At 44.3% G+C, this 253,279-nt stretch overlaps 2 protein-coding genes across 6 annotated transcripts; one reads left to right on the plus strand and one right to left on the minus strand.

The window, feature by feature from the left end:
* The first annotated feature begins 19,054 nt into the window (after positions 1-19,054).
* On the plus strand, positions 19,055-20,929 carry LOC116661476 (nanos homolog 2-like). The gene has a single exon (XM_032473669.1). The coding sequence runs from the start codon at positions 19,257-19,259 to the stop codon at positions 19,902-19,904; it is 648 nt and encodes a 215-aa protein (XP_032329560.1). The 5' UTR covers positions 19,055-19,256; the 3' UTR covers positions 19,905-20,929.
* Positions 20,930-38,532: 17,603 nt separating this feature from the next.
* FAM107B (family with sequence similarity 107 member B) lies at positions 38,533-229,845 on the minus strand. Of its 5 annotated transcripts, XM_006191593.3 has the most exons (5): positions 229,453-229,845; positions 150,156-150,216; positions 49,820-50,003; positions 42,191-42,341; positions 38,533-41,228 (listed from the first exon to the last, which is right to left on the minus strand). In XM_006191593.3, the coding sequence occupies exons 1-5, from the start codon at positions 229,843-229,845 to the stop codon at positions 41,112-41,114; spliced, it is 906 nt and encodes a 301-aa protein (XP_006191655.1). In that variant the 3' UTR covers positions 38,533-41,111. The 5 variants fall into 5 exon arrangements, with proteins under 5 accessions (XP_006191655.1, XP_032329956.1, XP_032329955.1 ...); XM_032474065.1 differs by lacking the exons at positions 150,156-150,216; positions 229,453-229,845 and adding an exon at positions 105,599-105,735; XM_032474064.1 differs by lacking the exons at positions 150,156-150,216; positions 229,453-229,845 and adding an exon at positions 59,555-60,394.
* Between the last annotated feature and the right edge of the window lie 23,434 nt (positions 229,846-253,279).

Genomic DNA, 253,279 nt, shown 5'->3' on the forward strand with positions numbered 1-253,279 from the left:
GTCTCTGGAGGCTGGGCCTCTTGAAAAGTGTTACCTTGGGGTATCTGTGTGACAGCCCCCTCCCTATTCACATTTTTTGGGGACCCCCTACCCCACCGGCCAGGGCTATATGAAAAGTAGTTAACTAGCTCAGTGAGCTATTTCATTCACTATGTTGGTGAGTGGAGAGCCACACCCCTTTTCCCATTTTACCCTAGGAAACTCACTCTCCCATCTTCCCCATCCCTTAAAAGTCCCTTCTGCAATCTGACCTCAATCTTCTGTGCTGCAGTTTGTCCAGAAGGGACACAGATGTGGGGTCAGGGATGGGGATCATTGAAAAACCCATCACCTCTTTTTTTTTCTCCTCTTCTTCTCTGTTAGCCAGTCAGATCTCAGAGACTCTGAGTGGCCTCCCTGCACCCTGCTCTTCAGCACCCAGTAGGTGCTTAATAAGTGTTTGCTGCATTGAATTGTCTCTTTGTTCTTTCCCATTTGCCCTCCAGCCCCCAACACCCCCCACCCCTAGCGCCCAGCATTTTCCCCTTTCTGGCTCCCAATGGCTTTCTCCTTTCTCTCCCTGTGTCTTCCATTGTTACCTGTCCTGTCTCTATCTTTGTCTGTGTCTGTCTTCTCCCTCTTCTGCTCTCAACCCCCTCCGTTACTCTGTTTCCCTCTTTGAGGAGGCCCCTAAGAGGCACTGAAGAAGTCTCTGGACACTTAGCTCAGTTGGGTCCCCCTTCCTCAGCCCTCCTACCCCTGAGTTTTTCTTAGAATCTTTGTAAGAAAAAAAAAAAAAGAGAAAAAAAAAGTCCCCTTCAACTAACCCTAATCCTTTGGATCCCCCCAATTTCCACCAGCCAGGGAGAACCCCACTTGCCTCCTTTGGGCAAATCTGTAGAACCTGGGGAGGGGGAGACAAGCTCAACCCCTCCTCCTCTGGCCTGAGGGATGGTGCCAGCTGGATTTGAGAGAGGGACCTCAAAGCACTTATGAGAAGAAGGGGTTCAATGTGCCAAATTCACCTCCTTCATCCCCCATCTCAGGGGGTCTCTGAGCCAACCTGCCCCAGCCACCTTCTTCCACCCTGTCCCAGCCATCTCTACACGAGTAAGGAGGCGGCACTGCAATAATTATTAAAGGATCAGAAGGCCAAGATCGGGCCATTTTTACCCGCCCTAACGCCTGCCCTGGACTTGTAGGAGGGAAGTATAAATATCCCAGATGGAGTTCTTAAGAGTCCGCTTAATAGACGATGGGGGAGCTATACTTGGAAGAATATGGTGCCACTCTTCTCTAAGTGGTATTTCTTTTCCCCTTCTTCAGCCCCGAATCACTCACCATCCCCTTGTTCTGCTTCTCCTGCCTATCCCTCCACCCCACGCCCTCTTTATTTTGTTTCTGATTGGTGGCCTACTACTGCTTGGAAGGCGAGTGGATTCCCCTGCCTTGATTATTGCTCTTTCAAGACCGGGATCAGAGGTTGTGACAGACTGAGCGGTGGAAAAAAGTATTAACTAAGAGTGGCGATGAGGATGGCATCTGAGGCGTCCAGGCTGCTGACTGGGTGCACACCTGTCGCCACAGCCTTCCTGTTAGATGCGCACCTGCCCCCGCCGTCCAGAACCCCCAGGCAGGTTGTCGCGAAAGCCTAAACTGGATGTCACGATGGGGAGAACGGGATCGCGATGCCCAAATTCGGGTACTGCGGGCCAGGGACGCTGGTTTCACGGCTCTCGTGGAGTCGCGACACCCAGCCCTGCTGTCGCGATCCCTCTCCATTGCAGCCAGCCGCCTGGACGCCTTGGTGGAGCGGGCTTCCCTCCGTGGCGCCGCCGCCGTCGTGTGTCTGGTCCGTCTCAGCGCCCTCCGCCCCGCTGGGTGGGGGACTGATGGGTGGCCGGGAGGGACGTGGGGAGAGTCTCGGCGAGGGTGGTGGTGGTGAAGGCGGCTGGTTTTTAACCCTTTCTCAGCCAGTCCAGGATACTCTTGCCTCCCAGAGATAATTGGGGGGGGGGGACTGCCTAATCCCCCTCCCCTACTCGCTTCTTCCCCCATGCCCCACCCTCAAAACCACCAACCTCTCATCTTCTAAGTGACTCCATCACCACCGGCCACCGGGACCTGCGGCTTCATTGCTCCAGTACGCCCCACTCGACCGTCAGACTCGCTGATCGAACTCTTTTTGATTAACTCTGTGTTCATCCCACGGAAAACTGTGTCCGGCGGGGGGCAGGGAGGAGGTGAGGGGCAATAGCTACCTTTCCTCCATCTCCTCCCACCGCCCATGCCTCCCCACCCGCACCCCATCCCCCAACCCCATCCCTCACCCCTCGGGTATTCCCGGCCTGGGGATAGAGACCCTTTATAAATATCTATGCTGTTTGGCTTTGTCCCTTTCAAAGGCAGGGTCAGGGGCGTGGCCTCCCCCAAGTGGAGAACTCACTCTGGCCCACTCCTTTGTGTGCCCCTCCCACTCCCCACCCCTTCACTGTAAATAGTTACTTTTGTACTGAGTTTGAGCCAGGGGACATGGGGAGTCTTTTTTTTTTTTCCTTTGTGTTGGCATCTCAGGCCACTGGAGGCATGGCCCACATCCTGGTTTGATTTGGGAGAATCCCAAAATGTGTCCCCTCACCTACCACCAGTGTTAAGGATTTCAAGATATCAGTATTACTCCTAAAGGGATGGGGGACACGGATTCCCTGGCAGGGAGGTGGGAGAGGTATGAAAAGGTGTAGCCTGAAAGGATGGCTCAGTTTTCCCCATCTGAGAAATGGGTTCATCCTCCAAGTTCTCTAAGGAGCCCCAGTGAGAGAATGGTGGAGTCAGAGGAGTTAGACTCTCTCTTCCTTCTTTCTGTGTTTGGGACAGACAGGGGAGGAGAGTGGGGGTGGAGGTAGGACTGTCTCTGGAGAACTGATTGCTAAATCCTCCTTAGGCCCTTAAGCTAGTGCCTCTCAGGTGTGTTCTCTCTCTTGAAAAATGATGAGGTAGGAGCTGGAGGACCCCTAAGGCCCCTTGGGTACCCCCAATCCTTAGATTCAAAGCTCCAAGCCCAGGACTGGCCCCCTGCCTGCTGCCCAACTCCCACATTTCACTTCTTGGGCCCAGACCACCTGCCATGTGGCCATGCCTCCAGTGCTTCCATTCAACCCCCTCTAACTGATTCCTTCCATCCTCTGCGACCAGACCTGCTGCCCACCTCCTCCCCACCACCAGAAGCTCCTGGCTGGGGCCCACTGCCCTCTCCTCTCCCCCTCCCCCTATTGCCATGCCTGGGCCATGCCCACCCCCCACCCACCCCACCTACCCCCCCAGTGTCTGTCATGTGACCTAGTGCTACCCTGTATTAGCTTCCATGGCCCCCACCACACCCCTCCCCCCCACTTCTCCCTCGGCGACTTCACCATTTTTTGCCGCGATAAACGCCATCTCAGCATCTGTGTCTAATGTTGTCTTTTTTGCTTGACATCACACACTCCTTCTTAACCCATCCCCCTCCCTCTTCCTCTTCCCCGCACCCCCACCCTCATCCTGAATTCTTTCCCGCTTTCCCCCAGGGCTCTGGGCATCTAAGGGAGGGGGGACCCTGAGGATGGGTCCTGGGGAGGGGGTAGGGAAGGGGCGGATTGTTCCCTCTGGACTGGGTGACCGCCCAGGGTGTGCCTAAGCAGAGCAAGTGGCCCGGGTTAGTTTCCAGGGCCTCAGCGTCCAATCAGGAGGACTGATACCGCCACCACACATACTCGGCACCACAATCCCACAAACACGCTTGGGGATGCACATCCCCACACAGCATCACAAATGCACGGCCCCAGGTAGAGTCAGGACAGCCCAGGGTTATGGTTTGGGAGTCGGGTAAGTTTAGATCCCAGTGCTGCTCTGTAACCCTGGGACTTTGAGCCTCTGAGCCTCCATCTCTCTGTCTGTAAAATGGAGATTTTTTTAAAATGTTATTTCTGTAGTTTATGCTAGGATTCCATATATCATTCACTTGAAAACATTTGTTGAGCACCTACTGCAGGTAAGGCACTGTTGTAGGTGCTGGAGATAAAACAATGAACAGAAGAGACTCAAATGTCTCTGCCTTCATGTAGCAGACATTCTATTGGAATCTGGAAATTCTTCCTTAGCACAGAGCCTGGCACATGGGACTAAAGACAATTCAGAGACTGCAAGCCATCAGCCAGCAGGCAGGTCTGGTGCACAAATCACCCCACTTGGCCTGAACAGTGTTGTGCGACTTTGGTGCCAGCATTTCCACCTTGGAAGACTTGGCCTGAAAATGTGCCCCTCTCAGGAAATGAGATGTAGCATCCCTGAGTGGCAACTGCCACCTGGTTATAACTGGCCGGAGTGGGGCAGTCACTCACTGCCCACCAACCAGGGCAGCCAACCTCAGCCCTTCCTGCTCATTTCTGTCACATGCCTGGCCCCTGGCCACGTGTGTGTTTGCAACCCCGTGGTACATGTTTAATACCAACTTCCTAACATTTTGGAGGTGTCAGAGATGCAGCTGGGCAAGGGATGATGAGCCAGGCAGGAGGAGGGATGAAGTTGGAGGTGGAGAGACAAAAGACGTAGGTTAGGGGGGAGGGTGTAGCTCAGCGGTAGAACACGTGCTTAGCATGCATGAGGTCCTGGGCTCGATCCCCAGTACCTCCATTATAAATAAATAAATACATACCTAATTACCTCCCCCCACCAAAAAAAAGAGAAGTTTAGGGGGAGGCCAGATGTGGTGGTTTTCGTGTGACCAGGGCACCTTGCTTCCTCTGGCTGGTCTTAGTCTCCACATCTGGAAATCACCCGACCAAGCTGTATTTACCTTCTGGAATATTCCAGAAGGATTTTGCAAGAAAAATCACCCCCTTGGTACCTGACACAGGGGAGATGCTCAGCACATGGTGGCCACCGGCGTGAACCTTCCAGCTGAAAAATAACAATAAAAATTATTCTAGAGGGGGTTGGGTATAGCTCAGCGATAGAGGACATGCTTAGCATGCATGAGGTCCTGAGTTCAATCCCCAGTACCTCTGTTAAAAAAAAAGCAAACAAAAAACAATGATTCTAGTGAAAGACAGAAACCAAGAGAGGCGATGGGAGGTAAAAGAAGACTGAGGTGAGGACAAAGTATGAAACAGACTGCAGTGGGGGTGAGAAGGGCAGACATGGAGAGGAGTCCTCAATTCCTTGGGGTGTAGTTTTTCATTCATTCACTCATTCATTCATTCATTCAGCAGACATTTATTGAGCAACTACTATGTTCTCAGACATGGGGACATGGCAACAACCTTGACAAGTCACAGCTCTCGTGCGTACAGCCTAAGAGCCGTATCCCCACCTCTTAGGACGTAGCAGATGCTCAAAAGTCTACCATCCCTTGCACCACAGACATCTCTGGTCCTGGCCTGTGACCCGATATTCAAAAATATCACCAAGCCAGGCCCATTTTCAGAAAAAGTAAATAAATTTTCCACCAGGAATCTGGGACCTTGGAAGAGTCTGGGGGGTGGGGGTAGGGGAGGTGGCGTTTGGTCTCAGTTCTGCTGTGTGACTTTGGGAAACTTGGATGACCTCTCTGGCCCAGGAGATGGAAAGGAAAAGAGGTGAAATCAGGATGCAGGTGAGTAATGGGGCATTCCTAACTCCCTCAAAACCTCCAGATCTTCTCCCCTGGTGGGGGGGGGGATTGCAGAAGTAGGGGGGCTGCAAAGAGGAAAGAGGTGAAGAAAGAAGATGGAAGCAGTCGCCTGGAGGAGAGAGCTGCCCCTAGAGAGGGGGCTGGGGTGGGAGGAGGAGGGAAGGAGGGAGCTGGGGTGGGTGTGGGGTGGTCTCAGCAGGGATCTGAGAGGCCATCGCACATTACAGCAAGATCATCAAGAATGAACAGAAAAAGGTGGAAATAGACCGGCAGAGAGAGAAAACAAGCACAAACAGGAAAAGGAAAAAAGGCAGAAACAGGACGGAGATCGAGATAGGGCTGCAGATTTAGCACATAAAAATACAGTATGTCCGGTGAAATTTCAATGTCAAATTTAAAAAAGCCCATTAATTTTCTTAAGTAGATCCCATGCAATATTGGGGCCATCCTTCCACTAAAACGTTAGTCGTTGCTTATGTTTAAGTGTTACTGGGAACCCTGTATTTTATCGGGCAACCTTAGAGGGAGGAGGACAAAGAGATCTGAGGGGCCGCAGCAAAGCCAGAACCAGTCCGAGGAGCCAAGGCATCCAAGTCCACTACTTGGGATCCTAAATCTGGCACACATAGCTCACAGCCGCGCTCTCTCTGCCCCTGGGTCTCCCCCTCTCTCTGCCTCACCCTCCCCAGCTGTCTGGAGAGGCCTCCTCTCTCTGATCCCTCCACTCCTCTTAGCTCCTCAGCCTTCCTCTACCCTCAGGAATCTGCGTCAGACATCAAAAGCCTTTGAGTCCCCCTTCCCAAGTCCTCAAAGGGGCTGGTCTTTGAGGGTAAGACCTTAAGGGGAAGTGACAGAGAGGTGGGGATTACCTTCGGGGTCACTACTCCTTCCTCAGTCAGGGCTGTCGAAGTTGGGGCTGGGACTAGGCATTGGGAAAAAGAGACATTCTGCCAGAAAAATGCTCCTTGGGGATCCTGGCAAGTCAGGGACCTCCCCAACATCCCCTCCATCCTCCTGCCTCCAACTGCTGTGCCTTAGTTTAGTTGCTGAAGGGTCCTCTCTACCGACACTCCCACTCCAGCATTCTGGGGAGGGCTCTATATTGCTCCTCTCTGCCTCAGTTTACTTTCAGTATTTCTGAGTGTCTGTCTCAGCACATCTTCCACCTTTCCATCTCTCTCTCTCTCTTTTTTTTAAATTTTATCCACTGTATTCCTACAGAGCTCGCTCTCTCTCCTTGTCTCTGCTGGAAGGTGGAGTCTCTGTACACCACTCTGGATCACTTTTCCTGTTTCTGCCTGCCTTTGTATCTCTTTCTCCCCGTGTGGGTACTCATTATTATCGGCCAGTCACAGCAGACAGGATCCACTCGGGCCAGTGTAAGCAAAAAGGGATTTATTAAGGGACACAGACAGAGCCTGTCAAAAGAAACAACCTCCAGGGCACTCCCAAATCCACCACCCAGAAAGGGCTGCCCAAAAACTGCTGCTCCACTCTGCGATCAGGAAGTTAATCACTGGCCCCTGAACACCACCATCTCACTGAGATCTACATTGGCAGAGCCTCGTGGCTGTCTCTCAGCCAGCTTACCTTGGTGGGAAATGCAAGCTTCCCGCGGAGGCATCTGATTGGTGGAACTTAAACCTCCATCCAGAATCCCTCCAACCACATGGCATTCTGGGAAATGCAATTTTATCTTGCCGGTCTCTGCAGTTCCAGGAAAGTGCCATAGGAGAGTAGAATAGACACTAAGTGGAAAAGATGTTGAGGTTACCCATTGGCTCCCCATTATTGCACGCACTCTCTCTGTCCATCTGTGTTTCTCTGGGCACGTGTTTCTCACATTCAGTCTTTCTGTTCGTCTCTGGTTTTTGCCTTTTTTCACTGTCCAGTTTTGTTTCAGTCCTTTCTCTGTCCTCTTTTTCATCGCTGGGTGCATGATCAGTGCCAAGCTTCATAGCTTCCCTGCCTCACCCTCACCTCTTTCCCTAGTTTCAGCTCTAGTATTTAGGGAGTCTTTCTCTTGACCCACACCCTATTCTAAGCTGAAGCAGAGACACAGTGCTATAGGGAGGGAAGATACGGGTGACCCCTGGCTCAGTGGACAAGCCAGGAAGAGGACCCATGCTATGGCATTTCTCAGCTGCTCTCCCTGCAGGTGGGAAAATCCAGCCCCCACAGGTGAACAAGATGAACTGAAACAGTTTGGTGAGTTCCTGGCCAGAGCTGGAGTGGCCACGAGGGTTTGGAGACAGAGCCCGGCCCTTCAGCTGGCCAGATGAAACTGACAGCTCAGCCTGCTTTCCTGGAAGCTGTGGCAACCTCAACCCTCTCCTCTACTCACTGTTCTTCCTCTTACCCAATGACCTCAGACCTGCAGAGAAATAGAACTGCATTCTTCTCAGAAAGTACATGGTTATTCCAAAAATATTTATTATGCACCTACTATGTGTCAGGCACTGTTCTAGACACTGGGTAACAAAAGAGGCAACAAATTTCCCTATCCTAGGGTGCTTACACTCAACTGGGGGAAAGAGGCAATAAGCAGGGTAAATAACTGAAAATTATATAGTATACTAGATGATAATACATGTCATGAAGAAAAATGAGGCAGAGAAGGGAAATAGAAAGTGCTGGAAGGGGGGGGCATTGCAACTTTCAATAAGGGGAATGGAAAGGCTTTGCCGAGAACATGACATATGAGTAAGGACCTGAAGGAGAAGTGGGAGTGGACATGTCGGTATCTGGGGAAAGAGCATTTCAGGCAGCGGGAAGAGCAAGTGCAAAGGCCCTGGGGTGGGATGTGCCTGGAGTATGTGTGGAATAACAAGGAGGCAAGAGTGAGCAAGGGGAGGGTGGGAGGAAATGAGGTCAGAGGGGAGACAAAGGGGGCCATATTATTTGGGATCTTGGGGGCCAATATGGGACTTTGACTTTTACTCTTAAAGAGACAGAAGCCATGGGAGGGTTCTGGCTAGGGATGTGAGCTGACTCCGGTTTTAACAGGATCCCTCTGGTCATCGTGTAGAGAACAGTCTGTAGGGGACGGGGGCTAGGAGAGTGAAATAAATGGGAGGTGCCCAGTAAGAAGGTTACTATCAAAGTCCAAGTACAATATGATGGTGGTTGGACCAAAAGGTGGCTCTAGAGGTGGAGAAAAACAGCTGGACACTGATAGAATTTGAAAGTAAACCTGACAGCATTTCCTGGTAGACTGGATGTGGGAAGTGAAAGAAAAAGAAGTCAGAGATGACTCCAAGCCACATAAAGCTCTCAGGACTGGAGTTTGGTTCCAATTAGGAGTAGAAATTAAATCGGGTTAAGGCTAAGATTAAGGATCAGTAGCAATCAATATCAGTGGAGTTTGGTTTGGGGTTGAAAATGGTTCAGATTCAGGTAAAGATGACAACTAGCCGTGGTTTATGGGTTATAGACATGGTTAGAGTTAGGATAAGGTGAAGGCGAGGTATAGAGTTAAGATTCTGGTTATAGCTAGAATCACAGTCAAGGCTAGGACTGTGGCTAAGATTAGGGCTGGATTTGGATCTAGAACTGGATTGGGGTTAAAGAGACAGATAGAAGTGATCAGAGACCAGAGAGAATAAGGAGAGAACTCAGAGAGACTAGGGGACAGAGACCTAGAGAGAGAAGGGGACAAAGATCCAGAGAGAAAGGACAGAGACAAAGAGAGGGGGAAATGGAAACCTAGGTAGATGGGGAACAGAGACCAAGAAGGAGTGAGTAAAAAAACAGAGAGAGAAGGAGACAGAGATCCAAAGATGGAGGGAGGATCCAAGGGAAGAGGAGATGGGGGGGCAGCAGATGCCCAGAAGGGTAGAAGACAAAGGCCCAGAGAGAAAGACCAAAACCAGAGAAATCTAGGGAGGAGTGACTAGTACCAAGGTAGCTACTCCAACCGCTCAGGAGTACACAGGATGGCAAACGTAACACCCAATGGACACATAGTGGAAACTGGTGGAATTTCACCCAGCACACACTGCAAAATGACACACTGAATCGAGGTGGCTACCCTTCATGAACCCCCCAGCACAGTCTGGGCCCTATGCCCAGCACCTAACAAGCACCATCTTGAATAATCACAATGCCCTATGAAGGAGAAACTGTGATTATCTCCATTTCATGGGAAAAGGAGGCTCGGGGACGCTAAGTAACTTGCCCAAAGTCACCAAGCTAGTGAGGCATGAGGTTGGAGTTGAAACCATGCAAACTTCCCGAGCCACTGCCTTGATGTACTAAGACTCAAGTACTCCCACAGACCCCCAGGAGCAGACACGAGGTAACAAGCAACAAACGCACACTATGCACACCTGACTGGATGATCCTCCCTCCACACCCACCTTGCCAGCTGTGGGACCCCCAATCCAGCCACCCCTGCCCCAAGCCTGGGGTCCTCACCCAACCTACCAGTGACAGCCCCTGATTTGCCCAGCTTTCCTGGCAGATGCGGAGTCAAATAACCTACCAGAGTTTCTGGCTGGGCTTGAGACATCTGGTAAGACCCAGGATGGACTTTAGGGCATCCTTGACCTCTGAGATTGAGTTAACTTGGAGGCGGTCCTAGCCTAATGGCTAAAGCCAGAGAGACTCCAGGTTTGTCACCCTACCTTTGTCACCGACCACCTGTGTGACTATGGGAAAGGCAGTTATCCCCTGTTTCCCATTTTCCCATCTGGATAATGAGGATCACCAAGGACCTTCCCAAGATCTTCCTCTTTGGGTTGTTGTGAACACTGAGTTACCTGCTTACAAAGCATTCAGAACAAAGCATAGCATAGCCTAAATGCTCTGTAGATGCTAGTTATTACGACTAGCTGTGAGTCTCCCTTCACCTGTGTGAGGAGTGTGGTGTCGCCCAAACCAGACAGTCTGTACCCGAGAATTCCGTGAACCCTCTGAAGTCACACACAAAATTGCACACGTTTACATAGAGCTTGTACCAGATTCTGCAATGGTGAGAGACGCACAGAGAAAGACATAGACAAAGAGGTGTCCCTCTCCAGGCAAGGGTGAAAGGGACCTTGGACCACATTCCCTGCAACTCCCTGACCCAGTGGCTTCCCATGTAAATTCCTCACGACCCACGTGGTCTGCAAAATCCCACTCCATCCACCAGCCCACCAACCTGATCTTGAGGGAACCTAGGCTCAGCCTCACTTCTTTTCTCAACTTCCCCCCCATCCTGACCCGGAGCCCTCCCTCCGCTCATCAAACACAGCAAATTTTGTCTTGCCTCAGCGACATTTTACATTTGTTTTCCCCTTCTTTCCATTCAAAAGACCTCTAAGCATAGGGGTGTTGACATCCCTAATAACATCCTACCTAAAATAGCCACACACCCCACCTCACCCCACCCCAGAGTCTCTTTAGCAAATAACCCTGTTTTCAGACTCCGCATAGCACTTAATGCTATTCATTCATGCATTTCAACATGTCTTTAATGAGTGTATGTGCCAGGTGCTGCTAATTTAGGCACAGACACAGGAGTAAACAAGATAAGCTCCCTATTCAGGGGTTCACATTCTGAACTTTGTAACTATTCCTTTATTTGCTGGTCTGTTGTCTTCCTGCCGCCACACCCCCAGCTAAAATGTTTTCTTGGTTTCTGTCTCCTCTCTAATAGCAGGCACTTTTAAAAATGTTAAAATGTATACTAAACAGGATATTCACAGAGTCTGAAAGTGTTATTCCATCAATTACTTGGTAATTACAAAGAGGAGAGGGCACATACACCCTGGTGAGTTCTAGTGTGTACTGCCTTAACCAAGAGTTGGAACTCAGTGTCACCAATGACAGGAAAACTGACATCGTGTGCCCCCAGGGGACATCCCTCCTAGCACAATAGCATTTATGCACTAAAACTGCTTGAAATGCTTACATCTAATTTTGCAGAAATATCAGACAAATCCAAACTGAGGGACATTTTCCTAAATACCTGGCCTTCTTAAAAATATGTATCAATATCACAAAAAAAAAAAAAAAAAAAAGGAAGGGGACTATTGTAGATTCAAAGAGACTGAAGAGATATTATACTAACTGCAGCAAGGATCCTGAATTGGATCCTGGATTTAAAGGAACACACACACACACACACACACATACACAAACACAACTGTAAAAGACTCTATTAGAATGTTGGAATGATTAGGAAATTTTGAACATGTATATTTGGTGATATTGGTCATCTATGTTAAGTTCCCTGAATTGCCCCCCCACACAAAAAAGAAATAATAATAATAAAATTTAAAATAAAAATAAATAAAAAACAAAGTGGAGGCATGCAAGATAGCCCAGCAGGAGGCCAGGAGAAAATATTAGAACCTGTTTCTATTGTTGATTTTTATCTGGTTCCTTTTTTCTTTCTTGATTTTTCAGGTGGTGTAAATTTATAAGGAACATAAAATATTAGTAGAGGAAACAACACAAATATATACATAATTTGTAAATAAGCGTATCTGGTGGACTAAGTGTGAAAAAATTTTATTGATGCCATGAGGATTATGAGATAGTCGGAGAAATTTGACCATTTGAGTTTTGAACACTGGATAACATTAAGGAATTATGATTGATATTTAGATATAATGTTGTATCATTATGCTTTAAAAATAATCTGTTTTCTAGTTACATACTGAAGTATTTATGTTTGAAGTGACACCATGGCTAGGGGAGGGTATAGCTCAGTGGTAGAGTGCATACAAAGTCCTGGGTTCAATCCCCAGTACCTCCTTTAATAAATAAACAAACAAACAAACAAACCTAATCCCACTTCCCCAAAGAAAAAAAACTTTTAAAAAAAGTTCTGAAGGAGAATTCTCAAATTTCAGTGTGCGTCAGAATCACTCAGGGTGCTGGTTAAAAATGAATTTTTTTTTTTTTTAATGGAGGTACTGGGGATTGAACCCAGGGCCTTGAACATGGTAAGCATGCACTCTACCTCTGAGCTATACCTTCCCCCCCAAAAGCAGATACTTTAAGACATCCTTAGAAGCATCTGCTTCTCTGGTGTGGGACACAGAAGGCTGCATTTTTAACAAGATCCCAAGTTCTTTCCGTTGGCCCTTGGACCACCATCACCCCACTGTACTCCCAAACTTGGAGAAACAGTGCCAAGGATTGAGATTCAGGAATTAGGAAACAACCCAGTCCTGATTACCTCTGACTGATGACCATTTATATTTAATTGTGGGATTTCTCCTAGCCCTGCCCATGTGCCAACGTGCTTAAAGAATATAACCCCTAGTGTAGTCTTATAGTCTGCAGAAGTGACTTTTAACAATGTAGGTTGTATTCATTTGCTAGGGCTGCCACAACAAATTACCACCCACTGGATGACTTAACAAATTAATTTTCTCACAGTTTTGGAGGCTAGAAGCCCAAGATTATGGTGTCACCAGGTTGGGCTCCTTCTCAGGGCTCTGGACTTGCAGATGGCCACCTCTGAGAACTCTGTGTCCTCACATGGGCCCTTCTCTATGCACCCATGTGCCTGGCGTCCCTTTATGTGTCTTAATCTCTTCTTCTTATAAGGACACCAGTCAGACTGGATTAGAGCCCACCCTAATGGGGGCCTCATTTTAATTTAATTACCTCTTTTAGCCCTACCTCCAAATCAGAATCACCCAGAGTGCCAGTTATAAAAGCAGTTACGCTCTGACCGAAGGGCCTTTGCACTGGCTGTTCTTTGAGTTGGGGCACTTTCCCCCCACATATCTACAAAGCTCCCTCTCTCACAACTTTTAAGACTCTTCTCAAATATCACCTCCTCCAAGAGGGCTTCCCTGACCACTCTCTATCTCCCTACCCACTTTATTTTTTCTCCACAGCACACAGCCTTACCTGACATACTATATTTCACTTGCATATCTTATTTGTTATCTATATAAAATTCCAGCTCCATAAAGGCAGGGATTTTTATATTTTTTGATCATTGCTTTATCTTTGGCACCTAGAACAGGGCCAGATGCATGTTAGGTATTCAGTAAAGGTTTGTTGAATGAATGAGCAGTCTCCACTTTCTGTGCCTGCACAGTCTCCTATCCTGCCTAGCACTCTTTGGTAAATCTTTAGCAAGGGAATAAAACTAAAAATAACTGGCTAAAGTTCACTGTGTACCTATGCTAATGGCTACCTGTGTTGTTAGTTGTCAGCAGCCCCATAGTAGAGAGTCATCAGTGACCTCCCTTTTTGTGAAATGGGAGGACACAGAAGCCCAGGGAAGTGACATCACTTGCTAAAAACCACGCATCTGGAAGTGGCAATGCCAAGATTTCACCCAAGCCTTCTGGCTGCAGCAGCCACATGCCCAACACCCGTGCCACGTATCACTTTATTGTGCTTCTCCGCCTCTTGTTTCCATCTCTCTCTCCTGGAACCTCTGTCCCTTTCGATTCCTGTGAATGTGTCCCTCTTCTCTCCAGACCTGGATATGAGTCCAGGCTAACTGGATGACATGGACGGGAGATGTCACCTCCCTGGGCCTCAGTTTGCTGCTCTGTAAAATGGGGATATTATAACACTACTTGACAAGGTTGTTGTGAGGGTTTTATGATATCACATGGGCCAGCATCTAATAAATAGAGTCCAAAGGACAATGACCATGACCTTCTTGGTCTCTGACAGTCTTTCTTTCCCCTGGTCTTCATCTCCCCTGTCTTGGTCTCTGCACAAGTGCATCCCTCAGTCCCTCTGGGAGTCTTTGCTGCCTCTCTGTGTGTCTTTCCTCCTCTTTCTCAGGGTTTCTTTCCTCCAGATTCCCTCTTGCTTCTCCTCCCCCTCTCTGGACCCCCCATGAGCTGTTTTCTGGCAGGTGTGAAACTGAGAGGGAAACTCACAAGTAAACAGGGCAGCCATGGCGTCTGGTCAGCAGAGAGTGGTAAGGCTTTGGCATGGGGGTGGAGGTTATGATCAAGTAAACACCAGGCTGATGAATTTCTTTGACTGTCCCTCAGTACATGGCAACAACCGCACCATGGAAGAAAGCTTATCTGAGAAGGGTTGTCTTGCAGCTACTGATCCAATAAAGCACCACTCAGATGTGGGGGGGGGGAGGAGGGTAGTCATGGCCCCAATAACAGAGTTCTAGAAGAAAACAATCAGGGAAAAAACAAAAAGAAAAGAAAAAGATAAACAAGGTCCTACTCTATAGAACAGGGAACTATATTCAATATCTTGTAATAGCCTACAATGAAAAAGTATATGAAAAGGAGTACACACACACACACACACACACATATATATCTGATTCACTATGCTGTACACCAGAAATTAACACATTGTAAACTTACGTCAATATAAAAAATTTTTTTGTAAGAAAGAAAATAAAACTCACAAGCAACAGAATCTGAGAGTCTCCAAACAATAGGCGCAATTGTTAAAGGAAGTCATGGAGCCTCGAAAGCCGCTCCACTCCTTAGTCATTCTCAGATTCCCAGCAGATGCCTCAGCTGCAGCGACCAACACTGACTGGGGCCCTGGGGCCCGGCCCTGCTGCTCACGGGAAGCTCGCACCTCTCATGCTGGAGGTTTCAGCTGTGACTTTGTGGAAAGCACTTGGTGCAGAGGCCCCCTCACCCATCCTGGGTCCTCCCTCCAGGAGCCTTCTCCTGCCACATGGCGGACCTCGGTCTCTCCTGCCCTGGAATAGGTCCACTGATGGCCAACAGCTTCTCCCTGTGAAAATCTAGTGTCACTCAGATCCCCTCATCCTTCCTGGCTTTCACCTCATTCTGTCCCTATGCCTGGCAAGTCCCTCTTGCTCCCTTGCTTTCTGTTGAACACCTTGGCAGGCTCTTCAGCCAGTCCTGGGTTCCAGTTCCAGCCTACCACTCATTGTCCATATAACCTTGGACAAGCCCCTCGGCCTCTCTGAAACGCCCGTGGCTCAAGTGTAAAATGGGGCTATTGCTAGACCCTGCTTCACAGGGTCTGGGGATGGTACAGGGAAACAGACGTGGGTATAGCCCTGAGCATAGTGCTGGCCCTGAGGAGATGCTCAGTAAATAAGTCCCCTTGAGATTATTGCCTTAATCTTGTCAATTATCATGGCTAACGTGTCATCAGCATATCCCACGAGCCAAGCTCTGTGCTGTTTGCAAACACAATTACAGTCCATGGCCCCTGGACGAGCACTGATGTCATTTCCTCTTGACAGATGAAAAAACTGAGGCTAAGAAAGATTAAATAATAAGCCCACAGCCACTCAGCGAGCAGGTGGTAAAGCCTGGCTTGAACCCAGGGCTGATTACTGAGACATTACCCAGGATGCTACCCACCCAGTGAACTGTGGTAGGGGGGGTGGATTTTGTGCTCAAGTCACCCCACTGCCCAACCCCATGACCCCAGTATTATAACACAGAGGTCTGATTTACCTCTTCAGGGAGATGAACAAGCAGAAAACCTCACAGCCCACCCTATGACTACATGTGTACTTTTATTAATGGGTTTCCAGAAGTTACCTGATGTGCAGGTGAATCCAGGGACCTTGGCCGGGAACCATGGCTTTAAGAGACTGAAACTCAGATCCCTCCCATCTTGAGGCCTCATTTACATCTGAAAAATAAGAAAGTAGGGTAAACTTGACCAGGTGATCTGGAAGCCACTGGGTAGCTCCCAGATGCATTCATTTATTCATTCATTCTACTGAGTATTTATTGAGGCAATGTAGGGCAGTGGTTAAGGGCAAAGACTAGACTGGGGCAGACCCAAGTTGGAATCCCAGCTCTGCTGCCTGCCTGCTGTGTGACCACAGACAAATCACCTAACTTCTCTGAACATCAGTTGCTGCCTTTGCAAATCAGGAATAATAATGGTACTTAGGAAAGCAATGAGAGTTAAATGACATGAAGCACATAAACGTACTTGTGGAACAGCCTTAGCCCTGCCCTCACAGGCTCATGGTCCAGAAGGAGAGACAGACCCAACCCCAGTCAGTGATGACTCAGTGTAGGCAGGGCTGGGAAGGGGGCACTCAGAGAAGGCTGACCCAGCCTGAGGGTCTGGCGGACTTCCTGGAGGAGGAGACATTAGAGCTGAACAATAAAGAACACCATAAGCACTTAAGACACAGGAATCACCCATTTGAATGACTTATTATTGATCTGTGGGCACTCATCCTGCTAACATCCCCTGACCTGCTCTGTGGCCGCCTGGCCTTGTGCTGGGTGATGCTGGGAACATCATCACCTGGGGCTGACCTCCTGGGGCTCACAGGTTACCAGTGAGGACAGACATCAAACAAGCCACTATCCAAATCATTACTTCAAAAGGAAATTACAGAGGGCTAAAATAGGAGTTTGGGATTTGCAATACTAACTACTATATATAAAACAGATTAACAACAAGGTCCTACTGTTTGGCACAGGGAACTATATTCAGTATCTTGTAATAACCTATAATGAGTAAGAATATGAAAAAGAATATATATATGTATAGCTGAATCACTAGGGTGAACACCAGAACTAACACAATGTTATAAATCAACGATGTTTCAATAAAAAAACAACAACACATTTTTCGCCCAGGGAAAAAAAAAAGAAATTACAGAAAGCTGGGAAATCACACCACAAAAAGACCTTTCCTCTGACATTCATAAATTCCTCCCTTTGTCCCCTCCCAACCTTGAGCCCATCCACAGAGATGATACATTCACTCAATGAGCATGTATTAAGCTCCTTCCGAAGGCAAGACCTAGTATCTGCCATCAAGGAGTCCTCAACAGACTTTGTTCAGACTTCACTCCCTGATCAGCTCAAGACAATGTGAACTGATGGGGATAGCCTCTATTCAATCGACAGCAACCAGAGGAGCATCCTAAAACATTTCTCATTTGCCCTTCCCCTGCTTTTACCCTTCAGTGGCTCCCTATTGCTCCAAAGACAAAGACCAATGGGCTGATACTGACCTACATCACGGGTGCTTAACCCAGTGAGACCTGACACCCACTTTATCTAACATATTGAGATGCCCCTTGAGGATTCTGAAATTAAGTTCCTAGGTAATAGAGCCCACCAACACACACATTTTATTTTTAAAATTGGGAAGGTGGGGGTATAGCTTAGTGGTAGGGCACATGCTTGGTGTGTACAAGGTCCTGGGTTCAATCCCCAGTGCCTCCAAAAAGGGGAAAAATAAAATAAATAAATAATAAAATAAAAATATAGTAAAAAAAAAGAAAAGAAAAGAAAATTAAGATCATGTCCTAACTGAACTGCAAAGGAGAAATTAAAAGACTGCAATTTATAATAAAAAAAATTTATTTTCAGCCCATGCTTCCCGGGCTGGCCTCATCTGGGGACTCTCACCCCATTCTGGCCGCTCCAGCCCCCTTGCTGTCCCCAGACTTCAGGGCTCCATATCTCGTGTTCCTTTTCCTGGAAGACTGTTCTATGTGATCTCAGCTTCCGGTCACCTCTCCCAGCTCAGCCTCTCTCAGAGCACCCTGTCTGTGTAATCGGGTCTTTATGGGCTGCTGTTTTCTCATTAGCTGGCTAGACTGGTTGTTTGTGAAACAGGTACAGGGTAGATGTGCTCACTGCTGAGTTTCCAGCGCCCAACACTAGGGACTTCAGTGATTGGATGCTGAGCGGTCAGGGAGACCAACTGGGGACCACAGGGGGAGGAAGAATTCCTGGAGTTGGCATGGGCAGGAGGCCAGGCTTTTACTTGGTCCTGAAGCTCAGAAAGGATCTGGGAAAATGTGCCAGGCCAAGGGGGAAGTGTGGGCATTCTAAATGAGTCTGCGTCACGCCAGGGTCCTCTTCTGCTTCTTAGATCAATTCCCAGTGTCTCTGGAGTCAGAGCTGGGTGTCAGTCCCAACTCTGCCATTTCCCTGCTGCGTGACTTTGAGTATCTTCCTTAACCTCTCTGAGCCTCATAGCCTTTCTAGAAAATGGAAACTCTGGTGCCTGCCTCCTTGAATGGTTATGAGGTTCAAAGAGACCCTTTTTCAAAAACATTGAACACTCCGGTGCATGCTCAAGAAATCTGTGTTGAATCAGTGACTCCTAATTCCAGATGTGACAAAAAATCAGGTTTTAATTCAAAAGAGATAGAAGCAGCATTTGCTTCGGAGTTGCGAGCCCTGGCTCTGCCACTTGCGTGTTGTGTGCCTCTGGGCCAGTAGGAGTTTTCCTCTCTGAGCTTCAGCAGCTTGTCTAGAAAATGGGGTAGTAGTAAAATGATTATAAATCAATTAAAAAAAAAAAAAAAAGAAAAAGGAATAGTAACTGTGTTACCCATGCGGAGTTGTTGTGGGAGTGAAGTCAGATCATGAAGGTAACTGTGGGAGCCCAGCGACCAGCTCATAGTCGGGGGCTGTTGTTGTTATTAGGAATGGCTCTAGAGAGGGCAGCCCCCAGCCTTGAAGGGAGGGGGGGGTGGGGGAATTTGCAGACATGGGACTTTATTGACCAGATAAAGAAACTGAGGCCCAGGGGGAAGGGCCTTTCCAGATCACAGCACCTGGCAGTTAGAGCAAGGACGAGAGACGAGGGGAATGACCCCCTTCCAGTTATCCATGGGGGATTAAAGTCAGATGGGGACCAAGGGTGAGGAGTGGGCCCTTTAAATCCTAAGCTCCACCTTTGTTCAGAAGGGTCTTTGAGGAATATAAAAATGGGTGTAGTTCCTCTCTGCTTCAGAAAACCATCTGCTGCTCCAGTCCACGGGGGCCCCAGCCCATCTCTCTCCAGCCACCTACCACCCCTGCAGGCGGCCATGGAGTTGCCACCCTTCGACATGTGGAAGGACTACTTCAACCTGAGCCAGGTAGTGTCGGCCCTGATCCAGAGTCCGGGACAAGTGCAGGAGGCCCCAGGGACTGGGGAGCTAAGCCCTGGGGAGCTGAGCCCTGGGGAGCCGAGCACTGAGGAGCCGAGACCTGGGGAGCTGAGCTCTGAGGAGCCGAGACTTGGGCAGCTGAGATCTGGGAAGCCGAGACATGGGAAGCTGAAACCTGGGGAGCCGAGACCTGAGGCCCAGCAAGAGCAGGGACCGGGAGGGCGGGGCCCTAGTGAGGCCCTGGCCACCCTCTGCAACTTCTGCAAGCACAATGGGGAGTCTCGCCGCGTGTACACCTCGCACCGGCTGAAGACCCCGGGGGGTGTGGTGGTGTGTCCCATCCTGCGGCACTACGTGTGTCCCCTGTGCGGGGCCACGGGTGACCAGGCCCACACGCTCAAGTACTGCTCGCTCAACGGGGGCTATCAGTCTCTCTACCGCCGCAGTGGGCGCAATTCGGCCGGCCGCAAGGTCAACTGCTGAGGACCATGAGGTGCTCAGCCCCCGCACCCCCAGCCCTCCTGGTTCAGTCCTACCAAGTCCCTGGGCTCACCCACCTCCCATGGACTCACCCAGCCCTTTGGAATGTCTGACCTCCAGAGCTCCATCCCTGCTGGATCCTGAAACAATGGAGGCTATGGAGAGCCTGGCCAGCCCTGCCCCTTGGACCTCTCAGCCCTAAGGGTTCTGTCCTGGAGATATCCGTGGATTCTGGGTGCAGCAGGACCCCGGCCCCTGTGGCTCCTTCTGGGCCACGGTTCATGGATCTTTAGTCCTTCTGGGCCACCAGCCCTGCCCCTTTGACTTCTTAGCCCCTGGGGTTCCATTCCTTTTGGAATTCTTGGACCCTTGGCCCTACAGGACCCCACTGTGCTCTCCCAGTCTGCCCCTCAGAATGTGGAGAGAGGGAACAGGCTGGCTTGGACCTTCCAGCCCACGAACTTCAAGATGGGATCCTGACTTCAACCCGCCTTCTCCACCTTCTTCAGCCACTGGTAGATCCACTGTTTCATCGTGGACGGCACCGGATGGGTCCTGCCCTGCCCTCAACAGCCCATCCATCAGGAGCTGGAGGGAGGAGGGGCCACAGCAGCGGGGCACCATATCTTTGCAGGCTTATCGGGGGTGGAGGGCTTTGGGGTGAGCCGACAGCCGATACCCTTGACCTCCGCCTAGTTGTTCTTCCCATGTTCATTTCATTCAGTTTCACTGCGCTCCTGCCCCCAATGGCAAATCACCGATGGGTCCTTTCCCCAGTGGAAGGCATCTCTCTGCCACCTCCCACCCACCCACAAGTTGCGATAGTTTTGTAAAGTTCCTTTGTTTCCTCCTGCAACAGTAAAGTTCACGAAGCTCCCACAGGAAAAGTGGGTTTTGTGCCTGGATGGGCATGGCGACTCCCTAGATTTTATTTTAGGGGCAAAAAAGAGCCCTGAGTCAGATTTTAAGTTGTTTGGTTTTTGGCCCAGGGCTGGACCCGGGTGTTGAGCTCTAGTGAATAAAGAGCATTTCTGGTTGACTTTGAAATCCCTATGTCTGTTTCCTCAGAGGCTGGGGGAGGGGGGACCCGTATTTGCCCCAAAACATGGGAAGCGGGAGGTGGAGCAGGAAGGAGTCCTTGGTCCCTCCCACGAACGTGGCCCCCCCACATCCTCAGACACAGGCCACCTGTAGACTGGACCCCAACACCAACCTTCACCTTGACCGCAGATTCCCTTTCTGCATCCTTCTTCGGGCTCTGTCCAGGGTCCCCTCCCACCCTGCTAGAGCCCAGGTCTTCCGGGACCAACTTTACAGTTGTTATTAAACTCTGGGCTCCTGGACCCCACTGGAGAGGTGATAGAACCTGTGGTCCCCAGCCCTGGGGAACTGTGCAGGTGCACAACATGTTGCACGTGCTAAATACCAGGGCTTCTGTAATTCCATCGCTCCACGTGTGTTTGCTGAGCTCCTGCTTGATTCCAGGCACCGTTCTGGACATCGGCAGGCATCGCAGTGAGCAAAGCAGACAAGACCCTTGTCCTCATGAAGGTGACATTCTAGGTGGGAAGAGGGTGCAGTGACAACCACTGAATAAACAGAGACTATCATGTCAGGTGGGTGATAAGTGCTGTGAAGGAAAAGGGGGCAGAGTGAAAGGATGAGGAGGGAAGGAGAGGCTGTTTTATACGGGGTGCTCAGAGGAGACCTTTCTGTGGAGGTGACTCTTGAGCAGAGTCCAAATACATTGAGGAAACCAGGAGAAGGGTGTTCCAGGCAGAGGAGATGGTGCGTTCAAAGGCCCCAAGGTGGGATTGGCTCTGGTGTGTTTGCAGAATAAGCAGGAGGCCGGCTGAGTAAGAGATAAGATCATGCTCCCTACCCCATCCACATAGTCGTCATGGAAATGTGTGTGTGTGTGTGTGTGTGTGTGTGTGTGTGTGTGTGTGTGTGTGTGTGTGTGTGTTGGGGATGCTGCAGGCATCTAGTGGATTAAGGCCAGGGATACTGTTAAACACTACAGTACACAGGACAGCTCCCCACAGCAAAGAGTTCTCCGATCCCAAATGTTAGTAAAACTGAGGTCGAGAAGCCCTGCTTTACATCACGATGTCATGGGAGAGGTTGGTGATTCTCAGAAACACCATGCTTGAAACTCTCAGCTCAGGGGCCTGGGATCCGCACACCCTGAAACACACTGCAGCATCCTCAGCGGTCAGGCGACACAACCCCTCGGAAAGTCACAATGGTTGTTCTGTCCGCTGCCCCTTCCACTCTCATTTGGGGGCCTTGCTTGACTCTCCGTGATTGGCTATCACGCCTAATTTCTCTCAGCTTTCTTCTGCTCTTCCTCCCGGTTTACCTGCAGTCTGCTGGCTGCACCTGCTCCTGCCTGTGTGCCCTCAGTCTCCATGGCCAAGACACCACCTTGAACTGTCACCCATCCTCTCCGGATCCCACCGAGATCTTGCCCCACTGGTCCCTGCTCTCTTATGTCCAACATCTTCAGAATCTTTGGCTCCTTCCCTCAGTCTATAAATATACATAAGATTTGGCATTCTCTTCAAAAAAAAAATGAAAGAACATTTTCTTAATCCAACATCTCTCAGGTTTTTACCTTACATTCCTCCATCCTTTTACCACCCAATTTATTTCCTGTATCTGAACATACATTCTCACAGCAAAAAGATTTCCCAAAAATTTGAATAAAACTCATCTGCCTATGATTTTACCCATCCCAACCAGCCACAAAGTAACCTCCAGTAGTCAGCTCGGTGTTTCCTTCTAGACGTCTGTCTGTGTGCTGATCCAGCTATAGGATGCAGATTTATCGTGTAAAAGTTCTCCCCTAAGTGCTGTTATTTTGTGCATATTGCTCCATGACTGCTTTTTTTTTTTTCCTTTCCCATAGATTGACTGTTATCTCAGCACCATCCCTGCCCCTGTCCACACTCTTCCCGGCACTGTATGGGCTGGAAATCTGGAGAGGTCCCTCGCTCCATGCTTCTAGCATGGCTTCCATTCACGCCTGGCCCTTGCTTGAGACCTGGAAGGTGAAAGAGAAACAGAGGCCATTACTGCTTTAGAAATGGGGCCAGATTAGCAGGCTTCTGTGGATGTGAGAACGGTTTCCATACATGATGCAGGTCCTGGGAATCACGTGTTAGGGTGCCACAGGTGGCCGAGACCATCACTGCCACTTTCCCAGGGTTCCTGAACGTCCTGACTTCCCAGGTGCCAGCATTGCCTCTCCTGGCTTTTGCTTCTGTAGTCCTTTCAGCGGTTGTGGGAGCCCTGAACACACTGAGTGGAGTATTTTCCAGTTTTAAATAGCCTGAATGACGTGTTTGCCTGACTGAACCCTGACTGCTAGAGTATTTTGTCCAGAAATGGTTTTGGGGAAGACGCACAGAAATGGGGCTCCTGGATTAGGTGTCTGATCTGGTAGATTCGGACGCTGTGGAGAACGGAACACTGATAGTCCACGGCTTGGAGTAGCAGCTGACTGATGGGGAAACTTGGGACCTGGATTACAGATGGCTCTCCATAGTCCGCCAGCACCAGCTGGAAGAGAACTGATGGAATGTTACAGCCTCACTACAGGATTTTGGTATAGATTCAGAACTAACAATCAGTATACGATGTTGGCTTCTAAAGGCCAAATGTTAGTGTCCCCCAGATTCATACTCCGCAGTGTGATGCTATTTGAAGGTGGAGCCTTTGCAAGGTGATGAGGTCATGAGGGTGGAATCCTCATGAGTGGGATTAGTGCCCTTATTAAAAGATACCCAAGAGAGCTCCTTTGTCCCTTCCACCATATGAAGACAGAGGGAAAAAGCAGCCATCTACAAGCCAGGAAGAGGGCCCTCGCCAAACACCAAATCTGCCTCTACCTTGATTGTGGACTTCCCAGCCTCTAGAACTATGAGAAATACGTATCTGTTGTTTCAGCCACTCAATAGATGGTGTTCTGTTAGAGCAGCCCTAAAGGATTAAAAACTGGTCCTCCCAAAGCCAAAGTGCATCATTCCCAGAGTTAATCCTCATCACTTGCAGATTCTGTTTTTCAAATTTGCCAACTTGCCAAGATGTCTTTGTAGCCACAAAATTGATACTGGTGGCACTTTTGCCATCTTCTGAGGACATGTAGTGTCGTCCTGTGCAAACATTTTCAGCAGAGGCTGAACAAGGCAGCACCGCCTTCTTGTGTCAGCTCACACTGAACAGCTGTCCTTTCTGCAGCCTACTTAGTGCTGCGTATTTCACGTTTCTGTGGCTTTTTACGGTGGTCACACTGTTTGAAATGGCCCCCAAGCAGAGTGCTGCCTAGTACTCCCAAGCACAAGAATGTCACGATATGCCTTTTGAAGAGAATGCGTGTGTTACAATAAGCTGTGTTCAGGCAGGAGTCACAGTGCTGTGTTTTTAGTTTAATGCTAAGGAATCAATCATATGGGACACCCAGAAAAAGGAAGAAGACATTCACTGACCTGCACATCAAGTCATGCTGCCAAGTGCTAATGTCACGTCTCTGGTGTGTGATGAACCTATGGAAGAGATAGAAAAGGGGCTAAATTTGTGGATTCAGAGATGAGGACTGATTGGAGAAAAAAAAAAAAAAAGCTTAATGGACACCATTCCTCTGAGGCTAAAAGCCAAAGAAATTCACGATCACATTCCTCAGGGCCAGGAAAACATTAAACTCCCCTGGGCCAGTGCTGGCTCACCCATTTCAAAAGCCAACACAGCATGAAAAAGGTGAAACTTGCAGGTGAGGCAGGTTCTGCAGGTCAGGAGGAATTTTTAAAACGCCTGCACAGGGTTATGTGAATAAGCAGGTTTCCAGCACTGATAAGATGGCCTGTTTTACAAGGATTTGGGCAAATATTGATGAAAACACTGAGACCAGAAGCTCACAGGAACCTAACCCTGTATTTCCTTTTGGAGCAAATAGTTCAGTACTAGCCAATTCAGAATGAGTGGTGACTTGATAGAACATTATCATCCTGAATAATGGAGTGTGCATGGGTGGGAGAACCAGGATGGGGAGGGAGAGGGGTGCCTCCACTTCTATACCTCGGAATCCCCTCAGTATTTGTGATACAATCTTCATGAGTCTAGGTCCTGAAGGTTTAGGAGTCAAATACACAAGAAATGACTTTTCCTGTCAGGGGATACAATGATAGTCTCTCAAATATTTTAAAACACTTTATCAGTCACTGCAGTGTGTTTGTGCTGTGGTGAGTTTGTGTGTGTGTGTGTGTGAAGGGGTGAGGGTGAGGAGTTTCTTGTGAACTCACAACATCAACTACACTGCTGGTCCCCACCATTCCCTTTCCACCCAATCTGAACTAGTTTGCATGAGAATTTGCATCTCGGGGAGATGATGCGGGCTTGGGGAGATGACATGGGATTTGGGAGATGACGCGACTTCAGGAGATGATGCGGGATTGGGAGATGATGCTGTCTTTGGGAGATGTCTCCTTGGGTAGAAAATGTGGGCTTTGAGAGACGATGTGGGCTTGGGGAGATGATGTCGGCTTGGGGAGATGTGGGTCTGGAAACATGATGTGGGCTTGGGGAGATGATGTGAGCTTGGGGAGAGGATGTGTGCTTGGGGAGATGTTGGCTCGGAGGATGACATGGCCTTGAGATAAAGTGGGCTCCAGTAGATGACACGGGTCTACATAGATGACTTGGGCTCGTGGATATTATGCCATCTAGGGCACATGACGTGGGCTTGGCAAGATCATGTGGGATTCGGGAAATGATATGCGCTTGGGGAGATGTGGCCTTTGAAATACGATGTGGGCTTGGGGAGATGATTGGGCTTGAGGAGATGATGTTGGCTTGGGGAGATGACCCAGGCTTGGGGACATGATGCGAGCTCAGAGATATAACTCAGGCTCGGGGGGATGTCATGGGCTTGTGGAGGTCACATGGGCTTTGGGAGAGGATGTGGCCTTGGGGAGATGATTGGGCTTAGGGAGATGACTGGGTTTGGGGAGATGACTTGGGCTCGAGGAGATTACGTGGGCTTTGGGAGATGACATGGGCTTCCGGAGATGATTGGGCTTGGGTAGATGGTGTTGGATGAGGGAGATGACCCAGGCCCTATAGATGAAATGCGCGCACGTAGATGATGTGGGCTCCCGGATATGACGTTGGGTCTGGAACATGACGCTGGCTCGGGGATATGACACAGGCTCGGGGAGGTGAAGTACGCCTGGGGAGATGATTTGGGCTTGGGTAGAAGTGGGCTTGGATAGATGATGCCGGCTTGGGGACATGATTCAGCTTGGGGAGATGCTGTGGGCTCAGGGAAATATGTAGGCTTGGGGAGATGAGGGCTTGTGGAGATGATGGGGGCATGGGGAGAAGACACGGGCTCAGGGAGATCTTGTGGGTTCACAGACATGATGCTGGCTTGCAGTGATCATGCAAGATCAGAGAATGACGCAGGCTCGGAAGGTGATGCGAGATCAGGGAGATGATTCGGGCCTGGGGACATGATGTGGGCTTGCAGAGATGTTGTGGGCTTGGGGAGATGTTGGCTTGGGGACATTATGTGGACACGGGGAGATGATGTGAGCTCAGGGACTTGACGCGGGCTTGGGGAGATGATGCTGGCTCTGGGCGATGATGTGGGCATGAGGACATGATGTGGGCACGGGGTCATGATGTGGGCCTGGTAGGTGTTATGGGCTTGGGGAAGATATGCCTGTTTAGGGAGATGAGGGCTTCGGAGGATGATGCAGACTTGGGTAGATGATGCAGGCTTGGGTATTTAATGTGGGCTTGGGGAGATGATGTAAGCTTTCAGAGATGATGGAGATCGGGGAGATCATATGGGCTCGGTGAGATGACATGGGCTCGGGGACATGATGTGGGCTGGGGTAGATGTGAGCTTTGGAATATGATGTGGGCTTGGGAAGATGATGTGGCTTGGGGAGATGATTTTGGTTCGAGGAGATGACCCAGGTTTGGGGACATGATGCGAGCTCAGAGACATAACTCAAGCTCGGAGAGATGACGTGGGCTTGTGGAGGTCATGTGGGCTTTGGGAGATGACGTGGCCTTGGGGAGGTGATTGGACCTGGGGAGATGACTAGGCTTGGGGAGATGACTTGGGCTTGAGGAGATCATGTGGGCTTTGGGAGATGACTGGGCTTGGGTAGATGGTGTTGGCTGAGGGAGATGAAATGGGCTCATGTAGATTATGTGGGCTCCCGGGTATGACGCTGGCTCTGGGACGTGACGCTGGCTCGGGGATATGACACAGGCTCGGGGGGATGATGTGCGCTTGGGGAGATGATTTGGGCTTGGGTAGAAGTGGGCTTTGATACATGATGCCGGCTTTGGGACATGATTTGGCTTGGGGAGATGCTGTGGGCTCGGGGAAACATGTAGGCTTGGGGAGATGTGGGCTTGTGGAGGTGATGGGGGCTTGGGGAGATGATGCAGGCTCAGGGAGATCCTGTGGGTTCACGGACATGCTGCTGGCTTGCAGTGTTCACGCGTGCTCAGAGACATGACGCAGGCTTGGAAGGTGATGCGAGATCAGGGAGATGATTCAGGCTTGGGGACATGATGTGGGCTTGCGGAGATGTTGTGGGCTTGGGGAGATGTTGGCTTGGAGACATTATGTGGACACGGGGAGATGATGTGAGCTTGGGGACTTGATGCGTGCTTGCTGAGATGATGCTGGCTCTGGGCGATGATGTGGGTATGGGAACATGATGTGGGCACGGGGTCATGACCTGGGCTTGGGGAGGTGTTACGGGTTTGGGAAGGTGATTTGGTTTAGGGAGATGTGGGCTTCGGAGGATGTTGCAGGCTTGGGTAGATGATGCAGGCTTGGGGATTTGATGTGGGCTTGGAGAAATATGGGCTTGGGGAGATGATGTGAGCTTTCGGAGATGATGGAAGTTGGGGACATCATGCGGGGTCGAGGAGATCATGCGGGCTCTGGGAGATGACATGGGTTCAGGGACATGTTGTGGGCTAGGGGAGATCGGGCTTGTGGAGATGTTGCGGATTTTGGGAGATGATATATGCTTGGGCAAATGTAGGCTTGGGGAGATGATTTGCTTTCGCGTACATGTCGCTGGCTCGCTGACACGACGCAGGCTCAGGGACAGGATGCTGGCTCGGCGATATCATGTGGGTTTGAGGATATGATGTGGGCTTGGGGAGATGATGTGTGCTCTCCTGTATTTATCATTTGTGGAGTTTTGAATGATGGCCCTTCTTTTGGTATGAAGTGATACCTCATTGTAGTTTTGATTTGCATTTCTGATAATTAGTGATATTGAGCATTTTTTCATGTGCCTGTTGGTCATTTGTATGTCTTCATTGGAAATGTGCTTGTTTAGGTCTTCTGCCCATTTTTGGACTGAGTTGTTTTTTTTTTCTTATTAAGTCATATGAACTGTTTATATATTCTTGAGGTTAAGCCTTTGTCAGTTTCATTCTTTGCAAATATTTTCTCCCATTCTGTAGGTTGTCGCTTTGTTTTGCTTATGGTTGCCTTTGCTGTGCAAAAGGTTGTACGTTTAATTAGGTTCCACTTGTTTATCAGGACCCGTCTTGTAATGGCAGGTATTTCCTGTACACCTACTCTTTGCTGGGCAGCAGGCCCCAGACACCAACCCCCAACCCCCATACCCCTCTCCCGCCACCCCCGTGCAGCCCCCACCATCCTCCTCTCAGCTTCCTTGGGGCACCTGCTTGGCTGCCACACGCCCCTCTGCGCCTGTGCTCGGCCTGCCTGTCTCCTCCCTCCCCCAGCCCAGAGGGATCATCCTGCCTGTCCCCAGCGTCTGAGGACGCTTCAAGGTGTCTGCCTGGTGGTAGAGGGTAATTGTCCTCTCTCCCCATGTGTCGGCATGGCAGAACTGTCACAGATCTAAACTGTAGTCAGGATTTTCAAGGTTGACGCCCTCAGCTTTTAGCAGGGGAATTCGGGAGCAGGTGGGTGTTATGGCTGTAAATCACACCACGTGGCAGAGGGTCTGGTACTGGGGTCGCCCTGGCCGCAGGCGTTGATTCGCTGATCAGTGAGGTCCTGAAGCTGCCCCAGACCGCACGGGTCTCTGCTGATTGGGGCTGCACTTGCTGGAACCTCATGAATACCACACAGAGACCAGACACAAATAGCGGAACAGGAACGCTAACAGCCGCTAAGGTCTGCAACCTGCTTCACATGGGCTGACTCCCGTCACTCATGCAGTGACTTAGAGAGGCGGATATGTTCATTATCCCCATTTTTCAGATGAGGAAACTGAGGCCAGAGACTTTATTTTCTCGGGATTGCAAAGCTAGGAATCAGTGCGGCTGAGATTCCAACCAGAGCCTGAGGTTCTAACCTCACCCTCTTGCCCACTTGAGTTTCCCCAAAACTCCAAACCCACACCCAATGTGAATATGTGAATTCTCTCTCTCAGTCTCTCTCTTCCTCTCGCTCTCACACACACACACACACACACATAGCCCTCCCACTAAAAGCAGACAGCCCCAGATACCTCCTGGTTCATTCTGTCAGCCGGTGGGAATTAGTCCAACAATTAGTTCCACTGGGAAGGGGAGCACAGAGGCTGGGAGCTGGCTGTGGCCTTGGAATCACCACGTCCTGCTCTTATACAAACGTGTGTGTGAGCCTATAGGCATGTCCCTGTTGGCGACACCAGTAAGGCCGCAGTTCTCTCTCGTGACACCTGGATTGGCCCTTCCCTCATACTCTCTGGGAGAATATAAATTGCTCTTTTGTGGCCCCCGCACTCTCTGTATCTGCCTCTGTCAGGGAGGCTCAACATGTGGGAGGCTTCTTCCATGTTGGGGACACTTGTTTACTTGAAAGCCTGCAAGGAGCATAAACTCTAGGATGGGGACTCGAGCCTCCTCATGTTTGACCATCATGCTGGCTCGCGCACAGCAGCACTCGATAAATGTGAGCTGAGACAAAGTGTCAGCTCACCCTCTGGAGAGGAGAGGGTGGGCTCAGGAAATAGGGGGTCTCCTCTTGACTCCTGGGACGGCCACCCCTCTAGCTGGCTGCTCCCTCACTTGGCTTCTTTGGGGCCCCAACGCCCATCCGCTCTCTCTGCTCCATCATGGAGCAGGAGGCAGGGTGAGACTGGATACCCAGAGCCAAAAGCCACCAGGGGTAAAATAAATGGAGGAAAATGACGCAGCACTGCAGAAAAAGCCAGCGCAGCGGGCCAGACTCCCCAAGATGTTGTGTGAGAAGCAGGCCATTAGGGAAAATGAGGTAAAGAAAGTCGTCACCTCTGATACAGCAAGGTGATTCATTAGAGCCTCAAGGTTGCAAGTTCGCAAAATATAACTCGCCTGGCTGGATGATGTATGATCAGCCTTTAAGATGTCTTTTCTGTTTCATTATGTAAGAAGGGAGGGCTGGTTAATGAGTTGCTTTGAGAATGAGGGGAAAGGGGACTTATTCTTAAAACTAATAGCTTATCAGTAAGAGTAAATACATAGCCTACATTTGGGATCCTCCAAGTCTTGGATCGTACGTTAAACTTCCTTGCCTGAAAAATAAAATGCAGAAGAGAAAAGGTAATTTCATGTGTTCAGTTTTGTTCTACTTGGACTTGCCCATGATCTTTCTGTCTGTCTAGTAGTTTCTAATTGGCTAGATTTGTTGTGCTGTGGATTCACCCTCACTGCCTGGGCTCCAGCTTCTTTGGGGGACTTTGTGGCACACACCACGTGGCACAAACCACGTGGCACACACTGGCTGTCATGTTCTGATCGTTGTGTGATTATCTGAAAGATACTTTCTCCTCCTTAGATTTCAAGCTCTAAAAAGACCAGGACCTAATATGATTTTGTATCCCCATCACTGAGGATTGTGATAAAAATGGACAAACAGCCTGGACAGGACAAGCGTCCTTCCCCGGAGCCCTGTTCATTCCTGCGTACTCATTAAAGGTACCCAGGGACAGCTGGCCACTGGCTTGTTATTAATCATGCCCCAGCAAACCATGCGGCTCTTCAGGGTTCACAAGAGGAAGCAGATCTAAACTCACCCACAGCCTAACCTTAAACACCTCAGGAAATTCTTTGGAAATAAACAATGTCAGATGTTACCTAGCAACGCGACATGCTGTTGTGCGTGGCGGGGCTGTGAGTTTCCTGGCTACCCCCTCCTCTTTGCAATCCGCTCTCCTATAACTGATCCTCATAAAAACCTGGGTTTTCAAACTCTCCAGGCTTATTTTCTGAAGAGTCTGTGCAGCAAAGAGGAAGGTCAAGGAGAAATAAGATGCACATTTCATTTAAAATATCATTTGAACTGTTCATTTCCACTGCTTCCCCTCAGAACATTTATGAGAGCATCTCTGTAATCATAAAACCACATGATTTACTGTATTTATTTTCTTTTCTTAATTTGCTCCTATAGGGCTTATCTTCTAGGTGTTCATGCAGCACTTTATTTAATTTAATGCTTGTTACTATATGTTTCAACTTCTGCAATGTTTTGCCTCTGGACAAGATTATAAACAGCCCGAGGGGTGAAACCAGCTTCTAGCAAGATATCTTGTAAACATATTCAGTAAGTACTTTTAGTTGATTGATCTGACTGCTTATCTTTGAGAAACATTGAAAGCGGTTGGGAACGAAAGAGACACGCACAGCTCATCCAGTTAAAGTCAATTTACAAGTTTTAACCAGAAAATCGTGTTCGCTTGTTTGAATTTTCACAGTGAATGTTCCCTTGGTTGAATTAACTCTGGAGGGGCTACCTGTGGACGCTGATTCTGGTTCACAGATCATCGAGTAGGAGTCTGCCCTCCTGGTCCCCAGTGGGTGCTTTAGTCATGCTGTCCCCCTCTTCGCTGGTACGTGGCTGATACAGGCGTGATGGTTTCCTGAATCCTCTTGAACAAGTTGATAACTGGACAAATGACCAAGGAGGTACCCACGTGGGCGCATGTCCTGATTCAGCAGTGAAGTCAGGACGGTTGATGCTGCCGCCTGTGTTCTCTGATGCAAATTCTACTCTAAGCCAGTCCACATTCCAGCTCCTAACAGAGCCAGCATTTCTCCAGTCCTTGGCTATAGCATCTCTTCTAAGCTTAAGTCTTAAGCATTCATCCAGAAGTAGCAGAAAGGGAAATAACAGTATTCTTAGTCATATGATGAAGGGTCCTCCTGGAAGCAAGGGGAAGGTAAATAGAAGTTTCAGCCTTGTCCAAGAGGGAGGACGTGCCAGGAAGGCTGTGACGGGCCAGCCCAAAGTTCCGCCAAGGCCCCACGTGCCCAGGGCACCAGTGATTCGTGACTGAGCTGCATGTCCTCCCATTCCCGGTCACCTTGACCTCAAGCCAATAAAAACAACAGTAGGAAAAACCAATACTGTAATTGCACTAACTTAGATTCCAGAAGCAGAGGAAATAGTTAAAGGGCAGAATTGTTTTCAAGGCGAAGTCTACAGCTGGATCCCTTGCAGAGAGCCCCAGCTTAGGTCTCTGTCTCATCACTGGGGGACGACAAAGAGCTGAAATTTTCCTCAGTGTCTCTCTGGAGTCTCAGCTTCTCTTTCCCTCCCCTAGACCCTCATTTCCTTTGACTCTGCTTCAATCACAGGTCTGTGTGCTTAAAATACTTGGGTTCATGACAAGTTTCCTAAAATGGATTCACTTTCACTTTGCTGTTTGGAAACGCTGAGATCAGTCCATCATAATTTCTCACCACACATGCATTCTCCACACAAACCGTTATGAAACGTATACCATATAATTTTTAGGAGATAGTTTTATATGAAGCACACACTTCCCCCAAGTTTTCTTCTTTGTTTCTTATGCGCTTTTAAACACTGATGATTCAGGAACACATTTTAATTGTGCAAAATTTTTAAAAATATTAAACTATGCAGATTAAATGTGGAAGACTTCCTTTATTTCTGACTCCAATTCCTCTCCCTTGCCCAGAAGTAACCACTGTGGACATGATAAATAAACTGCCAGTCCTATTTGTAGGGAGTAATACAGTTGTATGAGTACATACAATTACAATTTTTTCACATAATAGGATTATACTATGTGTATTGACCTGCAGATTGCTTTTTTATATAGCAGTATAGCTTCGAAGGCTTTTCTGTATATGTAAATAAAATAATACCTTATTATTTTTAAAAGATAATCATTATAGTCCATCCTAGGGAATAAGGGATGTATTACACTTCATCTAGTAGGCTACCACTATAGAATGGGGTTGTTTCCGAGAGAAATTATGAGAAAAGCTGTAATATCTTTGAACAGCAACCTTTGTACACACGAATACTTCTGAAGGCCATATTTCTAGAAATCAAATTGTGTGGCAAAGGATATGCGCATTTTTGAAACCTTGGCTGAGATATCTCACATACCATAAAAGTTACACATTTGAAGTGGGTGTTCGTATATTCATGTTTATACTAGTATATTTAAAGAGTTGTGTGTTATCACTACAATTTAATTTTAAGTCATTTATATCACCCCCAAAAAGAAATCTCACACTCATCTGCAGCCACTCCCCATTTCTACCATACAGCCCTCAGCAGAAAGCCCTAATCTGCTGTCTGTCCCTATGGTTTTTTCTACTGTGGACATTACACACCAAAAACTGTGCACTGTGTGTTTTTTTGTGTCTGCCTCCCTTCACTTCAAGGTAGTATTTCTGAGGTTTGTTCATGCTGAAGCATGTATCAGTACTTCATTCCTTTTCATGGCTGAATAATACTCCATTGCATGGATATACCACATTTTGCTTATCCATTCACCAGTTGATAGACATATGGGTTTGTTGGCTCACAACCTGGCCTCTGTACCTGGAGGGCAAGGAGAGACCAAAGAAAGAGGCAGACTACTCCAGATTGGTAGGTGGCAGGTTGAATAAGCAGAAGAACTTACTTACAAAGCTTGTCTTAGGTGACCGAGTGGATCTCTGCACCTGCACGCCAAATCTTAGAAGTTTCTATAGAGGCTTTAACTGGGTTCAGTCATATATACCATCCAGATGGTCTCAGCAAAACAGTGCTCTCTCAAGACTGCATCCTTGAAAATGGTTCCCACTGTGGAAACAATGAGGAGAGCGTCCACTGGAGACACAAGGATACCGGGAGGAACCTCTGATCGCCCAGGGCCAGTTCTCAGGTTACCTGGCAGTCATATCCTCTCCACGGCCACCTCAACAGGGTTGTTCCCACTTTTCAGCTACTGTGAATAATGCTGTGATGAACAAGAGTTCGTATGGATGCACATTTGCATCCCTCGTGGGCACATACTTAGGAGTGGAATTGCTGAGTCATGACTTAAGAAACCGCAAGGCTTCTCCAAAGCGACTGCACCACTTTACATCCCATCAGCATCCTCGTCAACACTTGTATGTGCTTTGACCATATTCCTTCCAGTGGGTAAGGAGACATGTGCGCCTTACAATTGGCTTTGCTAATTTTTCATTTCCACCAAAGGTGTATATGTAATAGTACCTGTTTTCCACATCCTTACCAAAAATAGCTGTTATCAACCTATATAATTTTTGCTTTGTGAATATTTGTGTAAAATTACCTCATTGTTGTTTAACTTGCATTTTCCTGATATGTGTGACAATGAGCATCTCTTCATATATTGATGGGCCATTTGTGTATCCTTTTTTGAAAATTGCCTGTTGTTTTTGTTCATTTTTTATTGGATTGACAATTTATAGACATTCTGTATACAATATAGATATTATTCATTTGCTGTTATATACGTAGTATATCTAAGTCTGTTACTTGTCTTTCCATTTTCTTGTATCTCTTTCTTTTTATACAAAAATATTTAATGTTCACTAGATAAATCTGTCCATTTTCTTCATTAATGATTTGGATTAGATGCCTTGCTTAGTTAGGAAAGCCTCTCCCACCCATGAGTCTCTTTCTGGATTTTATATTCTGTTCCATTGACTATTTGTCTACTCAAGGCCAGCATCAGCTCAGTTAAATTACCATTGCTTGAAAGTGTATTTTGGTATCTGATCAGGCAAGTCCCCCATTATAATTCTTACTTTAAAAGAAAATATTTCAGTAAATCTTTATGAATGTAATGAAAAGACTTCTGGTTCAGTGAGTCTCATACTATTGGAAAAACAGGGAAAAGAAACACAAAGGGGTTAAAATGGAAAATCAGGGTGATATTCTGGTTTTTCGCGCGGTGGTTACTAAAATTGCAGGGGCATTTTGTCCACTAGCAACTCTTTTGGGCACCTCTCATGCCAGGTCTTGATCTCTACTTCTATTCTCCATTGGGAGGAACCAGGACTCCTTGAAAGGCACATAGTCTTACGTCATATGTCCGGAAAAAATATCAGAATGACCTGAAACATTCTATTGTAACAAACTAAGGATGATTTCGTACTTGTTAGGAGCAAAAAACAAAAATAGGGAATAAGCTTGAAAGGCTGTTGCTAACCAAGTTATAATATTCCGAGCATCCAAAAGTATGGGAGGAAAATTATAAGTTGAATCTATAAAAGTCCAGATTCATGATCTTCTAGAGAAAAAGGAATTGTAATACAAAACAAGGTTGCTTATAGTATATGTTTAAGTGAATGTTTGTAGATGAGGGTATTTTGTTTGTTCTACTAAGAACATACATTTTCTTTTTTTTAGTTTAGTTTTTTTTTGGGGGGGGCAGGTAATTTTATTTATTTATTCTTAGAGGAGGTACTGGGGATTGAACCCAGGGCCTTGCACATGCTAAGTATACACTCTACCATTTGAACTAAAGAATATGCAGTTTCATAAAGTCTGGGCATGTGCTTATTTCCAGCTCTGCACACAGGAAGGAATAAATAAGAGACTCTGAAAGATAAACTAGAAAACCGTAGCACAAGAAGAGCGATCATCAGCAGTGGTCACACGTCATAAAGTATAAATGAGCATAGGAATAAAATTAAAAGGACCCAACGGTATGTCCAAGGCAATATAAGGCCAAATGTCTCAAAGAAAAGAACTCACCACAGACTTGATGACTCTTAGCAGACAAAATCTCAATATGAGCGTGCTAGTTATACAAGATATTGATAAGGCATACGTAAGCTTTCAATAACGTAATGGACAAGGTCAGTGTATCACAAAGGCAGGACAGCGAGTTAGGTGATGCTAGCTATGCAAAAGTGAAACATACTCCGTTTCTGGGAAAGACACCAAGTTCCAAAAAATTAAGTAGTATAAATAGCAAGGTATTAAAAATCCCATGATAAAGCAAGTAAGAATTAATTGTAAGAGGACTTGCAGCTCACGGCTAAATCAGCTTGACCTCTGCAGCCAGGCCCCACTGTCAATAATCTAGACTATCCTCTCTCTTAGTTAGTGAGTTAGTTAGTCCTCAGTTAGTCTGAGGACGTATGCCTTCTCTTTTAGCCTTGGTAAGATGACTACAAGCCCAGGAAATAAAGTGTAACTGAATCCCCAGAAAGACATAAAAATAAATATGACAATAGTAGAAAGGTATTTTTAACATATAAAAATATTGGGCTTAAAGCTCAGAAGTTGATTTTTTTCAATAGGTTTATGTAAGTTATGTTTTTAATGTACTCAAGTGTAATGGTTAATTTTGTGCCAACTTGACTGGGCCACATGGTGCCCAGATTACACATTTCTTGGTGTGTCTGTGATGGTGTTTCCAGTTGAGAGTGGCATTTGAATTGATTGGTGGACTCAGTAGATCAGCCTCTCCAGTGTGGGTGGACACCAGTCAATCAGTTAAGGGCCTGAAACAAAATGTTCTACATAGAACAAAATGCAGAAGAAAGGTTTCTCTCTCCAACTGCCGAGCTGGGACATTGGTCTTCTGTCCTTGGACTGAGTCTTACACCATCAGCATCCCTGGTTCCAAGATCTTAAGACTCAAACTCAATTATACCATTATGGGCTTTCCCGAGTCTCTGCTTGTAGACTGCAGATGGTGGGACTTTTGGGCCTCCAAATTCTATGACCCAATTTCCATAATAGGTCTTGTTTTATATATGTTTCCATACACCTATTCTGTCTATACATTTGGCTCTGTTTCTCTGGAGAACCCTAACATGTCAAGCATGTTTCATGTACTGTTTAAGGTTCAAAACATACCACATCTGTCATTGCAGTTTAAGTTGTTTGAGGCAATTTAATTAAATTCACAATAAATGTTTAAATGCTCAAGAGAAATGGGTGTTTCCTCCCTTCCTTCCTGAATAATTCAGTCAAAGGTCACTGCTGAGCAAGGACAGGAGATGGGCTGCGTGCAGGGGGCTGGAGGAAACAGTATGTGTGTGGAGGAGGGCGGCAGCCATATGCTCACTGCTGGAGAAGGGCTGCCATGTGGGAAGGTGGAAAGCTAGAAGGTGCCACTGGGATAGAACTGGGGTATTGACGCCAACTCAGGATTTTCATAACTGTAGATGCAAAAAATGAATACCAGAGTAAATGTGAGAATACAGATTCACAGTTACACCCACAGCTCCTGCTTCCAAACTCTGAGGGGCCCGGGAGCAGCACCGCCCCCACAGCTATCAGCCTGCTTTCAATAAAGAACCCAGTGCCCTCTTCACCAGACTCTGGTTGGCATTACCATCTTGCTAGGAAATCTAGGGGCTGGTGGGAAGACGTTCCAAAACATCCCCAATTGAACATCAGACTGCATTTTCTCATGAGGGAAAAAAAAGTGCAAATTATAGTCGTGAGATTGTAAGGCTGGCTCATCAAGATTTTATTTAGCTGAAGACTTTGACATAAAACACTGCATTTTTCAACATACTAGCACATGCCAGCCTGGTGGTATTCTAATACTTCCTTTAGCTGCACAATAGCAACTTAAAGTCTTATGATACATTAATTGACCTCTGTCTTCTTTCAAATCTATGACAGACAGTGGTCCAATGAAATGGATTGATGGCCTCAAAACGGTCACCTTGGAAAACTGCCTCATTATTCTAAGGATGCAGCTACTCTTCAAATTATTTTGGGGACCCATCTCCTGCACTGGTCTTTACAGCTCATGGTATAACCTTAGACAAATCTTCACTGCCCTGAGCAGATTTATTTTTTTAAGAGTCCAAAGGCACTCAACAGAGTTGGGTGACCAAGCTGAATAGTAATTGGGTGAGTGGGAGATAAAAGCATAATTAATAAACTAAAGAGACTTGAATCTCCAAACTATTTTAACCAATAGTATAAAGGAGTCATGTGTATAGCTTCCTAATATCTTTGAGGATGGAATTAATTTAGCTGAATAAGCAAAATAATTTCACGGTCACACTTACATGATATGCCAGATGTACTAGCCTCAGAAGCAATAAAAAAAATATGTATCTCCCACTGTACTGCCAAGCTTAACTCAGAAAACTGTGATCTGAAGGACTGATAGCTGCTGCTAAAATACTGTGTATTCTAAGCAAAGTGTAGCATAATAACTTAGTGTGTTTGTTTGACATAATAGATTGCCAGCCTTGACCGACTCAAGGCAAGAGGACAGAACTGATTTTGGGGGAAGACCATCAGTGGGAAACCCTAGAGCCACTTTCTAATCCTCGCACTGAACACAGCACCACCCTCCCCCAACTTCAGTTCCAGATACCCGTCTTAAACAGATCAGACAAACACGGCTGCGGGATCCAAGCATGTGGTGATTTTTATTAAGAATAACTTTGGTTCTAAGAATTCCACCCTCAATTCTGTAATACTTTCCGTTAAAAACAATTATACAAGAGCAAATACAAAAAATATTAAATTATGAAAACAAATCCATTAAGGCCCCCTTTATATATAATATATACACTCAAACAAGTCAAGATTTTTCAGAGTAGAAGAATAAAGTCAACTGTGATAGTTCAGAAAGCAACGCTACTTTACTACTTGGAGACTAGAAAACACTGAACGAGTTTAAGAAAACCACAGAGTGGAAAAATGGAGCCTTTTTGGTCAAAAAGCGGCTCAAAGCACAAAACTGCTTGGATGTTCATGAGTCCTAGGGTTTGGACTGTACAGTTTAAAGCATGTGGTAGGAGTGGGGGGCGGGAATGATGACTTTTTAAACTCAGGCTTGGAACCGAGCTTCCCTACCTGCACACCCCTCTGCTCCGTGAGCAGACATCACTGGACACTATTTACAAGTTTCCTTTCGGCCACACCTTGTACTACTAACCACAAAGAGCTGTAGATTTGTGAGATCAGAAGGGAAACGCTTTTCTGACTTATTTTTTTCCCAGTGAAGGATGAATTCCAGGTAAGTTCTAGGCACAGAACTGGTCCTTCTAAGGAGCCTGTCAGGGCCCTTGAGAACTTTATCAAGTGGCAGAGCTGCTTTAAAGATACAGGATCCAAAGATCCTACACCCAGTTGGATTAAAGGCTCCCAGCTAGTTCTGAATCTTCATTTTACAATTCGCATCATTAGTCCGCATACCCAAAGAAAAGAACCCTAGTCAATGTGCAATCAGAAACGTACTTTCAAGATGATCGGTTAACACACTTTCTTCTCTCAAAAAGAATGATGGGGAAAAAGTTACCATTTCATCCTTCAAAGGCGTATTACATAGAGCAACATTTTATCTTAAGCATCTGGTATTTTATTTAAATAATACTTGCCGCTGAGAGGAACGATCCATTTCAGGCATCATCAGTACGTTCTCTAACCAGCAGTGCGTTTTCTGTGCGCTCCCTTCTGCCTTGTTCACATTAGGGTTGAATGACACGAGCCTACTCCCAACCACGAAAACTGCTGCACCCCCACAGAGGTGCATCTCTGCTCTGCTTATTAAGGATTCAAAAATTGGGGATCCAGCTTTCAGACTCTTAAAAGGAGTTATAAGAAGAGCCTGAGATGGACAGATTACTGGCTGAACCATTTCTGCCAAGAATACACTGAATCCACGGATTCTTCCAGACCAACCCAAGGAGAACGTTTCCCTGCCCACACTGGCAATAGAAGGTGAATTTGTGTAAGAATCTGGCTGTGACTGGTAATTCAGAGCTCATGCCAGCTGGAAGGTAAACGGGGAGGCCTCCGCCTCCCCCCTAGTCCTGAGAGATGCAGTACAGTAGTCGGCAACGTCACCCTCACCAACAGCATCACCGGCACTAAGACAGTGGTGAAAAGTCTTTCACAAGAAAAAAAAAAAGGGGCAAAGAAATGAGGGATCATTCAGAAAATTTCAAAGCTTGGATTCGAGTAACAACCAAAATGTAGAAATCTTGCTATAAATCTTCCAACTGGGCCTCCTTGAGACCGATCTACTTTTGTTTCACATTAAAATACCTAAAGAACTCCTCCTTCCCAGCTCCTGGTGGGAGCTCTCGCCACACTGCTCTCAGCAGAAACCAAAAGATTTGGAGTCTCTGCTTTTGACACTGAAGTTGGGTTATGTGGACTAGTTTTTATTCCTCAAAGGATTGGGAGATTGTTTCATAGAAAAGGACATGCTGAGCAAGAAACTTAAAAAACAAAATAAAACAAACCCCCTAACAGTTATGAAAGCAATACATGGATTTATACGAGGCACCTTCTCTGAAGTGGAAAGTCACCACGTAGCATCAGAGAACCAAAAGGAATTAAAATAAGATCAAGGTGGATGCTTATGTAGTTTTGTTTATGTATTTTGTATCCTTTTTTTTTTTTAACTTCTCTCCCTATTTCTGAATTTAAATGCCAACAAAGGTAACAGCTGTGTTCAACATTAATATGAGCATTCTCTGGTGTTAAGTCTGACATGGGTGAAAGTGTACATTAAACAAGAAAACAGAATTTACAAATGGTGGACGTTAACAGATCAAACGCATTTCTATGCAATCTAAATTATCGAGTAGGTGACTAAAGAAGATGTAACACACTTCCTTTAATTTTTAAAAGAAAAAAGGCTCTGTGCCCCACTAAATTTGGACTGAAAGAAAAACCAAGTAGTGCAACTCTCAAGAATTGATTCCAGTGTCCTCTTCCTTTATTTGTTGTTGTTATTTTTTTCTTTAAGTCTTTGAATACAGGTCCATCATCCCAACTTAAGTGCTGGTCGACATCCTTCGCTGAGCCAATTGGAACTGCAACCGTCACAGGTAACTTATCCACCCAGACGGTCGGGAAACCGAAACCGAATCCTTTTTAAAGTCACAGTTCTCTGCTGGCAAAGACTCTCTCCAGGGGCTGCGGCCCCGAGATTAAGCGCGTGCCGGGCCGGGTGCGGTCTCTGCGGCCTACGACTCCTGCGCTTGGGCCACCTCTTGGCCTGTTCTTCTGAGATTGCCTTTCACCTTCACAAACTCTGGGGCATTTTCTTGCTCTTCTTGCAACTTTTGCTTCTCAAGCTCAAGCTAAATGAGAAACAGGAAAATTATTTACAAATTACTTACAAACTGAGAGGCTTTCTAAAAACACTTCCTCTTTCCAAAGTCCCTAAGGACGTCATTTCCCACTGGAAGAAAGTCTCTCCTGGTTGCCACTGTATATGTCTGCCTGGATCTAGGTCCTCGGCTACGAATTCTGCATGGGAGCAGCAGCTGACTGGTTCTTACTGAAATACCAAGGGATGACCAGAGCCTACAAAATCAAGCCTAAGGCTTAAAACAAGGGCCAAGCTCAGCGCCCAGGTGCTCTGCAGTCTTACTGAAGCTGAACTTCACTCACTGCTTGAGCTCCCAGCACTGGGCTGTGAATTCAGTTCCCCAGTTTGGGCTTTGCCCCCCGAATCTCTACTAGGTCCTCAACAGAATCCTTCTCTGCACCCTGAATGGATTTTAGTCCATCTGCGGACAACTGTCTCAGATTTCCCTTTCATGGTATATAAACATACACATCTGACATGTCTGGGAAATTCTGCTAGTTCCTCATCTCTCAGGACAAGATAGAGAAAGACAAGTACTGTATGATCTCTCTTATATGTGGAATCTAAAAACATGACATGGAAAAGCAGAGAGTAAAATGGACACTAGCAGGAGCCGGGGGGAGGGGATGGGAAAGGTGCTATTTAAGGGTACAGACTTGCAACTGGAGATAAATCATAAGCCCTGGAGACCTAATTCACAGTAGAAGGATCACAGGCACCAAAACGATTATAAACATTAACGTTGTTAAGAGGCGAGGTCTTACTGTTCCCATCACTACAAGGAATGATAATTATATGATGCCACAGAGGTGTTGGCCAATGCTACAGCGGCAACTGTGCTGCGATACAAATGCACCGAATCCACAGGCTGCACCCCTTAAACTCACGCAGTGCTGCACGTCCAGTCTGCCTCAGCACAAACAAACTGCCTTTCACCCCTGGCATCCTCACCTGCTCCAACTTCTGCTGCCGTTTTAATAGTTCTATTTCCAAGTCAGATTTCTTCTTTTGTGCTTCTTCTTCCTTCTGCTTTATTACTTGATCTCGTTTTCTCTTTTCCATCACTTTCTGCAGTTCTGGCTTATTCTGAGGGGCAAGACCCCTGCAAAAAAAAGTGTTAACAAAATTTAAAAGTTCTGACTTAATGGATGCATCCTTTGTGGACACAAATCCAAGGCATCCAACAAGGGAAAGGGGTCTAGTGACTGAGCATGACCGTGACGCCTACCACCAGCTAACAGTCAACACTGGGGGCCTCAGAAACCCACGGGCATGAAAGGGCAAAGCATCTTCCAAGAGTAAACAAAAGTCATCATTCGATGAAAATGTATTGAGCGCCTACTGTCTGCCAGACACGAGGCCATGCAAGGGAGGCTGGTGAGGGCGGTCTAGGGTGGGGAAGAGGGGAACAGGGGCTCCCTCGATGGATGTGACCATCACCCACGACAGAGGGAGATGCCTCCACGTGGGGTTTCAGGGGAAGCGTCCCAAGATCCAACCCCTGATCCCATGTACTAAATGCAGCCTTGAGAGAACCTAGTACAGAAATTCCAACAACAAAAAATGGTCCCGGAAACCCCTTTCAACCCATCATTTTTCAGACTTAGGAGAGGGTTCTTGTACTTCTTAAAGGCATGCTCAAGGCTTCATACAGCTGGGGGGCATGGCTACAGAGAACATGGTCCCTGACTCCTAGCCCAGTGCTCTTCACAGCGGAACTGGTCCAGACGTCAGGTTCAACTGCTGTCACGGCACAAAGTCAGGCTTTAGGGAAGCTCAACGCTTCTGAGAGAGAAATTAGCCTGCTGTCTCCTCAAATGGAGCAAAACAGAACCACAGCCCAGGCCACTCCCACCAACTGGCATTTCACGTGTCTGAGGCAGGTCCGGGGCAGGACGTTCATTAGCACTTTCTCGGGCGGGATTTCTGTCCATGTTAATGGGTCAGCCAGGACTCACCTGGGCTCCATCCCCCACCAAGTCCTAGGGGTGCCTCAAGGCCAAGCTGGACCGGTGTGCCCAGCCGGCCCCTCCTCCTCGCCGTCTTCCCTCTTCCCTTTGCCCTTAAGTCCTCTCAACTCAATGTTACAGGTCATGAAGGGCAGTTAAAGTAAAAATGAAACAAACCACAGAACAGGAAAAACACTACCCACTTCAGGCAGCAGAGGGTGTAAGTGACAGCGTAACCACACTCTTGCATCCACACATGCGTACACGTGCACACACATGTACACACACGGGATGGAACAGGCACGCGTGCTTCTCCGGGCTGCGGGCACCAGCGCTGCTGACCCAGCACAGGACGGGGACGGCCGGTGCACCTTCCCACACACTTGCCGGCCTTCCTGATGACGCGTTCTGGTCTGTGCAGCCGGCGTTGTCTACCTCGGTGGTGGCTGTCCAAATTGCTTCTACCAACTAATGCGACTAACCAACCAGGAGTCATCTGAGTGCCTGTTAAATCTAATAATTTCCAAAATGTGCTCTGGTTCTAAGAATCTCAACACCCTGGCCTCAATCCCTTTCAAGTTCACCCTATCACATTGGCAAACCAGTCCTCAATATGTCACACTTCCTCATCTGTCTAGCTGTAATAATAGTAAATGATGTTTCAAACTTGTTGTTTACAAAGTAAAGATCCGTATATTCCATCACTGAAGATTAAGGACACAGAGTCAAAGTAGCGTGTATGCCTCCCCTCCCCACAACTGTCATTAGCAGAAATTGTGGTTTAAAAACAAAACAGAAAACATTAAATTCAGCCAAATTTCCAGTGAAACAAAAGAGACAGGTTACTTTTGTGATTTAATTATGATTTGTTTCACAGTTATTAAGACTGTCTGAGGAGGACAGAAGTACAGATTATTCCAGAAATTAAATCTTTAATCAGTGCAATTAAAAAAAAAGTTGCTGATGGTACTTCACTCCAATAGACTTAAGTGTCATTGAGCACAGGAAAATTTGTAAATAATCTGAGTAAAGAACCACTCAATTTCATGACTATTGAAAAGCCTCATATGATACTACAGACAGAGTTAAGAGATTTAAGTTTTGGGAGAAAGAATTTAGCTACCTGTATAATTTAAATTTCAAACTGTATTTCACTGGCAAAATGAACCTCAACCGCTATCAAGTCCTTCTGGGTTATGCAAAAGCTTTTGAACAAACTTTGACGTATGCCACATTAAGCTGACATTCTATCGCAACATGTGAATGGGCTTAACTAATACACGGTATTCTTTTTCTGTTCAGAGGATTTTACACAACGGTGCAGTAAGATAAAATATTAAATAACATAAAACTCAGGAAAATGGTGCTTATATGATGAATGTTCTACACTTAACAATAGTCAAAAAGTCATACAAATTTAGTTAATATTTTATCGCAGCAACTCACTTAACTTCCTGTGCTGAAATGGAGAAAGTCAAGCACTGCCTATGTGATTCTGAGTCTAAAACTGGATCAGATCGCAGAGATAGCAGAGACAGAAAGAAATGAGCTTCTCTAAATTTCATAAAAATTACAGGCTTTGCATGACAACAGTGGATTCTCTCTATAATCAGTTCTGACATTTGCAGTTAACATGAACTTTCAATCTCTTTATGACTGGGAGCTGCTCCGGGCCTGGGGGCTGTGGACCACTCAAGACCCACAGTCATACCCGAACTGCTTCCTGTGAATATCACAGTAGGCCAACATGATTTTTCAAATTAACAAGTGCTCTTTGAAAAAAAAAAAAAAACAAAGCAGATTAGGTGGATCTATATACATACATGAAAAATAAAAAGTGGAAGGACACCTAAACGCTCCCTGTCAGAGGGCTCCGGCGCACACCGCCTGCACTGTGCTCTATGTGACTGGAGGCCCTGAGAAGTTACAAGGCAGAGGCCCTGTGCCCAGGGCCCGCTCCAGTCCCGCCCCACAGCTAAGAACAGTTCAGTCTGTGCCCTTCCACACCGTCCACACCTTAACAAACGCAGCTCCTCCTCACTTGTAACAACCGCACAAGACATCAGAGCGCACAAGTGCCACGATTTTGCCACACAAAATTTGTCTCTAAATGAGAGGCACTCAGGTTGGTTCTGATTGCTCCCCACTGGACTCCCCTGTCAACGTACGTCATATGCCTACACAAGCATTTCTGTGGGCTGCGTTCACAGAAGTAGGACTGCTCACTGAGCGTCTGCGCATTCTGTATTCTAATGTGTGCTGCCAAACGGCTTTCCAAACAATTTAAATTCCCACTGCTGCAATGAAAACGTATAGACAACTTTTAAAGGTCCAGTTCACATTTCATATAAACCACTGAACTGATCTGGGGGCCGACGGGAACAGTCCGCGTTCACTGCACCCCCACCTCTGCTCCAGCCACGTGTAAATCCGCAAAAGGGAAACTGCCTCCTTGTCCGGGGGGGGCATCGGGGCAGAGGCAGGTCTGGCGCAAACTCCAACAGAGCATCTCCTCCCCAGCCCACCCAGCCAAACATCTCCGGGCCTAGTTTTCTTTCCTTCCTAGCGGGGTGGTGGAGGGCTGCCTTTGGCTTTCAAGCCCTGGATCTTGAATCCTGGCATCTTCTGGTCTGGCCTGCCCTCCCCTGTATGCATGGCTGAGCCCTTTCTACCTGCATGGATCCAAATGCAAAATATTTCTACCTCAACTTTCCATATTTTTTTTCCATGCTGCACAGCTGTGAGTATTTATCGAGGAACTATCTGTCTAGCAAAGCATACAAAGTTAAGAGCAACGGAAAATGCAGGGACCTGGAAACTGTCGACTGAAATATACAAGTCAAGAACCTGTGGTAGTGATCCGTCTCAGGACCTGTGTGGCTTTATCTGCCCCAAAAAGTACTCTTCTTAGAGAAGACAGACTCTCTCTAAATTATATTAGAAAATATTCTTGTTTTCTTACGACCTCTTGAACACTGATCTTTTCACTACAGAAAATAAAGCTTCTTGCAGTCTGCCTTTGTACGCACTGGGAACACCTCAACAATCTGAGAAGCCGACTTAACAGTCAGACCTGGCGGCAAACTGTGGCCAGACCAAAATGTAAAGACTTTTAACCTGAAACTTAGCTGAGTCCAAAAGACGGTGAGTGGAGGAGCAGAATGCTGCACTGGAAAGAGTGCAGGACACAGCACTAGCGTCCCCACAAGAACATGCTCCCCTGAACCGTGACTGCTTCCGCCTCACGGTCTCTGGAAGGTGACCTGAGCAGCTCTCTGACCTGCTGCGGGGCTTTGAGCCAAATGTGCAGCATGAAGAGCAAAGGCATAAAGCTCCACGAAAGCTTGTCTTGTGTTGGTCTCAGTTCTGTCTCCCTCTCCTACCCCTACCCCATCTTCTAATTTGTATTATTATTTTATTCGACTCATTGCTGCCTTTAATTTAAACTGCCTGTAATTCTATGGTGATTTTTACCCTTTTTTATTCCAAAAAAAACGGTCGCATGATCTCGAGAAGACTCCTTAGCCTGTTTCTCTTTTCCTCTCCTTCACAGGTTGAATTAGAACGACTCTAAGACAACACACCCTGGGTTACCGGAGAGATCACCAGATAAGATATGGGAAGGTCCTTTACAAAGTTTAAAAAAGTAAACAGATGTTCATTACGGTACAAACCAGTAACCAAGTATGAATAACCTTTAACCAAATATATACATATTACTGGTGGGATACTTTCTATTATTTGGCACTAAAACTTACAAATAAAAAACCAAAAGTCTCTAAAAAGTATGTGTATGAAAGACAGAAGATGAATTAAAGAAAAAAAAAACTGCCTGAGAAGTTTTTACTCTTAAACCAGCTGTATCTTTAATAAGAGGACCCTATAAAACTCAGACTTTCCCTTGAAAAACTGAAGACATAAGATAAGATATATTCATTTGATTTTTGAAACTTGCCTTTTCTTTCTTTTTTAAAGAATGTTCTTGTTCAATCAGACCAGAACCTTTCAGAGAAAAAGGGGAAAAAGCAATGGGAACTTTCAGGTGATGCTACACAGGAAGTGGAGGATGGAGGGGACTGGCTGAGCACCTGCGACATGCCAGCTGTTTTAACAGGTGTTTCTACATGTTCTTATTTACTTTCACTTTTTAAAGAAAGATATGTTTGTCCCCACTTTATAAATGAAAAAACAGATCTCAAGTTGGAGGACCTTGTCCAAGACCATACAGGTAGGTCAAGTTAAATGGCAAACCAGGGTTTATACCACCTCTCCTCGACCTCAAAGCCCACGTCCTCTATAGATCATGGGACCGGAGGCAACATGAACCTTCTCCAAAATTAGTTGAGCTGGGCCTGGCTAAGGAGTCAGCTGAGCAAACAAGAAAAGATAGCATCGGCGAGAGAAAGGCAGACAGGAGGGAGGTCCGTTTTCACAGAACATGCCAACTCCAGGAAATCTGCAAACAGATTCAATGGCACAAAACTGTAGTGGTTTACAGAGATGTGACCCAGGCTGCTAACTAAGTTTCTGCAGAACAGTGTGTAGCCTCTAATTCAAAGAACAACTGTTCTGCCAGTTTGGGTTTACCTTTGCCTCTGCTCTGCATGGGGCCTTTACATAGACAGGAAACAGCAAACAAAAACCAACCAGAGTTCGAGCTAGAATGCTTCTTCGAGATCAAGTAAGTCCTTGCTCCTACTTTACAGATAAGGGAACTAAGATCCTAGAGGTGAAGACAATCAGAAAACCATTTCGCTTAGAGAACTATTTAGCTCCTCTCTTGTAGAGTATATTAAACTTTCCATCTTCCCACCAAAATGCAGACATGGTTTCCCAGGTAGGACTGCCTCCAAATTCTGTGGCCTGTTTAGGAACTTCCACAGTCCTTTTCTGCTTTGGGCACGATGATACCACATCCATGGTTGGTTTTCGGGTAGTATGTTTCTTTTTTTTCTCTTTTGTAACAAAGACAGGTAGAAGCTAAGCCCTTATTCGAAAAGGATCAAACGCAAGAGCTGTTTGATAAGCATTACTCCAACAAGCACGCTCATGTGCAGGGGACAGAAAAGAAGTCAGTCACATCGCACGCTCTGGAGGGAGAGATGCGTTACACAGAGTCCTGGGACAGGAGTCGGGAGTTCCAGCAGAGGTATATTCAGTGGGAGAACTACCATAAAAACGTCCCCTGAGCCCCTTTAAAAAATTTTTGTTTTTATTTTTATTAGACCTTCCCTCTAAAACATTACCCCAATGCTTAGCTTGGTCTGCATCTCCTTCAGTGCAGTGGGGAGTGGCCATCTTTCCACCAGGGCTTAGCGAAGAGTGGGCGGATGAGTGACCCACAGTTCCACAATTCAGACCAACAAACAGCTGGATTCTGAAGATCTGAAAACACTTCTCAGGGAAGTTTAACAGACCCTAAATGAAGAAAGTAACCCTGTGTCCTAATAAAGCAACTATTTACCACAGGCTCTCCCAGTCCCCCTGCTCAGAATCACTTAAAAAGCGGAGTACACCAAAATCAACACCCCAAATTATGCACGGCACAGATGGAACCCACAAATGGTTTACAAAGAAGATCAAAGGTGAATATTTTGCTCCTCTCCAAAAAAACAAAAATTAATAATAATGAAAATGATGACAGTAATAATTTAAAATCCTACCTAAAAACAAACAAAAATATGAGAAAGGGGGGTCTTCATCTATTGTGAAGTCTGATGTGGTTCCAGACACACTGTATTCTTCTCTGACTGAGGACTCCTTTTTACTTTTATTATCGTAGTATTTATTTTTCTGATAATAAATATATGACAATTATATCCCAACTGACTTGTTAGAATTCCGATGCATAAATCACATAAGGAAATTTTTTTTCTCCAAGTTCACACAAGAACCTGACCTGTAATTTTTTGTTTTTGCATTTTTTAAAAAAATTATTTTATTGAGTTATAGTCAGTTTACAATGTTGTGTCAATTGCCAGTGTAGAACACAATTTTTCAGTTATACACGATCATACATATATTCATTGTCACATACTTTTCCACTGTAAGCTGCCACAAAATCTTGTATATATTTCCCTGTGCTATTCAGTATAATCTTGTTGGTCTATTCTATATATATCTGTCAGTACCTATGAATTTCAAACTCCCAGTCTGTCCCTTCCCACCCCCCTCCCCCCTGGCAACCACAAATCTGTATTCTATGACTATGAGTCTATTTCTGTGTTTTTGCATCCACAATGTTGTCTTAATTTCTGGTGCACAGTACAGTGATTCAGTTATACATATATGTATATATTCCTTTTCACATTCTTTTTCATTACAGGCCATTATAAGGTACTCAGTATAATTCCCCTCTTTTATCCTTAATCCAGCCCCTTCCACACACATTTTAAAATGTGCATCCACCTGTGATGGGGAGGCAGGACTACGGTGCTCTGGGTAACGCTGGGGCAGCGGGGCCTCCAGGCCTGACTTCACATGCCCCAAGTCAAGGATGTTGGAAGGAGTGAGGAAGATTTAAATATGGTCCAGAAACAAAAACCCCTTGAAGCGTTTGTAAATGTAACTAAAGCTAAATCTAGTTACCTTAAAAGTCCCCTAAGGAAAACTGCTCAAAAAGCCATCCTACCTTTTTTGATTCATAAGAAGTTCTCTGTGAAGATCTTGATGGTTCCGGGATGTTTTGACAGGATTGACTAGTTTCTGAGGCCTAATTAGCTCGGGATTGTCATCGTGTATGTAGTCCGGCTCGGCCATGATGTTCCTTGGAACGAGGTACGTGTCCTTCAGGTCAGGATCCTCCGGTGTGCAGTCTGAAACAGAAAGGTGAGATTCACTGTGGTCTCCTCTGCCGGACATCTCCGCAGAGGCCGGGGCCCAGGGCAGGGTCACGGACAGCAGCTCACACCCGGCCTCCTCCTCCGGCCCTTCACTCCCTCCCTGCAAACTCTTCTGGTGCTTTGTCAGAGCAATGGGGGCGTCAAGGAGAGGGGGAACCATGGTACTCTGAGCTGCTCATGATGGAAGCAAGAGAGCCCCACAGCCCGGTGGCCACTGCCAGGCGCACCCTGCGACCCAGGTTACTCAGTGCTTCCCACCACATGTCTACATGCCAGTTTAGCCTCAAAATGAGTACCCCCCACCCCGGCACCAGACCCACTTCCTTCATGCCCCCTTCAGTCTCAAAATTAACACACACTAGAAACGTACAGAGCCCCAGCCCTGCGTCACTGCCAGGGCGCAGGTCTCCCTGGGCGCAGATCCTGCCAGTCACTGGTCCTGGTCTCTCTCCTGCTCATGTGAGCGCCCCAGGGGCTTATCCTGTTAATATCCTGGGCCCTCCTCCAAATGCCACCTTCTTGGAGAGGCCCGACCTCCTAACTGCGCTGCTTACCCTGCACGCCCGCCCCAGCACCTCCCTGCTTTACCTAAACCACAGACTGACTCAGTTGTTACTGGCCACCAAGAGCAGACGCTCCAGAGGGCAAGGGTTCCTCTGCCCCGCTCCCTGTCCTGCAGGATGACCATTCTCCAAACCAGAAGTCGGAGGTGCGCCCAGAGGCAGTCAGCTACAAGCAGGGGTTTTGGGCTCAAAGTCATCATTGATGTCTTCCTAACCCCCTGAACTGTCCCCAAACATGGCTGGACTCTAACGCGTCCTGCAGTAAACGCTGGTTCAAGTGGAGGCCAGCAGTTACTCAGAGCTTTAGATACGGCGCCTGCAGGTGCGGGATCTTATCTGATCCTGACAACAATCGTGCCGACAGCAGAACCAGAATCTCACTTCACAGACAATAAACGGAGGAACATAAGTTCAGTAACTCGCTCAGGCTCATTTTGCCAGTGGTGTAAATCTCAAACTGAAATGAATGAAAATGAACACCGTCTGATCTTAAAACCCATGTTCAGTCTACCAAATTATGATGCTAAACATTTTTTATAGAAAAATCTTTAGAAAATTAGTGTGAAAATAAAGTGGATAAAAATCCAAAGGATAAACAAATCAACTGAAATAGAAAAACCGTAGATGCTCCATCTGTTCACATATTTTAAGTATAACTGCATGATTAAGGCCCAAAACTACCAAACGATAATGTAATATATTTATCTAACAAATTACATCAAATGTTCCTAATTAGCTTGGGATTCTCATTGCTACTTGCACTGATCTTTTAAAAATCAGAATGGCTGCAGCCTTCACCAAACGGAGAATCACAAACTTCACACGTGCCGAGTCAGCAACCCCACCACGGCCGGCCTGACGTTATTAATACGCTGCTCCATGGAGAAATGTGCCCCTTGGTGGAACCCTGAGAGGCACCGTACACACCTGTGTGGAGCCCCACTTATCTTTAAAAGCCAACGGCAGTTTCAGCCTAGTTAATCAGTAGACAAGAAGGCCGACAGGCTTCCATAAAAGGATGTGTTTCTGTGCCCTGGACCACAGATGGTCTCCGTGATGTCAAATCGGAATAGATTCCTGCCTCTTAAGGTCAATGTGTCAGCAGGGGCAGGGAGCCCTGTGGATGTGCAGAAGAGTGTTCCAGACAGAAGAGCACCTGGTGGGTCTAAGGAGGAATGAGGGTGAGTGAAGGTGAGGACAGAGAAGGAACCCATGGCGACATGGGGGAAGGTGGGGGGTGGCGGGGATATGATGCGGGAACCTGAAGGCAGAGTGACAACAGGGAGCATTCAGGGTTCTGGGCAGGGAAGTGACAAGCTCTGAGCCCTGAGTTTAAAATATTACTCTAACTACTGAGTTTAGAGCAGGCGAAGGCAGCCGAGGAGAATCAGGGCGGTGGCTGTGAGAGGGACCAAGGTAAGAGATGCTTTAGACCAGATGGTTGCAGCACAGGCGGAGGACAGGCTGGGTAGGATGTATTTTTGTCCCAGTCCCCTGGGACGTCCTAAAGGACAACATACAGGGTGTGAGAGATGCGGAGGACTCTAAGGTTTTTGGCCTGAGCGACCAGGACAGAGGTGTCATGGTGGGGAGGCTGTGGGCAGAGCAGATGGGAGATGAGGTCAGGATGTCCGTTTGGGACTGTGAGTCCGAGCGACGGCCAGACCCCTCAGGGGTGACTGCCTGCAAGCAGCCAGGGCAGTGAGGGCTCACACCCTGGGTGGCTTGTTCCCTGGTCTTAGTGATTTGACGGCCAAGGTCTCTCACCTTGCCTGCCCTCCTCCCTGCCCCAACCCCGCGCCCGCACAGCTGCACTCCCATGACCAGAGGCAGCAGGAGATGCCCTGGCCCCGCATTCCCGGGGATCAGGGCCGGGGCGCCAGGAGGTGGGTAGAGCCCTCAGTATACGGAATGAACAGGCTTCGCTTCTGAATCTAGGAAACAAGCTCCAGCATGGATTTTTTTGGCATCCTCTCCAGACTTAGGGTCTGGGAAGTCTTTCTTCTGTGCAGGCCGAGGGTAATGGGATGGGCCTCGGCGTGTCTCCCCCTGGAGAGAGCCCGACCCTGGGGCAGGTGCGCTGCGGCCGCAGGAGCCCTGCTGTAAATGGAGGCGCCAGCATTTTCCTCCTTCGCTCACTGCTTTGCCCTTCCTCCCCCAGGAGGTGGGAAAGGGGGCACAGAAGGCCCTCGGCCTGAGTTGAGTGTGTGGACCAACCAAGCAGAAGGAGTCCATGTGGCCTCCCAGCAGCAGACCACACAGGCGTCTGGGACAAGGTCACTCACAGGAAGGAGGGCGAGTTGGCTGTGAGCAAGTCTGGGAGCCCTTGTGCTCCCGGCAGTGGTGGTGATGGTGATGGACCTGGGATCCGGTTCCATTTCAGTGACTTTCCACCCTGGAGTAACCACCTCCACGAGCCCCTGGCTCCACGTTCTTCCCTCTGCCAACCATCTCCCCCACTGCTACCACGGCTGGGAAATGCAGCTCTGACCCTAAGGGAACTTTCCCGGCTCCCAGATCGCGGCCTCCCATCAAAGGAAAGTGACCACTCACTGCTCTCCGTATTTCCACAGGTCCCTGCCTTCCTCATGGGGGTTCTCTGCCTGCACCGTGCCCTCCAGCAGGGATGCTGATCCTCTTCTTGCCCATCCCTGGACCCCCGCAAGGCCAGACCGCCCTCATCCCTTCAGATCCAGAGAATGCCAAACCTTCCATGAAGCCTGCTCTGATTCCCCAGGTGCAGTTCTCTAACCTCTAGACAACGACGGAATTCTCTAGCACTTACTGACCTGCACCTGGTGTGACGGACATAAACTGTATCATCGCTTCACTGCAAAGCCCCCGTCTGGTGTATGTGCATCTTCCTCAGACCCCCTGGACTGGGTCAACGAACAGTCCTTAAACACAGTGACAGAGTCCAGGGCTAACAGCCAGGAGAGGGAGCCCCTGAGCCGTCTGGAGTCCAAAGCAAGGAGGTGAAGTCTGAGCATCCAGGAATCCACAGCCTGGAAGAGGAGCCAGAAATACCTCTGGAAGTAAAGGCGCTTTGTAAGTGGGTATTATTATTGCTACATAAAACATTCTTCCAAAAATAAACTGTCATATACATTCCCCTGGCCCAGTTACTCATTCATAAAGTTTTGTTTTGTTTTAACTGTCAAGTCAGTGAAGGAAAATGACTGTCGGTTCAGTACAGGAGAAGAAAACCTGGCTTGAGGTCTTGGACAGAGCTTAGCATCCCTGCCCCTAAGCTCTCCCACCTGCTACAGTGAGTGCTCCTGTGAGAACAGGCTGGCATGGGGACGTAAGTCCTCGGCACGGTCTCCAGCGTGTCTGTAAGAACTCAATAAACCGAAACTATTATTAGTCAAACTTATGTGACCAACAACTTTCCGTATCTTATTCCGAGGTCTGGGAAACCCGGTACACAAAATTCCACCTCTCTAGGCCTTTGAAACATAAGAGTTCTTCAAAAACATAAGAGCTGAACGAAATGACCCAGAGAAACTGAAATGAAGGCACATTTCCCCCTTCTCTTCCTCTCTGGTTGGCCTCCTTCACCACTGGAGGCAGGAAAGGGGCACAGAAGCCCCTCCACGTTCTCGCTGGTAACATTCAACGGCTCTGAGACCCACTCATGCTACACTTCTTAAGAACCTTCTGGAAAGTGTAAAAAGGTCTATCACACCTTCAGCGTGCTATGTGGAGTTCTGACTGGCCCCAGCTAGACTGCAGGGTGTAGCAAGGTAACAGGGCTGATGGTGAGGACCCCTGATGGTGCTCTGGGGTGGAGGGGAGTCACTGAAAGATTTTAAGCCATTGAATAACAACTCAGGTTTGCATTTTAGAGAGATTCTAAAGCTCTGGACTGACAACTGCCACCTGATGAGAATTCTGCCTTTAATTCCTGTGAATCAACAAATGGAAATCCTTACTAAACTCCACTGTCCCAGGGAATAAGGAAATCCCATCCTTAAAAATGCATTCTGAGTCCTTGCTTTGCATTTTCCCTCCTGTCAGAGGTTTGCTCTGGGCCCAGGCCTCTGCCTGTCCTGGGTATTTGGTGTTGACTGCTTTCCAGAGGCGAATAACCATCCCCACAGAAAAAAATTCACAACTGGACTAGTAAAACGAATCTTTACTGCATCTGGGATTCCCATCATACTATTTTTGTCTCCAGTAGTTCATTTACATATTTCTACATCACACAGATAAAAAATTTAAAACCTAGCCCTGTGAGATGAAAAATCAGAATTTAGCAATTACGCGTTTTATGTTTACCTCAATCTTTAAAATCTAATTCTACGTAGAGGCACTAGTAAATGAACCCTTTTGAAAACAATACCTGAAACCTGTCTGTGTACGCCGTTTACAGCTGTACTAGAACCCAGCAAAGCTAGACAATTCACTGTTTGAACGGCTGCAACTTCTTCTAGGAAGTTAGAAGTACTTTCAAGGGAGTTTTTAAGAGCATTTGCCTCCCGGGCTGTCTCTAAGGGACTCTACAACTCCTTCACCAACCTCTGAAAAACCCGAGTCATTTAAGATTGCAGTGGGGCAAAGTCCCGGCCTGGGTGACCCTGGAAGGGGAAAGGCTGTCCGTGCACCCGCACAATCTCCCTCAGCACCCACGGTTCCAGAAGGGAGGCTGGGTGTGAGGGGAAAGGCCTTGGGAGAGCAGAGAGTGAGTTAAGATGGAGATTTCTTCCTAACAGCAAAGAGCTTCACTTACAAATGCCTGAGCCTGGGGCAAACCTAAAACTTCAGTCTCGGTGCCAGGTGACGGTGGCACCATCTGGTACCCAGAGGCCTCCATAAAGTGCCCACATGACCTGTGTGACCACAAACCTAAACTAAGACTTACCAATGACGCCCAACCAGCGCAACCCACACGAGCGTGGGGACGTGACTTTCCCACTCTGCCTGGCCCACGACGGCTGCAACTTCAGACTCAATAAACCGGCTGCAAAGCTGCCGCTGTCCGAATGCCAAACAGTGACACACGCTTGGGAAAATACCAAACTCACTTTCCCATCAGTGTTTTCATCCCCCAAAAATGTAATTTTACTAAAAAAAAAAAAGCACATATTTTATATTTAGAAAATGGGAAAGAAGGCAAGAAAAACATCGGGAAGACAGAACACGCGCCAATCAAGGTAAAAGATGAGCTGGTCTCAGGGAGGCGGGACCAACCATTAGGTGGCGATGGCTCCACAGATAACGAGGGGTCCACTTTCACGATGACAACAGAGCAGTGACACCTCACCCGACCCTCAGACTGTTCATAAAAGTGCACACTGAAATCATCAGACGCCAAGAAAGCAAGCCAGTGTGGAGTCACGGGGCATCTTCCCTCGATGTGATGCACAAGCTTCTCCCCCATCATGTAAGCCTCACAATGTGAGGGAGGAACTTTTATTCCCTGTAAGTCCTCAGAGGAGACTCAGACAGCTTCAGGAACATGGGCTCCAGATCTCACCGGCTGGGTCTAAATTCCAGCACCCTCACTTACTGTGTGACTTGGAGCCACGTTTCCTCACCAGTTAGAAAAAAAAAAAAAAGAATGGCAGATTATCTCATAGAGTTATAATGTTTACCCAGTGCAGGGCCTAGCAACACTAAGCCTTCCGTAAATGTCACCCGTGATGAGTGCTGTCACTGGCAACAAACGTTGATTAATAAAAATAACCCTGTTACCGCTGCCCCAGGTCACATGCTACTAAGGGGCAGGACTGGGATTTGAACTTGGGTCCGTCCGATTCCAAAGGGGATGCTCTTAAGCATTCCACTCTTCTGGGCGGGGATGATGGCGGGGTGGGAGGAGAGAACAGGTTTAACTATAACAGGATGATTTCTCTCTCCCTCTCAAAAAGATTTTAGAGGCTTTCAAACATCATAGCTTTATCAACCCAACCAGACAACATCTTGCAGAAAATTATATTAAAGTGGGGATGGGTGGTAGGAAAGACACATTTTTTTTTTAAACAAACTTACAAATGTTTTTATAAGAATGTTCAGAGTAGCACTCTTCATAACAGCGCCAAACTGGAAGCAACCCAAACATCCATTCCCAGTTAGACGGAGAAGTAAATTGGGGTGTGCTGCTACAACGGAGGACCACACGACAGTGCGAACGAACAGGTGATGGCTACCACAGAGCATCACTGACTCTTGTAAACATAACCTTCAGCACAAGGAGCCAGACACAAGAGTCCATCCTGGACGTTCAAAACAGGCAAAACCAACCTCCGGCGTTAGATGTCAGGATAATGGCAACCTTGGGAGCAGACAGAGAGCAGAAGGGGAGAGAGGGGGCTTCTGTGGTGCTGGTAAGGTTCTGTTTCCTGGTACAGGTTCTGGTTACGCAGGTGTGCTCACTCTGAAAATCCACCCGCCGGTTCACATTTTTGGCTTCAGACCCTTCTCTGCATGTGTGTTACACTTTAATAAATACAGTACATATTAAGTAGCGATTAAAATTATTTTAGTCACTACTATATTTAGTCACTACTATATCATTACAATTTTGTTACCGCATCCATTTTAAACCTTGTTCAATACAGGAGAAGTCATACCACCGGGTTGAAGACCACCCATCCTGGATTATAAAACCCTGGTTACACCGCTTACCAGTTATGTGGTTTTGTACTAATTGCTTAACCTGAGTCTCAATTTCCTCACCTGTAAGTCAGAGGTCGCATAACCACATTTGCAGAACTGTCGTAAGCATTAAAGAAAACTTACAGAAAGCATTCACCATACGTAGAACCTGCCCATGTGGCTGATGCTCAATAAACTGGACAGTTAAATAGTTTCAACAAATTCATTCATCAACCCAACTCTCCATCGATCAACGTCCTACCAGGGTGAAAACGGGTGACCATGACCACAAGTGCACTGGTTTAGACCAAGCTTCATGGGTGAACCCCATCTTGGGCTCTGCTCATTTTTCCAATTTGGACTTAGGCAGGTGAGAGAGGGGTCGGGAAGGAGAACATGGAGGGGAGAAAACAAAATCCCAGACAGGCACAGAGAGGAGCCTGCAGCCTGAGACTGCCGAGACCGTGAAAATCCTGGTCATGTCCCCTCTCCGAGCCTCAGTCTTCCCACCTGCACAACTGAATGGCCACATAGCTCTGATTCCTGTCATCTGTTGTAATAATTGTTGTGCACATAGAGCGGTCATATAAGTATGAGGAATCTATAAAAGCATAATGCATGAGTGGAGGACAGACAACAAAAACGTCCTGAAAAAACCATTTTACACTTGTGCCTTTCACTCTGTTGGCGCTGAAAGTGGAAGGAGCACACTGCTCCCGCGTGCTTATCATCAAGCTTCTAGACTGTTAACAGTGCATCTATAAGCTAACACAAAATTGCTCAAACACAACTGGGGGGTAACCAGAAAGAAAAGGACCTCAGAGAACACTCGCACCAGAGATGGGCGCCCGTGATCCCGCTGGGGCCTGAGCAGAAGAAACTGATGCTGACAGCCGGCAAATGAAAGTTTGGGTTGCTTTCCTAGGAAGCAGCAAACTAACCCTGCGATTGAATTCCTTCTGCCTTCTAGCTCCCCAAAGTTCAACGTTCAGCCAAAAAAAGAAGAGAAAGGAGTTTGCTATGTTGCCCAATGAGATCATGCTCAAAGCCTAAGTAAAAGTTAAAAAAGAAGAAAAAGGAAAAGAAAAAGAAAAGCAGTTCTTGAATAATCTGGTTTTGCTAGAAAGTTGGATGTTCAAGCTACCTTGGAAAAGTGTGAAGGCAAGATACACTGAGAAAAATGAAAACAAAACCAAAAACACTCTGGGGGAGGTGAGGAAAAAAGTCTCCAGGTAGAACAAAACTAATATAAAACAGATAAAAATGCGCTAAGCTGCTCAGTTGAGGGAGGAAGGGAAGCTGGTTAAAGAGGTGAATAAAACCCTTCCAGGGCCTTCAGCCAACGGTAACATCCCCCGGTCCTAGAGGTGGCAGATCTTGGTGACTTTTCCACTCAGACACTTGAACAAGTCCCAGAACTTCAGATGAGACGCATGTTCTGCACATTTCCTCCATTTGCCTCCAGAGAAGATTCTAGAACTCCCTGGTGGACGGCAGTACTACCTAACTCTGTGAGCAGTGAGTTGGGGGAGGGGGATGTGCCCCTCCGCATCAGCCATGGGCAGCCCACGTCCGAGAGGAAGGAGAAAGGGCCACCAGGCGCGGGCGTCACCATGGGCAGGGATAGGCGGCAGCTGCAGGGAGACCGTCCCCCAGGTGGGCCCGGCCACCCCGTGCTCCAGCCCCCCAAGTCCCACCCGCAGCCCCACAGCACAGAAGGCTTCTCAACCAGGCAAAGCCCAATACAACAGCGGGCCCGGGTACAAACCGACACGCATCCCAACCCGGAAGGGCCTCAGCAAAGGTTGGCCTTCCCACTGCAGAAGTCCTCTCAGGTGAAGGGTCCCGTGCTCTGGCCCCCAGGGTCTGGCCGCAAGGGCTGCGACCTGCGAGGCAGCCCCAAGGACAAAACGCACCCGGGGGATCCCCAAGAGGAAGAGATGACAGGAAGCACCTTATTTGCCTAGCAGCCCACGTCCAGGGGTTTTCCTCAGGCCCCAGGGCTCCTGGCTTCTTGGGGCCCAGTCTCCTCAGCCTGTCCCTGGGATTCAGAGCTGCCGTCCAGCTCCTCCGCGACCTGGAAGGCTTCTGGTTCTCCCTGCACCCGAGTCCCAGGCGTCCTCCTCTGCCCCACTCCCTCGGTGCCAGGAGCTCTCGGGAGCAGGCCCCTGGCCCCGCAGTCCTCCCTCGTGCCCGCCCTGCGCCCCATGTGCTCTGAGCCCTCCCTCAACGTGAGCAGTCTCCGTGTGAAGCCCCCCTCTCCGCCAGCCTGCCGCCGCCCTCCTCCGGGCCACCACCCCTCGTCTGCAGTGTCGGGTGGCCTTCCTCGGTGCTCCTTTCCCCCATAAGCTTGACACTTACCGCCCGCCAGTTCTGCCTGTGTCTCCGGCCTTCTCCCTCGAAGGTCAGATGTGCATCCCTTCAGAAGGCAAGAGCCCTCCGACTCGTATCACCCCCTCCAGCTCTGGCACCACGCCTCAGACACACGCTGTTAAAGGACAGGCGGACACGTGGTGACCAGATGACGAAGAAGGACTAAGAGAAAGCCGGGGCCACAGACTCTAGTGGCTGTGGCTGAGCGCCCCCGGGGCCGGCAGCGGGCCTGGCTTGACTCCGTCCTGCGTTCCCGGCACCACACTGTGCGGCGCCCCGTGGGCACCCACAAAGCTACTCTGAATGAAGGGGGCAGACACTGAGGATTACAGAATCCAAGCTAAGTAGCTCCTCCCCTGAAGCATTTCCTGAGTCCTCTTGGGGTTTCCCTCCATTCTGTCCCAACAGGACACTGCTAAAACTTCTCTAAGGATACTTAACGCCTGCTTCTGTTAAAACTAGTTTTCTTACCCCTCACATTAAACTCACAGAAGGAGGGCTTGACTTTTCCTCATTTCTTTTCCCCAGAAACATTTCGGTGTGCCCTCCATGTCCCGTTCAACCACATGTAACCAGTTGACAGGTGAAGCGTAGAGCTCAGACTACAGAAGGGGCCAAAAACGGGGCGGGGTGTGGGATGGGGGCAACTCATGCGCTGAACAAACTGTCCTCATCTGACCTTGAAGGAGCTCAGAATGAGTCAGAGACAAGTTCCTGGTTCTCATGATACAGATCAGCACAGGGAACCAAGTGCCCATTTCTCTAAACCAGCAGATTCTGCTCCCTCTGACATAAGATGATCCCCCAAAACCCTCCCTAAAAGTCCACAGCATGAACTGCTGTGTATGAACATTGAATCTTTTGTCACAGAAAGATAACCCAGCTTGTTGTCTGCTGGGAAGTAAATTCTGAGTACGCTGGCTTGCGTAAATATCCCCATGACGTAATTAGCACTTCATTACTATGCCGCCCGTTAATCCGCACAAACCTGTAAGCAACTGAAATGCTGCCCAACGAACAGATTTAATAATTGAATACCTTAAACTCACTGGCCTTAAAATCGCCTTCAGCTGATACATTCCACTTATCAAATAACATTTGACAGATGACCATTAAGTGATTCCGAGTTTCTCTCTATCCTGCGTAAAGCAGCTGGATGAGATCTGAAACTCAGGGACCCTCGATTTTACCAGTTCTGTGGTCTGACAGTGTCACCCAGTGGCAGAAGGCACAGCTGTGTTCAGAGCGCCTGCTGTTTCCTAAAAGAAATATTTGTCACATGTGTTTCTTTACTAAAAGAAAATGAAGAAAACCATTTTTGGGGAATTGCACTAAGAAAACTAGCATGTGTAAATTCTAGAAAACACGGGGCTGGCACAAGGAGAGAGCTCCCTTATGTCCAAGGTTACCTGGAAGCCTCTGGGAACCAGAAAGGCATGTGCAGATCTGAAGAGAGACACAAGGGAAGCTCCTGTGACTCAGGGGCAGTGCGGGCTGGGCATGAAGTCAGCTCAGAATTCCAGGGCTGAGCAGAGGGCCACCCTTGCGGTCGGCCTCCCTGTCCACCAATCCGCCATATCAGTTCTCAAAAAGCTCAGCTCTCCCAGAACAAGGAAAGAAAGCCCAGCCTATCCTGTTCCAAGGTGAACTATCTGATTTTAAAAACATATGAGGCGAAGCTTAATTGAAAATAATAAATTATTTAACTTCCTTTCCTTATCTGTAAAAAGAGAAGGCTGGACCAGATGACCCTTGCAATCCCTTACTGGTTCTAACATTCTGATAATACAGGAGAGTTCAGGGGCTTAGCACCTGAGGCTGCAGGACTCTGGCCCCATCATCAGGGCCAGGTGGATGCGGGGAGGGAGCCCCTCTTCCCTCCACGCATACCCCACCTGTGGCCTCCACTTCTGCTCCTCCCTGTTCCCCGTGCAGAGCATCTACGCTGAGCAAGCTTTCTGGGCCTGATGGTGGATTTCCCCAGATGCAGCCACCCTTCCTCCCTCCAAGTCCCTCTAGAAGGGTCTCAACCGCTCGGTCCAGAGATGGAGATGTCCATGTAGGATGGAGCGTGAACTAGATTCTATTAAACCCAAATCCCCAATCCAGGGGGCCCCTCGAGACTCTGGCCAGGAATCACACAGATTCCATACACAATAAATGAAAAAGAAGCACTATTTACCCTTCTTTGCATACAATAACCCACAGCAAGTATACATTACACTGTGATCAGCTGAATGCAAGTCTGAACCCTAAAATGACCCTGAAATCAAGCCACAGTTCAGCCCTGTTGCTCTACCCCTAGGTCCTCTTGATGCCTCTGTCCTCCCTATAAACCTCCATTCTTCCTGTCTAGTCCCACATCAAAGCTGAAATACACAGAATTTCCATAAAGTTAATGACAGTTCTTTCTCCTCAGTGCCTTACATTTAGAAAAATCACTGTCTACTCTCACAGACTACTCGTGAGAAGATAAATTCTTGCTACTTCCGGCCTGGGGAGCGTGTTGGTGGGATGTGACAAAAGGCTGTAACACGTACACACCTGTGAATCTGGTAATTCCACTTCCAGGAATTTACTCCGAGGAGATAACCAGACATGTCCACAAAACGTACGTATGACAATATTTTGCCTACGATTCATGATAGTGCAAAAGAAGGAAACCGCTTACATATCTAATAATGCAACACAACGCAGCTTACAAATCATATCATTAGAACAAATGATGAAAGGAATGTACAAATGGGAGAAAAAACATCAGGTTCCACAGCAGTATGTCCTTTATTTTCCAGTCAGTGTGTCTGTGGGAACCAAAGCTCCTCGGAATTGTGGAACAAGCCGGGGAGCCTGCTGGATGCAGAGGCCCTCCCTGAGAGGCCCTGGGTCAGCGTCGCTGGGGGAGGGCCCGGCCGTCTGTGTTCTCACGTTCACTGTGTGCCTCGCCACCTTTGAGGTAGACGCTAAAATTTGCCCCATTGTACACTGAGGCCCAGAGAGGCTGGGTAATTCACTGAAGGCTACAAAGCTGGCAAGCGGCAGCTCCCGCAGTGGGCACCAGGGTCCACACCCCGCCCCACTTTGCTTCAGGGCCCCTCTAGGGCAACTCTTAAACGTGAAAGTCTGCTCGGTGCTCCTTCCCCTAAATCAACAGCATGACGCGTCCCACCCACCCTGTATCGTCTTCACCATATTTCAGCAAAGTTACTGACGGGGGCAGAGGGGAGGTGGCACCGTCACTGGCACCATCATTGACATACCTGGAGGTAAAGACCTGCCTGACATCTTGGGAGGCTATAGAAAGGGGTTTCAATTTAAGTGCACGTTAAATACTAGCCCACGCTAGCGGCAACTTTAAAGCCCTTGAGTGACAGCACAGCGCGATACTGACTCAACATGGAAGGCCCTCCTACCACCCGCTAAGTGGGGCTGCCACTGGGAATTCCCTAAACACCCTTCACAAACCGCCTGGACTATCACCTCTGAAATGAGGCAACTTCTGATCAGTTTTTCTTACTTTCTGCATTCAAAATTTGCATGCATACATTTGTAAACATAAAACTCAAATTTTTATATTATGCTATTTTACATTCACAAAATTCAAATTTGCAAACAAACGCTACAAGACTTTAATTTCCCAATTGCAAATTTCTGAATAAAGGAGCCTCCCTTGGCACGATTACCATATGTGATTTTCTAAGGCGGAAACACCTCAGTCATTCATTTCAGGAAGCTCCAGAGGGGACGGACTGAGAAGACGGTGAGCTTAGGCCTAGACACTCCTGAGGGGAAGGAAACTACACAGACCAGAAAAAACTTCCTGCTGGACTAATTTTCAAAGGCCTCAAATATTCCAGCCGTCAAGAGAGGACTAGTAAGTCCATAAAATGCATGATCTGGTCCAAATGGGCAACCAAACAAAGATTTTCAGAGAAGGAGACTATGTTCAAGTGACTTAGAGAAACTTAGAGCACAGAGACCATCTGTTCGCCCTGCTCAGTGCTACAGACGAGGAGCCCGAGGCCAGAGAGATGGGACGCCTGGCTACGCTCAGAGAAGGTGGCCAAACCTGGACCAAAACCGACGTCTGCCTCTGGCCCCCACTTCGCTGCACCTCACGGCCTCTCACTCCTCACTGCTGTATGGAACTACCCTGAATTTTCTAAATTGATTTCCTACATTTTCTACTGACCTGGAGTGTGTCTCTGGCACTGGCACTGCACCACCATTGATGTTACCTCCTGATCAATAACCGGGTGGCATCTTTAAAGATGAGAATGTGCTTAAATTAGATTTCAATAACAGCACCACACTTCCATCTGCTTCTATGTCCTGCCAAATTCCAGGAGTACAATGTCACTGTGACGATCAAAACAAACAAAAAATGCCTCTCAGGGTAGGAGAAAACTACTCATCTGCCTGTAACCTGAGACAGTAACGCTGAGCAACTACACTGCTAGAAACCAGTGACTGCTCAGACACAGTAGTTCAGACATCCTCGTCACTCTGTTTACCGTCTCATCCTTCTCCTGTTAAAACCCACCCTTCTTCAAGCATCCATATTCAGGATAAAATCAAATAAAATGACTGGAAATGTGAAAATCAGTTGTACTGACAACGGAAGAAGTTGAGACAGGGCTTACTGAAAATCGCCCCCAATCCTGCCATTCGTACCTGAAAAAGGCTCAGCGCTGGACACACATGCTAAGCCCCTAAGCACCTCCTTGAAAATGAATGGACAGCCCCCTTCTCTCACTAGGTGTGGCTGCTAATTCTTTATGAAGTGACAGCTCTAACCCCACCTTAATCTCCCACCTCCGATATAAAAATTTAGTTAAGATCCCCACTCACTGAATTGTGCCTGCTTCTTGACTGCATCCCACCAGGTCTGGCCCCATTTCTCTAACCCCACTTTCAAATCCCCCAGCACAAGCACAAACAATCCAATGCTTTTCCGGGCTACACTCCCCCTGCTGCAGAAGCTAAGTGAACCGAACCTCTCTAAAATGACACAGACATTCCTGGTGGTGGCTGGCTGGGGGGATTCAACACTCTTTTGTCTTAATAAGTCACTAGGAACATGAGGTACAAAGAACCTTAAATAAAAGATCCACAAACCTAAGCCCTGTCCTGTCACTTCTCCGGGTCTGTTTCTTACTGGTAAAACGACAGGCAGTTATCCTGTATTTTACAACTTTCCACCTCAAATACACTGTATGTCAACCATCTTGTGGGTTGAACAGGTTTATTTCTATGGGAGACGATGATTCTGACTTCCAATCACTCAAATGAACTTTCACTTCTGAAACACAGCACAGTCAGGGTTGGTCTGGAAAACTTCATTTTTCACTTTCAAAAGAGATCTCCACACGAGAAACAATGGTTACAAGTACGTGTTTTTCTGAAGGGTTAACCTGTTTCACAATTAGGAAAATATGAGCTGACTCTTAAGTTGATTTCTGCTTCCACAGTGAAAAACTGGTGTGAGGACTGAGGCACGTCTCCATCTGGGTGTTTGGAGGACTGTCTGGCTCCAGCTAAACCCCAGAGAGCAGCTGTTGACACCGCCCAGGTGCTTCTGATTGAAGTCTGATTGACCACCTGCCCTCTTCAGGTTGCCCCGTGCGCCTTCTGTGAACAACAAATAGCCAGTCTTGTGAGGACACCAAAACCAAGACAGGGTTATTAAGCCAAACGCTGTCAGCAAGCCCAGAACCAGGAGCGTCCCTCCTCTGCTTGGGCCTCAGGCCGGGCCCCAAAGAGCTAGGCAGGAGTGAGATGTGGCCCCTGACGTCCCAGGCTTCCGGCTTATGGACAATTCAGGCCCACCACCAATGGTGTGATATGGACACCTTAGGCTGGGAAGCCCAGGGTGGTCTCAGGGATAAGGTCTTCCTAAGACTGTACCTCCTTCCAACTCCAGAAGGAGGAAGGCTGTGCCCGGACTCCATCAGTGAGGAAGCCCCGCGAACATGTAACAACACCCGCCTAAGAGGAGCTGCAACCACCAGGGCTCACTGTCACCTCCCACAAGACTGTGCTGTGAGGATGCCTGAGGCTGCTTCAGGGCTCAGTGGTGTCATGGGGGCCCGGGGTCTTCTCATCGCTCAGCTCTGCCTTGGTAGCCCCGGCAGCTCCAGGAGGAGAGGCAGACTGGGAAAGCCCCCCAGCCCCAGGTCTCTTTATCTGGGAGGGAGGCCACTCCCAGAAGCCCCTGGGGCCCTTCTCACACCTCACTGGCCAGAACTGTGTGATGGGATCACCAAGGCACAAAGGATGCTAGGAAGATGGGGGCTTGGCACTCCAGCAGAAGAGGGGGCAGCAGTGAGGGTCAGGTGGACAGTCAACTCCGTCACACACAGACTTCTGTGGGCAGATGGTGTTCCCCCCAAATTCCCCTGCTGAAGCCCTGTCCCCCACGGGACAGTACCTAGAGGTGGGGCCTTTGTGAGACGATGGGGATTAGATGAAGTCACAAGGGTGGGGCCCCCATGATGAGACCAGTGTCCCTATAAGAGGAAGAGACACCAGAGCTGGTGCTACACACGCCCCCCCCCCACCCCATAAGGACATAGTCAGAAGGCTGCCATCTGTGAGACCGGAAGACAGTCCTTACCAGGAACCCACGCAGCCAGCACCTTGATCTTGGACTTCCCGCCCCCAGAACTGTGAGAGATAAATGTCTGATGTTTACCCCACCCAGCTATGCTTTTCTTTCCCCCATGGCATAGCATTTTTTTTTTTTTTTTACTTTTTTTTAAATTGGAGTATAGTCAGTTTGCAATGTTACATATGGTATTTTGTTACGGCAGCTGGAGCTGACTAGGACACATACTCAGTTCAGCTAACTGTTTTCAAAGGCACCCAACCTCCTGCTGAGGGGCCCTTGGGCCCCTCTGGGTGAGGTCACAGCTACTCTGCTCCTCCGCTCCAAAGCTGAAGGGGAACTACAGCAACGATGAACTCTTAGTCCTCACAGCATCTGTGATGAACGCTACAGAAGCAACAAGGACGGGCTTTTTAATGGGAACACCTTCAGCCTTTAGCTTTTCCTTCTAAGCAAAGCCTCCCTTTTTAACCTCAGGGTATTTGGGCAAAAGTTCAAATGTAAACACACCTGTAGTGAGTGTGGGCCCCGGAACAAGGGAGGAACTACACTGACTCTTCACCTTCTCTGCTTGAACTCCGCACATAACTCAACTCCCTCCGGAGGCTCGTCATCCTAAGACGCCTGGCCCTGGCTGTCTTGCAGTCACAGGAGAACAAAAACGGGGCACCCCCAGCCAGCTCCATGAGGCTGTCTACACACCATAAACAGTCATTTCGGTCACCCCCACCTCACAGGCACAGCCCATCCAGAAGCGGGTATGACCTTCTCAGGGCCTTCGCTGAAGCCCGGACTTCCTCCACAGGAACCAGCAGAGAAAAACTGTCACAATGAGAATGGGGAAAGAATGAAAGCCACTTACTTGGCAAACAAGGGACACAGAAAAAAGAAGCCTACGAACTAGTCACCTGCATTTAAACGAGCGGACATCAGGTGCCACAACATCTGAGAAGTGTTAATGCCTTTCTTCTTATTAGAATAGGAAGGGGCTCACTGTTAATTACAGCACAGACAAAATTTCAAATTTATATATTCCTGGAGTAAACAGAGGCCTGAGAGATATAATTATTTAACTTCAGTGACAAGCAACAGATTCATCAATCATAATCCAGAGCCGGGGAGGGGTGGGGAGGGTAGAGCTCGGTGGTAGAGTGCGTGCTTAGTGTGCATGGGGTCCTGCGTTCAATCCCTGGTACCTCCATTTACAAAAAAAAAAAAAAAAATTAAATCAAAATCATGATTCAGAACCTACGTAAGTTAAGTGATATTATTCATCTTCAAACAAGATGTTTTAAGGATGTTTATTTATATATAAACTTTTACGTACAATTTATGACTATTGCAACACTCTCATATTTACTTGGTAGCTTCCATCTGCAAGGGAACTCTCCCTCTCTTAAAGCCTTAACAGTCACCCCTCCTCCCCCATCCAAGGAGGTAGGCAGAACTCAAACCACCTACCCCTGTCTACAGCCCCCAGGGCTTAGGACTCCTGCCCTGAGTACCCGTACATCCTCCATCAGGTTACTCACTCTGGCATCTCAGACAAATCTGCCACTAACCAACAATACTATTTGCTTTATATGTTTTCCCCAAGTCTTGACATGTCTGGAGTAGCAATACTGATTAAATAAAAGAACAGGGCAGGCTCAGTAAATGCTCTCTGCCCAACCCGAAATGGAGAACTCTGCCCATACATGAAATGGAGAACTCTGCTTCTCTCTCCCCCTGAAGTTACCCACGTTTGAAACGTTTTAATTTCTTTTGTTGCAATAGGATTCGTTACTCAACAACTCAGCACCCAGAAACTTCCCATCAGCTTCTGACTTCTCCCACAGCTCTTGTGAAAAGGTTCAGAACTTTAACTGTGTCTGTTTTAAAAGCCACACACAACAGGAGCGACTGGTTAATTTAATTAAATGAAAAGGGCAAGAACAAGTGACATGTCAACACATTCATAATGAGAACGTGTCCTCTACTTACAGCTGGTTATAAAGGAAATCATTAATTGCTTCCAGAAGAGCAATTATAAAATAATTCTCTAACAAGAAACCATAGATGTATCATGATAGCTAACTACTTCCCTTATGCCTTAAAACAAAATCTAAAAAGCTCAATTAAGATAGGAGAGTTTACCTGCTTAAATTAAGTATTTAAAAGTCAAATGTACCCAAAGGGACATGGGAAATAAGTCTTTTAAAAGGTTTTCAAAGCCATTCAGAGTTCAAAGGAGAAAATTGCTACTCTTTAGTTTGTAATCTCATGAAATGTCAAACAAATAGAGTATTTAGGATCAATTTAAGATTTTTTAATTCAGTCTACAGTACAAAATCTACAAACACAACGGTCCATGTGACATGAGAATCAGAAAGGACACCATCAACTTTATGTTCCTAATTTTATCTATGGATCCTCAAAACTGAAGTCATAAACTTTATCTTCCAGCTATAAAATATGTATTAGCTCTGAGAAAAAAAAAATCTGTGTGACTATTCCTAGATTTCATTCTGTCTGACAGCAATACATGAAAACTAATGTGAAGAACTCAGTTAAAGCACTTCCCTTCTATGCACAATAAGATTTGCTCTAGAGCTGATCAACTTTCTAAAATACCAATCAATCAATCAATCAGATCAATCAATGGATTTCAAACTTTCCTGTCTGTAACCCTCTTCACACGCAGGGTCCCAGGAACATGCCCACACTAAAATTAGCTAAAGTAAAAGTTTCCAGAAATGATACCAGCCTTTCCCACATCCTATATACACTGATACTCTTCACTATTTCTTTTTCTGTGTAATGCTTGTCATGACCCATTAAATTGATTCCATGACCCACTAATGGAAGCAGCTTGGAAAATCCTGTCCTAATTCATTTACTTAAATTTGCCACAGTAATTTGGCAGCACGCTGAGGCCCAGGGAAGGCACCTGAAAACCTGCAGCGGAGATATTCATGGGATGTTTGCAGGTTGAGTGCGGTGTGCCCACGTTCATCACCCCTCCCAGTGGGAACCACTTAAAACCATTACCTTTCAGAGAGGTTACCTGGGCTTCTATTACTGATACTGAAGTCATCATCTTCCCTTCTGCCTCATCTTTAAAATATCTTTACTCCAGTCATTCAAGAATAACCATCCTCCAGCTGTGTGTGAATGCACAAGTGAATACAAGGTAAGGATTAGAGAATCACATTTGTTCACGGCTCGGTCACACTTCTCCCCTGTGACGATGGGACGTGGAGAACAGGGAAGATGAGGAAGTATTTTCTCCCCTTAGTAATGTGTTTCTTTAAACGCAGATTGATTTCATAGCTTCTCTGTTCACAAAGAAAATGAGAGACATAGTCCCTCAATATTTAAAACTAACTGTAATGGCAATTGCCTACTTTTTAAAAACTAGTGTCACTCAGATTCTTAATACCGAAATAATTATTATATTTTCATATTTGCTAGAAAGCAGAACAGACGTCCACACACTTCACTAGAGTTAACAATGAGTGAAGGAAGTTTTCCGGTCCCAGGTACCTGCAACCCAGCAGTCAGAGGTCGTGTGGAGACCCACCACGTGGGAAATCAGGCAGAAACTGGCAAGGGAGAAGTCTAGGAAGTGACCCATTTTTCTTCCTTGTGAAATGAGACGTGGCAACAGTGATGGTGGTACGAAATAGTAGAAAGAGCTAAGCTTTAAAGTCTGAGAAAGTCAAGCTCTGTCACGTATCAGCGGGACGACCGTAGTTCAACAACAACAAAAAGCATTTAAAATAATTACTCAATAAATATTAGCTGTGGGCTGAGCGCAGTCCTAAACGCCCACATCCATCACCTCAGTGAAGTTCCACAACGCTTGGGGTAGACTCTGGGGGCCAGAGAGGCTAAGCCCCCTTACCCAGACCCGTACAGTTTGTCATGGGAAGACCAGAATTCAAACAGAAACTAACCCACTTCCAAATTTCTGCGTGGCAGGGTCGGGGGGATGCTTCTGAGCCCAGGGTTCCTCATCTTTTCCTCCCTCTCAGGGTTGCTCTTTGGATTAATGCCTCTTACACTAAGGACTCACGGTCACCACGACTCAGAAACACAGCTGCCACCAGGTAAGCTCAGGTAAGCAGGCTTGACCTGTTCAAAGTCAAAAACATCTTATCTTTTGTTCAGAGTCAGGAATTTTATCTTTTTTCCTTCCACCTTCCCTCACCCCCCTACCCCCGCCTCGAACACAGCTCCCCCACCGATAGCTTTTCCAGACTTCAGGGAACAGGACCCATTTCATCAGCGCTGTGGGCAGAGCATGTAACACATATCCTGAGTGTATTTACTGAAGGGAGGGAGGCCGGGCAGCGTTGTGAGGCTTAGTTCAAAGTCAAGAGAGAGAGGCAGAGAGCCATCAAGGCTGGGACACAGATGCGCAGAAGGAGGGCCCTGGAACAGCCCTGACCTGCTGGTTAAACTTTATTTACCCAACAAGGTCCTGACAAGGGACAGAAGAGGGCGGGAGAGCAGCAGGGCTGGGCCCACAGTGGCTGGGGGACCCAGCAGGAACTAGAGGGGCAGGGCCTCAAACGTGCCAGGAATCCTGCTGAAGGCGATAACCAGGCTCACAAGGGAGGGCAGGCCTGCAGTAAATCAATTTTGGAAACAGGAAGTACCAGGACCAAGGAGTTAATGTGTCAACAGAACTTTTCAAAACAGGGTTACATTTCTCCCTCTCTTTCCTGTCTACATGAGTGGACAAATGCTACCCCCTACACTTCCTTACCCCCAAAAGCAGGTCAGCAGAAGCCCTGACAGGAGGCTGCTGGATGGAAATAATCAAAGTACATCGACCAAGTTAATCTAACCAAGTTGATGAAAGATGGGTCGATCATACACCATCACCCAATTATTGAATCGGGTCACTTTTTAAAACAGATTAACCTTGTGAGGATATGCCTCTAAGGTGTAAACAAACTGGCCACATACAAGACTTAAGCTGTTAGTTGTCATAGCAACAGTGGACAACAATGCCTGCTCAGACAGGTATTTGGCAGTTTAATTCTTTGTGCTACACTATACATCTACCACTAATTATATTAACTACTTTCTAAGTATTAAGAAATCATGAGTTTGCCAAACCAAAGGGCAATACAACCCATTAAGCCTGACTTGGAGAACAGTTTATGTCTAAAGGACATAAACTGAATGTATTAATGTGCAGAAAACAGGACATTATTATCATAAAGCTATTTAACAATCTGAAGAGATAGTGTTTTTTACCCTTAGAAGAAAATTAATTATGAAACTAACTATAAGATTAAATATATTATCTAACAAAAGTGGATTCACTAATACATCCATTATTTTAATTAAATTAAGTGCTGATGACATTACAAATTTAGAATCATTAAATGTCAGTCCCACTGACATTCTAACTTAATGCCTGATTATAAAACTAAGTATCCCAGAATAACATTTTGTTTGTCTTTAATCTTTTCATTTTGCCTCATTCTCATTTTTTAAAATAAGTCCTGTTTCCACCTCACTAGCAAGAAATAAATTGTTTTCTCTTAAAATGGTTCGCTGTAGATTTAAAAAGATTCAACTCAGTGGCTTGGAATAATTGGACATTATTCAGCTCCTCACTGCATCAATTACTGACCATTTTCTTTACAAATAACTAAACATGTTTTGTCAAAGGGCACAGGTCCAAGTATCAGAAATGCCAGGTCCTATTCCCAGCTTTGCCACTGACAGGCTCTGTGCCTCCAGAAAATGACAGTGCCCTGTGGGGTCAGTTTCCTCACCTGTGAGCCCTAGACCAGAAGATAAGAGCTTTTCAGTAATCAGGACAGTCTGACCCAAACTTGCAGACTCACACACACACGTGCACGCGCGCGCACACACACACACACACACACACACAACACACACAGACACTGCACCAGGCAACAGTCAGGCTCCAAGAGAAAGGCCTTTCAAAGCCACACACACTCTCGCATCCCCTCCGCAAAGGGAAACGTGAGAAATCTGTTTTGTATCCGTCTGCAACTATAAACACACAATAATAGTGTGACTCCTAGGAAGGGCTGTGACCCAGAAAAAATTGACATTAAAGCCTGTGTCTGAAGTGCAGCCCTTCACTGCCAGCGTGCTGGGACTTTTCATGCTTGGGGGTGACCAGGAAGAGGGAGAGCCCACACCAGGAAGAGGGCAGAGCATCCTCTCAGTCCTCCGTGTGGGAAGAAGCCCCACTGGATTAATAACAACTGCTTTCAAATGGCCTTCCTGTCATCAGAACCAACTGATTTCACCATGGGTAATTTGATATCAGAAATTTACAACAAAGCAGTCCCTGGTTACTCTTCCCAAAGGCACAAAAGATCTACAAGTGCTGATCTCAGTTTCTGGATTGTTCTGGCTCAGCCGGGATGCCATGACTGCAAAAATTAATGTGCCAGCAGTCAGCACTAGGCTTGCCAGCTATCGGCTGGGTCACGGTGTTCCCCTGGGTCACAGCCCTGACGGACGAGAGCCCTGCTCCAGACCCCACAAGGCTGTGCCAGCCTCCAGGGAGATCAGCTGCCTACTGTGTGCTCTTCCTGCCAGTAACCCGGAGGGTGTGGTCTGGGCTGCCCACCTGGCCTCACAGTTCAGCTGCAACATAATTTCAGGGTGAAAATGTAGAAAGTTGCCTTGTCCTTCCTGCTTCTCAAATATACCCACATACCAACAGTTTCGGGGCAAAAAATGCAGTCCTGATATTTGCATTATTAAATAAAAAAATGTCAAAGCAGGAAGCCTGCACTAAGAATTGATCTTCCTCCCATGGGACTGTCTTATAATATAAATCAGGTCAAGTAACTCCTCAAAAGCCTGACTAAACCCCCGACAGTGGCCTTCACTCCCTGCCTGACCCGCCCCGGGCTGGGTTCTCACACCACACCTGTCTCTCCAGTACTCCAGTCCTGCTGGCCTGCCTTCCTTTCTTACCCAGACTTCATGATGCCAGTCCCCTCCCAACCCATCCCCATCCCCACGCAATGGCTTGATCCAGACGATCAAACAGTATTAGCTCAGCGCCCCTCACGTGCCCACGTCCTGGGACGGGGAAAGCTGAGCGCTCCAAAAGCAAGCGTGTCCCAACAGCATTCTGGATTTCCTATGCTTTATTTTTTTTCATTTGGAACAAATGCCCATCACAGGCTTAGGGACTACAAAAGATGGTCTTCTGAAGAGTATTTAGTCTTTTTGTAAAAACGAAACCAAGATAAGTCACATTAATATCACATTCAGAACTAAACTGTACAGAGCAGGGAAAACAGACAAGTCGGAGCGTGGAACGGCACTGAAGTGAGCCTCGGAAGTCAGGGCTGGCCAGGCAGAGCAATAAGCAATGACCAAGCAGGGTACTTTAAAAAGCACCGGGGGCCCACAGATGGGAGAAGCAACGGACAGACCAGCCTGACCGAACTGAGAAGGACTCACCAGGTAAGTGGCGGAAATAGGCCAAGGAGGTCGGAGGAACAGGGAACCCAGGGCCCTGAAACCTGCTGTTTTCCCCGTGACATGGTCAGTTAGGCACAGGTGTGGCAGGTCCCCAAGGAGGATGGCGTGACATAAACTCTTTTAGGCACACAAATAAAACAGCTGCCATTCGTTCTGACTGAGCTCATGACCCCTGTCCCACACACCAATGCTTCTCAACAAGGACTTCAATCAAGGTTGTCCACACCATCTCCATGCCTATCATCAAAAAACCACATCCAAGTGTGCCAAAGTCCCAGTGATTACAAATTAAAAATTCAAAACTGCTCCCCATCATGCCCCCATTTTCTCCACCTACTGAGCACATGACGATTCTAAGAGGCGCGGACAGACATGAGCCTAAATGACCACCTCTCTGGCTGTCCCACTGAAGTCTGCTCTCTGAACATCTGACCTTCAGGCACGGGTGCCTCATGCAGTTTGAGTCAAGCCACACATGGCCAGCCTGCACGCTCACTCCTGCTAATAGCTCCTGGAAAGCAAATGCATACTGTTTACAGCAGCCCCCAGAAGGAATCTGGTGAGTTCATTCTTCCATGAATTCACCAATATTTATCCCATGTCTGTTAAGTGCCTGGCACTGTTCTAAATAGTATGGAATTAGCAGCAAAGGAATCAAAGCTCTTGCCCTCATGAAGTCTATCTTCTCTGGATTGTGGCAAGGATTTCAGATTATATTCTAAATGCCCTGGTAGTTTCTGGTTATGATAATACAATAGTAATAAACGTTCCTCATTCCTTACTTAGAATCTGGGATACCTTCCAAGCCCCATCTATTACATAAAAGATGATGACAGATCCAAGAAATAAATTCAAAGTTGAGGGGGGAGGGAGGGTATATACAGCTCAGTGGTAGAGTGCCAGCTTAGCATGCACAGGGTCCTGGGTTCAATCCCCAGTACCTCCATTAAATAAATAAATAATTTTTAAAAAGTAAACTCAAAAACGGTTTCAATCATAAAAGGAACCAACCACTAGGTATATTTGGAGTGCATTTTCTAGCCTCTAAAATGTTTAACTCATCAAATCTGATGGAAATTAAATTAGAGTATTTCCAAATTTAATGATGTCTTTAACCATGAGGGATACCATCAAGTAAAAACCTCTCAGTTGTTTTAAGCAGAGGCTAGAATGACCTTTTAATGTAAAACAGGATCAGAATGAGCAATTAAGCAGTTTCCCATCACTGCTGATACTTCAAAGAGAGGTGTGCCTTAGTAAACAGACTTGGGAGAGACTGCCAACACTGACAGTCACTAACTTATTAACTAAAGCCACAGAGCTGTATTATGTTCAGTTGGAAACATCGAAGTAATGATGTTTATATCTTTAAGATCATAGGTGGGGTATGCAAAACTGCTCATCTCCTGCTTTGTGGATGTGGACATCTTAATACCACTTAATCATGTCATAAGGAACATAAAACAAAGAAATACCAACAGGATGAAATCCTCCATTTTCAGGACAACAGACCATCCGCAGATCTGGTCTCCTGTCCACGGGCAGAGGACAAGAGCTTTAAAGCGGCAATACTTTGGGACAGTAATACCACGTCAGCTCAGAACAGTGAGCAAGCACCCTTTCTAAACCCAGAGGTGAGCAGGGAGCTAATCCCTGGATGCGAGGGGCCCTCTGCATCTCTCTAAAGACACTTCGACTTCCAGCCATAAAACCATAAAGAGGAATACAAAGCACACCACTGACAAAACGACTCAGAGGCAATGACTGAGGGGTTAATTACATGCTCATAACCTGGATATTTCTCAGCTATAACAGTAGCTCTGTTACCACTGTGTGACAAGACCCTTTTGCCGTTTATGTAGATAAGAATCAAAGTGCTTGCCTGAGGTGTAACAGAAATGAGGAAAAGCAAATTACGTCCCTGCCATAAAAGTTCAACAGTCAATACTCTTCTGGAATACGTTTTGAATAAAGTTTCTCTAATAAATCAATTAACTGTTGTTAAAATTAAGATGGAACGTTCTGAAGTCAAAGAGCCATAGAAAGGTTACATTAGTTTATGAAATAAACAAAAACTTGAGGAGAAAAAGGGATCTTTGTCTCCACTCCAACTGTAAACACTGAAGTCTTCATGTAAAAGGTGACCTTTGGATGAGAGAAAGTTTAACAGACATAATTATTTCTCTATTAAAAAAAAAACTTACTTTTCCCTGGTTTTAGCAGCAACATGCTGATTGTAAAAAATCTGGAAAATCAAAAAAGCCAAAGAAAATAAAATATCCATGAATGCGTCACGAAACATACCCTTGTTCTGATGTATTTTCTTTTCAGTTAGTGCAAACACACACCTCTTTTCATTTTTTTAAGCAAAATTAGGATCATACCGAGTAGACTATTATCTGTAAACATTTCATCTGTGATAAAACACTTTTAAAATATGGTTGTGTAATACGTATTATACACGCGTGTTATAGCTGACTCACCTATCCCTCTTCCATCCTATCTGAAACGAAAGATAATTTAATGAATTTTAATGTAACAGAGCAAGAAAAGATCACTGTTGTGGTTTCAGAATCCATACTGTAACTAACTCCGACTCGTCAAGTTTTGGTGTAGGATCAAGACTGTCCATAATTCTCTGCAAAGGTTATTTCAGTATTCATACCTTTACCAGTTACATACCTGTGTGAGGTTGGATTTTATGCACATACTTCAACCAAAACAACCTATCGACAGACTGAATGCAGAAGCAGATATAAGAACCCAGCTATTCTCTATTAAAACTGGTTGTGCAATCGATTTGCAAAAATGTTCCCCCAAAATGTCACTCTTCTAATTTTTTTCACTCTGGAGAAGTTATTTTTCTGAGAAATCATTAAAGAAATCTGCACAAACATAATTTTCTTCTTTTTTTTTTTTTCTGTTTTGGAAAAGTTATTTTTCAATACAAATGGTCTTTTGTTGCCATGTAATGGGTTTGTTGTTAATCTTTGCTATTTTTCAGTGAATTTTAAAATTTATCAGTTTTAATTCTTAACACAGTAAATAATCAACAGATACTACAATAGGAAAAGCTCTGTGAGGGGCCTTCAAATACTTTCCAAGAGTGTAAAGGTCCTGAGATCAAAAAGTCTGAGAACGAATGGGCCGTAGAGTAAAGGGCCTCTTTAACTAATAAACCTATGTATAGCTTTGTCTGCATTTATCTGACTTCTGCTTAAAATGAGACTGATTCAGGCCCTTTGAGACTTCAGCAGTGTTTTCGCTGAGTGGAATGCTCCCTCTCCTGGCCCACATTTCGTCTCTAAATTAGGCCCCCAAATACTTCAAGATATTTCAGCGTTCTATTATGAACCACTTTTTTTACAGCAGATACTGCAAGGAAAACAGGACCCCAGAAAATCAGAGATGTGGCCCTCTAACCACAAGCATCTCTCCTTGCTGGCTGGTTAAAAAAATAAAAATAAAAAATTATCAAAATACATCTGGGGTAAGAGCAGAGTGGTTCAGATGATGGTACCTGATACACACTTATCTTCACAGTTAACCTGTTTTTACTTCCTTCTACCAAACTACACAAGCAATTCTGTGAATTCTGCAGACCAAGCAGCACATGTTCCCCTCCAACCATCAGGGCCCACAACTCAGTGGCAACAGGAAAACACCCATTTAGTTCCTGTTGCAACTCTACTTTCTCATCAACAACAATCCAGCCAAAAGGCCCAAAACTGTTACAACGTTATAGACATTCCTGGTGTCACAAGGTTTCTACACAATTGTCTCGTTTTTCCAAAACATATCATTTCTACAAAGGAATGAAAACGGTCACACTTAAAAAAAACCAGGTTGAAAAATTTAAAAACTCTTTCATTAAAATACATATATATTAAGGGTGTAGCAGGCACCCAGCTTCTCAACAGTGAGGAAAAAGCAGGGAACACAACCCAGTCCCTGCTCTCATGAGGCTTACATCCTAAGTAGGGAAGCAGGCACTTAACAAAGGAGGAGCGATGCATTACGCTGGGTTTGTCAGAGGGAGCGCAGGGGACCCTGAGAACATGACCATCGGGAGGAAGGATGAAGTTCAGGCCCAGGGAGAGCCCTCCCAGCCACGTGGAGGTACAGACCTCAAACATAAGTGAGACCGATCGGAAGAAGAGAGGAAGGGCTCAGGACAGGAGCAGACAGAGCATAACCAGAAATGCAGACTCACCCAGAGCCATTCACCAAAATGGAAGGCCCTGAGGACAAACACGCTTGGTGGATCAGAGAAAACAAGACCACCTTTAGACACACTGCATTTTCAATGTTCTTAAAACACCCAAGGGAACTTACACCACAAAGGAAGCACTGGACCGAGGCTCTTGAGCTCGGAGTCAATCCAGGCTAGACACATAGATTTCAGAGCCCCAAATCCACAAACACCTGATGCCGTGGAAACTGCGGATATCACTCAACAGGGTGACAAAGGTGCCCCCCAAGGCCCCAAATATAAAAGGGTCGGTAAAGCAGAGGAGACTGAAGGGGAGGACCCAGAAAGAGAATGAGACCAGGGGAGCGCAGGGTGTCAGTAGCTCAGAGATGTGAGAATGTTTCAGAAAGCAAGATGCTTCCAGCAGCAAACAGTCAAACAAAACTGCTGAGAGGTCAAGTGAGAAAGACCACAAGGGAGCACCTTCTGGATTCAGCAACTGGGAGGAGGGCCTCCCTGCAAGGCTGGCTTCATGGGTTGGGCCCTTGCAGTCCCCGGGCTCGGCTGGGCCAAGAACTTGGTTTAATGCTTTGCTGTCGCCATCCTGAAATTCTCAACAATGTCTGAACAAAGAGTTCTACATTTTCATTTTGCACTGAGCCCTGCATTTTGTAGCCAATTCTGCCTCTGAGATCAGTTTCAGCAAAGTAGTGAAAATTAAAAAATAATAATAAAATAAAAATGATAAATGCTGGAGAGGGTGTGGAGAAAAGGGAACCCTCCTACACTGTTGGTGGGAATGTAGTTTGATGCAGCCATTATGGAAAACAGTATGGAGATTCCTTAAAATACTAAAAATAGACTTACCATATGATCTAGCAATCCCACTCCTGGGCATATATCCAGAGGGAACTCTAATTTGAAAAGATACACGCACCCCTAATATTCATAGCAGCACTATTTACAATAACCAAAACATGGAAACAACCTAAATGTCCATCGACATAATGGAATACTACTCAGCCATAAAAAGGAATAAAATAATGTCATTTACAGCAACATGGATGGACCTGGAGATTGTCATACTAAGTGAAGTGAGCCAGAAAGAGAAAGAAAAATACCATATGATAACTCTTACATGCAGAACCTAAAAAAAATGTCACAAATGGACTTATTCACAAAACAGAAACTCACAAAGAACAAACTTACGGTTACTGGGGGAAAGAGGGTGGGAAGGGATAAATTAGGAGTTTGAGACTGCAGATACAAACTACTATATATAAAATCAATAAACAACAAGTTTCTACTCCATAGCACAGAGAACTATATTCAATACCTTGTAACCTATAATGAAAAAGAATATGAAAAGAAATATACGTACATACATGTATGACTGAAACATCATCCTGTACACCAGAAACTGACACAACAATGTAAACTGATTATACGTAAATTTAAAAAAAGGGGAAAAAAAGAGAAAAGAATGTAAAAGGAAAAAAAAAAGAATACAGTGGTTAAGGCGTGAATGGAAATGAACCAACTGAGACATGGTGGACAGACTAAGGTGGCCTCCCCGATTTTCATCTCCCACTGTTCATCCTCCAGTTTAATCCCTTCCCTCTGAGTGTGGCAGGACCTGCGGCTCATTTCTAATAAGGCAAAGGTGATGGGATAGCACTCCCGTGACCCCATCTTGCTGGAGTGTATGTCTCTCTGCCTCCCTCCCTCACCATCCGTAAGGATGCTGCCATCAAGTACATGGAATCCTTTGTGTCACGCAAGTGCAGTGACCTCCAGGAACCAAGGGTGCCAACAACCTCAGGGAGCTTAGAAGTAGAGTCTTCCCCAGCCGAGCCTCAGGTGAGACCACAGCCCTGGTGCACATGTGGACTGCAGCCTGGAGACACCCCGAAGTACAGGACCCAGACAGGCTGTGCCTGGATTCCTGACCCGCAGAAACTGTGAGATAAGAAATGCGTGTTGTTTTAAGCCACTAAATTTATGATAACTTGCTATGCAGCAGCAGGTGACTCCTATAAGCCAGAAAGTAGAACACCCTCTCAAACAGTTTAATCAAAGTTTAAACAAAGGGAAGGAGAGAGAACGTGGCAGCTGAAAGAGGAGGGCCCTGGGGAAGGCCTGGATTTCATGCTGTTCTTTCTGTTTTGTTTTTGCTTTAAGATGGGAGAGATTTGAGCATTCATAAATCCCCGAGAAAGAAACACTAGGACAGAGATTGAAATGGAGAGAGGGAGAAGATGGCTGTGGAGAAGCTGGTTCTTAGAAAGTGAGGGGGGATGGATACCTTTTGCACATACACAGAAAGATGAGAAAAGGACCCAGGAGCAAGCAGATTCATCAAGGGACAGTGTGAAGATGATCCGCTGAGAGTGATGGACAAGCAGGAGGGCTGGGGCTGACTGTGTAATCGGAGATTTAAGAAGTGCTGAGGTAGGGGTGGGTTTAGCTCAGTGGTAGAGCACGTGTTTAACATGCATGAGGTCCTGGGTTCAGTCCCCAGTACCTCCACAGAGATAGATAGATAAATGAATAAATAAATAAATACCAAATTACCTCCTCCCCCCAAAAATAAAAAATAAAGTAAAACAATTTTTTTAAATAAATAAGCAAGTTTCTTCTGTATAGCACAGGGACTATATTCAATATCTTGTAGTAACCTATAATGAAAAAGAATATGAAAGCTAATATATGTATACACATGCATGACTGGGACATTGTGCTGTACACCAGAAATTGACACATTGTAACTGACTGTACTTCAATTAAAAAAAAAAGGGTTGAGAGAATTGAAACTAGTCATTGTGGAGAGTGAGACTGTCGTTGAAGATATCACTTCATTTCCAGGCGGAGCTGAAGTTGGGGACCAGAACTTTACAGCAGCATCTGTGTGACCTTCCCTGGCATCAGCTGGCAGTCCAGGGACAGGTGAGGGGACAGTGGGTGGCCCGCACCTCCAGGGCTGGGATGTGCTAAGATTGCCGGCAGACGGGAGGGAATCTGGTGAATTGATAAGTGTTCAGCTGAAATGCTGGCCAGAGAATTAGAAAGGGGAGGCAGGGCATGATGGACACGCGGAGTAAAAGCAGGGGCTGAAGTGGACCTGGAAGGACAAAAGTCTGATGACACCTGGAAGGGTCTGTCAGATGAACTGGGAGGATGGAAGGTTCTGGCCAACGAGTGGGACCTCTGAATTTCGGGTCAGTGAGCCAGGCCTGGGCGAGCAGGGCCCTAACCAAACAGAAAAACACGGTAAGCTCACAGATCTCCAGGAGACATGCCGGTTCCTCAACATTCAGGACCCGGGAGGGAAATCACGGGCCCTCTGCCTCTGCTCTCATCCAGCCCACAGGTTCCCCACCTTCCCCGGCAACTCAGGGCTGGGCTTCCTAAAGGAGAAGGGGGACTCACCTGCCTCACAGGTGTGTTTTCCAGATTCCCAGGATCCAGGGAAGTGACAGACAGACAGAGCCTCCACCCAGCACCCTACCAGAGGCAGCACAAAACCAGAACGCAGACGCCTGAGCAGAAAATCCCATCAACTAAGCCCATTTTCTCCCAATGTGGTTACCAATAAATAGGTATTTCCAAATCATTTTCCATAGTTGCAGAAAGAAAATTCCTCGATAAGTTAAAGCTTTCAAAAGTTAAGCCAGTATTACTTAACATGACATATATCTCTCCTGTTGAAAATTTTACTTTTATGTAAATAAATACGAATGCGCACAGGACAGGTTAATAAGGGTAGCCCGTACGTTTTCCTCAAACGGAAAGACACTGCAAATGCACCTAGCAAGAAAAATGGTGTGTGAGTGTGTGTGTGTGTGTGTGTGTGTGGTCTGTTTAGCTGTATCAACATCACTTTGTCACCACTTATCTGTACACACCTAGGCCAGGCAGGAGTGTGGTGAAGGAGCAGGCAGGAACACAAGTCACTGCCACTGTGGAAATCAGGACCCATGATGAAGGAGAGCATAAAAACCCCTCTCGCCATCAGATAGGTATTAGTAGAGACTGAAAATGCCGTTTCCATCGTGGACACCAAACAAATCGCCTCTCCTAAACCCCACCAAGGAACAAGCAGCAAGAATAAAACCAAGGTATACAGGGTGTTTTGCTACCGTTTTCTCAAGCTTGTATTTTTTTTAAATCCCCACAACTGGGGTAAAGTGGAGACCATGAGCAAACGATCACAGAGCAAGTGCTATTTTGCTAAAATGAAATACTTCAAAATACCCATCAGTCCTGGGATTTTCACTGGAGAGTCACGTTGTACCGGAAGTGGAGATCTTCAGTGAAAAAGCACAGTCTAATCATCAGGACCCCAGACACTGAGCACAGCCTGGATAAAAGAGTGGAGATAAAACTTCCTGAGCCTCAAAAGGTATTTTTAAAAGATGAGCAAAGGGCAAGTCACCCAGAGTTTGACAGATGGTTGGGCATTTGAAGAAATCGTCGGGGAAGAAGGACAGTTTATGGCTGTAAGACAGCCAGCCTCCGAGAAAGCTCTCCCCTGGCAGAGACATGGCTTCCAAAACCACAGCAAGACGTGACTTGGTGTTTAGGCTTGTGTAGGTCTGCTGTTCTGTTGAACGTACAAGTTCAAGTTCACCTATCTGAAGGACTAGATTATTCAATGACCCAGGGGAAGATCTCCAGGTTTATTCTGACCTCAGATACACACTTTCCTAATTATGGTTTAGTCATCAACATTCACAGCTTTAAAATCATTCTTTAGTAAGATGAAGTGTGCCCAGAAAATCATTCCACACTAGTCACCTACATGAGGCATAAGCGAACGCTTATCTCTTTGGGTTTGTGCAGGCTCCTCGATCAAAGCAACAAATAAAAAGGTCACAGTGAGAATGCACCTCCCAAGAGCAGCGCTTTTTTCCAGTGAAAAAGAAAAGCGCCCAGAGCATGAATTTACTCCCACCCCTCCCCCCCACCAAGAAGTGCTCCTTCTGGAAATCAAAAAAAGTCCGAGTTGAAGTCCAAAGGGAGAGGCTGTAGCAACTTCAGAGAGCAGGGGAGTTTGGTATCCATCTCTGTGTGCAACTGAATGACCTCATCAGGCACAGAAGCAAGAGCAAACAGTGAAAAACAAACTGTTCCAACTCCGGTACCAGTTACCGACCCTCCAGACCAACAGAACACGCTGTCTCGAGCAGTGCGTGTTGACTGTGCAGAGACATCCGCCGTCTGCGAGCAAATGCCCCTCATACAAGTTGACTGAAATCTGTGAAGGGAAGCCAACACTTCCCCTATGAATCAGCTCCCTCATTAAGTGGTGGAACCAGACACACACACACACACACACACACACACACACACACACACACACACACACACACATTAAATGCACTAGGATCTCTAATAACCTATAACGGAAAAGAATCTGAAAAAGAATAAATATTCATATATGTGTGTGTGTGTGTGTACCTAAATCACTGTGTTGTACACCTGAAACATGTAAATCAACTATACTCCAATTGAAAAATTGAATTTAAAAAAAATGCACTGGGGTCTCCCCAGGCCTGCATGTCCACGGTCCCCAGCCCAACAGTCACACTGTGACCATGTTGATTCACCCTTCTAACTACTTATGAACACCCTCCCCAGCTAGAGGGGGTTGAGTTTTAACACTCACTGTTAACAACACCCCAATACCTACCGCATACAGGCTTTAACACAAGCAAAATCCGCACTCCTAAGGATCATAATTCAGGACATTACAGTCCACTCATGAAACATGCTGGCATTTTTTCTATTTAGGGGGAAGTGTTTAAGACAGTGGGGGAAAATAAAAACACAACCCAGGGAAGAAGGGCCTTGAGTTCCCTAGTCCCGACTCTGTCCCAATACCGGAGTGACCTCTGACTCTCTAAACCAAGGAAGTCTCCTTCCAGTTTAAGATCGTTGGCATTAAATCAGTAGGAAGTAGCAAATCTGGAGCAAGGCAAAGAGTGTGAAAGGACAGCTGTAGCGGCAGGTAGGAGCCGTACCAGCATGCCAACCGCAGCTCCGGTCCAGAGTCCGCCCGGAGCCCGCCCACGCCCGGCACCCGGAGACGCAGGCTCTCGCAGGGATGCGGCCCCGGTTCACTCAGCGCCCGGCGGGGGAAGCACCGGAGAGACAGCAGGGAGGCTCCATGGAAAACCCTGAGAACTGTTTACAAACATGCTGTGTGGCTCTGGCATTCCTTCCAAGAGTATCACTGGGGACATGTGACACTTAAAACAAACAGCCAGGCCCCAGGAGTTCACCTGCTTTTCCAGCTCCTTCTTTCCTAATCTATCCCTCCCAAAACAGGGAAACCCTGCACAGCTCTCTATGTGACAAGTGTCACAAGACCTGGGAGATGCTTAGGGGTTCAGCTCTGCTCTGCCTGTAAACAACAGACTGAACCAAGAAGGTTTAGAACACACACACACACGCACACACGTACACACAGTTCACAAAACAGAACTGATCTGTAATACGGGCAAACATTTCCTACTGTATTTTATGTTTCAAAATGCTGGCTGTGACTCACAGTATAAAAAACAGAGCTAGGGCCATCCAAAGATGAATGTGCCAACAAAATGTAGTTGATACACACAACAGAATATGACTTAGTCTTAAAGCAAGGAATGAAATCCTGGCACATGCTACAACACGGGTGAACCGTGAAGACCTTACGTTAAGTGGAACAGGCCCAGTCACAAGGAGACGAACCCTGTGTGACCCACTTACACAGAGGACCCGGAGCAGTCCTTCTCATAGGGATAGAAGGTGCCAGGGTGGTTGCCAGGGGCTGGGGGAGGGGAGGAAAGGGAGTTAGTGTTCACAGGTACAGAGTCTCCATCCGGGAAGACGAAAAAGTCCTGGAGGTGGATGGTGATGATGGTTGCCCAACAATGTGAAAGCTCTGGACGCCACTGAACTGTGCACTTCAAAATGGTTAAATTGGTAAATTTTATATTATACATATTTTATCACAGTTAAAAAAAAAAACAGAACAAAAATAAAACCCCCTGAGTTAGAAAGCAGTTAGAAGTTCCCCTGAAAGACGAAGGCTTCCTGTACTATGTGATACCGGTGAAGTCAGCGCAACTGGGAAGCAATCTGTCACCTACAGCCTCAGCGTCAGGCAGCGGAAAATGAACATACTGGTCCCGTCCCCAGTTCCAGGCCCAGAACTCCTGAAAAAGAGCAATAGGGGCATCTCTTCCTCTAGTATTTGGTCTTTGATCCCATCCCTGGCACAGAGCTCTTCAAACCTGATAAACCCCGAAGTGGTAGGCGCACCAGGAGCATCTTTTGTTCTAATGAGGTGACTCTGGGTGGCTCCTACATGGGGGTGATCACCAGAGAGACCAGGCCAAGACTAGAAGCTTGGAATTTTCAGCCCCAACCCACACTTCTCTAGAGAGGGCAGAGGGGCTGGAAATGGGCTTAGTTACTGACCAGGCCTATGAGGAAGCCCCATAAAAATCCCCGAAGCATGGGGCTCAGAGCACTTCCGGGCTGGGGAATACATCCGCACATGGGGCGGATGACACACCCCAAGTCCACGGGGACAGAAACCCCTGTGCTCAGGACCCTCCCAGGCCCCTGCCCCTTCCCTGTGTCTCTTCCTCTGGCTGTTCTGTGTCCTTAATCATAGCCTCACAAGAACTGGTACACAGTAGTGTCTCCCTGAGCCCTGTAAGCTGGCCTAGCAAACAGCTGAATCCAAGGGGGAAGAGGTCCTGGGAACCTCTGATTTGTAGCCGAGCCGGACGGAAGCTGTGGGATAACCTGGGGACCTACTACTTGAGATTGGCCTCTGCAGAGGGGAGGGGGCAGGCCCAGGGGACTGAGCCCCAGGCAGACAGCACCAGAACTGAGCTGTCAGACACCCAGCTGGTGTCACAGAGAACTGCCTGGTCGGGAGGGTCTCCAAATATCTGGTGCCAGAGTGTTCTGAGTGGGGCAGCGGTGTGAGAACGGAGCAAAGGAGAAGGGAAGACTGGGCGCTTTTTTCCCTAAAACAATTAGAATCCTAACAGCGTGCTCAGCCTACACCACTGAGCCTTAGTTTCCTCCAACTATAAAACAGACAGAAGAATGTTTACTACAAAATTAAAGAAATTTGTAATGCTCAGAAAACACCTGTGGCTGAAAATGTTGAAACACTATGAAAATTCAATTAAGAGAAATGACCAGATCACTGAATACAGAAAGGGAGTTTGTAGCAGGTTAAATCTTCCCAACGTATGTTGCGATCAGTAATGTGTCACTTCTGTTAAAAACTAGGAAACTGAAGAAATTAAAACACTGATTTCAAGCAGTAGATCAAAATAAAAATAATCATGTGAGGCTTTTTTTTTTTACCAAAAAATTGTTCCTTTCACTTCAAAGCAACAGTGACTGCTATTACAGTGCTTGCCCTTGCCTTTTAAAAGGTTAAGATCTGAGGATTTCAGCTCTCAAGACGGTAGGAAGGGGTGGGAGCCTTATTTTTTCATCTTAATCTCAGATCCAGTTTCCCTAAAACTTAGATCTGCACTTACACCATGACAACACACATCCACAGTGGGAATTCTGGTTAAGGAGGCCCAAGGTTTTTTACCACAAATGTGAATAAATGTACTTACTTATAATCCAGTTTTCTGTTCACAGACAACTCCAGCATGAAAGTCATTTTTTCTCCAAATAAACACTGTCAGGCAATTAACGTTTCTGTGGCTGCGGCAGGCCAGGAAACCCAGCGAGTTAAACCCAGCACGAGCAGAGGCGCTGTCACTACCACCACCTAAGAACGGCTCCTTTCCCCAGTTCTTCCCAACTGAACTCGGACCTGAGGTTGACACCTATTTTTATGTTTAAAGAGCGCCTCATGGGCTCTGAGTCTCTAGGCTCAGAGCAAGTCCATAGAAACACAAAGCTTTCTTCCCATAAGCAAAATGCTACCGACTTCACTCACAACAGAATGAACAGCTACTTTGTCCAACATCCTTGTTAACTCAAAGGATGGGCCTGGCCTCCCCAACAAGATGTAATCTCCCTGAGGGTAAGTGTCCTGCGTACTCACCTGTGCCCAGGACGCTGGTTCTTACACTAGGAGTTTAACAAACATCAGCTGAATTAGTACATTCCACCAACTCAAGCCATTTTTCCTCTCCCTTCACTTTGCCAAACCCCTTTGAGTAATTTTCTCAATGTCAGACACAGAGGGAAGGAAAAATCTAGAATAAACAAGTTCCTTCTCTCTGACAGATACAAGTTTCTTTGGAGATTCTGGAATAACACCCTGGTCTTATAAATATGACCAGTCTTCACTGGGAGGAAAACAAAAACCCATCTCAGATTTGACAAGGGATGGGATCTCACGGATTGTTTACCTTTGTCCTTGCTATAAATATAGCATCATCCTTCCTTTCTGATCTCTCCCCACAGGAAGCAACTAGGGGCCATTGATAAGGGAAGAAAAAACACAAAGTGCACCTCAGTCAGTAGAAAGAATTTACTTAGGAATTGCTGTTGAGTAAAAGAAAACCACAGCTATTTTAGAAGAGATTAAAATGAGGGGGAAAGAGGCAGAAAAGAAACACACACGTCTTGCCTGACAAATCACTGCTGGTAGCAAAACTGCAGGGGTAGGAGCACACGCTAAGCCCAAGGATGCGGTGGTTTAATTCACCTGCAACTGACCACTACCTTACGTGCCTTTTTCAATCAGACTCTCCATAAAGCACAGAATTTTTTCATTCAAACGCATGCTGGAAATGAGAGCCTCATTCACAAGTTTCATTTTAAGACTTTACCAAAATAATAACAAAGCAAAAAAAACAAAAACAAAAACAAAAACAAACCCACATTCACTTCCTATAAATTTTACAGGCCTCTCAGAAAAGACCCCCACCCTCACTGCCCTGTTCCGTTTCAAATACATGGAAAAGACGCACTCATACTATGCATTAAGCTCCTCTGATTTCTAGGGGAAAAGATATTCCCTAAATTGCTTATAAAAATAGTTACCAATTTTGAAAACTAACTGATTAGAACACAAGCTTCTCAAATGCAGGTTCACCTACTTAAGCATCACTTGAAAACACTCCCACAACTAGTGTGAATCTCTGAACACAGGACGGGGCTAAGTTACTGAGGGAAAACACTCAAATCCTTTGGAAACAGCAACACTTCAGAAATTGTTGTTAAGAAATTTAATAATTCAGATGCAAGTTAGCTGGTTCCCTTTAACAGTCCTATTTATTTTAAAGTTTTCTCCTGCAAAGTAACCAAAGTCTCGCAATTGGAATAAACCAGATAAAACCAGTCAAAGAAAGTCACTTTGGAATTGTACTTGGTTACTTACAAGTTCCTACCTCCCTACCCAGCTGGCAACTACCCTGAAATTGCTTCCTTGGGCTTATCTGCCAAAGAAATGGAAACTCTACCTAAGTGAAAAAAGACTTTTCCTGCCAGTTGCATCACCCGAGCGAAAACACACGAGGTAAGAATTTGAAAGCCAAGTTGGCTACTCAGTACCTCTCATTAGGAGACCAGAGGCGGGTAAAATCGTTCTGTCATTCTCTAGTTCCGCCCAAAGAAGATTCAGGGCACCTCAAAATAAAAGTGATACATGCAAAGAGACGAACAGAATTTAAAAGTTAAGGCCACGCTACAGAAGAAACAGCCAAAGTGGGATACATTAGGGCTAATACAATTTCCAGATCTGAGCGTTAAATATGGTTTTGAGCTTCCTAGTGGCCAAGACCAAAAAAATAAGTTACATACTTCTCATCATTGGGGGAAAATCGGCATCTCGTCTTCTGTCTTCAAGAAAGGATAAAAAATATCATGACAGAATGGTCTCAAAGAAGTTCCCGACTTGGACCTCAGATAAAGAACAATGGGCAACCGTGTGGCTAATATCCTATAAAATAAAAGTGAGCTGAACACATGGCTATTTTCTGTTAAAAAAGACAAATCAAAACCTGTTTAAGGCCAAAGGCATAGGATTCTGCCTGGCCTTTCACTCATTTTAATTCACTGAAAGGAAATGCTAATCTATTTGGCTTCCCAAGATCCTGACTTCATGCTAAGATGGAACTTAAAATCATGTATTCTACAGAATGTTCTTTCCAAACAGGTCCTCTGCTGGCTTATTGAGAAGACAGGATGCTTAGTTATCCTGGGTGACTAAAAGCTAGCAACCTCTTATCTTGTGTCGCTCTGGAAGTGGAAGAGGCCAGCTCACCCACCTGATGACACCTGGGGTCCCAGCAGAGGCTGCAACAAGGCAGTGAGTGTCTCTGTGCTGGAAACACCGGTTCCTGGGTGAGGGCGGGCGGGAGGCAGGCGAGAAACCCAGTAAGCAGGCGAGGTGTCTGCAACACGCCTGGGGAAGTGTCAGGGGGACAAGGACGCAGGGTAGGGGGGTGCAGGTCGGGGGCTGACTTTGCAAAGAGTGATGGAAGGGCCTCAGTATCTGGCATGTGCTTTCCAGAGAGCGGCTCTGGAAAGCCCCTCCAGCCCCGGGCAAGCGAGAGCTGGCTTGTTTAGGAAAAACAGAAAAGAGGCCATGTGGCTGGAACACACGAAAGAGGGAAGTGCCTAGAAACTAGGTCAGGGAGGCGGCAGGGCGAGGCCAGCCTCTCATGCACTCCCTCACTTGAAAGAGCAGCTGCGTCAGGCATCAGAGCCCCAGGCCACCAAACACGGTGGAGATCAGCTGGCCTGTGAGATGCCTAACACCCCGCCCAGCCACCCCCAGCCACCCGAAAGCCATCGGCAGGTCCCAGGGGACGTCTAACTGGGGCCTCAGCTGCAGGGGCCCACACCTGCAACAGTTTTGAAGTCAAAGCCCAGTTGCCATAAGGAGATACACTGTAGGAGTTGAGGCTGGTCACTTAAAATTGTGTGGGATCCTGGCTCGGGTTGACGGCTTTCCGTGTGGGCATTCCGTGGACACAGTCTTGGTGACAGCACCTGAAACTCCAGGTACATTAGAATAAAACTCTGTCTTCAGCCAGAGAGCGTATTGTCAACATCCTGTTTGCTGCAAGTTACCCAAGGGATCCAGGTTCTCCAGGCACTCCCGATTTCAAATACTCTTCCTTGTCAACCCCAGAAATGCATGCACAGTTCTCAGACAATTCCCTCAGATCACAATGAGAGAACAGATGGTGACCACACCTCTAGGAGACAGATAACAGTTCCCCTAAAAACAGCACCTGAGCATTGAGGTTTACGTTATTATCAACACCCACATTCTTCGACACTGATCTGAGAACTGACTGCACTATATGCAGGCAGGCTGCCGGGGCACCAGCTGCGTTACTGTAAAACTCTGTGAGTGTGCAGTATCATCCCCATGTTACTGATCAAGCTAGTAAACTGCAGACCCAGAAGGTGGGCCCAGGCGGTGTGATTCAGAGCCTAACAATTCACACTGCTTCTCTATTTAAAGAAACTGGACAGAGAAAACTTACATACTTGACCCAAGCTACCCAGCCAGAGAGGAGAGGGCATACCCTTTTCCTTTTAGCTAATAAAATAGTCAGGACTCTTCAGGGAGATGTATGTAACCTAGAACTAAACAGACCCCAGGGAAAGTATCTGCTGTTCGTTAATGACAAGCGACATGAAATGCAGACCCATGTACGGACCACGAAACTCGGAAAACGGGGTGCGAGCTCACCTCCCTGGGCATCCACCCACGCACCCGCTGGCTGTCCTTTTCCATTTGCGTATCTTTCATCTGGGGCAGATCACCAGTGTGTGGCACAGCACTCCCCCTTTGTTTTCTTTTCTTTTAAAAGGGGTCACAGAAGTCATGGTCTGACACACCACCCCACCCAAATCATTAAGACAGGCTGGGTGGGGTTGCAGGAAGAAGATGAGGCTCGGCCTGACCAATCTGCACGTTTACTTGCCAACATCAGCTGCCAGGAAGGATGGGGAGACGTTCACAGTGGAAGCATTTAACCAACAGAAGCAAAGGAAAGGAAAACAAACAAGATCGTCCACCCGCTGGAGGGTCTTTTGTACTTCGACGCGGCTGGGACCCTCTGCAGGGAATCACAAGGCTGATGCTTCTCGAGAACCAGGGCCTGGGGACACGGTATCAAGTACAGGAAAATGTTTCCCCCTAAAACGATCCGTTGTGTTATTTGTGTGTGTGTGTGTGCGCGCGTGTGCATTTCAAGGCAAGTCCTCAGGAGGGAGGGTTCTGAGCTCAGGAAACGTGGGAAGAAAATGATACGGTGACAGAAGTAAACAATGCTTTCAAAAGGACTCCGAGCTACTCCTGCAGCTCTCAGATGCGGACCCGCGCTGACTCTGAAACAAAGAAGAGGCCCGGCTCTCTCCAGGAGCCTTAGGAACTTTATGAAGCAACACTCAGGGTCTGAATCCAGCGTCCCTGTCCAACCCAGGACAGCAGCCTTATTCAGGAAGAAGCCCTGACCCTCAGGAGGACGAGAAGAAGGTGACAAGATTCTGCCCTCGCAGTTTCCACTTAGAGATGGAAAAACACAGTCCACGATCACGTAACCACAGAGAAACCTGCAGGTGCGGAAGTTCCTCCTGGCGAGGTGCAGCTGAGGCCTCTCTCCGCCCAGGGCACTCAGGCCCTCTGAGCCTTTCACCCCATTTCATCACAAATGAAGCCATCTCAGAGCACAAGATCCTGTGTGACGCTGGTATCCAAACCAAAGATTTGTCAACTCTTCCTTTGGGGAATGAAGCTCTTACCAGGAGGCACAGAGGGACCCATGCCAAATAGATCCAGAAACACAAGGGTGTGTTATCAACAGCGTCCTGGGCCCTGCTCACCCCATCTCCCTCCCCTCCATCACGCCCCAATCCCCAGCCAGGCAAGTAAGACTTTCCAAAACCCTTCTCATCAGGCTGACAAGTAAAGGGAGGCACAGCATCCTTGTCCTCCCCCTCCTCTCCTCTTTCCTTTTCTCACCAGTCCCTGCCACCAAGGTGTCCCTTAGGTGGGGCTCCTGCAGCCCAGGGAGCCCCAGGGACAGAGCAGCGTCTCCCAAGCGGCTCCAGGCAAAGTGGTGCAATGACAGCTGTGCCACCACAGCTGCACTGCGGCATCCGCAGTCCACAGCATCAGCGGACAGCCGCCAATACAGTCATCGGAAGCAACCCGAGAGAGAAGAGAACGCCCAAACATGTAATGCAGAATATTCTCAGGGTCCAGTAAGTAGACAAGGAGACCACAGCAAAGCTGCCTCAGTGAGGCAGGTTAAAAGCCTTGGGCTCACCCGAGAACCTCAAGTCACACACACTTTTGATCAGGGCTTTAGTCACGTGCACAACAAACCCTCATCAGCAACCGAGGACACGTGTACTCAGCCTGACGATATGACTGACCAAGCAGACCAGGTCACTCCGGGTGTGGATGATGGCTCTCCTGACAGTTACCCTGGAACAAGAAGACGCGTCCCAAGCTCCCCGTGACAAATCAGGCGGCACCAGGTGGGCTGCTCCCCTCCCCACATGCTGATCCTGGGTCCCTCCTGCCTGGGGGTCTCGTCCGGCTGCCCTCACTCAGCAATCCATTCCTGCATTTACAGGAGCTGGTGAACCAACAAATGAATGGGGTGAGAACCTTTCTTTTGCATCACCATCCTTGTGGGCTCCTGGTGATGGGTGACCCACTGGCCTGATTCCCTCCTCTGCTGACCCACAGCCTCTGTCTCGCTTCTCCTCGCAGCCTCCCTACTGCACTTCCATCCTGGGCCACCGAAAACCTGCCCTCCTGATAGATCATGTCTTTGTCTCTAAGACCCCTGCCTGTGTATAGATCCTAAACCTCTGTTCACCTGGCCCACTGCTATGGGGGCTCAGTGTTTGCATCTCCCCGAGATTCACTGTTGGAGCCTTAACTCCTCATGTGTCTGGAGGCAGGGCCTTTGGGAGGTGATGAGGTCATGAGGTCATGTGAATGGGATTAGTGCCCTGATAAGAAAAGACACAAGAGAGGATCTCTGTCCGCCGTGTGGGGCTGCAGCAGCATGGCCGTCTGCAAACCAGGAAGAGGGCCCTGGCTCTTCAGACACTAAATCTGCCAGAACTTTGATCATGGACTCCCAGCCTCCAGAACTGTGAGAAACAAACGTCTGTTGTTAAGCCCCCGAGTCTCTGGTGTTTGTTACAGCACCCGAGCCGGCTCTCAGCCATATCCACACCCTTAAGCCCCGTGGTCTCTGGTCCTCTCTCCAGTTAGGCTCCAGAGCTCCAGCTCTGGCCCTCCATCCTCAGCTCCCAGCCCGTCCCTCCAATCAACCAGGGCTCACACAAGGGGCTCAGCACATCTGGTGTAGACGCCCATGAGGGTGGGAGGGGCGAAGCAGGAATAATTCCTTAAGTGAGGAATAATATAGTTCAATAATAACAATAATAATAATAAGGAAGAGTAAGAGGAAAGGAGGAAGGAAGGAGAGCAGAAAGCGTGCAGAACAGGCACAGCTGCTGGGAGGACAAGCTCACATTCTCTGCAGTGAGTGTACAGCCGTCCCTCCCTATCCACAGGGGGCTGGGTTCCAGGACTCCTGGGACACCAAAGCCCACAGGTGTTTAAGTCCCTTACATAAAGTAGTGTAGTACTTGCATATAAATCAAATCTTCCCGTGTGCTTTAAATCACCTCTAGATTACTCATATACCTAGTACAACGTGAATGCTATGAAAATAGTTGTACGTACAATGGAAGCGTTACATAAATAACTAAGGCGCCTAACAAAGTCAAGGTTTGCGTTTCAGAACTTTCTGGAAAAAATAGTTTTTAATATTTTCAACCAGAAGTTGGTTGAATCCACAGATGCGGAACCTGCAGATACGGAGGGCTGACTGTATCTGAGTTGTGTGTGACCTTGGATAAACTACTGCCAGTCTCTAGGTCCCAGTGTCCTCCTCAGTGAAGTACAGCCAGTTAGAGTCCTGCGTCATAGGCCCAGCATCAAAACATGACGCACAGAAAGCATTTAGCCCACATATAAAAACACCCAGGTGTCAGTGATTGTTATTCTGGGATGAGTTCTAGTTCCAATTCTTCCAATAATTAGCTGTGTGGTCTTGGTCAAGCTAGTTAACACATCTGAGTGTTGGTTTATTCATAAAAAAAAAAAAAGAGTCTACATTAGAGATCTCTTGATCTCCAAGGCTTCCCCAAGCTCAATCCCTCTGTGACAATTCAGGACAGTTTACAATTCAAATTCTTTTAGGGTCCTTAAAGGTCCCACCTTTATGACTTATTGGTCACAGCCACGATTTGTTTGTCTGGTCACTGGCACAACTCCTTAATCATGAGACTGTGCCTGTGAGGATCCTAGAACCAGCTTTATGAAGGTCCTTTTCACAATGTGGTTTCCAGGAGCACATTCTGGCAAAAGGAAGGCTTGCCCATGACAGGAGGAATCAATATATTTCCATCCCAGGGGCCTTGAAATGTTGGGACTGTCCCCAAGTCAGACTGCTACTGTAACATGTCCCAGTGTCCCCTGGCAGTGATGGAGCACACACAAATTAAATTCATTTGCTATAACCCCCCTCCTTTAAAAGGAACTCCCAATTACTTCCTGCTTGGAAACAAGGCAATAATCTATCCTTTCCGATCTTAACAATGAAGTCGCAAGTTGCCAGCAGAGGTCCATTTCTCTGATATCTCGGCAGAAGAGAAACCCAGCTATTTCAGATTTATCATTCTCCTCCTGTTCATTTAAACTCATCAATGACTTACTTACTCTTTTATAAGGGAAGATGGGGCATAAATTCCCTTATGTGTCAGGAAATTTTAAACAATTGTTGACAAAGATAATCTATCATAGTCTACACCACCACATGGAATTCTGACTCATAAACAAACCCATGGTGTGATCTCTTAGTTTAGGTGGTGGCCAGGCACCCAAGTTAGTAAATACCAACAGAATTTAACACTGCTGCAAAACAAGACTTACAATAAAATGAACCCAGAGCAGTATATTCATAAAAGACTGCGTGCACGGTAATTAGCTCTAATGACTGGAAGTACCTGTTATGATTGGATAAAGCCAAGCCAGTTATTGCTTCTCTATTAATCCTCCAATGTCCCCAAGTAGAAGCACCCTGGCCCATTTAAATCTCATCTTGCACTCACTAACATGCTCATTAAGACAGAAGAATTGACAACCTCTAATGAAATAATCAATTCAGGCAACAGTCCTCAGTGGATGCTAACAGAACTGGGAGAAAGGCTGATTCATCATGAAAGGATCAAGCTGCCACCACATGAGCCCAATGAGCAACCACAGTATCACTACAGGGGAGACAATCAGACAGTCCTGAGATGATGGGACACAAAGAGTGTACCACCACCTAGTCTTGCCCCTAAAAGCTGAATATAAACCTACGAAAATGAACAGAAACCTCATTTAAAATGGAATCAAGAGGCCAAAAGGGGGTATTCTCATGTCCTATCACTCTGTGTCAACTGCTTCTCCAACAGGAAGAAGGTAGCCACTTTACCACCCAGCAGGAGGAAGGGAGGAGAGACTGTCACATCTCAGCCAATGAAAAGCCACAATACTTTGAACTCCCAGTTTCCTCCAATGGACTGTTTATAACAGCCCCTCCCAACCCCCCTTCTCCCCTATAAAAGAACGTTCCTCTGCTTCGTTCTCTGGACTTGCTTGTGGTTCACCCTAAGCTGCACATCCTGAATTGCAATTCTTTTTTGCTGTTTCCCAGTAAACCCATTCTGCTGGTAAGATAACTGGATGTTTTATTGTTTCTCATCAACAAATCTCATCAAGCTTTAGCACTAACTTTCAGAAATACAGAGACTAGTGGAACACATTTAAAGAGAAAACTCTCAGCCAAGTACAGACTGCAGGACATTCTACAAGACAACTGACCTGCTTCTTCAGCAAAGCAGTAACTCAGGGAGAACAGGGTGGGGCAGAAGAGCTGTTCTAGAGTTAAAGCTTCAAGAAGCGTATCAGATGCAACATGTGGGCTTTATTCAGACCCTGGTGTGAAGAAACCAACTATTCAAAGACACTTTCAAACTAACGAGGGGTGAAATCAGCGCAGGGAGTGTGGAGAGTCCTGCACATCCCGGGGCTGCCCCCACCCCTCGCCTTCTGATGTTTTGGAACTGCACATCCAGCCACTCCCCAACTGAAAGGGCAGGGCCCATGAGCAGAAACTGGGCCACTCCCAGCTCTGCACAGGAAGGGGAAACCCTCAGTAAGAAGATTCAGAAGACCTTGGCTAGCAGAGCAAGAACCAGTTCCTGCAGCACTCTAGAGAGGAAATTTACAGGTGCCTGCACAATTTTTGTCAACAGGATTCTAGCAGCCTTGAGCTTCACATGAAACCCATTCCTGTACAAAGCATAAAATCAATGCTCTGAGCAGGTAAGTCAGCATTTGAAGCAAGCAGGGCACCTATGAACCAGGAGAGAAGGAAACGAGATGAACATCCAAGAGGTCACTTTGATTCTTGAACATTCTTGAACAATGCTCCACCCCAGCAGCTCCTGTCCCTGTAGGATTTGTGTAGTTTTTGCCTGTTTGTTTTTTCTTAATTGAGGCACAATGTACACAAAGCTCAGGGCACACATCTTCCATAAACAGCTCCATCCACTTATACCTCTGGCAATTTAAATTTTATTTGGTTTGACTTCCCCGTATCACACCCCCTCTCCTCAAGGCTACTGCCAGTCGGAAGCAAGTCCACACCACAGACAGAAATCCATGGGGACCTGTGTCCAACTTCAGAGCCCTGTGGGCTGTTGATCTGCATCAGGGGAGCAAGCTGTCCAGCAAAGGCAAACAGTAACACTAAACAGAGTGCAATGGGAACTCAAGATAGTTTTCTTCACTACGCTATTTCAGTCTCAATCTCTGCCCCAAATCCTAAGTCTCCCAAAGCTTCTAGTTCAAGTTATAAGGGTTTTTAACCTGCCACTCTCCGGAATTGTCCAACGGGTGTGGAACAATGGTTGTCCCCGGCCGCCCAACTTTCAAGACCTGGCATTTCTCTGGGTTCGCCCTTTTCAAAAAGAGTAGACTCCCCTGCGGCTCTAACCATAAGGCAGAGATTAACAAAGATGTGAAGGAAATATTTCCAGATCAAAATTTAATACTGCTCATTTTTAACTCTTAAAACCAAGTATTCTAAAATAAAAAGCCTCCTTTTTCGGTTTGCTATTTTGAGCTAGTAAACTGAGACTATAATCCGAAATCCCTAACAATGAAAGGCGTACCAGACTTAAGGAGTCAGTTTACCGATGCCATGATCCCATTTTAGAAAGTCAGGAAGCTGTGACACCAGTACGAAGTGCCTTACAGAAACCAAGGGCAGAATCCTGCGGCAAAGTTAGTCCTTATTCCAAAGAGGTTATCACTTTTCATGGCTAAATGATGTAACTAGCTCTTACCAAGCTACCTGATAATCTTAAAAAAAAAAAAAAAGTACAGACAGTAAGATGTGAAGTGTTTGAAACTCTTCCCACAGTTTTCAGACACTTGTGATGCACAAAGAACGCTCAATCGGGAACACGAAATCCTCCAAAACGGATGATACATGAGCTGGAAAAACTTGTTTAAATACAGAATTGTTACGCAGAGGGGGAAACGCATTAATATCTAGTATAGTGACATGAACATTCTGAAAAAATGCATGATGCGTAATTAAATCCCACCCATTAATAATAAGGTAGCAGTCCTGGGAAACTTCGTACCAAAAAATGGCATTATTGGTAAACATAGTATTTAAAACACAACTCAAACACACGAGCTCTGCCTAATGACAAAATTACGGGTGTTCAGTGTGGCACCACCCTCACACCACACCCAACAAAGCTCTCACATACAGATGACCTGAAGATGCTATTTCCACGCTGTAAGGCCAAAATTAAAATGTCGTGCAAATACCCTCCTTAAAACTGTAGTTTTAGATTTGCACGGAAGTGCACTATTCCAACTGGGATTCCAAGCCCTTTCTGAGACTAAGACGTCAAAAGGTTCATCACATGGTTAAGGAAACACGGAGGAGGAGCGGCTGAGGCATAAATCTGCAAAGAGAAGGCCCCAGTCTGACCCCAGCTCTTATAATCCGGGGTAAGCTCTTACTTTCCATACACCAGCACTACTGGGGCCTCCCTCGTGGAATGTGTCGGAAGACCACAGGAGGTAGCGAACGAAAAGCCACGCCTGGTGTTAACAGTCAGTGCTTGGGAAATGCTTTTATTTGTCTCAGGATCTGAAGGCCCATCTCGGTGGAAATCATTCCCATCAGCACAGAGCACCTCTTTTGGACAAAAGCAAAGAATGTGCCTTGAAAGCAGATGTGTTATGCAACAGTGGATGAACCTTGGAAACTTCTCGGTTCAACGAACAAAACCAGACAAAAGGCCACAGACTGTATGACTCCATGTATGGACGTTCCAGAAAAGGCATGACCCTAGAGACAGACGATCGGCGTTTGCCTGAAACTGGGGATGGGAACAGGAACTGACTACAGAGCCTAAAACTGGTCTAGCGACGTTGCTCAACTGCACAAATTTACTAGAAATTATGGAACTGCATTTTATTTGGTTTGACTTCCCCGTATCACATCCCCTCTCCTCAAGGCTACTGCCAGTCAGGAGCAAGTCTGGGCGAATTGTACAGTATATACCTCAATAAAGCTGCACTGGGGAACAAAAAGTGTTTTCAAAGTGTTTGCACAGGTTTTCATACCAATCTATTATGACAGCAAACTGAGGCCTTTCAGAGTTTTGGAAAACGGTTGACAACCCAGGGCTTGGCTTTGTCCTACATGGCAAACTTGTTACTTCTCTAACCCTCACTTTCCACATCCAGGAAATGGGAATCCTAACAGTCCTGATTTCAGAGGTTGTCTGTGCACATTTCATCATCTTCCCCCAGGCTTCTCAGACCAATAACTGGTACCACCCCTCACCCAGTCACGGAGGCTAAACACGCAGGTGTCACTCGTGACTTCTTTCCCTCTCACATGTCAGCTCCAACCCACTACCAAGTCCTGAGGGTTCCATCTTCAAAATATTTCGGGTATCCATCAAACCACTTCGTCCCAGCCCCCAGGGACTCACAGGAGCCTCCCACTGGTCCCCCTGCTGCCACTCCTGCCCCCTGAAGTCCTGGCGGCCACCCACCAGGGTACTTACCCCGCACAAGGCCTGTCCCCACCACCTCCTGCTCAGAATCCGTGGGGTCTCCCAGCTCAGCAGGTGAGCGCCCTGGCCCCTGGCCTCTGCACAGACAGAGGGGCCAGGTTACCCCCTCCTTCCCTCACATCTCCAGTTCCCCTCCTCACAGGGGCCGCACCCTACTCAAAACCCCACCTCCTCCCCTGCCTGACTCCAGCCCCTTGACCGGACTGACTTTTCTTACAGCACCGACACCACCTGGAATCGTATTATCTGCACACTCGTTTACACGCCGTCTTCCCACTGGACCAGACGCTCCGGGCAGGCAGGACTCTGTCAGTCCCACGCACCGTCCTGGCCCCAGAGTCTGGCCCAGTGCCTGGCACAGAGAAAAATAAAATATGAAATATTTTTTAAAATAAAATTTAAAAATCGCTGAAGGAATAAAGACACACAGCAATTAGCACAGCACCTGCAAGCTAGGGAATGCTCAGGAACTGTTAGTAGGTAATAATAAAAATAATAATATTATTACATGTGTCATTGTTCTGTTTCACAGATCAGAAGGTGGAAGCCCTACTGGGTTAACCGACTCAGTCTCACAGTCTAGCACCACCCACGGTGCCTCGCCCCCCGAGCACGGAATGACTGCGGTCTCTCTAGCAGGAGCCTCAGGGATGATGCGGTGGTCCTCCTGTTCTGAGCCCTGCCCCCTCTCACCTTCCAAGCGCCACCTTGCCCTACAGGGGTGGCCGGCACACTATCAGAACCCCAGGGCAGTCCCAGGAGGGACAAGTCACATCCCCGGGTGTGCCACCGGGCACAGAGAGCGCAGGCTCTCACCTCGCCCTGCAGACCGCTCTAGGAGGGGGGCAAGGAGGATGACCTCCACGGTCCAGATGAGGAAGGAGACACAGAGAAATAAATGACCTGCTCGAAAACCATACACATACTAATTAACAGTGAACTTGGGCCTGGGATTCTGAACATTTCAGAAGACTAGGCCTCTCTCTTTCCAACACACACTACTCTGGGCATCCGTGAAAAAAAGGAAAGGAAGACGCCGACCACAGCTTTATTTTAAATGACACTGAGTTGTAAGGGAAAAGAACATTTGAAAGAAAGTCCTTCTACACATGCCTCCCCATAATGACATTCCTAACTCCCGGCAGCACAGGGGAACTTGACACAGCTCTATCAGACACTGGTGAACACCTTCCGATTATTTCTACTGCGGGAGTTTATAATGTGACTGTACGGCTTTGTAAGCTCATTAGCATGGATCAGGCCCAGATGCCTGAAAAACCTGGGTAAAATGTGAGTTTTCACTGTAACACTCACGGAGCATGCTAGGCTCACAAAGACACAAGACAGCTTACACCACAGGATCGCAGCCTCTCCCAGACACCTGACTGTGACACTCCACGAAGAGCGCCAAGCCTGTATCCAAGGATAGACTAAATCATGCCACTTCTAACACTGGAGCCCAGTTATCTTTAAAACACTCCTGAGGGCATGAATGTACCCTGCGGCGCCGGGCGAAGAGAGCAGGGAGAAAGTCCCTCATTCTCCCCTCACCCCGCCCGCCGTGCACCTCGGTGGCATCGTGGCACCTCCGCTGTTACTGACGCTTTGTGGGCAAAGGCTCAAGACCCTAAGCCCCGTGGCCGGCCACGTCTCTGAGACCGTGTCTGGGGCTTCAGGCCGGCGCCGCACCGTGGGAGGCAGATCTTGCTAAGCTCACCTCACAAACAGCTTTAGATCACAAAGCTGGGGCCTGGGTTCCAACTCAGACAGGTCTGGCTTCAAAGCTCCAAACCGTTCCCCTACAGCACAGTAAGAAACGTGCCCCGTTCCCCAATCCCATCCCTCTCACCCAGGGCCGGCACTGAGCTGGGCTGTGACCCACAGACACTCTGCTGTAACACAGGCTGGCACTGACAACAGAAAGGAGAAGAGGATGAGGCAAGAAAGTCCTCTAGACAACACGTGCCTACAGCCCACCAGCATGTGGACAGCTGGTCTACCTGCATTTTTTCTATCTTTTCCCTAGGCTCTGCAATCCCCCGTTCAAGACTTCTCCCCACAGAAGCTGCGAAGGATTTATGATTTGGTAGCACAGCCAGGAACAGCACTGCGGACAGCCCAGAGGTCGCAACGCTTCATGGCCTCAAAGAGGGGCAAGGGGTGCTCTTCTTCACAAGGCAGAACCCCAAGACTTTGCTGTGTGTAGGCAACACTGTCATCAAACCACGTCTCCCTCCCACCTCCCCCGCCACACACAGCACAGACTACAGCTCCTACTTTACACCTGCTTTGCACCAGCTGCTTGGCCTTAATGAAGTTTTTGATAGGACTGAACTGTTAAGAGTTCACCTCATGTTAAAGCAACACTACTTCCTCCTTCTGCATCTCCCCCCATTTTCCTTCCTACAGTTCACCCCAGTTTGAAAAACATTCTTAAGTAAGTCTTCCCACAATTTCCCCACAAGCCCCTTGTCTTATCTTTTGTAACAGAGCCTCGGGTGCACCCAGATGTAGTCACGTGCCCCCCTCAACCCACATAACACTAGCCCTCAGCTCCCGGGAGTGCCCCAGATCAGCTGAGATCACCAGGCACCCACCTCAGCTGGCTTCCCCAGGCCACTGGCCTTCAGTGAGAACACAGGAACAATACCAGGGTTTCCCAGTCCCTCCTCAATTCTGCACTAGAAAGCGTCCCAATCCCTCAGCCAAATTCTAGACAAAACCAAACAGTCCTCCAAATCTGTTCCACTGAGGCCCTACCACCATGTTCTTACATCAAGCAGCCCTGGGCAAATCACACTCACCCCACTCCATGCCTCGCCCCACCAGACCCTTCACCTTCCAGTCAGAAACCTAATCCCGCAGCCTTCACTAGGGTCTACCCCCTTCTTTCCAAGATACCTTAACTCACAAAGGACTACCTTCCCTGCACAGCTCTTCTCATCACTGTCATTAAACAATCTGTGTAATTTTATACAATTCTTTAAATATCTTTCTCATCTGCCCTGCCACGCAGACAGGGACCCCATCAGTCTTGTCAACTGCAGTATACCCCATGCTGGGACAGTGCCACCACATGGGAAGATGGAAGGAAATGTTTGTTCAATGAAGGACTGAACAGGAAACAGCTTCCCCCATCAGCCTTAGAAATAGCCCCTTGTCCATTTACCACGGTGAAGTGGCAGCCGCCAGTGATTTTCTTTCTCCTACTGATGGGATCCTGGGATCAACAAATCAGATGAAGTAAAAGCATCTTTCCAGTGGAGTTCCCTAGGTACTGAGCATAAGGAAAAGTTTAAAGTACAGACGGACAGGGTCCAGCATTTTGCACTAGAAGGAAAAGGGAGAAACTGGTCTGGTTCACAAAGGAAAAGATGAGACAAGGAAATTACACAAGGAAAAGCAGTGGAGTCTCATCAGATCATCATGGCCCCAGGCCGTGCGCACGGACTTCTCGGTCACACAGAGCTTGCCCTATACAACGTGAGGCCAAAGTGAGACACAAGATGGGTCAGTGCCCACAGCTACTTTCTCCAGACCTAAAGAAAGCCGACAAGTCACTATCTCAAGCTATCCAAGGACTTCTAAAAATGCCTAAAATCTAGATCTCACCCCACAAAGCTTTCTGGCCCATTCTCTCCAAATGTTTGCACAGAGAAGTCTGGAGGGAAAGAGTAGATGGGACATTAAGAATATTAAGCCAAATTACTAATCTACTACATTCCCTCTTTTTGGAGAAAAGTTTTCCACCCTTCAACCACTCCCTCCAAAGATCAGTAAAAAATTTTTCCACCATTACTAGTGACATTTTAAACAATAAAGAAATCAAAGGGATGAATAAATGGACAACAGCACTCATCCTACTACAAACAGTGCAGGAACAGGACTTCCCATGGCACTTCTCTCAAGCACAAACCAAGTCTATGTTAAACATCCTAGGAATGGAATCTCCAGTCCACAGGGACCAGTGGCTGCCCATCACAAATGGCCATTGCAGGTCTGCAACCTTGGACTATTCCCAAACTTTTCTCTCCTACCCACAAAGCAACAGACCTTTTAAGAGCAAAGCTACTCAACTCCGACCTCATGTCCAGCCTGGCTGTACTGCTTAGACTGTTCAAGGCCATAGGAAGGTTGAAAAATAAGATGTAAAGATTCTGATATTCCCTATTTTGGTTTCTTTTGACTTCTGTATGTAGAAAGGTACCATTTTTACAGCACATTATATACTACACACACTCACAGGTCACTGCAGTCCACACTCTGAATCCACAGGGTGCTGGTTCAAGGACCCCCTCAGACACCAAAAAATCCACAGATGCTCAATCTCTGATACAAAATAGTGTAGAACAATGAATACAGTTGGCCCTTTGTGCACAGGTTTGGCACCTGCAGATTCAATCCTCGGTTGGTTGAACATGAGGATGTGAAACTTGGGGATACAGGGCCCCCCCCCCCAAGCACGCATGCAGATTAAGGAGTCCCATGTTAGAAACAGGAACAAAGATTGCACCTGACGGTACCTAACCACAACTTCCTTCTTGTAAATTCTTCTACCTTCAAAAAGTATTGCATCATCCTAGCGATCAATCTAGTGCTTCTACACAATTGTCTCCAAGACCTCTTCTCACTTTGCACACTGGAGAAATTAAATGCTGGAAAATTTTACAAGTGGAAAATAAAAGTATGTAAGGACAAACATTCGGTGGCCCACTCTGTGGCGGAACAACGTGGTTTTTGTTTTTTTCACAGAATACACACACTCAAAACTACTCAGTACACACAGGAAAAGCCTTCTTATTTTACTTTCTCAGTGCAAGGTCTTTTAGTAGCAAGGTGTTTTAGCAGTTATAAAACCAGCTATATTTCTTGTTCTACAAAAAAAAGTTCCTTTCCATTCCGTATTTCTCATGACTCTCAGAACACAATTTTATTTTTAAAATATTTTAAAAGCTGAAAGGTTGACTTTTAATTTTTTTTAAAACAATTGTCAGTCCCAAACTACTCCTTGAAATCCAAAGAATACAGTCCATAAAATGTTTCTGTCAGTCCATTCTTCCCTATTAAGTGGAACTTCCTTTGTTCTACTTCCTCCCTCTCCCTCTCCCTCGTGTACAGGTGGTTAGTTGCAAGGCTATACGAAAATATATTTCTAACAACTTGTTGGCAAAACACTGTTGTAGACGATGGTTATTAGAGGTCATGTTTTCGACTGATGTGAGCAGTAAAGATTAATAATCAGTAACTCCCCCATTTATTCACACACACACACACACACCCATGCCTGCCAAGCCATAAATCATGCAAAGATGCCTTTACCTTCATCAAGGTTGTGTTGGGGTGGCTGGGAACCTAAGTGACTTTTTCTTTCCCTACATTTCTTTCCAATGTTTTAATAAACATATAATTTTATACTGAAAAGTTTTATACTGGAAACTACTAGCACCACGAAATCTTCTCTAGACAGACACCCCAGATAGTGTGTCAACTTAAAGCAACATGGACAGCTAAAATCTCCAACGTGAAACAGGGGGCACATTGCCTCGGGAGAAAATTAAGTACAGGTTAGCAAGAAATTCTCAAGTTACAAATGCCAAGACTAACAGGCCTCAACCCGGTTTTCTGTATTTATCTCGAACATCACACTCATTCCAATCGAATAACTGGGCTCTGCTGGCACTGCCTAAAGTCCTTCGGAGGAAGGAAGTGTGTGGTGGCCTACTGCTGAGAATACTTGCAATTTTTCCTCAACAGGACATCTTCCCATTTCAGAAGGGCTGTTACCACCCCCTACACAGCCTGTCAAAACTTAGCCATACACGTCCACGCCATCCCCGGGGGACCTGGAGATGCTTGGGGAGAAATTATGAAAACCAAAATTTTAGGACTTCTTGGGTGCAGACGCCACCCAACACACCAGGTTCACTGGAGTAGTAGAAGAGGACAGAAGTCAAAAATGGAAAAGTTACTTGCAGACTCTTTGGAAACGGTGCCCCAGTCCACCTTTAAACCAGCGGGCCAACCACCCCCACCACCGGCGCGGCCCCTTTGTTTGCCCAGGCGGAGGCTCGGTGGCGGCCGGGGCAACGGGGGGCGAGCCGGGCGCCCAGGGCTCGGCATCTGGCCGCGCGCGGCGCACCGGGTGGGCAGCGCATCCCCCGCGGCAGGCAGGGTCTCTCCATTTTCAAGGCCAAGGAAGCAACAATAAGACGAGTCAGGAGGCCGCCCCGGCTCGCCTCCCCCGCGGCGCCCCCCGACTCCCCAGCACCCCCTGGGCCGGGAGACCCCCGTGCGCGCCCCCCCGCCACGCCCCGACCCCGCGCCCCACGCCCCACGCCCGCCCGCCGGCACGGCGAGGGGTGGCCCGGGCGCCGTCCTCCCGCGCCCGCAGGGACCCCTGCCCCACCGCCGGCCGCGGGGAGGGTAAGTCCGGCCGCCCTTCCCGCCCGGGGGTCCCTCGTGCTGGGCGTCCGGGCGGGCGGGCGGCCGCGCCGGGTCCCGGCGGGCACCCCGCCTCCTCCGAGCTCCCAGTCTTTGTGTGCAAAGTAAGTGCGGGAGGCGAACCCACCTCGGCGCGCGCACAAAGGCGCGCGGCTCCCTCCCAGGCGCTCGCTCCGGGAGGCTGCGGCGGCGCCCAGCGGCACGGCGGCTCAGGGCGGCGCGGAGGCGGCGCGGGCGGCGGCTCAGACGGCGACGGCGGCCGGTCCGGCGCAGGGCGGCTGTTTCACACCCCGCGGCCCCGCGAGTCCGAATTAAGCGGCGGGGCGGGGCGGGGGCGGGGCTAGGCGGCCGAGGCCCCGCCCCAGACACGCCCCGCCGCGCTGGCTGCTGCTCCGCGCTCCGGCCCACGGGGACTGAGCAGGGAGAAAGTCTGCGAATCTGGCCCCGGGAGGTTTTCCTTCTGTGGCTTCAGTTTGGTTGGCTTCGGAAACTCTCGAAGCAGAGGGAATATTGGAAGAAAAATACTGAGTGTCAACAGATGAGAGAGAGAAATGGGAAATTAAAGGCGGCGGGAACCCGTTTGTGGGGCCCACAATTAAACAACACACACACACACACACACACACACACACACACACACTCAGGACCCCAAGTACTCGGGAGTGTTTGGCTGGTGGGTGTCTGGCCTCCACCTCCACTCCACGCCTGTGACACTCAGAGACACTATTCCTATTGAAATTCTGCCAATACGTCACCGAAGAAAACTCAAAGGGAATGGGGTGGGGGGACACACAAGGAATCAGATTTGTTGTCATTGTAAGAATTTACTCTCAAACCAGAGCTTGAAACCCAGTGACCTGGGAATTTGTTCAGATTCCTTCTCCTCAAAGGGTACTTGGAGATTTAAATTTGTTGGAAAGGAGAAAGGGGTTTGTTTCACCGCTTTTTTTTCTCTCTGATATTCACTTTTCTCAGCTCTCTTACAGCAAATTGCTTCTCTGCCCAACCCTGAGCCTCTTAGATTACAATCTACCTGAATCACAGCAGGTACAAAAATGGGACGTATCTGTTTCAGAGTAACAGACAATATAAAGATAGCAGGTAATGGATTTTAGATCAAACCTTTGTAATTTTCTTGGCAACAGATGAATAAGGGTTTATTTATTGGGAAGCTTTTTTGACTGAAACAGCTTGGTCATGATCACACAAAAAAGTCATATCACTGGTAGATTTTGATAAATAAACTACTTCCTTCAAAGATGCTCTCAGTGTATGGCACTTGAGAGCCTGGTCATCTCTAGGCCACTAAGCCCACTGAGGGGTGGGATCACCTGCCACAGGATGTAGACATGAGCTCCTTCCCAGCCCAGGAAACTGACCTGTGTGAACTTTATCCATGGCATTTCCCACAAGCCTTACTTCTCCCCCGTCCTTGGGTTGTGTTGTTTCTATTCTCAACAATGGGTCCACTGGGCACCAAACCAGAACCTGGGATTCAGCCTCAATTTTCCCCTCACTCCCCACAGAGGAGTCACTTCCCAGTACTCACATTCTATGGGATGCCTGGGTAGCCCACCCGACACCCGTCCCACTGGTTCTGCCACAGTTGGCCTCTGGGGTCAGTTATCACACGGTGGCAGTGGCCTCCCCACTGTCTCCAGCCTCCAGTCTCACCTACGCTTTTCCTCCAAACTGCTTCCCCCTTTCCAAGTGCAAATCTGCTCTTCAAACCGTTTGTCAGGTGCCCAAATCCTACTGCATGACCCAGTTCAAGCTCCTTCGTGCAGTATCCCATACAGCAGCATACTTCTTGGCATCATCTTGACAACGCCCCTGTGCCCTTGCTGCACCGCCCAGACAAGAACCTGTTGCTCCCTCCACCAGAACACTATATGTGTAAATGGCCCTGTTTTGTGAATATGAGGACTGGACGAAAGAATCTGCCACCTGTTAGGCTTTTCCACGTGCCTCCCCTCGGCCTAGCACACGTTCACCTTGGCTCCAGCCCCCCAAGAGCGCCACTCCTCTCTGAGACCCAAGTTCCTCTGAAAAGCCTTCCTGACCTGCTCAAACTGAATGGACTTTCCTGCCCCTCCCATTCTTAGCACTGCCTTATAATGAGTGCACTGTATTATAAATATGTGCCCTCCTTGAGCAAAGTTGATACTTGACATATATACATATCTTTACATCCTCCTGCTTAACGTAGTGTCTGGAGTATAAGAAATGCGAGAGACTGAGTCATGTCTTCCCAAAATTCATATATTGAAACCCTAACCCCCAATGTGACAGTATTTAGAGGTAGGACCTTTGGGGAGCTAATTAAGTTTAAATGACATCATGAGGGTGGGGACCTAATCTGGTAGGGCTGGTGATGAGAAGAAGAGACACCAGAGATCTCTCTGTGCATGCACACAGGGGCCATGTGAGGACACAGCTAGAAAGCAGTGATCTGTAAGCCAGGAAGGCACCTCACCAGAAACCAGCTCTGCTAACATCTTGATCTTGTACTTCCAACCTCCAGAACTGTGAGACAATAAGTGTCTGTTGTTTGAGCAAAGCAAAGAGACTAATACAAGAAGTGTGCATTGGATTCTAGATTCTAACCCTGGAAAAGCACTGACCCACCAGTGAGCCTGTAATGTCACCCCAAAGCAGCCTGGACAGACTTCTATGATGCCAGGACAGTGGACAGAGTCTGGATGTGATAGGTGATCACACAGACTTTTCCTTACCCTGGAAACAGAAACGGGCAACTCATTCGATAGACTGGAATCTTAATGCCCACAGGCTCTTAGCCTTGGCCTTTCCTTTGTATCAGGAACCATTATTCTTTTAAACAAAAAACAATAAAAAGAGATCAAGTGCTGACTTTGAACTTCTTGAGTCAAAGCTTTATTAAAAGACAGGACGCCAATGCCCATTCATTAAGGCTACCCTTTTGGGCTTGCATTTCACATTCCTGGCATCTCAGGAGGATTTTAATCCAGGTGGGATCAAGTGTCTAGTTTAGCATGGGACCCTTGCAGTCACTGTGGGTGCACCTGGGAGATAAGAACCTAAAGGTTATGGGCTAGAGTGATACTTACACTTGCATCCACATCAGTGCCTGGACCACATTAGGTGCATGATGGATGTTTGTCCCATGAATCAGGCTGGATCATCAGGGCACAGCTAGACTTCCTAAGGGTGCATCAGGTGGCACCCAACCCTCAGCCTGAGGCTGATGTCCTGTAGATTCCGTATTCTGGTTGTGGCCTGGTCTGCAGGAAGTTCAGGGACCAGTGACATAGGCACCTCCTTGGGTTTCTACTCCTGGGCTGGCACAGTTCACCAGGTATATCAAGCACCCTTGCTCACTTTCCCCAAATGCAAAACAAAGAAAATGCTCCCCAGAGTGGTTTTCTGAGCCCTTTAGCTAATCCTTGGTGATAGAGTGCTGATCGCACTTTACTGGAAAGTGTACATAATAATTTTCCATCTTCTAACACTCACCCACAAGGCCACCCGTAGACTCAGCTTTAACCTCATCCTTTTTACTTTGACATCTGGGGCCTTTTCAAAATTCATTCCTAAGGAAAACTGAGGAAAGCAGTGATGAACATGTGGGGACATAAAGCAGAGCAAAGCAAATCAGTTTGGAATGAGATATATTACTTTTTTATCTCCGACTTGGTCATTTTCCTTATGCACAATCTTGAAATAGTTGCTTTATGCCCTAACCATCATCCTAAAAAGCTCCAAGCAGATGAGGAAGGCTTAACAGTGCTGTAGAGGAGGGAAATTTAAGTTTTAGTTTTTAAAAATAGTTTTTTGATGGTGGTACTGAGAATTGAACCCAAGGACCTCATGCACGCTAAGCACACACTCTACCAATGAGCTATACCCCCTATTTTTATATGTGTACCTTTTCGTATCTTAAATTTTGCACTGTGTGCGTGGCCATTTGAATAGATAGTAATCAATTCAAAAAGAAATGAAATCTTAATTTAAAATCCATATTTAAAAAGTCATGTTCTTTAATATCTGAATATCTGTATCAGCTATCTATTTATGCATAACACATCACGCCAAAATGTAGAGGCTTAAAATAAGAATGAATGATTTGCTCGCAATGCTGTGGGTTGGCGATTTGGATAAGACTCAGCTGGGAGACCTTGTTTCTGCTCCGCCTGGTCTTAGCTAGGCTCCACCATGCATTTGCTGTCAGTTGGGAGGCTGGCCAGGGACTGGCTTGTCCTGGGTGGCCTCCATGTCCAGAAGTTGCCTGGAGCTGTCTGCTTGAGTACCTCAGGTGCAGGATCGTGGGGACCTCACCCCAGGGCAGCTGATGAAAGAGGAAGCTGTCAGGCCTCCTGAGGTCTGGCCTCAAGATCATCCTGCTACATTCTATGCTTTGAAAATGTCACACAGCTAGCCCAACTCCAAGATTTGGGGCTCCACCCCTTGATGGTAGAAGCAGGAGTCACATTACAAAGGGACCTGAGTACTAGGATGCCACTTACGATTGGAGGAATTGCAGACATCTTTGCAAATAATCTTCCCCTCCGTCCGAGTTAAGGACCTACACAGTGGAGGGCAGCTGTCACAGGGGATAGTAGACGTCTCCAGCTGAATCACTCTGATTATAGACAAACCAAAAGCCCTTTGCAATTGAACATAAAACCCACAATGGATTCAATAAATTACAACTGGCCTCACGTCCTGAATTGAGAGATCAAAGTAGATATTTGATTTCCGCTTTTTTGTTTCTGGTTTAAAATAAGAACTAGAGGCAGGGGAAGATGAGAAAAGCTTTAGGACCCTAAAGAAGCTAAGATTGAACAGGCTGTAAACCAGTTGTTAGTTATCTGTTGCTGCATAACTAGTTATGACAGACTCAGCCCATAGATATTAGCTCCTCGCTGCTTTAGTCAGACATGTCCTGGATGGATTCTCTGCCCAGGGCCCCCCAAAGCAGAAAATCAAGATCTTCGCAGGACTCATGGCTCATTTCATCCAGAGCTCAAGGTCCTGGATTGGCAGAATTCAGTTCCTTGTGGTTGTAGGACTGAGATTCCCATTTTCCTATTGGTTGAACTGAGAGCCACTCCCAGCTCCTAAAAGCTGCCTGCATACCTTATGTTATGGCCCTTTCCATTATCTAGTGAGCAATGGACCATCAAATCCTTCTAGTGCTTCCAATCTCTGCCCTCCTTTAGCTCCACCTCCCTCCATCTCTGCCTCTAGACCAGATGTAAAGTGCTTAGGTGATTAGGTCAGGCCCACCCAGACCATCTCCTTATCTTAAGGTCAACTGATTTGAGAACTTTCTTAGATTTGCAAAATCCCTTCCCAACAGTACCCAGATTGGTGTATAACTGAATAACTAGGAAAAGGTGTGTGTACACCAGGGGACAGAATTCTGCCCATACAACTGGCAATATAAATAGATGAACTGATCAGAAGATGGACAGTTGTTCTTGTGTGTAAAACTTACAGAACGTGAGAGTAGGCCGAAGATGGGGGCCTTGAGGAAGTATCACATACAAGCTGATCAGCTACTTAAGTAAAACAAAAGAAGCCAGGCCCTAAGAAGCAATTCCCATGAGGTTAATAACCTAGCTCCCACACAGCTCATTGGGTAGTAAGTCTTCATTAAACCCTGATGACCTGAATACTAAAAAACAGGGAAAGAAAAACAAATTACAGCACGCTAATTTTGTCACTTAAATAGCATAATAATATGAGTATAATATTCTCCTTTATTTTGCTTAACTGCTTTGTACCAGTGTTGCATCATGTGAAGGCAGTGTTCTGTATCCGCGAAGACAATGCTTTTTGATGAAGAGACTTATAGAACTCATTTGTGGAAATGTTTTGTGAAATGATGTATAGCTTGCCAAGCAAATATAGCATACGTGTACCTTTTAAAATCAGTAGTACTTAGAAAGGATCAAAATGACAGACCCACATCAAAAAGAATGTGCTGCAAGCTAGATCAGGTGCTGTTCCGTTAAAACAGCCTCTTTGCATGAGTATTTGTGAGCCAAGGAATGGAGGCACTTCATTAAATATGCTAAGGGCACCAGTAAGAAAAATGAACACCCTCTCCTTCCATAGCTGTCTGCTACAAAGCATTTTGCAAACTCCACAACAGAGCTGTGGTTCATAATGTAACAGAACACTTTGCCTTTTCTAGAGAGTTTAAAGTTTAGGAGAGATTTCATGTCAAAGCCTTTAATGCATGTGTTGCCTAAAATGCTTAATTTTGTTTTTACAGAACACTTGCTCTTTGCTATTCATAATTTTAACATCAAAAGGTTATATGATTACATATATTTATATAACTATAAAATGGCGATTCAAATCTGCCACTAAATATCGCCTAAAAATCAAGAGAAATAGCTGCTAGTTACATAAACAGCCACGGCATGATGCAAAGACCTGAGTTTTATGTCTTTTTCTTTAAATAAATCCAAAACCAGGGGAAAAAAAAAAGGATTTCCTGAGAGTCTTCCTGTATATTAAAACTAAAATCTTTTAAAGCAAAGAGAAGGGAAGAAACACTCAAACCCTCATCCTGTCAAAAACGTTAAGATAACTCAGTATTAGACACTAATAAGGAAACAAACTGTCTCTGCATGTAGGCATAGTAAAGGCACTCCCTCTACATGTCCCAGTTCTAATAACTAACCTAGAAAATGAGTGTCCAATTCACTGGGAACATTCTATATTGTGCGCCATTTTTTCTTCTTGCTACACATGCTAGGTACATTTCTATTAACAGGGAGTATTCCTTCAATAACGGTAATAACTGGTTGAATGCCTTTTTTTAACATTTTTTATTGATTTTTAATCATTTTACAATGTTGTGTCAAATCCCAGTGTTCAGCACAATTTTTCAGTCATTCATGGACATATACACACTCATTGTCACATTTTTTTCTCTGTCAGTTATCATAACATTTTGTGTATATTTCCCTGTGCTATACAGTGTAATCTTGTTTATCTATTCTACAATTTTGAAATCCCAGTCTATCCCTTCCCACCCTCCACCCCCCTGGCAACCACAAGTCTGTATTCTCTGTCTATGAGTCTATTTCTGTCCTTTATTTACGCTTTGTTTTTGTTTGTTTTTGTTTTTTAGATTCCACATATGAGCGATCTCATATGGTATTTTTCTTTCTCTTTCTGGCTTACTTCACTTAGAATGACATTCTCCAGGAGCATCCATGTTGCTGCAAATGGCATTATGTTGTCGGTTTTTATGGCTGAGTAGTATTCCATTGTATAAATATACCACATCTTCTTTATCCAGTCACCTGTTTATGGACATTTAGGCTGTTTCCATGTTTTGGCTATTGTAAATAGTGCTGCTATGAACATTGGGGGGCAGGTGTCATCCTGAAGTAGGGTTCCTGGTTGAATGCCTTTTATATATACTCATGTATCTTTTAAGCAAGGTAATAAAATAAGTTCATAGAGTTAGAGAATAAAGTGTAGGCTAGGACAGAAGAGGTCTAAATCATGGCTCTGCTACCAAATAGCTTGGTGACTTTGGACAAGATATCTAACTCACTGCAAGCTGTTTCCTCTGGATGTAGTGGTTAATGATTCTCTAGTAATCTACATCTAGATGTATGTATCTTCCATTTAAAAATTACAGGACTATTACACATACACACATACGTATATATAGACAGGAGTGTATATACATATATCTTATATCTCAAAATTATAGTAATAATATTTTTCTGTTGCCACCGAGTCTTGGCTGGAAGGGGAAACTGCTCAGTCCACTTTGGGCTTGCAACTAAAGTCCAAACTGCAGCTAACGCTAAGTCTTGCCAGAGAAAGTTTGCTGATTAACTCAGCCCAGAGATTTGTATCTCAGACACACATTTGAAGTACTAATGACTTTAAAAAATGTTCTTTGACTGATAACATTCTTTTATGTGTTCCACCAAAATTTAATCTGGAGTAAAATGCTGCCTAGTGTCACCTGTGGCTGGGAATGTTAACATTAATAAAGACTTGAACCTAATAAGGAAAAAGAGAGAAAGAACGAATGATAAAAGGGCAGAGTTCCTCTGGGGCAGCTGAAGGATAGTTTCTGGAGGTGTTTTGTAATCCTCCCCATTGGCCTCAGTCACTGTCATCACTTGGAGCAACCTGCCTTGTTCTGATTCCAGTTTGCCCCAATGGTCGCCCTTTTGCAAGTTAACAGCTGAGACACATAGCAAGAAACTGTACTTTGACATGCACCTGCTTTTTCCAGATCATTCCTCCCTACAACTGCTAAGCCATCTGCTCTCATCTCCACGAGAGCAGAAGCAACCCCTCAAAAGGCTAAATGAAAGAAATGCAAAAATATAATAGAAGCTATCTTTCTCTTTGAAAGACCAATAAAATTGATAAACCTCTGTACAAAATGGGACAGAGAGACAAAGTAAAAAAATATATATTAGGAATGGAGACAAAGACAAAACTACAGACACTCAAAGAGTATGGATGCTCGGAATATCAAAACACAAGGAAAAACTTTATCTGAAAAGTTAAATGAAATGGAAAAATTCCTAGAAAAATTCCACTTGCTACAAACAACTCAGGGTGAAATAGGAAACCGGAAGAGTCCCAGAAACTTTCAGGGGCTTGAATCGGCAATTAAAATTTTGTCACAGAATTAGGAGGAATCAGGTACTATGGAAATTTATTTTAAGGATGATTAATGATACTAATGGCTTGGTTAGGGATGGGCTTAATCTTTTTGAGAGACAATTTATGAACGTGACCAATTAAAAGCAGAACTTCTTTTTCACTCTTAACTTCCCTACTTCCCAGCTGCCCCTTATCAAAAGGACCCCTGACAGTCACCCTCCTATAACTTTAGAACAATCTTTATTTCCTCTCTCAGGCCCCACATCCACTTGGGTCCCAAAACCAATCCATTGCTTTCACTGGATTTCTCTCATAGTCACATGTTTCTCTCCATCGCTATCCAATTCTGCCTGGACCACAGATAATCCTCAGTGGATGGGCAGCCACCAATACTCCCTTCCTCACATCCACTCCACACGGTTTACACCAGGTGGACAGCATAATGTTTCAGTCATACGTGCACATACATATGTTTATTTTCATATTATTTTTCTTTATAGGTTCCTACAAGATATTGGTTACTCCCAGTTTATCCCTTCCCACCCTCTTCCCTCCTGGTAATCATAAGTTTGTTTTGTATGCCTATGAGTCTGTTTCTACAACAATTATTTTAAATCTTTCCAAAAGATGTTAGCTATTTCCCTACTTTGTTATAAAAAGGTTCTTAGAGGCATTATTTCAAAAAACAATTCTGATCTCCTTGTGAAAGGCCCAACTGAGTATCTTTATGAGGAATTTTGCTAAAGGTACATTGCCCATTTGCTGGAATAACTTTTGTTAAGTCTCAGTTTTCTACGAAGGAAAATAATCTGATCAGCAGTCTATGGAACAATTGGAAGCTTGGGCTTCGAAATATATCCAGGCAAATGGGAAGATAAGGGACATTGTTTCAACTGAGATTTTCACAATTCTCAGTGCTCTCCCGATGACACAGAGTCAGCCCAGGGGACTACTAATGAGGTAGAAATATGAATATGCATGAGCTGGAATCACACCAAGAGGCTGATAAAGGGTATTGTTGCTCACTTAGGTCTGCCTGGTATGAAAAAGTGGAGGGGTGCTGGGAGTAAACAGTGGGCAAGTTTGCGGCAGATTTTCTCCTAGTTTATAAGGACAACCCTTGATTAAGAACAGCTATCATGAAAGACACACTCAGACACACAGTCCCTTATTTAACTGTTAACTATTGTTAAAGAGACAATAGCAAATGTAGAAAAATAAAGTAAAAATAAGAAATGCAGGTGAGCGGATAAGAGCAGAAGGAGGAAGAGAAGGAAAGGGAGAAGGAACAATAAGAGAAAAGGGAGAGAGAAAAGGAATAAGTTACTGGGGACAAGAGTAGGGTGGGAGGGGAGCAGAGGAAACAAAGAGTCTGGGAAGGAAAAGGAAATTAGCAGAGAGAAAGACACGGGATATTTTAAGATTTTTTTTGTGAAGGTCATGCCCTGGTTTTCACTGTGACTTAGACTCAGGAAACAAACCTTCCTGTTGAGGCATGTGTGGGATTCTTGGTCGGCCCCTTGTAAGTGGTTGTTATATATCAAGATAAGAGTATCTACAAAGGGGGAGGGCCTTTCCCTGGGGAAGACAGACATCTCAACTAGAAACAGCTGAGAGAGACAGAGCCCTGGTCTTGCCCAAGAAGGAGTCAAACCACGTGGGAGACACAGTTTAAGAAACAAAATTGCTCTACACAGAATACAATTGAAGATGAAATGGTGCATTCTGTCTCTGCCGCTCAATACAAGTAGCCCCCGAGTCTGGAAAGTTTGCTTTTTACCACCTCACTTTTACGAAAGACATACTTGTTTTCACTAACCGAAAAAATCCAAAGAAGATTTATGCTTTTAACAGAAAAGTCGAAAAGTGAAAATAGGGTTCAGTGTTTGCTTTGTGGCAAGATGTCATAGAAGCAGTGAGCGCCCCAGCAGGGAGAGGGGCCCCGCCAAGCCCCCTTCCGTGAGAACCACGCTCAGCATCTCAGTGTCAAGCTGCCGTAGTTCTGGACTGTGTCTGTGAGCATCTCTGCTTTACTTGGTACATCCAAGATGTGTCTTAATGTAGAATTCCTTCTTTGCTTTTTGTCCTCATTTTATTGTACTTTCTTTATGTGCTTCAAAGGTACTGCTTTTTTTTTTTTTTTTAAACCAGTTGAAGGTCTGTGGCAGTCCCGCCTTGCGCAAGTCCATCGGTGTCATTTTCCAGCATCATTTGCTCACTTTGTGTCTCTGTGTCACATTTTGGTAATTCTCACAATATGTCAGCTTTTTCATTACAATTATATCTGTTACGATGATTGTGATCAGTGACCTTTGATGTGCCTACTACAACTCACTGAAGGCTCAGGTGATGGTTATCATTTTTTAGCAATAAAGTATTTTTTAAATTAAGATATGTACTTTTTTTTTTAAAGACATAATATTATTGCACACTTAATAGACCACAGTAGTGTAAACATAACTTTTTTTTCTCTTTACTATTCTTTTTTTTTTAACATTTTTTATTGATTTATAATCATTTTACAAAGTTGTGTCAAATTCCAGTGTTCAGCACAATTTTTCAGTTATTCATGGACATATGCACACTCATTATCACATTTTTTTCTCTGTGAGTTATCATAACATTTTGTGTATATTTCCCTGTGCTATACAGTGTAGTCTATTCTACAATTTTGAAATCCCAGTCTATCCCTTCCCACCCTCCACCCCCCTGGTAACCACAAGTCTGTATTCTCTGTCTGTGAGTCTATTTCTGTCCTTTATTTACGCTTTGTTTTTGTTTGTTTGTTTGTTTTTGTTTTTGTTTTTTAGATTCCACATATGAGCGATCTCATATGGTATTTTTCTTTCTCTTTCTGGCTTACTTCACTTAGAATGACATTCTCCAGGAGCATCCATGTTGCTGCAAATGGCATTATGAAGATGTGGTATATTTATACAATGGAATACTACTCAGCCATAAAAACCGACAACATAACTTTTACATGCACTGGGAAACCAAAAAGTCGTGTGACTTGCTGTATTGCTATATTCATTTTATTGCCATGCTCTGGAACTGAACCCACAATATCTCTGAGGTGTGCCTGTATCATAATTTCATAACTGATGGCTTCCTTGAATTGAGGAAACATGGAAGTAGCTGTCTGTGTTTGAGCTCTGACAAAAATGGAAGGATAAGACCGGAGTCAAGACAGTTGAATACCAGGAGTAGTTGTCCTGGTAGGGAAGGCAGAACACAGTCCATCTCAGGAAGAGCTGTCAGGAGAATAGAAATAAGGCGTGGGGAACATTCAGGTAAATGCCAAAGAAATAGCCCCAGGCACACGCGAGGTCTGGGCTGGGCCCTGGTTACTGCTTGACATTTAGATTTTCTAAATCTGGGCTATCTTGAGGGCTGCTCCCTGTATTTATTAGAGGGCCATTCCCCCAAAGCACAGACCCTGACCCTTGGAGATTTCCTTTCCTGATTTCCAGCCAGGGGAAACTATAATGACCTTCATTAATTTCAGTTAACCCTACAATGTTTAACAATCTTTGTTAGAAACTTTAATTCCTCAGATTTGAATAGTTTATAAACAGACTTCTTTGAGTGAGAGCTCAAAGAGTCTTGGGTCTTTTTTTTTTTTTTTAAGTACTTTTGATTTTCACACTGCAGTATATAAACATTTTTGTGAAAGTCAGTTTTCTTGAGGTATAATTTACACACAGTGAAATTTACTCTTTTGAATGTGCAGCTCTCTGAATTTTGACAAATGTATGTGGTTGTATAACTGCCACCACAATTATGAGAGAGAACAATTTCATCACCTGGAAAAGTGGTTTCATGCCCCTTTGTGATCAATACTCTGCTCCCACCTCTAGGCCCTGCAACTGCTCCTCTGACTTTTTGCCTCACAGTTTTTTGCCTTTTCTAGAATGCTGAATGAATGGTATTAAACAGTTTGCAGTCTTTTCTGTATGGCTTCTTTCACTAAATGTGAAGTTTTGAAATTCATCCATGGTTTTGGATGTGTTAGTAGTTTGGTCCTTTTATTTCCAAAAGATACTCCATTGCATGGATGTACCACAATTTATCCATTTATAGTTGCTGAATGTTTCTACATTTTCCAGGGTTGGGTGACTATGAATCAGCTGCTGTAAACATCTCATATAGGTCTTTGTGAGGACATATGTTTTCATTTCTCTTAAGTAAATACTTAGGGGTGGGATTTTTGGGTTGTACGGTATCATGAGTTGAATTGCTTCCCCCTGAAAAGATATGTTGAAGTCCTAATCCCGAGTACCCCAGAATGTAATTTTACTTGGAAACAAAGTCATTGCAGATGTAATTTTAAAAGATGAGGTCATACTGGAGTAGTGTGGGCCCTTTATCTAACTGGTAAACTTATAAGAGGGGAAGAGACACAGAAACGGAGACACACAAAAAGAAGATGGCTATGTGACAACACAGGCAGAGACTGGAGTGATGGACCTATAAGCCAAGGAACGTCAAGGGTTGCTGGCAAACACCAACAGTTGGAGATTCAGGGAACGATAATCCCATATAAGTTTCAGAGGGAGTGTGGGTCTGCTGACAACTTGATTTCCCGGAAGTGTGAGATGATGAATATCTGTTGTAAGCCACCTGTTTGGGATACTTTGCACAGCAGTCCTAGAAAACTAACACATATGGTAAGCATACATTTTGCTGGATAGGAGCTACCAGGCTGTTCTCCACAGCACCTGTGCTTCCACTCCCATCAACGACACAAGAGAGCTCTGGTTGTTCTACAGCCTGCCAGCACTTGATGTTGTCCTGTTCTGTTCTAGCCATTCTAGTAAGTGTATAGTGATAGCTCATTGTGGTTTTAGTTTTCATTTCCCTGGTGGCCTATGATTTTGAGCATCTTTTCACGTGCTTACTTGCTATCCATATATTTTGTTTACTGAACTGTCTGTTCAAGTCCAGTTCTTATTTGTTGTGTGTTTTCTTGGTGATAATGGATAAAAGAGTCTTAAGAGTTCTTTTATCCATTATCAGGTGTATGTTTTGTGAATGTTTTATCCCAGCCTGTGATTTCTCTTTTTATTTTCTTAACAATGTCTTCTGAAGGAGAAAAAACTAAATATAATGATGTCCTAGTTACCCATTTTTCTTTTATGGTTTGTGTTTTTGTTTTGTACCTAAATAACCTTTGCCCAAGCCAAGGTCAAAAATATTTTCTCTTATGTTTTTTTCTGGATGTTTTATAGTTTTTTGTGTTTATATTTAGGTTTATGATCTATTTCAATTAATATTTCTATTAATTTTTGCATATGGTGCTAAGTAAAGGTGAGTTTCACTTTTTTTTTCTTTCTTTTTTGTTTGCATATGGATTTGCAATTGCTCCAGCCTCTCTTATTGAAAAGACCATTTTTTTTTTATGCATACAAATTACTTTGGTAGCTTTGCTGGAAATCAGCTGACTATATAAATGTGGGTCTATTTCTGGATTTCCCATTCTGTCCCATGTATTTCTAGCTCTATCCTTTTATCAATATCACACTATATTATTTGTCTTCCTTGATAATAAATCTTGAAATCAGTTAGCATGAGTCATCCAACTTTGGTTTTCTTCAAAATTACTTTGGTTATGCTAGGTTCTTTGTTTTTCTATATACACCTTAGAATCAACATGTCAATCTTTTTTCAAAAAACTTCCTGGGATTTAAATTGAGATCATATTAAATATGCAGATCGATCTGGGGAGAGCTGACACCTTAACAATATTTAGTCTTCTAATCCATAAACATGGTATATCTTTCCATTTATTTAGGTCTTTTTAGATTTCTCTCATTAATGTTTTGCACTTTTCAGCCCACAGACCTTGCACATATTTTATTAAAGTTATCCCTACACATTTCATAGCTTTGATGCTATTCTAAAGGATACATTTTTAAAAATTTCAACTGCTAATTATTTATCACTGAATTATAGAACTACAATTGATTTCCATATGTTGACCTTGTATCCTATGAACTTAATAAACTCTCATACTACTTCTAGGAAATTTTTTTAAAGAATCCCTTGGGATTTTTAATGTAGATAATCATTCACTGGCAATAAGGAGAGTTTTATTACTTAGCTTCTCTGTTTTTCAAATTTGGCAACCCTTTCAGGGGACTCCATGGAAAGGGGCATGTTTGCAGCAAATGAGAAGAATCAGATTCAGTTCCATATTTTACATGTTTTCAAAGCACCCATTAAACTGATGCTTGATTTAAACAGATTCGTTTAAAAAGTTCTCTGTTCAACTGCTCCTGTGTCATTTGTGTTCTGCGACTGACTCCTATTGCAAACTCTTTGATTCTAAGCTCTTGAGTGTTCAAACTGTACAATTCACTTTGGATGAAATATTTCCTCATGCGGATCAGTTTTTAAAATGTATACAAAATGGAACATTTTGTGGCTAGACATAAGCCAAATGCCACAGGGCAAGGGAAAATTAAAGCAAGATGTATAATTAAAGAGTTAAGACCAAGGAATTAAAGAATGTAAAGGACAAAAAAAAAAAAAAGATAATTCTTAGCTTAGTTGGGCTGCAAGTCTATTAAAGGAAACAGGATACATGGCCTTGAGAAGTCCCCTAGACTCCTAGACTAGACACACATGTGGATTTGAGGTTAGGGAAGAGAGGAAGGAGAATAAACAAGATTTGAAACGGAAGGATTCAGATTCTTTGAGGCTTTCCCAGTCGATGTACCAGCTGGTGGTACCAGCCCTGGTCCACAGCTTGCCTGTTACTTACTGGAAAGAGAATACAGACCAGGGAGGGTTAAAAAAAAAAAAAAAAAGGAGTGGGGGGCAAAAATTCTGCAAGGTGAAAAAGACCTACAAAAATATCTCGCAGTTAGGAGAAGACATGTCCAGACAACACACAATACCTAAAAATTCATTTTAGTTGCTCTATGACTCCCAGGCACTTGCTCTTTAAGCTCATTACAGAACACATCTCAAATGTCAGAGAAACGAATCCCTTCTACCAACAAAGTTTTTTCACAGTCTTTCCATAAAGTGATACACCTGGTTTTTTTTTTTTTTAATCTTGGTTATTCCATCAACACCTTTAAAGAAGTCTGTTTCTCAACCTTCATTCAATGAGCCTTCGTGCATCCACACTGGGGCTGGGTAGTGTTTCAGGATCTAAGAATTTAGAGATTAAAAATGTGTTCGCTGATCTCAGCAAGCTCACAGCCCAGTGGAGGAGACAGACAACTATGCAAATAGTTATGATGTAATAAAATATCGTGATGGACAAACAGGTGGGAGCCGAAATGAGAGAGGCTTAGCTCGGGCTAGGGAGGAGACTCAGAGAAGGCTTCCCGGAGGAGACATCACCCAAGATGTATGCTAAAGGGTCTGTGCACTGGAGAAACTTTTTTTGGCTCTAGGTTCAGGTAGATGAGCAATTAACCAGAGCAGGCAATTATATCAAATAATCTACATCTTGAACCCTTAATTGAACGTTAACTTACACTGGGCATTTATTTACCAGGTTACTTGGTTGTAGGGTCAAGATTTTGTTTTAAGTATATACCTTCTAATTGGAGTTCTTTTGCCTTCCTTCCTGTACAAACCATACCCATAACAAATTAACTACACGACTTCCAGTTTGTTTATTTAAATGGGAGCTGGAATGGGGAGGCAATTACAAAGAAATCTGAGTAAAGAATCCTTCTTGATTTTTACTACTTCACTCGTCTTAGAGAAGTCACTCGCCCACACCTAATTTGACAGCCATTTGTCTTCAGCAGCTCATTGTCATTCTTTCCCAAGTATTTGATTTGATTTTTGTAACAACCATCCCCTTTCATCTGGCACTCACATTCTGTTGACTTATTTCATGTTTAATTATATTACAGTATTATAATAACAATAGGCATAAACAAGTTTGAAGCAAACACCTCTTTTCCTCAGTAAGAAAACAATCCAATCTGTAGAAGCAGGAGTGTGTGGAGAACAGTCCATCAGCTGCAAGAGTCTAGGATGCATGGGACTCACCCTGTCCATCTGACAGAGAGAATTCAGAGTGACAGTCAATCCAGGAGGTGGCTCAGTGGACATCTGTTTAAAGGGCATCACCTACAGAAAAGGCACAAGTATTCCATGGAGAGTGAGCAGCACAGAGATATGGAAAAAGCAAAAGGAGCACAAATATATATGGAGGATGTGATGAATTCAGACTTCAAGATAAAGATCTCACAGGTGGGCTTTACATTCTAAAGGCAGATACAGCTGTCCATTTTCCCATGATTTTTCTACTCTTAAGCAAAAATGTCAAACTCATCTTTCTCCACAGTAACACTCAATATTGCTGAGGACACCGATTTTTAGTGAAATTGCCAACATCAGTTACAAAGCATTCTTCTGGGTAATGGAGGACGGTCAAATGTCAGTTGCCAGTGTCATCAGGTACCATGGTACTTGCCTCACATGATTCTTAGCAAACATGAAACAATATAGAGGCAGGTGAGGCGGGTGCCCAACTCAGAAAACACATGGAGGACCATTCAGTAATCACTGGTCTCTGAAAGATGCCTGTGAACAAAGCAAATGATCTAGTGATACTAAGAATAAATAAAACCACGAAATCCATCAGGAGATGAGAGACGTGTGGAAGCTACTCCAACACTGGTTGAAAAGATCGGGGAAGAGATGACAGAGCCGGTTCCCCCTGGGCCCAGGAATTGTTCAGCCCATTTTATCTCAAAGTAAGAGAAGTTGGGGGTCAGCTCCCAAGGCGCTTGAACGTCCCTGGGTAGAAATCCATATTTAGGCGTGAAATCTGCATGTATAGCAAATTCAGTGAAACAGCTCAAGCAGCTGACATGTGCAGGGAGGAAAAGAACAGGGGGAGTGGAACCCTTAAATCAAGAATGCGGAGGTCTGGGGGAGGGGCAATATAGGGGAGAGGAGTAGGGGTTACCAACTACTGGGTGTAAATTAGGCTCCAGGATGTACTGTACAACCAGGGAATATAGCCAATTTTTTATAACTATAAATGGAAAGTAATCTTTAAAAATTGTATTAAATGTTTAAAAAACAAATAAAATAAAATATTAAAAAAATAATACAGAGATCTTGTAAACCAAGAGCACATACATAACTAAGTTTATCGTGCTCAGTAAATATTCAAGAGTGAGACACACTTGTGCTCCTGGTGGTCCACTGAATTAGATGCGTGACAATAAATTTGTTGATCAGAATGTCACTTGTGTGTGTGTATGTGTGTGTGTGTGTGTGTGTGTTTATCCCTTCTAGCCCTGTCAGTTTTCCAACTTGGCACCAAATCTGTGCTCCATCTCAGGGTCACCCTTCGTTCCTTCTGCTTTGATGCTATGACAAGACGTCATTCAACCACATACACCTTTCTGGGACAGTGAGCGGAGCTTGGCCCCTGCTCTGAAATACAGAATTTGTAACTGCTCCAAGCTGGGCCCTGATAATCATGACTGTGATGGCTCTGGCAGCCCTGTGGGGAGCCCATCAGAACAGGCAAACAGGAGGGACCAGCCTGCTTTGCAGCTGTGACATGATGTGCCAAAATAGGCATTCATGTCTTGTAGAAGAGGAAAGGGGGAAGGGACAGAAAGGGTTTGGCTCCTATGGGAACAGAGCTGTGGTTTACAATCCAGATCAGATTTCTTTTGCTCATTTTTATGGTGAAATTCTAGCAACTTCAGAATGTAGTGCTATTGCTTAGAAGAAGAAAAAAAAGTGGCACCGAGGAATAATTGAAATTGAATAAATATTAGGAGTGCCTAAGCCCAGCCCCGCTCAGTGTGACATGACAAACAGACCGTCCAACCCTGTGTGCAGCTGCTTGTAGATAAATGAATAGCAATTTCAACAGGGCTGCTGAATAATCAAGGCTTAAAAGGAGATGTCCTTGTGGAATCTGATCTCTTGCCCACCCCATTAAAAAAACCTACAGCTGTACATCAAAGCAAAGCACATCCTCCTCCCTCATTAGGGCCAACGAGAGGCTGGGGACACTGGGTTCCCCCAAAGTCCTCTTGGGACTCTTTTAAGATCGCAGTGGTTTTGAAGCTGGCAAAGCAGAAGAGGAGAGAAAAGCCACCTCCTGTTACGGTGATGATTTCATTTAGTTTTTTGAGGGCCGGCCACTGTTGGTCACTGCCAGTCCCTGGGTGTCGCCGGATTTACATAAGACTCTTCTTTGTAGCTTGAATTAACACAGACCCCTCCCCTCTCCTCTGTCTTCAATATACAATTCATTAGGGGGACGAGAAAAACAATGCTGTTTTATGTTTGAATGGCAATTTTGACTTTTCAATTGTGCTGGACAATTGTCCAAGAGCTGGAAGACTTGGACTGGAGATAGATGCAAAAGAGCAGATTCCCCACCAACATGTCTGCTATGTGGTTTCTCATCTGAGGCCTTAGCTGTCACAGGACCTGACTTTCATGGAAACATTGTGATATTTGAGATGGATCATCATACAGCATCAGGTGTCTTGTAAATCTCCAAGCTCTTTGGGCCATGCCTAGAAAGTACCACAGAGGACCTGATCAGTGACCTTGAATTCGCGTCTGATCCGTCCTCACATGAGCTGCCGGTGCCTCGCTCCATCCCTTGGCCGTCACACAATAAATCCTCATCTGTGATCCTGATTTTCTTCTGTACCAGTTGACCTGTGCTCCCTGTTCTCATCTCTCCCCTCTCAGGACACTCCTAATTAGATATGATCGTGGCCTGAAGGTGAGCTTTAGAGAGGATATTTACAAGGCAGGCCCCGGTGAGCCTAGTTCCTCCCAGGCACCAATGACTGCCCCCCAGTGCCAAGCAATTTAGGTAAACTGTCATTGCTTGAACACTGCAGTCCCCATTGTGGTCATTAGATTAAAAAGGAAAATTTCCTAAATGAGTAGTTATTAATTCTTGAAGTACTGCAATCTGATTCTGCCCAAAAGTACTTTTATCACAGTCTGAAATTTCCTACCTCCCTATATATTTAATATTATACTTATCATGTTATAATTAGAATGACTTTAGAAATTGACCATGCAACTAAACAGACAGGAGAGACAAGCTGAAAGATGTCATACAAGCTGTTTAAAGTCACAGCTCTGCCAGAGAGAATATGAAAAGAATTCAGAGCAGAAACAAGCATTACATAGATTGATTGAATCCAATTAGATTGTGGAGCAAACAGGGGGAATAGAATTAAGATATGGAAGGAGGGTCACATAATATAATTTGCCCTAATCAGAGGACACAATTGAGAATAATTACAAAAGAATGAGCATGAATTCAGAGGACCTACAGGATAGGACAATGACCTGGAGTCTCCCGTTGGCAGAAGCCATTAATTAGAAGTCTCAAACATCATTAGTCATTAGGGAAATGCAAATCAAAACCATAATAAGATAGCCCTTCATACCCGCTAGGATGGCTATAATTTTTTTTAATGGAAAGTAACAAGTGTTGGGTAGGATGTCAATAAATTGGAACCCTCCTACATTGCTAGTGGGGATATAAAATGGTTCAGCTGCTGTGAAAAAGTTTGGCAGTTTCTCAAAAAGCAAAATGGAGAATTACCACACACATGACCCAGCAATTCCAGTCCCAGGTATATACCCAAGAGAACTGAAAACAGGTGTTTTCACAAATGTGTGTACAGGCACATTCATGGCAGCATTGTTCCCAATATTCAAAAGGTGGAAATAGCCCAAACATCTGTTAATGGATAGATAGATACACCAATTGTGGTGTAGCCATACAACGGAATATTATTCAGCCCACAAAAAGGAATAAAGTAGTGATACATGCTACAACATGGATGAATCTCAAAAATATGCTAAGTGAGAGAAGCCAGATGCAAAAATTCCCATGTTGTATGATTCCATTTATATGAAATCTCCAGAATAGGTAAATCCATAGGAATAAAAAGTGGATTAGTGGTTACCTGGGGCTGGGGTAGTGAGTAATGGGGAGTAATTGCCTAGTGGGTTCAGGGCTTTATTTTGGAGTGATGGAAATGTTTTACAACTAAGTAAAGGGGGTGGTCTCACACATTGTGAATGTACTAAATGCCCTGAATTTCTTATTTTAAAAGTTAATTTTATCTTACATGAATTTCACCTCAGTTTTTAAAAAAGGTTCAATGTGACAGTCTACAGGTGAAAAAAATTATGCTGGATGTCAGTGGCTCTTCATTTCACACCCAGGCCAGTCTCTCTAATTTGTATGCTACTGAATCTCTGAGGTCACCCCAATGCACTTGGAATGGAAATTCCACTTCCTTGGAAAAATATTCCCCAAATGCTTGGGGAAAATACTTGGGAAGAGAAATGAAATTAATATGGGATACTATAATTGGTTCCTTGGGGGGTATACCACCAGGCCAGCTTAGAACAGTCTAAAGATAATTAAGTAAATGCAATTCGTATTTAAATTTTTATGTTAAATTGTGTGTAAAATTTTGTGTGTCTTGCATTTGAAATGTTTGTGTTGTCTAAAAGAATAAATGACATGGGTAATTGATTTAGACTCACAATTTTTAAGTTGACAAGGTAAAACCCAATTCATAAACAGTACTGAAAAATTTTGCAGAATTTAAGATTATATATAAGTAGATATGCATAATGGCTATATTATCATATTATATATATTAGATATATAATTACTTAAGTAAGTTTTGGGAACTTTTAGTGTGAAAGGGACAACTGAAGGACTTAGAAATAAAGCCAAATATATAAACTGTATAAATATAGATGCAATTAAAAATGTTTTAAAGAGCTTAGGTTTTAAAGGGGATCCAAAGGGTAATCAAAGAGTGATTTCTAGAATTTTTTTGGTATTATATTATATAAAGCAAATAAGATTTATAAACTTAAAGAAAAATCCTGACTTTTAAATTGACTTTTAAAAATCAAATATTGATATTAAATAGTACATAAGTCATAGAAGAGTAAACAGTCTTTTCACCTAAGATACATGAACATATATACTTATATGAGGTTTCACAGTAAAAAAAAGATATAGATCATGGTAATACTCTTTGATGGAGTTTATCTTCTTCCGCCGGATGCTGGATATGGAGAGGGGTTTCCTTGGCTGCAGAATTTCCTGCCCTCCATACCTCAAGCTCAGTGCAGTAATCAGGAATTTCATGAAAACAGCAAGATATACTTCCCTTGCTCACTTTAGCAGTTTGTATTAAAGGAAGCACTTAAGGCCTCGTATGCAATGTTTAGACTTGGTTGTTGAGTTCATGGCACCATCACTTCTCTCTCCATGTTAAAAGACACAATGGAAACAGACTTGCAGAAAAAAAATTGATTTGCAAGACTGACCAGAGTAATCATTCGTAAAATACACGATCACCTACAAATGCCTACAGCTGCCAAGAATCCCCTCCAAATAAGACATAAAACAGTGCATCTCGACAGAGCTAAAATTTACATTTATAGGCTTTACTTAGCTCCCATGTTCAAAATCACGTTCTAAAAACGATCTCTCTTCAAAAGCAGTCAATTATTAAAAGAAAGAACTTTGCCAAGAGTCTTCAAATGCTATAGTTTGAAAATCCTTGAATTCCAATGAGATCTAGTCTGTTTGAAACAATTTACCCAATGGACTTTTGTTACTATTTTACACTAATTGAGAGCCAACAAAAGGACCAACACAAAGCAAACAGAAAGTCATGAATTTGCTGTCTCAACTCTGCCTCTCTTTCTGCTGTACAAATCATTACAAGGACCTTTCTATTCAGATTGACGTAGACAATTTTTCCCCTCAGGACAGTTTGAAGTTATCTCATGTGTTTTCCACTTACTTACGAATCTCAATGTTTTCCCTCATGTTCTGCCTGGGCACCCCCTAGTACCTCTTCAGAAGGTCTACATCACAACCTTCTTCCTAATTTAATCTCCCAGGATTTCTTTTCTGAACCACTGTAACAACTCCTTATAGCCAACATCTGTAAAGTACCTTATTGCCACAAGATTTTGCTCCCGGCTTTCCTGGAATAAACTTGTCCATCTTTTACATGAGTTTATCTGTTAGATGAAGGAGATAAGTCAGTGTGTAAATTCCATGGCAGAGCTTTTAAAATCGATCCATGTTTTAGAGATAAATTCCTTTTCTAGAATTTGGCAGAGATTCCTCGAGACGAGAATTGACTGTGATCATTTGAACAGGTGCCTGATGGATTTACAAGAAAACTACCACCATACCCTCCAACCCTGACTCTGTGATTTAAGGAGATTCCTAGGGGGAAGAAGTATGACTGAAAGATGACCCCATTTTTCTTCCTTTTCTAACTTCCTCATCCCCCATCCCATGATGTCATAAATAGCTCTGATTGCTCCTTTTCCCTCCCTAATGAATTGCACAATTCCTGACCCACTGAGCACCTCTTCCAAATGCAGGACTGGCTACCTAGTTTTGGGGGGGGGGGATCCAGTGCAAAATAAAAAATGTTTAAAAATGCACCTTGTTAAAAAAAATGATTGAAGCATTTTGAGATGGTGACAGCAGAGCATCAAGCCAAGTGTAAGGCTCTTGTAAGTTCAAGTCCCTGTAGACCATGCAGGTTGTATATCTGTGGGAAAAAAGTGAAGATTCCTGACCATCAGAATTAGAATCCCCTCCAATAGGATTCAGAAACTGCACATAAAAATTATTACATAAAGGAAATCCCAAAGTAATTTTTTTCTTAGGGAAAGGATGGGGATGAAGAAGGGTGAGAGATAGAAGACAGGTGGATATGAGATAGAAAAGGAGAGTCTGAGGACATTCCCCAGGAATCGAGAGGCTGACCAGCTTAGGACAGAAACCAGGAGGTACAGGACAAGAAGTGCCAGAGAGGGGAGGGGTTCAGAGATGAGCCAGAGGCCCATTTGCCAGAATGAATGGGCAAAATGAATGTCATTGAATCAAGTCCCCTTCAAAAAAGCATGAGAAATTTACCTAGGTCTTTCATTGTGAAATTGACAAACAGAAAATGGCATCTTTACATAATACTTGATAAAACTGATACATGTACTATGCATGGGCTCCTGGTTTTCAAATAATAGTGCAAGAAGGTGAAATTCATGCTCAAACCATCCTGAGCAAAACTAATACTTACATTGATACTTCAAAAGGCACTTCAGGATCTTGCAGTGCCTTGGAATAACGCATAGAAGTTTACTGATGAATTAAATTAATGCATGGATTCATCCATAAATTAACTAAATTAAATTCATGAAGTAAATGAAATTTATTGACAAATGAATGTATGACCACACCAGCTAATCACTAGTCCACAAATTACTAAATTAATTTTCATTACACAAACGAATTAATATGTAATAGAATCTAACGTGTATTTGTTGAGCAAATAAATAAATGGATGAAGGCAGACAAATCTCTTCTTAACCCCCAGATCTCAGAATTGCGATTTTCCAATCTGAAAACTGACAACTTTTTTTCCCAAGGCCACCAGAGAAAATACTGACATGCTAGACATTTGTTTTGCAGGATTAACCTCGTATTTCTCTTACATCCCACATAGCTAGATATTTAAAACATTTCTGGTTAATCGTTGTGCCATTTTGTGGAGCATAAACAAAATTTAGGGGAGAGATTAAATGAGTTGTGATGATGAAGCCTCAACTCGCATAACTACAAGTAAAGAAAGTGAAGCCATTGCAGACTTTTCCCTTAGTGCTATGACGTGGACTGTGAGTTTTTTCTCCTGAGCTGTAATTTTAAGATTATTGAATTATAACTGCTCAATTAATAAGTAATTATCAGTTATCATCGATAAATAATTATTAATTATTATCAATTATTATTTTTAAAGTTATATAAAGTAGCTCTTAAGATTTCAAAATCAATACTCAGTGTTCAGTATTTGGAAAATAGGCAGACAAGACTGGGTTTATTCTCAGGACAGTACTAGCTTTTCAGAGGATGAGAGGGAGTGGATAGTGAGAAAGGGGGTAAGGTTCTGCTTCCAGTAATGATGGAGTCAACTCTCCCACAGAAAAAAACTGTCAACTTCAAATAAAATCCAAAAACAATTACCGAAGGCTTCATGAGTGACCTAAAAGCAGGCAGAACCCAGAGAGTGGTCCTCATTTGGCACTAGCTGAGTTTCCCTCTTTTATAGCCTTTAGCCTGAAGTAAGATGGGAAGGGGTGGGGTTGTGGTGGGTAGCATGGGTATAACAGAGCAGGACCCTCTGTGGCCTTCATGGGACAGACCCCTTCCCCAGTCCTCTGCTGTAGCCCCTTTCCGAAGTACCCAGATAATAGTATCTGATGCTATTTCCTGAGCTGTTTTCCAGATGCTAAAACCACCACCAAAGAAGTTAACTACTTGATGATACGAGCATGTAGCCCCTAGACCTACTGTTGCCTAAGAATTGATCATGTTAACCCCTGTGATCCTGCCCTGTTACCTCACCATCAACCAATCAGAGAATTGTGCACAACTGATCACATCCCCCGGGATGCCCCTCCCTCACTTTGCCTTTAAAAATGCTTTGCTGAAACTCTTTGGGGAGTTCAGAGGTTTTGAACATGAGCCACCCTTTCTCCTTGTACAATGCCTTACAATAAATGCTGCACTTTCCTTCACCATGACCTTGTGTCAGTAGATTGGCTTTACTGAGCGTAGGTGAATGGACCCAAGTTTGGCTCAGTAACATGGGGAAGGAAGAGTAGTGAAAACTTGAATAGAAACCTGCAGTCTTTCTGGGATGAAGAACCATAGGACAGAGGTGGGGGAACCACGATAGCTGGAAAGTGAGGAGGAGAAACCTGGGACAAGAGAGCAGAAGGCAGGGGAACCCCAAATTTTCTGCATAAAATTTGCCCAAATCTCTGGGCTGACCCTTAAACTATGTCTGAACAGTTAGACCTCAAGCAGCCCCACTAATGCTGAAAGAACTAAACAGAGAGTTTAGCTGCTGCTCAGTACCTATGAAAACAGAAAAAAAAAATCAGTATTTTCTGCCAGGGAGTTGAAGAGTGGCAGGGGTATTACCCCCTGCAATGTAAGAGACAGCCCCACAGTAAAGCATTGCTTTTCTCAAAACGGAAGTTGCCACTTTGCACCTATTAGGATGGCTATGCTCAGAAAAATGGGAAAATGTTCATGAGGATGTGGAGAAACCGGAAACCTTGCGCACTGCTAACAGAGAAGGTAAAATGGTGTAACTGCTGTGGAAAACAGTATGCTGGTTCCTAAAAATTAGACGCAGATGTAATGTGTGATCCAGCAGCTCCATTTCTGGATATGTACCCCAAAGAACTGAAAGCAGGGGCTTGCACTGGTCTTTGTACACCCATGTTCATAGCAGCATTATTCACAACAGTCAAAATGTGGAAACAACCCAAGTGTCCACTGAGAGATGAATGGGTATACAAAACGTAGTAGATACATACAATAGAATATTATTCAGGCTTTAAAAGGAACGGAACTCTGACACAGGCTACAACATGGATCAATTTTGAAGATATTATGCTGAGTGAAATAAGCCAGACACAAAAGGGCAAATATTGTATGATTCCCTTTATATATAGGATCTAGAGTAGTCAAATTTAAAGAGATAGAAAGGAGAATGATGGTTAATATAGGGGCTGGGGGGAGGTGGTAGTGGAGGGTTAGTGTTAAATGGGTACAGAGTTGCAGCTTGGGATAATGAAATCAACATGGATCTGAGAATCAAGAAATATGCAAACATTTACAAAATTCCTATTCCTACCAGACTAACTCTAGGATCTATCAGACCCCAGATCCAAGTCCAGCCCCATTCCCTGACTTCTCTTCTATTGCAATTCCAGCTTTGCTTCCAGAGTGGCGCCAAACCAGAGGGCTTGATGGTTATGGCATTTTTTTTCCACTTAAAACAGCTTCCATGGGACAGAGTATCACCCCACCCCCACCCCAAGAAGTTTTCCACAGGCTTCACCTATATTTTCAGCTTATCTTCCACTGAGCCTTCTCCTTTCACCTAAACTCCACCCCGACCCAATACAGTCAACTGAATACAAGGAGGATTTGTGCCTTCCTGCTGTAGTTGACACTGTCTCAGGTTGCATGAAATGACCTTTCTTCTTTGTCTAACGAGGGCTTATCTCAAGGTTGAGACTCAGCTGGAGCCACCTCCTCCATGAAGTTTGCCCTGACTGCCAGCCCCCTTCCTCATTTATATGTCCTTCATTATCTTGCCCATAGAGACATCTCTGAGTTCCCAGTTGTATCTAACATAGAGTTTGGCTATGGTAACAAGCTACGCTTCTTGAAAGACTTCTATGTTTTGGGCACTGTATCTGTATACTACACTATACTATGTGTAGTAACACTTTTATCTATCACAGGGAGCCTCTGAGATGAGGACTGCAGATGAGGAAAATAAGAAGTTAGGTAACTTGCTCAAGGCTACAAAGCACAGAAGTGGTGGGACCAGAATTTGAACCCAGGGCATCTGACTCCAGAGCCTGAACCATTAACCACATACCACACCGCCTCTTAAATGTTGGTCAAAAGAGCATGTACATGAATGAATGATTTCTCCAGAATGACAGGAAGTAATCGATTATTTCATCTGCCTTCACTGTTCACATTACCACATCCTTGGTCAACTCCCTTTGGATCCATGTGTCTCAAGGGAAATTCTCATATGCTTTAGTTCTTCTCAAAATAAAACAGAGGTCTGACCAACTTTGGACCACTAGAGCTCTCATATAAGCCCAATATAACCTGGCTGGGTAGCAGATACCGATAATAAAGAGATGATCTCCACTTTAAAACCTGTGGGTTTCCTTTTCACTTGCTGGATTTCCTAGGATAGCACCTTGTGTAGATCCTAGCTAGAATTATGGAATTTTAGAGCTGGAAGTTGCCCTATAGATAATGCATTCCAATCTCTTAATTTAATGACAAGCAGACTGAGGCTCAGATCAGCAAAGTAGTCAAACTGTCCTCGGCCACATGGCTAGTTAGTGATTCCTAAGCTGGAGGCCAGAGGAGACAAAATACTCCAAAATCCATTGGTATATTCTTTTCCTCCAAGGGAAATGCCGAGTTCCAACATTTTTCCTATTCCCGTTTTTATTAAATAGAAAACTTGCCTTACAGGAGTTATGATCCAATTGTTTCTTCTCAGGTAAATAACCAACGCCTCCAATTACCAAGCTGTGTAATAACTACCAATTTTGAAAGGTAAATAGACAAAACATACTTGGAGAGCTTGGGGTCCTCTGACCTGTGAGATTTCTGAATAACTGAAGGCAACAGTGGTTTGGGTAAATACAAGTCACTGCATTGAGCACTGTACTTGGGTTAGACAGAGAGTTGCAAGTTTCAGATGCCTGACCTTCAGACCTAGGACTTCAGCAGCCATTGCAGAGAAAAACTTGAATGAAATCATGGGAATTTTTTAAAAAAATCTGTTGTCATATTACTTATTTAGAAATGAACTAATGGTGCCAGTAATGAGGAAGACAGATGAAGTATGAGAAGGAAGGATATTTCCTCTCCCTCTGTCTTAGTCTCTCCCCCTCTATGTACCCCATCTTGTTGGTGTAGTAAGATGGCAGAACTGGGAAGGGGGAGGCCAATGTACGCTGGGGATCAGAAACAGCAGCCCAACAGCAGTAATGATGGTGGCTAACACTTATTGGATGCTTATGATGGTCTGGGGACTCTTCTCACTTAATTCTCTACTTAATTCTCTACCACATACCTGGCCTTGTGCACTCGTTGTATTACACTGTGTTAACCTCACACTAGCTAATGAGATCAGTGTTGCTATCTTATTTTACAACTAAGGAAATTTCCCAAAGTGAAACAACAAAACAAAGGTTGAGTTGGGATCCACATCTAACTTGTCTGACTTGGAAGCCATAATCTTTCCCACTTACGACACCTGCCACTGGTAAGGCCAGTCAGCACCACGTGCATTAGCAGACATAAATATTACAGACGTGCCTGAAGTTTTCCTCCATCCTGTAAAGTTAGAAAATGTGAACTTCAGGTCTTAGGTTTGCTTCAAAGTTGCCATGTGACCTTAAGCAAGTTGTCTGCTTTCTCTGTGACTCCATTTCTTTGCCTGCAGGGTGAAGCTGTATCTGTCCTGCTTCATCTCAAGGCATTTCAATGGCAGGTTCAATAAAAACGATTGTGAAAGTATTAGGAAGAATGTCCTACTTTTTCAGGCATTGGTATGGCTGTGTCTCTTTTCTATAAGTTTATTTTTTGAGGAAACTTTTATTCCTATTTGAAAGACAGGAGAGGTCTTTCTTATATACTTTATCTATCTCACCATCTTCACACCCAGCTTTGCAAAGTGGGTGAAAAATGACCTCTTGATTTAAAAGAAGAGATAAACATAGAGTGTCTGGTCTAGGAGGGGCTCAATAAATACTGATTTCCCTACTTTGAATGGGCTTCAGAGGCAAAGCCTGTCAGGGATTAATTATGTATCAACTTGACTGGGCTATGAGTTGCCCAGATATTTGGACAAACTCTATTTTGTGGGTTCCTGTGAGGGTGTTTTTAGATGAGATTCACATTGAAATTAGTAGACTAAGGAAAAAAAGAGACAAAAGACAAAAAAAAAAAAATCAGTAGGCTGAATGAAGCAGATTGCCCTCTTCAATGTGAGTGGGCCTCATCTAATCAGCTGAAGCCCTGAAGAGAACCAAAAGACGGTCCCTCCCCTGAGTAAGAGAGAATTTTTCCTGTATTTGGACTCAAACTGAAACATCAACTCTTTCTGGGTCTTAAGACTGCTGGCCTTTGGACTGGCACCATGTCACTGCCTCCCCTGTATCTCCAGCTACCTACTTATCTATCTACATATAGATAGATAGATAGATAGATAGATAGATAGATAGATAGATAGATAGGAAGGTAGGCAGATGGATACACATCCTGTTGGTTCTGTTTCTCTAGAATACCCTGTCTGGGACATGCTCATCAAAAGTCATGGGGCATCTGTTTGCAACATCTTAAAAATAATAGTCAGCCCAGAACTTCTGATAAGCAATTAGGTTCAAAGTTGAAAATCCTGAGTGTGTTGGGGAGAGAGAACTATGCCACAGGAAATGCTCAGTCACAGCAGAGCCCTCGCCTCAGGACTCAGGACACATCCTTGGGGAATTCCGTCCTTTTTTCACAACTGAGACCTCACTGTCCTTTCTGCCCGAGGGTACAAATCACTTATTAGGCTACAAAAGGCTCCCTTTTTGCGTTTCTTGCCCTCGTCACTTCAGAAATCTTTAATAAGTGTCAATTCCACAGAAGGCAGTGGCTATTTCTTTGAAAGTCAGAACTGATCCCCAGTGGCTTGGCACCTAAATGTATTAAGAATAACTTAGATTTCTGCTCTGCTTTATTCTCAGCCAGCCTGAGAAAACACACACAGTGGCTATCTGATTTTGGGTGGTGCTTCATTTCCCACATCTCCATTGATTTATAACTTGTTTTTATCTGGTTAACCATGACCGTGGCCGTGACCATGCACACAATCCACCCTGGATAGACTCAACTTGTAGGGGAGACAGCTATTAACAAGAGAGCCTGGCTCCCAGCGGGTTTGGCTACTGAGATGCATTTTTCCTCCTTTCTCATTTACTAGTGGAAAATACTGCCTGGGAGGAAAATAAGATAAACAGTCGCCTTTCAAATTTCCCTTAAGCTAGGGTTCATTTTTTCTTTTCCCAGATCTCAGATAAATTCTTTTCCTGGTCTCTGTTTTATGCCACTTTGGCAGACGTATGCCAAGCCCTTAACACTGATTAGAAAGAGTCCATCTGGATGGAAGCACCAGGGGATTTTGCTGTTTCATTCTGTTGTTTTAATAAACATTAAGGTTGATCAAAAGAGTTAGATGAATTGTTTTGGAGACCAAGTCCTCGGTCTACAGAATGGGTGTAACTCCTCGGCTTTCTTTTCTCACCCTCTCTCTATTAGGTCACTCAGAAAAGTGGGTTCACTCTCTCTCCATCAACTCAAAAGAGCTGATGTCTAACTGTCTGGTTTATCCCTGTTTAGGCTATGATCCTGCTTGATAGTTACTTGGGTATGTATCTTACCTCCTCTCTTAAAGTGACAAACCCCCACTCCCCAAGGTTACAGATGTGTTTTTCTCACAAGACACACCATGGTCTCTAGACACACATGGAGACCCTCAATTAGAAATATCTGTTGGTTAAATGAATGAGTGAAGATATTTTAAAAGGTACAGATGACAAGAACTGCAGGTGTTGCTAGGCTCAGTTACAATGAGCTGCATGTTGTCATGCATGGCCAGCAGTTTCAGCCAGATAGTCAATGTTACCAACTGATACCAGCCAAGTGGTCCATAAAGATATATCACCAACTCCTCTGAGATTGCAGTTCTCACATAGATTACTATTCCAAGATGAAGCAGGGCATTTCCAGGCAGCAGTTCTGAACCCATGCTCCAGCTACGTGCTGTGGTCTGAACAGACTTACACTTTCTAAAACTGGGCTCTGGGCAATGGAACACGAAGAGGATCCATGGCCCCATAAGGATGACTGGCTCAAGAACCTAGCATTTTGCTAGACTGAGGCCATGTTGTGAGAAGACACCAGATTATTTCCCCAGCCATCTTGGGTATTCAACTGTGTATCGAGGCGCTGACATATATAAGGTGAATTTGGCTTCTGTGGAAAAACAAAGTAAGATTGGGGTGAGAATTAACTCTTCAAGGCAAAAAAAAAAGTCTGCTAAACTTTTCCTTAAGAGATTGAGCTCACTTGAAAAAAAAAATAAAAGAACGTACAAAAGCTAGTATTCTTCAAAACAAAACAAAACAAAAATCTCCTCAGGCACCTCAGAATTTTCCATTTCTGGTCAAAATCATAAAGACCAAAAAAAAAAAAAAAAAAAAAAAGGAAATGTGATCTGAGGTAATTATGGTCTGATCAGGAGCAAAACAGGCCCCAGACCTTAAGAGGAAGCCTGAGCAGAAGAGGAACAGGGCCATCTGGCTGGGAAAACTGAACTGCTGGGGTCGTGCTGCCCCTTGAAGTCAGAGCAGGTGTGGTCCCTCTGGTGGGTGTCTGACCGGGGAGCTCGAGGAGAGAAGACAGAAAGCAGGGGAGTGCTCAGAGGTTCCCGTCGCTAGGGAACCACTTCCTCTGGCTCACGCGCAGCCAACTCGAGCTATTCACACATCCCTAGAATAATCTTCCTTCAGCTTCCAAGGAAAGGAACTAGCTCTCAAAGCACAGTCATCATGGTAACACCAGGCAAGGCCTGGCTTTTCCAAGGGCGCCAGGAGAGAACAAGAGGTGAGTGGGCATCTTGTCTTTATTCAAAGAGACAGAGGGCTGACCCCTCCCACCTTTATTGACCTACATGTGTCCCGCACAGAAAGAGACAATGGCATGTATGCATGTGCGCACACACAATTTCACTATCGAGAACAGAGACAATGTTTTATTCATTCTCAGATGCTCACATCATTTACACTTAGTTCTCTGAGTCCCTTGCGTTCAGTTCGTTTATTTCACAAAGATTTACCGGAGGTTTGGTTCTATGTGCATGGTGCCCAGTGCCACCCTGAAGACGAAGACGCACAGATACAATCCTCCCTTCCAGGAGCTTTCTGGTTTCCTAAGATGAACATGAGTGAGGATCAGGTGTGGCGGTAAAGGACAGTAGCAAAAACAACAGAGCAGTAAAGGAGACAGCTTTTATCTGTGGTTCTGACACAGAAAAGGAACCTGCAGGGAGGCAGTCCAGACTTGGTATTGAGCCCTATGGGCACCAGAAACGAAGGCTTCTTCTGTGCATTATCCCCACTGTCTTTAATATGTGATTACATCCTCAAAGCCGCCCTGTGGTCCAAGACGGCTGCCATGATAGCCTGTCAGCTTCCAGATAGGAAGCAGGAGGGGTGTGTGCTCTTAGGGGAATTTTCCAGAGGCCCCATGGTAGTAGATGCTACCTTTGAAATCTTTCTATGGACACCATGAAAGCCCCTTCCCCCATGTTATGGTTCTGGGGGGCTGTGAAATCAGGCTTATGTGTATATAGTGACATTTTTTTCCTCATGAAACTTAAAGCATCTCATTATGGAGATTTTGGAAAATAGATTAATTCATCCCTAATTCCAATACTTATTTAAGAACCACAAATATGTATTGCATATTCTTTGTGCTGGAAGCCAGGATTATAAAGGTAAACAAATGCTGTGAGCATTCTGTTTCCTTTCCCCACATTGTGTAAAGCTATGTATCAGTTTTTGTGTTTTGTAGTTGTAATTATATAAATAACTTTATGTACTCCTTTTTTGACTTCACAAGAAATCATTAGCTTTTCCCCATTTTATTTTATTTTTTTTAACATTTTTTAATTGATTTATAATCATTTTACAATGTTGTGTCAAATTCCAGTGTAGAGCACAATTTTTCAGTTATACATATAATATAGGCTCATAGAAAAAATTTAATTTTTTTAAAAAACCCAGCCATAAAACAATGAGATACTTCTACGTACCTACTAAAACGGCCAAAATCCAAAACACTGAAAACATTAAATGTTGGTGAGGATGTGGACCAACAGGCAATTTCATTCATTGCTGGTATGGATACAAAGTGGTACAGCCACTTTGGAAGACAGTTTGGCATATTTTTTCCAAAACAAAATACGCTGTGACCATATGATTGAGCAATTGCATTCCTTGGTATTTACCCACAGGAGGTGAAAACTTGCCCACCAGCTTTATCCATGCAAAAACCCGCATGAAAGTATCTATTGCAGTTTATTCATAATTGCTAAAACTTCAAAGCAACCAAGATGTCCTTCAGTAGGTGAATAAATAAACAAACTGTGATGCATCCAGGCAATGGAATATTATTTTGTGCTAAAAAGAAATGAGTTATCAAGCCATGAAAAGACATGAATATGCATATTACTAAGTGAAAGAAGCCAATCTGAAAATGCTACATATTGTATGACTCCAACTCTGTGACATTCTGGAAAATGCAAAACTATGGAGACAGTAAAATATCAGTGGTTGCCAGGAGCTGGGGAGTGGGGAGGGAGGAATAGGTGGAGCCAGAGGATTTTAAGGACAATGAAACTACTCTGTGTAATATTTTAATGATGGATGCATGTCATTACACATTTGTCCACATCCACTGAACATACAACACCGACAGTGAACCCTAATGCAAACTATGGACTTTGGGTGATTATGATGGATGAATGTAGGTTTGTTGATTGCAACTCTGGTGAGTGATGCTGATAATGAGGGAGGCTATGCAGATGAGGGGCAAGGAGCACATGGGAAAACTCTGTACCTTTCACTCAAGTTTGCTGTCAACCTAAAACTACTCTTAAAAAATAGTCTGTTAAAAATAACATCCAGCCATATTCCCTCACTCTTATCATCTTCAGTGCGCATGGTCCCAACTTAAAATTGCCTGCCCCTCACCTGCTTCCCATAGTTCCCTGGGAGGATTAAACTCCAGTCACCAACAGTGATTGTTTTCTTAATAACCAGCCCTTGGTTGGCTGCCTGCCCTATGCTGTTTCTCTTCCACAGTCTATTCCTAAGCTCTCCTCTAAACAACCTATGCTAGACTCCTTGCCTCAGGATCTACTTCTGGAAGAATCGAATTAAGACCTCCTGACAACCTAGCTTATGTATTCATCAGCCAGCCCTATCTGCAAGGGTGGCTGAAAAATGTAGTTTTAGCCCTGCGCTTAAAATTGCATCCAACACTATCAGACCCTGTGGCTGGAGGAGATAATATGAATATTGGATAAACAACTGGCAGGGATAAGACATGTTCACACGTGATTGTAAATTATGGGCCGTAAGAGGGATTTGGGTGACATTACTTCTCAGTATGTACTTCATTACTCTATTCATGGAGGCTATAGTAATGGACTTGGACCTTCCAGCCTAGGTGTGATTTTTAATAGATGAGTAAGTACCCAGACAGTGGTGTGCAGGGTGAGCAGGTAAAACCTGGATGCAGAAAGTCCAGTGAGGAAACTATGAAAATAGTCTGGACATGAGGGAATAATGACCCAAAATGTAGTGTAACAGCAGGAATGATGGAAAAGTTGGAATGGATACAAGAAATACTACAAAGGAACTCAATAAGATTGATATAGAGGTTAAGTAGATAGAAGGAATCAAACATGGCCTAGAAGCTTGAAGCCAAGATGAACAGTGACACCATAAATGGAAATCATACAGTTGGAAAGAAGAGCTAAGTTTGGGGGAAGTTTACTATTGATTTTGATTCTACCAGATTTAAACACCATGTCCTAGTAGAGTGAAGCAGACTGAAAACAGATATTTGACATCACCAAACTAAAAAAAAAAAAAAAAGGTAGATTCTCATTTCTTTACTTCATCTCCATCAAACATGACTTTATACACTCAAGGCCAATTCCAAGAACTCTACCCCAGCTGTCACCTCCTTATGAGAAACTAGAAGCCTAGCCTTTCTAAAGGGCACCAGAGCTAAGGTCCCTGCTGATAAACTGGCTCAAATCAGAGAGATGTAAAATCAGCCCTCTCATATGGTACTGTTCAGAAATTCTCAACTCTGTCCAGGAGACACTTGGTATTTACAGAGTTGCTAAAACAGCTCAGAGTATAGGGCTTTGGACTCAGCTAGACTTACGTTGGGATAAATAAATTTTTTTAAGCTTGCGTTTCCTTATCTGCATAGTGTGGATAACATAGTACCTTCTCCATAGCACTGTTAAGAGGATTAAATAAGAAATCCATGTAAAGCACTTAGCGCAGTCTCTAACGCATTGCAAGTGCTTAATAAACGTTGGCTAATGTTATTGTTAGAGATCAGGCCAGCATGGTTATCAGATGCTTTGTGTTCAGCTTGTTAGAAAAGAGCAATTCAGATGATGTGGTCCCGCACATGCAAACACCAAAAATGGCAGCTGGACCAGATTAACTCAGGATACGATCCACGGTTGTAGGAGGCCAGGAGCAGAGACAGTTGTAGTCACCTGAAGGAAGTAACACAATTATCCGTTTTCCTTAAGCCTTTTCCAAATTGTTGGAAGGAACTATGTACCATGAACCCACTTAGAGCAGGGCAGCCTTGAGAAGAACTCAGGCACAGAAGAAAAAGGCAAAATATTATCTTCTGGAAAAATGGCTGTTAGGGTTGAGGGCAATAACTGGTTCCAGGTGAACAAAAAAGCAAGAAGGCAAGACTGAAGGCCCCATCTCAGTGCCCAGCATAGAGGCAGGCTCCAAACACCCTTGTTGAGGACACAGACAAACAAACCATGTGACCCTATGAATGGGTGCCACAGTATTTACAGTCATGGCCAAATACTAGAATTGACTGGAAGTCAGGCAAAACATGGCCTGACTTCTTGAGTCCTTGATCTGTTCTGCTTCTATGGCTTGGAAAAAGCCAAGGGCAATTTGTCCCTTTTGTCAACTTCTCCTTGGATAGGAAAGCTGAACATTTCCATGATTACTATACACCCAGGAGCCATGCTTGATCAAACTCTATCTAAAAGGTGCCAGTCACACAGCCAGATGGGCAAATGCTCACAAAGCAGATTTTACACCAGGCTTGCTGAGCAAAGGCAGAAACAGAAGTTGCTTTACTGCAGTCCTCTCAGTGAGAACACAGTGGCCGTTCAGTTCCCAGGAAAGGGTAAGACCCAGAGGAGAAGCGGTCCCTGAGTCCTCCAGCATCATGTGTCATCAGGTGTGAAACGGAATCTACCTCTAGCCAATCAGCCACACCCAGCCACTAAGTGGTTCCGTCTCCTGGTGGTGCCCTGCAGAGCTGCAAAGTGTCTGTAACCTCTGTCACTGAAATCACAAGACGCCTATAGTATTAGCCTCTTGCAAAGAGGAAACAGTAACTGCAGGGAGTGTCAGAGAATTGTGCAGAGATCACTGGCCGAGGTAAGTGCTCACCAACTTGCTGCTGTCCGTGTCCTCCTGTTTCCATAGCAACGGCCCCCACGAATCTTACCTGCTTCTCAGACCACAGGCAGGATGGTGAGGACAATCTGGAGGATGTGACTCCAGCTGATTTTTTTTTTTTTTTGTAACCACTTAAGGATGCAGGCCTGGTTTGGCCAGTTCTTATAATTTCTTGAAAGAAATCAGACCCAAGATTTTTTATACAAAAGTTTCCAGTTTTTAAACACTGGCAACCAATTAAAAAAAATTAAAGACATCAGGCCAAACAAAATGCGCCTACAAGCTGAGCTGACTCTGTAACATCAGCCATGAGCAGCTAAAATCACCTTGCAGGTTTTCAGGATTACTCAGTTTCTGAATATCTGTGTAGCATGCAGACTGGATATCAGCTCTCAGCTATAATTTGTTAGAGGAAGGTCTTCATTAGCAGTTTGCTATCATGTTTTATTGTCTCTTTCTCCCATCATCTCTCTGTGCTGAAGGATAAGGAGCCAGAGGTGTTCTTTCCTAAGCTGCTTTTAACCAGGTTCAAAACAGTAGATCATGATTCAAGTTCACATGGGACCGATCAGTAATTAAGCTGAACATGAGTTCCCATGCTTGAGACTCAAATCCACTATTAAACTCTAATCAAGCATGATCAAAATGCATCAAACTATGGCAATACCTAAGCAAATATGCTTTGTGATAGCCAAGTTTGAGATGGGAGATTCTCATTCCTTCTTACTAGTCATTAACCATGCCCCAGGGGACAGGTAAGGATAGAGGACTGCAATCAGAAGAAGGGAATTTTAAGAAGCTTGGGCATGCCACCATTTTGACCAGTGAACAAGGTAGTAATCAAAGCAGCTACTTTACATTTAGGTTTTTAAAAACATTTTTGGAAGTTTTTCTTTTTGAGATCTCATGGATGCTTTTAAATGTTATGATGCATTCAATAGTGACTGTGCCAAGGGACTCTCTCTTAGTTTGGTTCCCCCAGTTTATTTGGCAGGTGAAGGACACACCAGGAGGGGTGTGGGGTGCAGATATGGGAGGGGAGCAGCTGGTGCAGGGCTTATCCAGCCCGTGACTTCCAGGGATGAAGGGGCGTAACTCTGTGGAAAGCCAGTGGAATGTGCTTCCCAAGGGGCCAGAGAGCAGAGGGATTGACTGACCAATTCCCCTCAGTGATTGCTGGGGGCTACTCTTGGGGGGCTTGAGAGCAGGTTCTGGAAGAGAAAGCCTCAGGCAGAGACCTGCAGGTGCTGGAAGTGGGGCCAGTGTGTGCCAAAGTGAAAGACGGCGTGGGAGGCACCGGCTGGGCACACCCCCAGCTTCATCCATCCTGCCTCCTGTACCTTTGACCCAAACAATCACATTTCCTCAGTGCTGTACAAAAGCGGCTTCAGGACAAGGCCATTACTGTCTTTCCAACCATACTGCTTGCCCCTGTGCCCCTTCTATACACAAATTCAGGAATAGGGGCTGATCTACCAGGAATCATGATGTACACAGTAAAGTCCAGCTGCAATGAAGACAGGCTGAACTGGAGTGTGGGGAGTGTGAGGAAATAAAGCAGCTGAGTTCGGGGGACCCCAGGACCAAAAATGCCACTTCACTTAAATGTTTGCGGAGAAACATGGGTAAGTAGCAACAACAATGACAACAATCTTGGAGAGAGAAAAACTTCACACTCTCTCTCCTCAGAGCCTTTGTGACCATAACCAGCTGGAGTGGCGAGGTGATGGTTTCTACTCTGCAGATCCAGGCAGGAGGGAAGGTCCACCCCCAGGAGAGAGCTGGCTGGGTACCCAAGTGCCGTCTCCACGTTCGTGCACAGGGGAGAGGATGTGAGAAGAGGGAAGTGGGGACAGAGATTCCCCCAGGGTGGAAACCTTTAAAGTCCATCACTTTCCAGTTTGATTTATTTAATGCACAAGCTACTTCAATCATTGCTGCTTCGGGATGTAAATGTCGCCTTCCCAATCCTTTCTCCTCTAAGAGGGTCTTTCAAAAGACCCATTAAAAACTTTAAACAAACAAGAAAATAATAAAAGAAAGTGAAATAGCTTAGAGACACATCTTGTCTCTCTCTCACACACACACACAAATATGAGGTAATTCTGCTCTGAGTATTACCACACTGAAAATTTCATTCCTGATAACTGATTCACTTTATGACCTGGATGAACTTCTGGAAAGCCCTCTGCCTCGATTTCCACCACTCTAAGGGGTCCCAGGACTGGATGGGGAGCCGTACAGGGTAAAGAAAGCTCGGTGTCTCCTGGAACATTGGGCACAATATCCAAACCAAACATCAGCTGTGCAGGCGGGCGTCCGCTTCTCTTCAAGGTCACAGTCCATCAATAATGCACCAAGTGTACCTTGAACACACAAGACCAAAGCAAACCTTCATTTTGTTTTATACTTGTGTTGTTCCACTTACAAATGGTAAGTGGCCTGTTGAAATTCCAGAATGAAAAATCTGGAAGCAATGAGCTCTCTGCCCATGAAAAGAGGAGAAAAAGCCGAGACCGCTCTCTGGGTGACCCTGAGGAGGATGGATGCTGTGGTTTTAGCGCTGTGGGTGGGACTGTCACTTAAGAGATTTTGCTGAGGAGAGCTCCAAGAACTTGGAAACCTGATTTCCTTCGTCTGATACCTTCCTACCCCAGGAAACGGTGGTGAGCTGGGAGCGGACGGGCACGTCTCTAACAGTCAGGCCAGGAAGTCTTCCTCTACCTCAGACTCAAAGCACTTCCTTGCTACCTTCTCCTGCCAAAGACAGACCTTACTCCCACCCCCGCATCCTCCCACCCCCAGTCACCAGAGAAGCATCTCTGATTCTCGGAAGCCCAACTGACTTAGCAGGTGAAGAAAATCTGGGGTAAAAAAAAGATATTCTCCTACATGGATAACACAAGACCTGCAAGTAAACTCTAGAAACGTCTTCCTCTTTATGAATATATGTTAGAGCACCTGTCTGGCAGTATTTTAGTTCTCTCAAGAGGGAACCTATCACCTTCAGAGGACTGTGTGCCTCTGGGAAACCTCCTGCAACAAGCACGTGGCTGCCTTTGTTTCTTTGGAAGAATTTATATGATAGTGAACATCTTGTCACTATTATTTGAAGTAGAGACAAAATAGTGGGATTTCTTAGGCTAAAACAGGACCATGATAGCAAAGTCCCCTAAAGGAGTTTAAGGACCAGGACTTTGGTGAAAGTCATCTACAACCCCTAGTAGCGTTTTCTCTAATAAAAGTCCTCCCAGGAGCCCTCAGACTGTCCGTCCTATGGTTAAGGGAATGGAAAGAAATCAACTCAGAGGAAGACAGTACACTGAACTCCTTGAAGGCAAGACCCATATCTCCCTCACTTTCAACACCTGCCCCCCGCCATCAGGATGGCTCACTTAGTGTTTGTTAAACACCCAACTGAACAATGGTTTTTATATCGAAAGTTGTGTGGTCAACCAGGCTCAATTATTCATGCACGCATTTATGTGTATTTTAGCCAAACAGCCATTTATGTGGAGTTCTTCCATATTCCAGGAGCTGGGGAAAAAGCAAATAGAAAAAGATCCTCAGAGTGTCAGGTTTCCCATGGCTCTTGTTGCTTTAGCAAGAGTCAAAAAGAAGAGAGCATTTGTCTTTTTTTTTTTTAAGAATATTCATGTATGACTGAAGCAATGTGCTGTATACCAGAAATTGATACAACATTGTAAACTGACTATACTTCATTAAAAAAAGAGAGAGAGAGAGAGAGAGAGAGAGAGAGAGAGAGAGAGAGAAAAGAGAAAGCATTCATTCTCCATCCTACCAGTATTTCTGGAGCACCTGCTACCTGCCAGGTGTTCACAACGCATAAAACACACAACGGTCCTGCCTTCATGGAGCTTACATTCTAGAGGGGAAAACTGGCCAGTAAAGGCTCTGGTGTGTTTGGTGAGAGTCAGTGGTTTTCAAACCAGCAAGGTGGGGCAAGGAGATAAGAATTAGGGCGAGGCTGCAATTTTGCTCCAGGTGGTCCAAGAAAGTCTTAATACAGCAAATACCTGACCCGGGGTGGGGACGGGAGCCAAGCAGACCAAAACATCCTACAGAGGAGTCTAGAGATTAGATCTCCACTGAAAGTCATCTACCCTGCAGGAGCAATTTCTCTAATAAAAGGCCCCTGAGAACCCTTATCTATTCCAAGTTTGAGAGACTAAAAAGAAAGTAAAATTCCAGGTAAAGGAAATACACCACCTGTCTGTTTTCTAATTCCCTACCTGAACAGATTCCTGTTCATCCTTTGGCTGGAGCCTCAGAAAAATTGGTAAGACAGAGAAATAACTTTTCTGCACAATCCAAACAGAGTGACACTGAAATAAAGTTGGCTGGGGCGGAAACCTCATTTTGACCGTTCTACTGCGACATGGAAGGAAAAGCAGACCTTGTATTTGCCTGAATGAACAGAGAACAGGTCTCATTTTGTCACCTCCTGGGACTCTCAGCCAGAAAGCCTGACCTCGGAGTGGCCGCAGGGGGCTGGCCCCACACGCACAGCACCATCAGGTCACTTAAGAGTGGGACCCTGGTCTCACTTCCTCCTAAGGTTACAAAAATACAGGTATTTTCCCCTCATTGTCTCCAGTTTTAGTTAAAGGATTTTAACCATTTGGGGTTTGTGACTTGACACTTGAAAAACCTACGAACCACAGGAAACGAAAATTTGATTAAGTGCAGAGGAGGACACAGACAGCCAGCTCGGAGAGGGCGCGGGGCCCCACCCAGCCCCACTCGGCCCCACTGGGCCCCGGGGACCTTTAGCAAAAGGAGGCTATTCTGATGGAGTCCTTTGACTGTCCCGCCTCTTATGAACAAAGAGTTGCCATCTTGGGGCCCCTGTTAACAGCACAGGGTGAGGGCAAACAGAAAGATAACAGGGATTCCACAAACTCTTCTCTGATTTTAACACATTTAAACCTGTTTCAGCATTCAGAATCCCTTGGCTTGCTTCTAAAGCAGCGCAGGGCAAGAAATATGGCAAGACGGAGCCCACATTTTAAGAACACATTTTACTTTTTTTTTTTTTTTTTGATACACAGCCACCAGAAAGGATCCAATTCATTTTTTAAAAGCGTTCTCTCAAGAAAGCAGAGCTGGACCATTCATCAGTCTCACTGCCCTCAGGGCAATGAATGAACAAATTCTGACAGACCACATGGGAAAGGTTGCTAATATCCCTCTTTCTAGAAAACTGGCACCACGTGACTTCTTTCCTTTTGGCTCCAAGTAAGATCAGCCTGGGTAAGATCTGTTGTTTCTCTCTGTCAGCTGTCATCCTAAAGCTCTGTACTGAGGAAGTAATGTTCTGTTTTAATCCTGTTCACTACTGATGACTTTTACAGGCTGTAGTATGGGTATGGGATACCTGGCTTGTTCCAGGGGCCCTTCTGTAGACCAGAAACAGGTTAAATGAAGGCTCACAATGAGAATCTTCCCTGAAATAAAAAGTCTGAGCAATCACAGAAAGCTGCGGGAAAGGAACACATTCCATGGGGAGGCAAGAAGGAAAGTGATTATCTAGGGAAAGAAAGACACAAGGGGAGGTAGGGGTGTGAGGCATGTGGACTGAGAAGTCTGACAGCTTTGATGCAGCAGCTGCTGAGAAACGAGGCCTGAGCCCCGGCGAGAGCCTGTCGTTCTTGCCCTGCCCTCTGCATCTTCCAGTAGCTGGTTTATTGGGTCGTGTCATCAGGCTTCCAATGGTGCCCCTTGCTGACGCAGAGTTCTCCCTGTTTGCAGTCATGGCCTCTGCCTTGTCACTGCTAGTGAAGTATCTTTGCTTTTTCCCTCTGCTCTATGAACAACATCATGGTCACATCAAAGGGGCTGTGAAGTTGATGGAAAACTCTTCTCCATGGGACCCCCACGCACATCACCATTGTTCACGGGTCCCTTGCTTCTTCCTTCCTTTTCCCTTTGCAGAGGGATACGCTTAACCCAGGCTTAACTTTCCACCCTTTTCTTCATTTTTGCATTGAATATTATATCAGAAGTGCATAGTAAGTCTTTAAAGTGGCGCCTTTCAATAAAGGATCTAACCTCCTTTGGAAACAGATGTAATCCCTGCTCCAGAGGAACACCCTTTGGAGTCTGATGGAATCTTTGCTGAGTGTTCCCATGACTCAGGGCCATGCTATGCTCAGGTTGAGAAAGTAACTAATCCTGCATGGTGATTGTAGCCAGAAATGCCCTGTCTTCTTTATCTGCTTACTGATACTTAAAATCCCCCTAACAGCCACTGCATTTTTTTCATTCCACAGGTAGGTATGTGGCTTAAAAATACCCATAGGCTGAACAAGAGAAAATATCATGATTTGAAATCACATGTACGTGCCTGACCGTGTGTCCGTCTGATGGTAGAGAAACTGGGGGGTAAGGAAGTGATGAGGAGCCTCACTGTACTGAGAAGGTGCAGGCTGGAGGCAAAAGTAATCCTCATCCAGCTGCCGAGTCTCCACAGGGCTGGTCTGGCTGAAATGGAGCACCAACTGACAGCAACCCACTCTGTATCACATTAAAAGGGACTTACTACAAATGGGCTACTCCGTCCACTCACCTAATGTACCCATGAAGTCAAGGGGAAATGCTACCTGATTCTGAGTAGGCATCAGGTTCTGTCCATTACAGGCAGGTCACTTATTTAAAAAGCCCTCAAATGTACATAGATGCTGAATTATTAGAGAGCAAAGGATGGGTTATGATTGTGGTAAAATTTAACCCCCCTCCCAATTAACCTGCCATTGGCCCCTGGGTGGCCCCTGCAAGTACAAATTATAGACCTCAGGATAAGGTGAAAGATGCCAAAGGATTAGGTCATCAGTCAACAAATGGGCAGAACTCCAACTAGATATCATTTTGGTTTTCACTTCATAAACACTCCAGCTAATGTGCCTCTCTTCGCAAATAGATTTCATATCTATCATTCCAGACCAAGTTCATATGCCACAATCTCCTGAGGGGACAATAAGTAAAGAAACCAATCAACAGAAAGATGATTTGGGATCATAATCAGTGTTATGAAAAAACTAAAAATGGGCAACGGGATGAAGAGTGATTTTGAGGAATGACAAGGTAGCCTCTGGGACTGGATATTTCAGCTGAGAACTGATTGGAGAGAAGCCAGTCAAACAAGGATCTGCACGGGGAGAATATCCTAGGAAGAGGCATTAAACTGAAACAGTGTTTGCTACGGGTGGGGCCGACATGTGGGAGGGGTGTAGAGGGAGAGGGTGGAGCTGGTTAATTGCTCATTCTCTCTCCCCCATCTACATCAGAGCCAGGTGGCAACTTCCCCTCTCACTTTGCATATTCTTTTCGTCACCATTTCCATTTTCTTAATTCTGCTCCCTGATCTTCCTTAAATTACAAACATGAGCTTCTGCCGGCAGCACACACATCTGGAGCCTTCATCTAACCCCTGATCATATCAAACACCAGACTAAAAGCCGCTGGAAAATAGAAGCTGAGAGTATTAAGACTTAGCCTTCATTATTATTCAGTCCATTCAACTAGTGTGTATTTTTATGACCATTACTTGTCATTATCATTGCTGATCATAAACAGAAACTAAGTTATGAACTCATTTGCCATTTGTTTCTTTCCGTATTATCTCATACAGAGACCTGCTATGAGGTAAACAGCTTTAGCAAAGCTGCATACTTAACTATACACAAACATTAAAAAAGAAAACAGCAGATGCACCTAAATAACGTTTTCCAAGGTAATCATAAATACACAAGTAAAAAGTGACACTACTTATTTTCGTATTACCGAACTTGAAATTGCTTCATCATCATCATCATCTATTGCATTGCAAGTATCGGTTCAGCAAGAACTGAAATCAATAAAAGGAAGAAAAAGAGAAGGAGCTGTTTTCTGCATCATGACCAGATGGTCCAGACGTCGTGCCTGGAATACACCACACGTGGCACTTCTAGTCGTGTTTCCCATCACTGGGGACATAGACATTTTCCTCTGCAATCTGCGAAGCTTTCGGATTCTGTGAGCCTGGCTGTCAGCAACAGCAGCCCGGGAAAGGAGGCGCCGCACTGAACATGCTGTACCTGAGGCCGTCTTCTTTTCCAACCCGGGGCATTTAGGTTCTTTTGGGCATCCTTCCTCTTCCTGAGTTCCAGTCTGACAAACCAGAAAAATAGGAAGAAAGGAAAAATAACACATTAATTCTTTTTGCAAACTTACTAATTTGAGATCCGAAAAAATTAAACCATGCCCTTATGAACTGAGGCTTTGGGTAAGCAACACACTTAACAGTAGGTGTAACTCTGGGGGTGCTGGGTTACGAACTCGCAGTGCCACTCACCTAGAGGTGTCTGAATGTTGTCCCTGAAGGCGTACAACATGGGGGCCCTCTGTGACTAATAAGGTTGGGGACATCAGGTACTTAAACATGGTGGCAGGTTTTTCCATAAGAGAAAAATTCTGCCAGTATGGTGTAACACAAAGAATTTTATTTTGTTTTGTTTTGTTTGTTGTGCTTTTCACAATTCAAAAAGCCAATTTCAGTTACTTTTGAAAATTCTATCCCAAGCCCACAGTTATTTTTCTGTCTGGGGAGGTAAGTGAACACTTTCTTCTCTGAGTTCTGGTTTGACATTCTTTAATGACAACCGTGACCCCTGTAGCATTGGCGGCAGTAGGCCCAGCTAGGAGGGAGGGCGGGGAATTAAGAGGAATGCCTAACTGAGGGTTTTCTCATTTTATCTGCAAGGTGACTTTATGCTGATCCTTTGATTTATTTTCTTCATTGGACAAATATTTGCCGAGTGCTTGTTGTGGGCTATATCTGTGGGACCTTGGTTTTCTTTAAAGGGGTCATTTAAAAAATTTTTTTATTGGAGTATAGTTGATTTACAATGTTGTGTCAGTTTCAGGTTTACAGCAAAGTGATTCAGTTGGACATGTGTATCTATCTACACATATATTTTTCAGATTCTTTTCCATTATAGGTTATTACAAGATATTGAATATAGTTCCCCATGCTCTACAGTAGGTCCTTGTTGTTTACCCATTTTATGTATAGTCGTACATATATGTTAATCCCAGGCTCCTAATTTATCCATCCCCTCTTTCCCCTTTGGTAACCATAGTTTGTTTTCTATGTGAGTCTCCTTCTGTTTTGTAAATAAGTCCATTTGTGTCATTTTTTTAGATCCCACTTATAAGTGATATCATGACACTTGCTTTTCTCTGTCTGACTTACTTCACTTAATATAATAATCTCTAGGTCCATCCATGTTGCTGCAAATGGCATTATTTCATTATTTTTTATGGCTGAGTAGTATTCCATTGTGTATATATACCACATCTTCTTTATCCAGTCACTTGTTGATGGACATTTGGGTTGTTTCATGTCCTGGTTATTGTGAATAGTACTGCTATGAACATTGGGGTACATGTACCTTTTAGAATTAGAGTTTTCTCAGAATTTATGCCCAGGAATGGGATTGCTGGATCATATGGTGAGACTATTTTTAGGTTTTTTTTTTTAATTGAAGTATAGTTGATTTATAGTGTTGTTTTAATTTCTGGTATACAACATAGTGATTCAGTTATACATATATATCTTTACACATATATATTCTTTTTCATGTTCTTTTTCATTATATGGACCTCAATTTTTAGTGAAGATTCCTTCTAACATCTCTTGAATTATAGTGTAGGTAGTCCCCTACTCAGCTTCCTTCCTTAGCTGTCACACTTTCTGCCTATACTTTGTTCTTCCTAAGAATTTAGCCCAATAGAAGATGTTCTGGACTGTAATAAACCATATAGGTGTAGGGTTCCATAAATGATAACTACTCTCTATCCAGAGTGAAACAATAGGACTCAAAAACTGATATTATCCATCACAGGAGTAATCTCCAATGTGTTCTGAGTTTGCAGCTCCTGGGTCACATCTCAGCTAGTTGAGAATCCACCAGACTCTCAAGCTTGGTTAGTAAGATAAAGAAATGTCCTTTTCAGTTCTTAAAGAGTAGTGTCATTTAGATCACCATTGGTATCAACTCATAAAGGAATTGATTTCACCTGTGCTGGAAACAAATGTTTCTTCAGAGATTGAAAAACACCTTCAGGTGTTCACCATCAGAGACCAGTTTCAAAAATATGTCCTATTTTTTAAAACCCATGAAATAGCATTGGCATGGGCAATTTGGACAAACAAGCCTTTGGTCTAATTATCTCAAATTTATGTGTTACAAGAAATGTTAAAGAAAATTGCTTTCAAAATCACATTTCTAGAAAGGATGCGAATTAAGAGTACACCAAAGGACACATAAGTGATAGAAAACCCCATTACAGAGCAACTAAATGCAGCAATTTCTTGTTTCACAAGTCCCAACAGAACAGTGTAGAACGAAAACACGAGGAGTTATTTTATAATACAGTCACGGGAAAAGACTCTTAAGATGCCAAAATAACCTAAATAAAGTTGTTTCGTGGATGAAAGGATTCGCCTTTGTGCCAATAAGACTGTTTACTTTTTTCATTGCTCTGAATTCCAGAACTGTGAAATAACTTAGCCCTTTAACTTCCTTCCAAACATATTTATGACTTCATTTTAAATTGCCCCTCCCCCAATCTTCTCATTAGCTAGTAAAAACTGCAAAGCCCTGGAAGGATCTGCAGATGGAAGGATATTTGAAATCTGCTTGGCCGGAGAGCTCTCAGCATAGAATAAACAAGCATCTGTCTTCAATAGGATAAACTACGTTCTATTTAGAGAAAAAAAGGCTGAACTCCACAAATTCTTGAGTTTCTTCTCTTCAGTGCAAGCCTGGGATTTGCTGAATTTGTTCTTACTGGCTTTCCCCCAGCAAAGCTAGAATAAAATGAGAACAGTCCAACCGTAGTAGACATCTGTTGGTTTAGCTGCCTGGCATTCCCTCATGCTTTCCAATAAGTGTGTCCTGATTTCCTCTTTAAAGTCATCCTTCCCCCCTCTCATAATGAATTGTGGTTCCTGTGAAACAAACTCAATCCCCCCCCCATCTCCCTACCCGACACTCCAGGGGTGGTCGTGTGACCCAGGACTGGGCCCATTAGTCCACGGCATTTCCCTGTGATTGGTTCAGAGTGGTCATGTGACCCCAACAGGGCTAATGAGAGATTTTCCTCTGGGACATCCAGGACTATGGCTTCTATTCTTACCCACTGTTCTTGAACTCTGAGATAACTGTGATGTGAGATTTGGGCTACTGCTGTCACATGCAACTGAGACAGAAGCCCACACAGAGGAAGGCAGAGCCAAGAGACAGACTGATACTGAGTCCTGATGATATCATTAGAACCCCAGATCTAGCCATACCTGAAGGCACCCTAACCGTTGATTTCTCAGCCAAAGTCAGAAAATACATCCTTTTAAAAACCAAACATTTAAAAAGCTAAAGCTCTAAACATTCTTAGAAACAATGAACAGTACATATATGTCAATTTAAAAAATATGGGCAGCATATTGTGTGTATGTATTTACATGCAATACATTGTACATGTGCAGTCAAGTTGTAACAATCCTACCTAATAAAACTGAAAAAAAAAGGAAAAGTAAAAAATGAACAAACAAAAATACACTGATTTTTAAAATAGAAACCATTTTTATTAGGTTTTCTGTCACTTCTAACAGAACCAGTCCCAGCTGACACATCCCAGTAGACACCTTAGCTCCCAGAAGCTGGGAGTGGGGCATGTTGGTCACTGGCTTCTGTACCTCACACACCTACAATCTAATTAAGTGGAATGTGACAAGGGTGATGCACCAAGGAGGTGCTGTTAATGTCTGGCCAAAATTGGGCTTTTGATCTATTTCCTCTGAGGACTAACCCCCAAGATGTTTTATTGAGAGGCTATGTATTTTGTATTCTTTGTGGGATGGTCAGTCAGGTACAGCCACAGAGGAGACAGAGAGGTTTAGGAAAAAAACCAAAGTTTATTACACTCTCTGGTCCAAGAGTTGGAGGCACAGCACACCTTGCAGGGTCACGTGGGCAAGACACAAGTGTGGTCCAGAGGCGGAGGCAGGGGTGAGCAGAGTGTTTAGGCCATTGGTGTTTCCAGGGGGAAGGTAAAACAGGTTGGGCTAGTATGAATAATTTCAGCAGTTTTTGAGCTGCAGACGTGGTCCCTAGTTGCCTGGCACCTGATCCCAGGATGTATAAGGCAGAGGGATATTGTCTCCCCAGATGCATGGGCCGGACAGAGGAGATCTGGCTCCAAATCGGTTGTTTGCGTATCACAGGCATGCTTCCGGCTGGACCCTTTCCTCTCTCTAGGAATTGATTAGCCAGAAAGGCTTTTTAAGATGTCAAAAACATCATAATATACAGAAAATTGTAAATATTTACAATACACCACACTAAACAACAACCCTAGTGTTTACAATGTTACAGTGAGGGAGTTCAGGCCCCAAATCCAGCCATGCGTAAAAGTCACCTCCTTGAACAATAGCAAAAAGAAAGGAAAGAAAGAAAGAAAGAAAGAAAGAAAGAAAGAAAGAAAGAAAGAAAGAAAGAAAGAAAGGAAGGAAGGAAGGAAGGAAGGAAGGAAGGAAGGAAGGAAGAAATCTGTATACACAGTAACAGTATACCTCCACCAGCACACTCTGAGTCATATTAATTTAACCGCATTTAGTTTTGCAACACTGACAGTGGGCATTTCACTCTAGAAAAGCATGTTTAGAAACCAGAATGTAGTTTGTTTGAAATAGAAAAAGGATTCTTTTTCTTTTTTTAATAGAGGTTCTGGGGATTGAACCCAGGACCTCATGCATGCTAAGCACTCTACCACTGAGCTATATCCTCCCCTGCAAGAAAAAGGATTCTTTACCAAAGATTGAGGATCCTGGTTCCATTTGTCTCTGCCCATTGTGGATTGTATAAAGTCCTAGGGAAAGACTCCAGTCCATCTTGGGTCATATGCACATGGCTGTCAGGCAATAGGGACCATGGCTTTCCAGCCCTACATCACCACCCATCCCGTGAACCACTGGAGTGGGTGTGGTGTGGGGGTGCTGTGGTTGGAAGCCCTATCAGAACCTCAGAGAATGGGGAAGGTGCAGGTCTCCAAGGGAAGGAAGCATGTGTCCAGACGTGGGGGAGGAAGGGATGCTGGCCACAGTGGTGTTCAGACTATACACTCCAAGTAGACTGAATTCTCCAAAGCCACAGGACTAAAAATACCTACTGCTTATTTAATGCCTAGCATGTGCCAGGAACTTTATATAAGTTACATGTGACACAGGTGATGTTCAAAATATTTAACAGCATGTATAGTACAGGCCACCAACTAATCAGAATAGGGAGGGTCCTGGAGGTCCCTGGAGTACAGGCGTTAACCTTTTAATTCCTGGACCACACAGAGTTCAGGGAGCGGGGGATAGGGGCGATGTGGGAAAGAGATGCCACTCACAGCTTGGGGAGCAGTTATCTACAAGTTGAAACAAAAGTTTTTAATATTTTAGCAGGCAATATGTTCTGCCTGATGCATGCCTGCTGAATATTTTCAGCCCTGAATATTGTCTGAACAACCACACTTCTGAAGTATAGGTCCATCCTGGACGTAAGCTCTTATATGCTAGAGATATGCAAAGCCTCTCTCTGAAGCATCAATTTCACTCCAAAATTTGGGAGAGAAAACATTATGTGTATATTAAAACAGATCTGATTACATGGTAAAAGGGTAGGTAGAACAGACCTAAAGTTTTAGGATGAACATGGGATGAATGCCTCGGAAGTTTGGAGGCAATGTCCCTGATATAAGAGGTACTCTGTAGACAAGAAGTTACAACACTGCCAGGGAAACTGTGGTGGTGACATTTGGGTCCCCACCAGGCAGAAGAGGCCCTAGAGGGTTGAAGTCGTTGACTGAAGGAGCATGCTTCAGGTGGGGCTAGATTCACACCGCCTGCCTAGGTCAGAGCCCCCGCTCTCTCAGCAGTACCATCCTGCCTTCTTCAATGTTTGCTCCTTGCTGTGTTATTTTTAGAATGTGTAATCTTAAGTGGAAAGAGCAGCAAGTTGCTGAACAGCTATGCTTAGTGAAAGGACTAACGGAAGAGATCACTGGGTAAAGAAGAACCCAGATAGAATAGCTCTGCAAAGGAATGAGCGATTGTTCTTAGCTAGGGACAGTCATTTCGCAGACATACCCTTGTGAGTTTCGAGGTTTAGAGAGCCCCAGGCCAAGAAAACCACAGAACAAAACATCTGTCACATGGTGGAAACTTCGGAACCAGAAGCATAGGAAAGTTTGACACAACCCTTATGGCTGTAATTCAACAGTCTGGTCCAAACTTTCAAGTTACATAATGATTGCAAAAATATTTGAATTAAAGCAAACTGTCAAACTACCAGGGGACAGAAGTGGTAAGGTGAGTTGCCTACACTGATCGCTATGGACTGAATTTGTGTGAATTGGTGGTTTCCCCTACTCCTAAATTCCTATGTTGAATCCTAATTCCCACTGTGATGGTATAAGACGTGGGGCTCTAAGGGGTGATTAGGTCATGGGGGTGAAGCCTTGACGAGTGGGACTGGTGCTCTTATAAAAGAGACTCCAGAGTGCTCCTCAGCCCCCTCCTCCACATAAGGATACAGTGAGAAGATGGCCATCTATGAACCACCGGACGCTGACTTGTTGGTCAGCACCTTGATCTTGGCCTTCCTGGTCTCTAGGTGGTGAGACACACAGGTTGCTGTTTAAGCCGCCCTGTCTACGGTAGTTTGTCATAGTAGCCTGAGCAGCCTGACACCTTGATCCACTGGGGATCATTACGTACCTGGCACATAGACTTGCATTACAGGTCTTGAATAAGTGACGAGAGAGAATCATGCCTCCCCAGCAGCTCTTGCCCCTAATTCTGCCCCCTCAGTGCCCTCTAAACACCAGTTGAATGAATGAATGAGTAACAGTTTGTTTAAAGAAGAACGTTTCCTCCCCAAATCTTTATTTGCTTAAAACTGATGTCTAGGAAGCCATGCACACATGTGACGTGACTTCCAGCCCCGCAGGGCACACTGCCAACTGTCCCTGGAAGACAATGCAGGTTTGAGAGGGGTTGGGCAGGAAGGATTTCATCTGTACATTGTGGATGAAAGAATGAGAGTTTCTGCTGGTCTCCATACTGGTTCACAAAATTCATAATACATCTATCTAGTCCCTTTCGATTTATAAAGTGCTGTCTTCAAGTGATTTCACTGGATTCCGTCTCAGAAAAACGCACTGCTTTCCTCTACTCACAACACTTTTTTTGAGGTTAATTCGTGCTTTCATTTGCCAGTGTAACTTAACTACAGAGGCTTGCAAACTTTTTTGACCTAAAAAAATCACAACCCAACAAACACACACATATATAATATGTATACATATATATAACTGAAACCAAAATTTTGCCAAAAATGTCTACCTTAACACTGAGTGTTCTTGTTTTTAAGACTTTTTTTTTTTGAGCAATTTTAGGTGTACAACAAAATTGACAGGAAGATATGGAAACTTCCCATATACCCCCTCTCCACACACATGCATAGTCTCACAACACTTCTGACACTAGATTTTTCTCCCACACTGAACAATTCACCACCAGCTGGGTGGTGTCCACAATTCAGTTCAGTTCTGATACTAACCAGCATTCACACTGACCCGGCAAGTTAAAAGCTCAGCCCCACAGGACTGCCTCCCACTTCAGACGCCAATTGTAAGTAGTAGGTTTCCCCATAACATCTGTCCGACTTGACTACAAACCAGAGGTTCCCACAACCCCTTCCCTAGGTTAGGTAATCTGCTAGAGTGTCTCCCAGAACCCAGGAAAACAGTCTCCTTACTATTGCTGATTTACTACAAAGGATATATTAAAAGATGCAACTGACCAGATGAAGATGTACACAGAGTGGGGTCTGGGAGGGTCCTGGGTTCAGGAGCTTCTGTTCCCATGGTTACAGCGTGTAGATGTGTTTGCTAATCCAGGAGCTTTCCAAAACCCACACTTCTGGTAAGTTTATGGGGTTTCCTCACATAGGCATGATCGATTATTAACTCCATTTCCAGCCCCTCTCCCCTCTCTGAAGACTGGAGGGGCTGAAAGTTTCAAGCTTCTGACCATGTCCTGGTCTTTCTGATGACCAGCCCCCACCCAGGAGCCCACGAAGAGTCACATCATTAGAACCGAAGGCACGCCCATCAAGCAGGAAATTCTCAGGGATCTCGGAGCTCTGTGTCAGATGCTCTCATCACTTAGGAAATTCACAAGGGTTTAAGAGCCCTGTGTCTAGAACCCAGGTCAAAGATCAGCTGTGAGAACTAAGATCCCCCCAGCACCCCTACTTACAAGGGTTTTAAGAGCTCTGTGTCAGGAACTGGGGCCAGAGATGGATACACATACTTATTATTTCCCACCCTTGTTTTCCACATGAAGAATTTAAATTCCACAGTCACACAGCTGGAAAGAAAGGCAAGACCGGACCCTTTGCTCACCAGCCAGTAAAGGAACACGCCCCACTTTGCTCCGTCCATCCCTCAGAGCTCAGGCAGAGGGATCAGAACATAGGTGGTCTCTTGTCAGGGGTCCAGACGCAGGGAAGGAGGAGACCAAGCCCACCAGCATGAACACTTTCTCCGAGCTTCCATAAGAACTCTGGAGATGACTTCTGAGTGCTGGGTTCCATACCCTGATTAATCTCACTTTCAGAAGCTGTGACATTAACCTCAATTATTCTAAGCCATGACATTTATGGAAGCTGGAATTTTGTCTCTGAGCAGAAGTTACACCCCTCAGTGGTGACACCCAACAACTCTTGGTTTCCGTAGAAACTTCAAGAACAAATGGAAAATTGAAGGTGAATTTTTTTGGGGTAAACCTAAGTTTTTCTAGTCCTAGCTGAAGCTTCTGTAAGGAAGTTGAAACTCAAGGCCAGAAATGCAACCTCTTTTCCTGAAGCTTGAATTGATATAGAGTATTATTTATAAATTGCCCAAATGAACTTAAAATGTTGTCTTGATTCATCCTGAGAAAAAGGGCTAACCTGAAGTTGCCGATGCCAGCTAAAGAATGGGAGGGAGAGAGGAAAGAGGAAGCCAGGGACAAAGCTGTCCAGCCCTCTCCTGGGCTCCATCAGTATACAGGGTCCTGGCTAAGCACACCTCTTAAAGCAACATCATTTTAAAAATATAACCCTGCCAGCTCTTTTCATTTCAGCAGTGCCGTGGAACTTACTGCTTTTCAGGAATTCCCCCCCCCCCCCAGATGCTTTATGCTCAAAAAAGCCTGGCAAAGCTTACTAGAGAGGATTAAGGATTTCCCTGGGTCAGTATATAGTTCTCATCCTCTCAGTATATAAAAAAAAGAATTTTTTTAATGTCCTTCCATGAATCCTTGTTAACATCTTTGTAGAAAGGACACGACATCTGATGAAAAGGGGGAGGCTGGAGCCATGAAATTCCAAGCCCACGTAATTATGTGATTCTGACCGCGTTCATACTTCTCTGGCTTTATTTTCTCCTCAACGAGATGGAAAGCCCTTTACAACCTCACCACCAGGCTTCCAGATCAAATAAGGGAGGCAGCCAGGAAAGCACCCTGAGCTCTTTTGAACAACAGCAGAGTCAACATTCTTGTTATTTGTGAAGAGATAATTACAAAGGTCAGCATTTATCTTTTTGCTTCAACAGAACCCAGGCAGTTCTGTGCAAATACAAACCCAACACAGTGAGTAGAATTCGGTCACCTCGCACACTGTGATTGCTCAACAGATCTCTATGGTTTGTGGGCTAATGTCACTACACAATTTCAATCCACCTGGAGCCCACGGGAAAACTCAGCAAGAGAAGGAACAGGTGTGGGTGTGGGAGGAGTGGGTTATAATGAAAAGTGCTGTCAAGAGTTATTTTCTTTCATTTTCATTCTCTTTCTGCCTAGAAATGCTTCTCTGCCCAATTCTGACTCCTGGATAGAGCCTGATAGGACCTCTCCTAGACCAGAGGGGCGGGAGTAACTTATACACACACAAACACTCATAAACACACATAAACATATAACTATACAATATGCAAACACATATACACACACACAAACACACATACATAAACACAGACACGAACACATACACACATAGAAAACATACACACATACTCAAATATATACACACACAAATGCACAAAACACAAAGACACACACAATTACACACACAAAGACAGACACACATACACATATAGACACGAGCATACACATATACACATGCACAAATGTGCATGAACACATATAAATACATACATGTAAATACTCACACACAGATATGCACATGTGAGTGCAAACACACGCACACACCACCAACCAAAAGTGAACTAAACAACAACAGAGAATGAGTCTGGGGACAAGAAGTCTCAGTTGCTCAGCCTCCCCAGCTTCCGTCCAGGCCTCTGCCCTTCTAATCAGGATCCCTTATCAGACGCTTGTTTCAGCATCTCTTTTGTCTGAGCTTCCAGAAAGAGAAGGGGAGTTACTGGGAATTTGAGTATTAACCTAAACGATGCCCGGAGTTCCTTTCCCAGGCGTTAATAGGCAGAGTTTCCTTTTTCCAGACCTGGCTGAATGTCTGAGCACCCCAACTGCCCACCTTCCAGCTGATCGCAGCTTCCCAGCTTCCTACCGCTGCCCATGCTCCAGACTTCACTGGCCTCCACCTCTCTCCCTGGGTCTTCACCTGTCTGCCCCTCTAAGGGACAAGAGATGTGCTCGCCAGGGGAGGGGCAGTTCTGGGCTTTAATGTAGAAAACCAGGGGAACCAAGTATAGACATCGAATGGCAAGCTTCCTTTCTTTTTGTGGGCGACTGAGTCATTTGCTCAACTGACAGGAACTGAGCGCCTGCTATGTTCCTGCTGCTGGGCTGGGGGAGGGCGTGGGGCAGGAGGACCAAACCTCCCTGGAGGAGAAATGGCGACAAGTGCAAGGGGCGTTAAGAGGAAGGCATCTGGGTGTCCGCAGGTGACCAGAGGCAAATAGAAGGGGAGGTGACACTATGTAGCAAAGAGGGAGGTGGTATTCCAGGCAGAGAACAACTTCAAGAAACCAAGACTCTAATAACAGTCACTTTTAATGTCCTCTTAGAAAATATAGCCAGGATCTCAGAGATAGTGCACAAACCCAATATCCTCCACATACCCCGTCCTGCTTCCCCATCCTGCTGATAAATGCATCCTGGGTTCCCTCAGCCTCCGGCTCCCCCTGGGCTCAGCCCCTTAGAAAACGAGCAGGACACAGAGGCAGGGAGGACTCTGAGGTCAAGGCGCTCACCCCACTGGCCTCCTACCCAGGCAGCCTTATCAGGAAACGCTCCAGGCTCCTGCCGCAATTCCCTCCCGGCCCTCACCCCTGAGGGCCCAGGACTGGTAACAGCTCTTCCACTGTTACTCGGGTCCCCCGTGGTCCCTCCCATCTCACCCACACTTCTGTGAACAGTCGCTTTATTAAGCTCCTCTTGAATTCTTCTAATCTGTGGGCCATCTGTTTCCTGTTGGGACCTTGGCTGATCGAGCAAATAGCGACTGTGTCAGGGAGACGAGGATGCAAAATTATGTACATACATACAAAACGGTATAAGTTTATATTTTTATATAAATTTAATACATAAAATTTTTTATTTGTAGGAATATATATATAAATGTACATATAAATGTGTAAACATATCCACACCAGTGTTGGTAATCGTGGTGTCTCATTCATTCACTCATTCTTTCCACAGGCATTGCCTGCTATGTGGAAAGCACCATGGATTAGGAAACCGCCCTGTCTGGGTTTTATGAGACACTGTCAGTTACAATCTTCTTTGTAACTGTCAAGACAATATATTTTATTTGGGGGGGTTCATAAAATACGATCTCAATAGCTATGGACAAGGGGAAGATGAGGACTCTGAGTTTAGACTCTAGACTCGCTTCATCCTCCAAAGCCCATGTCTCTAAAAGAAAAAAAGCAAGAGGAGGAAGTCCCAGGCATGGTCGATAACAGTTCTGCACCCTGCAGGAGATGCTGTGGACTAAGTTTCTTCCCTGGCTGAGCGGCAAGTCTGCTGCTTTGGGGTCAAAGGCTTCGACAGTGGTGACCAAGACTCGCCATGACCCCAGCAGGGACCTAAAAGCTTTACATAGAATGCTGAATTTCTTCCTCATGGAAGTCCTTATGAAACAGGCATGGTTTTCCTCATTTCACAGAAAATGGAGGCATAAAACGCTAAGCAGTAGTGTTAGTGTCTGGATTGAAACTCAAGCCTCTATCCAACACTCATGGGTCTTTACTCCACTGCATCATCTCCTCCAGGAAAAGACAGTTCATGGCCAAGACCAGAGGGTGTTTGGTGAATAAGAGCCAATTACAGGTTTGGAGGCAAAGAGCTATACAACAGTTTTGGTGTACTCCCTGTAATTATCTCCACACAGTGAGAAATCGGCTGGGGAACCAACCTCACAGGAGTCCTCTTCTGAGTCTGCATGGTGGAATCGGACATCAGCTAACAATTTGCCCAGGGATGAAGAAGAAAGGCAAGACATAGCCGGGGCACACCTGAGATTTGCTTCCATGGAGGCTCTGGTTCCCCTTGAACTAGCTAATAATGATTGCTTTGAGGAGGTAGTAGAGATTGGGGTGACACAGGAGGGGAGAGAAGGGAAACATCTGAAATTTAAGGCTGTTCCACTTGTGGTTGACCACACTGGGGCTGGGGTAGGGCAGCTTCCCTGTATGCTTCCTTTGGATACAACGGCAGCCAACCTAACCATGCAGGAGGGTTTCCATGAGTAGCAAGGAATACAACTGCTTGCAAATTTAGAGTACCCCATACATTTTGAAGAATCCAAATTTAAGATCTGTTGATGACCTCATTAAAGAAAAAACAAAACTACCTTACTTTCCCCCTACACCCAAAGTACCTATGAATCATGATTTATGCCTGTCGCTCCAGAATGATTATTAATGGTGTCCCCCTTTCACTCTCAAAAGTGTCAATTTAGATGATAAATTATCATCTCATCTTTACTGTATGTAATTGATCAACAAAAGAAGGTGAGGCAGTGGGACTGTGAGCTTCAGACACCTCAAGTCTGGTTTCAGAACGAGTGTTGCTTTGCTGCACTAGCCCAGGTTACTAACGTCTCTGATCCTTTATGTGCCAGGTGAGAATCATATATTGGCCTGTGACTTTTACGAGCTGTAACAACTAGAAGTCATTCACAGAGTTATAGGTCTTAGAGCTAGAAACCACCTGGAGAGATCATGCAACACACATGGGCTCTGAAGAGACACACAAAAGTTACAAGGAGGGAGTCACTCCTCCCTGTGGCCCTCTGTTGTTTTGGAGAAATCTAGCGACTCAACCCAGCTGTGGTAAATTACATCACTGGGTGCTGATGGCTTGTGACTTTCATTAACTGGAATTCAAACTACCCAACAGTCTGCATCTGTTTGCCTGTGTCTACCATAACAAAATATCCAGCAGTCCCAGTAGATCTGACCACCATAAAAGTGGCAGGAGCACATGCTGTGGAGGTTATGAGAAGAATGCAACCAGATCTTCTGGGGGGAACTAGGAAAATTATTTTTTAATTTTTAATGGAGTTCCCGGGGGTTGAACCCAAGACCTCACGCATGCTAAGCACAAGTTCCACCACTGAGCTATACCCACCCCTCCCCCCAGGACTAGGAAATCTTGATGAGTTGGAAAGTGGGCATACTGTAAGCAGCAAGAGATGGGAGGAAGGGGTTCATAGTTCCAGAATAAAGAGACAATACGAGGAAAGGCAGGAAGAGTATGGCATGCGATGTGAATAGTAGGACACAGGTTTTGGTCCTAGAGAGGACATTTGTAGGGGAGGGGGAAATAGTATCAACCACATGGCACAGTGTTTGAGTGCCGTGGGAAGGCTTTTCACTTAGTTTGCAAGGCAGTGGGAAGCTCACGTTGGACCAGAAAGACTGCCCATCAAGCAGAGCAGTCTGGAAATAGTGTGCAGACTGGTTTGGTGTGCAGGGAGCCTGTGAGTGGGGAGGACAATCAAGAGCCTTAGGGATTAAAAAAAAAAAAAAAAGCAATAATGACAATTATGATGCAAGGAAAGTAGTTGACTAAATGAGGTCAAGCAAAATCCAGGAGAAAATCAACAGAGTTGAGAAATAATCCCCAGTGGAAAGACTATTCTTTGAAGGTAAGCCATTTCTTTGGGCAATTTATGAAGCTGGAGGGAAGTACTGTCACCATGAATAGCCATAAAGCCTGGCATCCTCTAGGGCACCTTGGGAGATGAGGGGGAGCATATGGCTCCTCCACTTGTAACTTTCAGAACTCAAGAGGAAAAAAAAAAAAAAATGGAGTGGATGGCTTATTTCCATATGGAAGCCTTGGGGGCATTTCGGTGTTGGCAGAGAATTAAATGTGGAGAGAGTAATTCGTGCCGACATCAGACGAGATCCAATAAAAAGATGAATGTCCTGATTCTGAAATGACAATAAAAATGGGGACGGGAGTGGAAGCTGAGACACCCAGCCTGGGTTTATCTCTGTATCCTGAGCTGGATCCACAATGCATAATCGGCTGTGGTTCCTGGGGCATCCATGTTTCCACCATAAACAACAATGGTGCTCTCCTTCCCAGATGTTGAAATGGACTAAACGACTTCCACTTTCCACTGGCAGCTCTGACAGCCAATGTTATTTGAAATCGCATCAGCCCTGGGAGGAGCTAAAGGCCCAGCTGGTCACTTTGACGCCGCAGCAAGAGGGGGGAAATGGCACGGGGTGAGTGCAGCCGTTTCCCTGAGCTCACTGTTAACGTTCCTCTGATCACAGGGAAGCATCAGGACAACGGCTGACACGTGGGGTGCACGTGCTCACGCACATGTACCTACACACGCACACGTCCGCACGCGTGCGTACGCACCCCATCCCACCTCGCTCCACATGTGGCCCCGCACGTGCTCTAAACCAGCAAGAGCCTCAGGTTAGTCTTCAACGAGATCCCGAAGTGAAACGCCGTCTTGTTTGCCTTGGAAAACGCCTCTCTCCTGCTGATTTCTCATGAAGTGAACATAGAGTTCGTCTGATTTTCAGCCACGTCTCTTAAAACATTCTTTAATGTCCCAGTTTAACCTCATGTTCCCTGACACCCTGCTGATCTCATTTAACGTGCTCTAACAATCAGTGCCAGGCCAAGCCCTCCCGTTTAAATGGTCACAACAGTTCCAATCACAGTTTCCTGTCTCTCATAGAATCATCAAATGTGGGAACAGAAAAGAAGGCCTCCAGTCCGTTAGCTCGGGTTACACATCAGGAAAGGCAGACCAGATAGACAGCATGGCTGGTCCCAGGCAAGGTTTCTTTTTTGTTTTTTTATTTTTCCTTTTTTTACCCCCAAACAAAAGGGCGAGGGAAGAGGGATTTGTGTGGTATCATCATGGTGACCTTTGGGAACAGTAGCCCGCTGAAAATTTGTCCTGTTGGCGGTCTTTTGAGTAGAGCCACACAGCAGTTCCTCTCCAAGGGAGGGTTGAGAGGTAGCTAATTGCACTCATAATGTACTTCTTAGCAAACAAAATATAATTAAAACAATTGTCACAACATTAGCAATGTTTTAAAGCAAATTTTTAGAGGTCTGGATTCCTGCTGCTAGCAATAGCAGCCCACCTGAAAAAAACTATTGCAGAAATAAAAATGCTCTGCCATCTTTGCAATTGAAGAATAGTGAATACACAAATAAGGAAATGAAGGAATTATGACAATTTCTCCCACAAACAAGTGTGCTTAACAAAATATTCGTAAGGGATAAAGAGAAATACATGGTGTATTAATGTGTATACACAATATCGTACGTATATACACAATGTAGGATGTGTGTATATGTCTAAAGATCTATCTTACTCTCAGCATTTTTCCTAGGCTGGATGCGACTGAATTAACCTTCTGTTGTAATGTTGTTTCTTCTTTTCATAAAGCCTTTGACCTAATAATCAGATTTATTATCTTTTAAAAAATGCAACAGAAAGCCTTGCGTTCAGCGCTTGGTAGCTGGAAGACCAGCTCTCCCAGAGCAGAGTCGGGTTTGGATCTTTCTGAACGTGAACAAACCACAAAACAAAAATTCACCTTTTAAAATGGACAGTTTGACTCATTTCTAAGTCTTAGTAACCAGCCCTGCTTTAGCAATCAGTAACGAAGTCCTTCCGGTTTTCACACCCACAGCAGGGCTTGATGCAGAGTTTGGTCTTAAAGTCTTCTTTTTCCAGACACACAACCTTGATTTTTTTTTTTTTTTTAAGTTTGTCATTTCTGGTCAGGGGAGCATCCTAGGCTACCATTTCTGGTTTGTTTCCAGGTTCAGTAGCAGCAGAAATGGTTGAGCAGAGAACCAGTCATGATGGTTTTAAAATAAGGATTTTTAAAGGGGGAGTGGAAAGGAGAGAAAAAAATAGTAAAATGCTTGGGCAAATCTAAGTTCTGTTTCCAGCTGATGATAAGTAAACCTCATGCATTTTCTGTAAACTGCCTTTTGAGAGCAGCAACATTCATAATTCCCATTTTATAGACAGTAGGAGCCACCTTTCTCTGCTAGGAGATCACATGTCCACATGGCCTACAGGTCCATCCTCAAAGAATGTTAAATGACTGACAGCCACTTCCTTGAATCAGGTCTTAGAGATCTTAAAGCTTAGGAGGAGAAATCCAATCACGTAATTTTGTCCTAAGTGTCTAACAGTTCTGGAGGAGGCCAAGATGGCGGAGTAGAAGGATGCTCGTAGCTCACCCTCTCCCACAAATACACCAAGACTCACGTCCACGGACCCACGCAGCCACCCAGAGCACCTGTGGAACTCCAACAGAACCTTGTCTTCTTCAAAAGACAAAGATGCCAAAAATCTGGTAGGAGAAAAGGAAAAAAAAAAAAAGAAGAAAAGGCAAAATAGTGCAGGACCAGTCCTGCGGGGAGGAAGCAGCAAAGGAGGACTGGCGCTTGTTCACTGGGTCTCCCCTTCTCCAATGGAGAGGCCAGCAGGATGGGGGGGGGGGGGGCTCCGAGGCGTGAATCTGTATGGATCAGCCCTTGACTGACAGAGGTAAGTTAAACAGGCACAAAGGGTCCCCGCGACACCCAGCCCCAGTTGCGAGCAGGCAGCTGGGGGATGGGCCAGGCTGCCTGAGCTGGGCAGAGGACTGTGGTGGCTGCACTGAGCAGCCCGGGGGGAACTGCAGGGTGCTGCGTGCCATGGATGAGTGGGTACACAGGGCAGAACGACCTGGGCCCTCCATAAAACAACATAGATGATGTGCCCTGGGGGGAAGTGTGCATACCCCCATCTCTGAAAACCCGCGGAAGGTTTTTGGGCGAAGAGAAGCAGGGCAGGCACAGCAGCCATATCCTCTGGCGCTTAGCACCCAGGCAGGGGCGGGGGTGAAATCTGAATCTGTACCTAAGGGCTCAGCATCCTCAAAGGCCAGACGGAGACAGCCCGAGGCAGATAGGATCCTTCCGCCCAAGTACCTCAGAGAACTCGCACCACCGAGACAAAGGAGGAGCTGAGTTTTGGCATGCAGCAGGGGTGGGGCACTGACCCGAGGTGGAGCGGGCAGCGGCACAGAGCTGCAGGGCGACCGGCGCCGGGAGAGGGCTCGTGGCCACCCACCTTCCTGGCAGGAACGCAGCCCCTGACCACAGTGCTGGGAGGGGGCGCAATCTGCTTGCCAACAGGCACTGGGAGCAGCACAGACGAGGGCGTCAATGGAGGGCCTCTGGAAACAGCAAGCTGAGTTTGTGAAACAGGGCAAAGACAGAAGACTTCTCATTAAGAGCACACAGTCTCCAGGAGAACACCCCCCCCTTTTTTTTACTCTGTTTTTACCTTTTCTATTTTCTATTACCTTTTTAATTTTTACTTTTTAAACAATTATATATGCTTCCAGTTCAAATCCCTTTTAAATTTTTCTTTTAAAATATTTTTTATTATTATTTAAAAAAATCCACCTTGTTTCATTTTTATTTCTCTTGGTTTTGATCTCCTGTTATTGATTATACACAGGTTTCAATTTTTTTCCCCTCTTTCCTCCTTGTTTAAAGGTTTTCAAAAGATGTCTCAACCCGATTGCTATTCTGCTTCAACTTGCTCTTCTATTATTCATTATAAACTGTTTTCAAAACTTTTTTCTCCCTTCTTTTAAAATTCTCTATCTTTTCTTATCTGTTCTATTTTCTATTACCTTTTAAATTTCTACTTTCTAAACAATTGTATATGCTTCTAGTTTTAATCCCTTTAAAATTTTTCTTTTAAAGTATTTTTATTATTATTATTTTAAGAAATCCACCTGATTTCATTTTCATTTCTTTTGGTTTTGATATCCTGTTATTGATTATACACAGGTTTCAAATATTGTTTTTTGATCTTTTTTTTCTTTTTTAAGGACTTTTAAAAAGATGTCTCAACTCGATTGCTAGTCTGATTCACATTGCTCTCCTATTATTGATTATACACTGCTTTCAAATCTTCTTTTCTCTCTCTTTTTTTTAAGCTTTATTCCTGCATAGGTAAATAGATATATAAATAAATAAATTCCTTAAGGACCACAATAGATAACTGATACTCCATAAGCCACAGCACCAGAGAGATATGAGCAAGATGAAGAAGAAAAGGAACTATTCCCAATTAAAAGAGCAAGAGAAATTCCCTGAAAGAATGAGCAATGAAATAGACATGATGGCCTACTAGATCAAGATTTCAAAAAAGGAATGATCAAAGTACTGAAGGAACTAAAAGAGATAGTGTTTAGAGATATAAAATGTGTCAAAAATGAAATTGAAGCCATAAAGAAGAGCCAAGTAGAATTGGTAAACTCATGGCTGAGATGAGAACTGATCTAAAGACTGTACAAAGCAGACTAGAATTTAAGAAGGACTGGTATGAGTTCTTCTTTGTATGTTTGGTAGAATTACCCGGTGAAGCCATCTGGTCCTGGACTTTTATTTTTAGGGAGGATTTTTATTGCTAATTCAATTTCATTTCTAGTGATCAATTTGTTCAAGTGGTCAGTTTCATCTTGGTTCAGTCTTGGTGGACAGCATGTTTCCAGAAATTTGTCCATCTCCTCTAGGTTATCCAGTTTGGTTCCATATAGCTTTTCATAATATCCTCATATGATATTCAGTATTTCTATGTTATTTGTTGTAATTTCTCCATTTTCCTTTCTTATTTTGCTTATTTGTGCTCTCTCTTTTTTCTTCTTTGTGAGTTTGGCCAGAGGTTTGTCAATTTTATTTACTTTTTCAAAAAACCAGCTTTTGGTTTGATTGATTTTTTCTATGGTTTTTAAAATCTCTATTTTATTTATTTCCTCCCTGAGCTTTACTATTTCCTTCCTTCTGCTGCCTTTTGGGGTTTTTCACTCTTCTTTTTCTAACGTTTTAAGCTGGTGGGTTACATTGTTTATTTGAGATTGTTCTTTTTTTGAGGAAGGCCTGTATCACTATAAACTTCCCTCTTAGCACTGCCTTTGCTGTGTCCCGTAATTTTGTGTGGTTGTGTTTTCATTTTCATTTGTCTCAAGGTAGTTTTTTAATTTCTACTTTGATTTCATCATTGACCCATTGGTTTTTTAATAGTGTGTTGTTTAATCTCCATGCTTTCCTTTTTTTCTCCTTGGTTTCTCTGTAGTTGATTTCTAGTTTCAACATAATAAAAGCTATAATGACAAACCTACAGCCAGCATAGTACTCAATGGTGAAAAACTCAAAAGCTTCCCACTAAAATCTGGGACAAGACAAGGATGCCCACTATCACCACTCCTATTCAGCATAGTCTTGGAAGTCCTAGCCACAGCAATTAGGCAAGAGAGAGAAATAAAAGGGATCCAAATTGGAAAAGAAGAGGTAAAAGTGTCACTATATGCCGACAACATGTTACTATATATAGAAAACCCTAAAAGGTCTGCACAAAAACTACTAGAAATAATCAAAGAATTCAGCAAGGTAGCAGGTTACAAGATTAATGTTCAAAAACCAGTTGCATTTCTTTACATTAATGATGAATCAACAGAAAAAGAAATTGAAGAAACAATCCCCTTTAAAATAGCACCCAAAGTAATAAAATACCTAGGAATAAATCTAACCAAGGTGGTGAAAGAATTATACACAGAAAACTATAAACCACTGATGAAGGAAATTAAAGAAGACGTAAAAAAAAATGAAAAGATATCCCATACTCTTGCATTGGAAGAATCAATATTGTTAAAATGGACACACTGCCCAAGGCAATCTACAGATTTAATGCAATCCCTATCAAATTACCCAGGACATATTTCACAGAACTGGAACAAATCATAATAAAATTTATATGGAACCACAAAAGACCTAGAATTGCCAAAGCATTACTGAAGAAAAAAAAAAAAGAGCCTGGAGGAATAACTCTCCCGGACTTCAGACAATACTATAGAGCTACAGTCATCAAGACAGCATGGTACAAAAACAGACATATAGACCAAAGGAACAGAATAAAGAGCCCAGAAATAAACCCACAAACTTTTGGTCAACTAATCTTTGACAAAGGAGGCAGAAATATACAATGGAATAAAGACAGTCTCTTCAGCAAATGGTGTTGGGAAAACTGGTCAGCAGCATGTAAAACAATGAAGCTAGAACACTCCCTTACACCATACACAAAAATAAACTCAAAATGGATCAAAGACTTAAACATAAGACAAGATATAATAAACCTCCTAGAAGAAAATACAGGCAAAACATTATCTGACATACATCTTAAAAAAGTTCTCCTAGGACATTCTACCCAAGCAATAGAAATAAAAGCAAGAATAAACAAATGGGACCTAATTAAACTTACAAGCCTCTGCATAGCAAAGGAAACCACAAGTAAAACAAAAAGATAACCTACAGAATGGGAGAAAATTTTTGCAAATGAAACTGGCAAAGGCTTGATCTCCAGAATATATAAGCAGCTCATATGACTTAATAAGAAAAAAAAAAAAACCAACCCAATCCAAAGATGGGCAAAAGACCTAAACAAGCAATTCTCCAAGGAAGACATACAAATGATCAATAGGCACATGAAAAAATGCTCAATATCATTAATTATCAAAGAAATGCAAACCAAAATACAATGAGGTATCACCTCACACCAGTCAGAATGGCCAACATTCAAAAATCCACAAATGACAAATGCTGGAGAGGCTGTGGACAAAAGGGAACCCTCCTACACTGCTGGTGGGAATGCAGTTTGGTGCAGCCACTGTGGAAAACAGTATGGAGATTCCTCAAAAGACTAGGAATAGACTTATCATATGACCCAGGAATCCCACTCCTGGGCTTATATCCAGAAGGAACCCTACTTCAGGATGACACCTGCTCCCTAATGTTCATAACAGCACTATTTACAATAGCCAAGGCATGGAAACATCCTAAATGTCCATCAACAGATGACTGGATAAAGAAGAGGTGGTATATTTATACAATGGAATAGTATTCAGCCACAAAAACTGACAACATGCTGCCATTGCAGCAACATGGATGTTCCTGGAGAACGTCATTCTAAGTGAAGTAAGCCAGAAAGAGAAAGAAAAATACCATATGAGATCGCTCATATGTGGAATCTAAAAAACAAAACAAAACCCTAAATACAAAACAGAAACAGACTCATAGACATAGAATACAAATTTGTGGTTCCCAAGGGGATGCGGGGTGGAAAGGGACAGACTGGGATTTCAAAATACAGAATAGATAAGCAAGATTATACTGTACAGCACAGGGTAATATACACAAGATCTTATGTTAGCTCACAGCGAAAAAAAATGTGACAATGAATGTATATATGTTCATGTATAACTGAGAAATTGTGCTCTACACTGGAATTTGACACAAGATTGTAAAAAGACTATAACTCAATAAAAAATGTTAAAAAAAAACAAAAAAAAATACGTCTAACTTTCTAAGAGTCTAATAGTAAAAGTCTTGGTAAACTGCTGTACAAAATAAATACCATAAATGAATTATACAAATAAGAAGGAACAGGTTTGAACTGATAGCTAACAAAGTGCTTGAGGTCATGGGAGACTCCACTAACAAATGATTTTTCTACTGTTTATGTTGAAAGGTTATAGCCCAGCTTCAGAAAGGTGGGTCTACCCAGAGACAGATCCCTGACAAAATCAGGAGAAAAAAAATAGAGGGGATGCCTGGCCCAGTTGGATAGTTAAAAATTAAACTGGACATATCTGAGGTGGAATCAAAAAAGAGTACAACCCACAGAATGGGAGAAAATATTTACAAATCATATGTTTTATAAGAGATAAATATCCAGAATATATAAAGAACTCCTGCAACTCAACAATAACAACAAAAACAAAATCTAACAACCCACTACAAAAATGAGCAAAAAACTTGTATAGATATTTCTCCAAATAAGCATATAACGGCCAACAAGCACATGAAAAGATATTCAACATCGCTAATCATTAGGGAAATGCAAATCAGCCCACAATGAGATACCACTTCTTACCCATTGGGTTGGTATTTTCAAAAAACAAACTGAAAAAACAAGTGTTGGACCTTGTTGTTACTAAACGTCAATTAAAAAAGTGTTCATGTGCGTGTGAAGAAATCGGAACCTTTGTGCATTGCTGGTGCTGATATAAAATGGAGAAGCTGCTGTGAAAACTATTATGGTCATTTCTCAAAAAGCTAAATGTAGGATTACTCTATGATCCAGCAATTCCAATCCTAAGTAAACACCAGAAGAACTGAAAGCAGGGGCTCAAATAGGTATTTGTACCCACATGTTTATAGCATTATTCACAATAGTTAAATGTCCATTAGTGGATGAATGGATAAATGAAATATGATATATCCATGCTATGAAATATTGTTGTCTTAAAAAAGATTAAAATTCAACCTTGAAGACATAAGGCTAAGTGCAACCAGACACAAAAGGGCAAATACTGTATGATTCTATTTCTGTGTGGTGCCTAGTGTAGGCAAATTCATACAAATAGGAAGTAGAATGGTGGTTGCCAGGGGCTAAGAGAGGGGCAGATGGGGAGTTAGTGTCCAGTGAGTACAGAGGTTCCGTTTGGGATGAAGAGAAAGTCCTAGAGATGAATGATAGTAAAAGTTGCAGAACAGTGTGAATGAACTTACTGTCACCGACCAGTCACATAAGAACAGCGAAATGCTACAACTCTTGCTATATTTATTTTACCACAGTATGAAGAGTAAAGATGATTGTAAGCGGTCTAGCTGACTCTGTCACAGTCACCTCTATTCTTTTAATATATACTTTTTTTTTTTTGCCAGAGGCAGGGAGGTAGCTAGATTTATTTATTTTTAATGGAGACACTGTGAACCCAGGACCTCATGCATGCTAAACATGCACTCTGCCACTGAGCTATACCCTCTCCCCATGGCAGCCACCTTGTAAGTGAGTTCATAGGCTGTCTAACCACCTTTCATCTACTTCCCACTTTGCTCCCATGATGCATTTCTCCCCAAGACAGCCTAATCTCTCAGGCGATCATCACACATGGCAGTTCAGAGAGTGTTCAGAGATCCCAGAGATCAATCCTCAGCACTGAGTGACCAGGAGAGAAGGAATGATGGTCACCAGCAGGGTGTCACGAAGACTGAAGACAGGTGACCCATTCCTGCAGCAGACAAAGCTCTCCTCCCAGGACTGGGCTGTGCCTGGGCCGCTGTTGCAAGTCAAGGAACTCTGGCCCCACAGCGGCTCCCCTCTGCTCGGTGAGTCCTGGCAGCTGGGAGAGATTAGGGAGCCACATTACAGCTGAAAGAAGGAGGGCCCAAGTCTTTATTCTCCTTTTCTGTTTCATTCTTCTTGCTGTTAAAATCACTTTACTTTTGACACCTGTAAGCACAGCTCCTACTCCTACTCTATCATAATGGTGAAACAGTCCTACAGATTGGACTTTTTAAAAAAGTAGTTTAAAAAGAAATCATGAGTCTCTTGATGAATCCCAGCTTGTGGAAGAGACAGCAAGCTCATGAGGAAAAAAGGATACAAAGTCCACTCAGACTGTGGAAGACATGGCACATGCTACTGGCTACGAATGTCAGAGGCCTCGGCCTGCAGCACTGCTGACAAACATTCCAACCCAGGGGCTCTGTTCCCACGTTCTTCCTCCGTCTTCCATCCTGTGGTCCCTTCATATGACTGCCCAGGCTCCCCATCTTGGAAGGTGTGAACCCAGATCAACCTGACCATTTCCCTTTCTCATGACTTTGTGTGCATTTCAGGCAGACATCTGCAGTGGGGGTACGGTAGGGTGTTTCCTACTTATTTCATGATCCATAGAGCTGAATTTCCCAGAGAAACAGCCTTTGAGACCAATGGTAAAATAAATATGCATCCAGGCCACAGTTACTCTGTGGATCTCAACCCTGATGGTATGTTTCAAGGGAAAAAAAAGTGGATAAGTTGGACTTTATTAAAATTAAAAAAATCTGATCTGGACCTTTGCTGTTTTTTTGCACTGTTAAGAGAATGAAAAGATGAACAATAGCCTGGGAGAAAATGTTTGCAAGACGTGTATCTGAAAAGGACTAGTATCCGGAATATATAAAGCACTTCTAAAACCCAGCAATAAGGAAACAACCCAATTTAAAAATGGGCAAAAGATCTGAAAAGTAACCTCATCGGAGAAGATACACAGATGCCAACACAGTGTGTGAAAAGATGCTTAGCACCGTGTGTCATCAGGAAATCACAAGTTAAACCACAATGAGATACCACTACACACATGTATCGGGATGGCCACAGTCTAAAACACTGACAGCACCAAATGCTGGTGAGGATGTGGAGCAACAGGAACTGTCGTTCAGTGTCAGTGGGAATGCAAAATGGTACAGTCACTTTGGAAGACAGTTGGGCTGTTTCTTACAAAACTAAACATGCTCTTAACATGTGATCCAGCAATCACAGCCCTTGGCAATCACCCAGATGAATTGAAATTTTACATCTACACAGAAAGCGAAACATGAATGTTCATGGTCGCTTATGTTATTTGTAATTACTGAAACTCAGAAGCAACCATGATGTGCTTCAGTAGCCAGATGGATAAATTGTGGTACTTCCATACACCGGGATACTATTGAGGCATGTAAGATAGACTATTCACATATGAAAAGAAATGAGCTCTCAAGCTATGAAAAGACATGGAGGGACCTTAAATACATGTTCTAAGTGAAAGAATCCCATATCAGAAGCTACATACTATATGATTCCAGCTCGATGACCCTCTGGAAAAGGCAAAACTATAGAGAGGTTCTGGGGGATGGAAGGAGAGAGAGAGGCATAGGTGGGGCACAGGGCATTTTTAGGGCAGTGAAACTATTCTGTATGATCTATATTGATGGATACTGGTCATTTTATATTCATTTTATATTTTGTCAAAACCTATAGAATGTATAACACTAGGAATGAACCCTAATGTAAACATGGACTTTAGTTAATGTATCAATACTGGCTCATCAATTATTACAAATATACCAAACTAGCAAGATGTTAATAACAGGGGAAACTGGGGGGAGTGAGAAGGGGGTATATGGGAACTCGCTGTACTGTCCATTCAATTTTTCTGTAAACCTAAAACATCTTTTAAAATGTCTATTAATTAAGACAAAATACATATACACACACTCACACTCACACACACACACACAATACATATACATAGGAGCATTTAAAAACTATTGATACTTGAGCCCCGCTCCAGAGATTCTGATTTTATTTGTTTCCAGTGGTGCATTTGGGTTCCCCAAAGTGGTCTAAGGCTTAAAGTCAGTTTCTTGTCAAAGAGCAAGAAATCCTCCAAGTTGACCGAATCAAGGAGACAGGATTTTCTCCCCTAGCTCATCAGTATCACTTAAGAAAAGCACACAGATTCTTTGATAACTTTGGGAAGTTGCAGAAGCTGGGGTGACGGACTGGAAACCAGGCCCGCTGTAACAGTGAGCCTAAGGCTTAATGATTTCCAAAACCATTTCTGGGAAAAGGCTTAAGGAACAAAATGACCAGAGTTGCAGACAAGAGGTTGTTGGGTTTTTGGTTTTATTTTTTAACCTCAAATTTTTTCTCTTAAGTAACTCAGAAGAGCTTTGTTTCAGGATGTGAGTCCAAAATTCATATTCACTTTGGGCTGTAGTTTCTGGCAATTTCCCTAGTGGTGACTGAGACTAAAATTATGCCCACCTGTCACTTTAGCTGTCTTGACACTTCTTGTGTCCTCGGATTCTTCTTCCTAAACTCCAAGTTTCTGCCACAGCCCAGGTCTTGACTGCTGAGTTTCCCGGTGGCCGAGCTCCTCCCCTCTCTCCTCTCCCCTCCCCTAATACCGGACACCCTGCACTAGCTTCTCTCTGGACAGGTTTAGAATCTTGCTCAAATCTGTGCTCTCTTCTGCTAATCAGATGACGTTCACCCCATGGTTATAATGGAGGATATTGGCTTATTATGTTACGCCCCCTCAACAGTTGAAAATATGCACCCAGAGCCTCTACACCATTCAAGTCCCTGGGCCCAGCAATTCCATGCGAGCCAGCAAAGCTTTATCTCTAAGGATGCTCACTTTCCAGCATGGGCAGTATTATGTGGAAAACATTTTGAAAATGTTTGATGGGGGGCTGTTCTTCAGAAAAGCTCCCGGTAATCAATCACCATCATGGCCCCAATGTGAAAAGGGGGAGGGAAGGCAACCAAAGGCTGGAAGAATGTGGGAGTCAGGGAAGGTCTTTGAGCTGCCAGAAATAATGGAAATCCCTTGCCATTTCTGGAGGAGAGAGAGAGAGAGTGGGAAACTGAGCTAGGGGAAATAGGCAGATGCTTGTGGTCTGTTTTCATTATCCTGCACTGAAATGCTGGAACCAGGCATGTTAAATGGATTGAATGGAAAGAGCAGAACATCAGGGTTCATGGTTGCCTGGCTTGGGGGCTTCTGCCAGCATCTGGGAGAAGGTTCTTATTTAGCCATGCCCCATTGAGGGGCTGGAGCTCTTCTCAGCAGACAGCAGGCCTGGGATGGATCCAGACCTGCCGGTCTTCCTCAGGGGCAGTGAGGGCACAGAGGGCAGCACGTGGCTCCAAAACCTTTATCCCCTGCCCCCCCAGCCCTTCTCCTAGAAATCCAGGCTCAGTCTCAGGAAGGCGCTGAGGGAGGAGAACTGGAAAGTGGAACATTTATCCAAAGAAACTGACCTGAATGGGACATCTTAACCTGGAAAAACCAGAGAAGTTTTGTTTTCTTTCTGCAAAATAGCATTAGAGGCCAGAGACACAGGTTTGGATCAGTGACAGAAAATGAGCTGTATTTCCTGGCTCTCTGAGTAGTGCTGTGTCTAATTTTCAAGCCACTATGTTTACCATACAGCCAGGGTACCCCCAAGGCAGGAGACTGGAGGACCCGTCTTCAAAGACCTAAACCGGAGAAAAGAGCATTAAATATTGATGTCAGGGTGTTTACAATAAGAGGCCGTGGTCCACCTGCTATCCTGTAGTGAAGTCACTCATTGGCAAACCCCAGACCTCACAAAGAGAGTTCATAGAGCTTCCAGCGCCCTTCCTACTGCCTCTCTCCTGCACACGATCAGACAAGGAAGGCTCAGCAGACGTTTGAGGACAACTTCTAACATGAGAGAGAAACGGAAAAGAAAGGGACTCAGAAGAATCAGAGACAATACAAAAAATCATTAACATCTTCAGAGAGAAGAGAGATGATCCTTAAAACAACAACAGATTATGTGCAAAAAAAGAAGCCACCGGGGCTCAAGAAAGAACCTTTGGAATTACAAATATGCCAAGTGAAATTAAAAGAGGCTGGCAGATACACCTGAAACTAACATTGTAAATCAACCACACTTCAATAAAAAAATTTTTATAAAAAGAGGCTGGAAGATAAAATCAAGGAAATCTCCCAGGAAATCAAAAGAAAGGGAAAGTTCTGTAGGATAGAAAAATATAAGAAAATTATCAGATCAATTTAGGAGATTGCCCTAGTTATCTGTCACCATGTAACAGATTACCCCAGAGTTTAGTGCCTTAAAACAACAATAAATATTTATGATCTCACAGTGTTTGCCAGGTCATCCAGCACTTGGCTGAGTGGTTCCGGCCTGGTGTCTGTCCCAGGTTGTGATCAGGATGTTGGCTGGGACTGCAGTCACCTTGGGCTTGACTGGGTTTCCACGGTGGCTCCCTCTCAGTGGGTTTTGGCAGGAGGCCCAGTTCCTCGTCATGTGGACCTCTGGAGAGGGCTGCTTGAGTGTCCATATGAGATGGCAGTTGGCTTCCCCCAGAGCAAATGATCCAGGAGAGAGCAAGGAGGGGTTTGCTGTGCTTTCCCCAAGTGATATAGTGACCCTTCCATCACATTCTGTTTGCTACAAGTCACTAAGTCTGACTCGGGGAGAAGGAGCTAGAAAGGGTTGGCAGCCCTGAGATGACTCACAGGGGTGCTGGGCAGCACGTGGTGGGGTGGAAAGACTACAACAGATTCAGATGGCAGGTGTCGTGGGCTTGAATCCTGCCTCTCCTCGGTTTCCTGTTCTGTAAAATGGGTGTGATATTGCCACTAGGCAGGCTTTTATGAAGCTGAGAATAAACTGTTAAAAGTGACTTGTCCATAGCAGGTGCCAAATAAATCACACTTGTTATTAGTAGCATTGAGATGTCTTTGGATCAGATAGAAAGGATGTGGTCTGCTGCGAAGTCCTGGCTAAGTCCCAAACCAGAACTCAGAAAAACAGCAAAGTCCCCTCTGGACACCCCCGGTGGTGGCCAGCTAGACAGTAGGAGCACACCGCTCTGTTATTTCTGAAGAACGATGCGGATTCTGCTGAGACCCCACAGAAATCTTCTGGCACACGGGTTTTACGGATTCGGAGGAAACTTTTCAGCTACTGAAAGGTTGTTTTTTCAGTTTGTAGTTTTGGGGAGGTCTTTGCCCAAATCCAGGAGAAGAAATACATTTGAATCTCCATCCTCACAGATTCGGTAATGGCATGATTGAGTGAGTGGCGAGAAGATAGTACCAGCCATCATCCTTAAGTCAAACCTCTGCCCACGAGACTAGCTTCTTGTTGGGTAAATGCAGGCCTGACTGGTTCTCTGTCTGCCCCTCATCATACAGGGCGCATCTCGGTTTATAACTACATGGCTTTTGTGAAGTGGGCAACGTAGGCCACAGAAGGGCAGGTCGGCTTTGGGTGGTGATGCTGGTTCCCATTGTTGTGGCGGATGAAACACACTAGTGGTGGTGCTGGCCTAGGGCTGCCTGGGCCTCCCCACTTTCCACAGCCAGTCTCATCTTTGATCCTCAGCCACCTGGAGAGGTGGGGAGAGTCAAACCTGTTTTTCCCTGCTTGACGGACAAGGAAACAGAGACTGAAAAGCATGAAGCGACGTTCCTGATACAGCACTTGTTTGCGTGATGCTGAGAGCAGAGTGCAGGTCTTCTGGGGCCCAGTGCTGCTCCCACTACCCGGCCACCCAGTGGCTCTTAGCTCGTGCTCGGAGGGGATGGCCTTCGCGGTCAGATGATGTTGTCTGAGCAGGGTCTGGGGCCCTCTGATTTGGGGCACGCTGGACAAAACCTGCCCCAGGGACACACATTCAGGCCTGGGCTTCAGGCCTCTCCCTTGGCCCTATTTTCTTGCCTCTAAAATAAGAATCCTGACCTACTTCCTTAAACTGTCCTCAGGGGAGACATCAGCGTTTTAAAATTAAGTTAGAAATGTGTTTGTGAATGTCCCGATATGACACACTGACGCTTTGCCTTCAGTGATGCTTTCCCCCACCGTCCTGAGAATTTAAAAAGCATTCATTCCTATTATTTTAATTAATGTAAATATTTGGTGGAGAATGAAAGACTTAAAAAATTCCCTTTCTGCAAAATGAGATAACTAGACTAGATGATTTGATTAACATCAATTTCATAGTTATGGTTTATCTAGTAGATGGGTCATTCCCCACTGGTGCCAGAGCACCTTCCAGCTTGCGCTCTTGTTCACAGTAAAAACATGAGTTTTTTCCCCAAGTAAAATTGAAAAGTTGTCAGGCCCTATCAGGTCCAGTTCATCAGTGAACTGCAGGGCCACTTGGGAAACATGAGAAAATAATGGCAAGTGGAAGGGTTCCCCCAGACACCGTTGTCTTAAACAAATCTGAGAAGTCCTCAGGCAAGTATTTTAAGGAACAGAATAATCCAAAAGACTTAGACTCCATTAGCAACTGCTGTCTATACCACCTTTTCCCCTCCCCTATGGAATATCTAATAGTTTCAAATGAAATACTTTTTAAAATTTTATTTTATTATTTTTTATTTTTTAAGTGTACAATAGTTATGTGCAAACATGACTGGTAATTCCAGAACATCTTCATCGCCCCTGGAAGAAACCCTATCTCCATTAGCAGTGTCTCCCTATACTTCCCTCCCTCCGACCCTAACATGCACTAACCCACTTTGTCTTTATAGGTCTGTCTCTTTTACACGTCTTGTAACATGTGGTGTCTGTGACTAGCTGCTTTAAGGCGGCAGAAGGTTTTTAAAGCCCATCTGTGTTGTAACATTTATCCAGTCAGCAGCTGAACATTTGGGTGGTTGCCACTTTTTCACTATTATGAATAATGCTGCTTCAAACATTCATGTAGAACTTTAGTACAGACATATCCAGGAGTAGGATTGCCACATCATATGGTAAATCTATGTTAAATGTTTTGAGGATCTGCCAATCTGTTTTCCAAAGAAGCTGAAGTATTTCCACGTTCCCACCAGCAATTATGAGGGTCCCAGCTTCTCCACATCTGCAATAATATTTCTTATCAAATGTCTTTTTAACGCTAACCATCCTAATGGTTGTGAAGTGGTATCTTATTGTGGTTTTGATTTGCATTTCCCTAATGACTACTATCTTAAGAATCTTTTCATGTGCTTCTTGGCCTTTTGTATATCTTCTTAGGAGAAATATGCAGTCAAATCCTTGGCCCTTTTAAAAATTGGCTTGTTTGTCTTTGTATTGTTAAGTTGCAAGAGTTCTTTATATCTTCTGGATACAGATTCCTTATCAGATTTATAATTTGCAAATATTTTCTCCCATTCTGTGGGTTGTCTTTTCAATTTCTTCATGGAGTCTTTTGAACCCTAAAAGTTTTTAGTTTGAGTAATGTCCAGTTTATCCATTTTTTTCTTTACTGCTTGTATTTTTGGTGTCATATCTAGGAAGCCATTCATTGCTTCATTCAAGGCCAAGATGATTTACTCTTTTGCTTTCTTTTGAGAGTTTTATAATCTTAGCTCTTACATTTTGGATTAATTATGGGGTAGGTAGGGTCCAGCTTCATCCTTTTGCATGTGACTGCCCAGTTGTCCTAGCACCATTTATTGAAACAACTGTTCTTCTCCACTGAATTTTCTTTTGAAGAAGGCGAAGTTCTGTCAAAGTTCAGCCGGTGTTCTGACTGGCTGGGTGGTCCTTGGATGTCTCTCTTCGTGTATTCATGGGAGAAGGTGAGCTAAGAGCGTCCTTCTACTCCACCATCTTGGCCACTCTCCCCCAATGAATTTTCATGGAATCTTTGTCAAAAGTCAATTGGCCACAAATGTAAAGGGTTTTTTTTTTCTAAACTCTCAATTCTATTCCATAGATGTATAATAGCTATCTTACGCTAGTACTACCCTGTCTTGATTACTGTAGATTTATAGTAAGTTTAGAAGTTAGGAAATGTAAGTCATTAAACCTTATTTTTTTTTTCAAGATTACTTTTGGTTGTTCTAGGCCCCTTTCATTTCCATATAAATTATAAGATCAGTTTGTCTTAAACTCAAAAAAGGTGGCTCGGATTCTGACAAGGATTGCATTGAACCAATAGACCAGAGTATTGCTATCTTAACAATGTACATCTTCCAATCCATGAACCTGGGATGGCTTTCCATTTATTTAGATCTTCTTTAATTTCTTTCACTGCTGTTTTATAGTTTTCAGTGTACAAGTGTGCACCTCTTTTGTTAAATGTATTCCCAAGTATTTTATTCTTTTTTTTTTTTTTTGATGCTATTGTAAATGGAATTGTCTTCTTAATTTCATTTTTGGAGTGCTGATTACTAGTTTATACAGATACAATTATTTTTATATATTTATCTTGTATCCTGAAACCTTGATGAACTTGTTCATTAGTTCCAACAGTTTTTCAGTGGATTCCTTAGGTTTTCCTATACACATTATCATGTCATCTGCAAGTAGAGATAGTTTTACTTCTTCCTTTCCAGGCTGGATTTTCTGGTCTAATTGCCTTGTCTAGAACCACCAGTACAATGTTTAAGAGAAGTGGTAAGAGCAGACATCCTTGTCTTGTTCCTGATCTAAGGATGAAAGCTTTCAGTCATTCACCATTAAGTATGAATATTAGCTGTGAGGTTTTCTTCCCCCTCTCCCCTGGGGTAGGGATGTTGGAGGTAATTAGGTTTATTTATTTAATCATTTTTTAAATGGAGGTACTGGGGATTGAACCCAGGGCCTCGTTCACGCTAGGCACTCTCTCTACCACTTAAGCTATACCCTCTCCACCAGCTGTGAGTTTTTCACAGATGCTCTTTATCAGGTCGATGACGTTCACTTCCATTCCTGGTTTCTTGAGTGTTTTATCATTAAAGGTATATACATTTTTGTGCCCTGCCCTAAACTTTGGGTCCCTACTGCTCCAAATAAATTTATTCTCCAGAAAATGATAGCAAACAGCTACCACTTGGTCTCTCTTCCCACTAACTAGCTCATTCCCTCAGATCGGGGGGAAAAAAAAAACAGTTGCTTCTAAAAGCATTTAGGATATTCTATAATGTATAAAGTATCCATGGTACTCTTGAAAGCAAGCAAAGAAAAATGTAATGTGGTAGAACAGAATCTGTGTTTTGCTGCTGCCAGATGCCGGTCATTGCTTGAGCTTTTTCCCCCTGTCATCCCACTGCAATGGGCATTACTACTGCGATGCTGTCGACCATTCGTGGGAAGTGGGTGAGAAGTGGGGTCATGCTTTCTTTGCTGTGTAACCTGGAGCAGATTACTTAATCTCTCTGCACCTTCACTTCCCCATCTGTAAAATGATCTTGAGTACTTAACTGACGAAGATACAAATAGCCTATCTCTGTAAAGTCATGAAGTCACCTCCTGTCATTATTCAAATCGTTATCGTCATGGTCCCTAATAGACTTGGCCACATGTGAGGTCCGTGTCTCTGCTGCATCTTCCACAGGTTATCTGACATCTGTGTATGAAGAAGAAGAACCCACTTAGGAAGCAGAAGGGCGTTTGTTGCAGTCTAATAACCACCATGACAGCCACCACCTGGGGTTACCACCTCCGTCAAATATTTAACCAGCTCTGAATCTCTGGGTTTAAAGATCCACTTTGACGTAGAGGGAGTCACTGAAAGTCATTTTGAAGAGTCAGGCCTATAGCAGTTTTACTTTACCCTCTGCATTTTCACTAGCTTAAAAAACCATTTCCTAGCAATAAAGAGAAAACAATATGCTACAGATAGTGCTCAATGTTATTAAATAGAAACATTGAGCGTGAGACATTGCATCCTGGAAGGAAGTTTCTCCCACACACATACACCCCCTCGCTCCCCAGAGATGGATTCCTGTGCTCTCTGTTGCTTCACAGTGTTTGTGAGGCCGAGGGTGCTAGGGGAGGGTGGCAGGAGGTCTGTCTTTGGGGACAATCCATTCCCAAGCCCTTGTCTCTTATGCCTTCTTAATGCTGGAGTTGGGATCTGTCTCTCCATCCCTTTTGGGAATTTAGGCTGAAATTTTCTTGCCTTTTGTGGAAGAGACAGTTGTCCCTCTCAAATTCACACTCCCTTTCCCTAAGTGGAGCTGTCTCTGGGAAGTGACTGCTCAGCCAGGGGACCACATGCGTGCACCTGGCTGCCACCATGGGATGGAGCTTACTGATGGCGCGTTCACAGGAGAGAAGCCACTTCTTGGGCGGCTCAGAAAAGTTGGTAGGGCTCCTCCATGCTCTTTGTCTTCTTGTCTGGAACGTAGGTCACCCCCAGGAAGTTGAAGATGGCGAAGCCTCCATCACCTGGGACTCAGGAGGCTGCCTGGCTGACCTCTCCCCCTGCCATTGCTGTTATGTGAGTGAGAGAATGCTACTGTGTTAAACTTCTGCAAGTTCAGTGTCTGTTGCAGCAGCGAGCATGACTCTAATTAGCTCAGCTTTTCTCACTTTGACAAACCCTGCATATTTATATAATTAAGATTGGTTTTATACTAAGCATTCATCTGTTTGGGCTGCCATAACAAAATACCACAGATTGGGTGGCTTTTAAACAACAGAAATTTATTTCTCACAGTCTGGAGGCTTGAAGTCTGAGATCAGGGTGCCAGCGTCGTCAGGTGAAGGCCATCTTCCATGTTTCAGATTTCTTGTTGTATTGTCCCATGGAGGAAGAGGCAAGCTAATTCTCTGGGGTCCCTTTGATAAGGGCACTGATCCCACTCATGAGGGCTCCACCGGCATGCCCTAATCACCTCCCAAAGTCTCCACGTCCAAATACCATCACCTTGGGCATTAGATTTTCAACTTGGGAATTTGGGGGTGAGAAGGATGCTTACAAACATTCAGATGATAGATGCATTACAGCGGAGAAAGTCCTTTTTTTTCCTAAATAGTGGAAGGGAAAAAATCCACCTTGATTCATTGTAGGATGGGGGCTTACTGGGCCATGCTAAGTTGAGAGATTAACATGTATGAACACATGCACGAATATGTATTTTAGTCACTTATGTTTATATGGGTCTCTCTTAACTACCGAGTAGACACCTGCTTATTCTTTAAACGTCAAGCGCTGCAACATGCCAGGCACTGTGTGGACCTGGTAGAACGGGAAGGTCTGTTACGCACAGCCCTTGGCCCCAGGGGCTCACAGGGAGCTGCTGGCCAAGTTTTCATGGTAGTTCACCTCCTGGTGCGACCCACTGTGAGTTGTTTGGATCAGCTCTAGAAATTGCCTGGAGCACGTTCTCACATTTCGTATTCAGGAGAAAAATATTCTCCAGGATGAGTTTAGACCCAGACCCTCCCAGAGGGACACAGCAACCCTCACAGTCTTCATGCCAGTTCCCAGGGGCCGATCACGGTGAGGACAGGGAGCAGGAAGAAGGCTCGAGGAGGAGACAAGACACCAGGAGCTCATTCACGGCAGAAGAGTGGAGAAGTCCCTGGGCCTCCAACACGCGGCCCCAGGGTCACTGGCTATGGGAAAATGAAGCCTGCACATTTCTAAAGCTAGTTTGAGAAGGAAAGCACAAAAATAAACATTTGTGGAATCCATCCATGAGGCTCTCATAACTTCAAAAGCTCGCAAGGAATCAACATTGCTAACGAATTTGGTGTCAGTGAAACAGAAACATATGATTTAGATTTCCGTGAAAATACACCCAGCTCTCCCGGGGGGAAGAGAGCCGGCACCTGAGGGCCAGATGCCTTGCGTGGGCCTCTGTGTTTGTAAACCCACAAACCCTGCAGGAGAAGCCTAGACTCCCAGGCCTTCAGCAACATCCTGGCTCCCTGCAGAGCCAGGCTTACTGGGCTGGGTGGTGAAGCTTGGCTGGGCTTTCTAGAGGCCAGAATCAACTTGCAATTAGAGACACTCGGGGTGCCCAAGAAGGCAGTAAGGGAGAGGTAAGGAGAAATAAATGAGCTTTACTCCTCAAAAGGCCGGGTTTCTGAGTAAGAGTATATTTCACTCTGGATTTTATCAATCAGCACCCCTGTCAGTCAGTTTGGACTACAGTAACAAATGTAGCACAGACTGGGGTCTTAAACAACAGGTATTTACTTCTCACAGTTCTGCAGGCTGGAAGGTCCACGATTGAGGCTCCCACAGATCATGTCTGGTGAGGACGAGCTTGCTGGTTTGCAGACAGTCATTTCTCAGCGTGTCCTCACGTGGCGAGGAGAGAAGAGGGGGCCGGGGGCAAGGCAGAGAGGAAGAGAGAGAGAGCTCCTCCTGTCTCTTCTTATAAAGGCACTAAGTGCGTGGTGAGGGCTCCACTCTTGTGACCTAATTGCCTCCCAAAGGCCCCACCTCCTAATGTCATCATATTGGAAGTTAAGATTTCAACACGTGAATTTTCGGGAGACACAAACCATTCAGTCCATAATAGCTCCCAGTCAAATCTGGGGTCAGTGAACACAGGACAGTGCTTGTTCAGAAGCATCTCCTGTTGAAACCAGGTATGGTGGTTTGGTTTGCGTACCTGCCTCAGAGCTGAGCAGGTAGATAGAGCAAGACTGGACATCTGCACCAGGCTCGAAGGAAGGAAAAACTGAAGCCATGGCATAGGACAACATGGAACCAAACTGGAAAGATTGTCAGCTGTTTGTTCAGATCTCTGGGGTCAGTTATGGGGGTCATGTTCCACAATGAAGGACAGTAGTGTCATGCCTTCCCCTGGAAACTGTCTACCCACATGGCAGCCAGAAATCGATACAGCCAACTTTCTGTAAATGGCTTGACCCTACACAGGAGGTACTACCCAAAAGGACAGAGCAGATTAAATGACCCTTCCATGTGTCCCTTATTATCAGCTACTCTCTTGCACCTTGCCCCGTAAAGGGGTCCTGTAAACTCTGACCATTCTCTGATTCTCAAAAGCAGACATGTGCTGTTCTAGAACCAGCCCCATCATGCTGTGGGCTTTGGTCACAGTGCCCAAGCCCTGTCTCTCAGATCTTAACTACAACGGTGTGTTCCAGCCTGGACTTCCAACTCTCAGTAGCTGCATCTCCTTGACATAGAGCTTCTTCTGGAACTAAGGAAGACTGTAGCCTGGGACTGAGTAGGCCCGAAGTACAGGCAATTAACACCTGCCAGTAGCAGCTCTCAACTGATGACTTACGGGAGTCGGTGTATAAACACCCCAGCTCCCTCAGTCCTCAATGGGAGGGTTCACTTCCCAGAGTTTCCCCCTAGTATTAGGCTCTGGTTTTCCACTGTGGTGGCCAAGTTAATAACAGGCTTCCTTTCCTTGAATCACTTCCCCACTCTTTTCCTGGAGTTTTGGGGGAAACCCCCATAAAATAGATACTAAAATGCTTAGCTAAATCTCTGTGCTTTGGCAGTCTACCTCACTTCCAGGTTCTAAGTAAGAAGATCAGAAAGTGATTTCAGGAAGTTTGGGGTCAGTATAAAAGCTCTAATCAGATGCAAGGAAGTGAAATACCCTCTAGCAAACTTTAAAATCCCAAGCAGAGGAAAGAGGGCCGGGCTAAGTGTGCCAGTCGCGGGCAACCTCCATCACTTTCTGTCTCCCTTTCACTGTCACACCCACTCTCATATAGTTATGGAGCAAGGAAGCCTGCTGAATAAACCAAAAAGTAAAAGGGAATGTCCAGCTAACACAACATTTGTGAGCTAGTGGGTGGTCTGAGATCTGGGCTCAAAGCCATAGTTTAGGTCATTGTTTGAATCTTTAAGATCAGTTGCATTTGCACTGGTTTCCATTGATCAAAACCGACTTCAGTTTGCCAACTTCCTTGAAGAACAGTAGACAGTTTTCTCTCTCTGTTTTTTGGTTCTTTCTTTCTTTGGTGGCATGATTTTTACATGCACACATGGTGCGTGTGTGTGTGTGTGTGTGCGTGTGCTCACATGCATGTATTTTCTTTTTAATTGCCAGTGGTAGAAGTCATAACTTGAAATGAAAACCAATGAGAACTATAAAGACAGCCACCCTAAGTAGAAATGGGGGGAAAAGCAGAAAAGAACCACCCCTAGGGTATGGACATCAAGTGGTGCAGAAGCACAGCCGGGCCAGCAGGGGTAATTAACGTGGGCTCTCCATCACTGAGGGCCTCAAGAAATACATTCCTTCGTCTCTTTGTCAAAGGCTCCACTGTGTCCTCATAGCTGGAGTATTGGGTTGGGAGGTCATGCTGATTTATTTGCAAGACTCTGAATCACAGACAGGTTTGCAAAGCAGTCAGCTAAGAAGGATGCAGCTGCTTCTTAAGGGTCCATCATCATATAACACTACTCATATTCACCTCCACCTTTGTTTTGATTTATTTATTGAGCACCTACTAGGCGCTGAGCACTGAAAAAACAATTCAGAGGATGCCTGCCTTATGGTGCTCTCAGTCCAGTGGGAGAGGGGAGCTAAATCAGTAATTTTATCAAAAAAAAGTTTTATTTCTCAACACACTCCTCTGTTTGTACCATATTGCTCCCCTGTAATACTGTTATGTCTAACACTACCAAACACCTGGTTTCCCTGGGATAGTACCAGGTTACCCCCGATGTCCCAGTGTAATTATTAATAACGGCACCTTTCATGCTCACAGCGCCCCAGTTTCTGCAGTAGGCTGTGTGATGACCTAACCGTACCTACCCTCCCTTCGCCACCGCAGTCACACTATTGATCTTCTGTGTTCATTTTCTTACAGCCGCTAGTTCTCCACACAGGCATCATCGTTCAGCAGATATTGACTACACTCCGACTACCCTACGGGCAAGAGCAGGGCAATGAAGCACATCTATCCTCCAGTCTCTAAACCCGTCTCTCTCCAAGATGGGCAATTAATCCACTTGTCAGGGAGACAGTGCTGTGTCGTGGGGAAGTATTGATTGGACCAGGGATCTGAAGAGCTGTTTTCAGCCGTGGCTTTGCCATTCACTAGGTGTCATGTCACTTGCTGGAGCCTATCTTCAAAACAGGGATAACAGGACATGCCTGGACGATTTTAGAAGGTTGTTTGAGAAGCAAATATGTATGAAAGTATTTCTAAACTGTGAAGTGCTGTGTAAATGGAAGGTTCTCTAAATATGAAAGTATAATATACATGATATTTTATATTACAATTGACCTAGTTAATCCAAAATAGGATTCTTACTCATGGAAACATATAACACCTGTGTGTAAAGTACAAATATTTTGAAGGCTTGCATAATAATGTTATTTTATTATTAAAAATATTATTTGATAATAAATATAATATGTATAATATTAAATATATAGTGTTTAATATTATACTTTATATAATATATAGTAATACAATAACATTATATAACATATATTAGATATTTTATTATTGAAATATTATTTGATAATATTTTAAATATTTGTAAATATTTAATGTTATGTTTCATATGGGACATGCAGACAGCCACACCCAACTTTCCAAAGTCAGATAGCCTCAGAGCGACTCTGATGTATCTGATACAGTTTTGTTGATGGGCATCATATTTTCTTTCAACTTTGTCAGCCTCACGCAGAGATCCCTCAGGCATTTTGCTAAAGAGATGACATCAAGTTTCACACAAACCTGACTAAAGTCAGACGTTAAGCAAAAACGAGAGCCCACCAACATGGCGTTGTTTTACTCATGGTGACAATGGAGTCTCAGTGCAGGGTGTGGTGACAACATGTGTGCCTGGCCCCACCAGGAAACTGCACTGGCAACAGACCAACCACCGGGCGCCTGAGATGTCACTGTAGACAGAGCAGCAGTGGGGACAGGGTCCGTCACAGTGGCAAGTAGACCAGGCTGACTCGGCTCCTGTTAGCTCACTTGCCTCACAGCCCCGAGAGGTGGCTTTCATAATTCTCATCTAGTGATTAGAAAACTGGGACTCAAGAGAGGCTGTGCCACTTCCCAAGATCGAACAGCAAGATTCAGCTTCAGGTTCGCTGGACTCCAGAGTCTGTGTTCTTTCCAGAAACCACACGGCTGATCAACATTTTCCTCTTCCTGAGACTTCTCACCCAGTTAGGCTAACTGCATAAAAGCTTTGGAATTCATTTCAGGGACAGAGAACCCCGTATTAGTCAGGGTTCTCCAGACACAGAATCAGTAGGATATGAAAGGAGATTTACTGTGAAGACGTGGTTCACATGGTTATGGAGACAGAGCCCCCGACCTGCTGTCTGCAAGCTGGAGATGCGGGAGAGCCAGTGGCATAACTGGGTCTGAGTCCAAAGGCCTGAGAACCAAGGCTGCCGATGATTTGAAGCCCATCCTGAGGCAGGAGAGGATGAGATGAGCTATCCTGGCTCAAGCAACGAGACAGAAAAAAGGGGCAAATTCCTCCTTCCGCTGAGTTTTTGTTCTATTTCAAGCCTCCAACAGATTGGGCGATGCCCACCACACTGAGGAGGGCGGGCTGCTGTACTCAGTCTGCCATTCAAATGCAAGTCCCATCCCGAAGCACCCTTGCAGACACACTCAGAAGTAACATCTAACCAGATATCTGGGCATCCTCCGATCCAGTCAAGTTGACATGTAAAGTGAACTATCGCGGTCCCTGAAAAGAGGTTCTGGTCACCTGGTGTTTTCAGAGGACAATTGGTGCCAACCCAACATTGTTACCACTGGAGCCACTGAATCACGTAAGTGGACTGTCAGCTACACCCTCATAAATTTGCGACTAGGTCTGGTCACGCACACACACTTAAACTTACTTTAAAACAGTCTTCTTCACTGCAAACAACACTAACCTTTTTGTAATGAGAGTAAGTGTTAAGATAATGAGAATACATGTCCTGCCATATACAGACTCAAAGATCATTGTATCGCTGATCCACGAGCCAAGGAGGGAAAAGTGAATTGAAGATGAGCTGAGGAGTTTCCATGGTAATGAATGGGGCCCTCATAGACACTAGCATCTTCAGACACGAGCTGCTTGTCTTGCATGGCCTGTCTGGATGGATCGGGAGTTAGAAACATCTACTAAATGGTTGTAAAGGTGACAAGGAAGTAGTAGGACCCGTGCCCAAAGGATAAGACACCTCTTCATTTGCTCAAAAGGAGTGACAACTCGGGTCTGCAGACTGAACACTGTCCTTGGCATTTCCTCTGAAATAGTTCATTTGTCTGGTACTGTGGTAGCAAAATGCAGTGGGCACAGTTCTACACATCCCTCCAAGAAAACCAGTGAATAGACGTCATCCCCACCTGGTGGCACATGGAAGCCCATCTGTCCTTGCCTCACCTGCCAAGTCAGCTCAGTCCCGAGCCAGCCAGCATTGGCTGCCGCACAGGCTGGTGTCCGGCAAGATGTCGCCCACCTGCTGTCTCGAGGCTTGTATTGCAAAATTGGGTTGTATTTCAGTGTTGGGTCATTCTATAGTCCCGGATATGTCAGCAGGAAAAATAATAAGTGGCATTTGTCCCTCCAAATCCAATGGCCTTTAGTGATGGGCCGGAAACATGTCTGTTGGAGCTATTTAGGGGTGGCCTTGGCAAAAAGCAGGGAGATGACACCTCAGTAAAGGAAAATGAACTTGAATACCAGATCCATTTGGGGGAAATGTATCATTAAAAGAAGAGTTAGAAAACTGGGGACAAAAGACGGCTTCAGAATGATTCTAGGAAGAATTCCCCAAGTGCAAGGGGAAGAGACATTGGAGTGGCTTATTCAGGGGGACTGGGAAGACTCTTTTCCGAAGAATGTAAAGCAAAAGGGTGGCTGATGTTCTGCCGAGCTTCTCTGAACCAGGGCACGGACTGGGATGCCCTCCAAAGTCAGCTTCAGGGGGCTGTGCTGGTCTAGATGCACGAGGATTCTAGGGTCCCTTCCTAGGAAATGAAATGATGTTAATGCCTCATATTTGCATATTACTCTCTAATTTCCCCAAGTGCCGTTATATATACGATTGTATTTTGTTGTTATAGGAATCCTATGAAGAAGGTAGAATGTGATTACAGGTTAAATGCAATAAAATACTACAATAGATTTTAGTTATGAAGCCCAGAGGGGGAGTAGTGGAGAGGGGGAGCAAGTAGCAAAGATGGAGATCCTCAAAAAAAGTAAATTCCTCTCTTTGGCAAAGCATCAGTGTGTGTCTAGAATATGCTCTCATAGCCAGCCTTAAAAGGGACATGTGGAGGGACCTGAGAGATCACGTTTATTCTCTAGCTTTCAGATAAAGAAATGGGCTCATAAAAAGGAAGTAATCAGGGCAAGCTCACGAGAGGCAGAACCAACAAAAACACAGATCTCTTCAGTCCCAACCCTTTGCTCTCTACGTTTGTCCACATATTCTACCAAGCTTATAATTCTCACGCATTTCAGTTCCACACATTATGCTTCAGCCCAGAAACCTGGGCTGAAAACTGATTATAAGGGATCAAGAAACAATTTAACTTCCTACCTACATGAAAAACACTATAAACAGCATTTTAAGTACTAGTTTTTAAGAACAAGTAAGTAGGGGAAAAGTAAGTAGCAACTGATAGTAAGACCGATAATAAAAATATTAAAAAGCCAAGAAGCCTTTTGAATTAGAAGGCAGGTCATATGCCCACATTCACTCTTTATCCATTGATTAATTTATTCAACTAGTCAGTAAATATGCCTGAGTGCAAAGCATTTGCCAGCAACTATGTTAGACGCAAGGGATGGGACAAGATGACGATGACCAAGACAAGTTCCACCAGAGGGACGTATACGTACAAAACTGCAGAAGCACAAGGGATCACAACACTCTCAAGTGTGGTTTAGTGTTGCTGTCTAGAATGTTTATGTGAGGATAGCAGGAGGTAGGGCTACAGGTGTGAGTAGGACCAGATCACGGAAAATCTTACAGGGCCACACTAAGGGGTTTGATGTTGACTTTTAAAGAGAGACTGAAATGGTCAGATTTATATTTCACAAAGATTAATATTGTGGTTTGGGGAGGATGCCCTGAAAGGCAGATCTCTTAGAGGGCTAAGGAAATTGTCCTCCTGATTCTTGAGTCGTTCCTTTCCAGCGACTTTTGTTGGCTCCTCCTTCGTCTGACCTTGACATGTTGGAGAATTCATCACTCTGTCCTTGGCCTCTTTCTCTTCTCTAGCTACACACTTCCTAGGTGATCTCCTCCAGCCCTCTGATTTTTTAAACTAATATTTAAGTATTATTTTTATATTTAAATAATATTTCTATGTCCATGATCCTTAGATCTTTATTTTCAGTGAAGACATGCTCAATATCATTGGTCACTGTGGAATTGCAAATTAAAACCATTAATGAGATAACACTTCACACCCACTAAGAAGGATGGTTATAATAATAATAATAAAAAGATGTGCAGTTAAAAGTGTTGGTAAGAGTGTGGAGTAATTAAAATGCTCGGACATGGCTGGTGTGAGTGAAAAGTCATGCCGCCATTTTGGAAACGTTTAGCAATTTCTTAAAAAGTTGTATGTAAGTTTACATGACCAAGCAATCCTACTTCTAGGTATCAACCTAAAGAATGAAAACATACATTCATACAAATACTAATATGTGAATGTCCATAGCAGCATTAATCATGATAGCCCAAAAGTTGAAACAACTCTAACACTTACCTACTGGAGAATGGGTAAACCAAATGTGTCATTACAATGCAGTAGAATATTATTCAGTGGTGAAAAAAAGAATGAAGTACTGATATATGTTAAAACATGGATGGACTTCAAAAATGTTATGCTAAGTGACAGAAGTCAGATACAAAATATCAAACATTATATTATTCCATTTATATGAAATATCCAGAAAAGACAAATCTATGAATATAGAAAGACTAGTGGTTACCTGGGACTGAGAGTGGGGACAGAGATTAAGTTTAAGTGGACATGAGGGATCTTATTGTGGGGATAAAAATGTTCAGAAACTGGATTGTGTTTATGCAATTCAAGCTACTTACTAAAAATCATTGAATTGTACACTTAATATGGATAAATCTTATGATATATAAATTATGCCTCAATAAAGTTAACTTGAAGAAAGATCTCAGTTTCAAACCCTGACATCTTTCTGGAAATACAGACTTCTATATCCTATTGATTACTTGACATCTTTGGATGTCTAATAAGTATCTGAACAAGGCAAAAAAAGTGTACGTTTTTAAATTGATGTGTAATTTACATGGTTAACACAAATCAAGTGTATAGCTCAATCAATTACACCTGTAGAACCACCACCTGGATTCAGATGTTTCTACCAGAAAATTCCCTCATGCCTCTTCCAGTCAATACTTTTGCCCCTCCAGAAGTAATCACTCTTCTGATTTCTAACACCATTGATTATTTCTGCCTGTTTTTGAACTTCACAAATCATGTCTGGCTTCTCTCACTCAACAGAATATCTGTGAGATTCTTTCAGATCATTGTGTGTATCCGTTGTTTGACCTTTTCCACTGCCATGTGTATTCTGTCTGTGAACATATCACAATGTATTTATCCATTCTCCTGTTGATGGGCATTTAGGTTATTTATAGTTTGGGTTGTTATGAATAAAGCTGCTGCAAAAGTTCTCACGCATGTCTTCTGGTGGATATCAACACTCCTTTCTGTTGGGAATATTTTTAGAAGTGGAATTGCTGAACCTCAGGAGATCCTTGGTGTTTTCCCTTAAACCTTATCTCCCCACATTCATAAATGCTACAGCCACCCACCTAATTGTTCAAGCTCCACATCTAGGTGTTATCTCACTTTCCACTCCATCACTCATTCATCTTTGAGTCCTTTTGACTCCAGAATTGAATCTGAATCTGTCTACTCCTCTTCAGTCCCACAATAACATCTTCTCTAAGTCAGATCACCCTGTCTTGGGCTCCTGAAATGACCTCAATGTCTCCTTACCTCCACATTGTACCTCCTCAATTCCTTCTCTACATTACAGCCAAGGTTTTAGAAACGGAAATCAGATCATACCATTTGCTTGCTTAAAATCTTCTTTCAAATTTTTGGTAAAGTTCAAACTCATTTTCTGGCTTCTCCCTGTGATTTGTGTGTATGTGTGTGTGTGTGTGTGTGTGTGTGCACGCACACATGTGTGCACATCTGTGTGTGTGTTTTTTGAAGTATACTTGCTTGTACAATATTATGTAAGTTTCAGGTGTACAATATAGTGATTCACAATTTTAAAGATTATAGCTCATTTATAGTTATTGTAAAATATTGGCTATATTCCCTGTGTTGTACAATACATCCTTGTAACTTATTTTATACATAATAGTTTGTACCTCTTAATCCCCTACCCTGATCATGCCCCTCTCCCCCTTGGTCACAACTAGTTTGTTCTCTATATCTGTGAGTCTGTTTCTATTTTGTTATATTCATTTGTTTGTTGTATATTTTAGATTCCGCATATAAATGATATACAGTTTTTCTTTCTCTGTCTGACTTATTTCACTTACACAATGCCCTCCAAGTCCATCCATGTTGCTACAAATGGCAAAATTTCATTCATTTTATGGCTGAGTAGTATTCCTTTGTATACATATATACTCTATCTTCTTTATCTGTTCATCTATTAATGGACACTTAGGTTGCTTCCATACCTTTGCAATTGTAACTAATGCTGCTATGAACATTGGGGTGCATGTATCACAAATGTTTTTTATCTGACCACTACCTACCTCTGAATCTCTTATACACAGTGTTCCAGCTGCCTTTGGACCATCTTGAGTACACCGAGCTTATTCCCAGGACACTGGTACAAGTTCTTTTCCTCAGCTGAGAAGGCTGTTCCCCTGATCTTTGCATGACTAGCTCCTCCTATTCACTCAGATCTCAACCCACAAGTCACCAAGTCTGAGAGGCCTTTTCTCAACACCTAATTTACAATGCACAAAATACATAATTTTGGATAGCTATTTCGTCATTGGTTTTCACAGCAATGTAGTTTCATTCTCTTCAGGGAAATAATGGCTATCATGTTTTTATTTACCCCTTTTTTATTGTTTATCTCCCCACAAGAATGTAATCTCCAGGGACACAAGGGACTCATCTATCTTGTTCACCACACCAGTGCTTAAACCAGGCCTGATATGCAGAATAAATGGGTGGATGACTTTAGTGACAGCAATGGTCCAATTGTAACTTCCTCCAGCAAGTCTCAGATACTCACATGTGCAGCTGGGGAAAGTGGATAGTTGGAGTAATCCAAGTTATGGGTCTGCCAGGTGGACACAGACTTTGTTCAGGAGGTGAGGATGTTGAAGGCACTGGCAAAAGAATGATAGAAGTAATACACCCTGCATAGCAGGGGGAAGAAGCTATGTGGGGAGAAATATGGTTGGGGAGGAGACTGGAGGTCTTGATACCATGGAAGAACATTTATATCCAGAAGATTATGTTGACAACCTGCAAAATGAGGCCAAAATAACTGAAGAAGTATTTGGACTTAACAGTTGCCCTGTCAGTGGTTCAGCAGTGTGATTGAATCTTCCTGAATAAACTTAGAGGTTCACCTCAGAGGTATGGAGGGTTTGGCTCCAGACCACTGCAATAAAATGAATATCTCAATAAAATGAGTCTTTTGGTTTCCCAGTACATATAAAAATTATGTTTACACTCTACTGTAGTCTGTTAAGTGTGCAGTGGTGTTATGTCTAAAAAAACAATATACACACCTTAATTAAAAAATACTTTATAAATAAAAAATGCTAGCCTTCATCTGAGACTTTATTGAGTCGATCTTTTTGCTGGTGGAGGGTCTTGAGTCAGTGTTGATGGTTGCTGACTGATCAGGGTGGCGGCTACTGAGAGTTGGGGTGGTTGTGAATAAGACAATGAAGTTTGCCACATTGGTTGACTCTTCCCTTCATGAACAATTTCTCTGTAGTGTGTGATGCTGTTTGATAGCATTTTACCCATAGTAGAACTTCTTTCAAAATTGGAGTCAATTCTCTCAAACCCTGCCGCTGCTAATGTGGCAACTAAGTTTACATGATATTCTAAATCCTTTGTTGTCATTTCAGTAGTCTTCACAGCATCTTCACCAGGAGAAGATTCCATCTCAGGAAACCGCTTTCTTTGTTCATCAATTAGAAGCAACTCTTCATCCATTAAATTTTGGTCAGGAGGTTGCAGCAATTCAGTTACATCTTCAGGACCTACTTCTAATTCTAGTTCTCTTGCTGTTTCCACCATATCTGCAGTGACTTCCTTCACCAAAATCTTGAACCCCTCAAAGTCATCCATGAGGGTTGGAATCAACTTCTTCCAAACTCCTGTTAATGTTGATATTTTGACCTCTTTCCATGAACCAAGTATGTTCTTAACAGCATCTAGAATGGTGAATATTTTCGAGAAGGTTTTCAATTGACTTTGCCCAGATCCATCAGAGCAATCACTACCTATGGCAACTATAACCTTCTGAAATGTATTTCTTAAATAACAAGACTTGAAAGTCAAGATTATTCCTTGATCCACAGGCTACAGAAGGGATGCTGTGCTGGCAGAGAGAAAAACAACAGTAATCTCACTGTGCATCTCCATCTGGGCTCTTGGGTGACCAGGTATATTCTCAGTGAGCAATGATATTTTGAAAGGAATCCTTTTTTTTTTTTTGAGCAGTTGTTCTCAACAGTGAGCTTAAAGTATTCCATAAACCATTTGTCAACAGATTTGCTGTCATCCAGGCTCTGTTGTTCCATTTATAGGATACAAGCAGAATAGATTTAGCATCAGTCTTAAGGGAGTTAGGATTTTTGGAATGGTCAATGAGCATTGACTTCAGTGTCAAATCACCAGCTGCATTAGCTCCTGAGAGAGTCAACCTGTCCTTTGAAGCTTTAAAGCCACACACTGACTTCTCCTCTATAGCTACGAAAGTCCTAGATGGCATCTTCTTCCATCAGAAGGTGGCCATCTGCACTGATGATCTGTTGTTTAGCATAGCCACCTTTAGGAATTATCTCAGCTGTATCTCTTGGGTAACTTAATGCAACTTCTACATCAGCGCTGGCTGCTCCACCTTGCACTTTTATTTTATGGAGACAACTTCTTTCCTTAAACCTCATTAACCAACCTATGCTGGCTTAAAACTTTTCTTCTGCAGCTTCCCCATCTGTCTCAGTTTTCATAGAGTTGAAGACAGTTAGGGCCTTGCTCTGGATTAGGCTTTGGTTCAAGGGAGTGTTGTGACTGGTTTGATCTTTTATCCGGACCACTTGAATTTTATATCAGCAATAAGGCTGTTTTGCTTTCTTATCATTCACGTAGTCACTGGAGCAGCACTTTAAATTCCCTTCAAGAACCTTTACTCTACACTGAGAACTTGGCTAACTCAGGCAAGAAGCCCAGTGTTTTGCTGTCTTTTCAGCTTTTCACATGCCTTCCTCACTAAGTTTATCATTTCTGGTTTTTGATTCAAAGTGAGAGACGTGTGACTCTTCACTTGAACACTTAGAGGCCATTGTAGAGTTATTAATTGGCCTAATTTCAATATCATTGTGTCTCCATGAATAGGGAGGTCCGAGGAGAGGGAGAGGGATGGGGAGATGCCCAGTTGGTGGGGCAGTCAGAGCACACGCAACATTTCCCAGTTAAGTTTGTCGTCTTCCACAGACATGGTTCATGGTAGCCAAACAATTACAATAATAACATCAAAGGTCACTGATCACAGATCATCATACCAAATAGAATAATAGTGAAAAAGTTTGAAACACTGCAAGAATCACCGAAATGTGACACAAGAGACTTGAAATGAGCAATCGCTGTTGGAAAAATGGCTCTGATAGGCCTGCTTGGAATTACCAGAAACCTTCATTTTGTTTTTTTAAAAAAATGCAGTATCTGTGATGCACAAGAAAGTAAAGCAGAGTAAAATGAGGTCTACCTGTACTTTATATAGCTCAGTGCTTGGCACTAGTCAATAAATATTTGTTGAATGAGTGAGTGGATAAATTAATGGAAAAATAAACAACAAAGAGATAGTAATGATTAAATAAACAAATGATGGATTCAAAATGCATGCTCTACTGGGTTACTTCTGGAAGCTAAAAGAAATAATATCTTGATGTAAATTTGTCAACCTATTTTCAGCAGGTGTCTGATGATATGAGTAGCCTGTCTCTTCTTTGATCCCCTACTGCCCCCACAATCCAAAGAACAACCCAAACTATCTGGGCCAGCTTTCTTAGAGCTCACAATTAAATCTCTATCCATCTGTATATCTTTCAACATCCTATTGCACTAAATTGAACAATACTTTATATAAGCACAGTAGGTTTGCTACCAGAAAACCCAAGCCCCATTGTCACTCAGTTCTCCTCCCTGGCTCTATAAGTCAGAACCGCTCTCTAAGTCCAAGATACATGAAAATCCTTTACTAAGTACAAGCATCATAAATCATTAACTGCTCATTTCCAAAAATGTGCTTTAACTCTGGCCAGGGGTAGCTATTGGGATTTCTGACCATTCACGAGCATGCAAAATTATTTCAGGACAGCCAAAGCTGTAATTCTGAAAGGGTCATCTAAAAATAGTTGCCACACGAATGCCGTGGGAACCACTGCTGGTCAGATGGAGAGAGAGTGTTGTGGCTTGAAGCCGCAGGGGATCCACTGGGGCCGTGGTTATGTCACCCCCACACCAGGGGGCCCTGTTGACAGCTGGGGAGAGAGAGTGAGGAGTGGGAAGTGCTGTGAACCCACAGAAGGACAAGGAAAAATGGAGGAGTAAAAAGGTGGCAAAAAAGCAAATGAGCAGAGGAACTGTCAGGGCACCAGGGAGCCAGGACTTCTGGCAGGGCTCCAGGAAAGAGGCAGCGAGACTCCATCCATCTCTGCTTCCATGTAGGCCCTTTTTTTTTTGCTCAGATGGTTTCTCTCTTATTCATGTGTCTCAGGGCTGGAGTCAGGATGGTGGGGGAAGAAAAAGGAAATTGGAGAAGAGAGGAGAGAAGGATGAAGAAAAGCACTTTCTTTCATCAGGAGAAGCATTTTATTTCCATAGGGAAGTGGTCTAAGATAAATTTACCTTCTCCAACCACGAGGCCCTTCTGAAAATGCTCCCAGGTCAGTGGGCCAGCCCATCCCTGTGGGACACACTCCCTCCCCAAACAGCCCATTGGCCTTACGTGGAGCAAGGCACCAGCCCCGTGCCTCAGTTTACCTTTTTTCCCTCATCTGAAAATGCCATTCAGCCCACTGACTGATGGTGTTGTGGTCCAGCATGCTGGACACCTTGGAACACAACCTGTTCATGGACACAAGCTCTACCTCTAAGCATTTAAATCCCAGGACACTTGGCAGGTGCCAGCGTTGGGAGAAACAGTCTACTTACAAGACCTCACTGGAATGGAATATCTGTATCTACAAATGTGAAAAAATACCAGAGAGGAAGACCTCCCCATTTTATAGCTAAGGAAGCTGACACATGGAAAATCTGAGTTGCTTACTGCGAAGGTAATACATGGCTGACCTGGTTTCATCTTTTTTTAAATTGAAGTATAGCTGATTTAAAATGTCTTAGTTTCTGGTATACAGCACTGTGATTCAGTTTTACATTTATATATACTCTTTTTCAGATTATTTTTCATTATAGGTTATTACAAGGTATTGAATATCGTTCCCAGTGCTCTACAGTAAGACCTTGTTGTTTATCTATTTTATATATCCTAGTTTGAATCTGCTAATCCTAAATTCCTAATTCATCCCTCCCCCCAACATTTCCCCTTTGGTAACTGTCAGTTTGTTTTCTATGTCTGTGAGTCTGTTTCTGTTTTGTAAATAAATTCATTTGTTTCATTTTTTAAGATTCCACATGTAAGTGATATCATATGATATTTGTCTTTCTCTGCCTGACTTACTTCACTTAGTATGATAAACTCTAGGTCCATCCATGTTGACGCAAATGGCATTATTTCATTCTTTTTGTGGCTGAGTAGTATTCCATTGTAAATATATACCATAATTTCTTTATCCAGTCATCTACCAATGGACATTTAGGTTGCTTCCATGCCTTGGCTATTGTGAATAGTGTTGCTATGAACATTAGGGTGCATGTATCTTTTTGAATTAGAGTTCCCTCCAGATATATGCCCTGGAGTGGGATTGCTGGGTAAGTTTATTTTTAATTTTTTCAGGAATCTTCATACTGTTTTCCAAATTATATTCCCTCCAACAGTGTAGGAGTGTTCCCTTGTCTCCACAGCCTCTCCAGCATTTATCATTTGTGGACATTTTAATCACGGCCATTCTGACTGGTGTGAGGTGATACCTCATTGTAGTTTTGATTTGCAATGTAAATGCTTGAATTGGGACCTGAATCTATGGTCAACTCCAGAGCCTGGGTTGTCTTAAAATAATCATAAATTACATGAGAGAAGCAATCAGAATAGTGGGTTTATTTGGGGTGGGAGTTAGGGCAAAGATAGAGTGTATTTCAGAGCAAAGTTGGAATTATCCACACCACTACTGAGCCCACACATTTGTACAGATAACTATTCACTGGAAAGTGGTGTAAATGACCGTCACCTTGGGTTCCAGGCCAGGCTCTTCCTCCTGACCACAGCCACACCCTTTAGCTTCCTTATGTCTTTTTAAATCTTCTGTAAAATGAGATGGTCTCCCAGGGCCCTTTGAGCTCCAAAACATTCTCTTAGGATTCCCAGCAGCAGCCTATTTCTAGGCAGCCTGAAGCATATCACGTACCTTCTGAAAAAGGAAGTTAGATGAATAAGGACAAAATTAGGTCAGCAGCACGTGCAGGACTGTCCATAGGACCAACCAGTGCCAGTTGTCCAGGGATCAAAACAAGCAAATGAATGGGGCCAAATGTACTGGTGCACTAAGTTTCAGGGGACTGTGTTCTTATAGTAGTTGCCGTCTGTTCTGGGTATTATCACTGCATAACAAACAGCCCCCAGACTAGTGACTTACAGCAACTATTTTATGATGCTCGCAATTTGGTGGGTCAGGAATTTGGAAGGGACTCAGCTGGGCCATTTAACTGTGACCCGCTTGCATCAGCTGAGTGGCTGGGGCTGGAGGACCCCTTTCCCGGGGGCTTCCTCACCCACACATCTGGAACCCCTCTCCACGTGGCTTCTCATCTACCTGGTCCCTTCTTGTGGCTTAGAACTCTCCCAGCACGGCAGTCTCAAGGTATTCACGCTTCTAACATGATGAGCAGCTTCCAAAGACCAAGACAAAAGCTGCCGTCCTCCCGGAGGCCACGCCCAGGAGAGGAACAGTGTCACCTTCATCACACCCGACTAGTCAGAGCAGTCACAGAGTGGCCCACTTTCAAAGGGAAAGAAGCAGCCTCCACCTCTCAGTGGCAGGAGCATCCGTCTGCCATGGTGTCCTCCTTCAGGATCCAGCCAGAAAGGACCCAGGCAGCTGCTGAACTTGGAGGAACTGGAGTGACATGGGGCACAGAACTGCAGCCTCCGGCTGGGCAGGTGGGCGCACTCAGCAGTCGTTCTGCCGGCCCAGCATCCCGTGACCAACAAGCACTCTTCTGGCAACACCACCTTGGGGGCAACTTACCTCCGCAGTTCATGGGGATTTAGGTAAAGGACAGATTTTACCCCCTGGAACTTGTGACTCAGACCTAACCAATCATCATCAGGGTCTAGAACAGTGCCTGGCACATGGGAGGGGCTAGAGCCAAATGAATGAAAGAAAAAGATCTCAGGCATTTGGCCACAAGGATGGTTCAGGGATGGATACATGGTCCCAGTTCTAGGACTTTTTCTAGAATGACTGGGAAAGGGGTATCCTCCCTATGCTGGACTTCAGTGATGGGCATTAATCCTAGAGCCATTGAGAGCCATGGCAAGGGAGATCTCTGAGAACAGAGCTGACCCGGGAGGAGGGAAAGCAGACATGAGAGAGCAAGTCCGAGTCCTGATGGCGTCATTTGACGTGTAGCTGTGCCGGAAGTCAGCCCGTCCCCTGGACTATTCAGCTAAATGACTAAAACCCCAAACACCACCACCAGCACATGCTGGCGAGGATGCAGAGGAACAAGACTTGCTTATTGCTGGTGGGAATGCAAAATGGTACAGCCTCTTTGGCGCACAAGTTGGTAGTTTCTTACAAAGCCGAACATAATCTTACTACGTAAGCCAGCAATTGAGCTCTCAGGTAATTTACCCCAATGAGTTCAAATCTTACATTCACACAAAACCCTGCACACAAATGTCTACGGCAGCTTTATTCATAATTGTCCCAAATTAAAAACAACTAAGATTTCCTTCCATAGGTGAATGAAGAAAGAAACCGTGGTATATGTACACAAGGGACTACAATTCAGGTGTAGAAAGAAATGAACTCTCAAGGCACAAAAAGACACAGAGGAAACTGATATGCATGTTGTTGAGTGAAAGAAACCAGGATGAAAAGGCTAAAAGCTACATGTGATGAGATTCCGGCCATTGGACATTCTAGAAAAGGCAAAACCATACAGGGGTTCAGGTGGAGGGAGGGCAGGGCGATGAACAGGTGGAGCACAGGGCATTTTTAGGGCAGTGAAACTATTCTGTGCAATACTATATGGATGGATCCATGTCATTATAAATGTGTTACAACCCATAGAATGTACAACACAAAGAGCGAACCTTAATGAAACTATGGATTTAGTTAATAATAATATATCAATATTGGCTCATCAGTTCTTACAAAGGTACCACACTAACGCAAGTTGTTAATATAGGGGACACTGTGAGGGGGGAGTGTGGGAGGGAAAGGTGGGAAGAGATGGGTACGTGGACTGTAATTTCTGCTCAATTTCTGCATAAACCTAAAATTGCTCTAAAAAATAAAGTCAATTTTTAAAGCATAGACAGAGCCTTGATAACATCATTTATCACACAGTTATGCCTAAAATTAGTCTATCCCCTAGAGTTTGCAGCTACAAGTCATTACATTCTCTTTTTAGCTTGAGCAAGCTTGGGTTCATTCTCTGTCACTTGTAATCAAAAAAATTCCTGATAGGTTTTGGGAGGAAATCCAGCTTGGTGGTCAGGAGACAACACACAGAGATGATGACAGGGCCCGACTGAGGCCCAGCTGAGGCCCGACAGCCATCAGCATAGGACGTTGGGGGTTTCCAGCCAGCAGGCAGCGCTAGGGCAGGGCTCCCAAGGCTTTGGCGATCAGAGCAGTGGCAGGCACTACATCACCAGAATCGGGGCACCAGGTGAGGGCTCAGAGGCAGGACTCCAGACTAGAGGATGGGGGATGGAAAGAGCCAGGTGGGAGCTGAAGTACTGAGCAGATGGTCAACACAGGCTGGCCCACGGAGCAAGGCAAAAAGCCCGTTATCGACAGCAGTGAAATGAACTCTGCCCAGACCACTGAATGTGTCAATTGCATGGCGCCCTGGAGGCACTCCCAGTCCCACTTACCTTGCTTACTTTTTCTCTTATTCCTCAGCAAATTTTATCACTAACACACCATATCATTTATTTCTTTGTTATGCTCCCCCTGGGAAAATCTGGGCTGAATAAGAGCAGCAGTCAAGTCACTGTTTTGTTCACTGGTGAACCTAAAGTGGTACCTGGAATATGATAGGTGTTCACTAAATATTTGTTAAATCCTCAATGAGTACTCTCTTCATTCTTGGCTGAGATAATGGGAGGGAAAGGGAAGAAGGACGGTAGATTGCATGCATTCAAAGATCAGTATCTGGCCTGGTAATAAAATACTGGAAACGGAGTAGTGGCCAGATTTTAGCAGTTCCCCCCTGGATCCTTTATTACCCCTTAGCTCCTGCCCTATCTCATTCCTTTTCTTCCATAATCAAACCTCCTGGAAAACAGTCTGCACTCCTCATCTCCCTGTCTTACCTCCCTTCTTTCCTAGACTCACCCTATTGAAACACCTCCTATAAGGGTCACTATGATGTCTTCCTATGAAAGACATTTTAGTCCTTGTGGCTCTTGGCCTTTTCTACTTCCTCTTCTTTTTTTTCTTCTTCTTATTATTTTTTGAAGTACAGTCAGTTACAATGAGTCAGATTCTGATGTACAGCACAATGTCCCAGTCATGCATATATATACATACATTTGTTTTCATATTCTTTTTCATTAAAGGTTTTTACAAGATATTGCATATAGTTTCCTGTGCTATACAGGAGAAACTTGGATTTTTAAAATCTATTTTTATATAAAGTGGCTAACATTTGAAAATCTCAAACTTCCAAATTTATCCCTTCCCACCCCTTTTCCCCCAGTAGCCATAAGATTATTTACTATGTCTGAAAGTCTGTTTCTGTTTTATAGATGAATTCATTAGTGTCCTTTTTTCTTTTCTTTTTTTAGATTTCACATATAAGTGATATCATATGATATTTGTCTTTCTCTGCCTGACTTTCTTCACTTAGAATGGCCATCTCTAGGTCCATCCATGTTACTGCAAATGGTGTTATTTCATTCTTTTTTATGGCTGAGTAGTGTTCCATTGTATACATATACCACAACTTCTCTATCCAGTCATCTGTCAATGGACACTTAGTTTGCTTTCCGGTCTTGGCTGCTGTACATAGTGCTGCTGTGAACATTGGGGTGCATGTGTCTTTTCGAATTAGAGTTCCTTCTAGATAAATGGCAGGCACCTCAAACTCAACATTTCCAAAATCAAACACATCCTCTGTCCCCCACATTTATGATATCACTCTTCCCATAATCGCCCAGCCTATGAAGGTAGAAGTCATCTGTAACTTCTCCTCCTCTTAAAAGAGCCACATTTAACCAGGTACCAAGTCCTGTCAATTCTATCTCCAAAGCATCTCCTAAAGTATTGTATTCCTGGATCTCTATGTCATTATTTCTTCCCTAGATTCCTTTAACTTCCTAAGTGGCCTTCTCACCTTTATTCTTGTCCCATGCAATTCCCATGATGAAATGGTGTTTCTAAAATGGTTTTCCTTAAAATTCCCCAGTGATTCTCTAAAGCCTTCAGTATAAAATCCAAACTCCTCAGTAGGGCATGCAAAGCTTTTATGATCTGTCTGTCAGTCCCTCCACCCTCAGTCCCCACCTGGTCCCTCCTTGCAACCATCCACAGCTGCAGGGAAGTTCCTCTTCATGAAATACCCTCCTGCCTTTGCCCTGGCAATTCCCACTTATTCCTCAAGATTTAATTTATGTGTCATCCCCTCTGATTAGTACCCCCAGTGCTTACTTCTCTCAAAGCGCCTACTATACCTTCTTTATCCTGTTTTGTCTACCTTCCCAGCTAGATCAGTGGCTATTGACAGAAAGGTCATTCTCTTTTATCTCTATATCCTACCCCCGCCCCAAAATTATCACAGTGCTTGGCTCTTAACGAGTACTCAATAAATGTATATTGAATGAATGAATGTCTTCAAGCTGGTAGTGAGTACATGAGAGTCAAGGTTAGAGCTAACAGAGGGTAGTGGACACCTGTCATTCTTTTTGGCCACCTAGTCTCTGAACCTTCCTCCTACATCTAGGGACTTTGAGTCTCAGTGGGAGGCAGTGTTGATGCTGAATGTATCAGTAGTAGTTCACTATCCCAGTCTTACCTGAAGTTCTGGAAAAGGCTCCTGACCTCTCTGACTTCATATGCTCACCTCCATTCCCCAAGACTTTGAATGGGAAGCTAGCAGTGGTAAGACTGATGGAACTGGAAACAGTGGCCATTGGGCAAATGTGCATCCCAGGTCAGCAACAGCCGTGGTGCTAGCAGCAATGTCCAGTGTCCAGAGCCCGCAGACCCAGAGGAGCAGACTGTAAGCATCTAAGCCAGCAGGGGCCATAGAACTGTCTTCACGGGACTGGTTCTCTACCACAATTTGGAATGCTTTTCAAGGTCGTATAGCCCAGAGCCTAACTCTCCAGCTCCTGGTGACCTATAAGCTACACGGCTATCCTTTGATCGGTTTTGTTTTAATCAACCAGAGTTCATTTCTGTTGCTTGCAACTACCGGTACCCAGAGGTTTCAAAGGTACAGCATTTAACCGAGATGCAGCATGAAGAAAACCAGGTGAAACTGTAGGGGCATCAAAGCCTCTGAAGTCCAAGTGGGGCTGTGTGACCTGCTTGCTCAAGCGTCAGCTGGCCTGGATCCTACCCCCATCCTTCTTCAAAGCAAGGTGCAAGAACAGATCTGATGATACCTTTGAGATCGAGTGTAACTTCCCTTTTAAAAAAAGGAAAACAATCTGAATGCTTGTCCTGGAGTCAGATCCTTCGTATTCTGTGATGTGCTCAGAGTTTAGCAGCCACAGAGACCTATTAGCGGGCTGTGAGGGAGCCAGGTTTGGTTCCAGCCAGCCTTTCTGGGAAGGAGGAATCACCAGGCTGGAATGGTTGTGTTTATAAGGCAGGGAACAATGCCATTAAGAAGAAACAACAGCCCAGATCGTCTTGGAAGCCACCTTGCCTGAGGTCTTGGACCCTCAGTGACACCCCTCGGGATGGCTGGTGAGCGGGAAATCTTTCCCTGGGTATCACACAAGCCAATGAGCCATTTGTTTAGCAGCCCTCAGTGAGATCCTTACGTCTGGCATTGCCCTGACACCCCCTTCCCCCCCAATCAACCTGGCTTCTGAGATACTAGTGCTTCATCCCTTCTTCTGGTTAGAATCTACTCTAGATCAAAGCTAGACTATGAGTTCATCTGCTAAGTAACAAGTACTTCATCATATTAGTTTCCCTGTTGCCAACGCTCTTACTCTATGGACAAATAAATAATGTAGTGGTCTCCTCAGAACTGAGGCATGACCAAAGTTCACGTCCCAGTCACAGAGAGGTCTTCACAGAGACGTGAAATGAGTCAGGAGGACAGTAGTGACTCTATGCATGTTTCAGTCTATCCGGATGATTTCTCACCATTGGCCTTTTCTCTCCCAGGGGCACCAAGAGCCCTCCCCCTTCCAATAACATCCTCCACACTGTGCTGCTGCTGTGCCCAGAATCACCAGCAGTTGTGTCCTTGAGATAAGATACAGTTCCAGAACCACTGATGACAGTGCAGAGGTGTTGTGGGGTGAGTCATTAACAGCCACTAACATGTCCACAACAGCAGACCTTGAGGGGGTGAAACCTAAGATAGGGAAGAGGGAAGAAGGGAAAGGTCTAGCCCCATCATGGAAACCAGTCATGGAAGAGGTCATCCTGAAGAGCTGGGCACTTGGGAACTCAGAAAGATGGGGATGAACAGCTCAAATAAGGAAAACATCTAGGAAAAGGCCACCTGAGGCCTGGAGAACAATTTGGAGGCAAGGCTAGTATGAAAACTCATTGGTAGCATCTCCAAGGACTTTCTTACAGAAGCCATTTGAGCTCATTCACAAATGTCTTCTAAATGCATCTACCCCAGATAACTATTGACTGTCATCTGTGGCCCATGTTGTGGGATTTAGGACATCCGTGGAAACCAAGGGAGCTCTGTCATAATAGAAAGACAAGCAAGGAATTCCCTGGAAAAGCATTTTTAAAGCACTGTGAGGCTATCAAAGATGAGAGCATCCTGCTCTATGAGAAGTATAAATACAAAACAATACTGATATTGTCCCAGGGACATCATGAAACTGTAGGACACAGCATCCAGCCCTTGGGCCCAGACAGGCAGCATCCCTGCTTGAAGTAATTTGCTCCAGAGAATTCCACTCATGGAGTCCTGGGCCTGGGATGTGCCCACCCAGCACCTGTTCCCCCTTCTAGACCACGCTCCAGGGACTTGGGACCCAGGAATTCCCTGACCAAACCAGCCAGGTCTTCCTCTGAGGAAGAAAGTCCAAAGAGTGGTTCTTTGGGGATGGATAGGACAGCATTGGGATTTGCAGGCTGAGGTGTCCAGATGCAGGTGCTCCAGGCCCCTCAAGGTGCAAGATGGACCCAAGGATGCACAGAAAGGGAAGCTTGGCCTCAGGCTTTTTCACTCTTACTCTGGTCCTGCACATATTAGGGGCAGGTCTGCCTAACACATTACTTCTATGTCAGCACATCTGTTAAGGGGCTGGCCCCATGTGCTGTTGGACGTCCACTCGGGAATGAGGAGGGGGAGGACCACAGGCCCCAGCTGGGCAGATGACGTGTGCACATCTGCTCCCTTCCTTCCTCCCTGTGATCCCTGGAGAAAGGTTGAATCCCAACACAAAGACCCTCCACCCCCAGCCTTCCCAAACAAGAGACTGTTCCAAAGCAAACCCACAGACATGGGCTTTGAAAGAAACTCTCTTCACTATTTTAACCAGAAGACATTTTGGGAAACCATTTGCTTTTTGTATAATTTCCAATACGTGGTCCTTGTCCTGCAGGGGCTGAGTGTGCTCTGATAGCACAGCTTGTCCTCTGCCTCTCTTTCTGAGCTTACCAGTTAAGGCTGGGGGACCACCACCAAAGAGGGGAGTCCAAACAAGTCTGGGATGCCAAGCATTGGGCAGAGTCCCTAAGGGAGGCAGGTGGAGTGAACTGACCTGCTGTGCTAATCCCTTGAAAAAGTGTGGAGAGTCCTGGAATGTCCATAGTTCTCCAGGCCACCCCCAGATCCCCCCAGAGTTGTCCCTGGATGTCCCTCTGCCCTGGTATGTGGGACTGAATGCTGCAGGGACAAGATGGCAAGGAAGTGTCAGGTTCTTGAGAAGAGTTTGTAACATACCTAGCATGAAGTCTAACCTGCCCGAGCTCCCACCTTGACCTTCGAAGAAGGTAAAGGGTGTGATTGAGGTGGGAAGCCCCATAAAAAGACCGGCAGGACCCCCAGGCAGGGCCACTACTCTCCTGCCAGCACCATCCAGTTTCCTGGCCCAGAGGCTCTCACTTTTTGCCTCTGAAATGGCTTACTTCTAGGAAAGTGGAACTTACTCCTATAATTCTATTGGTTCCCTGAGCTCACTCCTGATTGGTTATTTCCTTCACTCCTGATTGGTCCATTTCTACAAAGCTTGTTCCTAATTAGTCAACTTTTGTTATACCTAATTTGCATATGATGTTGCAAAGTGTAAACTGGCAGCCTATAAAAGCCTGTGTAAACCTACAGACGGGGTCCAGAGCTTGGAGTGTTAACTCTTCTGAGCCTGCTGGTGTAATAAACCTGAGTTCTCCAACTCTCCGAGTGCTGCTTGGTCTCTTGCCCTGATCCGGGCTGCTGTCACAACTGAGCTGTAACACTGAGCTGTGACACATTTTTCTGCAACATAAACAAGACTGGAAATCTTTCCCTGAAGACAAGGAGGTTGAAGAAAGAAGGAAAGGAATCAGAATAGAGGTTTAATTCACAGTGTCTCTTACTCTGGGTTCCAAATGTGTTTTGAAATACCCACCAGGCTCCCTATTTTAATATTTATTGGGCTAGAGTGGATTTTTCCACTTCAGGCTGATGTCATTCCCAACCTGCTGGTTTCCCGATATCCCGTCTACTGATGCAGCTGACTCCTGCAGAGACCTGACCCATCTGCTCTGGTCTGCGAGGGCATCCTTCCTTCCTGTTTTTACTGCAGCCTGGAAAGTGATGTCTGGAAAAAGGGCCTCAGCCTACTGCCCATCAAATCTCCATGACATCAGAGCCTCTTCCCTTTTGCTCCTCACTCATCTCTTCAAAGAGAACACTCTGGAAGGGACAGAGTGCCTGGAAGGGACCCAATGTCACATGCAAATCTTTCCCTCTCCCATCCCACTTGCAAAGCATTCAGAAAAAAGTTCAGCTTCCTCTCCAGGGCCCAGTCCAGATGCAAAGGCATATAGCTCCTGGTCACCCTGGCTTGTTAATAAGAAGGAGAGTTTGGTTCTTATCTTATCATTGGAAATGAACAGTCAATTCCAATGGACCCTAATGTGTGCCCTGGTGTATAAGCCCATCCTATGTTTGGGGACTTCTATGTGTGCCAGTCTCTGGGTCTCTGTTGATGATTGTAAGATGGAGAGATAAGTCTCACACAGACTTTGGCAAACAGCATATTGTATAAAAGAAAATGTAAGAATGGGCAATTTCTATCAGCCCAGTAATAAAAAGAGTGGTAATAGATGGCAGTACACACACACAAACACACAGACACACACAGACACACACAGACACACACACACACACACACACACATACTGCTCTCTTCTGTTTCTTCCTAATCAGGATGGCAGCAGAAAGTAGAAGTTAGGAAGTGGAGTATAAGTCCCCGTTACTTCAAAGACACAGACTAGATTAAAAAAAAACTTCTCTCTCCCATCCCCCACCTTAATTGTGAGCAGGTCTTCCCCAGACTTGCCAATGCTCAGGTAAGAGGTACAGAACCTAGATGGAATGTCCAAGTTTACTAGAGGGCCATTGTGATGCTTTACTATATACTCAACTGAATGGTAAATCGCATCCTCCTGTGTTACCTGTCCTCACACCCACACCATCTTTACTGTGTGTGGCTAGTCGCAGGAAAAGTAAGTCAATGGAGTGGAATGAAATGGTGAGGATGGATATTTAAATGACTAGCTTTTTTGTTATTTCAATTTTTTGCTTCATATCTGCTCTTCAGTGACAAAGAGAACTTTTACTGCTTTTTGGAGAATGAAAAAAGTATGCTCACCCTTTTCCACTTTGACAACTAAAGAAAGTATTTCATGAGTTGTTCTCTAAATTTTCAACATCCTCCTCCCCATATAAAATGAAATATGTGTAATGGCTAAAAAAAATTACCTGGAATTCAACTAAAATTTTTTCATATCAACATTTTAAAAGGAAAACTGACTCCCAGTAATTTCTGAAATAAATTTGTACGTGACATTGAGTTTCCCCTGAATCCATGGTGCCCTCCCCTGCTGTGGGTGGGTTAACCTTAAGTCCACTCCAGAGGTGGGGTCTGACTTGTCTCACAGACAAGTTCCACCTCCTTGGACGTCAGGACAATAAGAGAAAGTCCGAGATTTGTTGTATGGTCAGAAAAGAAGTGCTCTCTGTCCCTGCGAGCTCTCTCCTCCAGCTGAACAAGGATGTGGACACCCTAAGAACTATGGGCAGCCCGTGGTGACCATGAGGGCAGGCAGTCTTAAATAAACAAAGTGACACTGGGAAAAGCAGAGAGGTGACGTGGAAAGAGCTGGTCTCCGGTGTCATCTCTGAGCCACTGTGCCCAGCCCTGCAAACCTGCCCTGACCCTGAAGTCAGCAATCAATGCTGTACTTTCTTCAGTCATGTGAACTGGGGTCTCTTCCCCTAAGACACACATGCACCCTGCCGGGTACAGCATGTCTGTGTGTCTGCAGCCACACAGATAATTATATTTTTCTTCTAGAAATCCATTATATGTTGCAAATTATGAGCTTTTTTCTCTTTAAAGGTGTTCAGTCACAGGTGACATACAGATCTTGGGAAAATGAAAAAACAAACAAACAAACAAAAAAAACCTTCTTTACACCCAAGCTCAGCTTTGATTCCCAACGACCGGGTCCAGTGAGTAAATGGGGCTCAGTTCACCTCTGCTGTCCAGGGCCAGGGTCAGAGTTCTGAACTCTCTGAGTGACCATTTAATAAATTTATCTGCCAGCATTTTCACTGTCAGGGGAACGCATACTTTAGAAGAAGAGGAACTTGGACATTGATGATTTGATCCAAGTCAACAAAGTACAGTAGCATTTTGTCCACAGTTTCACTTTCCTGCTTCAGTTACACATGGCCAACTGAAGTCTGAAAATATTCAAGGGAAAATTCCAGAAATAAACAATTCATAAGTTTTAAATTGCACTCCAGTACAAGTAATGTGATGAAATCTCCGTCCATCCTGATCCTTCCTGCCTGGGCTTTATCCAGCATCTCCACACTCTATATGCTGCTCTCCCCTTAGTATAGGAAAAAACATGCTGCTTTGAGGGTTTGGTACCATCTCTGGACTTAGGCATCCAATGGGGGCCTTGGGATGTATACCTCACACATAAGGGGGGGACGACTGTATAGATTTTGTGGCTTGACACTTGCACCCAATATTTAATACCAACCATGGTCTAAATGAGGCTTAAAGTGATTCAGTGGTCCTCAGGAAACCTCTTTTGAGCATGAACAAGTCACACTAGGTATCAGACCAGGGTTGAGTCCAGGGGAGTCATGCTACCCATAGAATCAAAGGACCCCAGAGGACCCTGAAGCAAAGGCTCTTGTAGTCACAATCTGTAGCAGCATCCTCAGTTTAAATCCTTCCAGTTAATTCCATTATAACTGCTCTCCTAGGAGTCACTCCATCAATTTGTTTTTCAGCCATTCTTCCCCAGAGGACACCATTTCACTCGCTGCAAGTCCCTTGTGGTAAGGAGCACAAAAATCCATAACCCAGGAGCAGACCTCCTTTTAAGATAAGGGGAGAAAACATCCCAGATGCTGCATGATCTTGAAAGGCTCTGATGCTTTTAGGGCTGAATGGGACTTCACTACCTTAGAAACTTGTTGTCTATGCCCTACCCCCAAATTTCCAGAAGAGCAAAATCAACCCAATCTATTGAGCAAGTTGGTGGGAGAGCTGGGACTAGATCCTGGGTCTTCTGACTCCAAATCTCAAACTTCTTTGAACTCTTTGTGATAGTTTTACGTGTCAACTTGGGAAGGCTATGGTACCCAGGCATTTAATCAAACGCTAACGTAGGTGTTGCTGGCAGGTATTTTGTAGCTGTGGTTAACGTCTACCATCAGATGACATTAAGTAAAGGAGATTATCCTCAGTCATGTGGTCAGGCCCATCCCATCAATTAAAGGGCTTAAGAGCAAAGACTGAGGGTTCCTGAAAAAAAAGGAATTCTGCCTCAAGACCACAGCATCAAGTCCTGTCTGACTTTCCAGCCTACTGTCCTGTCCTGTGGATTTAGGACTTGGAGGTGCCCATAATTTTGTGAGCCAATTCCTTAAAATCTCTCTCAATAGACTGACACAGAGAGAGAGAGACAGGGGAGAGAGAGAGAGGGAGAGAGAGAGAATAATAGATATTGATACACACACACTCTATTGGTTCTACTTCTCTGGAGAAATGTGACAGATGCACTAGTCAATGAGCCAGATAAGGCAAATGCAAAATCCCCCTGATGAAGATCAAGAGATTAAGAGGGAAATCCTCAGGATGTAAGAAACCACTGTATAATGATTTCTGTGGGGAGACAGCGATGTGTGACTAAGACCTCAAAACTGCTGTGTCACGTAGTGAAAACTGGGGTTGCGGGGGAAATCTCCAGCACCCAAAGAAGGCATGGTACCATGAAGAATCCCTTAAAGCAGGCAGAGTCTTCTCTCAATAATATTATAGTAAAGGAAAGACAACAAGCTCTCAGCTTTGGTGGAAATAATTTGGTTGGAAATAGTTCCAAAGAAGGAAGGATGAAGCCATTCTGCCATTCTCTACCTCTCTCTCTTCACAAAACCATCTGGGTCCTTCTTTCTTAGAGAGGCAAGTCATGGAACTTGAAGGTGAATTTTGAAAGATTTTCAGTGTGTTGCCAAGTATATAACTAATGCTTTTGAGCCTAACATGTGATGGGTGCCATTGATTCTATTCACATGGTAGGAGGGGAAATACATCTACATAAAGTGCTGATAGGCAGAGATTTTTGTTTCAAATTTCGAAGGAGATTGAAAAGGCATGACTTACTGTGTATGAAATAGTCATTTAAAAAACATGCAATACATCACAGAAACTTCCCTCTCCCTTTTCACTGTGCTCCACCATTCATTTTACAAAGGAATTACCAGGAATCCTTCACATCTGGTACTGGGCATTGTTTTCATTAAGGATCTCAGAAAATGTGAGGGTCAAAGAGCAATAAAGAAACTGTTTCATGTTGCATCTCTCTCAGGAGAGCTTTAAAAATACTGATGCAATAGTCCCAGCTCTGATCAATCAGATCCAAACCTCTGAGAGTGCTAGTGTAGCAATTAGTATTAGCAATTTAAAAACAAACAAAAAACCCCTCCCAAATGATTCTAGATGCAGCCAGGCTTGAGAACAACTGGATAGAGAGTAGGATGGAATTATTCATCAGTTAAACAACAGCATAAACAATGAGAATATCAACCACTAAAAAATGGGTATTGCTATAGATAAATGTTTACATCCCCAACCCCTGATTCATATTTGAAAACCTAATGCCCAAGGTGATGAAATTAGGGGGTGGTGTCTTTGGGAGGTGATTAGGTCACATGGGTGGAGCCCTCATGAAAGGGATTAGTGCCCTTATAAAAAAGCATCCAGGGGGCTCCCTCCCTTCTTCCATTGTGTGAGGACACAGAGAGAAGGCTTCTACTGGGGAGGGGGCATGACCATGCTGGCGCCCTGATCGCGAACTTCCAGTTTCCATTGTTTATAAGTCGTGTAGTCTGTAGTCTTCTGTGATAGCAGCCCCAACAGACTAAGGCAGGCATCAACCCAAAATAAGAACGAGATCCTTTCTGGCCACCCTCCCCAGAATATCTGGATTCACTCACCCTCAACGTTTTATATCCTTTCCCTTGTCTCAGTTTTTTTCTCCTGCAGTTATTATTATCTGTACATTACATAACTTACTAATATACCTTATTTATTGTCTACCTCCCTTGATAGGCGGGGGGCTCCATGAGGGCTGTTTTCTTCACAACCAGATGGCAATCCAGCTCCTAGAACACTGCCTTGTCACACTTCCTGTTCTTAATAAATACTTGTTGGATAAAGGACTGAATCCATGGGAATTATGTCTGGTTTGGGTACGGTCCAGGCAAAGCAGCTCTGTTGCTGTGAAACTTAGAAATTTCTGAAGAACCACTCCTCCAAGAGCACCCTCATGAACCAAAAAGACGGTGGGGAAAGCTGGTCAACCTTGGCTTGGGACTTGTCAATCATTTGTGTCTTGCAGAGGAGCCACACACTGGAAGCTCCCTCAGGCAGGAATAAACAACCCGTAGGTCATTCAACAGGAAGCCTTTGGAATGCAGAAGAAGGTTTTGCTTCTGGTCTCTAAGGACAATGAATATAATTCAGGTAGCCACACGAAAGATGGTGCCCCACACAAGCACAAGGACAGAAACACTGAAGTGAAGAATTGGCTATAACAACTGGCTAGCAAATACCTCAAGCAAACATGGATTTAAAAACTAGCCTGGGATAAGAAGATCTTGTTTCAAAGTTCCGAAGTCAAAGAGGCATTTAGGAGACAGGCTTGCACTCATGCTTCCACAGCCAGGAAAATACCTTATGGGCCAGCTAGGAAAGTGTCTTCTTCCAAGAGAGCACCAGAGAGCAAAGAACACCTCAGGGCGTAGGAGTGGAGGGGTGGCAGTGGGGGAAGTGCGCAGCCTACCTGGGATGCCCTGCCTGAAGTTCCAAGTCTGGGCTGGGCTGCTGTGACATGCGTTCCCGGCTCTGTTGAAAGTGAAGCAGAACACAGATGGCCAGCAAATGGATTTCTAATGAGAATCTATGCTCTGTAGACATTCACTTTTATTCTCTCTACATTAGTTTCATTTCCCTTAACTTTTTAATGGAAGTTGTATTGAAAAAATAATCTGGTCATCTCCTTTGAGATAGAGGAATATGACGGGGTGGGGGTGCCAGCTGGGCTTATAACAGTGAGAGGGTCTCCTGAGAGCCTGCAAGTGCCACCAGAGGACACTGCCTTTCCAAGATTCTGTCCCTTTGCTTCTTTCAGCAGCTCCGACCTCTGGACCTCCAGTTATGTGAGATGAGAGGTGCCCTTCCTGTTTAAGCCGATTGGAGTCAGGTTCTTGGCCACCGGCTGACAAGAACACCTTTCTCTGTCTTGCTTACCTGGTGAACACCATCTAGCTTTGAGACCTGGCTCTTGTGTAGTGTTGATTCACTGACCACCTGCTCAGGACCCCATATGTCTATCACGGCACCCATGCTCTTACCGCTGTTCTGTTTCTGTCAGCCAGATGGCAAGCTCCTTAAGAGAAGGAAGGAACTTTCATTCATTTTGTATTTCTAGGTCCGACAAAGTCCTTGGCACAATTGAAAGATAAAAGAATGAGTGAATGAATGAATGATTGATCTTAGAGGTAGAGACCCACGTGGCAGCAGTAATGCTGAAACATAAGTGTGAGTTGGGGGGAAAGGAGATAAGAACAATAAAGGACAGCGTGGAAATGGGGAGGTAGGAGCCAGCAACATGGGGAAAAGTTGAGATTGTGGTTATGAGAAACTGACACACGATCGTTAGGGTTTATGGAAATTTAATTGGATGGGAAAGAAGAGTGTGTGTACATTATGTAAATGCTTTTTGATAATAAGTCATAGGGATGAGCTAAATGTAAATGCCGTTTTTGGCATTGATGACCTCATTTTGCAGATGGTTTCTTGTTTGGGGTTTTTTTGGTTTTTTTTTTTTTTTTGGTTTGGTTTGGTTTTTTGGGTGTTTTTGTTTTTGTTTTTGCCTGACTCCTGTCATAGCTAACATCAAGCAACACCAAAGCAAAATGGGCACTTGGTTCTTCGTGGCGAACCCAGCGGCTAACACAGCATGTGTTAGTTCCCCATTAAAGTTTGTTGAACTGAGGAACAAATGAAAACTTCAAAGCTCCAAAGTGAGACTTGACAGGAACTACCGAAAGCACAGGAGAAATAACCAGCTGACCATTTCATTGGAAATGATTTGTTCCTTATTAAATCGAATTGTTTTGTTCTCTCCATTAACAGCCCTTCACTAGACAATAATATGTGCATTATTGGCTTTTACCTCAGATTTAGAAACTAACCCATTAAGTGCAAAATCACATGCTTTATACTTAGATTAACTAAAAATATCTTTCAGATATTGAGTTCTTTGCAAATCAGAAAAAAATTTCCTTCAGCCAAAAGCATTGTAAATCCAGAATTGCGGGGGGTGGGGGGTGTAGGGAAATTAAGCCATTCTTGGCAGTGTCTTTAATACAGCTCAGGGTCTTAATAATGTGAACAAAATGATCCATATACTTCTCCACGTGCTATTAAAGTCACAGAGAGTAATGAGGTGAATGTATCTCTTTGTTTTCTGTGGCTTCCATTTTAATGTAATCATTATTTATGTTATTAATATTCTCCATTTTCTCCTGTATTTCTTAAAGTTCTGTATAAATAGTCATTCTCTCCAACATGGTGTTAGAATCATAAAAGCTCCCAGTATCCTCATTTTGCAAATAGGGGAACAGAAGCATGAAGAGGTTAGTTCTTCACCATGTGGGAAATTCCCTGAGGAGTCCAGAAAATGGTCTAGAAGGACCCTTGAAAGAAAAGTGTTTCTCTGGATGAGTTCACTGCAAAATAAAATTTTCCAGCTCTTTGGTCTCAAACCTGAGTAATAAACACTTCAGCCATCAAAGGGAAAAATGTTCTTGGCCCCTATGCTCTGGCGTGGTCTTAAATTATTTCCATCCATTTCTAAAATCAAGAATGAATCACAAAGATACTGAAAATATGAAGCAAAAATGAAATGTTAAGACTATATGAAGGCTCATGTACCATTTTGATTTTGATTTTATTGATTCATCCTTTAATCTATTCAATAAACATTGTTAAATATCTTCTACATGTCCAGCATTGTTCTAGGCACTTCCTATCATAGATAAAGAGGGAAAAAAGATACACAGCTTTTGCCCTCAAGCTCCTCACAGTCTAGTGGGAGAGCCAGACATATGAATAAATACAGTGCAGCTTAATAAGTGGTTGAATTCAGGTAAACACACAAGTGCCAGGTGAGCCCAGGAGAAGGTACCAACCTGGAACTGGGTATTAGGGATGGTGGCAGAGAAGGGGACAGAGTAATACCATTGGGGGGGGGAATTGTCCAAAGTACGCAGTGGGTAGTGGGACAGGGAGGAGGCACGTGACCCAGCCCATACTGGTAGCCATTCCATAGCCACCAAGGGAAACACTCGTAGGTGAAGCCAAGGTTACGGACGGCTAAGCAGAGATGGAAGACCTAGATGTGCCATGGCCTCACCGAACTGCTGAGTCAGCCCACTACAAAGCCACCCTACCTCAGAGCTTGTTTTTAAGTGAGATAACACATTTACATAGTGTCTAAATTTCAGTTTTTCTGTTTCTTGCAGCTAAAATCGTCTTACGTGATACGTGGAGGGGAGATTTAGGGGGACAAGTTGGTTTACCTTTGTACACATTGAATTTGAGATGACTGTGAGACCACCTGGAAATTTCCCTCTGGGATAGCTGGGTCTGGATCACCCTTGCTAAAACATCTGTGATTATTTTTCAGTACTTCGATGTAAACACTTTGAGTATCTATACCTATGGACAGTGAGTTGCACTTGAAGTAGTTCCATGGTATCTTCAAGGAACCAGGTTCTTTCTACCTGCTCCACCATCTCTAGATTGTCTGCTACAAGTGCTTACAGGATGGCTATAGCACCCCATCCTCACCCAACAATGTCCTGAGGCAAAATTCCAGCACATTTTTCCTTTGCTTCTTGAGAGCAAAGAAAGTTTTAGCGGCTACACTCAGAGGTGGTGAGCTAGTATTTGAAGGATCCTAATCAGGAGTCTGCATCCCAAGATGACCACAGCAAACGTTCCAAACAAATCTAGCCAAATCCAAACTAGAGGATTTGTTAATTAGCCTAACAGATTCTGGAAATCATTTTTCAGTTGTGAAAAGAATGGTATTGAAAGTCCTTGACTGGCCAGCACTTTTATAAAATGAAGTGGCAAGTTCAGAAGATCCTGGATCTTACACTCCACTTGGTCCTGAACCCACATCTGACAAAGGGCTCTTCACCCCATTGACTTACATAGCTTGCTGGGTTTACCATTAGAATATTATCACCTCCCTGTATATCATTCTATTCATGCCAAGGACTCCTCTGTAAAAGGACAAGAGTCAGGAAACCTCTTCCAGCATTCAGAATCAGGCAAGATGCCTATTTTTATGCCCACTTGCCAACAAATGTTTGTACCTGTGGCAGAATTCACATGAGACTTTCTTTGTTGAAACACAACACCAGGGAGAGAGTTGTGGGTGAGCAGACATTTAGCCCCCAGATGCCTCTAATTGTTGGAGGCTACCAGTGTTTACTGGGGCAGTTTTGAATGGTCAGAATAACCCAGGTCAGCTTGCAACATCACCGCACCAAGTTGCTTCTCCCTACAGAGACTCAAGTATTATATATCCAGGTTACATGGGTCCTGGCAGAAACTCAGTCCAGAGACAGGGATCCTGGAATCCTCGGGAAAGGCCAGGATTGAGAGCCATCTGGGAGAGTCTCTTCAATTGCTCTTCTTCCTTCCTACTGCTTCCTTTGTGTGTCTCTCCTGAAACATCCATCCAAGCCAAAAAGGAACCCGATTCCCAGATAAGAAAGCAAATATTACTGGTTAAGGGTGTACGCATAGATGCTCCCTTTCAAGAGCCTCCTTAGACAAGATCTCACCTTTTATTTGGCCTCTCTGTGTATGATTTTTCTCACACCCATCATTCACAATCAGGAGGTGGCCAGAACTTCCTGATGGCCAGCAGCTCCCCAGCTCTAATGCCTCCTTTCTGCCTCCCTTGAGTTAGTACACCAGAAAGAAATGAGTGAGAGTGATTTTGTTCTAGCCTTATTGAGGAGTGATTGACAAAGAAAAGTTGTGTATATTTCAGGTATACAACCTGATGTGTTGATATATGTATACACTGTGAAGTGATTACCACAATTAGCTAATTAACATCTTATGTAGTTATCTCTCGTGTGTGTGTGTGTGTGTTAAGAACTCTTGAGATCTACACTTCTAGCAAATTTCAAGTATACAATATGTTATTATTAACTGTAGTCACCATGGTGTACATTGGGTATCTAGAACTTACTCATTTTATAACTGAATGTACCCTTGGATCAACATCTCCCCTTTGCCCCCACTACCCACAAGCCCTGACAACAATCACTCTGTTACTATGAGCTCAACTTTTTTAGGTTCCATTCATAAGTGAGATCATGCAGTATTTGTCTTTCTGGGTCTGGTTTATCTCACTTAGTACAAGTACATAATGCACTTTATCCATGTTGTCACAAATGACAGGATTTCCTTCTTTTTAGGGCTGAATAATATTCCAGTGTGCGTGTGTCTATGTGACATTATTTTTATCCATTTATTCTTTGACAGTTACTTAGGTAGTTTCCATGTCTTGGCTACTGTGAATAACACCACTGTGATCATGGGAGTGCAGATATCTCCTCAAGATAGTGGTTTTATTTCCTTTGGATATATACCCAGAAGTGGAATTTCTGGGTCATATGGTAGTTCTACTTTTAATTTTTTGAGAACCACCATTCTGTTTCCCATAATGACTGCACCAGTTTACATTCCCGCCAACAATGTATAAGGGTTCTCTTCTCCACATCCTTGCCAATACTTTTCTTTTGGCTTCTTGATAATAGCTATCCTAACAGCTGTGAAGTGATATCTCACTGTGGTTTTGGTTCACATTTCCTTGATGATTTGTGATATGAAGCATCTTTTCACAAACCCATTGGTCATTTGTGTGTCTTCTTTGGTGAAATGTCTATACAGGGCCTTTACCCATCTTCTAGTTGGGTTTCTTTGTGGGTTTTTTGTGGTTTTCTTTTGTGGGTTTCTTTCTTTCTTTTTTTTTTTTAACTACTGAGTTGTATGAGTTCCTTATATATTTTGGATATTTGCCCCTTATCAGATATATGATTTGCAAATATTTTCTCCCAATATGTAGGCTGCCTTTTAAATTTTGTTGATTGTTTTCTTTGCTGTGCATAAGCTTTTTGGTTTGACATAATTACACTTGTTCATTTTTGCTTCTGTTGCCTGTGCTTTTGATGTCAAATGCAAAAACTTGTTGCCAAGACGCATGTCAAGGAGTTTTTCCCCTGTTTTCCTCTAGGGGATTTAAGGTTTCAGGTCTTACATTTAAGTCTTTAATCCATTTTGGGTTGATTTTTGTGTTTGGTGTAAGACAAGGGTCCAATTTCATTCTTTTGCTTATAAATATTCAGTTTTCCCAGCACCATTTATTCAAGAGACTATCTGCATTGTGAATTCTTGGTGTCTTTGGTGAATACTTGACCATATATGAGTGAATTTTTAAAAGAGATAACTTTAAGTTAGCTCTAATTACAAATGTGTGTGTGTATATATGTGTGTGTGTATATATATGATATATATATCACACTTGAACTTTTTATAAATTTATGTGTTGATTTACATTGTTTTATATAAAAACAAGGTACATAAGTTTTAAAGGTCAGTTTATTATTTGCAGATTGCAGTACAGTCATTAGTAATAAATAATGTGAGACACATCTTTTTTTAAATTTGATGTTTTAAGTGACAGAAAATGACTCTCCTCATGCAGGTGGCCCCTTTGAGAGGAAATTTCTCTTTTTATATGGATAGCCAAATCATGCCTATGTATTTAGGCCCTAATAGCTGCCTGGGTTGTCATTTTCCATTTAACTGAATGTGGGAGACCCACAAACCAGCTTCCCATGACAAATTCATAAACACTTCCCACAGCAGGTCATACACCCTTTGCAGAGACTCCCTCTTCTTCTAATTGCCTCAAATTTCCAAATTCTCACCTCCCCTGGTGCAGAATTATAAAACCAAATGTATCAACCTCATATTGGAAAAAGTGTTAATGTGAAGAGATCTATTTTCCTTGGAAAGGAGGAGCTATGAGGGCAAGAAGAAAGGCAGTTTGGATCAAGTTAACACATGTCTTTAGCTGGGAAAACCCTCTAACGTCCCATGATCAATATAGCACATTCAGGCAACTGGTCCCTGTGGTTCCTGGTACATAAGAAATGTTCAAAGTTCCAGTGTACCCAGTGAGTGGAACAGCAGGGTTTTTTTAAACTGAAGTACAACTGCATGTTATATAATCAAGAGGGTGAAAACCCCAACTCTACAGCAGCAGTTGTTCTGGGAAAATGGGTCTTGTCAAAGAATTGGAATCTCCTCGGTGGCTCTTTGGTTAAACACTCCAGGCCATTGCCTATGAACAGAGTAAACCTTACACTTTTATTAACCACCTGTGAAAATGAAGAAATGAGGGCAAAGGATCAAGTAGGTCATGGACAGATTGCCAAATTCTCTCCGATGAGCTAGAAATAGGTGCTGCTCCAAAATGGGCTGACTTCTTCCTTCTCTACCTCTCTGTCTCCAATACATCAGCACCTACTCAGAAGATATTTATTATGCTTATCCGAATTGTAAATGCAGGAGTAACCTCACTTGAAAACAATGCTGTGAAATCTGATGTAATTATACACTCAACTTTTATTTCTTAGTTTGGAATCTGTATGGTCCTCAGTTCTAAATTGTCTGAGAGTCTTGCATTTTTGCCTCCCCTGTAGACTTTTATGGATGGTCTCAATAGTCAAAGCTGTACAATGTAAATTTTCATGGTTTTATGAGGACGGTTTGTTTTACTTCATTCGAAGAGAATCCAAGAAGCCGTCTCTCTCTTTTCCAGTTGAGATGCAACTGAATATCTGGACTGGAAAATTCCTGTCTGAGTACACTGGTGTATCATGCACTATCATGCCACTATACTTAACATCTTTTGAAAGGAGAAACGTAGCATAAGAAAGTATCAAGGCTGTAAAGGAATGGGATGGTATTCCCATCAGCTCACTAAGATAGCCTCCTTTTTGGCACGGGGGGGAGGGGTGGTCATCCGTTTGTGATTTTGCTTAAGAGCTTGAAAAGGAACCAGAAAACTAATATTTGTTGCATGGACCTATAAGTTGCTTTCTATTAGAATTGTTTTTATGTCTAGTCATCTGTCTAGCAAAGAACTTCCTTAATAGAGCATTTGTTTTGTAGCCTAGAATTCTGTTCTATTCTATTAGGGCCCATAGTTTTCCTTTTCGGAAGGAAGAGTTCATTCTAGAGAAATGCAGGAATACTGGTTTATACTAGAAAGTGGAAATGCAGCCAAACAGAGTTGCCCCCAGTAATGCTTAAATAAAGAGGACGCAGAGCTAAGGATGTGATGAATGAGGGGGTGATAGATGTTTATACACAAGTTTACGAGATGCTTCTCAGCAGCACTGCCCTCTACAGATGGTTCCCAAGGCTTAACTTCAATGCAAATTCAAGATGTTGAAAATAAAAATCAGTTTGTTGAATGAGATCAGTTGCCTATAGAAGTGAATACCTCCAAGAATTTTTCTGTTAATAGGTGTCTAAGAGTCTCTTCAACACCAGATTCCAATGAACATGGCCTTGATGTAGCTTCAAGAGAGTATAGCTGGAATCTGATTCTAACCAAGGAAGCTGAAACCCAATTAACTGAACTATCCTAGCTCTTCACAAAGACTGTGCCAAGAAGGGTGAGCATGGAGTGTAGACAAAGAGCAGAATGAACAGTTACCCAGCTGTGGATGGTTGCCTTCTGTACTGCCCAAGAAACTCATGCTTTGGCCGGTTGAAATAAGCTTCCCGGCATGCTGGAAGGGTTACCCTTAGAGTGGAAATGGATCAGAAGCTTAACTCCACTGAGTCTAGTTTCCCCCTCAGTAAGAACAGCAGGAGGTAAGTTCGGAGAGGTAATGGGAGATACTTTGTATAGGACCAATGGGCCACTGGGAAGACTTGATTTTTACTCTGAGCAAACTAGGGAGCCATTGGTGGGTTTTGAGCAGAGGATTGATTGGGATTATCAGGGACTAACATTGTAAATGGATTAGAAGGAACAAACGAGCTACTCTGTGTAAAGCATTTGGCACCATGCTTAGCCTATTAGTAGTGTTCAACAAGCAGTAATCATGGTTGTAATCACCATACTTAAGTGACACTATCATAGTGGCTCCTCTTCACCAAGACTGAATCATGAAGAAATAGAAAATCTAAATAGATCTATTACTAGTAAGGAGATTGAATCAGAAACCAAAAACCACCCAACAAAGAAAAGCCTTGGGCCAGATGGCTTCACTGGTGAATTTCACCAAACATGTAAAGAATTAACACAAGTCTTTCTCAAAAGCTTCCAAAAAAATTGACGAGAGAGGAACACTTCCTACCTCATTCTATGAAGCCAGCATTACCCCTATATCCAAGTCAGACAAAGACACAAGAAAGCTAGAGACCAGTATCCCTGATGGCTACTGATGCAAAAACCTTCAACGAAATACTAGCAAATAGAATTCCATAGCATATTAAAAGGATGATACCATGATCAAGTGAGATTTATTCCTATTTCTGTAAAACCTACTTTTAGTTAAAATACTCAGGAAAGATTTCTTGAGCCACAATTACTTTCTATTTCTGTGTCAGGCTGGCTACTTGGTCAGATTAAGATCTAGATGAAAATTTGCCACTGCTAGAGAAAGACGTCCTGAAACTACCAAACTGCTCTGAAGCCCTTGGTCTCCCTTAGGTGTGGGGACTGTGCATTTCTCACACTGCCAGCTTTGTTAGAGGAAAGGGAGAGAGGAGAAAACCACACCATTCAACCAGGGAGTGTGTCGTGTAGGGTCTGATGTGTAATTAGAAAAGGATAAAGCAGAAACCCTTCTCCTCCACATATTCCAGCCTCCTCGTTTTCCCAAGGCTAAGATGGGAACCTCTTCCACGTGCTCCTACGGTGTCTAGTGTGACCCATGGGACTTCTCCCACTGCACTGACATTGCCCGATTACCCCACTGTATCTCCCACTAGAATGTAAGCGCCTTCAAGGACTGTCTTAAGCCATCTTTGTTTCTCCAGAACTAGAGCTGTCCTCACACAGAGTAAGAACACAGTAACACTTGGCTAAAAAAAATCAACAGCTCACTGCTGTATTTCATTGACTCTACGATCCCACCAATTATAAGACTTTTCCATTGCAAGACCCCTAAGAAAGAATAAAATATAATCAGAAGATAGCAGCAATTATAAGATGTATCTGAATTTTAGGGTTGTTATCACCTTGGTTTCAGTCCTAGATCAGGGAAGAGATGACCACAAAAATGTTGAAGACTAACTGGTATCACTTCATAAGTACAGATGTGCTGACATCTAATTTACATGAATGAAAACCTTTCCCTTTTTAATTACTTCACTTGACCTCCCTATCTGGAGCTTTTCCGCTCAGACTAGATGTTGTTTCAGATTTAAATGACTCAACATCTTGTCTGAACCCTAGGAAACTAAAGACAGAGGGACTCATTTCTTAGCTATAGCTATGTCCTGAGGCTGAGCTCTAAAAGAAGAAGAAGAAGAAGAAGAAGAAGAAGAAGAAGAAGAAGAAGAAGAAGGAGAAGGAGAAGGAGAAGGAGAAGGAGAAGGAGAAGGAGAAGGAGAAGGAGAAGGAGAAGGAGAAGGAGAAGGAGAAGGAGAAGGAGAAGGAGAAGGAGAAGGAGAAGGAGAAGAAGAAGAAGAAGAAGAAGAAGACGGAAGGAGGAGGAGGAGGAGGGAGGAAGGAGGAGGAGGAGGAGGAGGAGCGGAGGAGAAGAGAAGATGAGAAGGAGAAGAGGAGAAGGAGAAGAAGAAGGAGAGGAGTTAGAGAAGAAGGAGAGAAGAAGAAGTCGTAGAGGAGGAAGGATTAGGAGGAAGAGGAGTAGGAGGAGAGGATCCATCTGGAGGATTTGTCGAGGACTACGGAGCAGGAGAAGGAAAGAGACTTAGAAGAAGGAGAAGAGAACCATTCTCACTCTCGGAGAAGGAGAATTATCCTAAGGAAAGGAAAAGAAGGAGCCTGAGAAGAGAAGAGGAGAAAGAAGAAGAAGAAGAAGAAGAAGAAGAATTTGTTGCCTATACCAAGACAGCTTAAATGATGAGGATCAGTGCATCTGAAAGGGAAATATTTTTGCCTCCAGGCAAGATTGTAATAAAAGAAGCTCATTGATCATCTGCTGAAGAGAAACATGTCACTACAAAATTACTAGGTAATGAAAACTCTGGGCAGTCCTATGGCACTTTTAATCAGAAGATCTCAAAGCACCCCACACTGTCATCCACAAAGCCTTGTCGTCGGCAGGACGCAAAATGGAAAGTGGCCCTTTCCATGGTGTTATACACCATGATACTAAGATAAAACAATGTTAAACAAATTAATAAAAAGAAAATAAAAGTTTTATACACACAGATACATTTACATATAAATAAATGCATATATTTACATACACAAAATTTAATTAGTTGCTTATCAGGTGAGATCATACATGAACATTTGATCATAAATCCTCAAGCACCACACAAATAATAATAAGCAGTAGAAGCAGGCTGTAATTCAGAGGATGGACTTTAGAATCAAACAGAACTGGGCTCCATTGCTGGGTCTACCACACCCTTCCTCTATGACCTTGGGGAAGTGTCTTACCCTCTCTAAGTGTCAATGACCGCATCTGTAAAATGGGAGTCATAAGAACATGCCCCTCACTGTGACCATGCAACGATGGGATATTCTGTGGGAAGCACTTAGAAGAATGGCTGGCAGGCAGCAAGTGCTCTGTAAATGTTAGCTCCTCCAATTTGGGAATAGATGCCCTCAGGACCCACTCTTCTCCTACATCCTGGCAACCTGATTTTGCCATGTTTCCATTGCATCACTCCCAGTTTGGTCTTGCTTTCCTCCCTACTCAGTTTGGAACGCAGAATCCACTGCTGCATTTGCTACCCCCTGGGGTCCTTTCTTCTTGGCCCCCTCCACCTCGCCACCCTGCTGTTCCTTCTATGCCTGTCCTCAGGCTGGGATTATTACGGTGGCCTCTCCACTCCAGTCTTCCCAACTGTGATCCATCCTACATGGCTCCACTTGTTTACCTTCCCAGAATGAAATCCTAACCATGACATTCCTCTGCTCAAAACTCTCAAAGCTTCGCCACTACCTACTAAATTAACTTCTCACCACAGCAGCCAAGACGTCCCACTGTTGGCCTTAATTCACCATCCCAGATATCTCTCCAACTCATCCAACCTGATATTCCTGTCCCTACTCTGCCTCCTCATGCAGTCAAGGTTTTGTTTGTACAGTTTCCTTTTATTGCAAGGTCCTCCCCTTCATCTCTGCCTATCCTAATCCTCCTCTTAAACCAACTGCAAATTCCACCTCCCCTGAAATGTACCTTTCCAGACCCTCCAACCTTTGAACTGCCTTATGTGTGTCTCTCTTTGGGACACTTACATTCAGTCTTGCATTAGGGCTGCTCCATCATAAGGCTTACCTCACCTATGTGGTCTGTCCTTGGCTTTGCTGATACTGAGTGGACAATAAATGTGAATGTTACCCTGCTGTGTTTAACTGCTTATATTTGAATACACTTATTTACCTAGAACTCTTGCATCACATATGCCACTAAAACAGAAAGATGAAATCAAATCAACCTTTGTACTTGCTGCTGTGTTCAGCAACATAGGGTGAGTCCTGGGTTGCTGGAATTTCTACCCAAAAGAAAGTCTTGCACTTAAAATAGTGCATCATTAGTTCCTTGAACATTTGACAGATATAATCTTGGCCATGACGTCAGCTAACTGCAGTACTACTAAAAATATCTTACTCTAGATGTGGGTATAAATTGAACATTGAACAAAAAATATTTGGGGTTCTGTTTGTTTGTTTTGGATTTTGATTTAGTGTTGCTAGTAATTTTTTTTCAATTATAGTTCTTGCTATAACAGAGGGCTTGGTGAAATCCTCTGTCCAATCTCAGAATAGAAGGATGTAGACAGGAGAGCTAAGCCTCAATCATTTAGTATCAGCCTGTAGAATGTCAAGTGAAATTATTTTTAAAATCATGTTTTAACCTTATCTTCACTGTTTGGTGGTTTTCATTGCTTAATGAGACTCCTTGGGTTCAAATCAGCAAGTCAGACAAAAAAAAAAAAAAAAAAACAACCAAAACAATGACATATTAAACTAGACAGAAAAAAAGATTTTTAAAGCTCAGGATATCTTTGTAATGGATCCCCAAAGACTTTTTGGTTTTTTCAATCTGATCCTAAGCTAAATGGCCAAGAATACAACTCCAGAATGCCCAAGGACCATCTTTGGAAAACACCATTTGAGAAACCCTGCCTCTACACTGCCTCCTCAAACTGGGATTACCAGGATTACCAGGAACTTGGAAGTGATCTGTAGCCCAATCCAATCAAAATATTCAACAATTAAAATTCCATAATGCCAAAAACAAGAAAGTAGATAAATAAATAACTCAAGATGCTGCCTTTTCAGAGAAGCAGTACCAGTTTTTTCAAAGCTCCCTTCTCCTGCCTTTAAATCTCAAAAAAACGAAGAAACATCCTTATTGTGAGGAGGTTTATAGGTCAGTTCATTTCTTTAGTGCTATGCATACAGTGATCATGAATTCCAAATTTTCCCCAAGACCACTTTGATGTCACGTGATTCATTTTAAGTAGAAACAATGTCTTGAATGCTATAATCAAATCTTTCATATTGTGGATCTTCCTAGAAACAAATTCATCAACTAGTAAAAATTTTTAAATGCTTTTCCAGACTCTTATTTCTCTGGACACTGTTTGCTCAGGAGAACCATGGGCAGTTAAAGGTCAGTTTTATAGTCATCACCTCCTTTCACTGCCTTTCAGAATCTTATGAGAATTTTAAAGGCTTTACAAAACACTAGTACGAGTTTCCCCAAAGTCTTATTCCCTAATAATATTAAACGGGTCTGTTTCCTGAAGGCATTCACCAACTGATCACAACCCTCCTCCCTTCTATGATAACACTGGGAACACTCACCGTGGGCATTTCAATAATTGATGGTCTGGGAATAGAAGTCTGAAAAGTAACTGCTTCACAGTCTGAGCCATCCTCTGGAGACCCAGGCAAATCCTCAGGGGTCTCGGCAGGCTGAACGGCAGTGTGGTTACTTGAATTCTGATTTGCACCACCATTTCTCTCTGAACAGGTGCAGGAAGGTCGCCTTTTCTCTGGAGTTCCTTCTTCCCCTCCTGCATTGGCCATGGGCTGAACGCAGATGGTGGGATGAGTATCGGCTGCACTGGGCTGATCGAAAGGCACATTCTCCCTGGTGTTCCCAAAACATGCGAGCAGAGCCGAGCACGGGAATGGGTGCATACTTCCAGATGGAGACTTCAGTCGTTCAGCCAGCCTTGCCTTCCACATGGACATGACCTGCAGCGAAGCATTGCAAAGTTCAAAGGGGGAAACAAAATTTCCCAAGGATTGAGATCACCTCTAGTTTCCTTAGAGTAACTGTTTCCTTGCCTGAAGAGGACTTTCGAGTGGTCGCCCCTAAACAGAAGATCAGGAGATGGCAAGGCCACCCTCCGTGAGAGTCACTCGGCAGCCAACCCCCCTTCGGAAGCATCCATCCCAGGTGATTTCACGCTCTCCCTTCCTTGATGCTGTCAGTGGCTGAAGAAAGCTGTCTGTGAGGCATGCGATTGGCTTGGGTTACGGTCCCCAGGCAGGGCAGACGCTTCAGTGTAAGGTAGCGCCCAGTCAATAGACAGTTGCTTCAAATTACCTGGGAGGCATAAAGATAATGTAGCCTGATAGCATCCACCGTAACAGCGTCAGCCCGTGTATCAATAACCTCATAACAGCAGCATAACCCTCTTTGGTTTCCCCCTTCAAATATTTATTCCCCCAAACAAAACAGAAACCAGCCACTTATCCATCACAAATGAAGACCACCCCCACGAGGGTCCTCAACTCTGCAGCTATTTCATTATTAAAATAGGAGGTAGACTTGAACCTTTTATCTGGAGAGATCCATGTTTGGGTCTGATGTTGCAATGTCATAAGGACTTTTCTCGACCTTTCCTGACTCTCCCCCCAAACAAACTTCCTGGTTTGGGGATCCATATTGACTCTCTGGTAGCTATAAATAAGTCTTTGCTAATTAGCTTTTTTTACCATGCATGCCACGTCCTTGATTAATTTTCAACGACACCAAAAATTACAAACGAGCCAACATGAGCACAAATATTATGTATGTGTGAATGTGTTTTCTGTCCACCTACTGTGTATATTACTTAATTTTGGAAAATATCCTCCTTTTGAACATAAACCTTCTAGTTTTCAACACATTAATATGTGAAAGATGAAATATGATAATAATAGTAATAATAAATTATAACCACATTATAAGACAATGTTCAAAATTGAGATTTTTTTCCCTTAGCCAAGCATCTGCTGGGAATGTCAGAGAAATATAATACTGTAATGGTTTTCCCATTAATAGTGACTTTCAGGTCAAGATTTCAGGGTATATTGCCCATTCTAAATTATTTGTTTGCTCTTTCTTTTAATATAATGTCAAGATGTGCTCTTAAGCTCAGACAGGTGGTAGATATTATAGCATTAATCCCCATGTTATGGAGACAGAAACCAATTCTTTGAAATGTCAAAATACTAATGCAGGGTTACGAGAAGGGCTGGTTGAAAGCTCAAGACTCCTGCTACCCTATCTGGTCTTTGGGTCCCCTGCAACCTGACAGTCATCTTACCAACACAGCAGCTGTCCTGGGAGCATTGTCCTCAGTAAGCAGCAGTCTCCATTGTATCGGAAGTCAGACATGGCGTGAGGAAGACTGGATACGGCATCAAATGAACTTTACGTTTAGTCTTTCCCAATATTTAGAAATAAAATATAAAAATCTGTCATTTATTTAAAGGTTACCATGTAGCAGTCCCTGAACTAACCCAGACATAGTAGACTTCCCAGTCTGGAGAGACCATTCTCCTTTTAACACCCCAAGGACAAGCAGTGCCAGTCCCCTTCCCATAGAAGCAGGAAGTCCATCCAGGATCCCCCACCAAGTATTCCTGGGGAGCCCTAGGAACTACATTTTGTGTTTCCTCCACAGTAGCTGCTACCATGCCCTCGGGCAGGATGACCCATGATGCTTCCCTCACAAGCTCTGCCCCCTCCGTACCCTCCCTCCCAAGCAGTTTACAAGCAAAGCTAGGTTGTAATAGGGGGAGGGGTTATAACTCAGTGGTAGAGTGCATGCTTAGCACACACAAGTTCCTGGGTTCAATTTCTTATATTTTAAAAAAAGAAGAAAAAAGCTAGGCTGTAATGGTTAACAATACTTTATTGAAGATAAGAGGAGGAATTTCAGAGAAGAAAAATGCATTCTTAAACCTGGTTTTGTTCATTCATTCAACTATGTGCCAAGCACCACACAGAACTAGAGAGGCTTACAAGGGAGCTTCCAAGCCCCCCCCTAAGGTTTACTGTCTCTCTCTCTTTGGTCCTGAACTTGTAGCCCTGCTGTGGGGACCACCGGACCTCCCCCAGTGAGCATGCCTAGGAGTGCCGCTCCAGCCCACCGAGAACAATGGCTTATTTTTTCTAGTGTGGTCGCTAAGCCTGACCTAGAGAAACAACATTAACCACTAATGGCTATTGAGTGTTTATTATCCGACATGAAACTCAGCAAATTAATTGAGTTAATCCTCACCACCCTAGGAGAAAGGTGATATTATCCATCCTCATTTTTACCCATTCGAAAAACAAGACGCAGAAACTTAAGTAACTTGCCCAAGGTCATGGCATTGCTAAGGAAGAGAACCAGGATTATGAGCCCAGGCAGCCTGGCCCCAGAGTTCATGCTTTTAATTACTATACAGTATCACTTTCCAAACACACACACACACTCCACACAGGAACTTCCCAATAACCTTTAGTCCAGGGCTCTACTCCTAGGAATTTATTCTACAGATATACATCTGTCTAGAGGCATGTCCAAGAATGCTCATGGCAGCAGTGTTTGTAATCTCAAAGTTAAATGTTAATCAGTAGAGAGTAAATATATGAGAAAACAGCCATACAATTGACTACCATGCAGCTATTCAAAGAAGGATGTAGAGCCTTCTGGTTTACTATGGTGTGCTAATTGAGCTCATGTATTTGTATGGTCACCTGTGTAAGTAGTAATGTACTACTCAACCATAAAAAATAATGAAGTAATGCCATTTGCAGCAACATGGATGGCCCTAGAAATTATACTGAGTAAGTAAGTCAGACAGAGAAAAATATGATATGTGGAATCTAAAAAAGACATAAATGAACTTATTTACAAAACAGAAACAGACTCACAGACATAGAAAACAAACTTACAGTTACCAAAGGGGGAAGTGGGAGGAAGGAGAAATTAGGAATTTGGGGTTAGCAGATACAAACTGCTGTATATAAAGCAGATAAACCATAAGGTCCTACGGTATAGCACAGGGAACTATGTTCAATACCTTATAATAACCTATAATAAAAAATATGAAAAAGAAAATGTATCTTTATAACTGAATCACTATGCTGTACACCAGAAACTAACACAACATTTTAAATCAACTATATTTCAATGAAAAAAAAAAGAGTCAAAAAATAATAGTAAAGGAATTCTTTTAAAGGCTTAAATTCACAACACTAAACAGTATAGGGAGGAGGCCAATAACATATAAGAAAACTCAACAAATTCCTGTATAACAAAAAGCAGATGAAATATTAACGATTAATGAAACAAACCAGAAAGCCGGCCTGTTGAGTGGAACCTCATGGAAGCTCTTAGCTTGGACAGCAGGTACAATGGAAATTAAGAGTAGGTCTGAAAATGTGGGATAAAAGGTCTGAATATGGAAGTCAAAAGTTTCCTATACCCTCCTCTACCTGCAGACAGGCTACAAAATGAATACATGAATAAATAAAATGAATAAGTAAGTGAATGAATGCTTAGATAAATAAAATGAATAAATAAAGAAATGAATCAATAAATAAAAACTAAGGTGGGGGTCAGGGTCTTATTTAAGCTTATCTAAACTGTTGAATGAGGTGTCTAATCAGTTCTGATCTAGACTGTTCAACGAACTAATGAACTAGTAAGTGTAGCTAATGTGGATGTGGATATCCAAGAGTAAAGACCCTCTTGTTCTTTATTTGGGACCCAACATAATAGCAGAAATCACTCTGCCTGTTCATTTAAAGTGAACTAGTCAGTTGACAAATCCCACCAGTTTTCACAAAGCTCCCTGTCATTTCAAACCCCTCTCTTGTAAGAATACAAATCATAAGACATCACAAGACATTTAAAGTGCAACACCAATGACAACCACCAAGGAAAACAAAAGAAAATTCCTCTCCCAGAAGAATGAGGGACAGCCAGGGGCGGGGGTGGTGTGTGAGGAAAAGCAGTGTTGTCTGCCCTTCAAAGTCTGGTGCCAGGATGTGGTCAACTACAATGCAGCTGGATTCGGAGTGATGGAGGACAGGGAAGGGGGAGAATTTCTGCAACTAGATACCAGGAACCTTCTGTCTGAGTGCAGCAGGAGTCATGACAGGGACTCTAGACAATTTGAAAATGTTAATTCACTTTACCATAAAAACTGTTTACATAGCTATTAGCATTTTTTTTCAACTCTCAGAATTAACATACAGACCAATAGTTGATTACTGGTGGCTCTCAAGCAATGAGGCCTCCAGATGTGTTTTGTTTGGCTAACGACATTAAAGGTTTATGGCACCGCTGTTAGATCACAAAAGCACCACTCTCTGTATGCTGCACTGAATCAGTTCACACGTTCATGCAAATGGAACCCTGAAGACATTAGAGTCTGTGGTCCAGGGTGGGAACATGTCACTATCGGTGCTCAGCAGCCTTTTCCCCTTTCTTTTGGTAACAGCACCCTGAGTTCCTTTTGGGGAACCCCTTCTGTGCCTTGGGTGGAGCTCCAGGCCTGGCCCCAGAGATGGGGGTTAGATAAACAGCATACCCGAAGCCCCCCAGTCATGGCAGTGGGCTCAGCGACGCACAAGAGAACACGGTGTACCAATCAGAATGAATCTTAAGGTTTGACTGTGAAGAAACTTTCTCTTCTTTCCACTGGATTTACTGGATTTGAACTCGAGAAAATGAGGTCTGGAGCAGCTGCCAACATCTTGCTTCCTTGACGGGGGAGAATTTAAGAGATGGAGAGAGAGAAACTGGGTGCTGATAACACTTTTAAAAGAAGCTTTGCATAAAGCTGCTTTCCGTCTATGCTTTGCTGCTTTGTGAGTACGTTTTTTTTCCTGTTTCATTTGCTTTGGGTTGACCTTTCAGTCGCTTGCTGTTGAAAGAGTTCTAATCAACACACGACCCGCATGTACCAGCAAATCACAGAAGACTTCATTGTGATTACAGAACAGAATGGAAACATCACCCACCTTGACAATGGCCAGATAAAGGGGGAGATGAGAGACTGAAAAGGGGTAAGTCATTGTGGGGGAGATGGTAGAAGGGGAGAGAAGGAGAGGTTTGCTCATATATTTCAAAGTCAGAAGATGCTTCCATTGGTTGATGCAAAGAGAAATAGAGTTCAGTGTGGTATTTGAGTTAAGAGAGAGTTAAGTACATTGTTTGAGTGAAGAAACAAAGTCAAGTTTGGTGTTTGAGGCTGCAGAGGTGACCAGAGGGGGAATTGTAAATAGAGATGGAAGACTATTCGGAAGAGGGAGTGGAGTACGTGCTAAATGCTCACCTATCTTAGTAGAAAATTAATAGATAATGTCTAGAATTGATCAATAGAGACATCAGTTTATTAGTGGGGTAGATTATCATCTATCATAGCAGAATGTCAACAGATAATATTTTAAGTCAATAAATTAAGAAACAGAAGTACAAACCTGTTGTTTACAATATGGTGCTGCTCAGCAGAAAATCTAAAGAAGAAACAACTCTAAGAGGTTGCCTTTAAGCGGGGAGGTTATAGCTCAGTGGTAGAGTGTTTGCTTAGCATGCACAAGTCCTGGGTTCAATCCCCAGTGCCTCCACTGAGAAACAAACAAACAAATAAATAAACCTAATTAACTCCCCTTTACACACACACACCACACACACACAAAGAGGTTGCCTTTGGGGAGGGTATAGCTCAGTGGTAGTGTGTGCTTAGCATGCATGAGGTCCTGGGTTCAATCCCCAGTACCTCCATTAAAATAAATAAATAAACCTGATTATCTCCCAAAAATTTTTTTAAAAAAAGAGGTTGCCTTTAAGGGGGCAGGGGCCAGAGGTCAGGAGTTGAGACAGATTCCCTTCTATTATAAACCCTTATGTATGGTTTATACTTAAATCATATGCAAGTATGACTTTAATTCTTTTGAAAAAAAAAAAAGGAATGAAGTCAACAGACATGTGGCAATGTGGAAAATATTCAAGATATGTTTTGAAAGACAAAAGCAAATTGCAAACAAGTTATATACTGTGCACTCGATCGTATTAGACACATGTGCATATCTATAAATATGACCCTATGAAGATGTACATGTGTGGGTTTACAGTTCTATAAAAGTCACAGAAGTGTGCCCAAGAAGTTAGTATCTCTCCCTGGAGAGAGAGCACCAGACGCCTGGCCTGGGAAAAAGACACTTTTCATGGTTTATCCTGTTGTTTGGCTTTTTTTTTTTTTAATCACGTGCAAATATTAATTTTTGAACTTAAAAAAAATAGCATAGAAACATTCCAGGGTGACATGGCAGCAACATAATCACGTCCAGGCAGAACCTCAGGTAAAAGTCAAGGATTTGGCTGAAATCTCTCCTAAGAGAGAAGCCCCAGAAAGCCTGGAGAGCACGAGTCATTCTCTGTACAGAACTCAGGGCTGGGACGCTGACAATGGGACTCATTTATTTAAAGGATATTTATTGAGAAGCCACTCTGTATCAGATCCCGAGTTTGGTGTTGTTAAGGGCACATGAGTCAAACTGGGTCTTTGCTTTCTTGGAGCTCAGAGGCCAGCAGGGGCATGAGCTGGCGTGCACAGTACAGGAGGGGAAACCCACTGGCTCCCTGAAATGAAGTAGGACCTGTGTGGGGAGGGATGGCTGACCCCACAGCTCAGGTCTGCTGACATTCAGTTGCTCCCGGAGAGCCCTGCGCATCACTGCCCTGCTGGCCACACGTCCTGGGGGCGGGGGGCAGGCACCCCCCACCTTTGCAAATCCAGCCCGAAGAAGCTACACAATCACACCTGTCCCTTCCCCTCCACAGTTAGTTCAGCCAACAGCAGTCTGTGGTTGTGAGGCTGGCTTTAGGTGTCAAGTTAACTGGGCTAAGGGATGCCCAGATCGCTTACACAACACGATTTCCTGGTGCATCTGTGGGCGTGTCTCCAGGAGAGACACGCATTTGAATCAGGAGACTGAGGAAGCCAGACACCCCTCCCCAGCGCGGGTGGGTGTCAACCAGTCCTCCCAGGGCCGCAATAGCACAAAACAGTGGAGGAAGTGACTTCGTTCTCTCTCTGCTTGAGGTGAGCCTTCACCTGCCTTTAGGCATCAATGCTGCTGGTTCTCTGACTTTAGGGTTCAGATAGGGATTTACACTATCAGCACCCTTATCCTAGGCCTTTGGACTGAGGCTGAGTTGCACCAGCTTTCCTGATTCTCCAGCTTACAGATCATGAGACCCCTCGGCCTCCATAACCACGCGAGCCAGCTCCTGTGATAAGCCTCCCCTTACACGCACCTACCTCTCTGTCTAAAGCTCTGTGTATCCTGTTGGTTCTGTTTCTCTCAAGTCCTGACTAATGTACACAGTGGTGTTGAGTAGACTTTAATGATTACAAAAGGGAATTATACCTCTCAAAAACATGTTTTTTTTTTCACTAGCTGCTGGGTAACATTGTTGTCAGTACCCCAAAGCCCCAGGAGTCCCTGCAGGGTACCCCACGGCTTCGTTACTGTCCAGTCTCCAAGCTGCAGTGCCCATGTTACCCCTCACCCCCTTCTAGCATCCTTAGAGATGGCTCAGGAGAAAAGTCCAGAGAGAGGAAGGAGTCCCTCTTCCTCCCAAGAGCTGCCTTGCAGGGATTTCCTGCCTGAGTGTGACGGACACTGGGGACATCCTAATGGAAGGCTCTCCTGGCCCCCGGACCTTAGCCCTCATCCCAGCAAGACAAACAATCACACCAGAACTCAGGGGTCCAACACCAGTCCCTGGAAGAAGCAGGAGGGGTCAGCTTCCTCCTAAGTGTGGAGGAAGGAAGGTCACCTAATGGAGAGAGGAAAGACGGGGAAGGGGCAGGAAGCAGGTCGCTCAGGTGTCAGACCCAGAAGCACAGCTGTGCTTCTGGACCGGGCCAATGCCAGTGTCTCTGTTTGATTTCACATCCTCTCCCCTTCCTCATATTTATTTTAAAATCAAAGTGAATTAAAAATAAGGTAATGCTCCCCCCACCTTTTTTTTTTTTCCTTTGGTAAAAGTTTCTCAAATGCTTCTGTTCTGAGATGCTCTAATTTGTTACAAACCGAGTTTCAACTGTTACAGGATGTTCCTCAAACAAAGCCTGTCCGGCCCTCGCAACTCCAGAGTTCTCCTTACCCTTGTTTTTAACTGTCACTCAGAATTCCCCGCTGATTACAACACCAACTTCCTCAGGGAGGAAAAGCAAGAGCTTTTCTGCTTCCCACCCAACAGCACAGCTGATACTAAAAGAGCTGCCGCATCAGGTGGGCTGAAGAAAGCCCACCTTCTGTTTGATTTTTCCACAGATCTCCAAGCTTCAGGATTATGCTTACATCATCACAGCTTCCAAGAATACTTCTGAGGAAATACTGGTCTGTCAGGCTCCTTCTGCAATGGGCCCTTGATCTTTGGGTGGGATCAGACACTCCCCAGACATGCCCGTCTCCCAGCTCCCATCACCATTCTTCCTGGTCCACAACCTGTCCCTCGGGGTGGCCAGAAGAAGAGGCAGTGGGTGTTGGGGCAGTGCTGGTGAGTTCATAGAGGCAGATAGAATTATATCTATCTCATAGGCATCATGATGTCCTATCCATAGGTGGTGTCTGGATATGGGTAAACTTTTCCCCCAGCAGTTTCAGAGTAAAAAGCCATCTGTGCTAAACCACATGCCTTGTATTTCCTTTCCCAGCAGGCGCACCTGGTTCGTCCTGTACGCACATCCCACCTTGCTTAGGACCTCCAGCCCCTTGCAGTCTTCATCCTCCCAGGGCAGCTGTGGTTACCATGCTTGTTTTCCTGCTCTACCCTCAGGTAGTGATGAAGGAATGAGGAGGACAGGTCCCCTGGCCAGTTGGCCACAAATTAAAAATCTTTATACTGTAGGGGGAAAGGGGATTATAAAGCATCATATATGATCTCATTTGTTAAAAAAAAGAAAAACAATTTTAAATAAAAAGCAAATATGTGTCCCAATATGGTTCAAAGCTTTCGTGCAAGTTCTACATAACTCAGGAGTTGGAAAGTAACAGTGAAAGAATTTCACTAAAACAACAATAAGATAGCGTCTTAGCTCTGCCTGCTGTGACAAAACACCAGAGACAGCAAACGCTTCGCACAGTTCTAGGCTGGGAAGTCTCAGATCAAGGTGCCAGCCAATTCCATTCCAGGTGAGGGCTCCCTTCCTGGCAATGGTTCCCTTCTCTCCATGGCCTCACATGGCAGAGGGAGATCTGGTGTCTCTTGCTGTTCTTAGAAGGACACTAACCCCATCATAGGGGCCACACCCTCATGACCTCATCTAAACCTAGATACCAACCAAAGGCCCCACTTCCAAATATCATCGCATTAGGGTTTAGGGCTGCAACGTATGAGTTTTGAGAGGACACAAACATTCAGTCCATAACAATAATTTAAAGAGTTTAAATCCATAAGGACAAAGGGGACAGAAGAAAAGACAATAGGAGGCAGGAGATATAAAAGGAAACTGGTAGAGAGTGATAATCGTCCTAGCTGGCTGAGATTCACATGTCTGAAAAGGATGCACGATGAGGAACAAGCTAATCTTCTCCACCGATCTGCCCCTCCGCACCTGCACCCTTCACTACCATCTCCAAAGGCTTAGAAAGTGAAGGCACCAGGTAACCTGGAGGTTGGGAGGAGTGTGTATGGGGAGAGGGTGTCATTTGGACATTTGTTAAAGAGCACTTAGGTACCATATGCTTTTTCTAGTCCAGGCAGCCAAGGATCTGCTCCCTCACTCCCCTCCATGGAAGGCTAGACTGTAATTCTCTGGGTGAACAGAATCAGAAAGTTTCCGGGCTTGAGTCTAAAGAAAGAGGAAGGCATGGAAGTGAACAATAAGGGAGAAGACAGAAAAAAGTGAGATCCACCCAGGAGGCTTACTATCTGGTGACTAGAAATTCTGGAAGGAGAGAACATTGACAATAATGGATAAGAAATTATTAAGAAAGGAAGGCTTTCAATGTCTTTCTCCAAATCATTGATTTTCTTTAACAATTGCCATCTATTTCCATATTCCTCAATTATTAATCTCCCCCTTTAAAAATGTCTAAAACATTCTGTTGATTCTTCTTTTGTAGTTGGCTTTAGTCCTTTGATAACTATGTAAGTTTAAAAAGCTAAAGATCTAGTCTGTTCTTAGAAACAATAATTAGTACATATATGAAAACTAAAAAAATGCAGTGCACTGTGAATATGTATTTACATGCAATATAATGTGAATGTTCAGTCAAACGGTAATCATTCTACCTAATAAAACTGAAAAAAGAGAAAAAAATGCCTAAAACATTACTCACACCCCATCAGCACAGAAAGTTTGATCAGACAGCACTAGTCTTTACATGTGTCCCTAAAGGTTTTTGACTTATAATGTTGCCATTGTTTTCCAGAAGTGTTTCAGAATTTCCCTTTTTTCTTCTCACCATGTTATTGGTAATACGTTATTTAGTTACTGGACATAGGTTTGTTTGTTTGTTTTAGAAATTCTTTTGTTACTAATTTCTAACCATTTTTCATGGTAGCCAGAGCACAAAATTTATATGATTAATTTTTCTTCAGGATCTATTTAAGTTTCTCTTAGGATCTAGTATTTGTTCAGTTTGTATATGTTCTGTGTGTGCTTGGGGAAGGTGTGTGTCCTCTGCTAGGTGCCAAGTTCTAATTATGCATCTAAATCAGTCCAAATAATGGCCCCTGGGGATATCTGTGCCCTAATCCCCAGAACCTGTGAATATTATCTCATATGACAAAAGGGACTTTGCGGGTGTGATTAGGTTAAAGACCTTGAAATGGGGAGTTTATTCTGGGTTATCCAGGTGGGCCATGGATGCAATCACAATTGTCCTTATAAGAGGGAGATCTGAGTTCAGAAGAGGAGAAGGCAAGTGATGATAAAAGCAGAGATTATGGTGGTGCTGCCACAAGCCAAGGGATGGCTTCTAGTAAGAAACTGGGGGAGACAAGGAACTGACTCTTCTTTGGAGTCTCCAGAAAGAACAGGTTAAAGACATCTTGACTTCAACCTCCTAAAACTCTTTTTGGATTTCTGGACTCCAGAACTGTGAGAGAATACATTTGCATTGCTTTATACCACTAGGTTTGTAGTAATTTTTACAGCATTTAATAGTTTCTTTCTTACTTGCATTATTCTGATTTATATCTTTGCTTACTTTTAGCCTGCTTTTTTAAAAATCAATTTTGGAGATAATAATATTAAAACCTCCAACTCTATGTGTTGGTTTACATAGTTCTGCCCCCATCCTATCAGTTGCTTTTTTACACTTTGAGAGTATTTTGTTAGGCACGTCCATATTCATGATGGTTATACTTCTTGCTCTATTTATTCCTTTTGTCAGACTATAACATCCTTATTTTTTCCTTAATATATTTTCTTACTTTTAATACCACTTTATTGGATATTAAAATTATTTTCCCATGTTAAAAGTTTGGCTACCCTTTCTAGAACAAATCTGAGGTGGTATCTACTTCTTTACTCAACTTCCTTCCAGTTCCAAGCTCACACATACATACACACACAAATGGATAGATACAGAAATAAATGCATATACATATGTATGTATATATAGATATAGATGTTTATAAAAACCCACATGTATACATGAGTTAGTAAAATACATATATTTCTTACCTCTGCCACTGAGAGGACCTAGAAGTAGTGACACCCTCGTGGCAATGAGCACACCTAGTTCCAACATCCTGGATTCTAAATACCATTCTCCAATAAAAGGAAACAGGGCTCTTTAGAGGAGTGATTGGGGCCAAGAAAATACCAGATGAGCCTGGAGCATCTTAAGAAATAAAGAAGTACCAAAAAAAAAAAAAATGGCGACATGTTAAAAAAACACAAAAGCCAACATGGAAGAGCTCTCAATGGCTAAAACTGGCATAAATTAAGCCATAAAATAAATAATGATAATGTTGGATTATAATCCAGAAATTTAAATTAATGTCCACAAGACCATACTGCTATAAATAACTGAATAAATAAATAAAAGAGAAGGGGCAACTCTTCCTTACAGAAGAATACCAATTAATAAAGACAAAAATGAGGGAACTAGAATATTGCCATTGGAATAGCACATGGATTGAGGAGAATTACTATGGACTAAAGGATTTTAATTTCCCAAAGGACAGGATTGTCCACCACAAAGTTTCTATTTTCCCAAGGCAGTATATTTTGGTTACTACATCAGGCAGGGTCTAAGCAGGAACAGATGGTACACTCAAAATATGAAATTAAAGGGGCTTCATGAGGGACCATGTACAGACACGTGGGCAGGCTTAAGAGAACTAACAAAGGAAAGCAAAGCATCCCAACACATGGGTCTGAAAGGTCAAGGGGAGGGTACTGTGGGCCACACACGGCTGGAGCCCTGGATGCAGGGTTGCCTGACAAGACCTATGGTTGTGGAGAAATGCACTCACTGCCAAAATTACAGTGACACAGGCAGGGAACGGGGGACAGAAATACCCCACCTCTCACTCTCCTAACTGCTGATCTCCTGCTGGTGCCTCCCATTGAACAAACCCAAGTTCAATGGGAAGCCCAAAGTCAGCAGTCCACAGAGGCCAGCCTCCTGGGACACATGGAAGGGTGAGAAGCCTCAAGGATGGTTCTGAGAGGACAAATGAAGAACATATTTACAAGGGTCAGGGGAAAAAATCATGAATTATAATTTCACTAAAATGTGTATGGATCGAATTGTGTTCCCCCAAAAGATATGTTGAAGTCCTACCCTCCCAAGTTCTCACAATGTGACTTTATTGGGAAAAAGGGTCACTACACATGTAATTAGTTTAGATGTGGTCATGTTGATGTAGGGTGGCCCCTTAATTCAGTAAGACAGATGTCTTTTAAAAAAATAAAAAGAAGAGACACGGAGATAGATGCACAGGGAGAATGCCACGTGACCACGGAGGCAGAGATGGGAGTGATGGGGCTACAAGATTGCTGGTAAACACCAGAAGCTAGAAGCACAAAGGAAGGATTCTCCCCAAAAGGTTTCAGAGAGAGTATGTCCCTGATGACACCTTGATTTTGGACTCCTCACCTCCAGAACTGTGAGACAATACATTCCTGTTGTATTTAAGCCACCCAGTTGATTGTAGGTTGTGACAGCTCCCCTAGGAAATATACAGTGTGTTTACATGAATCAGGAAAATAAATCATGATTTTTAATTTCGGTCGCATAGGAAATGTTTGATCTAGTTAAACCCATGATTTTCCTGGTAGGTTTTCTATTTCAGTCTTGGGACAGCAGCATTTGAAAAAGAAATAAACAATTTTTAAAGACTTCAGGATATATTTTGAAAGGATTTTATCATCTGGGTTTTGCATGTACAACATCAACTCTGTGCAATGAAAACTGATATTGACACAGACTGTTACAGAATCCTTTGCTTCACAGAGCAAATTATATTTCACGCACTTCGTTTACTCATGCAGGAAGCGGACCGAAAACACATCAAAAACATCAACGACTAAGGTCAGCATAAAATGGCTTTTTATGTTGACTCACGTTTAACCAGGAAAATTTAAACTTTAAAACAATGTTTTAAACTTATTAATTATTATTACACCACAGTTATTCTCACTCTTTACCTGATGAGATGTTACTTTTACTATCCCAAGCATCTTATGATATCTGGCAGCACCGCTGGAGAGAGGACTGGGGCCACCATGGGCTGCATCCCTATCTGCGGGGGACAGTCAGGGAGGAGTAAACCACACCTAGAGAAGGACCAAATGTTTCTGAGCTTTCTCGGTAGACTGCCATCTGCTGGTGGGACGATCACATCTCTGTATGCACTTGTTTCTCACTACCCCGATGAACAGTAACACAAGGGTCGTTGGAGCCACAGTGCTGCATTTAAATTAGCAGTGGGTGTGGTGGGCTTAAGTCAGAGGTCTCGTGTTGGAGTTCCAGCTCCGTCCGTGTAGAAACTTGACTGTGAACAAATCATGAATTCTCTTTTGGCTTTCATTTCTGCAGGTGGAAAACAAAGGTCTAGGGTTGCTTCTGCTCTGGGACCATTCTGGGAGGGTTTCTCTGTCAGAGTTCAATTAAGGTCCTTTATTAGATAATTTTTTAACTGAAGTACAGTCGATTACAATGCGTCAGTCTCTGGTGCACAGCACAATATCCCAGTCATGCATATACATACATACATCCATTTTCATATTTTTTTTCCACTGAAGGTTATCACAAGACACTGAACATAGTTCCCTGTGCTATACAGAAGAAACTTTTTAAAAAATCTATTTTTATACATAGTGGCTAACATTTGTTAATCTCAAGCTCCCAGATTTATCTCTTCCCACTCCCTTTGCCCTGTAACCATAAGATTGTTTACTAAGTCTGCGAGTCTGTTTTTTGTAGATGAGTTCCTAGTGCCCCCCCTCCTTGGTACTACATATGAGTGATATCATATAGTATTTTTCTTTCTTTTTCTGGCTTACTTCACTTAGAATGATGATCTCTAGGTCCATCCATGTTGCTGCAAATGGCATTATTAAATAGTTTAATTTAATAAGACAGTATCCAAATCTGATCAGTAAACACACCTTCCCTCAATTGTTGTGATATGTGAGAAAGTTGGGGAACTATGATGTGTGTGTATTATTAGATGCTTAAGAAATGGTTCAGACTGATCAACAGGTAATGCTCTGAGTGTAGGGTCACTGAGGATGCTTTGCATTGGACAGCCGTGAGTTTGTTCAGGGGCTCCTCCTCCTTTGCCTCGGGGGTTCCCAGTTTCCCTGTCTTTAAGTACAGGCTGTCAATTGATTACCCTGCTTTTCTAAGGCCACTGTCATGTCACCTTTAAGAGCTGAGCTCAGAACACACTAATAGAAGCCCTTTTACTTTTTTTGAGTCTCAATAGCCTTGGCTTTCTCTTCTTCCAGCTGAATTAATTGTATCATAATTAATTCTGTAACCAGAAGCATGCTAGGGGGCCTTCGGGCCTCTCAAGCAGCCCGAGGCTAACACAGACTGTAAGCAGATGCACCAGCATCTATTAGATGTCCTCAGGTTGCATTACTGTATTTCAAAGCCCCCTTCTCCACTGCCTTTGTAAACGTGTCTCCCCTGCACATTGGAATGGCATTGTGTTAGTTTTCATAACCGTCGGTTATAATGGTTTGGGTAGCAAGAGAAAAACAACCCAAGACAAAATGTTTGCAGCAGGTGAGGAATTTGTTAGCTCACATCAGGGGGTGTAGATGGGCTTTGGACAGGGTTTTACATAGGGAAATGCCTACATCCCCCTCTCCTTTCTCTGGCCTTTTCCAAACATCACTTAAAAGCTCTCAAGTCATTCCCATAAAAGAACGAACTCAAAAATCTTACCCCTTAGGCATTTGGTAATGCCTTTTTCTAAACTTGTCTTGGGTATGCAGGGTCTCAGTGCACTCTGCGTCTGAAAGCGGCTCTTCGAGCACGTTACTGGTTTAGCTTTTTAGGCCTTGGTCAGCATCTCAGTCCTTTTAGAGAAATTCGCCTTTGCTCACACATTAACACACCTAGTTTCAGATGTTTTGCATTGTGACCAAGGCTGTAAAGAATTCTATGTACTTAAAGCTAATACTACTAAGAGGGGAGAGAAAAATACAATGAAAGGAAGGCTGGCATCTCCTAGCTTTATTCTCATCCATGCTAAGAAATTGTACTCAAGATACCAGAAAAACTGAAAATCTCTAGCAGAGAACACGAATAGGAAGCAATAACTACGTTGTGCTGTGCACCAGAAACTGGCACATTGTAACTGACTGTACTTCAATTAAAAGAAATTTTAAATAAAAAAGAAGCAATAACTATTCATTTTGTTCTCTGATCCCAAAATACTAGCCTAAATTTAAATACCTATTAAAAAATTTTAAATGTCTGTATACACATATATATTTACACTTTTACTTGCGGATATAGAGAAAATTCTGGAATACGTGGAACCAAAACATGTCGGACATAGAATAGGTCACCAGCGTTCCCTTAAACTGTTGCCATTCCTTTGTGATGTTATGTTGCTTAAGATATTAACAGGATCCTTCAAAATAGTACCATGAACGCCTCCCACCCTAGTATAGTAGCAACTCAATTATTTCTGTGACGATGCTTCTTAGAGCTGCCTACTTTCTTAGAAGTATTAGATATTTCTAATAAATTTTTATATTATTTAATACATATTTAATGTTACACCATCTAAGAAAACAGATATTCAAAACATCGATAATTTCACTGCCCTACAACTAATATAATTTCTAGCAGTTTTATTTGAATAGCTTCCCCCATATCACAGAGTATATACAATTTAGGAATCCTGTTTTCTGCACTTATTATAGCATGTATTTCATACCGCGGCAAAGTCTTGTCATCGTTGTTTTCAGAGGCGGCCTGTTACATGTCGTATAGCGACTTTCTGCTCTTTACAATAATAAATATACAGAGAGGAGAATTTTCATGAATACCACCTTTTCTCTATATTTTAGATTACCCCATCAAGATATTAGTACAAAGAATATAAATATTTTTATGGTTCTTAAAGTTGTCCAATCTTCTGAAAGAGTGGATTTTTTCTTCTTAAAAGTAGTCTATGGATTCGTTGGATAAAAAAGAAGCTTGAAGAAGTTTGCAGAACAAGATTCTGTTAACCAATAATACTTTGCTTTCAGTGTGACTCAAATTCTAGGTTTTGAAAATATTTTCATTTTATCAAAAGAATAAAGCATCATGTATTAGTTTTTTGTTTTTTTAATTCAGAGAAATATTCAGGGAAAAACAAGCAAGCAAAATTAGACCACAATTGACCTGCACAGATTACTCTTGGTGACAAATTTTAATAAAAAATAATACATGTCTTCAGTTAGAAAATGAAAACTCCAGTTTTAAAAAAATTCACAGGGATGAGCACGGACAGGTTTTGGTTTTGTTTTGTAACAAAAGAGAAAGCAAAATTTCTGGGTCCAAAGACGGGGAGCTTTGGCAGATTTGGTGGGTAAATCGGGGCTGTCCTCCCGGGATCACATCTGTTTTCTCAACTGGGATCAGGATCATCAGCCGAGAGGGAGGACCAGTGAGAAGGTGCTAGAATTTCAGGAGAAGACAGATGGGAAGCGGTCTTCTCCAAGAAGTGTTCATTGCCCGGGGAGTGAGGTAGGACTGCCAGCTGTGCTGACGGCTGCTCGAGGTGGATGGTCATGCAATTGATGTGGCCGTCCTCATGGTGGGGCACTTCTCTGGAGCCACATTCGGCTGCTCAGGCGCAGGGACAGAGCCCTGGGCAAAGCATCGATTATAGCATTGCTAAGCTTGGGGAGAAGGGGAGCCAGGACATGGGGCAGGTGATAGGTTTAAAGGAATGAGCGGCATCCAAAAGCTTGCTCGGTGATGTAACCAGACCACTCGGCAAATGCGCAGAGATGACGCTTGGCTTTAGTTCCTCCAGGGCCCCCGTCACGTCACTGCCTCCCTTGGTGTGTCCCTCTCCTCCTTCCCTGCCTCCAGGCCCTACCCAGAGCTTGCACCCACTAACATACAGCAGTGTGTTCTCTGGAAAAGCACAAGGACTCTTTATGGTTTAATCAGACCTTTTTGACCAATAAAATCTTCCAAACACAAAGGTCTCAAATCTCTAAGGGTGAAATTTCAAGCCATTAATAGATAGTGAGGAACAAATTTTGGGCAGAATGCCTGGCACAAGTTAATGTACTTAAGTGAATCAAAACATAAAGATGTCAGTGCCAGGACAGGGTCCAGGCTGGTGCGTTTCAATGGACATAAGTGCTGGGAAGATCAGTGGGTCCTTAGAGGGGATCCTTGAAGGTTCTGCAGAGCCATCTTGAACTTGAACTAGTACCTTTTCATTGATTATGTGGTGAAAATTCTGAGGAAATAAAACTTGATTTTACATATTCTTTTCCCCATTTTTCTCCCCAGGCACCAATGTAGCGTTAGGTAACCTTTGAGAAAATATTTACAGCGATCAAGCACATGGACCAGCCAGACAAGCTGACACTAACAGGAAAGGAAGGGCAGGAGGGAAGGGAGGCCCGGGAGGCAATGCGTGCACATCTCTTACAGCAATGACTCCCCACATCCTCCGAATCTGTCCTCGAGCCACGTCTGGTCTCCCAAACACCTCAGCCCTGAGAGGCTGCACTGGGGAAGCACTTGAAAAGGAAAGGCTTCCAGCGCTGTTTCCCTCAGAGTCTGGGCTGCAGCCAGCTTCCCTAGCAGATGGCTCATTATGATCAAAGAGCAAGGAAACCTGCTTCCTGGCCTCCTGCGCCTGGGAAGGAAGACGTGCCCCCCAGGAGGGGTGCATGTCCACTGGCTACACGCGTAGAGCCGGCCTGGCCCGCCTGCTGACTGCTTTGTGGGGATGTCGTGCTGCTGCATCCAGCCTGGGAGAAGCTCAGGAGAATCAGGGGGTGATAACCGGAGGGAATCTGGTCCTCATCTTGTACAGAGAGACGAGAAGGGAGTGGGAACTCCATAATCTTAGCACCTGGCACCAATGTGCCTAGAAATAAGGCTGGAAGGACCTATTCCCAAATATAAATGGTTGTCGCCTCCGCCTGATGGAAGTACTGGTGATATCACCAATGATAGCTCATTCCATACTTTTGCTTATATTAGTTTCTAAGTTTTCTACAGGGGATATTGCTTTTAAAAGGGGGTAGGGGTGGGAAATGTCTCTAAACGTCTCCCACTTCATGCACTGGGGAAACTTAGTTTATTTGATTGTCACAACAGTTTTCTAAGGTAGGGAAGCCCACGTCACTGTCCTCAGTTTGCAAATAAAGAAACTGAGGTCCCGACTTTACATCATTCTGCACTGGGTTATAGTTATCCCATGTGAGTTGATGTCATAGGCAAACCCCCTTTTTGAGACTTCCTTCCCACCTGGCTGGTATGGCCAGCCACTCCTCTGAAGCCCTCTCATACTCTCCATCCCCCTGTCCCTGCTGAAGGGTGCTCTCATGGTTCAGTCAATGGCAACTTGACCAGCGAAGACAGAATTCTTTATTCTGAGACTCAAGATCTGTACCTAAGCCAGCAAGAAGCACCGGGCAGGGGGGCTGCTTGCTGTCTCCTACTATGACCTCTCTTTGAAGAGAGGAGTCTTAGGGACTAGAAGAGGTTAACCAGTTTGCCCAGCATCACCCAACTAGCATGTGGTAAAGCTGTAATGTAAACTTGACATTCTGACTGTAGAAGTCTCATACTTAACCACTTAGATTATAGCCCCTCAGTAAAGTAGTCAAAATTCATTCCAAAAAATGTGTGGGGGATACTCTCAGCTGGCATACCACCAGGGCTCAGGAGACCTGTCGGCTCCTGGCCTGCACTGGCCAACGTGAGTCAGAAGCATCCAACATAGGATGAATGGGCTACATCTGAAAGAATTAATCAAATGCATTGAGGGCAATGGGAGCCAGGCTTCTCTCTACTGAAGAGGGGATGTTCAAATCTGGAAAAAGGAAGACTAGAATAACTCATGGGATGTTGGATTGTAATTGGAGGCGTTAAATGAACACAGGGTTCCCAAAATACATAGACATAGACAATGTTTGTATGTGTGTATGCAGCTCTACCCACAAAGAGGACCTGGAGTCGATGACACTCTGGTAGCACCAAGCACTTTCAATGCCTAAATCTTGATTTCTAAATACCATCCTCACTAAAGGAAGTAGGGCTCCTTGCCAAAATGGCTGACTCCAGGGCTAGGGCTGGGAAACTCTCAGACAAACCAGAAAGATGGGGATGGTCAAAAGTCACAGGAGCTCAGGTTCTCACTGGCCAAATCTGGACCAGCTCAAGCATCATAGGAAATAATGCTCATAATGGATTATAACTCATTCAATAAAACAGGAAGCCATGAATCCAGACTGACATAAATAAGTAAGGAAGGAAAGCTCTACCTTATAGTAGGATGCCAACTAATATGTTAGAAGGAATGGTAGCATATATAGTTACTTATCAACATCTTAATAATAATTGGATAAGATGAGAAGCATCTGTGGATTTCAAAATTAAGGGATAAAAGTTTAATGAGGACCCAGATAGTTACATAGTCTTAAACTATCTCCCCACAAAATACTTATTAACATTGTAATGAATACTTATCAATACTTATTAATATCCCACCACAAAGTACTTATTATTTCACTTCACTCTGGGGAAATCCGCCAGACGCCATCTTCACCAAGTGAGAAAAGCCAACCTCAGCAGTAATAAATAGGCTAAACCAACATCAGGTACCTGTAATAGGTACTGAGAAGACCACAGGGTCGCTTCCGTGACACTCTTGTGATATCCGTGGATCTAATCGTGACAAAGCATCAGACAGCCCCAAACTGAAGAACACTCTCCAAAGTAACCAGCTTGAACACCTCAGAAATGTCAAGATCACAAAAGAGAAGGAAAGGCTAAATAAGCTGTTTCAGGCTGAAGACGAGTAAAGAGACATGATAACTACATGCGGTGCGTAATTCTGGACACATAAAGGAGATCATTGGGATAATCAGTGACACTTGAGTGGGGACTTGCTGATCAGAAGATTGTACGGTATCTGCTAATCTCCTGATTTGGGTGGGTGTCCTGTGGCTAGGTAGGGAATGTTCTTTTTCTAAGGAAATGTACATTACTATTCAGAGTTAATGGAGTATCACACCTTTTGCAACTTAATTTCAGAGGGCTGAGAAAAAATAATATGTGTATTTGTAGAGAGACAGATGGAAAATATGGTGAAATGTTAACAATTGGTGAATCTGGGAAAGGGTATATAGGACATCTGCTTACTATTCTTGAAACTGAAATTTTTCTGTAAATTTAAAATTATTTCATAGTAAAACTTACCCCAGAAACTGTATGATAAAATTCAACACAAACTTTTGGCAAAAATAGATAATACATGTATGGAGAGAGGGATTTAGAGACATAAAGAGATCCATGGGGGGGTACTATTTGAGGCATTCTTCTATGTTTATGTACATCCATAGGGGTTTTGTTGCTGTTTTTTTTAAAATGAGTTTATACTATACAAATGCAGCTTGCTTTCTTCACTTAAAAGTGTATCTCAGTGATCTTTCCACATCAGTATAGATAAATCTACCTCAATCTTTTAATTGTGGCATACAATTGCCTTATATTGATATTCTATCATTTTTAAATAAGTTCCCCATCAGAAGGTTGCTACCTGGTCTCCTTTGAAATGTTTATCTTCTTTTAAAAATTTTACTTCTAGATAATGCCATACACTTAAAGTCAACCTGTGAACCACTGCATGCTATAAGAGGAAAAAAATCCTCAGATTTGGGTTACCCAAGCATTCAAAAGTAATGATAAATTCAAGGTAAGAAGTTCGTGTCAACAGATAAAATCAATAAGACCCTGCAATGGGGCACGAATTTTCCATACTCTCTAGCAGTGCGGTGGACAAATTTTCAGAGGTCTTCTCATTTTATTCCTTTCCAAAAGTCTACTCACTTTTAAAACTATTTTATTTTAATTTAGGAGTCTTCTTCATCAGCTGACTTAGGAATGAGCATTTCAATGTCTTCCCTTATCCCACGGCTGTGAATATTTTACAGAATGCACGCACATGTGAAATTATTCAGGCATATTCACGATCAGCAAAAACAGGATCAGAGGAAACAATTTTATCTGCTGTGTTTATTACTAAAAAAGCTCAATTATCCCTTGATAGACTCCTTGGGAATAGCAAAATTTCTGCATACATGTGTTATTCTGCAATTAGAAGTGGGAAAGGCTATACATGAAAGAATGTCCGCTTTGCAAAGTGAGATGAGGCTGAGTCAGCGGTCAGTGATGTATAAGCAGAGTGTTGAGGGGGACAGGGAACTTGGGGATGGGGGTGAGGTGGGGAGGCGGAGGGGTGGGGAAAGAGGAAGGAGAAAGGAAGGGCTCCCCTAAATAGCCTGGGCTCAGCTTAGAGTCAGGTTTCTCATGCCTTTCCCCCTTCTGGACCATGGATTTCCAGTAGCCAACTTGGACCATGGTTTAAGAATGGAACCCTCCACTAGGTAATGAAGCAAAAAGTTAAGAGCTGAGACCCTAATAACTTAGTGGAGTTGCCATATTTACTCTGGACTGGCTACTTCTGGACCTTATTTATGTGTGAGAATCAGCTCTTGTGCATTTACTGTTCTTTGTTTTTTGTTGTTACTGTTATATTCAGTTCTCTCCATTGAGAACCTAACTGAGTCTGGCAGAAGGAAACCAATCAACCAATCACAGGATCCATGACTCCGGCCCTTGCTGGTCCCTGGAAGAACAGCCCTGGCATCACTTGGGGGGGCTAGTTAGAAATGCAGAGTCTCAGGCCCCACCCAGCCCTACTGAATCAGAATCCACAGTTTAACAAGATCCCTTGGGTGATTTGTATGCGTACTTTGGGAAGCCTGATCAGCACTGCGTTAGAGCAAATGCCCTCTGAGGAACCAGACTAAATGTCACGGGTTTGGAATGGCCTGCTGGGCAGGGTTCTTGTTACCTAGATTTATACGCTGAAAACGTGACACTGAGACATGTGACCCAATTTGAGATCAGTAATCAAACATATCTTTTTCAAATGACAAGTTTCTCAATAGGTTCAAAATGCACTAAAAAAAACCACATAAAGATTGTAAATTTGGGCTTTTTACAAGCACAGTTCATGATAAAAGCAGGGTGATTTACACATAATGACCAAAATCCAGAAATAATAATTTTTTGGCTATTTATTACAGCAAAGCTTTCTTATTCTCATTTTTAAATTACTAACTACTGATTCTTTGACAAGTTCAGCTGCATCCCAACTGCCCAACTAAAACTGCATTTTCCTGTACAGTATTTAAAAGTGAAAATGATACTTTCTTCCTCTCTTCAAAAATTTAAATGTATTATTAACTTACCTTTTATTTTATTTTTAAAGTTTTTTAAAGTTTTTTTTTTGAGGGGGAGGTCATTAGGTTTTTATTTTTAGAGGAGGTACTGGGGATTGAACACAGGGCCACATGCAAGCTAAGCATATGCTCTACCACTTGAGCTATACCCTCCTCCCCCAAAATAATACTTTCAATGTATCCTTTCAATAAATTTTCTCCTCCACTCCTGAAAAGAACTAGTAAGTAAATTCAATTCTTAAATAAAGAAGTTTTGAATCAATTGATTTTAGTTTATTTTCCAATAATTTTTCTATAGCAGTATCTTAGGTATAAATTATATACAGCAAAATGCCCAGATCTTAATTGTACTGCTGGATGAGCTGGAAATCATATTCACTCATGTAACCATCATCCCAATCAAGATATAGGACATTTCCCACCCCAGAAA

Source organism: Camelus ferus, chromosome 35 (genome assembly GCF_009834535.1).
Source record: "Camelus ferus isolate YT-003-E chromosome 35, BCGSAC_Cfer_1.0, whole genome shotgun sequence".
Taxonomy (NCBI): Eukaryota; Metazoa; Chordata; class Mammalia; order Artiodactyla; family Camelidae; genus Camelus; species Camelus ferus.

What these genes read in the sequence shown, in the direction of transcription:
- FAM107B (XM_006191593.3), bottom strand. Translation starts at nt 229,845, where the DNA reads ATGTCCATGTGGAAGGCAAGGCTGGCTGAACGACTGAAGTCTCCATCT. An exon ending in CAATTATTGAAATGCCCACG is followed by an intron (nt 150,217 to 229,452) that starts GTGAGTGTTCCC and finishes ACTGGAACTCAG; the next exon opens with GAAGAGGAAGGATGCCCAAA. An exon ending in GGCAGCAGAAGTTGGAGCAG is followed by an intron (nt 41,229 to 42,190) that starts GTGAGGATGCCA and finishes TTTCTCATTTAG; the next exon opens with CTTGAGCTTGAGAAGCAAAA.
- LOC116661476 (XM_032473669.1), top strand. Translation starts at nt 19,257, where the DNA reads ATGGGTGTAGTTCCTCTCTGCTTCAGAAAACCATCTGCTGCTCCAGTC.